The sequence below is a fragment of the Rhinoraja longicauda genome, chromosome 3 (assembly GCF_053455715.1).
Source record: "Rhinoraja longicauda isolate Sanriku21f chromosome 3, sRhiLon1.1, whole genome shotgun sequence".
NCBI lineage: Eukaryota > Metazoa > Chordata > Chondrichthyes > Rajiformes > Arhynchobatidae > Rhinoraja > Rhinoraja longicauda.
This window is the reverse complement of record NC_135955.1, coordinates 85,791,644-86,053,777: the sequence shown is the minus strand read 5'-3', so window position 1 is coordinate 86,053,777 and position 262,134 is coordinate 85,791,644. Positions and strand designations below refer to the sequence as shown.

The 262,134-nt window shown below is 44.5% G+C and overlaps 1 protein-coding gene across 2 annotated transcripts; it reads left to right on the top strand.

Annotated features, from left to right (window-relative positions):
* The first annotated feature begins 49,804 nt into the window (after nt 1-49,804).
* On the top strand, nt 49,805-230,060 carry LOC144592142 (ras-specific guanine nucleotide-releasing factor 2-like). Of its 2 annotated transcripts, XM_078396559.1 has the most exons (26): nt 49,805-50,509; nt 57,067-57,173; nt 89,569-89,716; nt 94,235-94,324; nt 111,030-111,283; nt 114,952-115,031; nt 125,925-126,118; nt 130,045-130,154; nt 137,201-137,319; nt 144,494-144,654; nt 147,909-147,975; nt 149,826-149,962; nt 154,066-154,148; nt 158,165-158,413; nt 159,267-159,649; nt 167,905-168,069; nt 184,261-184,367; nt 194,173-194,285; nt 195,658-195,718; nt 199,109-199,212; nt 200,485-200,569; nt 204,727-204,924; nt 209,268-209,347; nt 214,951-215,068; nt 219,067-219,135; nt 222,779-230,060. In XM_078396559.1, the coding sequence occupies exons 1-26, from the start codon at nt 50,234-50,236 to the stop codon at nt 222,869-222,871; spliced, it is 3,651 nt and encodes a 1,216-aa protein (XP_078252685.1). In that variant the 5' UTR covers nt 49,805-50,233; the 3' UTR covers nt 222,872-230,060. The 2 variants fall into 2 exon arrangements, with proteins under 2 accessions (XP_078252685.1, XP_078252686.1); XM_078396560.1 differs by lacking the exon at nt 167,905-168,069.
* The last annotated feature ends 32,074 nt before the right edge of the window (nt 230,061-262,134 follow it).

Genomic DNA, 262,134 nt, shown 5'->3' with positions numbered 1-262,134 from the left:
CGCACTTATTATTAAGGTCTGCATTTACCAGAACAGATGCCAGTGTGTGATGTCAACATTGAATCCTGATACCTAAAGCTTGCTAAACAAGTTGCTCCTGCCTTATAAGGTGCTCATTTAGAAAATCGTGTAATTGACTGGATCAAGGCAGCTTTCCAGAGGGCATGTGTCTCAGGGGATTTTAACACTCAAAGCCTGCATTTCAGATAAGGTTAAAATTGGACCCAGTCTGGGAATGGGTCTCAACGTGTGATTGAACGAACTTAATACTGCTTATCACTTTGCTCAAAGGAACAGCTACACCACAGATGAAGGAGGGTTCCACGCCTTCTCTGGAGATGCTGCCCGACCCACTGAGTTGCTCCAGCACTTGTGTCTATCTTTGGTATAAACCAGCATCTGCAGTTCCTTCCCACACACCATGGATGAGTTTCTTCAAGTGTTGAAGTTTAGCGGTTCAGTTTGTTTGTAAATTATTTTAATCCATGCAGGTGCCTTGACTTAACAAGAATGACCTGTAATATAAGTGTGAATTTCACTTCTACTTTGGCACTCCATTAACCAGCCTTTAATCTTTTTGAATTCCAAGGATGTTCATCAGTCCAGAGGTGAGGTAAGCGGTGGATTGAATGTGTTTCTTCTCAAGAACCCCTTTACTTATCGGAATTCGTTGCAAAGTGGAGAATGCCTATCAAGGTTACCATGTCTGAGTTTGGTGCTTAGACAATGATGAATGATAAACATTTCTTTGTGTGGTCTTTGCACAATGACACTTCTTGCATTGAACTGAAATAAAAGGCTTCTGGAAAGCCATGATGACTGGCTTGATCATGATGCCAAATTAAACTGCTCCATTCTGCCTGCACATGAATATGCCGGGAATGGGTCACGTGCAGCCGGAATGAAGTCGTTTAATTTGGCATCATGTTCAACACGGTCATCGTGGATCGAAGGGTCTGTTCCTGTGCTATTCTGCTCTATGTTCTCACATAGCCGATGGTCAAATAAGCCCTCAAGAGCTAAACAAAATCTTTCATAGGGATTACTACTGTGAGCAGTCAAACCCGTGATCCAATAGACAATAGACAATAGGTGCAGGAGGAGGCCATTCGGCCCTTCGAGCCAGCACCGCCATTCAATGTGATCATGGCTGATCATTCTCAATCAGTACCCCGTCCCTGCCTTCTCCCCATACCCCCTGACTCCGCTATCCTTAAGAGCTCTATCCAGCTCTCTCCAACGACTAACCATCAGTATATCCCAAATTAGAGACTCCCCCAAGCCCAAGGACATTGAGAAACCTGATGAATATTCATCAAAATATGGGAGTGGAAATGGCCTTTTCACCTGCCTTAGGTGTCCACCATACAATAGCCAATAAAGCCATTTCCTATGCACACACATAAGAAGATGCTGCAGTGTCAACTAGTGGGCTATCTATGATTCTAATTGAAAGTCAGCAAAAACTCTTGCACTGATTGTTATGCTCTGCAGAAACTGCCTGACTTGGTAAGCAATTTTACCTTTCTGTTAGTCTCCAGGCTTGGTTGCAATTTTTGCTGGATCAGAAGGTTATGGGTTAAGTCAATCATATAATCATGTAGCTTGCAGATGGTACACTGAGGAAGTGATATATTTTCAGTTAGATTGCCCCTCAAAAGATACATTAACCCTGAGTAAATATTGAAGCTTTAAGGGGACGATAATCGGGATTGGTTTCCTTCAAAGCTGGCATTAAATAGACTAAAACACTGCCTTCACTTGGAGCTGTTTCTCGAATGGTATCTAACCTCAGGCTCCTAATTCATTCTGGTTATGTCGCAATAGACGTGCCACATAATTTATTGGTGAAATATGGTCATCAGTACATGTATGCATGTGTATGTATATATATATATATATATATATATATATATATATACGTGTGTGCGTGTGTATTTATATATATTTGTTTTTTTTAGATATTGATATATATATGTGTGTGTATATATATATATATATATATATATATATATGTGTATATATTTACACACACACATTTTTGTTGTTGTTTAGTTCAGGGATGTCAAACTACCAGCCCGCAAAGGTGTTAAGGGATGAGGGAAGGGAGGGGATTTAGGGATGAGGTAAGGAAAGAGAGGATGAAGTAAGGGAGGGGAGTGGGGGAAGAAAGTGGGGATGAGAGAAGGATAGGCTGAGGAAAGGGAGAGGGCAGGTGAGGGAGTGTTAAAGTTCGTTTCTTAACACAGACAACAACACAAACAGTTAAAGGTAAACCAAGCAAAGCTTTAATTACCGTCAGACGGGAGTGAGGAATCAGTGCTAAGGGTGTTTGACCATACTCAGCACTCCCCGTGCTTCCTCTCAAAGGTACAGCATTTTCGCAGCATTTTTATACAGAATTTGCAGCAAGAATGTTTAACACAACATTTCCTTCAAATCAATCACAAACTGTATCGAACACAATATACTTGTCACCCTAAAGTCACATAATTGAGCAACATTTCATGTTCATGTCAGAACAGTTTTGTTGACTGGGATTGACCTGAAATGTTAATGGTGTTTCTTTCAATATCTCACACTGTCTAACTTCCCTGAGTATCTCGAGCATCTTCTCTTTATTTGAAATGCTCATGCAATATTTGCTTCAGTTGCTGTTTGCTTTAATGATCTGAAAGCCTTAAGGTAAACTCCCTTCTCCAGTGACCACTACTGATAGTTATGCTGTTAAATCCCTCTCCCATTTCCTTTTTCTTTAAAACATCCCCAAACCAAAAACTACATTCACCTGAGGGAGCTGTCATAGTTTCAGAGTTCTTCTCATCGAGTCCACATCACAAGATTAGAAATTGTTCTAATCCTCAGCATCTGCACACAATGGCGTCTTGTGCTTCTTGTGCATGGTGGTGGAAAGATTGGTGGAAGCAGAGCCGTGAATGCTCTTTCCGTGACCCCGATTCAGACTTATAAAGCTATGGTATAGGCCCTTCAGCCCATCACATCCATGCAAATCTTCTTGCCCATCTACACTAATCCCGTCTGCCCGCAATAGGACTTTGCCCCATCAGTGTCTTGTCTATTTATGTGTCTTTGTCTGAATGATTCCCAAGTATATAAAAATAACATGGCGCAGCGGTAGAGTTACTGCCTTACAGCGGCAGAGACCTGGGTTCCATCCTGACTATGGGTACTGTCTTTGCGGAGTTTGTACGTTCTGCCTGTGACTGCGTGGGTTTTCTCCGGGTGCTCCGGTTTCCTTCCACAATACATAGATGTGCTAGTAGTGGGAGAGTCTAGGACCAGAGGCCATGCAGACGCCTCAAGAGGCCAATTCAATCGATATTTTTAAGGTGTAGATTTGACAGATTCTTGATTAGTACGGGTGTCGGGGGTTATGGGGAGAAGGCAGGAGAATGGGGTTAAGAGGGAATGATAGATCAGCCATGATTGAATGGCAGAGTGGACTTCATGGGCCGAATGGCCTAATTCTGCGCCACTCACTTTGAAGGCTTGTAGGTCCTTTGGCTTCTGTAAATTGTCTTTAGTGCGTGGGATATAACTTGTGTGCGGGTGATGGATGGTCGGCGTGGACTACTGATGGGTGGATGAAAGGGCCCGTTTTCGCATTGTATCGTGAAACTAAACCGAGTTTTGCTGCCTGACCTGCTGAGTTACTCCAGCATTTTGTGATACCGTTGAAACTAAACTAAACTAAACTCATTCACAGTGACGTTGAAGGCATAGCCTATGAGAGTAAAGTTTTTAAAAAGTGCACATGAATTAAACAGTGAGCAATTTCAATTTCCTGCCCGGCGCAGTCAGACTGCATCAAGACGTTCTCCTTGGTCATGCAGCTGTGGGCAGCTGTGGGCAGCTGTCTGCTTGTGGACCGACCAGGAACATACAAAGAGAAGTACCTCATCTCGTTGTTAGATGTGAATGAACAATGAATACACATTATGCCCATGAATGCTGCCAATGCCCGGTCATTCAATCTGCACCAATTCCAGCCAATGTTCCTCAGTCCTTTTCCAATATACATGTTGATTATCCGAGTTGGTTTCAGATTTTTTTTGGGGGGGGCCCAGCAAAATACAGCTGCGTGTGTTGGAACAAAATTGTCATAGAAACTACAAATAAAACATTAAATAAATTCCCTTGGCATTATTGGAGTCGGCACTGGGGCAATAAAGGCAGTATATCTTTATAGGTTCTGATGATACTTGACAAAAGTAATATGCAGAGAAATTATTCAGCAGTAGGAGCAGCCAAAGAAAGTTTTTTTTGTTTCATGTCCAGAAGTGCGCTCCCATCAGTATACAAGTCCCGCTGCACCACAGCTGTTTTGCACGTCAGTTTTCAGGCCCCCAGCAGTGTTTTTTTTTTGCAGCATTGCTCATAAATAAAGCAGATCAGTTTTTACAACAGTGTTTATTTAGGCCTTTGTGACCATTACCTACGGCTTGGGATATGAACTGGCAATTTCAATGCCTTTCGTTTGTAATGGCGAGCTTATACACAACAGAGTTTCGAAGGTTCTTTTTTAAAAATTGAAATCAAATTATAACCAAAGTCGACTCGAAGCCAAATAACAGACTGAATTCTCCCGTTCTGCCAGCTCGATGCTTGCTGCGTTCAAAGAGAGTGTGGGATGGAAATAAGGAAATAATACTGTGCCATCCATTCACAGTCATGTTCGTGCCTTCAGTGAGCTCCCATGTAAAGCACAGGAGCTCTCAATTTCATGGATTATCAGGGAACACAAGCTGGGAGATAATGTGTAAGGGCAAGAAAGTTCATATGAATTGAAACTGAAGATGGCGGCGCTGCCCTAGCAGCTGCGGCTTACCTGCAGTCCATTTGTCTTTGTGTTTTTGTTGTTTTTGTTGTCTTAATTGTAGTTGTGATGTGGTGTTTTTGTGTTTGTGTACTATGTGTGTATGTGGGGGGGAGGGGGGGAACTGTAACATTGTAAATATGTGTCCCTTCCGAACGGAGACCCGACCTTTGTGTTCTGGGCCGTGTCTCCGTTCCTGCTGCGGCCTACCATCGGCCCAACTCCTGGAGCTGGCGGCCTCCAGGGCTCTGGTTCGCAGAGCCCGCGGACCAGACTCACCATCAGCGGAGCCGGCCGTTCTCGGAGGCTGCGGGAGCGGCTGCGACTCGCCTTAGGCTCGGGCCGCGTGGATGCCGACATCGGGAGCTCCGGCAGCGGCAGCGTGTTCGCCCGCCCCGGATCGCGGGGCTTGGGTCGGCCCGCCGCGGATATTTCACCGTCCGGCGCGGCCTGAAATGGGCCACGGAATTTTCTCTGCTCGGCGGGGACTTCAATGTCGGGAGCCCCGACCGCCCCGACTTGCAGCGGGGCTTGGGTCGGCCCGTTGCGGACATTTCACCGTCCGGCGCAGCCTGGAACATGGCAACGACAACAGCCTGACCGCAGGAGAAGACGGCAGGGGAAGAGAAAAAGACATTCTGGCCTTCCATCACAGTGAGGAGGGGACTGGAGGAGACTCACTGTGATGGATGTTTCTTTTTGGGGGGTTTTGTGTTGGTTGGGGTTGTGTAATTTGCTTATTTTATTGCTCTTATTGTTGGACTGTGGGTGACGAAATTTCGTCCAAAAAACTTGTTTTTTGGATGACAAATAAAGATATCTTGAATCTTGAATCTTGAATCTTGAATCTTGAATAAATGCACACTGGAAATTCTTGGTGCTAAACTAGCAGACTGCAAAATGGGGGCAGCACAGTGGCTCAACGGTAGAGCTGCTGCCTTACAGCGCCAGAGACCCGGGTTCGATCCTGACTAGGGGTGCCGTCTGTACGGAGCTTGTATGTTCTCCCTGTGACCGCGTGGGTTTCCTCCGGGTGCTCTGGTTTCCTCCCTCAGAAGTGCAGGTTTGTAAGGTTAGTTAACCTAAACAAGCAGACAGCAAAATAGGGACGACACAATGGTGCAGCGGTAGAGTTGCTCCCTTACAGCGCCAGAAAAATGGGTTGCACCCTATGGGTGCTGTCTGCACGAAGTTTGTACGTTCTCCCAGTGACCGCGTGGATTTTCTCTGGGTGCTCCGGTTTCTCCCACATTCCAAGGACTTACAGGTTTGTAGGTTAGTTGGCTTGGATAAAATAGTAAATTGTCACTGGTGTGTAGGATGGTATGAGTGTAAGGGGTGATCGCTGGTGGGCCGAAGGACCTGTTTCCGCTCTGTATCTCTAAAGCCTGAAGTCTAAATTTGCTTCTGTAAATTGCCCCTATTGTGTAGGACAGTACAGTACAGAACAGTACAGAACTTTATTGTCATTCGGTATAAATACCGAACGAAATTACAGCAGTCACAAAACACAGCAAAAAAGAAAAGAACACAGGACACACGACCCCAACACAAACATCCATCACAGTGACTCCAAACACCCCCTCACTGTGATGGAGGCAACAAAACTTCCACTCTCTTCCCCCCGCGCCCACGGACAGGCAGCTCGACCCCTACCGAGGCGACCGACATGCACAGCCCCCGCAAGGGGATGGAAGGCCCCGTGGCCGAGCCGCACCGGGCACTGAAACGTCCAGCGGCCAAGCCACGCCGGCGATGCTAAGTCCAGCGGCCGAGCCGCGCCGGGCGATGGAAGGCCCCGCGGCTGAGTCGCGTCGGGCGCTGAACCGTTCCGCGGCTGAGCCGCACCGGGCGATGGAAGGCCGAGCCACACCGGGCGATGGAAGGCCCTGCGGCCGAGCCGCACTGAGCGCTGAACCGTCCCGCGGCCGTACCGGGCGACGGAAGGCCCCGCGGCCGAGCCGCGCTGGGCACTGTTAGGTACCGCGGCCGAGCCGCGCCGGCGATGTTAAGTCCAGCGGCCGAGCCGCGCCGGGCGATGGAAGGCCGCGCGGGCGATGGAAGGCCCCGCGGGCGATGGAAGGCCCCCCGGCCGAGCTGCGCCCCGGGGAAGAGACGTAATTTTTTTTAAAAACTAGAACTAGTGTATGGGTGATTGTTGGTCGGCGGTGGGCTGTGGGGCCTGTTTCCACACTACCTCTAAACAAAATCCAGCCCAGTATATTTAGGCTTGCCAGCATCCAGTTGGAGCAAGGCACTCTTAACCTGTTCATGTTTAGTCAATCCTGTGACTTTGACTTTGTTATACTAACTCCTTCTTAACTATTCATTCATTTTTCCAATTCTTTCCCAGGCTCGCTTTTTGCACGGCCTTTTGCTGCCATGGAATTGTCATTTTCAAAATCACTCACTTTCCCCCACTAAAACATTTTGTTTTAAATTTCGCTGTTGCAACTTTTCTTGGCCTTTTTTCCCGTTGTTTGGGTCTGCCCATCTGCCATCAGTTTCTTCTCCTTTCTCCCCTGTTAATCAAGATCAGTCCTTAACCTAAGACACATCCAAAAAAAATTTGAGTGTCAAAACCATCCTCGCTCGAGTCCAGAATGATATTCTGGTCCCAGTATTAAAGCTATCAGAAGTGTACCAAGATTAGCCGTGGTTCATTTTCCATGGCAAACAACGGCTCACATTTGGTCTGGCTCTGCAAACGCGCCAAAGCAAAGGGGAATTGCAAGAATGAGACAATTTAAAAGCCTACAGCCAAAAAAATGTTAAGGACTTAAAAGATAGAAAATAGGTGCAGGAGTAGGCCATTACATTTACGTTACTTGTAATAGTTACTTGTGAATTTACATTACTTGTGAATAATTTTCAGGAGAGGAATAAAGAGTTGATTTGGCCTTTGAAAGACAGTGTTAAGTTTATTTCCAAAGACTATTGGGGAGAAGAAAAACCGAATGTGAATGAAAATAAATGTAGAGACGGCAAAATTTCCAGTCGTTTGAAGTAAGGCAGCACCTGAATCCTCTCTTTGAAGAGCTGTGGGTGTTGGTGGATATGTTGTATTGGGATGTTGGCTACTTCAAGGGATCTTTCCTGAAAGGTAGATTTATAGAACTGCAGATGCTTGATTTACAAAGAAAGACACAAAGTGCTGGTGTAACTCAGCAAGTCAGGCAGCATCTCTGGAGAACATGGACAGGTGATGTTTCAAGTCAGGAGCCAGAGATGCTGCCTGACCTGCTAAGTTTCTCCAGCAGTTTGTGTCAATAGACAATAGACAATAGACAATAGGTGCAGGAGTAGGCCATTCAGCCCTTCGAGCCAGCACCGCCATTCAATGTGATCGTGGCTGATCACTCTCAATCAGTACCCCGTTCCTGCCTTCTCCCCATACCCCCTCACTCCGCTATCCTTAAGAGCTCTATCCAGCTCTCTCTTGAAAGCATCCAACGAACTGGCCTCCACTGCCTTCTGTCACTGAAAGGAAGCATGCAGGTACAGCAGGCAGTGAAGAAAGCCAATGGAATGTTGGCCTTCGTAACAAGAGGAGTTGAGTATAGGAGCAAAGAGGTCCTTCTACAGTTGTACCGGGCCCTGGTGAGACCGCACCTGGAGTACTGTGTGCAGTTTTGGTCTCCAAATTTGAGGAAGGATATTCTTGCTATTGAGGGCGTGCAGCGTAGGTTCTAGGTTGATTCCCAGAATGGCGGGACTGTCGTATGTTGAAAGGCTGGAGCAATTAGGCTTGTATACACTGGAATTTAGAAGGATGAGGGGGGATCTTATTGAAACGTATAAGATAATTAGGGGATTGGACACATTAGAGGCAGGAAACATGTTCCCAATGTTGGGGGAGTCCAGAACAAGGGGCCACAGTTTAAGAATAAGGGGTAGGCCATTTAGAACGGAGATGAGGAAGAACTTTTTCAGTCAGAGAGTGGTGAAGGTGTGGAATTCTCTGCCTCAATAGACAATAGACAATAGGTGCAGGAGTAGGCCATTCAGCCCTTCGAGCCAGCACCGCCATTCAATGCGATCATGGCTGATCACTCTCAATCAGTACCCCGTTCCTGCCTTCTCCCCATACCCCCTCACTCCGCTATCCTTAAGAGGAACAGGGTACTGATTGAGAGTGATCAGCCATGATCGCATTGAATGGCGGTGCTGGCTCGAAGGGCTGAATGGCCTACTCCTGCACCTATTGTCTATTGTCTATTGAGGCAGAGAATTCCACACCTTCACCACTCTCTGACTGAAAAAGTTCTTCCTCATCTCCGTTCTAAATGGCCTACCCCTTATTCTTGAACTGTGGCCCCTTGTTCTGGACTCCCCCAACATTGGGAACATGTTTCCTGCCTCTAATGTGTCCAATCCCCTAATTATCTTATATGTTTCAATAAGATCCCCCCTCATCCTTCTAAATTCCAGTGTATACAAGCCTAATTGCTCCAGCCTTTCAACATACGACAGTCCCGCCATTCCGGGAATTAACCTAGTGAACCTATGCTGCACGCCCTCAATAGCAAGAATATCCTTCCTCTTCTTCTTAGCAGGTAATTGTGTATTCTCTCGGGCAACATATAGTTGTAATATAGTCTTATAATTTTCTCCATTACTTACATAAGTTGTGAACACCTCTGAAGCTGATTTTCCTTACTTTTTAAAAAGTTAACAAATGGGATTATTTGGAAGGACACAAAGTGCTGGAGTAACTGCAGGCCAGTCAGCATCTCTGGGGAACGTGGTTAGGTTCTGTAAGTCTTGAGTCTGAAGAAGGGTTCCAACCCAAATGTCACCTATTTCTTTTCTCCAGAGATGCTGTCTGACCCGCTGAGTTACTCCAGATTTTTGTGTCTATCTTCGGTATAAACCAGCATCTGCAGTTCCGTCCTATGCACTGTACATGGACAAATTATGTTTTGGATTGAGACCCTTCTTCAGACATTATTTGGGAAAATTGGTTGCAAGGTAAAATCCCCATAGTCCTTACAGTCAAACATTTTTACATTTACTACTGGTCTTTGCCATTCACGGTGTTACCATTATCAGACCGAGGCAAACCACTGTTAGGCCACAAATACAAATTTACGATCATGATCTTGCAGACACATCATCATAGTGCTTTAAACCTGCTGTTCCACACACTTTCAGGTCATATTTCATCCCTACTAATGTACAAGTTGCATGTGATAATAGTATTTAAATGCATCTCCAGAGCAGAGATGTCTCAACTTAAGTACATAGGTTTAGTATAAGAGGAAAGGGATTTAGTGGGAATCTGATGAATAACTTTTCATAAATGATAGGAGCAGAATTGGGCCATTCGGCCCATCAAGTCTACTCTGCCATTCAATCACGGCTGATCTATCTCTTCCTCTCAGGCCCATTCTCCTGCCTTCTCCCTGTAATCTTTGACACCCATACTAATCAAGAACACATCAATCTCTGCTTTAAAAAATACCCAAGGAATTGGCCTCCATCGCCATGCTAGTATCTTCCCTCTAACACCATGGGCTCTCATCTTGTTTAGCAGCCTCACTTGCGGCACTTTATCAAAGGTCTTCTGAAAAGGTGGTTGGAATCTAGAATACACTGCCTGTGGGGTTGGTGATGGAAACGTAAAAAGCGCCAAGGCAAGCACTTAAATCGCCACGGCTTAGAAGGCTGTACCCTGAGTGCTGGTAAATGGGATGAGTACAAATGGTTGGCATTGAACATGGTGGGGTGAAGGTCCTGTGATTTATGATTCTATCAACCCTCCCACCCTCTCCCCCAGAGCTATCATGGGCAGGCATGGTGGCCCAGCGGTAGAGTTGCTGCATTACAGTGCTTACAGCGCCAGAGACCTGGGTTAGATCCTGGGTACGGGCGGTTGTCTGCACAGAGTTTATACATTATCCCCGTGACCACATGGGTTTTCTCCCACACCCCAAAGACGTACAGATTTGTAGATTTATTGGCTTGGTATAAATGTAAAAATTGTCCCTAGTGTAGGATGATGTTGATGTCAAGTCAAGTCAAGTCAAGTCAATTTTATTTGTATAGCACATTTAAAAACAACCCACGTTGACCAAAGTGCTGCACATCTGATTAGGAAAAAAAAAAAGAAACATACAGTGGCAGGCAGCCAAACACAACGGCGCGGCCATCTTGAACAAAATGTTTAACTAAAGCAGAATGGTGTGCGGGGATCGCTGGTCAGTGCGGACTCGGTGGGCCGAAGGGCCTGTTTCCGCGCTGTATCTCTAAACTAAACCTAGTTTTAAGAAGTGTATCACTGATATTATCTGGCTATTTCATGTCACTGGTAAACGGAGATTAAAGTACAGTGAACATTAACTTTGCATTTGCATTCATTTGACACATGTGCAGCCCTGGGCAAAACTGAGTCAAGGAACTAGAAACCTCTCCTATTTGTCTTAAATTAAAGATCAATGATCAGCATTACCAAGGAGTATAAGACAATAACTGCAGATGCTGGTACAAATCGAAGGTATTTATTCACAAAATGCTGGAGTAACACGCAAACTCGCCCGCCTCCAGACCGCTGCCTCCACCGACACCCAAACCACCGCATCCCCGGGCACTTTCCCCTGCAACCGCACGAGATGCAACACCTGTCCCTTTAGCTCCACCCTCAACTCCATCCAAGGACCCAAACAGTCTTTCCAGGTGAGACAGAGGTTCACCTGCACCTCCTCCAACCTCATCTATTGCATCCGCTGCTCCAGATGTCAACTTATTTACATCAGCGAAACCAAGCGCAGGCTCGGCGATCGCTTCGCTCAACACCTGCGCTCGGTCCGCGTTGGCCAAACTGGTCTCCCAGTGGCCGAGCACTTCAACTCCCCCTCCCATTCCCAGTCTGACCTTTCTGTGATGGGCCTCCTCCAGTGCCATAATGAGGCCCACCGGAAATTGGAGGAACAGCACCTCATATTTCGCCTGGGCAGCTTGCAGCCCAGTGGTATGAACATCGACTTCTCCCACTTTAGATAGTTCCTCTGTCCCTCTCTTCCCCTCCCCCTTCCCAGATCTCCCTCTATCTTCCTGTCTCCACCTATATCCTTCCTTTGTCCCTCCCCCATGACATCAGTCTGAAGAAGGGTCTCGACCCGAAACGTCACCCATTCCTTCTCTCCTGAGATGCTGCCTGAACTGCTGAGTTACTCCAGCATTTTGTGAATAAGCATTATCAAGGACATCATATCTAATGCAATTGTGTTTTCTTCTACCAATTTATTTTAAGTTAATTTAGAACAGCAAAAGCCATATTGTCATACAGCACAGAAACAGTCCCATCGGCCCATATCGACCATGCCAACCAACATGCCCAATCTACACTTGTCCCACTTGCCCGCATTTGGCCCATATTCCTCTAAACCTTCACTATCCATGTATCTGCCCAAGTGTCTTTTAAATGTTGGTATAGAACCTGCCTCAACTATCTCCTCTGGCAGCTCATTCCATGTACCCACCTCCCGCTGTGTGTAAAAGATTCCCCACAGGGTTGTATTGAATCTTATCCCTCTCACCTTAAACATATATTCTCTTTTTTGATTCCCCTACCTGAGGTAAAAGACTTTGTGCTTTCACCCTAGAGTCCCTGAAGGTTCAGCATCTTGGTTTGGATGATGGCCAGTTTTAGGCAGCAGTGAAGCAAAAATTGATGTTAACATACTCAGTTGTATTTCCCCATTTATTATTAACACAAACTGTAAACCAAGCCAAGTCTGAGCTGGTTTACACTTGGGACAAGCTAGAGCGTGGGTGAAGGAATATTCTGCTGGCAAACATCCTTATTCAGACCAATCCTTTATTCGGAAGTCAGGGACTAAAGGCACATCTTGCGCCTTCACCTTTGCAGACATGGGAGTGATGTTTCTGTACTTCTCTGCAAATTGTTCGATTTACATCTTTGAAAAGCACCAGCAGAACTCACAAAACTGAGACTTGCATGCTTTCCTTTGATAAAAGTGTTTTTTGGGTCGTTGTAATTTATATTGTTTTTATATTGGACCTACAGAATTAAAAATACTGCAGATGCTGGAAATCTGTAATGCAGGCAGAAAATGCTGAAAGCACTCAGCACAGGCCATTTGCTGTGCACAATAGACAATAGACAATAGGTGCAGAAGTAGGCCATTCGGCCCTTGGAGCCAGCACCGCTATTCAATGTGATCATGGCTGATCATTCTCAATCAGCACCCCGTTCCTGCCTTCTCCCCATACCCCCTGACTCCGCTATCCTTAAGAGCTCTATCTAGCTCTCTCTTGAATGCATTCAGAGAATTGGCCTCCACTGCCTTCTGAGGCAGAGAATTCCACAGATTCACAACTCTCTGACTGAAAAAGTTTTTCCTCATCTCAGTTCTAAATGGCCTACCCATTATTCTTAAACTGTGGCCCCTTGTTCTGGACTCCCCCAACATTGGGAACATGTTTCCTGCCTCTAACGTGTCCAACCCCTTAATAATCATACGTTTCGATAAGATCTCCTCTCATCCTTCTAAATTCCAGCCTAGTCGCTCCAGTCTTTCAACATATGCACGTATCTCCAGATGTGGTCTCAGTGATGACCTGTGCAACTGAAACATCAAATGCCTACTTTTGCTTCCAATTCCCCTTGCAATAAACAATAACATTGTTAGCTTTCCTTAGGCATGAGAACTTTCACATTTGCCTTAAATTAAGGATCAAAGGTCAGCTTTATCAAGGGCATCATATATATATCGTGTAGGAAGGAACTGCAGGTGCTGGTTTAAACTGAAGATAGATTTAAAAAAGCTGGAGTAAAGCAGTGTGCCAGGTAGCATCTCTGGAGAGAAGGGATGGGTGACATTTCAGGTCGAGACCCTTCTTCAGACTTATATATTGTCAAATGTGTTTTCTTCTGCCAATATATTTTTAACGAATTTACAATAGCAAAAGCCCATAGCATTATACAGCGTGGAAACAGGTCCATTGGCCCAACATGTCCGTGCCGACCAAAATCCCCCATCTACACCTGTTCCACCTGCCTGTGTTTGGCCCGTATCCCTCTAAACCTGTCCTATCCACGTACCTGTCTCAATGTGTTTTTAATAGTACCTGCCTCTATTACCTCATCTGGCAGCTTGTTCTATGTACCCACCGCCCATTGTGCGAAAATGATGTCCCTCAGGTTCCTTCCTATTAAATCTTTCCCCTCTCACCTTAACCCTATGTCCCCTAGCTCTTGAGTCCCCTACTCTGGGTCAAAGATTCTGTGCATTCATCCTATCCCAATATGAAGATAAAAGGTATCATTTTTTTATTTTACATTTCACATGTTCCCATATGAGGCAGCGTTTGTTCGATCTTTATCAACGCCTTCAACCAATCCGTATCCCTTTGTAACCTCCTTTGGTCCTCTTCATAACTTCATTTCCTACCTACAGCTGGAGTAACTCAGCGGGACAGGCAGCATCTCTGGAGAGAAGGAATGTATAACGTTTTGGGTCGTGACCCTTCTTCAGACTGAGAATCACCCATTCCTTCTCTCCAGAGATACTGCCTGTCCGGCTGGGTTACACCAGCATATTGATTCTATCTTCGGTTTAAACCAGCATCTGCAATTCCTTCCTACACAGTACTTTCCTACCTATCTCTGTTTCCTCAGCAAATTTGACAACCTTATTTCTGTTGCTTTGATGATGGTCATTTAGATAAGTTGTACAATGTTGGGATGCCAGCACTGATCTTTGGTGAAGATCAATCATTGCATCCAGCCAATGAGAAAAAGACTCAATGGATAATTTTAAGGCAGAGATAGATTCTTGGTTAGTACGGGTGTCAGGGGTTATGGGGAGAAGGCAGGAGAATGGGGTTAGGAGAGAGAGATAGATCAGCCATGATTGAATGGCAGAGTAGGCTTGATGGGCCGAATGGCCTAATTCTACTTTGATCACTTATGACCAGATGACCTTGTGACTCATTTATGCCTAATCATAGTTAGCCTATCTTTTATTCATACCAATATGCCACCTTTTACACCACATGCTTTATTTTTGGTAATAGACTTTAATGCAGCATCTTTTCAAATGCCTTTGGAAAGCTAAGTATGGTACATTCACTGATTTCCCCTGTACCCACAGCATATGTTACTTCTTCAAAGAGCTCCAATAATTTTCTCAAACATGATTCCCCTTTCGCAAAACTGTGTTGACTTATCCTGATTACTTTCCCTGCAATAATGTCATAATAGCGTCTAACATTTTCCCAGTGTCAAGCTGAAGAACAGGCATTGAAGATAGATCATATATATGCATTATTATAGGATGGTAGTACTGTATCACAGTTAACCAAAGCACTTATTATTATTGATCTTTCTGAAGCTCCTGTTGCAAGCACGCACCAAAGTTACAGATTCAAAAACTTTTTTTAAAATTCAGTAATAACAGTACTTAGTTTTTCTGTGCCATCTGAAAATAGATGCCACACTCCTACTCCCACATGATGTTAATCAAGGTTAGCAATCCAGCATTGTGAAGTTCACTTCTCAGCATAGTTTAGATTTAAAAATAACAAAACAAGGACATAACTTTCCTCGAGTGAAAATCTAGAGGTAATTACAACGGTAACTGTACTTCCAAAGTACCTTGATGGCTCTAAAACACCTTGGAGAATCCTCATACTGTAAGCTCCAATTGGTCTTCCATTTGCTTTTTGACTGTTACACAATAATAAATGGTGTTATGCTCAGATATTCTTCTTTCACTTAATGTTTCTTTGTGAATCCTGTTTTTACGCTGGGTACCAGCAATCACATTCAGTTGCCCTGCAGTTGCTAATTAAAACTGTTTTCATCTTGGCATGTGCTGTAAATTGATTTGCTTCACTGTAAAAATCAAATGTATCCACATATTTACTCCACCTAGGCAATGTTCTTCAAATTGCTGGTGAACTGATGAACAACAATGAACACTGAACAACAGGAAGTATAATAGGAGAGTGTTGGTAGGTGGGGATTGGCTGGTTCTACGGTCGAGGAAGAAACGGAGGGCTTCGAGACCATCCTTGTGGGGGATGGAAGTGTAGAGTGACTGGACATCCATGGTAAAGATGGGGGAGTGGGGGCCTGGGAACCGGAAGTTATCGAGGAGATGGAGAGCGTGTGAGGTGTCTTGGACGCTAGGAGAGGGTTAGGGTTAGGAAGGGTCTCGACCCGAAACGTCACCCATTCCTTCTCTCCTGAGATGCTGCCTGACCTGCTGAGTTACTCCAGCATCTTGTGACTGAACAACAGGATGTTAGAGGACAAAGGAAATCACATCGGCCTATTGTGATGTTACCAGATCTTTGGTGCAGCTACACAATTAATCCTTGTTCCAGTCCCCTGCCCATTGCAGGACCTCCCATTGCACACCTGGCCATCAGCTACCTCTCCCTTGGTGCACTTGTGGGGTGCCTTGTCACATTCATCACCCATGCCTCTCCCTACTTTTTGCGGTATCAATCTATTCATGCTGTTCCAGTCTGCTCAACGCCAGCAGGACCAAGGACCTAATTGTTCACCTCAGGAAAGGAAAACCGGAGATTCATGAACCTGTCGTCATCGATAGGACAGTGGAGGAGATGGTCAAAGGACCCAAGTTCCTGGTCGTGCATATTAGTTTAGTTTAGTTTTTTAGTTTGGACATGCAGTGCGGAAACAAGTTCTTCGGCCCACCGAGTCTGCGCCGACCAGTGATCCCCACACATTAACACTATCCTACACACACTAGGGACAGTTTTTTTACATTTACACCAAGCCAATTAACCTACAAACCTGTACGTCTTTGGAGTGTGGGAGGAAACCGGAGCACTCGGAGAAAACCCACGCAGGTCACGTGGTTGCTGAATACTCTATTGAACTTTACAGGTGTATGGGATAGAGTTCATAATTTCATTAATCATAGGAGCAGAAGTAGGCCATTCGGTCCATTGAGTATACTCCGCCATCCTGATTGGTTGCATCATGGCCTGGTTCGGTGCCTTATATGCCCAGGAACAAGGGAGGCTACCCTCATCAATTAGCTTTGTCGCTTCTCAAAAATCTCAATCAGGCTTGTAAGACATGACCTGCTCCAGACAAACCTATGCTGTGCTTAATTAGCTGATTCCCTTCTAAAAGCAAGTCAATTCTGACCCTACAATTTCTGTCCACTAGTTTCGCTATCACTGATGTGAGCTTCCCTGGATGATCCATATTTCCCTTTTTAAGATGCATGTGTTAGGATGACCATGTTAGGTCATCCTAACACCATGGCATCCCTGTGTGGTACCTCAGCTGCACGGAGGCAGAGAGGAAAGCTCTTCAGCGGGTAGTCCATCGAGCTCAGAGGATCATCGGAACACAGCTACCAGCCTTGGAGGGCATCTACAACACACGATGCCTCAGGAAAGCCACCAGCATCCACAAAGACTCTTCATACCCCTGCAACAGTCTGTTCAAACTTCTACCATCGGGCAGACGATACAAGGCCTATGCCCGCACCTCCAGACTCAGGAACAGCTTCATCCCCAGGGCCATAGCTGCTATGAACCGTTCCTGCTGAACCGGATGGTCACGTCGCACAGTGATCCGGCACAGATCTACTTGCACTTTATTCTGTTTTAAAACTGTTCCAATTTGTTTCATTGGGTTGTTTAAATTAATACTGACTAGCTAATTAAATTATAGCATCGTATGGGAGGCGCATTCCCAATCTCGTTGTACCCCTGTGCAATGACAATAAAGATATATTGTATTGTATTGTATTGTATTGTACAAATGTAGGAAGTTTGAACTTCAGTTATGTAAGACATTGGTGAGACCATATGTGGGGTAATTTGTATAGTTTAGTTTAGAGATACAGCGCGGAAACAGGCCCTTCAACCCATTGGGTCCACGCCAACCAGCGATCCCCGCACATAAACACTATCCGACACCGACTAGGGACAATGTTTACATTTACCAAGCCAATTAACCTACAAACCTGTAAGTCTGGAGTGTGGGAGGAAACTGAAGATCTCGGAGAAAACTCACGCAGGTCACGGGAAGAACGTAAAAACCCGGTACAGACAGCGTCCGTAGTCAGGATCGAACCCGGGTCTCCTGCGCTGCATTCGCTGTAAGGCGGCAACTTACCGCTACGCCACCGTGGCCGCCGAATATTTGTCTTTATTCAAGGAAGGATGTTGATATGTTCGAAGCAATTCAGAGAAGGTTTCCGAGACTTAAGGTCACACAGTGCTAAGGGTGGGTTACTTTATGAGAAAGGGTTGGACAAAAGACTCTTCTGCTAAAGGAAGCAAGCTTTCAAATATTTGTAAGACGGTGAGAGATAATAATAAGCAAATGGCTGAATGTTTACTGTGGATAGAGCAGAAGGCAGAGTTGAGGATATAATTTATTTATTTATTCATTTATTTTTCCGGTCAATACAATACAACAGATTGACCATACAATTGTGAAAGTTAAATAGTACAAAATCATTATATCAAAAATAAAACAATATAATCACACATGATATTCTCTGACCGAAAAAAAAGGTGTAGGCAGAAGCCAAAGCTTATTGTGCATACCCTGAATACTTAACAAAGCATTACCCTAACTAGACAAAATAGCAATGAAACAAAACAATAAAACAAACTATAATAAAAAAAAACAACATCATAAGTCAGAAGCAGATAAACAAACTTAGAAAAATAGGTGCAGCAGTAGGCCATTCGGCCCTTCGAGCCTGCACCGCCATTCAATATGATCATGGCTGATCAATATGATCATGGCTGATCAAAACATAGAAAGAAACACAAATATAATCAAGAAACATCATTTCTGTCATGTCAGTCATTTCTCAGTGTTGATCACATATTTTGTATCAAATATAATGTTTTTGAACATTTTCTTGAATTTACACATTTACTACACTCCTTTAATTCATTGTTGACAACTATTCCATAAATTGACCAATTTAACAGTCGCACTCAAATCAGGCCTGATCGTATTGAATGGCAGAGGAGGCTTGCTGGGTTGCTGCTGCTCCAAGTTCATACACGTGGTTTCCTGCTTTACAGCATTTAATTTCTAATTTGGGTACTTTGGGTAGATACAAAATGCTGGAGTAACTCAGGGGGTCAGGCAGCATCTCTGGGGGACAGGAATAGGTGCAGTTTCAGGTTGAGACGTGAATAGATAACGTTTCGGGCCAAGTACTTGAGGATACAAAAAAATATTCTACTTTATCTGCCCATGTCTTGAGGTGAAAAACCTGTCTGACCTCTCTCTGAGAAAATGGACTTTCTCTCTCCTTCAGTTAATTCAGACCTTCGTGTTCCCACTATGTGGTCAGGAGAGGATTCCAGGGTTATGATTATGCAGTGGACATCAACATCTAAAGCCAGGTGAAATCTGTGTTAAAGCAATTTCATGTCGGATGGCGGGTCGTTAGTCACGAGATAAAGTGACTAAATCTCGACCATCCAATTAAAGTAATGATAATTGCTTGAACTTGAAACAAAAAGGAGACCACTACCTAAAAAATCACCGTTGGCTCTTCAGAGAAAGTGTGCTGGCTGGTAATAGCTGATCCTCTGAGCTTGACTTCAATAGGAACAAATACATGAGATGGTGCTGGAGTAACTCAGCAGGTCAGGCAACATCTCTGAGGAACAGGTGATGTTTTGGGTCGAGACCCTTCTTCAGACTGATGGAGAAACCCTTCTGGCTTTTAGCTCCAGTTGCAGGACTCTCAGTTTGGACCTAACACAGATTTTGTGTACCTGCATACTTGCTACCACAGCCACGTGTGTTTTCTCAACATTGTGCGCGCCACCATCTTGTGTGTCATGGCTTTCAGCTGCAGTGCCAGGCCTTCCAGTTTGGACTTTAGGTACCCGCACTCCTCAATACATGAGGCAGTGCATATAGCCGCTCATATATCCTGCGTTTAACACTACCATTTGGCGATGAATTTCAAAACCTTTACATCCTGAAATAAAAATGTTTCAAATGATCTGCGTTACTATGGTAGTAATCGTTAACAGTATTGACTTAAAATATTCTTGTTCATAGAAACTCAATTAATAAAATAAGCTCAAATTAATTAATAATAATGGGAGGGAATTAAATTCACAGCCACTGGGCAACTATTCAGAGTCATCCAGCATTTCTACACCTGAATTTATTCTCTCTCTGTTATTTGCACTCTGGATTTTCTTGTGTTTTTCTCTTGATGTTTCCCCTACTGCCATCCCCTGCCTACACCACCCCATCACCATCACTTGGAATTGCTGTGCTTCTTTCCGATAATTATAATCATTCTCCATTCCTTTGCAATGAAAATCAATGTGCCTTTTCCAACAGCAGTTATTACTTTCTATCTTTATCATCATTTTAGCCTCCCCCTGTTAGAATCGCGATGTTCTACCATCTCCCCCAGCCATAATTATTATTCCATTTGGCAGATATAATTATTGATTGCCCTTTGCCATTATTGTTCTGGTAATCTACTCTACCTTGTGGAGTTATTTCTTCACCTAAAGTTAAACTCACCCTCAAGCTGCCTTCACCTTAAGCCCACAGTTCAACCAGGCAGCAAATATTAATGCAAAACCATTAATCCTTTATTTACCCTAAAGGACCTACGGTTTAAAACAAGTCAATCCAGTTGTATCTTAAATTGTGTCCCCAAAACCTAAGCTGCTAATCGGTTTTAAACATTGTTCATTCCTTTAGGGCCACTCCCACACGTTCAGCAAATACTTTAGAGATACAGCGTGGAAACAGGTCCTTCAGCCCACCGATCCGTGCCGACCAGCGATCACTGGCACTATCCTACACACGAGAGACAATTTTCAATTTTAACCAAAGTCAATTTACCGACAAACCTGTACCTCTTTGGAGGGTGGGAGGAAACCGGAGCACCCGGAGAAGACCCACGCGGTCACAGAGAGAACGTACAGACAGCACCTGTAGTCAGGATTGAACGGGTCTCTGGTGTTGTAAAGCAGGAACTCTACCGCTGCGCCACTGTGCAGCCCCTTAGATAGCACAGCGTGTAAGGACGACATCACCATTGCACATTTTATAATTTGATGTCCTTTAAGTTAAGTAAATAGAAAGTGTTCATGAGATGTTTGAAAAGTTTTTCCTGCGAGTTCCAAATGTTCTTTACACAGGTTTGAAGCATTGTCGTGGGCCTGATTTAAGTGATATTCCAGATTAGATTCTCTATTTTCCCTTCAGTATTCTTGATGTAGAGTTACACCAGCCGGGATGAAAGGCCTGTTTCCTCCATCAGTCTGAAGAAGGGCCTCGACCCGAAACGTCAATCATTCCTTCTCCCCAGAGATGCTGCCTGTCCTGCTGAGTTACTCCAGCTTTTTGCGTCTATCCTCCTGTGCCTACCCAGGTTATGTACATCCCAAGGTATGAATACCTTGTATATAGGAACAAGTGTCTGGCAGACCAGAGATGGACGGGGATAGATTTGTCTGCTGTGGGACTGCAGGCCTCTGCTGCTGTTTGAGAACAGGGAATTTCCACACACCTCATCTTCCCCACGCCCGCTCCTTCCCTCCCTCACCCACTAGGGCTACGTCAAGCTGAGCTGGGTGCACTGAGCAGGCTCACTCACTGAATGAGTGAGACTGGCTGGCTGATGCTCATTCTGAGCTTGTAGAGGAAAATAACTGCAGATGCTGGTTCAAATTGAAGGTAGACACAAAATGCTGGAGTAACTCAGCGGGTTAGGCAGCGTCTCAGGAGAGAAGGAATGGGTGACGTTTCGGGTCGAGTCCCTTCTTCAGACTGATGTCAGGGGAGGGGGCGGGACAAAGATAGGATGTAGCGGGAGACAGGATGACAGTGTTGGAGGGCAGGAGGAATCGCAGAGGGGGAGCAGTGAGAGAGCATGTTGCTAAACTCTCGTCGAAGAGAGGGGGAGAACTTCTTCAAAGTAGACATACCTTGAGGAGAATTCACAGTGGAGTGGCAAGATGTGTAGGAAAATAACTGCAGATGGTTTATTCAAATTGAAGGTAGACACAAAATGCTGGAGTAACCCAGCGGGTCAGGCAGCATCTCAGGAGAGAAGGAATGGGTGACGTTTCGGGTCGAGACCCTTCATCAGACTTGGTTCTTGGGTCTTGGTTCTTGGTCCTCCAAAATATTCCAAATGGAATTTAAACTGGAGGGTCAGGCAGCATCTCTGGAGAACACGGATAGTCGTCGTTTCGGTTCGGGACCCATCTTCATTCTGGGCAAGGAGAGTGTGTGAGGAAGTTTATTGCAGGGGCCAGGCCATCTCAGGAGAGAAGGAATGGATGACGTTTCGGGTCGAGACCCTTCGAGCTTGTTGACTCTCCTGTCTCAGCTGTTTATATGATCCTCTCCCACAAATGTTTTTCTTCTTTTCTGACTTGAATTGATTGAAAGATCCAGGATTGGAACAGGCCCTTCGGCCCACCAGGTCCACGCCAACTATTGATCGCCCGCTCACACTAGTTCTATGTTATCCCGCATTCTCATCCACTCCCTACACAGTAGGGGGATTTATTATACAGGAGGCCAAATAATCTTTAAAAAGCTGCTTGGCTTTGGGATGTGAGAGGAAACTGGACAATAGACAATGGACAATAGGTGCAGGAGGAGGCCATTCGGCCCTTCGAGCCTGTACGCACCACCATTCAATGTGATCATGGCTGATCATTCTCAATCAGTACCCCATTCCTGCCTTCTCCCCATACCCCTGACTCCTCTATCCTCAAGAGCTCTATCTAGCTCTCTCTTGAATGCATTCAGAGACTTGGCCTCCACTGCCTTCTGAGGCAGTGAATTCCACAGATTTACAACTCTCTGACTGAAAAAGTTTTCCTCATCTCCGTTCTAAATGGCCTACCCCTTATTCTTAAACTGTGGCCCCTGGTTCTGGACTCCCCCAACATTGGGAACATGTTTCCTGCCTCTAACGTGTCCAACCCCTTAATAATCTTATACGTTTCGATACGATCCCCTCTCATAAAGTCATAGAGTCCTACAGCACAGAAAGAGGCCCTTCGGTCCATCGTGTCCGCGCCGCCCGTTACCAAACACAGTCTAATTTTAATCCCATTTTCCCGCATTTGGACCGTAGCCCTGAATGTTGTAGCATTTCAAGTGCCCATCCAAATGCCTCTTAAACGTTGTGAGTGTTCCCGCCTCCACCACCACCCCAGGCAGTGAGTTCCAGACTCCAACCACCCTCTGGGTGAAAAAGTTATTTCTCACATCCCCCCGAAACCACCCTCCCCTTACCCTGTATCTATGTCCCCTCGTTGTTGAACCTTCCACCAGTGGAGAAGTTCCCCGCCATCTACCTTATCTATGCCCCTCATGATCTTGTACACCTCGATCATGTCCCCTCTCAGCCTTCTAAATTCCAGTGTATACAAGCCTAGCCGCTCCAGTCTTTCAACATACGACAGTCATACGACACCCAACATACGTGGGTGAAACCCACGCGGTCACAGAGTGAACCATGCAAATGTCACACAGACAGCATCAGAGGTCAGAATCCAACCCGGGTCTCTGGGGCTGTGAGGCAGCAGCTCTACCAGCTGCACCACTATGACACCACAGACCTATGGAACGGAACCCTGTCATAAGCTGGGGACTGACTGACCGCAGGACCTCATGTAACCCTACACCTGACATCATGATTCTTGGACTTTCTTGAGATCATTGGGGTTTTGCATCTTTTTTTTGAAGCCAGAAAGAACGAAGCTCCAGTCAACTAAGCTTAGTTTAGAGATACGTCGCGGAAACCAGCCTCTCAGCCCACTGGCACTGGGTCCGCGTCGACCACCGATCCCGTACCCTAGCACTATCCTGCACACTATTAACAAATTTACAATTCTTACTGAAGCCAATTAATCTACAAACCTGTGCGTCTTTGGAGTGTGAGAGGAAACTAGAGCTCCCTGTGAAAACCCACACAGTCACGGGGTGAACGTATAAACTCCGCACAGACAGCACCCGTAGTCAGGATCGAACCCAGGTCTCTGGTGCTGTAAGGCAGCAACTCTACCGCTGCATCCTGATGCAAAGGAAATTTCAAACAAACATTTTATAAAACGAGATTTTATGTTATTTCGTTCTGTGTTTTCTCTTTTCTCTGTTCCTTTATATCAGTTCAGTCCTTGGGAGTGGTGCTCAGATAACCAGCTAAGTTTCAACTATTCTAATTATCCTTAATTATTACTCTGCTTATTACATCTCGCTAAATATGTTCACTGATTTGAATCTTTCACCTTCCAAAAACCTTATGCTGCTTTTCGGGAAAATAAACCCTGGGAAATGGGCCAATTTGTTGTTTATTTTACTAATCACGTTATTTCTTAACAAGATTGTGTTAAGATTGAAATCGTAGACACAAAATGCTGGAGTAACTCAGTGGGGTCGGGCAGCATCTCTGGAGAAAAGGAATAGGTGAGGTTTTGGGTCGGAACCCTTTTTCAGACTAGGTTTAAAGTTGTGGTAGGGTTGCTTTTAACCCTGCCCAATCATTGGAAATTTGATCAATAGGGCAATTAAAAATAGCTGTAAGACTCAACGCATGGTTCATGAAGCTGATCCCACATTTTCTGATTTTAACTTGAACTTATAACCAGGCAAAGAAACATTGGCTAAAATCTGTTGAGACACACTGTTCAATGTGTAAATTAAGGTTTTGTGATTTTGTTGTGATCCAATTCCTATTTTAACCAGATGATATGCTGGCAGGCCAATGCACAGCAAGTGAATTTGGGGCTAGTGGAGATTCAGGCTGAGTTTTGAGATATTTTTCAATGTCCTTCTCAGGCAAAGGGGAGCAGATATAATATGCCTGGAGATCCTTTGAGGAAATTTAGTCCTCCCCTGATCCAGGATAGGGTGGCACGGTGGCGCAGTGGTAGAGTTGCTGCCTTACAGCGCCACAGATCCCGACTACGGGTGCTGTCTGTATGGAGATCGCACATCCTCCCCGTGACCTGCGTGGGTTTTCCCCGAGATCTCCGGTTTCCCCCCACACTCCGACGACGTACAGGTTTGTAGTTTAATTGGCTCAACCTCAACCCACTGAGTTCCTCAGAGACTTTGATTTTTGCTCCAGATTCAAGCGTCTGCAGTCTCTTGTGTCTCCATCTGGCTTTCTACTTGTAAAAGCTCGTTTGCGGTGTTCATTTCTATTATCGAGCCTATTTGTATTAAGTGGTAACAGCATGCCACAGCCAGCCTTTAACGACATTATGTTTAGTTGCGAACTTCCATTTGCAACTTGGTGTAAGTCAACAAAAGCTTTTCACTGTATCGCAGTACACGTGACAATAATAAACTCAACTGAACTAAACCATTCAGCATTCTCAGTGATTTCATCCATTGTCCAGGGGACTTGAGTCCAGAGTATTTATTTGTCCCATGCTTCGGATATGAACTGGAACAATTAAAATCTTTCTTGCTGCAGCTTTACAGGCACATTATTCGCAACAACAACAATATGTATACAATAAATTATCGGTTATTCTAAGTAAACCAGACATGATGGTGCAAAAATGATGGTGCAATGCTGACTACATGTGCTGCCTGTGTGGAGTTTGTAAGTTCTCCCTATGACCGTGTGGGTTTTCCCTGGGAGCTCAGGTTTCCTCCCACAGTTCAAAGACATACAGGTTTGTAGGTTAATTGGCTTTGGTAAAAATTGTAAAATTGTCCCTAGTGTGTAGGATAGTGCTAGTGTACAGGGATTGCTGGTCGGCGCGGACTCGGTGGGCCAAAGGGCCTGTTTCCATGCTATATCTCTAAACTAAACTAAATCAGAAATAAAACAGTTGGCCAAAAAACGCAAATAATTTATAACTGTTGTACAAAACAAGAGAACCAATATAGAGAGAAGAAGAAATAAAAAAACAATTATGAATTGGCTAATATATAGTCTCTTCAATTGAGTCCTTGCTTTGATTTTGCTCATAATCCTGTCTAGTCTGAAGAAGAATCTCGACACGAAACATCACCTATCCATGTTCTCCAGAGATGCTGCCTGACCTGCTGATGTACTCTAGCTCTTTGTGTAGGAAAATAACTGCAGATGCTGGTACAAATCAAAGGTATTTATTCACAAAATGCTGGAGTAACTCAGCAGGTCAGGCAGCATCTCAGGAGAGAAGGAATGGTTGACGTTTTGGATCGAGACCCTTCTTCAGACCGCTAGCTCTTTGTGTCTTTCTTTTCCAAGGTTAAAGATGACAATATGTAAATGTTTCAGTCATATTTTTTTCTGAGGTCAGATATTTTATTCTTAACTTTGAAAGCACTCTTAAAAAATGTTTCTATACACAAATTTTGCAGTGCACTCTTTTCATATCACAAGTAACAGACCAGCTAATTCTTTTCTATTGCTGATTATACCGTCTCTTCATTTATGATCTTTGAGTTTATAAATGGCAGCGGTGGAAACTATAATGTGATTTTATTTTACACTCATTAGAGTTGTCGAAGTTAGTTGTAAAACACAAACACATCCTCCTTATCCCGACAAAGGGTCTTGAATCCTATAAGTACCACCTTCTGCAAGTCCATTATCACATTCCAATTCTCATTACCCAATGAAGCAGTGGATATGTGGGGTATATGTCTTTTCACAGCTGTCCAATTCTTAGTTAAGAAAATTTCTCTTCTCGACTGGAGCGGCTAGGCTTGTATACACTGGAATTTAGAAGGATGAGAGCGGATCTTATCGAAACATATAAGATTATTAAGGGGTTGGACACGTTAGAGGCAGGAAACATGTTCCCAGTGTTGGGGGAGTCCAGAACCAGGGGCCACAGTTTAAGAATAAAGGGTAGGCCATTTAGAATGGAGATGAAGAAAAACTTTTTCAGTCAGAAGAGTTGTAAATCTGTGGAATTCACTGCCTCAGAAGGCAGTGGAGGCCAATTCTCTGAATGCATTCAAGAGAGAGCTAGATAGGGCTGTTAAGGATAGGGGAGTCAGGGGGTATGGGGAGAAGGCAGGAACGGGGTACTGATTGAGAATGATCAACCATGATCACATTGAATGATGGTGCTGGCTTGAAGGGGCGAATGGCCTACTCCTGCACCTATCATCTATTGTTTATTGACTAAGATCAATACATGTCTATCCACAATTCTGAGCTGAAAAGGTAGTGTTTCAACGTGTGCCTCATAAGATATTAATTTAAACCTGGCTCAGTTGTAAATTAAGTTCATAAGTGATCGGAGCAGAATTAGGCCATTCGGTCCATCAAGTCTATTCCGTCATTCACTTAAGGCTGATCTATCTTACCATCTGTCTTAACCCCATTCTCCTGCCTTCTCAACCCCTGACACCCATACTAATCAATAATCTATCTATCTCTGTCTTATAAATATCCATTGACTTGGCCTCCACAGCCTTCCGTGGCAATGAATTCCACAGATTCACCACCCTCACCATCCTCTCCTTCCTAAAGGTACGTCCTTTTAATCTGAGGCTGTGGCCTCTGGTCCTAGACTCTCCCACTAGTGGAAACATCCTCTCCACATCCACTCTATCCAGGCCTTTCACTTTCAATATTCAATGTTCCTTTCTTGTGGCTGTTAGAAAGTACAACAGTTTTTTGGTGTCTGTTAATATTTCATCTCAACTGCTCCTCAGGGTCTTTTGCATTCGAGGTGACTTGGTTGATCACTGGTTTATGTTACCTGTCATGGCTGTAAATACTAAAACCAGACATGGCACATCCCTCCCCACCCCACCCCACCACACCCCAGACCCCTGAGGTAGCTCTTCCGATATCTCTCATTTGTGTTAGCTAATCATTTCTAGAAGCTTATTTGCAGAAAGTAGAGAAATGCATGTGCTTTTCGAAGATCTTGTGAAGGAATCTGGCACCTAATATGCATTACAAGAACACATGAACTAACAGATTGTTAAGGCGTCAAACAGCGACCTCCCACTAAGTGTGCAAAGCTCGGAAATCAGATGATTTCACTTTTCTGGCACTTCACATTAAACAAGATGTATAATTATCTACTTTATTAACTTAGAGTCATACAGCATGGAAACAGAGCCTTCGGCCCAACTTGCCCATGCTGAATAAGATGCCCCATTTACACTAGTCCCACCTGCCCGTGTTTGGCCCATATCTATCTAAACCTTTCCTATCCATGCACCTGTCCAGATGTCTTTTAAATGTTACTATGGTACCTGCATCAATTAACCATACACCCACCATTTCTGTGTGAGAAAGTTGCCTTTCAGGTTCCCATTAAATTTTTCCCCTCTCACCATCTCACGTTCTCTCATCTTGGTTCCCCTACTATGGATAAAAGATGCTGTTAAAAATATCCATTGACTCGGCCTCTACAGCTGTTTGTGGCAATGAATTCTACAGATTCACTACCTCTGACTAAAGAAATTCCTTCTTATCTCGTTTCCAAAGGTATGTCCTTTTATTCTGAGGCTATGGCCTTTGGTCCTGGACTCTCCCACTAGTGGAAACATCCTCTCCGCATCCACTCCATCCAGGTCTTTCACTATTCGGTAAGTTTCAATGAGGTCCCCCCTCATCCTCCTAAATTCAGAACCACGTATTTGGCCAAATTGAAGTCTAGGGTGGCTCTTGTACCAATTCTGCTGGCCTGGCTTTTGGGGACTGGGCAGACTTTATGCAATATTCTGCATTGTAAACATGATTGAATTCAGGAATATTCTGTAGGTGTAGGACCAAGAAATTACATCAACTTTGCCTCCTTTCTTGTATTTGTGGTGTGGGCATCAAGCCCTCCATTCAACGATGCAACAGCCTCCCACAGTGACAGGCTGGAATCTCGGCATCAAGCTCCCCATTCAACGATGCAACAGCTGCCCACAGTGACAGGTTGGAATCTCGGCTGTGGAAGGGATAAGAGAACAATCAACTGCTTGATGAACTGGGGAAATGTTGGCCGGTGTTCAGTGGGAAGCCCGACCCACACTCATTTATCGGCCATTTGAAATGGAACTGCGACACACTTGTAAAGGAAGCATTTTCAACGACATGGAGAAAGACAAGGGCAGTGGAAATCATGTCGTTTTAAAAGCCAATTAACTTAAGATGAGGAGGAACTTCTTTAGTCAGAGGGCGGTGAATCTGTGGAATTCATTGCTGCAGACGGCTGCGGAGGCCAAGTCAATGGATATTTTTAAGGTGGAGATTGACACAGATTCTTGATTCGTACGGGTGTCAGGGGTTATGGGGAGAAGGCAGGAGGATGGGGTTAAGAGGGACAGATCGATCAGCCATGATTGAATGGCGGAGTAGACTTGATGGGCCAAATGGCCCAATTCTGCTCCTAGAATCTATGAACGTCATGCTGAACTCTTGTTTTCTTTTATTATGTTTTTATGTCTGAATTTTTTTAATGCATTTACAGAATGTGCTCATTGTGGGCGAGGCTGGAGTTTATGCACAAAGCTGATTAGCTTTGAGAAGGCAAACTGCCTTCTGCAATCACTGCAGTCCATGCGTTAAAGGTACTCCCACAGATCTGTTGGGTGACATGTTCTTGGAATCTGACCCAGTGTTACTTGGAGGCAAAGTTGGAAGTGCTGGCACTCCTATATGCCTGGTGTTTGTGAACTATTAGGTGCGAGCAGTCACAGGTGTGGGAGAGCTTGTGGAGTGACCTGCCAGGCATTTTATAAACAACACGCACTGCAGCCAGAGGGCATTGGAGAATATCTAACGTGTTAGTTCGCGGTGGGGAGAGAGCCAATGATTTATCCAGGATTAAGCTGCTTGAATGTTGTAGGGTGAAGATCACTCTGCCAAGCTGAAATGCTTTGTAAAAGGTGACAATTCGAGAGTGTCAGGGGGTCACAAGGTGCTCAAAATCGGATCTGTTCTTGTAGCCAGCTTGATCCGGCTGAGTGTCAGGTCAATGGTGTTGTAAGGTCATAAGTGATAGGAGCAGAATTAGGCCATTCGGCCCATCAAGTCTGCGCCGCCATTCAATCTTGGCTGATCATCTGTCCATTCAATTTACCCTGAGATTTTCCTAGATCCAACAGCCCATGAAAGAAATCTTGTAGCATACACCCTGTCAAATCTTGTAAGACGTTCATACATTTCAATTAGGTTGCCTCCGATTCTTCTACATCCTGAACATTGCCCTCATTTTATCTGTTAAAATAATCCAATGTATCCATTCCACACTACTTTTAAGCATATCCGTGCATGGAAGTAGAGCATAATATGGTACACAGTGTTCCATGTGTAGTCTCTTCAAAGTCCTCTGCAACTGCAGCAAGGTTTCCTTGTTCTTATATCAGCCCATTTCACATGAATTGATTTATTAGATATCCTGAGTAGATATTGTAAGATATTGAACGATAGTGAAGAAAACACCAAATTTTGTGATTTAATGAACCAACTGTTTAAACAATTAATAATGCAATTAGATATGTACTTTTAAAGTGTTGAAAGCATTAGTGTGTACTAATTGATTGAGGTCACATCTGAATATAATCTACTGTTGCTTATATCTTTTTAAAATTATTTTTAATTGATTATGTAGTGGTTGGCAAAGCTGACATTTGTTAGCCTCAACCAAAGTCCCGTGAAAAGTGAAGAACATTTTGAATTGGTAATATCATCATCTGGCAATTGTCTTTTTACAACTGAGTGGGCAATGAGGCACATCATCGAACATTAAGTGAAATGACACAAAGTGTTGGAGGAACTCTGTCAGACTCACTCGTCTGAAGAAGGGTCCTGACCCATAGCGTCACCTACCCATGCTCCCCAGAGAACATGGAACAGCATTTCTTTGGGAACAGCTCCATCCAAGACCGCAAGAAATTGCAGCGAATTATGGATGCTGCCCAGAACATCACACAAACCAACCTCTCTTCCGTTGACTCCATTTACACCTCACGCTGCCTCGGCAAGGCCACCAGCATAATCAAGGATGAGTCGCACCCTGGCCATTCCCTTTTCCCCCCATCTCCCATCGGGAAAAGGTACAGAAGTGTGAAAATGCACACCTCCAGATTCAGGAACAGTTTCTTTCCAGCTGTTATCAGGCAACTGAACCAACCTACCACAACCAGAGAGCAGTGCTGAACTACTACCTCCTCTTTAATCGGACTTTACTGGCTTTATCTTACACTAAACATTATTCGCTTATCATGTATCTGTACACTGTAAATGGTTCAAATGTAATCATGTATTGTCTTTCCGCTGACTGGTTAGCACGCAACAAAAGCTTTTCACTGTACCTCGGTACACGTGACAATAAACTAACCTGAACTGAGATGCTGCCTGACGCGCTGAGGTACTCCAGCACCTTATGTCCTTTTGTGTAAACCAGCATCTGCAGTTCCTTGTTTCTACACAGAGAACAGAAAGTGTCAATCTTTAGGTCACCATGCTGAAACTGATGGATAAATCAATTAGATTTTCACTCAGAAGTTTCAAGCTGACCTTGTCATTTTGGCTGATACAATACACAATTTGTAATGGTGGTATTTCAAGGTAATCTTTCTATTGAGATTTAAATACGATAGCAAATGCTCCAGATAGCTTCATTTTACGTCTAGATGACGTTTGCTTGTGCAGCTCCTTGTTCAAAATTAATCTACAGGGCCAATTTGACAATGGGTGTTAGAATAATCAGTCCTGATTTTAATTTGAATTCCTTAATTAGGATAGATTTACGTAACAAGCAGCTGAACCAATATTTTAAATGTTTACTCAAAATTAAATCTTCCCTTTGGATGCTGTAAAGCACACTGCCAAGATGGAATAGACCATTTTCTTGTAAAATGGTGAACATTCAATTAGACCTATAGGGCTATAGAATCTTAATCAACACAATGGCGCACGGTAGAGTTGCTGCCTTACAGAGCCAGAGACCCGGGTTTGATCCTGACTACGGAGTTTGTACGTTCTCCCCGTGACCTGTGTAGGTTTTCACCGAGATCTTCGGTTTCCTCCCACACTCCAAAGACGTACAGGTTTTTTAGGTTAATTGGCTTGGTATAAATGTAAATTGTCCCTGGTGGATTGCTGGTTGGTGCGGACTTGGTGGGCCGAAGTGCCTGTTTCCGCGCTATATGTCTAATCACTAAACTGTAAACTCTAAATCCAGAGACAGGGTCATCCGACCACCATGTTCATCCCAACCACCAAGTCCTATCTATGCTAATCCCATTTTAACAGCACTTGATCCATACAGTAGACTGTTATGGTATGGCAGACCTATGAATCACGAGATTTCAATTACAGGCGGCATTGCAGCAATCGCAGCACCGGAGACCCGGGTTCGATCCCGACTACGGGTGCTGTCTGTACGGAGTTTGTACGTTCTCCCCATGACCGCGTAGGTTTTCTCCGAGATCTCCTGTTTCCTGCCTCACTCCAAATATGTACATGTTTGTAGGTTAATTGACGGTATAGATGTAAATTGTCCCCAGTTGTGTGTAGGCTGGTGTTAATGTATGAGAATCGCTGGTTGGTGCGGACTTGGTGGGCCGAAGGACCTGTTTCCGCGCTGTGTCACTAAAACCAAAAAAAACTACAAGTCTTTAGATTCATAGAATTGTGAGAACAGGGAATGAGAACATTTGGCCACGGTCAGTTTATTTCACAGCCCTTTCCCCAAATCCTTTCAACATTTCTCACTTAAGTGAATACCTAATTCCTCTTTTGAAAGAATGGATTGGATTTGCTTCGAACGAACAAGTTGTAGGTGCAACAACTTCAACCAATTAATTGTCAAAGCACAATTTAATTATTAATCTGAAGTTGATTTGCAAGTTGATTTTTGAACTAAGTCTCCCTTCATTCAGAACTTAATTGTGTTATTTGGGATGGGGTAACAGTCTTTGGAGAAGACAAAACAGGCACCAAGGGTGACTTGGTGACGAGGGAAATCTCATCCTCTGCTTCCAATAAATAACTGAGATAAAAGACGAGCAGTGGGAAAGGATTTCCAATAAGTCATACGAGCAGAATTAGGCCATTCTGCCCATTGAGTCTATTCCACCATTCAATCATGGCTGATCTATCTTTCCCTCTCAACCCCATTCTCCTGCCTTCTCCTGAGGGTCTGCTGAAGGTAGGATAGTGGGGGAGGGGAAACTGGTTGGTAGGGTGTCATGTGTAGGAAGGAACTAGTTTAAACCGAAGATAGACACAAAAATGCTGGAGCAACTCAGTGGGTCAGGCAGCATCTCTGGAGAAAATGGAATAGGTGATGTTTCGGGTCGAGACCCTTCTTCAGGCTGAGAGTCAGGTGAGGCAGGGTGTCATACCTCATCTTGGAGAAAGCGGGCAGTCATGTGCACCTCGACTGATCACTGGGATACCTTTGCTTGGTGATAACCTTGATGGTTCAGGAGAAACACCTGCAGTTCTGCAAAAGGAATTAGCCGATGGATTCAGCTTTCACAACCCCATGTGTCGACCTCCTGAAGAGTTGACCTGCTTTTGCCATAGCTAAGAAACCGTTAACATTCTTTGACTTTTATGTAGTCTGAAGAAGAAGGGTCTGAAGAAGGGTCTCGACCCGAAACGTTACCTATTCCTTTTCTCCAGAGATGCTGTCTGGCCCGCTGAGTTACTCCAGCATTTTGTGCCTATTTTTGGTTTAAACCAGCATCTGCAGTTCCTTCCTACACATCCTTGAAAAGACTCTGCGAGCAAAGTCGTAGCCCATTGCTTAGCTCCACTCCATTAAATGTCGAAGTGGATGAGCTGTGAGTTGGTTAAAACATGATCATTTATTAAGATTAGAATGTAAAATTATGTTAGTGACACAGGGAGTGGGCAATGAGTTACCTCACGAAGTCAGCATGCAGACCTGATATTATTTTGCCTTCAGACCAAAATAACAAGACAGGGAGCTGTCAGCATCCTCTACATCATATGTTTCATGTAAATCACATTGGAAGAGGAGGAACAACAAAAGCAAAAATACTGGCAACAAATAAAACTGTTAAAGGAAGCCATGCATATCAGAAAGAAAAACTTGCCCTTATCACAGAAGTGTAAGCAGCTTCAGAGTATGAAGGCTGTAGGTTTAAGCCCAATTCCAAAGACTGGAGCATAAATATCTAGGCCTACACTGCTTAAGTTGTCTTTCAGGTGAGATAGAGCTTTCAGATGTTTTATCTGCTCTGTCGGGTAGATGTGAAAGATTTTGAAAAACTATTTTGAAGATGAGCAAGAGAGTACTTTCAGGTGACTTGGTCCCTGGCTAACATCACTAAATGCAATTATCTGGTAATTGTCATATTGCTGCCACTTTTGCTATTACATAGCTGGAGAATCGACAGACCTGGAAATAAGGTAATCATCTGGGAAACAAACTTTCACTTGAGTTTAGTTTATTGTCATGTGTACCAAGGTACAGTAAAAAGCTTTCGTCGTGTGCTAACCAGTCAAAGACAATGCATGATTACAATTGAAAATACATGATTACAATTGTGAATTTGAAAGGATACTAGTGATCATATAAACTTCCAATGCACTATTATCTTTTTTTTTGTATTTGCTGTCCATCTAGACATGAGACTGCCAAATTACCTCAAACTCATCTGTAGCATTTGCTCCATTTAAAATAACTAGTTGCCGCCCGATTCTTAAACAGTGCGGTGTACCAACCCCACACATTGTGCCTGAGATAGTTCATTCAATGTGTTACTTCTCTCTGCTCTGCTTCTAAGCCTGAAAATAAATGATTTATGCACCTTGTTTTCTGAGTTTTATACTTGTTCCAACAGTTATAAATCATAGCTTCTTGCCTGACAAACTGACTACCTCTTTAAATCCCTTTGAAAAGTGCGCTCTCAAAATCCCTGTGCTGCTGCTGACAGATGATAGAACATACAGTGCAGGAATAGCCCTTTGGCCAATAAGGTCCATGCCAGGCATAATGCCAATTCAAGTTATTACCTTCTGCCTGCATGTATCATATCCCTCCATTCTCTACATATCTTTAGAAATGTCCAGTTTAATGCGTTATTTCATATCTTAATAAGAAGCCACATTTCCAAATTTTTTAATTTTTTTATTTGTTATTATGCAAATTATTCATCCTTTAAGTTAGGTTGTGTAGAATAATCAATGAGCCTTAGGCACTCTTTTCGATTCCACAGCATCAGATATTCCGTTTCCCCCAGGAGGAATTTTATTGTTATTTTATCTTGTATTTTCCAAAGTGTTATTTTGTTTTCCACAAACCTCAGGACAACATTTGACACAATGTGCATCATGTACTAGGAAAAAAGGAAGAACATAAAGCATCTTTTATGACCACACGATGTGCCATACTGCTTCATAGTCCATGGGATATTTTTGAAGAATTGTCACAGGTAATGTAGAAAATATGGCAGCTGATATGTGCAGAGGCCATCAAATAGAAATAAAGTATAGGCTAGATAATGTTTCACTTGCGGAGAAATGCATATTATAAATTCATGTTAGAAGAGCAGAATTAGGTCAGATAGTATAAGAAAATAACTGCAGATGCTGGTACAAATCGATTTATTCACAAAATGCTGGAGTAACTCAGCAGGTCAGGCAGCATCTCGGGAGAGAAGGAATGGGTGATGTTTCGGGTCGAGACCCTCCTTCAGACGGAAGAAGGGTCTCGACCTGAAACGTCACCCATTCCTTCTCTCCCGAGATGCTGCCTGACCTGCTGAGTTACTCCAGCATTTTGAGAATTAGGTCATTCGGCCCATCAAATCTACTCATCAAACCATCAATCCTTCCCTCTCAACCCCATTCTCTTGCCTTCTCCCCATAACCCCTGACACCCGTACTAATCAAGAATCTATCAATCTCTGCCTTAAAAAGATCAATTGACTTGGCCTCCACAGCTGTCTGTGGCAATGAATTCCACAGATACATCACCCTTTGACTAAAGAAATGTCTCCTCATCTCCTTCCTAAAGGTACGTCCTTTTAATCTGAGGTTATGGCCTCTGGTCCTAGACTCTCCCACTAGTTGAAACATCCTCTCCACATAGAAACATAGAAACTATGGTGCAGGAGTAGGCCATTCGGCTCTTTGAGCCAGCACCACCATTCAATATGATCATGGCTGATCATCCAAAATCAGTACCCCGTTCCTGCTTTTTCCCCATATCCCTTGATTCTGTTAGCCCTAAGAGCTAAATCTAACTCTCTTTTGAATGCATCCAGTGAATTGGTCTCCACTGCCTTCTGAGTCAGAGAATTCCACAGATTCATAACTCTCTGGGTGAAAAAGGTTTTCCTCATCTCAGTCCTAAATGGGCAATCCGTTATTCTTAAATTGTGACCCCTGGTTCTGGACTCCCCCAACATGGGGAATACTTTTCCTTCATCTAGCCTGTCAAATCCTTAAGAATTTTATATGTTCCACTCCATCCAGGCCTTTCACTATTTGGTAAGTTTCAATTAGTTCTATCATCATCCTTCTAAACTACATATGCAGTTCAAAACATTGGAGGAACTATCTTGTTCCTCAAAATAATGCAGTGGGAAGAAAGAGGTGTCATGGGTAGATTTTTGTATCTATTGAAAGGGTGGTGGGTGTACGAAACAAGCTCCCAGAGGAGGTAGTTGAGGCTGGTGGGATTAGTGTAGCTGGGACATGTTAACCAGTGTGGGCAAGTTGGCCTGAAGGTCCTGTTTCCACACTGTATCACTCTATGACTCTATGACTCCAATTCATAGCCACATTCTCTCTCTCTCGGCTCCACATTTACCTTAACTGCCCTCTTTCTATTTACATAACCACAAAAATGTTTCAAGCTTGTTTTTATACCACATGCAAGTTTTCTCAAAAAATTGATTTTCTCCCTTCATATGAGTGGTTCAGTCTTCTGCTGCTGGATCCTAAAAAAAGTCCTGGTCCAGGACTTTTAGTGTGATTGGCAAATTTTACACACAGTTCGTTCTTCTCGGTCATCAATCTGAATAGTGAACAATTGCAGGCCATGAAATGATGCTTGTAGTGCTCCACTAGTTGCCTCCTTCCCGTCTGAAAAGCGTCTATTTGTTCCAATTCTCTGTTTTTTTACGAGACGACCAATTTTCAATCCATTCCGACAAGCGTTCTTTGACATTGTGGACTTTTAATTTATGCACCTGGACTCCTATGCGCATCTTTTCAAATGTCATTTGAAAATGTCCTAAAAAAAGTCCTGGTCCAGACTATCTTCTCAACGATCAGACTGCACCAGAGGTCAAATGTAAACCTGGGTGACTGGAGCTGTGAGGCGGCTACATGACCTGCAGTGTCACTGTGCTTATCTGCTGAAGATTCCTACACAATACGATTAGATAGAGAATTCCATCATCTGGATCTGTAAACAATGAAGAATGTGGAATACATTTTCAGTTCAATATGGCGTACAACCCAGGACACTCCCTTTTTTTCGCTTCTATCTTCTGGGAGGAAATACAGGAACTTGAAAGCTCATGGGTCATCTCACAGGGATTAGACTCCTGAACCAAACACCTCTTTCACACCCCCTACATGGAAATGCTGCCAGGTATTCCTGCTCTTAACTCGACGTCATTCAGTTATTTCTTTAATTTTTGCACTTAGAGTCTTGCATCATTCTGCTGTTTGCAGTCGCCATTGTATTTATTGTTATGTTTATCTTTACTGAATGCGTACAGTTTACTGTGTGAGGTTCACGTGAAAAAAGGAATTTCATTGCACTCTGGCCTGTCTGACAATAAACTAATCTGAATCTACTGTGTGACGAGGAGATAAACCTACAGGTTGTGAAGTCCCTACAGCCATTTCTTTTCGAGCCACAATGGACATTGTGTAGTCCATCGGGTCCAATACTTTATCCCTTATCATTGGGATTTTTGTAAATTCGATCAGGTTAATTGAAATTAGCCCGTCTGATATCTTGAAGAGATTAGTAATGTCTATCACAGTGATGAGGCAAACTTGCAAAATGGTGTATGCTGCCTTGCCGGCACGTGTGATGGGATTGGGAGGTATTAACAGAGTGAATGATGGTGCCACAGTGTGCTGAAGGTAGTGAAGATGAATGTTTAGGGTGCTGGCTGGCATGCCATTCAGGTGGGCTGATGTACCTTGAATTTCTTGTGGTTGGAGCTGGACTTCACCATGTTAAAAATATGTGCATTCAATCTCACATTTCTGACCGATGGCGGAAGACAGTGGGGTAGTCACGAGCAGCAGGAAATGCAGCCCCCAGCCGCTTTTGTGGTGTGAATATTATACATCAACCCTTGGCTGAATGTTATTCCAAGTATTCTGATGACATGGACGCTTTCATTCTCTGAAAATGTTTCAATGGAATTGATTGTTGTGGAATTATCGGCAAGTTTCCCCAGTTCTGACTTTTCAATGGAAGGTAGATCATTGATGAAACAGCTAAAGATGGTTTGATCCAAGTACACTACCCTGGGAAATCCCTGTAACCATGCAGAGAGATTGGAACTATTGACCTCCAAAAAAGCCAATTATTTTTTTAAATGGTGAGAGATGAATTGGTGTATGGTATTCAGAAGGACCCACGTGTCGAAGTACATGAATCATTGGGTATTATTCTGCAGGGAGGCAATTTAGAAGACAAATACTATAGTAGTCTAGAGTACTAGGGTAGTGATAGCTTGCTCTTATCAAATAGAGGCCATGGTTGGAATATTGAATGCATATCTAGCTTCCTTAACTGAAGATAGAAGGTGTGCAGTGGAGGTTCTGGTAGGAACAGTTTATCATTCGAGGAGAGACAATAGACTATAGACAATAGGTGCAGGAGGAGGCCATTCAGCCCTTCGAATGACCCTCAGAGGTGATGCAGACTGGTTCTATCTCCTCTAATTTTTACAAGAATAATCCTTCCATTTACTCTGTATAATTTTCTTATCATGCTTGACAGGGTAAATGCAGGAATGATATGTTTTCTGGCTGGAGTGTCTCGTACAAGGGTCACAAATGACTGGGCCAGCTTTTCGGGATTGTGATAACAAGAAATGTAATCACCCAGAGGAAAGCAAATCTTTGTAATTCTCCAATCCAGCTATGGAGGCTCAGTCACTGAGTATATTCAAAACAGAGATCGATATTTTTTATTTTCAATTAAAGGAAATAAATGTTTTGTGCACGACAGTGGAGCTGAGGTGAAGGATCAATCCAGATTTCACTGGATGTGACAAAGAAGACAGAAGAGAGCAAATGACTTATTTCTGCCTGCATTTCTAAAGTTGTTAAACACAACCATCTTCCACAATGCATTAATTGTGAAGTGAAAACACGATCTGAAACAAAAGTTTCTCAAACATATGGCTGCTCCCTGGTCTTCCTTATAATTCTGCTTAGGTGTAACCAGAGTAATGTCAAAGATAGCATTGAGAAAGTGATTAAAAACCAGAGGGGATGGAGACTTTTATAGACAATAGACAATAGACAATAGGTGCAGGAGTAGGCCATTCAGCCCTTCGAGCCAGCACCGCCATTCAATGCGATCATGGCTGATCACTCTCAATCAGTACCCCGTTCCTGCCTTCTCCCCATACCCCCTCACTCCGATATCCTTAAGAGCTCTATCCAGCTCTCTCTTGAAAGCATCCAACGAACTGGCCTCCACTGCCTTCTGAGGCAGAGAATTCCACACCTTCACCACTCTCTGACTGAAAAAGTTCTTCCTCATCTCCGTTCTAAATGGCCTACCCCTTATTCTTAAACTGTGGCCCCTTGTAGAGGTAGAGGTTTCAGAGCAAGGAAGCCTTGGTGGTGGGCCTTTATGAAACAGCTAAGGTCACAACTGAAGTATTGTTCGAGACGGAGGCTCAATTCAATCAGTCGGATACCAGGTGACCGTGGCAAGGTATGAATACCATCTTTGGCTCTGAGAGGGTTTGGCGTGTTCAGGAGGATACTCTTGAACTTCTACAGATGCGCTATGTAAAGTATCCTTAAGGGATGCATCTCGGCCTGGTGCTTTTGACCACATGACACTGCAGTGAGTGGTTAACACAACCCACTCCATCACATGTTCGTCACTTCCTTCCATACAATCTATCTTTATGCATTACATAAATGGTGGTACAGTGGCGCTGTGATAGAGTTGCTGCCATACAATGCCAGAGACCCGGATTCGATCCTGACTAGGGGTGATGTCTGTACGGAGTTTGTACATTCCCCCTGTGACCCACGTGGGTTTTCCCCGGGGGCTCTGGTTTCCTCCAACATTCCAAAGACGTACAATAGACAATAGACAATAGGTGCAGGAGTAGGCCATTCGGCCCTTCGAGCCAGCTCCACCATTCAATGTGATCAATAGACAATAGACAATAGACAATAGGTGCAGGAGTAGGCCATTCAGCCCTTCGAGCCAGCACCGCCATTCAATGCGATCATGGCTGATCACTCTCAATCAGTACCCCGTTCCTGCCTTCTCCCCATACCCCCTCACTCCGCTATCCTTAAGAGCTCTATCCAGCTCTCTCTTGAAAGCATCCAACGAACTGGCCTCCACTGCCTTCTGAGGCAGAGAATTCCACACCTTCACCACCCTCTGACTGAAAAAGTTCTTCCTCATCTCCGTTCTAAATGGCCTACCCCTTATTCTCAAACTGTGGCCCCTTGTTCTGGACTCCCCCAACATTGGGAACATGTTATCTGCCTCTAATGTGTCCAATCCCCTAATTATCTTATATGTTTCAATAAGATCCCCCCTCATCCTTCTAAATTCCAGTGTATACAAGCCCAATCGCTCCAGCCTTTCAACATACGACAGTCCCGCCATTCCGGGAATTAACCTAGTGAACCTACGCTGCACGCCCTCCATAGCAAGAATATCCTTCCTCAAATTTGGAGACCAAAACTGCACACAGTACTCCAGGTGCGGTCTCACCAGGGCCCGGTACAACTGTAGAAGGACCTCTTTGCTCCTATACTCAACTCCTCTTGTTACGAAGGCCAACATTCCATTGGCTTTCTTCACTGCCTGCTGAACCTGCATGCTTCCTTTCATTGACTGATGCACTAGGACACCCAGATCTCGTTGAACTCCCCCTCCTCCTAACTTGACACCATTCAGATAATAATCTGCCTTTCTATTCTTACTTCCAAAGTGAATAACCTCACACTTACCTACATTAAACTGCATCTGCCATGTATCCGCCCACTCACACAACCTGTCCAAGTCACCCTGCAGCCTTATTGCATCTTCCTCACAATTCACACTACCCCCCAACTTAGTATCATCTGCAAATTTGCTAATGGTACTTTTAATCCCTTCGTCTAAGTCATTAATGTATATCGTAAATAGCTGGGGTCCCAGCACCGAACCTTGCGGTACCCCACTGGTCACTGCCTGCCATTCCGAAAGGGACCCATTTATCCCCACTCTTTGCTTTCTGTCTGTCAACCAATTTTCTATCCATGTCAGTACCCTACCCCCAATACCATGTGCCCTAATTTTGCCCACTAATCTCCTATGTGGGACCTTGTCGAAGGCTTTCTGAAAGTCGAGGTACACCACATCCACTGACTCTCCCTTGTCAATTTTCCTAGTTACATCCTCAAAAAATTCCAGTAGATTTGTCAAGCATGATTTCCCCTTCGTAAATCCATGCTGACTCGGAATGATCCCGTTACTGCTATCCAAATGCTCAGCAATTTCGTCTTTTATAATTGACTCCAGCATCTTCCCCACCACTGATGTCAGACTAACTGGTCTATAATTACCCGTTTTCTCTCTCCCTCCTTTCTTAAAAAGTGGGATAACATTTGCTATCCTCCAATCCACAGGAACTGATCCTGAATCTATAGAACATTGAAAAATGATCTCCAATGCTTCCACTATTTCTAGAGCCACCTCCTTAAGTACTCTGGGATGCAGACCATCAGGCCCTGGGGATTTATCAGCCTTCAGTCCCATCAGTCTACCCAAAACCATTTCCTGCCTAATGTGGATTTCCTTCAGTTCCTCCATCACCCTAGGTTCTCCGGCCCCTAGAACATTTGGGAGATTGTGTGTATCTTCCTCAGTGAAGACAGATCCAAAGTAACGGTTTAACTCGTCTGCCATTTCTTTGTTCCCCATAATAAATTCCCCTGCTTCTGTCTTCAAGGGACCCACATTTGCCTTGACTATTTTTTTCCTCTTCACGTACCTAAAAAAACTTTTGCTATCCTCCTTTATATTATTGGCTAGTTTACCCTCGTACCTCATCTTTTCTCCCCGTATTGCCTTTTTAGTTAACTTTTGTTGCTCTTTAAAAGAGTCCCAATCCTCTGTCTTCCCACTCTTCTTTGCTATGTTATACTTCCTCTCCTTAATTTTTATGCTGTCCCTGACTTCCCTCGTCAGCCACAGGTGTCTCTTACTCCCCTTAGAGTCTTTCCACCTCTTTGGAATAAATTGATCCTGCAACCTCTGCATTATTCCCAGGAATACCTGCCATTGCTGTTCTACCATCTTCCCTGCTAGGGCCTCCTTCCAATCAATTTTGGCCAGCTCCTGCCTCATGCCTCTGTAATCCCCTTTGCTATACTGTAATACCGACACTTCCGATTTTCCCTTCTGCCTTTCCATTTGCAGAGTAAAACTTATCATGTTGTGATCACTGCCTCCTAATGGCTCTTTTACCTCTAGTCCCCTTATCAGATCAGGATCATTACACAACACTAAATCCAGAATTGCCTTCTCCCTGGTAGGCTCCAGTACAAGCTGTTCTAAGAATCCATCTCGAAGGCACTCTACAAACTCTCTTTCCTGGGGTCCATTTCCAACCTGATTTTCCCAGTCTACCTGCATGTTGAAATCTCCCATAACCATGGCTGATCATTCTCAATCAGTATCCCGTTCCTGTCTATACCCCCTGACTCCACTATCCTTAAGAGCTCTATCTAGCTCTCTCTTGAATGTACTCAAGAGAATTGGCCTCCACTGCCTTCTGAGGCAGAGAATTCCACAGATTTACAACTCTCTGACTGAAAAAGTTTTTCCTCATTAGGTTAATTTATCTTCGGTAAAGATTGTCTCTAATGTGTAGGATGGTGTTAGTGTACGGGGATCGCTGGTCTGAGCGGACTCGGTGGGCCAAAGGGTCTGTTTCCAAGCTGTATCTCTAAACTAAACTAAAACTAAACATCAAAAAGGCTGGAAGTATCAAGGATGCATATCATCCTGCCCACTCCCTTTTCTCTCTTCTGTCGTCTGAGAAAAGATGCAGGAGCTTGAAAGCTCAGACATTCAGACTTAAGAAGATCTTAAGACTTATGAATAGCTTCTTCTCCTCTTCTAGTTGACTCCTAAACCAATCATCTCTTTCACAACTCCTTCCCAGAGGTACTGTCATTTTCTTTTCCTCTTAATTCTACTTCATTCAGTTAACCGTCAGGATACTGTAATATTTTTCACTCCTTCAGATTGCCCAACAATCTTGCATGATTCTGCTGTTTTTGCTCTTTTAATTTATTGTTGTATTTATCATTACTGTATGTATCCTAATTACTCTGTGAGCTTTTTATTGGCACGGGTGTCAGGGGTTTTGGGGAGATGGCAGGAGAATAGGGTTGAGAGGGAAAGATAGATCAGCCATGATAGAATGGCGGAGTATACTTGATGGGCCGAATGGCCTAATTGTGCTCCTATCACTTATGAACTTATGAAGTTCATGTGAAAAGGAGTCTCACTGCACCCTGGTGTATATGACAATCTACTCATCTGATCTGATCTGACGTTCTTATTAAGTTTGTCTATTTTGTCCATCAGTCTGAAGAAGGGTCTCGGCCCGAAACGTCACCCATTCCCTCTCTCCTAGATGCTGCCTGACCTACTGAGTTACTTCAGCATTTTGTGATACCTTCTTATTTATTCTGTTGCTTGAGATAGGAGAATGAGCTCATCCAGGAATTCGCCTCGCCAAGCTCTTTTGGATTGTCTTCAAAGCCAAAATATATTTTCTTAAATATGGGATATGGATAGGATAGGCGTAGATGGATATAGGCCGAATGAAGGCAGGTGGGACTAGTGGAGATGGGGCATGTTGGTAGGCATGGGCAAGTTAGGCCAAAAGGCCTGTTTCCACACTGTATAACTCTATGACTCTATGAAGGGAACCAGGTTTGTATACTCCCAGCCTCAGCAACAATTCGAAAGGAACCCTGAATGATCTCAGGGAGAATGTTCAGAGTCCAAACAGCCAGTACTGGAGGTCAGGATAGAGCTCAGATTGCTGGGGCTGCAAGGCAGCAACTCGATCACCTGCACCTCCATCTCACCTATGTCTGAAATAATACAGCTGTTCTTTGTTCTATCTTCAAATCTGTTCAGTTCAGTTCAGTTTACCCGTGTACCAAGATACAGTGAAAAGCTTTAGTTGCGTGCTATCCGGTGAGCAAAAAAACAATACATGATTACAATCGAGCCACTTACAGTGTATATGGATGAAAAGGGAATAATGTTCAGTGCAAGGTAAAGCCAGCAAAGTCTGATCAAGGATAGTCTGAGGGTCACCAATGAGCTACATAGTCATTCAGCACTATTCTCTGGTTGTGGTAGGATGATTCAGTTGCCTGATAACAGCTGGGAAGAAATTGATTCTGAACCTGGAGATGTGCATTTTCACACTTCTATACCTTTTGCCCGATGGGAGAGGGGAGAAGAGGGAGTGGCCAGGGTGCGAATCGTCTTTGATTATGCTGGTGGCCTTCCCGAGGCAGCGTGAGGTGTAAATGGAGTCAATAGAAGGGAGGTTGGTTTGTGTGATGGTCTGGGCTGCGTCCACAATTCTCTGCAATTTCTTGCGGTCTTGGATGGAGCTGTTTCCAAATCAAGCTGTGATGCATCCCGATAAAAATGCTTTCTATGGTGCACCGGTAGAAGTTGGTGAGAGTTGTAGGGGACATGCTGAACTTCCTTTGCCTTCTAAGGAAGTAGAGGCGTTGGTGTGCTTTCTTGGTCGTTGCTTCAAAATGGGTGTTCCAGGAGAAGTTGTTGGTGATATTGACTCCTAGGAATTTGAAGTTTTCAACAATCCCCTCTTCGGCACTGCCAATGCACACTGGGGGTATGCTCCCCTCCCCCTTCCCAGATCTCCCTCTATCTTCCTGTCTCCACCTATATCCTTCCTTTGTCCCGCCCCCCTGACATCAGTCTGAAGAAGGGTCTCGACCCGAAACGTCGCGGGCCCATTCCTTCTCTCCTGAGATGCTGCCTGACCTGCTGAGTTACACCAGCATTTTGTGAATAAATGCCTTCGATTTGTACCTGCGTCTGCAGTTATTTTCTTATGCTCCCTGAAGTCGATCGCTACCACCTTAGCCTTGCTGATATTGAGAGAAAGGTTGTTGTCTCCACACCAGGACACGACTTTGCACTTTATCTCCTATTCTAAATCTCCAGGGAGTCGCACAAACTCCTTCTATAAGCGAAATTATTTGAGAAATGAGAGCGTGGGGTGGCATGGTGACAGAGCAGTTAATGCTGCCAGCTGTAGCTATTTGGAATCCACCATAACCCTGTTGTGCAGCTTGTGTGGTAATTGTATGAGGGTCTGCTGAGTGCTTCGGTCCCAATACAGACAAATGGGACTACTTTAGATGGGGCACCTTGGTTGGCATGAACAACATGGGGCAAAGGGTCTTTATGTGCTGTATGACTCCTAGGTTTATAAGTTATAGTAGTATTAGGCCATTCGGTCCATCAAGTATACTCTGCAATTCACTAATGGTTCATATATAGATTCTGTTGCTTCCTCTTTCTGTATTAATTCTTAAGTTTTGAGTTCTCCTGGATTTAGTGACCCTCTCTCTTCCAAGTATTTATATATAATTACCTTCTTGTAAGAGAAGAATCTCTTTCGGTTAGGATTCACAACCCCTAGTGAGTATCAGAGCTGTGTTTTTTTTTCTAGCCCAGCGGTTATTTAAGAGTCTTTATCTTGTTAAGGGGCAGTGATTTCGATGGTCGCGTTTCTCTGCCTTAGACGGTGTTGTTTTTGCCGCTTACATTTCCAATAATCAGTTATATTTTAAAACAGCTCCCGGAACGTTGCAATGTAGTTACGGGTATTGATCATGATGTGTGTGGAACTTGCAAAAATAATCAATTATATACACACTCCACCTAATATTAGTAAAATGCCAAAAAGCCGTATTCAGGGCACGTTGAGCATTTTAACCTGGAACCGATGTTTAAACCGAAGTTAGACACAAGCAGCTGGAGTAACTCAGCCAGGACAGGCAGCATCTCTGGAGAGAAGGAATGGGTCGAGAGAAGAAGGGTTTCGGGTCGAGACCCTTCTTCAGACTGAGAGTCAGGGGAGAGATATGGAAGGGTAAGGTGTGAAAACGACAGATCTGAAGTAGCGTCTCGACCCTAGACGTCACCCATTCCTTCTCTCCAAAGATGCTGCCTGTCCCGCTGAGTTACTCCCAGCATTGTGTGTCCACTTTCGGTGTAAACCACCATCTGCAGTTCATCCCTTTACACAAGGGCGTTATTCTGATTTCATGTAACTGCAACCCTGTTTGTATCGGATGCGACTATGTGTGTTTTTGTTCGTCCTCCGTTTATCATTTTGCGAGTTAATAGGTTCTGAATTCAATCTCCGTTCCCACAGAGCATAATGTGAAGTGTGTTTTGCTGAGGGGCGAGTTTCAGATAACACGCCAGACCAAACCCTGACTGACTGACTGACTGACTGAAGATCGACAGCCGGCAGCGTTGTTTGCAACATTTCAAAATCCTTATTGAAATCCCCATTCTTGCCGAAATGCGAAATCGGCTTTAAGTTTGTTTTATTCAAAGTTAATTCCAGCTTTTGAAACTTTTCTGAAAGCGGGGCATGGTAATCTCAACGGTGGGATACGCTATGACATGATCATCTTTGCAGTAACCTGTTGAATCGTTGAGTTATTATTGTGGGATCAGGAGTAATTCGCTGCACTTTCTATTCTGGTGTTTTGAGCCTCGCTATTCACCACAAGGACAAACGAGAAGAAGTGCACACCCTAATGGCCAGAGTCGGCTCTGCTTCCAGTGGAGGGTGGGAGCGACCTACTCTTGACCCGATACTATCTCGTACAGCAAACCGCGTGTTATAAACCCGCTTAATAGAAACTAATATTCCGCGAGGTCTCCCCCCCCCCACCCCCGTTTTGTACCTTTCGAATTATATGTGGATTGAGGTTTTAATGAAATAAAATCTATGGGGAAAACTCGAAAGCAAATTAAAGAACAACATTTATTCACAAAATGCTGGAGTAACTCAGCGGGTCAGGCAGCATCTCGGGAGAGAAGGAATGGGTGACGTTTCGGGTCGAGACCCTTCTTCAAACTGAACAACATTATTCCCCCACCAATTTAAGGTGCAATTGTAAAGCAGCCGAGTGTTTCTAAAAACAAAACCCCGAATTGGTCAAAAAGTGAAAAGATGACATAAGGCGCGCTTGCCTGAGGTCCGGGCGTTGAGTATAAGAGTCAGGAAGTCGCGATGCAGCGTTGTACTGTAGGGGTTTGGCTTGGCCAATTTGGGACCATTGCGTGAAATTCTGGTCGTCTCGTCACAAGAAGGATGTGGGGGCTTTGAGAAAGGGTGGAGATACTTCTACAGATACTTCTATGGCGGGGTTTAGCTACAGGGAGAGGCTGGACAAACATGGATTGTTTTTTTCTGGAACGACGGAGGTTGCGGGGAGACAAACATAAACATAGAAAATTGGTGCAGGAGGAGGCCATTCGGCCCCTCGAGCCAGCACCGCCATTCATTGTGATCATGGCTGATCATCCACAATCAGTAACCCGTGCCTGCCTTCTCCCCATATCCCTTGATTCCGCTGGCCCCTAGAGCTCTATCTAACTCTCTTTTAAATCCATCCAGTGAATTGGTCTCCTCTGCCCTCTGTGGCAGAGAATCCCACAAATTCACAACTCTCTGGGTGAAAAAGTTTTTTTCTCATCTCAGTTTTAAATGGCTTCCCCTTTATTCGTATACTGTGGCCCCTGGTTCTGGACTCCCCCAACATTGGGAACATTTTTTCCTGCATCTACCTGTCCAGTCCTTTTTATAATTGTATATGTTTCTATAAGATCCCCTCTCATCCTTCAAATTTTCTTAACATACCTAAAGAAGCTTTTACTATCCTTCGTTATATTCTTGGCCAGTTTACCTTCGTACTTCATCTTTTAACCCCGTATTGCCCTTTTTGTTATCTTCTGATGTCCTTTGAAAGTGTCCTAATCTTCTGGCTTCCTGCTACTCTTTGCTTTGTTATAAACCTTTTCTTTTATTTTTATCCCATCCCTAACTTTTCTGTTGTCAGCCACGGTTGCCTCTTACTCCCCTTAGAATCTTTCTTCCTCTTTGGAATGAAATGATCTTCGGGATTATGCCCAGAAATTCCTGCCATTGCTGTTCCACTATTGTTCCTGCTAGGATCCTTTTCCAGTCGACCTTGGCCAGCTCCTCTCTCATGCCTTCATAGTCCCCTGTGTTCAACTGCAACACTGACACTTCTGATTTAACCTCCTCCCTCTCCAATTGCCGATTAAATCTTATCATATTATGGTCACTACCTCCTAGCGGTTCCTTTACCTTGAGTTCCCTTATTAAATCTGGTTCGTTCGACAACACTAAATCCAGAAATACCTTCTCTGGTAGGGTCCAGTACTGATCTAAGACCTGGTAGACGTATATAAAAACATGAGGCAGTGATAGGGTACACAGTCAGAACCTTTTTTCCAGGATGGAAAAATCAAAATCAAGAGGGTATAACTTTAAAGTGAGAGGGGCAAAGTTTAAAGGAGATGTCCAAGTCAACTTTTTTTTAAAAACAGTGCCTGGAACACGTTGCCGGGGGTGTTGGTGGAGGCAGATACGATAGTGGTATTTGAGAGACTTTTGGAGAGGCACATAAATTAGATACTCAGGTAATGGGGGGCGGGGATATGGGTTATGTGCAGGTAGATAAGAGATGCACTTGGCATCATGTTTGGCATGGACATTGTGGGCCGAAGGGCCTGTTCTTGTGAATGCACTGTTCTGTATCAGCTCTTAGGGCTAACGGAATCAAAGGATATGAGGAGAAAGCAGGAACGGGGTACTGATCAGGGATGGAGTTCTGTCGGAGCTCACTCTGTTAAAAAACCCATGATAAACAGCAGGGAATTTTAACTAGTGGGGAACTTAACTGCGGCCGCTCAGGCACCAGTGACAGCTCCGACACCTAAAACATTAGCACTGCAACACTGGTACTGATTATGGATGATCAGCCATGATCATATTGAATGGCGGTGCTGGCTCGACGGGCCGAATGGCCTACTCCTGCACCTATTTTCAATGTTTCTTTATAAAGGGAATAATAAGCAAGTTTGCCGCGACTACAAGGTTGCCCCGTTGCTGATTACGTTAAATGTCTTGAAAGCAGTTTGGTTTAATAGTAATCTGATGGGGTCTGAAGAAGGGTGTCTGATAGGGTCTGATGGGGTCTGAAGAAGGGTGTCTGATAGGGTCTGATGGGGTCTGAAGAAGGGTGTCTGATAGGGTCTGATGGGGTCTGAAGAAGGGTCTCGACCCGAAACGTCGCCCGTTCCTTCTCTCCACAGATGCTGCCTGTCCCGCTGAGTTACTATCCCGTTGTGTCTATCTTTAGTTTAATCTTTAGTTTTATGTTATAGATGAAGGAATGACATTATCATACATCGTCATGGGGGGGGGGGGGGGGTGGGGGGCTGTTCAAACTTCCAATGAAGAGCTGCGTTAAAAAAAAGTCGAAGTTACAAAGAGTTAAATGAAACCTCAGTGGTTTGTCCGCCGCGCACAGAAGCTCACAGTGAGAGGCTCCCAGCTCAGATCCCACATAGTCTGTCTGTCTGTCTGAGAGGGAGGGAGGGAGGGAGGGAGGGAGGGAGGGAGGGAGGGAGGGGTGAATCCGAAGGCTCGACCGCTGGCTTTTGGCAAGATGCTGTCTCTTTAAATCGGTATCAAAGCGGATTACAGCTGATCCATCCCCATGTGACTCCGCCTCAGCCCGTGGCTTCCAGCTCCCAATCTCTCTCCCTCCGCTCCGCTCCGCTCCTGCCATGGATCTGCAGTCAGCCTGGAAGCTGGCTCCGGCTCCGGCTCGCCATGCCTGACCCTTGCCTCTCCGCACCACCTCCCTGGTCCAAGCCTGTGGCCGGAGATGCTCGCTGGCTGACCACCTTAAGTTTCTGTGGCTGCTGACTCTTGGGGGAAACAAGAATGGAAGGGAAATAATCTCCACCACCCAGTTTAAAGAACCAAATTTCTCCCCCCCTCCCTCCAAAATCCCCCCCCCTCCCTCCAAAATCCCCCCCCCCCCCTACCTCTCCACCACCCCACCCACCCCTCCCCTTCCTCCCCCCGACCCCCTCAAATCATCACTGTGACGGAAAATGCAGAAGAGCATCAGGTACAATGAGGGACACGCTGTATACCTGGCCCTGATAGCGCGCAAAGAGGGGGCGAAGCGGGGCTATCTGTGCAAGAGGACAGCCGAGAACAACAAGTGGCACGACAAGTGGTTCGCCCTTTACCAGAATGTCCTCTTCTACTTTGAGCACGAGCAAAGCAGCAGACCGTCTGGGATTTACCTGATCGAAGGCTGCACGTGTGAGCGGGTCGCTTCCCCCAAGCCCCCGACTATGGGCAAGGAGACCCTGGAGAAACAGGTAACGAACCACAGAAGGGTAGTTGAGGCCAGTTCATTGGCTACATTTAAGAGGGAGTTAGATGTGGCCCCTTGTGGCTAAATGGATCAGGGGGGTATGGAGAGAAGGCAGGTACGGGATACTGAGTTGGATGATCAGCCATAGACAATAGACAATAGACAATAGCCAATAGGTGCAGGAGGAGGCCATTCGGCCCTTCGAGCCAGCACCGCCATTCAATGTGATCATGGCTGATCATTCTCAATCAGTACCCTTGACCATATTGAATGGCGGTGCAGGCTCGAGGGGCCGAATGGCCTACTCCTGCACCTATTTTCTATGTTTCTATGTTTCTACCTGAGTGGAAAGTCAGCGGCCTGATCTATCTGCCTGTCTGTCTACCTGTCTGCTTCTGTCGCGCAACAATTCTGTGTCTATTACTCACCTTGTGTGTTGGAAGGAACTGCAGGTGCTGGTTTACACCGAAGATAGACACAAAATGCCGGAGTAACTCAGCGAGTCGTCACCCACTGAGTTATTCCAGCTTTTGGCGTCTATCAATCACCCCATTCGCTTCCGCAATTGTTGCCCCTGATTGAGGGGGAATTACTAAATGTATTGTCATTTGCCAAGGATTTTTTGTTTGGGGGGGGGGGGGGGGGGGGAGGGCAAATAAACGTGCCACCTCTGACAGAAGCACATATGTGTGGCAGCACTAGTGTGACCAACACACAGTGTGTGGATGAAGGAACTGCAGATGCACTGCAGATGCTGGTTTTAAACCGAAGATGGGCACAAAAAGCTGGAGTAACGCAGCGGGACAGGCAGGCAGCATCTCCGGAGAGAAGGAACAGGGTTGAGAAAGGGTCTCGACCCGAAACGTCAGCTATTCCTTTTCTCCAGAGATGCTGCCTGTCCCGCTGAATTACTCCAGCACTTTGTGTCTGTCTGCCTGAGCAACACATTGGTGGAGTCCCCCGAACTTTGTGGGACTCACTCGTAATAACCCCTGTAACCCTGGAAGTTCACAACCTCCGATCCAATGGCAGGTCCAGTGGAAATAAAAAACAAGACCATTGCCGAAAGCTTGGGGGGTAGAGGAGGAGGGGAGGGGGGGGGGCTGGAGGAGGAGGGGAGGGAGGGTGGAGGAGGAGGGGGGGAAGGAGGGGGGGGTGGAGGAGGAGGGGAGGGGGGGGTGGAGGAGGAGGGGGGGAAAGGAGGGAGGGTGGAGGAGGAGGGGAGGGGGGAAAGGAGGGAGGGGGGGAAAGGAGGGGGGGTGGGGGAGGAGGGGAGGTGGGGGTGGAGGGGAGGTGGGGGTGGAAAGGAGGAGGGGGGGTGGAGGAGGAGGGGGGGTGGAGGAGGAGGGGAGGGGGTGGAAAGGAGGAGGGGGGGTGGAGGGGGAACTAAACACAAAACACAATTGTAAAGTTATTGTTAGTGGAACGGAACAGCGCGCAGCCAAAATCTCCGCCCTTTCCATTCCCCGTCCCGAGGGAGGGAGGGAGGGAGGGAATCTGCCAGCATTTCACACAAGATAGACACAAAATGCTGGAGTAACTCAACGGCTCAGGCAGCATCTCTGGCGAGAAAAAAAGATCCCCCGAGATGCTGCCTGAACAGTTGAGTTACTCCAGCATTTTGTGTCTGCCTTCGGCGTAAACCAGCATCTGCAGTTAGCTTCTTACACATTATTTATCAGGCCAGCGTAAGGTTAATCCCCTGCCCATCACGATCAGTCCTGAATGCAGTAGTTTTAAAGATCACGAATGCTGCAAAAAATCCCAATATTCCGTTTATAGAACGGAGTTGCTCTTTGATGGCATTAAAATCCCCAAACCTTCCAGGTTTCATAGTTCACCCAGAACCACAAACGGTTAACCAGTTCCCGTGGGACCATCTCTGTGTTGTGATAGTGTGTTTTGGCAGGTGGTCGAGACCCCTGGAGTCCTCACTGTTCCTTTGAGTATTGCTGCTCTTTAAAAAAAAAAATGTGTTGCCGCTTGGTGTGAAACTTATTCTCCCAAACAGATATCAAACGTACCATTGGTATTATAAGAAAATAACTGCAGATGCTGGTACAAATCGAAGGTATTTATTTATACCATTGGCATTCCCTCGTAACCAGCCAGCAAAGATAAAATATATTTGGTATCAAATCTAATTCTCTCTTGAAGCCATTGTGCATGGCATTGGGAAATGTCAGATCGTTTGAAAGCCTCATTAGGAGAACATAATCATTTTTGTGATATTTGGATCAGGCCATCGCGTCGGAACAGTCAATCATTTTGGAAGCGATTCAAAAATCAAGCGTTGCTTTTTTTAAAATCCTAATAAAAATGTGCCCGCTCCAGCGTTGTATGTACCCGGGGGAGGGGGGGCTTGGAGCATTAGCATGGGATTGTAATGTTAAGCTTTGCCGCGCGAAAGTTACAGTTTCACTGAACAAATACGATGGGGGGGGGTTCTGAGCTTATCAGTGTAACAGGCAAAATGTGGTGGAATTATGTCATTTGCCCTAAGGTCAAACACCACGTAAAAATAGAAACGTGCGTGAGTGTGTACCACCTGACCCGTCTGTAGTGCCAGGGAAGAGAAAAACACTGCTGTAAAAAAAAATAATCCAGTCTCTGTGGTTTTCCATTAATTAACGTATTTGCATTTGTGTTACTTAGCCGAGAAGCGCAGTTGAAGGTACACTATAACATTGCATAATTATTTGTGAACTAACATCTGCAGTTCCCTCTTTCACCATTTTGCTATAATTATGTGCTAATCTCGATTGAGTCATGTTTTTTTTAAGTCAACGATTGTTACCGTAAGGAATAGTTAATGTGCACGTTACAGATGTCGAGGGACCTAATGCAACGCGTTTCAAAACATTGGCTATTAACTGGTATAATGCACGTATACGTTTTTGCTAAATACTCACATAACCCTGTCCTTCAACCATTAAACCTTCTGATGGGTCATTGCAGTACAATAATTTGGAAACCTGCTGATCAGGTAGCACAAAATAAACTGATTCATTCAACAATTATGACAAGGATGTGATCTCTCAATCTGCTGTAGTTTTTAAGCACTGGTAATAGCTGGCATTTTTTAGCTGTAAAATTTTAATTGGAAACTAGATGGTAGAAGTTGATACGACTGCTTTATATTTTTCCAAATAATAGACAATAGACAATAGGTGCAGGAGGAGGCCACTCGGCCCTTCGAGCCAGCACCCATTCAATGTGATTATGGCTGATCATTCTCAATCAGTACCCCGCTCCTGCCTTCTCCCCATACCCCCTGATTCCGCTATCCTTAAGAGCTCTATCCAGCTCTCTCTTGAATGCATTCAGAGAATTGGCCTCCACTGCCTTCTGAGGCAGAGAATTCCACAGATTCACAACTCTCTGACTGAAAAGGTTTTTCCTCATCGCAGTTCTAAATGGTCTACCCCTTATTCTTAAACTGTGGCCCCTTGTTCTGGACTCACCCAACATTGGGAACATGTTTCCTGCCTCTAACGTGTCCAACCCCTTAATAATCTTATACGTTTCGATAAGATCTCCTCTCATCCTTCTAAATTCCAGTGTATACAAGCCTAGTCGCTCCAGTCTTTCAACATATGATAGTCCCGCCATTCCGGGAATTAACCTAGTAAACCTACGCTGCACGCCCTCAATAGCAAGAATATCCTTCCTCAAATTTGGAGACCAAACTGCACACAGTACTCCAGGTGCGGTCTCACTAGGGCCCTGTACAACTGCAGAAGGACCTCTTTGCTCCTATACTCAACTCCTCTTGTTATGAAGGCCAACATTCCATTGGCTTTCTTCACTGCCTGCACTATCACTATCCTACACCCACTGGGGACATTTTATTTACATTTACCAAGCCAATTACCCTACAAACCTGTACATCTTTGGAGTGTGGGAGGAAACCGAAGATCTCGGACAAAACCCACGCAGGTCACGGGGAGAACGTACAAACTCCATACAGACAGCACCCATAGTCGCTGTAAGGCAGCAACTCTACCGCTGACCCTTCGAGACTCCAGTCTGAAGAAGGGTCTCGACCCAAAACGTCACCCCTTCCTTCTCTCCAGAAGATGCTGCCTGTCCCGCCGAGTTACTCCAGCTTTTTGTGTCTATCTTCAGTTTTTACCAGCATCTGCAGTCACTTCTTACATCGGAAGATATGCCTTACATGAAGGAAAGATATGCAAAAAAGTAACGATGATAAAGGAAATAGGTCATTGTTAGCTGTGGGGTAGGTGAAAATGAGTTACAGACAATGAAACTCACTAGGACAACATTGAAACTCATACAACGACTAGGGTGGTGGAGGGACGGAGAGAGAGGGGATGAAAACTTTTTCAGTCAGAGAGTTGTGAATCTGTGGAATTCTCTGCCTCAGAAGGCAGTGGAGGCCAATTCTCTGGATGCTTTCAAGAGAGAGCTAGATAGAGCTCTTAAAGATAGCGGAGTCAGGGGGTATGGGGAGAAGGCAGGAACGGGGTACTAATTGTGAATGATTAGCCATGATCACATTGAATGGCGGTGCTGGCTCATAGGTCCGAATGGCCTACACCTGCACCTATTGTCTATTGTCTGTTGTAAGGATTACTTGAATTTAGAGAAATCAACAATCATACCGCTGGGTTGATAGCCGATGTTGATAATTAATGTTACTAATAGCTAATGAGGAAACTTGAGATTTTTAAACTCCAACAGAGTCTCAGTTTATCGTCCTAGGACAATCCCTCCAAACCGGGATCATCCTTGTGAAAAAAATATGAAGTTACTAATCTACAGTAATCCCACTTACCAGCATTTCTTTCTCAGCCAGGGTGCATTGGTAATTCAAGAGCATGTATCCATATCTCCTAAATGTTGTCAGTACTGCTTTAGTCACCTAATCAGGCAGAGCATTCCAGATATTAATAATCCTCATGATGAAAACGTTTTTATCCTAAACCTATGGCCTCTAGTTGTAGACACTTCTGAAAGGGGAAAGCTTCCTACTATTTCCCCTATCAATGCCCCTCATAATGTTGTATACCTTTTGTCAACCTCCTCCACTCCATTGAAAACAAACACAGTCTATTCATTCTTCAAAAATTTTCATTGAAATAATATTTCCCCTTAAGTAAGGTGACCAAAATTGTTCACAGCAGCTTATTTGATTCTTACATTTCCAACAGTCCAAGTCAATGGATATTTTTTTACAGTGGACATTGATAGATTCTTGATTAGTACGGGTGTCAGGGGTTATGGGGAGAAGGCAGGACAATGGGTTGAGAGGGAGAGATGGATCAGCCATGATTAAATGGCGGAGTAGACTTGATGGGCCGAATGGCCTAATTCTACTCCTACAATTTATGAACAAGATTCAAGAGATAGCTTTATTTGTCATCCAATATTGGACGAAATTCAGTCACCCACAGTCCAACAATAAAAGCATTAAATAAGCATTAAAATTACACAACCCCAAAAAAAACCCAAAACACAGTCCAACAATAAAAGCATTAAATAGGCATTCAAATTACCCAACCCCAAAAACACACAAAAAAGAAACATCCATCAAAGAAACATCCATCACAGTGAGTCTCCTCCAGTCCTCTCCTCCCTGTGATGGAAGGCCACAGAAGATGTTAGGATAATTAACCCCTCGTTACTTGTTGTATGCCTCCCCTCCAGTTTCTAGGATCAGGGTATCAACTGCCCGGTTTGCAGCAACATTTAATAATTTAACTACTCCACTCCCACATGTCCTGTGAGATTAAAATTCCACTACAATGTTCCAAAACATAAACGCCCAACCATTTCCCCTTTTACACACACCGAGATTTCTTTTGAAGGAAAAGAAACAGATGTGGAGGGATCAAAAGTCAAATGCTGCATTTCTGGCCAAGGCTTCTGGATTATTAGTCTAATAACACAAACCCTATATCACTGGACCTCTTTTGTTTAAAAGTTAAAAACAGAGTTGGGTGAATTATTCTGAGTGGTTCCACTCTTAACCAGGGCCGTTTTTACAGCATTAAGGGCCCCCGGGCAAAGCAGTGTACTGGGGCCCCTACCGTTACTCTCCCCCATCCCCCTTTCCCTACCAGCCCCCCCCCTGTCGTGCCGGCGAAAAGCACTTACCGAAAAGCACTTAGCGATGGACTTAGGGTGCTACATTATTGCGAAAAGCACTTACAGATCGCTGTGCGAAGCACTTAGTGACCGAAAATGTTGCGAAAAAAGCACTTATTGAACCTACATTGTCCCTAGTGGGTGTAGGATAGTGTTAATGTGCGGGGATCGCTGGGCGGCACGGACTTGGAGGGCCGAAAAGGACTGTTTCCGGCTGTATATGATATGATATGATATGATATGATATGATATATGATTATGGAGTACAGCCAACAGTGTATCTATTGAAGCACCTAGGGGATAAATATCTCACGATCCAAGCACTGGAGAGAATTTTCTATGTGCATAACCTAGGTTAAAAATGTATGAAATCGAAACACTTATTTCACTGATTGCGTCTGACCATTGATAGGGGAAAGTGATTAATCTTGTAATATTCTGTTTGTGCAGCATTATTTTACCATAAACTTTGGCCATGAAGGACAGAAACCTTTGGAGCTTCGGATCGAGGAAGAGGGGGACTGTGAAACGTGGGTGGATGCAATTCAACAGGCCAGGTACGTGCTTGCATTTTAATAGATGATTCCATAATGTTCAGTTCAGTTCAGTTTAGTTTACCAAAGAACAGTGAAAAGCTTTTGTTGCGTGCTAACCAGTCAGCGGAAAGACAATACGTGATTACAATCGAGCCATTCACAGTGTAAAGGAATAATGTTTAGTGCACGATAAAGCCAGTAAAGTCCGATCAATGATAGTCTGAAGCTCATCAATGAAGTAGATAGTAGTTCAGGACGGCTCTCTCGTTGTGGTAGGATGGTTCAGTTGCCTGATAACAGCTGGGAAGAAACTGCCCCTGAATCTGGAGGTGTTCGTTTTCACACTTGTGTATCACACTTCTGTGTCCTCAGTGATAGCAGCTCAAGTCCACCCTCACATAAAGAAGCCATTCTAAGCGTCTTATGAGGTGGGAAATCACTGTTGAGCATTACAGGAAAAATTATGGGGGCAAAACAAAGGTATAGTTTAATATTTAGCAACAACCTGAAGGGACGAAATAAGTCATTTTGGAACTAAATTCAAAAGGCAGGTGGTGGTGACAAAATAGTCAATTTCCACAGTTGAGAGGAGTGTACTGGGAACAAGCAGACAGAGGCACATAAATAAGAAAACATCATGGATTCATACTGATAAAAGACCAATGAAAGAACTTGAAGAACAGGGACATGAACAATACCTTGCACTGATAGTGAAAGTTACAGAACTCAAAAGGAGCAGAATGATTCACATGTGCTATATATATTGCACATGCTGAGAAATGTTTACATTTTTAGATTTTTTTTAGATTTAGAGATACGGCGCGGAAACAGGCCCTTCGGCCCACCGAGTCCGCGCCGCCCAGCGATCCCCGCACATTAACACTATCCTAGGGACAATTTTTACATTTACCCAGTCAATTAACCTACATACCTGTACGTCTTTGGAGTGTGGGAGGAAACCGAAGATCTCGGAGAAAACCCACGCAGGTCACGGGGAGAACGTACAAACTCCGTACAGATGGCGCCCGTAGTCAGGATCGAACCCGAGTCTCTGGCGCTGCATTCGCTGTAAGGCAGCAACTCTACCGCTGCGCCACCGTGTTGAATTGTTGAATTAGTTGAAGTTTGCAAAAAATAAAATGACAGACTGGTAGCAGAAATGGGTTTGAAATGGCAAAAGCAGGGATTAGTATTTCAGCGGGTTGTTGCCAGAGCTGGTGATATGAATGGGCAATGTTCTCTTTGTAACGGACCGCAGGTAGACCCAAATGCAGCACACGGAACCAAGGGAATAGTTTTAGAAAGAGCTTTATTTCTACCTGCTCGAGGACAGAAGACTGAGGCGTTCACCAGGGCGATGAACAGCATAAAGGTCAGGAGCAGGCAGGGTCGGCAACGGGGAAATCAGTCCGAGAGAATGCTGGAGAGTCTTGCATGAGGGCTAAGAACAATCTGGCAAAGAGTGTGTGTGCAGGAAGGGTTTATATGCTGGCTTGATTGGTGATCTGGAGCAGGTGAGTGAACAGGTGAGGGGAGTTGGCTTAACGTGGTGGGCGTGGTTGGCAGGTGAGTGAACAGGACAGACTGTGACACTCTTCATGTATAATTGCCCGATGTGGTCTAAAAAGTACTTTTAACCGAACTTGAGAATTTGTTGAAGAGAGTGAAACTTCTGTTGAATGAATCAGAATGGGGATAGTTGTGCGGGGGATGTTTTTTCACGCTTAGCTTGTCAAAATAGATCATAGTATTATGTGTCTTGGAAATGAAGGGAGGTTTGAATGTTAAAGAACAAAGGTACTGCATTTCATGGGCACACCACATTCTCAAAACAAGTTAATGCTTCATAACAAATGAATTCTGCATGTGCATTATATATATCATGTATGAATCATTACTAATCTTGTTGAGGACCATTTGTTCTCTCTGTCCATTGTTGTTAAAGTAAATGTAAGGAACCACAGATGTCAAATGGAAAGACAATCACATTATTTTATTTTTCTGCGGTGCCTAGTAAGAGAGAAATGGTACTTAGTAGGATAGGAAATTACTTATTCTTCCTGAAATATTGTGCCTCAGGGACATGGGATTTGCATCACAGCTTGGTTTGGGAACAGCTCCATCCAAGACCCAAGAAATTGCAATGAATTGTGGACGCAGCCCTGACCATCACACAAACCAAGCTCCCTTCTATTGTCTCCATTTATACCTCACGCTGCCTCAGCAAGGCCATCGGCATAATCAAGGCCACTCTCTCTTCTCCCCTCTCCCATCAGGCAAAAGGTATAGAAGTGTGAAAACGCACATCACAGTTTCTTCCCAGCTGTTACCAGGCAACTGAATCATCCTACCACAACCAGAGAGCAGTGCTGGGCCACTATCTACCTCTTTGGTGGCCCTCGGACTATCCTTGATCGGACTTTGCTGGCTTTACCTTGCACTAAACTTTATTCCCTTATCATGTATCTACACACTGCAAATGGATCGATTGTAATCATGTATTATCTTTCCGCTGACTGGTTAGCACGCAAAAGCTTTTCACTGTACCTCAGTACACATGACAATAAACGAAACCGATTAAAAAAAAAAAAAAAAGTAGCATGCCATTAATATTACATGAGGTGTTTAACTTCTGCTTCCTGAACCCACTTCTAAATTTGAGGGGGAGCATTACCAGCAAAGCAGACTTTCTTGTTATTTTATCCTCTGTTCATTGAAATAATTGCAATTGGCACAAGGAGACCATGGATGACTCCCCATATCTCAGGAGCCACCTCTCAGAAGGAAGATATTGGTGTTAAAATTCACCATCACCTTCATTGAGCCAGCAGAGGCTCTGGTCAAAACCAAACCTTGGACCTGGCCATAAGTAGCAGCGATCTCTGGCTTCCTATTTGCTTCTGAGAAATGGACTGTCTTTTGCAGACACTGACAGGAATGGACAACAATGACAAGATTAGAGTGGATGGGGAGAGGATGTTTTTCTACTAGTGGAAAAGTCTAGGACTAGGGGTCATAGCCTCAGAATTAAAGGATGTTCTTTTACGAAGGATATGAGGAGAAATGTCTTTAGTCAGATGTTGGTGAATCTGTGGAATTCTTTGCCACAGATGGTTGTGAAGGCCAAGCCAGTGCATATTTTTAAGGCAGAGATAAATAAATTCTTGATTAGTACAGGTGTCAGAGGTTATGGGGAGAAGGCAGGAGAACGGGGTTAGGAAGGAGAGATAGATCAGCCGTGATCGAATGACGTAGACTTGATTTGCTAAATGGCCTAATTTTACTCCTATTCCTTACGACCGAATGACCTAAGAACTCGAGAAATGTCATCAATGCACTCTCGGCAAAAACCCTTCAAATCCACCAGTTGGATGTGAACCAATATCAGTATTCCCTCAAGGCTGATATCTTTAGCATCGAGCCCCTAATTATACCCGGTTGGCTCTGATAGACAGACTTAACATCAGGCACCCTGGATGCCATTCTATTCTGAGCTCTATATAGAAACTTATAGATCTTATAGAAACGTATAAAATTCTTAAGGGGTTGGAGAGGCTAGATGCTGGAAGATTGTTCCCGATGTTGGGGAAGTCCAGAACCAGGGGTCACAGCTTAAGGATAAGGGGGAAGTCTTTTAGGACCGAGATGAGAAAACATTTCTTCACACAGAGAGTGGTGAGTCTGTGGAATTCTCTGCCACGGAAGGTAGTTGAGGCCAGTTCATTGGCTATATTTAAGAGGGAGTTAGATGTGGCCCTTGTGGCTAAAGGGATCAGGGGGTATGGAGAGAAGGCAGGTACAGGTTACTGAGCTGGATGATCAGCCATGATCATATTGAATGGCAGTGCGTACAGGCTCGAAGGGTCGAATGGCCTACTCCTGCACCTATTTTCTATGTCTCTATGTTTCTAACACGGTGAGGAATTGCCAAATGGAGAGTGGAAATGATTCAAGGATATTCTCAAAGGCTCTGAAAACATTTCAAACTCATGGGGTTGCCTGGTTTATGGTGCTCATAATAGAGCAGCAGCACTGGGAAAAAAACAGTACGAACCTGGAGCCTATGCAATGGGAATTTACCTAGACTGTACGTACATGGCACACTAAGCCTCCTGACTACCTCTGGCAGAGTCTTTGGCTCACACATCGATCTCATTAATCAGCGCCAACTCAGAGAAGATAGATACAGTATGCTGTAGTAACTCAACAGAACAGGCAGCATCTCTGGAGAGAAGGAATGGGTGATGTTTCGGGTCGAGACCCTTCTTCAGCTGTTTTATGTCTATCTTTGGTGTAAACCAGCATCCGCAGTTCCTTCCCACACATCTCCACTCACAGATCTAGCGTGAAAAGCTTTTGTTGCGTGCTATCCAGTCAGCGGAAAGACAAAACATGATTACAATCAAGCCATCCACTGTGTACAGATACACAATAAAGTGAATAACGTGGATAACGTTTCGTGCAAGTTAAAAGTCCGATCAAAGATAGTCCGAAGAAGAAGGAGTCTGAAGAAGGGTCTAGACCCGAAACGTCAGCCATTCCTTCTCTCCTGAGATGCTGCCTGACCTGCTGAGTTACTCCAGCATTTTGTGAAAAAGATAGTGTAATCGTAACAAGGGATTTTCAACTCAAAGTGTGAGCAAATTATTAGAAGCTTACTGTCATGCATTGGCTCTCAATGAAGCTCGCCAACGTGTTAAACGTAAAAATATTTTTGTCACTTACGTTGGAAGAATAATTTTATAAAAGTTTTAAAAAATTGGATGAAATGCCATTTACAGAACAAAACTTGGAAGGAAATTTCACAAATTCTTTCACAGCTGTCTACCCCCCCCCCCCCCCCACACTCCCCCCCCCCCATAATCTGTCTGAATAAGGGTGGGTTCCGGCCCAACATGTCACCTATTCATGTTCAACTCTCCAAAGCTGATGCCTGACCTGCTGCATAACCCCTGCACTTTGTGTCTTTTTTTTCGCACAAACGCACAGATCACTGTAAACATTTTTAATTTATTCGAGTTCTCCACTCAGTTGTACAGTGGGTGTTTTTCAGACCAATTTCCCAGCTCCTCCCTGTAAAAAAAAAAACTCGCAGAAAATGGTGAAGCTACTTTGCAATTAGGCTGTATCAATTGAGATGAAAACAGCATTAATGGCAGCACATTTTTACCTGCTAAATTAGAATTTAATTGCGTGCGATGAAAACCAAAAATATTCAAACCTGTAATTAATCTTTGCCATGATTCCATCAGATGCAAATTGCAGCCACGTATTCTGCTCTCACAAGTAGGGTCAGTTGATAAAATCTTTTTAAAAAAATTAGCTTTCATCCATATTAAAATATCTTTATTATAAGATATTGCAGGACAGATTTCCCAATCTCTGGGAATTTTTAACAGGTAAGAGGATTTGGATCCAAAGATGAGGGCTTTGATGCGTTTGCTAGGGGACCTGGAAAATGTGAATGTCCATCCCGATCCAACAAGATACCCTTCTCCTCCACCTGTCTTGTCAGCTCTTTTCCACGAATGTTAAACCACCTAGTTTTCCGTCCACAATCTTTTGTTCCTTGTGATCTCGCAACCAGGCTGAATGCTGGAAATAACAAAAATCGTCCTGATGTTTGATTTAGTTTAGCTCATTGTCACGTGTACTGAGATACAGTGAAAAACTTTAGGTGCAGTGGAAAGCTTAAAAAAAGTTTATAACTGGAGGATGCTTGCTCTCCTGTTCTCCCACCGCTCCAAATGTTGGAGCCAACATATCAAGTCAATGATCTTTCATGTCCCTCAATGCGTTACTCGTTTTAGAGATAATAGACGTTGAAATTAGTGTCCTCATTGCAAAGGTTGTTTATTTATCAAGATTTTAGGATTTCACTTCAATTCACCGAATAATATCTTGCATCAGTCTTCAGTTTGACCTATTTTTCTGTGAAGATGTGCTAAAATTCATTGACACTCATAACAATAGACTCAGTGTGTGAATGCTCTTCTCTTGTGAATCCCAATTTCTTGCTGTATTTTTCAACAGCTTGGCTTGGGCAACAGCACTTCATAAGACAACAGTATTTGAAAGATGTACCTTGGGGATTGAATCTAGTGCTTGGAGTAACAGATTAACTAATTGACCAAGAGTTTCCACTGAGGCAGTATGTTCCACTGCTGAATGTCTCCATGCTCCAGGGCCTTCCCGCATCCACCTGTCACAGCTGATCGCAGGAACAGCTGAACCCTGTGATTCTCAGTCTGTCAGGCTGAGTGTGGTGTTCAAGTGTACAATGGAAGGCAGCACCATGTGTGCTTATTATAACATCTGAAGGAAGACACTTGGTTGTCGTCTGGGGAAATACAGCAGTGCCAAACAGTTTCAGGGAATTTGAGGCAAGGGTAGGAAGTGGGGATGGGGGTAAGAGAACAGACGTTAATCTTGGGGCAAAACAATTGATATTGATAGTTTAGTTTAGAGATACAGAGGTACAACGTGGAAACAGGTCCTTCGGCTCACCGAGTCTGTGCCGACCAGTAATCCCTGCATGCTTACACCATCCTACACACACTTGGGCCAATTTACAATTATACCAAGCCAATTAGCCTACAAACCTGTATGCCTTTGGAGTGTGGGAGGAAACCGTAGATCCTGGAAAAAACCCACACAGGTCACGGGGAAAACGTACAAACTCCATACAGACAGCACCTGTAGTCAGTATTGAACCCGGGTCTCCGGCGCTGTAAGGTAGCAACTCTACCACTGCACCACCATGCCACCCTTACAGGGTCGTGAATGCTGATTATAATATCTAAAGGAAGACACTTGGAACTCATCAGGGGAATTACGGCAGTGCCAAATAGTTGAAGGGAATTTGGAGCAAGGTTAGATGTGGGGATGGGGGCAAGAGAGTAGACGTTGATCTTGGGGCAAAACAATTGATATTGAAAGTCTTTGAATACTTAGGGAGTGAAAAGATATGGGCTCAGGGGAGGCAAGTGGAGCCGAGGTAGAAAATCAGCCATGATCTTACTGGACGGACCAAATGGCCTCCTATTTATTGTGAATGATCTGTGCTGCACTTTGCTATTAAAAGATCATTTTCCTTTGTCCTGCTTTTCATTTATTCCAAAATGGATGGACAATTCTAGATCGTTATAATTAGCCTTGCCATTAGCTTGTAAAATATCCATGAGTTCTTTGGGGATAGAATGGACATGTTACAAGCTAATGGCGTGGCTACTTATAGAACGGTCAAACACAGAAGGAGGTTTTTTGACCCATCATTTCTACATTGGCTCTCTTCACCCCCAGCCCTTTCCCCATAGCCATGCAAATTCTTCATCAACATTTATTTATCCAAATCCCTCTTAAAGACCAAAATAGAATCTGCTTCCACCACATTTGCAGACAGTGGATGACAGCTTCTGACCACACCCTGTGCATAAGGAGGTTTTTCCTTGTGTCACCATTAAAAATCTTCCCCTTTGTTTTATCCTCACCACCTGTATTGGTCTTGATTTATTATGATCGTGTTTACTGAGGTACAGCGCAAAACTTTGTTTTGTGTGCTGTCCAGTAAAATCATGCTCTACGTGCCTCCGATCAAGCCATTCACAAGTACAACAGGTAGTGTAAGGAGAAAAATACCAGAGTGCAGAATATAATGGTGCAGCTTTTTAGCCTTACAGTTATAGAGGAAGTGTGGAGAATAAAAAGCGCAAGTGCCCCAATGGGGTAGGCTGGAGATCGGGACTGTGCAATGAATGTATTGGAGAACTTTTCAGTGGCCTGATAACAGCAGGGATGAAGCTGTTCCTGAATCTGGTGGGACTGGTGGGATTCAGCTTTTCTATGGTTCTATTAAATCTTCCCTTATCCTCTCTTATTACATGAAGGTTGTAATCTGTTTAAAAAAAAAATCATCCATAAAATAACACAGGATTAGGGAGCAGAGATTTAAAGACAAATCTGTGGTTTGCAGAAAGGACAGATAGTATTAAACTTCATTACAGTTTTCTCAAGGACAATGGGAATTGTGCCATTTAATTATCATAAGATCCTAAGATCATAAGTGATAGGGGTAGAATTAGGCCATTCGGCCCATCGTCTACTCCACCATTCAATCATGGCTGATCTATCTCTCCCTCCTAACCCCATTCTCCTGCCTTCTCCCCATAGCCTCTGACACCCGTACCAATCAAGAATTATTTATCAATTAATAACATGTTGAATGCAAATAAGAATCTCTATTACAGTAAGGTTGTTTAGGGATTGGTGGAAGAAAATAACTGAGTTTATTTAACGTATTTCTCTATTTATAATTTTGCATTTTTCTTGAACGGCAATAAAAGACAAACTTGTGGTCTCAGAGAATAAATATCTGTAGTGTGACTAGCTGACTTAACAATACACTTGCATTTGGCAAAAGTCCCATTCAAAAAGTCAGAGACCGACCCGAAACGTCACCCATTCCTTCTCTCCAGAGATGCTGCCTGTCCTGCTGAGTTACTCCAGCTTTTTGTGTCTATCTTCGGTTTAAACCAGCATCTGGAGTTCCTTCTTACACACTCTTCCACCTTACCAGTATAGGATTGTAATATAAAAGCAATTCCTTTTTAAAGAATCACAGTGGAGGTCATGGGTCAGAGTAGGCTACTGTGATGCATTTTGTAGATGGTGCACATTGCAGTGAGATACAGCGTGGAAACAGGCCCTTCGGCCCACCGAGTCTGCACTGACCAGCGATCCCCTAAACTAGCACTATCCTACACACTAGGGACAATTTACAATTGTACCAATTAACCTACAAACCTGTGCCTCTTTGGAGTGTGGGAGGAAACCGGAGAACCCAAAGAAAACCCACGCAGGTCATGGGTAGAAACTCCATACTGTCAGCACCCATAGTCAGGATCGAACCCGGGTTTTTGGTGCTGTAAGGCATCAACTCTACCACTGTGCCACCATCCGGGTACTGGTGGTTGAGGAATTGAATGGTTAGAGTAGAACACACAGTGCTGGGGGGAACGGACAGGCGACTCTTCAGATCGGGGCATATATTATAAAAACGCATTGTATTCCTTTTAAGGGCCTGTCCCACTTTAGGCGATTTTAAGGCGACTGCCAGTGACTAGGCTGTCGCCGACAGTTAGCCGGGTGTCGCGGGCATGATCGTGAGGAGTCTTCCAAGAATCGTAGTGGATCTCAGCGCGTCGCTGAGAAATCATCCGGAGTGAAATTTCTCTGCGACAGCTGGCTTGTCGCCAGGTATCGTTGCTTATTGCGGTCGCTGTCGCCTGCTGTCCCCAGGTTTGCTAGGTTGTCTTAGATGCATTTAGAAGCACATTATATTAAAATACGTAAAGTCATTTCAAAATACCATAAAATGCTTGCGTTTAACCAATTTATTTACCGTCAGGACATTTGACAGGTAGATTGGAGGCGACAGTTTGACGGTCAGATAAACGTGGGAATTTCGCGATGTTTATGGCCATCAGCCATTACATTTAAAGTGGGCTCCCAACCCAGATATGCAACCCAGAAACCAGATATGCATTTCCCGTACATTTTCAAAGAATGCCCACCCTTTTCACAAAAATCCACTTAACCACCTTAAAAATTTTTTTTAATACAGCTATTAGTAAACTGGAATTAAATCCAGTTTATGCCTTGTTACCATGATGCTTGGTTTTTAAGTAACCCATACAAGATGTTATAGTTCAAAACTCTCAAGTACTTACCGACTTGTCAGAGATTTCAGCGAAAATTAGGACGCCGGAGAAGCATTGACAGCGTGGGAATTTTGCGATGTTTCCGAAGACGGTGTAATCTCGACCTGACTCGGCATTGTCGTGGTCATTGTCGTCGGGTAAAAGAAAAGTTTGCCGTTCTGCTACGACTTTGACAGTCGCCGGCAGTCGCCTTAAAACCGCCTAAAGTGGGACTAATCATCTGTTCTGTTTTTAAGGACTTGTGGACATGCACTCCAAGTTTTCTCCTCTCCTCCTGATCACTCGACATCTTGTAGTTCATTGCATATTGCCTTTTTGCATTTTCTCAAATGTACCTCACTCTTCTCTGAATTAAATCTCTTTCGACTCTTCTCTGACCACCAATTTCTTCCTGCAGTCGAAAACCTCTCACCAGAGTCAACCGTATGACTATTATCTCTGTGTTTTCTACAAATTATCTTATCGTGCTCACAACATTTACATCTTACATCTATTAAATCGTTAATATGTATTACAATGAAGACTGAAAGGTAAAGGACAGACGGCTGACATCCATTAATCATTGCCCTTTGCTTTCTCCCAATGAGTCTGCTTTGAATTGAATTTGCCATTCCTCCTTAGATCCCAAGGGGATTGACAAATGTACCAGCCAGCCATGTGGGACTGTTTTCAAAACTTCCTATTTGACTCCATCGATTCTTCTTATTACTTCTTTAAGTAATTCATTCTTGCTTGCCAGATATGTTTTTTCTCACACAAATCTACCCTGACTGACCCTGATGAATTTGTACCTTTCTAAATGAATGTTTGCAGGTCATGGGTCCTAAACTAAACTAAACAGTTTAGTTTAGTTTAGTTTAATTTATTGTCACATGTACCGAGGTACAGTGAAAAGCTTTTGTTGCATTCTAACCAGCCAGCGGAAAGACAATACATGATTACAATCAAGCCAATTCCAGTGTACAGGTACATGATAAAGCAATAACGTCTAGTGCAAGGTGAAGCTAGCAAAGTCCGATCAAGGATAGTCCTAGGGTCATCAATGATGTAGGTAGTAACAATAAAGTACAATAACCTTTCCCACCACCAAAGTTAAACTAACTAGATGTAATTACGAAGTTCATCTCTTGCTTGCTTTTATGACAATACAGTAATACTACATCTCTTTCATCTTCTGATACCACTCCTGTAGCCAGCGAGGATGTAATTATAACTGAAATTATTTATTTTCTTACTGCTTCTAACAGCATGACATATTCTTCATTCAACCTCGTAATCCATGCATTTTGAAGAATCTGAATTCATTCTTCCTTCCTCTCTTACTGCGTTATCCCATTCAATATTTCATACTCGTCTGATATCTTTTTCAGAAGATACCTCTGCAAAGTATTCATTCAGAATTTCACCCACATTCTCCATCTTCACATGTGCGACCCCACCCTTCCTGAGGTTACCTGTTGCCAGCCCTGTTTTGTTCTGGCCTTCTCTATTTTTCAGTCTGAAGAAAGGTTCCGACCCAAAACGCCATCTGTTCCCTTTCTCCAGAGATGCTGCCTGATCCACTGATCCACTGAGTTACCCCAGCATTTTGTGTCTATCTAACAGCATCTGCAGTTCCTTCCTCTACATGTGGGCTATCCTTTTTGGTCCTTGATAGGCTTCATTGTCTGAGGAAGGGTCTCGATCCGAAACGTCAGCCATTCCTTCTCTCCAGAGGTGCTGCCTGTCCCGCTGAGTTACTCCAGCTTTTTGTGTCTATCTTCGGTTTAAACCAGCATCTGCAATTCCTTCTTACGCATTTCTGTAATTAGGTCTTGCTCTTTGAGAACATAAAATATTCTTGGATTTTATTTCTCATTTATTTCCTAATTTTCCTTTTAATTTTAATTACACTCCTACTCTGTCTATTCTCTTGGCTTTCAACTGCACTAAACAAATAATGTCTTTAGTATGCTTTTGTTTTTTTTACCGGGTCCCACCCACCTTGCAGCTCGTTATCTATGTTTTACAGCTCTATTCTTTTCCTTTTAGGAACATGTTTACTTTGAACCATTTAGGTCTCTTTAAATGTCATCTGTATTCGCTTGCCCTCCAAGTTTTCTCTTTCTAGTCCAACTTTTGTTAAATCACTTACCACTCCAGCAAAATTGGCCTTCCCCTAACTTAGAGTTTTTACAACGGTTTTATCTATGTCCGTACCTGTGGCAATGTGACACTATGATGTGACTGGAGAACACATGAGCAAAGCTTTTTACTGTATCTCCTCCCCTCTCCCTCCCCCCTCCCCCCCTCCCTCCCCCCTCCCCCCCTCCCTCCCCCCTCCACACCTCCCTCCTCCCTCCCTCCCCCTTCCCACCCCCCACTCCCCTCCCGGTTACAATGGAAACCCTACGAGGACGGGCCCAACGGGCACACTTGTGCTAGTATACTATTAAAACTCAGATCTTGTGTATATGTATATATATAACAGTGATTTCGGCTGATTTTCAGAAAAACGGTGAACCGTAGCGCCACCTCCCCTCCCCCTCCCCTCCCCTCCCCCCCCTCCCTCCCCTCCCTCCCCCTCTCCTCCCCCCTCCACACCTCCCTCCTCCCTCCCTCCACCTTCCCTCCCCCCCACTCCCCTCCCGGTTACAATGGAAACCCTACGAGGACGGGCCCATCAACATAAACCATGTCAACGCCCAACTGAAACATTGCAATGTTTGCTCTTGTGCTCAAGAGTCAAGAGTGTTATATTGTCATGTCCCGAAAAGGAACTAAAGTCTTACTTGCAGCAGCGCAACAGATATGTAAACATAATACATTATACTGTCGTATGTTGAAAGACTGGAGCGACTAGGCTTGTATACACTGGAATTTGGAAAGATGAGAGGGGATCTTATCGAAACGTATATAAGATTATTAAGGGGTTGGACACGTTAGAGGCAGGAAATGTGTTCCCAATGTTGGGGGAGTCCAGAACCAGGGGCCACAGTTTAAGAATAAGGGGTAGGCCATTTAGAACGGAGATGAGGAAAAACCTTTTCACTCAGAGAGTTGTAAATCTGTGGAATTCTCTGCCTCAGAAAGCAGTGGAGGCCAATTCTCTGAGTGCATTCAAGAGAGAGCTAGATAGAGCTCTTAAGGATGGTGGAGTCAGGGGGTATGGGGAGAAGGCAGGAAGAGGGTACTGATTGAGAATGATCAGCCATGATCACATTGAATGGTGGTGCTGGCTCGAAGGGCCGAATGGCCTACTACTGCACCTATTGTCAATTGTCTACATTCTCCAAAATTAAATCCAGAATTGTAACTCTTCCCTCCTAACTCAACTCTTACGAAACAAAAAAAACCTCAAGTTGATGGAAATATGAAAAAAATAGAAAATACTGGGAATACTCAACAGGTCAGCAACTGCCTGATTTGTGAAGCGTTTCTAGAATTTTCTTCTTTTATTTCTGCTTATTAGACACAAAAGGTTGGAGTAACTCAGCAGGTCAGACAGCATCGGTGGAGAAAAGGAATAGGTGACGTTTTGGGTCGAGACCCATCTTCAGAATTTGTTACTCCAGCTTTTTGTGTCTATCTTTAGTTTAAACCAGCATTTGCAGTTCCTTCCTACCCAATCTTATTAGGTTTGCTTCATACTGGCTGCAAAATGTTCTGCAGGATGCACATTGGGAATTAGTGCCTCTATACCCTTCACACAGATTGTATCCATGCCACATCCCCTGCCATCACTGCACTTGTACATTTTCCAGCACATTTCCTGTTCTGCATCACTGTAGGCTGCACCCAAAAGGATGGATGCACATTTGTTGGTGCTGGTTTAATTGACCGCAATTAGTGACCATATCAAGATATTTCAGATTTAACGATCCACTAACATTGGGGGTGGCATCATCAGAGCTGCTGCTACATTTTTCTGATGACCTCGATTGTTTCCTGACCTCCTACGGTGCTGTTTGTGTGACGTTTGCGTTTCTCCGCTGGGTGCTTTGGTTTCCTCCCACATCCAATGATGTGCTGGTAGGCTAATTGTGCTGCAGATTAACCCTGGTGTGGTGGGTAGTGGGTCAATTGGTTGGGAGTTGCAGTATATGTGAGAGAGATAAAAAGGGGAATGGAACGGATGGAATTTCTCTGAAAACCAACATAAACTTGATGAGTTGAATCAACCGCAATTGTACAAAAAGAAAATATGAAAATGACATCCTTTTACAATTTATGATTGTTTCTTCAACCAATATAAAGGGTTAGTCTGAAGATTGTCATATATGAAAAATAACAGTCTAGCCAAGGTGTCGGTATCATTAGCTTAGGTGATATTAGAAAGGGTGGGATAAAGTTTGACTGATCTAGTTTTGTTTCTAATCAGGGCTTTTAATATGGGAAGGGAAATCGAAAGAGAAATGATAATGAGGTGGACTTTTGTAAGAAAACCCATATTATGTGTCCTTGGCAGCCATGTTTGGGGGGAGGGGGGGAATGAAGGAAATGAAGAAAGGACGAAGCGCTTGAGTTGGAGGAATGGAGGGAATCCAAGACAAGTTGGCAAATTGGATCCAAAATTGGCCTGGCAATATGGTAGTGGAGGGTGGCTGTGATTGGAAACCTACTATGAGTGATCTAACCTATACCACATATACCACACTGCCTTACATCGCCAGGGACCCAGGTTCGATCCTGACTACGGGTGCCGTCTGGATGGAGTTTGTACCTTCTCCCCATGGCTTGCGTGGGTTTTCTCCGGGATCTCCGGTTTCCTCCCACACTCCAAGAACGTACAGGTTTGTGGGTTAATTGGCTTGGTGTATTTGTAAATTGTCCCTCGTGTGCATAGGATAGGGTTAGTGTAGGGGGATCTCTGGTCGGTGGGGACTCGGTGGGCCGCAGAGCCAGTTTCCGCGGTGTGTCACTAAACTAAACTAAACTAAACTAAACTAAACTAAACTAAACTAATCTAAACTAAACTAGGAGCAGGGAGGTTGTGGTACAACGTTATAAATGATTGCTTAGGCCACATTTGGGATACTGTGTACAATTCTGATTGCAACACTATTGCAGTAACATGGGGGTATGGGGAGAAGGCAGGAACGGGGTACTGATTGAGAATGATCAGCCATGATCACATTGAATGGCGGTGCTGGCTCGAAGGGCCGAATGGCCTCCTCCTGCACCTATTGTCTATTGTCTATTGACATAATTGGTCGAGAGGCAGTGCAGAGGAGAGTCACACTGCTGCTTGCTGTCTGATGTAGAACGCTGCAGCTATTAGAAGAAGCAGGAGAGACTGCTTTTGTTCTCTTTGGAGTATAGGAGGCTGAGGCAGAGCGTACCTGTTAGAGGTATATAACATTATGAATGGGTTATAGTGGGAGACTTTGTCCCACAGTGGAGATATCCTAAACTAGAGGCCATAGGTTTTAAGTGGTAAGAGGGGATGAACATTTTCACCCAGAGGTTGCATTGAAGTCTAGAATGCACTGCCTGAGCAGAGGGTGTAACCCCAAGCGTTTAAGAAGTATTCGGAAAAGGACTTGAGTTGCCGAGGCAGGGAAGACTGCAGGCCAAGTGATGGCAAATGGGATTAGTACAGACAGGTACTTGATGGCTGAAGATGCAAGAGACTGCAGAAACCAGAGGCTGAACAGTCCTGAGGAAGGGCCCTGACCTGAAACGTCGTCTGCCAATTCCCCTCCACTGCTGTGTAGGGAGGAACTGCAGATGCTGGTTTACACGGAAGATAGACACAAAATGCTGGAGTAACTCAGCGGGACAGGCAGCACCTCTGGAGAGACCCTTGGGGTCGGGTCGAGACCCTTCCTCATGAACGTCACCCATTCCTTCTCTCCAAAGATGCTGCCTGTCCCGTTGAGTTACTCCAACATTTTATGTCTATCTCCTCCACAGATGCTGCATCATAATCCATCACTTTGTATTTCACTTGATGGTTGGCATAGATGTGTTGAGCTGAGGAGACTATATCTTCTGTGCTGTATAATTCATCAATTCTGACTCTCAGATGGGCATGGATTGAGAAGGTGGCATTGCCTTTAAGAGAACAAAAATAGAAAATACATATTTGGCAGCACCGAGAGAGAGAGAGAGAGAGAGGGAGAGAAACGTTTCAAGAGAATGCATGAAAGGCAGTTTTCAGCATTTTCTTTTTTCTATCACCTATTATATTTTGCTTTCAAGGACTTAAGACAAGAAAGAGAGATTAGAGGTGAAGCTGATTTTCCTGCTCAAAAGACTTGAATCACAGATTGAAATGTTCTTTTTTTTCATTTGCTGCAGCCTTATTTCTAATTGCCTCATTAAAAATGATTTTTCAGTAAAGTCTGGGGATGATCAATGCCTGAGAATTTGAGCACTGTCTGGATCTACAGGTTGCAAGTCCTCTATCTATGCCACCGAGGGCCTTTATTCTCATTATCCCATAAATTAGACATGAGTGCCACTTGCAATTCTTGAGCCTTCCTAGAGCAGACACATTTATTGAAATTTGGGATATATTTTTGAAATCATCCCCTATATCACAGTCAAACAGTGTGAAACATAGCCCAACTTGCCCACATCGATCAACATGTCCCATCTACACTGCTTGCGTGCGGCCCATATCCCTCAAACCTATCCTATCCATGTAGCTGTCTAAATGTTCCTTGAACGTTGCAATAATCCCAGCCTCAATTATCTCCTCCAGCAGCTCGTTCCATACCCCCACCACCCTTTGTGTGAAAAAATTACCCCTTGGGTTCCTATTAAAATATCCCCCCCCCCCCCTCACCTTAAACCTATGTCCTCTGGTTCTCGATTTCCCTACTCTGGGCAAGAGACTCTGTGCGTCTGTCTACCCAATCTATTCCTCTTGTACACTTCTTGGGTGTACAAGAAAAAATCAGATCTCGGGTTCCTACTAAAATATCCCCCCCTCACCTTAAACCCATGTCCTCTGGTTCTCGTTTCCCCTACTCTGGGCAAAAGACTGTGCGTCTGTCTACCCATTCTATTCCTCTCATAATTTTGTACACCTCTATAAGATCACCCCTCATCTGCGCTCCGAGGAATAGGGTTCTAGCCTGCTCAAGCCTCTCCCTGTAGCTCAGGCCCTCGGGTCCGGGCCACATCCTTGTAAATCTTCTCTGCACCCTTTCCAGATGATCAGAACACACAAAGAAAACTCATGTCTTCTGAGTCCACAGAACATCGGGATGTCACTGGCAAGCTTATCTCCGTTTGCATTGTAACGGCTGTTTCATTGCATTGCGGACATTGTCACTTTATACAACGTGGGCAGCGCCCTGTAATATTCTTTAAACTAATTGTCCACAAGCAGTTGCACAAAGATTTGCTGCAGTCAGTCTCCAGCACATGGTGCAGTGTGTAAGTACCATTCAAACTTTTTAAGTACAAAGTGGCACAGTGGCACAGCAGTAGAGTTACTGCCTCACGGCGCCAGAGACCCGGGTTTGATCCTGACTGCAGGTGCTGTCTTACGGAGTTTGTACGTTCTCCCCATGACCTCCGTGGGTTTTCCCCGGGTGCTCCAGTTTCCTCCCACATAGAAACATAGAAACATAGAAAATAGGTGCAGGAGGAGGCCATTCGGCCCTTTGAGCCAGCACCGCCATTCATTGTGATCATGGCTGATCGTCCACAATCAATAACCCGTGCCTGCCTTCTCCCCATATCCCTTGATTCTTTGCCGAGGATCGACTATGGAGATCTTCAAAGATGTAATCCACACTCCAAAGGTGTACAGGTTTATGGTTTAATTGGCTTCGGTAAAGATGTACATTGTTCCCAGTGTGTGCAGGATCGTGCTAATGTACAGGGATCGCTGGTTGGCACGGACTTGGTGGGCCAAAGGGCCTGTTTCCACAATGTATCTCTCAACTCAACTAAACTAAAGGCGTTAGTTTTGGGACAAGAGCTGACTGATGAGGATCGGTGTGAGTGAGGGGGATGAAGAAGATTCCATTTTCATTTGGGAGCTGGGGGATCTGTAATTGTGAATTTCTATTTATAAAAACACCTGGATCGCATGAATTTCCTGCTGTGTACGGGCAATAGTTATATACATTGATAGTTCCATTTCACAAATTCACAAGTTATAGGAGTAGAATTCGGCTATTCGGCCCATCGAGTCCACTCCGCCATTCAATCATGGCTGATCTCTGCCTCCTAATCCCTCCATTTTCCTGCATTCTCCCCATAACCTTTGACACTCGTTCTAATCAAGAATTTGGCTCTCTCTGCCGTGAAAATATCCACTGACTTGGCCTCCACAGCCCTCTGTGGTAATGAGTTCCACAGATTAACTATCCTCTGTCTAAAGAAGTTCCTCCACACCTCCTTTCTAAAAGAGCGCCCTTTAATTCTGAATTCCAGCTGAAAATGCATGTGTTTCTGTAATCAACATTTGATTTTTATCTTCCCGGGCCTGTTAGTGTTTATAGAATGGATTTGCTTCAAGCGGAGGAACTTTCCCTCTGAGTAAATTTAAAGCTGAGGTCTCACTGAACATTTGCAATCTGCAGCTTTTCTTCAAATGGAGTGAGGATGGGCAATCTTTGCTATTTTTAACTGCTGCAAAGTTGAAGCACAACGTCCTATAGCAAAGCAAATCCGCGCACCCCTGTTTGGCTGAGTTTAGTTTAGTTTAGTTTGGAGATACAGCACTGAAACAGGCCCTATGGCCCATCAAGTCAGCACCGACCGACCAGCACCAACCAGCGATACCCGCACATTAACACTACTCTACACATAGTAGGGACAATTTTATGTTTATACCAAGCCAATTAACCTACAAACGAGAACATCTTTGGGGTGTGGGAGGAAGCCGAACATCTTGGAGAAAATCCACGCAGGTCACGGGGAGAATGTACAAACTCCTTACAGAGTTTGGAGGAGTCAAGATTGAACCTGGGTCTCTGGCGCTGTAAGGCAGTAGCTCTACCACTATTCCATCGTGCTGTGGTAACAAAAGGTTATCTTTTGTTTTGTATTTGCACCACCATTGAGAAAAAAAGCACTTTCTTTTTCTAAATAATATTGGTTTGTTATTGTTCTGTGTATTGAGACACAGTGAAAAACGTTGTGGATCACTCTTGATATTCGTATGAGTTGCTCGGTGCTTCCTTGGCAGTCCTAATGATTGACACACATGAAAAGAAATCCAGGTAATTCTTCACATAATGAGAAAAAAAATGAGCAAAAAGTACAGATGTATACCCTACTGCAGAACTGGCCAGTTCTAATACAGTGGAAAGAATGAATTGCCTGAAACTCTGGAATTTGATACTGAGTGAATTTGTGCAGTAGTTTCAAAGCGGAATTAGACAATTGTGTTGCGAACATTGACTGTGGAGGTAGTTGGGCTGCCTGTTTAAGACTATTCAAGCAAAGACCATAAAGATGATTTTAAATGAGTTAACTTTACTGGGCTCTAAATCATCTCTCTGTAGAATTTTTTTAATCAACCCTGTTGCAGCTTCAGCAAAACATTTTAGCCATTGCATTGTAATACTGACATTAATCCTAATATTATGGTTGGAGAATTACACAAAATTCAATAATATTTTATTACTGTGTGATTAGTTCTAATTGTTTGAAACCATTGCCAGGCAATGATTTCGTTTGACTTTAGTTTGAATGTAGGCCAGAAGCTCGACTCTAGTGCAGCAGCTTTAGACTTCAGACTTTAGAGATACAACACAGAAACAGTCCCTATGGCCCGCCGTGCCCAGGCCGATCAGTGATCCCCGCACACTAACACTATCCTACACACACTAAGGGGTAATTTGCAATTATATCAAGTCAATTAGCCTACAAAACTGTACATCTTTGGAGTGAGGGAGGAAACCGGAGAACCCGGAGAAAACCCATGCAGATCACGTGGGAAAACGCGAAATCTCCACACAGACACGTACAGGTTTGTAGGTTAATTGGCTTCAGTAAAATTGTAAATTGTCCCTGGCTGACAAGGACTTGGTGGGGCGAAGGGCCTGTTTCCTCTATGTATATCTAAACTAAACGAAAGGTATGTAAACAGTGAAGCACAATTGGGAATCATAGAGTTATACAGCATGGAAACAGGTCCTTCAGCCCAACTTGCCCATCTCGACCAAACTACCCCATCTTCACTGGTCCCACTAGTGGGATTGGACCTCTCTGATTTGCCTTTAATTGTCTACATGCATCGCAATTCCCTTAAATATTGAATTTACAAGGTTGGAATAAAATAAGTTAGCACACCAGAGCTCATATTCAAATGTAAAATAAAAGCAAAACTACATTGACTGATATTGTTAATTGTTACTCTTGGAACATTAGCCCTTGCTGACTAATTTACACTGCAATTTTTGCTTCAGTTTTCATTATTTGTCAAGTTTTATTTTTTCAATCCAACATAATCTATCTGTACTATCTTAATGGTAAAATTCATTCCTTAGCCCATTGGAATTCTTCATGGTTCTTTGCCTTATTCCACAGCAACTTGTCCACTTTTCTTCAAAATAAAAATTTGGATCAGATACTCATTCAGTTGGACACTGATCAATGTGTTTATGTTCACATCCAACAGTATTTGCAACCAGCCAGTTGTTATTTCAATCAACTCTTGTATACTCTCTTATCTGTGGTAAAAACATACCTTGTAGATATGTACAAAGGATGCATCTTGGGCTAAATATGCAAATAATTGCACGGGTCAGCATGTAGAGGTGGTTAATGTTTAGTTTAGAGATACAGTGCGGGAACAGGCCCTTCGGCCCACCAAGTCCACCCTGACCAGTGATCCTCACACTGTAACACTATCCTACACACACTAATGACAAATTAATTACATTTTATACCAAGCTAATTAAACTGCAAACCTACACGTCTTTGGAGTGTGGGAGGAAACCAAAGATCTTGTAGAAAACCCACGCGGTCATGGGGAGAACGTACAAACTCCATACAGACAGCACCCGTAGTCGGGATCGAACACGAGTCTGTGGTGTATAAGGGCTGTAAGGTAGCAACTCTACCGCTGCGCCACCATGCTGCTGATTTGAATGTATTGTCTTCTGAATCATTCTTACCATTTAGAAAATGTAACTTTGCCTCAAAGACAATTCTTAAACATTCAAACTACCATCTGTAGACTAACCACTTTGTCTTTCACTGACTTTTTCTTTCATCAGTTTTAGACACTGAATTCCATGGAACCATTCAATTTTGGGTCTGAAGAAGGGTCTCGACCTGAAACCTCACCCATTCCTTCTCTCCAGAGATGCTGCCTGTCCTGCTGAGTTACTCCAGCTTTTTGTGTCTATCTTCGTTTTAAACCAGCATCTGCAGTTCCTTCCGACACCATTCAATTAATGTTCATTGTGTATTCAAATTAGTAGTTGGGCTTTGAACAAGGGCAGCTTGGCTAAAATGGAAATACTCGGTTATTACTATCTAGCAATCGGCAAAACTGACATCTAGAAATACTGAGCTGAAGGTTGTTGAATAATGCACGCATGCAAACAAGATTGATCACAACAGGAAAATGAATCGTCTGAAGTGTGCTGATCAGATGGTGGAAATTTAAAATGCCTAACACATTGTTGTACTTTGGTGTCAGATAAAGCTGAATTCAAGCCACAGCTGTCCACACAATATGCCAGTGTAGTTGTTGTAGTCAGTTACATCAAAGAAAAGGACTTGAAAGCAAGTAAGTAAAATGCAAAGCACGATGCAAAATGCTGGAGTACCTCAGCGGGACAGGCAACATCTCTGGAGAACATGGATGGGTGACATAATTTAGTCAAGTTTAGTTTTGTTTAGTTTTGAGATACAGCGCGGAAGCCCTTCGACCCACTGAGTCCGCACCGACTGGCGATCCCCGCACATTAATACTACCCTACACACATTAGGGACAATTTTACATTTACACCAAGCCAATTAATCTACAAACCTGTACATCTTTGGAGTGTGGGAGGAAACCGAAGATCTCGGAGAAAACTCACGCACGTGATGGTAGGTAGTGAACAAAATGTTTTCTAGAGATGCTGCCTGAAGCTCTGAGTTACTCCAGCACTTTGTGTCTTTCTTTGGTAAACCAGCATCTGCAGTTCCTTGTTATTATATGTAAAACGCAAGGAAGGAGATGCCAGCTACCCTCGGAGAAGCCAGCAACGCTCCTGTTTGGAGTGGATAGAGGAGAGAGCACTGAGATGGTGGGAGCCTTTGCCATGAGATGGCACCAGGAGAACACAATCTACCAAATCTCTTTGTCTGGATTTGTCATTGCAAGCATTTGCAAAGCTGTTGTAACCCACTGAGCCATCTCATGAGAGGCGATGAGAGGAGGCAAAAAAACATTCAAATTGGTAAACATTTTTGTTATTATCCAGCCAAATCCTCTTCTCAAGCCCACACACTGACATTTTTGAGCAGCCTGTTGCCAGCCTTCTTTCAGGTAGCAGCTTTTAGAGTCGCGGAGACATAGAGCAGGGAATAAGCTATTTAGCCTAACACATCCATGATGGCCCAAATAAGTTAGTCCCCATTACCCACTTTTGGCCCATATCCCACTAAACATTTCCACCGAGAGTCCAAATTAGCAAAATTGGCAAATTGGCAAATTGGCAAATTGGCAAATTACCTCAGAATTTCTGTGAAGCGAGCGGGGTGATGGGGAAAATAATCAGCATCTCAATCCCTGGCATTGGTAGTGGGGGCTTCGGGTGGTACAAAGTTTAAAAGTCCTTTCCCAGCCAGGCAGCATGGCTAGAATCACAAGGTGATGCCCATGTATTTATGTTGCCTTGGTTTCCTACAGCATTCTGGGGGAGTGTCACAGTGGGTATTGCTTCCCAGCACAAAATCCAGCATCCTGAGCAAGGAAATGACCATGCCATTACTTCTCTCCCGAGATGCTGCCTGACCTGCTGAGTTACTTCAGCATTTTGTGAATAAATGCCATTACTTACTGTGATTGAACATTGCCCAAATGGACACAAAGTAACTCAGCTGGTCAGGCAGCTACTCTGGAGAACATGGATAGGTGATGCGTAGAAGGAAACTGCAGATGCAGGTTTACACCGAAGATAGACACAAAATGCTGGAGTAACTTAGTGGGACAGACAGCATCTCTGGTGAGTAGAAATGGGTGACGTTTCTGAAGACAGGTTTTGACCCGAAACGTCACCCATTCCATCTCGCCAGAGTTGCTGCCTGTCCCGCTGAGTTGCTCCAGCATTTTGTGTCTATTGATAGGTGATGTTTCAGGTTGAGGCCCTTCTTTTGCCCTCTGGATTTGGGGACACTGTGGCACTTTGCCACTGTTGGGCTGATCAAAGTGGGACAGAAATGATGATGCAATTTTTGTGACATTCCTGAGCTGTGGCGCTATATAGAGGCATTCTTCACAAAGGTGTAACATCATTCTACTTATCAGGAAACAGAGAATTAATCTAGACTGCTGGACTACATTTGGCTCTTGCACATAACCTACTGAACTAAAACATTATCCTCTCATTTGTTTCCATTGATTTTTGTGTGGAAGCTTGCTGTGTGTGCAAATTAGTTGCTGCATTTGTTTCATCTCCCTATACACTGGGATCAGCCAATCATCCCTGTCCCGCCTGTAATTGGTCCAAAACACCGCAGCGAGACTCCTGACGGGTACCCGTAAAAGGGACCACATCAACCCGATTCTGGCCTCTCTCCACTGGCTCCCCGTACGGTACAGAATCAACTTCAAGCTCCTCCTATTCACATACAAAGCCCTAAACGGGCTTGCCCCCCCCCCCCCCCCTTACATCAAAAATCTTCTAACCCACCACTCTATCTCCAGGTCCCTCAGGTCGGCCAACTTGGGGCTACTGACTATCCCGCGGTCTAGGCTTAAGCTCAGGGGTGACCGCGCTTTTGCGGTTGCAGCTCCTAGACTGTGGAACAGCATCCCTCTCCCCATCAGAACTGCCCCCTCCATCGACTCCTTTCAGTCCAGGCTCAAAACCTATTTCTACTCCCTAGCGTTCGAAGCCCTCTGAGGGGGCGCTGTGAACTGTTTATGTATGTGCTGTTATGTTTGTGTGCCATTGTATGTTCGTTCTTTGTACCTGAACTGACGTACAGCACTTTAGTCAACGTGGGTTGTTTTTAAATGTTGCCATTGTAGCGACCATAGAGAGTGGTCCTGGGTGTCAAACCCTCAGATTGGCCAGCAAGGTCACGTGTGGGTGCGACCGTAGGGATTGGTCCAGGGAGTGAGACCGCTGATTGGACAGCGTCGTCACGTGCCGTATTGGCGCCCAAAAGAGTCAGTTGAGAGACTTCTTCGAAGTGAACAGTTAGTTTTAATGGTTGTCTGTAATCTCGTTAAGTAAACTTTGTGATCGAATCTTGCTGTCGCAATAAACTTCTTCAACAAAGAACGAGCCTCAAGACTCGCCATATTGGTGACCCCGACGTGATCCAGCCGATCACCGACCATGAGTGAACACGACGCCTCGTTTTTGGTTTCTGCGCCCGGCGCACCGGAGCTCAGCGCGGTCAGCGTTCACCTTCCGTCGTTTTGGGCACATCAACCACAATCTTGGTTTGTCCATACCGAAGCCCAGTTTCACTTAAGAAACATATCAGCAGACGCGACAAAGTACTACTACCTCGTCAGCGCTCTACCGCCGGAGACGACCGCACGGGTGATGCGGTTCATCATCAACCCTCCCGCAGAAGACAAGTACGAGGCCATGAAGGCACTGTTGTTAAGAACCTTCGGATTCAGTAGGCATGACCGAGCTAAGAGGCTTATGCACCTACCGGATCTCGGAGATCGGCTGCCGTCCGTTCTCATGGCTGAGATGTTAATGCTAGCAGGTGAACACACGGATTGCGTCATGTTCGAGCAGGCATTCCGAGAGAAGCTTCCCGAAGATGTCAAACTCATGCTCACGGATTATTCTTTTAAGGACCCCATGGCATATGCAGAAAAAGCCGATGCGCTCATGGCGTCCAAATCAAAAAGAAGCAGTTCGATCAACTAGGTCTCGGCATCATCGGCTGCGCCACAGCGGCATCAAGATGGCGCCGCGTCTCCCGCCATTTCTCCAAAAGCCCGCCAAAAGGATCCGCACAAGCGCGGCTGGTGCTATTACCATCTACGATGGGGTGGAGAATCCCGCAACTGCCGCTCACCTTGTACCTTCTCTGGAAATGCCTCGGCCGATCGTACATAGAGGCGGTTGCGATTGGCCAGAACCGACGCCTCTTCGTTCGAGATCGATTCACGGATACAGAATTTTTGGTTGACACGGGAGCCATAGTCAGTATCGTACTGCCGACCGCCCTCGAGACCAGAACGGGTAAGACAGGTCCTACCCTCATCGCGGTTAACGGCAGCCCCATCCGCACGTATGGTACGCGGACAATGTCCCTGGCTTTAGGCATCCGCACGTACGAATGGCCATTCATTATCGTGGACGTCAGCCAGGCGATCCTAGGCGCAGATTTCCTCTGGGCCTTTTCACTAGTCCCCGATGTCCGCGGTAACGACCTTCGGCCCTCCACCAGCAGCGATGAGCCCGCCGCTCCGTCGGCCGCCACCCCGCCCAGCCCGACTGTCCAGGCCGTCGTCGCGGCCCCCGACCCGTATGCTGAGGTCCTGGCGGAGTTTCTAGAGCTGCTCATTCAACGCTTCGACGCCCCTTCGGCCAGGCACGGCGTGGTCCACCACATCCGCACCGAGGGCCCCCTGTTTTCGCTCGGGCCCGGAGGTTACCGCCCGACAAGCTGGTGGTGGCGCGGGCAGAATTCAGGAAGATGGAAGAAATGGGCATTGTCCGTCAGTCCGACAGCCCGTGGGCCTCGCCGTTGCATATGGTCTCCAAAGCATCTGGGGGGTGGAGACCATGCGGCGATTACCGGCGCCTCAATGCCGTCACCACGGCTGACCGTTACCCCATACCGCACCTCCAGGACTTCTCGTCTGGACTGGAAGGTGCCGTGGTGTTCTCCAAGATCGATTTGGTGCGGGGCTACCACCAGATCCCTGTGCGTCCGGAGGACATACCAAAAACTGCCACGATCACTCCGTTCGGGTTGTTCGAATGGTTGCGCATGCCTTTCGGTTTATAGAACGCAGCACAGGCCTTCCAGCGACTCATGGACCGTGTTGGTCGAGATATGCCTTTTGTGTTCATTTATTTAGATGATATCCTGGTCGCCAGCCCCTCAGTGCAGGAACACCTGGCCCACTTGCGGACTGTATTCCAGCGGCTCCAAGACCACGGGCTCATCATCCAACCCTCCAAGTGTCAATTTGGCCTCCCTTCTCTCGATTTATTAGGGCACAGAATCACTCCTGCCGGCGCCACCCCTTTGCCCGAGAAGGTGGAGGCTATCCGTGCATTCCCGCGGCCCACCACAGTGAAGGGTGTGCAAGAGTTCGTGGGCATGGTGAACTTCTACCATAGGTTCGTCCCGGCAGCAGCACAGGTCATGCGCCCGCTCTTCCAGTGCCTCGCGGGTAAACCTGTAGAGTTGGTGTGGTCCTCAGCCGCGGAGTCGGCCTTTGCAACAGCTAAGGCGGCTTTGGCAGACGCCACCATGCTTGTCCACCCGAGCGCCTCCGCCCCCACGGCCCTGACGGTTGATGCGTCAGACGTGGCGGTGGGAGGGGTTTTAGAACAGCAGGTCGGTGGCCTTTGGCAGCCCTTTCCGTTTTTCACCCGACAGCCGACAGCTGAGTTCGGCTGAGCTGAAATATAGCGCCTTTGACCGAGAGCTTCTGGCTCTCTACTTAGCTGTCCGTCACTTTAGGTACTTCCTAGAAGGCCGCCCGTTTGTGGCCTTTACGGTCCATAAGCCGTTAACTTTTGCTTTTTCCAAATTGTCCGACCCATGGTCGGCCCGCCAGCAGCGGCACCTGACTGCCATCTCTGAGTTTACCACCGATGTCCGTCATGTCGCGGGTAAGCTTAATGCCGTTGCTGACGCCCTGTCTCGGCCTGCTGTTTCCCCCATTTCAGCGGTGGGCTGCGAGGTGGATCCCCAGGAGCTTGCGGAGGCACAGCTCCTGGCGGACACCGCCTCGGCATACCAGTCTGCCACTTCAGGGTTGAAGTTGGCTCAGGTGGCCTGCGGGCCGGCAGGCACAAAAGTCTGGTGTGATGTTTCCCTTCCCCGTCCCAGGCCGGTGGTGCCCCCCTCCCTTCAGCGCCGGGTGTTTGATGTCATTCACGGGCTGGCGCACCTGTCCATCCGCTCCACCTCTGCCTTAGTAGCCGCTCGGTTTGTGTGGCATGACCTGCGAAAGCAGGTAGCCGCTTGGGCTCGTTCCTGCGTTCCCTGCCAGACCGCTAAAGTTCAACGCCATGTCCAGCCCCCGGTACAAGAGTTTGCGGTCCCAGCGGTCCGTTTTTTCCATATTCATGTGGATTTAGTCGGACCCTTGCCTTCCTCCCAGGGCTACACCCATCTGCTCACGGTGGTGGATCGGTTCACCCGGTGGCCGGAAGCTTTCCCATTGTCAGATACCTCCGCTGCCTCTTGTGCCAGGGCCCTGGCCCTCCATTGGGTGGCCCGTTTCGGGGTTCCCTCCGTTATTACCACCGACAGGGGGCCACAGTTCATCTCTACCCTCTGGGCCACGCTAGCAGAGCTGTACGGCTCCCGGTTGCAGCACACCACGGCGTACCACCCACAGGCTAATGGGCTCGTGGAGAGGTTCCACCGACAACTCAAGGCGGCCCTCAGTGCGAGGCTGGAGGGCCCGGACTGGGTAGACCAACTTCCCTGGGTCCTTTTGGGCATCCGGACCGCTCCTAAGCAGGATCTCGGTGCTTCATCCGCGGAGCTAGTATATGGCTCGCCACTTCGAGTGCCCGGAGATTTGCTGCCGGAGTCCTCTGGTCAGCTACCTTCAGTTCCGTCGGTGTTAGCATCACTCCGGGCACGCGTGGGTTCCCTGGCTCCGGTTCCTACTTCGCGTCATGGGTGTTTCATGGTGCATGAACCGCCTGCCTTGAAGGACTGTGAGTTTGTATTTCTGCGTAGGGATGCCCATCGTGCCCCGTTGCAGAGGGTCTATGAAGGGCCGTTCCGGGTTTTGCGTAAAGGGACGGTCACCTTCACCTTAGACGTGGGCGGCAGGAGTGAGCTCGTCTTGGTGTCCAGGCTTAAACCTGCGCACTTGGATCCGGACAGCCCTGTCCTCGTCGGTCAACCACCTCGGCGAGGCCGTCCTCCTGCAGTTCCACCTGGTCCAGGACCCCCCGCTCCTGTGGTTCCGGCTGCCCCTCTCGTTCTGGTCGCGAAATCCGACTCCCTGCTAGGTTCCGTACCTCGGGTTCTGGGGGGGGTCAGGTAGCGACCATAGAGAGTGGTCCTGTGTGTCGAACCCTCAGATTGGCCAGCAAGGTCACGTGTGGGTACGACCGTAGGGATTGGTCCAGGGAGTGAGACCGCTGATTGGACAGCATCGTCACGTGCCATGTTGGCGCCCAAAAGAGTCAGTTGAGAGACTTCTTCGAAGTGAACAGTTAGTTTTAATGGTTGTCTGTAATCTCGTTAAGTAAACTTTGTGATCGAATCTTGCTGTCGCAATAAACTTCTTCAACAAAGAACGAGCCTCCAGATTCGCCATACTATACAAATAAATTTGACTTGACTTGACTTGACATGATTGCACTTCAAAAGCAAAGCATTTAAAACAACCTGGTTAGATGGTAGTGAACAAATGAATGCAAATGGTACCTTTATTACATCCTGTATATAGTCAAGGAAAGGGAAAGATGCATGCAAGATTATCTTTATTGGAAAAATAATAATCAAATAGGTTAAAAGGGATTTTTGCTCCAAACTGTAGGATGAGGCAGATGTTCGGCAGCCTGGTTCGGCAACTCGAAAGCCTGGGAATGAAAAGAGGATTGCAAAGAGTGATGCACACTGCCCAGTCCATCACTTACAGGAGCCTGAAAACTGTAATGTCCATGTTCAGGGGCCGCTTCTTTCCTTCAACCATTAGGCTATTAAACACTCCAACCTCCAAATAGGCTCTGAACTATACAGACTTAATTTCAGTTCAGTTTAGTTTATTGTTACATGTACCGAGGTACAGTGAAAAGCTTTTATTGCGTGCTATCCAGTCAGTGGAAAGACAATATATGATTACAATCGAGCCAGTTATAGTGTATAAATGCATGATAAGGGGATAACAATTTAGTGCAAGGTAAAGCCAGTAAAGTCCGATCAAAGATAGCCCGAGGATCAACAGAGGAGTAGACAGTAGTTCAGGGCTGCTCTCTAGTTTTGAAGGATGACTCAGCTGCCTGATAACAGCTGGAAAGAAACCGTCCCTGAATCTGGAGATGTGCGTTTTCACACTTCTATGCCTAATTTTTGACTTTGCACTATTATTGTTTATTTATACTGAACACTCTTGACTAATTATAACTGATTCGAAGAACTCAATACTCGTAAATTGGGAAACAAGGAGATGCAGATGTTGGAATCTTAAGCAAAACACACAGTGCTGGAGTAACTCAATGGGTCAGGCAGCATCTGTGGAGGGATGGGTGACATTTTGGGTCAGTGCTCTTCTTTAGGCTAATTGTGTCACACTCTTTGAGTGGTGATCATGTTACTGCATGTGTGGTTAAATTGGTCCGTGCCCAGCACAAATTGGAGGAACAGCACCTTATATTTTGCTTGGGTAGTTTACACCCCAGCAGTATGAACATTTTAATTCTCTAACTTCAAGTAGTCCTTGCTTTCCCTCACTCTCCATCCCCTCCCCCCTTCCCAGTTCTCCCACCAGTCTTACCGTCTCCGACTACATTTTATCTCTGTCCCGCCCACTCCCCTGACATCAGTCTGAAGAAGGGTCTCGACCCGAAACATCACCCATTCCTTCTCTCCAGGGATGCTGCCTGACTCGCTGAGTTACTCCAGCATTTTGTGTCTACTAACCTGTTGCAATGTTATGTTTTAAGGTATGGATTTTAGGATCGCTTCTGTTGTTCTACAGAAATACCCACAGCATAGATCTGCACTATCAGAGAAAAGCAAGAAGGCTTTTTAAAAGTTTCACAAAAAATCTTGTTCCTCACCAGTTGTACAGGGCCCTCGTGAGACCGCACCTGGAATACTGTGTGCAGTTTTGGTCTCCAAATTTGAGGAAGGATATTCTTGCTATTGAGGGCGTGCGGCGTAGGTTTACTAGGTTAATAATTCCCAGAATGGCGGGACTTTCATATGTTGAAAGACTGGAGCGACTAGGCTTGTATACACTGGAATTTAGAAGGATGAGAGGAGATCTTATCGAAACGTATAAGATTATTAAGGGGTTGGACACGTTAGAGGCAGGAAACATGTTCCCAATGTTGGGGAAGTCCAGAACAAGGGGCCACAGTTTACGAAAAAGGGGTAGGCCATTTAGAACTGAGATGAGGAAAAACATTTTCAGTCAGAGAGTTGTGAATCTGTGGAATTCTCTGCCTCAGAAGGCAGTGGAGGCCAATTCTCTGAATGCATTCAAGAGAGAGCTAGATAGAGCTCTTAAGGATAGCGGAGTCAGGGGGTATGGGGAGAAGGCAGGAACGGGGTACTGATTGAGAATGATCAGCCATGATCACATTGAATGGTGGTGCTGGCTCGAAGGGCCGAATGGCCCCCTCCTGCACCTATTGTCTATTGTCAATTGTCACCAAGCTTTGTCATTGCCTATCCTTGCCAAGCTTGTTCTTTGAAGTGACATTAAATAAAACAAGTGTCACCAGTAATTAAATCATTGTCGACATAAGCTTTGCTGCATACATTTACCAACAACACGAGGGAAGATTTGACACATTTTCTAAAATGTCATGTAAAATTATCAGTGCAGAATGCAATCTCCAAGTGAAATCTCCACCTGTTTTTTTTGTGCGCCACTGTGCAGATGAACATCATTGATATGCAGTTTTGAATGTCTGGGATCAGAAAACTTTATCAGGATGCAGAGTAAAAGCTGCAATGATATCACACGGCCATATAAATAGTGGAGGTTAATTGCAATGGGTGCCTAATAGTTGGCATGGTTTGGCAGACCAAATGGCCTATTTCTGTGCTGTAAAAGTCTCTGGCCTATATTTACTTATCAAACCCTGAGCCTGAACAAAATATCTACCTTGAAACTAGATGAAAATGAAAGAATGGTCCAGCTTTTTGGGGGTAGCACCTTTCTTGGACTAAAGTCATTTCTGCAACATAAAAAAATTATATTTTTAAGGATATTGTTCATTTATTGTATGATTTTTGGCATCCATTTCAACACTTACTTCAAAGTTTAGATTTCATATATATTAACTGTTAGATGTGGGAATGAGTGCATGTGGAACATTCAAAAGCTAAGTAGACACTATATTCCCAGACATTAATTTAGTTTAGAGATACAGAGCGAAAACTAGCCCTTTGGCCCACCGAGTCCGCGCCGACCAGTGATCCCCATACACTGGCACTACCCTACACACACTGGGTGCAATTTACAATTTTTTACCGAAGCCAATTAGCATACAACCCTGCACGCCTTTGGAGTGTGGGAAGGAAACCGGGGATCCCAGAGAAACCCCACGCGGACACGGGGAGAACGTACACACTCCGTACAGATAGCACCTGTAATCAGGATCGAACCCGGGTCCCTGGCGCTGTAATACAATACAATACAATACAATATATCTTTATTGTCATTGTACAGGGGTACAACGAGATTGGGAATGCGCCTCCCATACGATGCAATAAATTAATTAGCTAGTCAGTATTAATTTAAACAACCCAAAGAAACAAATTGGAACGGTTTTAAAACAGAATAAAGTGCAAGTGGATCTGTGCCGGTTCACTGTGCGATGTGACCATCCGGCTCAGCAGGACCGGTTCATAGCAGCTATGGCCCTGGGGATGAAGCTGTTCCTGAGTCTGGAGGTGCGGGCGTAGAAGGCCTTGTATCATCTGCCCGATGGTAGAAGTTCGAACAGACTGTTGCAGGGGTGTGAAGAGTCTTTGTGAATGCTGGTGGCTTTTCTGAGGCATTGTGTGTTATAGATGCCCTCCAAGGCTGGCAGCTGTGTTCCGATGGCCCTCTGAGCTCTATGGACTACCCGCTGAAGAGCTTTCCTCTCTGCCTCCGTGCAGCTGAGATACCACACAGGGATGCCATGCGTTAGGATGCTCTCTATGGTGCAGCGGTAGAATGTCGTCAGCAGCTGTTGGGGTAGACCAGACCTTTTCAGTGTTCTTAGGTAGAACAGTCGTTGCTGTGCCTTCTTGACCACCGCAGCAGTGTTATTGGACCATGTTAGGTCTTCCGAAATGTGAGTGCCCAGAAACTTGAAGCTGGATAGTGTCCCCATTGATAAAGATCGGGGCGTATTCCCCGTTGTGTGACCTACTGAAGTTGATGATCAGCTTGGGGACAGGTTGTTATCAGAGCACCAGTCCGCCAGGTTCTGCACCTCCGCTCTGTATTTTGTTTTTTATCACCATTGGTGATCAGCCCGATCACCGTTGTGTCGTCTGCAAACTTGTGTCGTCTGCAGCAACTCTACCGCTGCGCCACCGTGCCGCCTCCTATTCTCTAATTAAGAGGTTTCTTCGTTGTTTTGTGGTTTATTGTTTCAAGATTGCGAGCCGATTAGAGGAACTTGTATTTTTTTAATTGCAAGGGGCATTGCATTCATTCAGTTTTCCTATTTTTCTCCTAGTTACTGTGATATAATGATTGAGCGAGAGATACTGATGCAGAAGTATATTCATCTGGTTCAGATCGTGGAGACAGAGAAAATTGCAGCCCATCAACTCCGGCAGCAACTTGAGGATCAAGACACTGAAATTGAAAGATTGAAAGCTGAGGTCAGTAATGTCAGCAAATAAAACTGTTTTGTTTTGATAGATAGCTGGAAAGGAAAAAATAGATGGATGTTTCATTCTCTCCTCCATTCTGCTTTAAGCCAATTTACTGTATGACATGGACAGTGGCTTTATCATATGATTAACTCACAAATTCTCAGTATCTGTGACAATGATAAACCATTCAGCTTAATGGTTTAAAGAGTTAGGTGTGCAGTAGAGAGTATATTGACTGGTTGCATCATGGCCTGGATTGGCAACTTGAATGCCCTGGAGCGAAGAAGACTGCAAAACGTTGTGAACACTGCCCAGTCCATCACAGGTTCTCACCTCCCCACCATCGAAGGGATTTACAGGAATCGCTGCCTCAAAAAGGCAGCCAGCATCATCAGAGACCCACACCATCCTGGCCACACACTCATTTCACCCCTTCCCGACGGGAAGAAGGCACGGAAGCCTAAAAACTGTAAAGTGCAATTTCAGGAACAGCTTCTTCCCTGGAGCCATCAGGCCATTAAACAATACAACCTCCGAAAAGCTCTGAACTACATAGACTATTATTGTTTTTATTGCGCTATTATTGTTTGTTTCTTTTTATCATATTGTTTACAGTGCACTATGTTTACATATTCTATTGTGCTGCTGCAAGTAAGAATTTTATTGTTCTATCTGGGACATATGACAATAAAACACTCCTGACTTGACTCTTGAGGTTAAACTGTATGACTAGGCAATTTTCTATCCATGTCAGTACCCTACCCCCAATACCATGTGCTCTAATTTTGCACACTAATCTCCTATGTGGGACCTTGTCGAAGGCTTTTTGAAGGTCGAGGTACACCACATCCACCGGCTCTCCCCTGTCAATTTTCCTAGTTACATCCTCAAAAAATTCCAGAAGATTAGGCAAGCATGATTTCCCCTTCGTAAATCCATGCAGACTCTATACGATCCTATAAGAAAATAACTGCAGATGCTGGTACAAATCGATTTATTCACAAAATGCTGGAGTAACTCAGCAGGTCAGGCAGCATCTCAGGAGAGAAGGAATGGGTGACGTTTCGGGTCGAGACCCTTCTTCAGTCTGAAGAAGGGTCTCGACCCGAAACGTCACCCATTCCTTCTCTCCCGAGATGCTGCCTGACCTGCTGAGTTACTCCAGCATTTTGTGAATAAATCGCTCTATACGATCCTGTTACTGCTGTCCAAATGCTCCGCAATTTCGTCTTTTATAAATGACTCCAGCATCTTCCCCACCACTGATGTCAGACTAACTGGTCTCTAATTTCCCGTTTTCTCTCTCCCTCCTTTCTTAAAAAGCGGGATAACATTAGCTACCCTCCAATCCACAGGAACTGATCCTGAATCTATAGAACATTGGAAAATGATCACCAATGCATCCACAATTTCTAGAGCCACCTCCTTAAGCACCCTGGGATGCAGACCATCAGGCCCTGGGAATTTATCAGCCTTCAGTCCCATCAGTCTAGCCAACACCATTTCCTGCCTAATGGAGTTTAATCTGAGCAATTGTGAGGTGTTGTGCATTGGGCGGCCAAATGTAAAGGGAAAATATACAATTAATGGGATGACTCTTCCGCATTGATGTACAGAGGGATCTTGGGGTCCAAGTCCGTAGCTCCATGAAAATGACAATAAAGTGGTAGAGAAGGCCGATGATATGCTTGCCTTCATTGCATATGAGTCAGGGAATAGTTCAGCATCATGTTATTCAGCACCCTAAATGCTATTGTACTTATTGTATGATCAGTGTAGGACAGAAATGTCAGGAGGACAAGATGACTAATGACAGCAAAAGGGTAGTTTCATTAAATGTCCTGAAATGCAAAAGTGGCAGCTTCTATGTTGGAGATTGACTCTGAACATGTGAACTAATGAAAGCAATGATTCATTAGAATTAATCATTTGTTTAGAAACCTGACAGTAATCGGGATAAACACTAACAACAGACAAAAAAATCCATTGGAGGTCAATTAGCAAAAGACCAATGTGGATTTTGCAATACAAATTTAATGCTTTGGGTCTTAAACTTGGAAACATTGTACATTATTTTGAGATGAAGTGGCAAATTGAATAGATTGGATAAGAATGTTGATGTGATGTGCAGCATATCGCACGTTTACAAAATATGAATGATATTTGTGTCAGTTGCAATGTTTTGCATCATAATTACCATGCTGTTCTGACAATCTGTTTGAGTCGTAAGATTAATGAGGTGAAAAATTATCCATTTGATTCAAATATAGCAAATTTCTCTTCATTTAAGCCATTGTGCACAGAAATACCTGTAAATTCTAGGACAGAAACAAACCAGTATTTCAAGTGAGCTCCTCCACAGGGGGAAGTAGTTCTAAACACATTTATCAACCCTTTTGTGTCCTCTCAGACACTTTTTCCTTACCTATCAGTGCAATCTAACATTGATGCCATTGTTTCAGCCTCAAGCAACGCCACCAACACTCAGCTCTCATATTACCTCCTGTCCTTTTGCATTTAATGTTTCTTCCAAGGGGCTTCAACCTAAAACCTCCACTGGTCCAAGCATTTGTTGAAATAGATCAATTTTGCATTGACAAAAAACAGTTCACAAAGAGTAGATTTAATAAAAAGGGAGGTTTTTAAAATCTAATTGTGCTAATCTCTTGAATGTCACTAAATAATCACTATCTGAATTGGTGTCAAGTTAGGAAATGGGGAAGTACAAAGAGATCTGGGTGTCCTTGTTCATCATTCACTTAAAGTTAGCATGCAGGTACAGCTGGCAGTGAAGAAAGCTAATGGCATGTTGGCCTTTATGACAAGAGGAGTTGAGTATAGGAGCAAAGAGGTCCTTCTGCAGTTGTACAGGGCCCTAGTGAGACCGCACCTGGAGAACTGTGTGCAGTTTTGGTCTCCAAATTTGAGGATGGATATTCTTGCAATTGAGGGCGCGCAGCGTAGGTTCACTAGGTTAATTCCCGTAATGGCGGGACTGTCATATGTTGAAAGACTGGAGCGACTAGGCTTGTGTTCAGTTCAAGGCACCATGTTATAAGAAAGATATTGTCAAGCTTGAAAGGGTTCAGAAAAGATTTACGAAGATTAGAAGGTCTAAGCGTCTTTGAGTATATGAAAAGCGCTATATAAAATAAATGTATTATAAGCTACAGGGAGAGGTTGAGTAGGCTGGATCTCTATTCCTTAGAGCACAGGAGGATAAAGAGTGATCTTATAGAGGTGTATAAAATCATGGGTGGAATAAATTGTGTAGATGCACAGAATCTCTTGACCAGAGTAGGGGAATCGAGGACCAGAGGACATAGTTTCAAGGTGAAGGGGAAAGATTTAATAGGAATCTGAGGGATACCTTTTTCACACAAAGGGTGGTGGGTGTATTGAACAAGCTGCCAGAGGAGGTAGTTGAGGCTGGGACTATTCCAATGTTTAAGAAACAATGGGACAGGTGCATGGATAGGACAGGTTTGGAGGGATATAGACCAAATGCAGGCAGGTGGGACTAGTGTAGCTGGGACATGTTGGACAGTGTGGGCAAGTTGGGCCGAAGGGCCTGTTTCCACACTGTATCACTCTATGACTCTATGGCACTGAATATGATCAATTATGGATCTTGTAATAAATCAAGATTACAAGCAGCACAGTGGCTTAACGGTAGAGCTGCTGCCTTACAGCGCCAGAAACCCGGGTTTAAATTTAGATTTAGAGATACAGCGCGGAAACAGGCCCTTCGGCCCACCGGGTCCGCGCCGCCCAGCGATCCCCGCACATTAACACTATCCTACACACACTAGGGACAAAAATTTTTTTTTACATTTGCCCAGCCAATTAACCTACATACATGTACGTCTTTGGAGTGTGGGAGGAAACCAAAGATCTCGGTGAAAACCCATGCAGGTCACGGGGAGAACGTACAAACTCCATACAGACGGCGCCCCTAGACAGGATCGAACCTGAGTCTCCCGCGCTGCATTCGCTGTAAGGCAGCAACTCTACCGCTGCGCCACCGTGACCGCCCACCGGTTCGATCCTGACTACGGGTGCTGTCTAGTACAGAGTTTGTACGTTCTCCCAGTGACCGAGTGGGTTTGCCCCGTGTGCATGCGTCCAGTTTCCTCCCACAGTCCAAAGATGTACAAGTTTGTAGGTTAATTGACTTTGGTAAAATTGTAAATTGTCCCTGGTGTGTAGGATAGTGCTAGTGTATGGGGTGATCGCTGATCGGCGTGGACTCGGTGGGCCAAAGACCCTGTTTTCACACTGTATCTCTATAGTCTATACGGTGCATAAAACGCTGTTTAATCGCAGTGACTCCTAACTAGTGCAATTTTAATGGTTAAAAGAGCAATATTGCAGTGCAAATCTTCAGGTCTTTAGAGAAAGAGTTACAGATATAATAAATGATGCAGTCCTTATCAAGACAGATCAAATATAACTGCATAGCCTGTGAATTTATCCCAGAATCATGTCCACTGTTACTATGATTATCTTTTGTTTGTTTCTAAGATTGTTGCTGTGAACAAGACTAAGGAACGGATGCGCCCTTACCAAGGAAATCCAGAGGATGAAGACCCGGATATTAAAAAGATTAAGAAGGTGACATGACATTGAATTAAATTACTCATGTACAGTTTGTTAGTTGGAACCAGAAGAATAACACTACCCCAGCTTGTCAGTGGCTCCAAATAACACACGTTATCTAACGGCATGGATGGATGGATGAGGGAATGGGGTTTTTTGTTGTTGTTTTTTAAAGTAATTTTTATACTGCCACTTCAATTACTGGATTTTGTTTTTGCGTGAATATTCATTTTTAGAATGCATTTAAAAAGCCAACCTAGAAGTGTAATAGTTTGGACTCTTTTCCCAATTGTTTTAGCTTGTCATCTTCCATCATATGCCCTATGCAGAGAGAGGGATGGGTTGGTGCAACCCAAAGCACTCTAACTGTACAGAAATACTGACCAGAGCAGAAACAATCCCGGTACAGTTGACAGCCCTAGCTAACACTGGGCCTGTACTCGCTGGAGTTGAGAAGGACGAGGAGGGACCTCATTGAAACTTACCGAACAGTGAAAGGCCTGGATAGAGTGGATGTGGAGAGGATGCTTCCACTAGTGGGAGAGTCTAGGACCAGAGGTCATAGCCTCTGAATTAAAGGAACATTCGTTTAGGAAGTAGATGGGGAGGAATTTCTTTAGTCAGAGGGTGGTGAATATGTGGAATTGGGCGGCACAGTGGTGCAGCGGTAGAGTTGCTGCCTTACAGCTCTTGTAGCGCCGGAGATCCGGGTTCAATCCCGACTACGGGTGCTGTATGTGTGGAGTTTGTACGTTCTCCCCGTGACCGCATGGGTTTTCTCCGAGATCTTTGATTTCCTCCCACACTCCAAAGACATACAGGTTTGTAGGTTAATTGGCTTGGTGTACATGTAAATTGTCCCAAGAGTGTGTGGGATTGTGTTAATGTGCGGGGATCGCTGATCGGTGTGGACTCGGTGGGCCGAAGGGCCTGTTTTCACGCTGTATCTCTAAACTAAACTAACCTAAATTTACCACAGAAGGCTGTGGAATCCAAGTCAGTGGATATTGTTAAGGCAGAGATAGATAGAGTCTTGATTAGTGTGGGTGTTAGGGGTTATGGGGAGAGAAAGATTAGCCGTGATTAAACGGCGGAATAGACTTGATGGGCCCAATGACCTAGTTCTGCTCCTATCACTTATAAACTTATGAACTTTGTTGATCTCTTCCGCTTCCAATCCACTGCTGAAATGTATTAGATTGTTGCGAAAACATTCAAAACATTACTGTCACTATACTTTTCTGGAAATAGTGAATATATACAGTGAAATAGTGAATATACACATCCCCTGTTTGAATTAAAGATGAACTATCTTTAATTACTGTAAGAAAAAAACATATTAAGATTATTTTGTCTCAAAGGATTCTGAAATTATGCCAGGCTGATATAAGGCTGAGGACTTTCTATTGGCATGGTTCTGGATATGCAAACAAAAAAACTTCTAGTAATTGGATGTGACAGTATAAAAGTTGTTTCAAAGAAAATGTATTCAGTGAAATGGTCAGAAAACTTTCTCCTCATCCATGCAATATATGAAGTGCCTTTCCCCTTTCCTATGGGTCGGATTTCAGGTGATGATGTTTTGACGTCATGTGTAGGAAGGAACTGCAGATGCTGGTTTACATCAAAGATAGACACAAAATGCTGGAGTAACTCAGCGAGACAGACAGCATCTCTGAAGAGAAGGAATGGGTGAAGTTTTGGGTCGAGAAACGTGTCTGAAGAAGGGCCTCAACCCGAAACGTCACCCATTCCTTCTCTCCAGAGACGATGCCTGGCCCGCTGAGTTACTCCAGCATTTTGTATCTATGTTTTGACACAAAGAGCCAGAAAAGAGGCTTAGTTTCTACGCATACAATTGTGTGGAACTCACAGAACAGAAAAAATAGACATGTTAACTCAATTGGTGTCTGGTTATGTTTCTGCTTTGTGCGTGACTATGGCTACAGTGTACAGTAAAAGAATGAGCCAAATTCATTACAGATGTTAAACTTGGCTAAATGTTCCTTGAACCTTTAAAATGTAATTCATTTAGTCCTTTAGACAACCTGCCTAAACACTGCAATCTGACGATCCTTATTCTTAACAACCCCAACCATTGAATCCGTAAATTGACAGTGAGACTGTTAAGATTGACCAAACAGGCATGGAAAAGAAGCATGGCGAGGAGTTGGTGGGATTTACTTCTGCTATTACTTTTGGATGAAAACCTGCTACAGTCCCGAGGGACATATCTGCTTCATAAATTGTCACACTTATATATCCATAAAATCTGAATGAGATAGGCATGGTGGGCAGCACAATGGAGCAGCGGTAGAGTTGCCGCCCTACAGCCCCTGGTTCGATCCTGACTACGGGTGCTGTCCGTACGGAGTTTGTATGTTCTCCTCGTGACCGCATAGGTTCTCCACACTCCAAAGGCATACAAGATTGTTGGTTAATTGGTTTTGAAACATAGAAACATAGAAACATAGAAAATAAGTGTAGGAGGAAGCCATTCGGCCCTTCGAGCCAGCACCGCCATTCATTGAGTTCATGGCTGATCGTCCCCAATCAATAATCCGTGCCTGCCTTCTCCCCATATCCCTTGATTCCACTAGCCCCTAGAGCTCTATCTAACCCTCTCTTAAATCAATCCAGTGATTTGGCGTCCACTGCCCTCTCACATCAGTTTTAAATGGCCTCCCCTTTATTCTAATACTGTGGCCCCTGGTTCTGGACTTGCCCAACATTGGGAACATTTTCCCTGCATCTAGCTTGTCCAGTCCTTTTATAATTTTATATGTTTCTATAAGATCCCCTCTTATCCTTCTAAACTCCAGTGAATACAAGCCTAGTCTTTTCAATCTTTCCTCATATGACAGTCCCACCATCCCAGGGATCAATCTCGTGAACCTATGCCGCACTGCCTCAATTACAAGGATGTCCTTCCTCAAATTAGGAGACCAAAACTGTACACAACACTCCAGATGTGGTCTTACCAGGGCCCTATACAACTGCAGAAGAACCTCTTTACTCCTATACCGAACTCCTTTTGTTATGAAGGCCAACATTCCATTAGCTTTCTTCACTGCCTGCTGTACCTGCATGCCAACTTTCAGTAACTGGTGTACAAGGATACCCAGGTCTCGCTGCACTTCCCCCTTACCTAACCTAACACCATTGAGATAATAATCTGCCCCCTTGTTTTTGCCTTTTGCCGCCAAAGTGGATAACCTCACATTTATCTATATTATACTGCATCTGCCACGCATCTGCCCACTCACTCAACCTATCCAGGTCACCCTGCAACCTCCTAACATCCTCTTCACAGTTTACACTGCCACCCAGCTTTGTGTCATCTTCAAACTTGCTAGTGTTGCTTCTAATTCCGTCTTCCAAATCATCAATATATATATGGTAAACAGTTGCGGCCCCAACACCGAGCCTTGCGGCACTCCACTCGCCACTGCCTGCCATTCTGAAAAGGACCCGTTTACTCCTACTCTTTGCTTTCTGTCTGCCAACCAATTTTCTATCCATGTCAACACCCTACCCCCAATACCATGTGCTCTAATTTTAGTCACCAATCTCCCGTGCGGGACCTTATCAAAGGCTTTCTGAAAGTCTAGATAAACTAGATCCACTGGCTCCCCTTCATCCATTTTACTTGTCACATCCTCAAAAAATTCCAGAAGATTAGTCAAGCATGATTTCCCTTTCATAAATCCTTGCTGACTTGGACTTATCCTTTTACTGCTATCCAAATGCTCCATTATTACCTCTTTAATAATTGACTCCAGCATCTTTCCCACCACCCAAGTCAGGCTAACTGGTCTGTAATTCCCCATTTTCTCTCTCGCTCCTTTCTTGAAAATTGGAATAACATTAGCTATCCTCTAATCCACAGGAACTGATCCTGAATCTATTGAACATTGGAAAATGATCAACAATGCGTCCACTATTTCTAGAGCCACCTCCCTGAGGACCCTGGGATGCAGACCATCAGGCCCAGGGGATTTATCATCCTTCAGTCCCATTAGTCTACCCAATCCTATTTCTCGCCTAATGAAAATTTATTTCAGTTCCTCTACCCCCCTAGATCCTCTGTCCTCCAGTACATCTGGGAGATTGTTTGTGTCTTCCTTAGTGAAGACAGATCCGAAGTACCTGTTCAACTCTTCTGCCATTTCCTTGTTACCCATAATAATTTCACCCGTGTCTGCCTTCAAGGGATCCACTTTGCTACTCTTTTTCTCTTAACATATCTAAAGAAGCTTTTACTGTCCTTCTTTATATTCTTGGCCAGCTTCCCCTCGTACTTCATCTTTTCAGCCCGTATTGCCCGTTTTGTTACCTTCTGTTGTCCTATGAAAGTTTCCCAATCCTCTGGCTTTCGGCTACTCTTTGCTGTGTTATACATCTTTTTTTTTAGTTTTATTCCATCCCTAACTTCCCTTGTCAGCCACGGTTGCCTCCTACTCCCCTTAGAATCTTTCTTCCTTTTTGGAATGAAATGATCCTGCGTCTTCCGGATAATGCCCAGAAATTCCTGCCATTGCTGTTCCACCGTCATTCCTGCTAGGATCCCTTTCCAGTCTACCTTGGCCAGCTCCTCTCTCATGCCCTCATAGTCCCCTTTGTTCAACTGCATCACTGACACATCCGATTTAACCTTCTCCTTCTCAAATTGCAGGTTAAAACTGATCATATTATGATCACTACCTCCAAGCGGTTCCTTTAACTCGAGTTCTCTTATCAAATTTTGGAAAAATGGTAAATTGTCCCTAGTGTGTGTAGGATAGTATAAGTTTGCGGGGATCGCTGGTCGGTGCGGACTCGGTGCGGGCCCGACAGGCCTGCATCTGCGCTATATTTCTGAACTAAACGAAAAGATTACACGTACAGAATATGAAAGGAGAAAAGAACCATGTTACTTAGAGAATCACCTTGTACTTGTATAATACTTTTAAATGACTATCTGTAGTTGAGGTGTGTTTTTTTTCCTTTTTTTCTTTTTTTTTCTGTTATGACTTTTTAATGCGATATTAACTGGGAAAGCACTTTGAACAAAAGTATTTACACTTTAATAGATACAAGGTTGGTCTCCCCAAGTCTGCCAGACTTCAGCAGCAAATTTCAATCCAATTATAATGCTCAGTGCATTGTGCTAATCTTTCTAATCTTTAACTCAGATCTGCAAGACAGCATGAATTATCAAAAGCCAGTAGCCTCTGGAATTTTATTTATCCCTCTTCTAAAAAAAGATACAGGAGAGAACAGGCCCTTTGACCCTGAAGTCCATGCTGACTACCGAACACCCATTTACACTAAACCTACACTAATCCCATCCAACTTTATTTTCTCCATTTGTTATTAACTCCACTCCCCCAGTTGAGGCGTGTTTGATACACTTATATAAGGTTTGATACACTTATATAAGGTTTGCTGGAATCGAACTGCGGGATGCATTATAAGCTTTTTATTTTCATTAAAATATCGCCTTTCCTGATGGCTGGCCTTGAATTAGACAATAATAGAAACATAGAAAATAGGTGCAGGAGTAGGCCATTCGGTCCTTCGAGCCTGCACCGCCGTTCAATATGATCATGGCTGATCATCCAACTCAGTATCCCGTACCTGCCTTCTCTCCATACCCCCTGATCCCTCTAGCCACAAGGGCCACATCTAACTCCCTCTTAAATATAGCCAATGAACTGGCCTCAAGTACCTTCGGTGGCAGAGAATTCCACAGATTCACCACTCTCTGTGTGAAAAAAAACTTTCTCATCTCGGTCCTAAAAGACTTCCCCCTTATCCTTAAACTGTGACCCCTTGTTCTGGACCTCCCCAACATCGGGAACAATCTTCCTGCATCTAGCCTAGCATCTAAACGAAATGTTATTCACGTTATTCCCACTATCATGTGATCATGTATTGTCTTTCCGCTGACTGGTTAGCGTGCAACAAAAGCTTTTCACTGTACCTCGGAACACGTGATTATAAGCCAAACTAAACTAAACTAAAATTAACTTATTAGGATTGTCCATAATTGCGCTGAAGATATTTGTCTGCACACTTTTCAAAATATACGATATTTATCAAAGGTAAATATGGACCAACAAATTAGTGGACGAGATGATCCCCTTTGGCTTTTAGGATAGGGAAAATGTATCCTCCTGAAAATGTTTATTACAGAAGAATGGAGAAATAGAGAGCAAAACTCAAGAGAGAGCTGGATAGAGCTCTTAAGGATAGCGGAGTCAGGGGGTATGGGGAGAAGGCAGGAACGGGATACTGATTGAGAATGATCAGCCATGATCACATTGAATGGCGGTGCTGGCTCGAAGGGCCGAATGGCCTCCTCCTATTGTCTATTGTCTAAAATGCTGGAGAAAAACTCAGTGGGTCAGGCAGCATTTGTGGAGAACATGGATAGGCAACATTTTGAAATGCTGCAAATATTACTAATGAAAGTTAATGGGCCTGAGAGATGAATGCGTATTTCTGATTGCAAAGGGCTTGGATTTCCTATTTATCCTGATTTCCAACTTGATTCCCACTTTTCTTTGCAACATCATAAGAACAGTAAAAAGTGAAGCAGGAAGAGGCCATTTGACCCCTTTGTGCCTGCTTCACCATTCATAAGATGGTAGCAGAGACTCAATGCCCCAATAGAGTTCAATGCCCCACTCGTGCACAAACCTTGATCCTTTGATTATCTTGATGTCCAAAAATCTACTGATCTTATCTTGAATATACTCAACTATTGAACCTCCACAGTCCTCCTGGGCAGAGAATACCAAGAATTGACAACCTTCAGGGTGAAAAAAAATGTCCCTTCATCTTCATCTTTATTCCGAAGAGCCAACCCCTTATTTCAAGTCAAGTCAAGTCAAATTTATTTGTCACATACACATACACGATGTGCAGTGAAATGAAAGTGGCAATGCCTGCGGGTTGTGCACAAAAAGAATTACAGTTACAGCATATAAATAAAGTTAATAAGTTACTATTATTGTCGACAAAAATTTAGTCTCTGGGGTTATAAAAGTTGACAGTCCTGATGGCCTGTGGGAAGAAGCTCCGTCTCATCCTCTCCGTTTTCACAGCGTGATAGCGGAGGCGTTTGCCTGATCGTAGCATCTGGAACAGTCCGTTACTGGGGTGGCAGGGGTCCCTCATGATCTTGCTTGCTCTGGATCTGCACCTCCTGATGTATAGGTCCTGCAGGGGGACGAGTGTAGTTCCCATGGTGCATTCTGCCGAACGCACTACTCTCTGCAGGGCCATCCTGTCCTGGGCAGAGCTGTTCCCAAACCAGACTGTAATGTTGCCGGACAGGATGCTCTCTACAGCCCCTTGTCGCTAGAGACTCTTGTCGCTAATTCTAGACTAGTTAGCCAGGTCAAACATCATCCAATAAAACCCTACGCCTGGCCCGCAATGCTTCTCCAGCCACTTCCAGTCTGGGCTGCCAATGCCACCCCATGGTCCACACCGCCTCCATCGCTCCTTCCTGAGTCTGCGCATGCTGATGCCATTCCTGGATGCTTCCGGGCCATGTAGGAAGGAACTGCAAAGGCTGGTTTAAACCGAAGGTAGACACAAAAAGCTGGAGTAACTCAGCGGGACAGGCATCATCTCTGGAGAGAAGGAATGGGTGACGTTTCGGGTGGAGACCCTTCTTCAGACTGAGAGTCAGGGGAGAGGGAGTCTAGAGATGTGGAAGGGTAAGGCGTGAATACGACAGATCTGAAGAAGGGTTGTGACCCGAAACGTCACCCATTCCTTCTCTCCAGAGTTGCTGCCGGTCCCGCTGAGTTGCTTCCAGGTCGTGCCTGCTGACGCCACTACTGGCCTGCACCGTCCAACTGGCCACTTCCAGCCGGGTCTGGCCAACGTCGCCCCCAGCCACTTCCCCGGCTGTGCCTGCCATGCCACCCTCGGCCGCTATCTTGGCCATTGAACTTGGCATTGGTTGTTTGAATAGTGTAAGTGCGGGGAAAGTGTCGACTCCACTACCGGCCTACACAGCTTCCTCAGTCACGCCTGCCACCACCGCCTGTATCACTGTATTGAGACCATGGAGCTTTGTAGATCAGGGCTGGTAAGGCTTTGGTTCAAAGTTTCAGCTGAAAAAAAGCAACTGTCAGTGCAGTTCTTGCTCAGCTTACATTTTATTGTTGGGTCATGAAATGCCATATATTACACACAGTTATAGAAACATAGAAAATAGGTGCAGGAGTAGGCCATTCGGCCCTTCGAGCCAGCACCGCCATTCAATATGATCATGGCTGATCATCCAATATCAGTACCCCGTTCCTGCTTCTTCCCTGTAGCCCTTGATTCGTTTAGCCCTAAGAGCTAAATCTGACATGAAAACATCCAGTGAATTGGCCTCCACTGCCTTCTGTGGCAGAGAATTCCACAGATTCACAACTGTCTGGGTGAAAAAGTTTTTTGTCATCTCAGAAGTGGCCCTTATTCTTAAACTGTGATCCCTGGTTCTGGACTCCCCCAACATCGGGATTTTTTTTCCTGCATCTAGCCTGTCCAATCCCTTAAGGATTTTGTATGTTTCTACAAGATTCCCTTTCATCCTTCTATAGTGGACAATCGGAAACGAGGGACACCATTCATCCCGCTATGGTCTGTCATAATGAGGGTTTATTGTACTCACCTTAATCGTTGCTAAAGTGAATGGAGCAACAAAACTTTGACAATTCCTTCCATTCCCTACCCCCGCGCCCCACCCCCTCCCCCCCCCCCCCCCCACCCCCACTTACTGCTCACCCCGCCGATCTCCAGCACATTGTTTGTTGCTCCAGATTGCGGTATCTGCGGTCTCTGGTGTCTCTCTGAAGTTAAAGGAGGAGAGCTCTTTTGCTCTGTGCCCCTGGCTGAACCTGGCATCGATTGTTTGTATCGTGTGAGCGCTGGGAAGTGCCCACGGAGAAGGGTTGGCGTAGAATCACTGCCAAAGAGTTCAGGACTTTCTCATCCCTGCAGCTTGAGTGTAAATCCCAACATTTCTGGCACCGGTGGGAGGGAATGTCGGCAGTTGTGTGTGGAACTTCCATTGCTCCGCTTCCAAATCCCGCCCAAGGATTGGCCCAGGCCAGTTATTTATTTTATTTTTCATTTACATTAAAACAAAATTGTGATCATCATTACAAGAATGATATGTGCAATACAAAACAAATCCACCACTGCCAGTTATAGGCCTGTGCCTACAAAACTGCTCTGATTTTACTTCCACTAGCTGCAATGGATAATCTCAAAGGCAGAAATAGATAGATTCTTGATTAGCACGAATCAGAGGTTATGGGGAGAAGGCAGGAGAATGGGGCTAGGGGGGTGTAGATAACCATAGTAGATCACCACACTTATTATGCATGCTGCACATTCCACATGTGATCCAGTCCGGATCTTCATCCCTACCTAGACTATGTAACCTGCCTTATGCCGTCTCACAGCAGACTAGATGCTGACTACGGAGACGATAGCATGTAATGTTTCCTCCGCTTGTGTTACAATAAAACTATGAGTTGTTACTCCTGTGTATGGGTTTGATTCCAACAACAGAGGGAGAAATAGATCAGCCATGATTGAAAGGCGGAGTGGACTTGATGGGCCGATTGGCCTAATTCTCCTCCTATCACTTATGAACCTATGTGCGGCGATCTCAGTTTTACCGTTCTCTGGCTGCCCAGCACAATTATTGAAGAGGATGTCAGCTTGAATATTTAAAACAACATCAAAGCTGCGAGCTCGCCCTCTCTTCTTTTAACAGTTGTACATTTACTCACAGTGAGTGGATAAATGGAGACTTCATAAGGCAGTCTGTTCAGTTCTGGTTTAGGGAAGGCTCTTCCTGCTTGTACGTCTAATTTCTCATTTGGTTGGAACATTGATGCTAATGTGTCATAGAGTCATACAGCGTGAAAACAGGCCCTTCGGCCCAACTAGCCCACGCCGACCAACATGCCCCATCTCCACTAGTCACACCTGCCCGTGTTTGGCCCTCTAAACCTAGCCTATCCATGTACCATAGGTAGACACAAAATGCTGGAGTAACTCAGCGGGACAGGCAGCATCTCTGGAGAGAAGGGATTGGCAGAAGGGCCTGTTTCTACGCTGTACTGTCCTATCCATGTACCTGTCTAACTGTTTCTTAAATGTTGTGAGTGCCTGCCTCAGCTACAGTACCTCCTCTGGCAGCTCGCTCCAGACACCCACCACCCTTTGTGTAAAAATAGGATGTAGAAGCTTTGCAGAGGCTCCAAAAGAAGTTCACCGGGATGCTGCCCGGATGAGAAGGTATTAGTTGTAATTAAAGGTTGGATAAACTTGGATTGTTTTCTCTGGAGCTTCAGAGGCTGAGGGGAGACCTGAAAGAAGTTTATAAAATCATGACAGGTATATAAATTAGATATGGTATACAGGCAAGTCTTTTGCAAAGGGTGGAAATGTCAAATATTAGAGGGCATAGCTTTAAGGTGAGAGGGGGTTAGTTTAAAGGAAATTTGGGAGGCATGTTTTCTTTATGCAGAGAGTGGTAGGTACCTGGAATGTGTTACTCTGGGATGGCAGTGGAAGCAGTCTTGAACATGCAGGGAATCGATAGATGTGGATCATATGCAGGCAGATAGGGCTAGTTTAATGTGGCATCCATGTTGAAAGACTGGAGCGACTAGGCTTGTATGCACTGGAATTTAGAAGGATGAGAGGAGATCTTATCGAAACGTATAAGATTATTAAGGGGTTGGACACGTTAGAGGCAGGAAACATGTTCCCAATGTTGGGGGAGTCCAGGACAAGGGGCCACAGTTTAAGAATAAGGGGTAGGCCATTTAGAACTGAGATGAGGAAAAACCTTTTCAGTCAGAGAGTTGTGAATCTGTGGAATTCTCTGCCTCAGAAGGCAGTAGAGGCCAATTCTCTGAATGCATTCAAGAGAGAGCTGGATAGAGCTCTTAAGGATAGCGGAGTCAGGGGGTATGGGGAGAAGGCAGGAACGGGGTACTGATTGAGAATGATCAGCCATGATCACATTGAATGGCGGTGCTGGCTTGAAGGGCCGAATGGCCTCCTCCTGCACCTATCGTCTATTGTCTATTGTCTATTGAGTTTGACCCAGAGATTGCGGACAGTAAGGCCTGTTTCTACGCTGCGCTGTCCTATGTTTAGCAGCAGCAGTTGGTCTGTACCGCCATTCAGTAAGATCGCTAATCTGATAGTCACTACAACTCCACATTCCCACCTTCCCTTGTGCAAACCCCTGCTTATTCCAAATCTAACTTGGCCTTAAAAGTAATCAAAATTACTGCTCCCACCACTCTTTAGGGAAGAGTGTTTCAAAGATTTATAGCTTTTTGAGAGATTTTTAAAAACCCTCCTCTATTTTAAATAGTGGCCCCAAATTCTAGATTCTCAAGAGGAAACATCCTCTCTTCGTCTACCCTGTCAAGATCTGCCTGGATCTTGCATGTTTCAATCGTCACCATTTATTTTTCTGAACTATTGCATATCCAGGCCTGGTGTGCCTAATCTTTCCTCATAGGACAAACCACCCATTCAATTTTTAGAAAACTTTTCTCCGAGTTGTTTTCAGCTCATTGCGATACTTCCTGAAATACAGAAACAAATATTGCACACAATACTTTAAACGTGGTTTCACTAATGCTCGATGTGATGAAACACAACCTCTCTACAAGAGTATCCTGTTCCTCTTTCAATTAATGAAATCATTCTTTTAACTTTCCCAGTATTTGCTGTTCCTGCATTCGAGCCTTTTGTGCACTTGGACGCCGAATCCCTCTGCATGTCAGGGCTCCACAGTCTCTCAACGTTTAAACATTACACTTTGAAAACAAACTTCCCTTGCCAAAATGGACATACTTTCGCACATTATGCTCAATTTACCAGATCTTTGCTATCTTGTTTAACTTAACTATATCTTATTGCAGGCTCCTTATGTTCTTTGCACAACTTACTTTCCTATGCATATGTGCGTCTGCTGCAAAATCGTTGCAACTAATTTGGTTACTTCCGATAGAAATAAAGTGGGTTAACATAAGGAACTGCAGATGCTGGTTTGCAAAAGAAGATGCGATGTGCTGGAGTAACTCAGTGGGTAAGACAGCATCTGTGAAGACCATAAATAGGTGAAGAAAGCGAATGGTATGTTGGCATTCATAGCAAGAGGATTTGAGTTTAGGAGCAGGGAGGTTCTGCTGCAGTTGTACAGGGCCTTGGTGAGACCGCACCTGGAGTATTGTGTACAGTTTTGGTCTCCTAATCTGAGGAAAGACATTCTAGCCTTAGAGGGAGTACAGAGAAGGTTCACCAGATTGATCCCTGGGATGGCGGGACTTTCATATGAGGAAAGACTGGGCTTGTACTCGCTGGAATTTAGAAGACTGAGGGGAATCTTATAGAAACATATAGAATTCTTAAGGGGTTGGAGAGGCTAGATGCGGGAAGATTGTTCCCGATGTTGGGGGAGTCCAGAACCAGGGGTCACAGCTTAAGGATAAGGGGGAAGTCTTTTAGGACCGAGATGAGAAAACATTTCTTCACACAGAGAGTGGTGAGTCTGTGGAATTCTCTGCCACAGAAGGTAGTTGAGGCCAGTTCATTGGCTATATTTAAGAGGGAGTTAGATGTGGCCCTTTTTGCTAAAGGGATCAGGGGGTATGGAGAGAAGGCAGGTACAGGCTACTGAGCTGGATGATCAGCCATGATCATATTGAATGGCGGTGCAGGCTCGAAGGGCCGAATGGCCTACTCCTGCACCTATCTTCTATGTTTCTATGTTTCTATGTGATGTGTGAGGTTGAAACCCTTCTTTGGACTCTTTAGACTTTAGAGATACAGTGCGGAAACAGGCCCTTCGACACACCAAGTCTGTGCCGACCAACGATTACCCTGTACACTAGCACTATCCCATACACAAGGGATGATTTACAATTTTACTGAAGCCAATTAACCTACAAACCTGTACGTCTTTGGTGTGTGGGAGGAAACCGGAACACCTGGAGAAAGCCCACACAGTCTCATGGAGAATGTAGAAGCTTCGTACAGAGAGAACCTGTAGTTAGGATTGAACCCAGGTCTTTGGCGCCCTACTTCAGAATGGTCGCAACACGAAAAGTCACTTATCCATGTTCTCCATGGATGCTGTCTGACCTGCTGAGATACTCCAGCACCTTGCGTCTTTTCTAGAATTAAAGTAGGCTTCCATTAGCATCTGCTTTTCCTGACAAAATGTGAGTGATATTGGGAGATGCCTAAATTCTTCTCTGGATTGTCTATCACTCCATCTAGTGGATCAATTTATATATCACTTTTGTTCCATGTATTAATATTACATTTTAATAAAATCTACACTATGCCCTGGAATGAATTGTTAAAAGTAAAGGATCATATCCTTGAACTTGGCCCCTTTGAAGTGAGATTCAGGCTTTATAACAAAAGCATGAAGCTTTTGTACATAAGTCCACAACAAAATTGTAGCGACTCTATCTTTCAATATATATCTTATTGTTCCATTGAACAATGTGTTTTACTTCATCTGTTGCATCTCCAGAAAAGCTTTCAAGCACATTTGTTTAGGCAATAATAAAAGATGCTTTTTTTAAATTTCTTATAAAGATATGAAGTTTGAACAGAGCTCTGATACTTAGCTAGGAATTTGCCTGATGTTTCTCACAATCAGTCACTGTATATAGAATCTCAAAGGAAACTCCAGTTTGAACATTCGTTTGGGTTAGACCAAGCTGTCCCAGTAGCAAATGCTTCGAGGTCCAAAGGACACAGATTTCAAATTTTGGCCAAGAGGAACCTGAAGAAAATCTTTTCTGCCCAGAGATTAATTATGACCTGGAATTCACAGCCTGTTAGAATGAAGGCCACAGATTCTATCAGTTCGCATAAGAGACAATAGAGAGAGAATAACAAAGCATAATGGGGAACTCTGTGAAAACATTGTTGAAAACCTTGATTAGATCGAACTTCCATCATAATGACTATGGCAGGCATTGGAAACCCAATGGAGAAATACATGTCAAGACTGTGATTCAACGCTTTTTTGGAGAACCACCTTGGATTAGTAAGGGTGTCAGACATTATGGGGAGAAGGTAGGAGAATGAGGCTGAGAGGGAAAGATAGATCAGCCATGATTGAATGGCCGAATAGATTGAGATACTGCCTGTTCCACTGAGTTACTCCAGCTTTTTGTTGTCTATCTTCGGCAGAATAGATTTGATGGGCTAAATGGCCTAATTCTGCCCCTAGAACTTATGAACATGAACCACAGAGGAAATTCCTGGTATTAATTGGACCTAAGTAGGACATTAATAGAAAGGCAGAGTTAAATGATTATCTTTTTCAACTTGGGAGATAGGATGCAGTGGTGTTTCATGTGGTTCAGTGCTGGGATCATTGTTCCTTTTGATTCGTCAATGACTTAAACATCGTGTGCAAGATATAATTTCCTAAGATGTGGGTGACACAAAAACGGCAGTGTGGAAAACAGTAAGTGGATGGCAATTAATTGGCTAGATGAGCGGGCAAACAAGTAAAAGATGGAATTTAAGAGGGAAATGTGAAGTGATATTCTTTGGTGGTTAAAGGACGGAGATTAAAGCACATTAAATGACGGACGTTCCAATGATGTGCTGGAACCGAGGGTTCTATGTGTGGGTGTGAATAAAGCCTTAAAAAATGGTTGATACGTTGAGAGTGGTCAGTAAAGTACAAGAGATTCTGAGAGTAATATGGAACACAAAAGTAGGAAAGTTGCATTGTGATAAAATAGAATTTTCTGGAAATACTTGGGAGGGTGGTTAAAATCAGATAAGATAGAAAGGGCATTTGAGGTCAATGGCGTTTCTTCACAAATGAACTTTTATTGCAGTTAAATTGAATCTGTAAAAAACATTGGTTAGGCCACAACATGGGTTTGGTGTCCAATCTTGGTCATCCAACTTTAAGAGGATGTAACAGTCTTAGAGATGGTGCAGGAATGTTTAATAGACTGGTTCCCTGGTTGAGATATCTTGGCTATAAGATTGGCTTGAAGAAACTGAGTTTCTCTTCTTTTAAAGAAGATTTAATCAGAGTGCACAAGGTCACAACTGTTTTAACTCCAGGAAATAGATGGGAACTGATCCCATTAGTGACTGATTCAGGTGCAGGAGCTCAGAACATAGAACGTAGAAGAGTGCAGCACAGGAACAGCCCGTGTGGCCCACAATGTTTGTGCCGAATATCAAGACTAGTTAAACTGATCTCATTTGCCTGTACATGATCCACAGCCTTCACTTCCATGTGCGTCCACCACACTGCGTAACAATAACTTGCTCTGCATATCTCCGTTAACTTTCCTCCTCTCACCTTACACCTATGCCCTCTCGTCTTTGGCATTTCCACGCTAGGATAACAGTTCTGACTCTCCACCCTATCTATGCCACAGAAGGTAGTTGAGGCCAGTTCATTGGCTATATTTAAGAGGGAGTTAGATGTGGCCCTTGTGGCTAAAGGGAGCAGGGGGTATGGAGAGAAGGCAGGTACAGGTTACTGAGCTGGATGATCAGCCATGATCATATTGAATGGCGGTGCAGGCTCGAAGGGCCGAATGGCCTACTCCTGCACCTATTTTCTATGTTTCTATGTTTCTATGCCTCTCATTATTTACAATACAATACAATACAATATATCTTTATTGTCATTGTACCCAGGGGTACAACGAGATTGAGATTTTATATACAGTTTTAAAGATTTGGCCAATAGGTACGTTTATGCTCCGATTAATTGTGACCTGGAGTTTCTTTGCCCTGTATGGATGGTGAAAATAGAATGATTTATTTTCCTGAAAGGAAAGTGATAAAATAATTTGAACCACAATGGAGAAAGAAGGAAGAGGAAAGAGACTGCAGAGATTTGATGGGCTGAATGGCCTCCACCTATATCATAACAATTCTGTGACTTCAATTTTTTGACAAGGTTTGCTCTATTGTATCAATAAAAATAAACAAAAGGATTTGATTGTTAACGGTTCCCCGTTTCCAAGTTGTGTTTGTTTATTTTGATAGCATTTGTACAGTGAGGAAAATGCAGCAAAATCGGTTTTGTTACTTTAACACTGTGGTGATTTAGAAAGTCAATCATTGAGATTTTCTGATGCCGCTGTATTTGCATTGAAAGGAGTCGTTAGCAAAAAGTGCCAATTTGAAGAGATTTCATCATTTCCTCAGTTCGTGTTTTGAGAGACAAAAATAGGATCATGCCAGGTTTGTTGCAGTGCCAGGCACCAGTCAAGGATGTTGCAAATGTATAATTAATCACTGTGAAATAAAGCTACCATACCAGTCTGTTCTGCCAGAGAAAATACACGCATCTATCACACCTTACCCTTCCACACCTCTCGTTTCCCTCTTCCCTGACTCTCAGTCTGAAGAAGGGTCTCGACCCGAAACGTCACCCATTCCTTCTCTCCAGAGATGCTGCCTGTCCCGCTGAGTTACTCCAGCATTTTGTGCCCATCTGCCAGAGAAAAGTTCTGTGTAGGTTCATAAGTTCGTAAGTGATAGGAGCAGAATTAGGCCCTTCGGCCCATCAAGACTACTCCGCCATTCAATCATGGCTGGTCTATCTCTCTCTCTCAGGTGTGCGCTGGTTTAACAAATACGTCAGCAACCTTCTACTTTGTTTCTTTCTCGTCGTTATCTACAGGTTCAGAGTTTCATGAGGGGCTGGCTGTGCAGAAGGAAATGGAAGACGATTGTTCAGGATTACATTTGCTCGCCCCACGCAGAGAGCATGAGGAAAAGGAACCAAATAGTCTTCAACATGGTGGAAGTAGAGGCCGAATATGTGCAGCAACTGTACGTCTTGGTCAACTGCTTCCTGCGGCCCCTGAGGATGGCTGCCAGTTCAAAGAAGCCCCCTATAAGTCATGATGACGTCAGCAGCATTTTTCTCAACAGGTATTTGGCACATCCTTGCTTGAGATAATACATCCTTCCATAATTTTAGTTTTCATTTTTTTAAAAATGTTATTTTCTTGAAGAATGGAGGGGGTGTCATTCAGATATGGGTGGTGGGTGTATGGAATGAGCTGCCAGCGGAGGTAGTTGAGACTGGGACTATCCCAAGGTTTAAGAAACAATTAGGCAGGTACAAGGATAGGACTGGTTTAGAGGGATATGGGCCAAACACGGGCAGGTGGGACTAGTATAGCTGGGACATGTTGGTCGGTGTCGGCAAGTTGGGCCAAAGGGCCTGTTTCCACGCTGTATAACTCTATGACTCTGTGTAGCATGTATCCCTTTTTGACTTAACTTCTCATCAAGGGCGGCTCCACTCCCTTGCTTTTGCATTAGGCATGCATTGATATGGTAGTCTTCAAGCCACACAGGTTTTGAAGGACAACGTTAGAAAGGTGTGTAGGAAGGAACTGCAGATGCTGGTTTACACTGAAGATAGACCCAAGAAATGCTGGAGTAACTCAACGGGTCAGGCAGCATCTCTGGAGAAAAGGAATCTGGTGCCGTTTCGGGCTGAGAATCTTCTGAAGAAGGGTCTCGACCCGAAACGTCAAATATCGAGGTTGGCACAGACATTGTGGGTAGGAGGGCCTGTACCACCATTCAGTAAGATAGACAATAGACAATAGGGGCAGGAGTAGGCCATTCGAGCCAGCACCGCCGGCTAATCTGATAGAGGCTAATCTGATAGTTACCTTAACTCCATATTCTCACCTGTCTGAAGAAGGGTCTCAACCCGAAACGTCACCTAATCCTTTTTTTCAGAAATGCTGCCTGACCCGCTGAGTTACTCCAGCACTTTGTGTCTAACTTTAGAAAGGCCACTGTTGTGACTTCGGAAAAGAGCTCAGGGAACAAGGCTATAAAAGCATTTTAGTGACGTTAATTGTAGGTCCAGGATACTAGGATACATTGTCCAGGATACTAGGCTTTTTGGAATGATGGCATCTACTCTGCATTCAGATGATAGAGCATACAGAGCATTCATTTATTCTCTGGAACAAGAAAGGTATTTGCCTGGTAACAATAGTTTTATCAGTATCAGTTGTAAGGTGAGATTTCTAGAGGGAAATTGGAACCCATAACATTTTGACATAAAGACCATTTGATACCCATTCGTCCAAGGCTGGCATCCCAAAAACAAGAGCCAATTGTGTGCCCATGTTAAACAACAAACCTCAGATAGACCCAAAATGCTGGAGTAACTCAGCAGGATGGGCAGCATCACTGGAGAGAAGGAATGGGTGACCTTTCTTCAGTTCTTGACCCGAAATGTCACCCATTCCTTCTCTCCAGAGATGCTGCCTGTCCTGCTGAGTTACTCCAGCATGTTGTGTCTATCTGAGGTTTAAACCAGAACTCACTTTGATTACCAGTATTGGGCCACACGGTATAGGAAATATAATGAGGCTGTAGGGAGGGATGAAAAATAACAATGTTCAGAAAAACATGAAATAATCTTTTTCTATAAGCAGATGTTGTGAGTTTAGTGAAATGACAAATATACAAAATTCTTATGGACTTGACTTATGGCAGATACAGAATTGATGTTTCCCCTAACTGCGATTTCTTGATCCAGAGAGGAGTGAATGTTTGGATCTCTACCCAAGAGGGCTATGGAGGCTCAGTTGCTGAGTATATTCAAGACAGATGCCTGTATCGTTCATTTCTTTTAGAAATGAAGGTAATCAAGGGATATGGGATCAGTGCAGCAAAAGTGGCTCTGAGATAGAAGTTCAGCTATAATCATATGGGAAGGCAAAGCAGAGTAACAGCAATTAAAATCAGACTGGGGCTAATAAAAGACTTCTTGTGGAGGCAGCAGACAGGACTAAAGTACCAACTGAATACTTTGTGAGTACCTTGACAAAAGAAGAGGGTGAGATAATGTTGCAATAAAGGATAAGGGGTTAGGGATAAAGGCAATTAATTGGATATAAATGAAGTGCTGAAATGCTGTAATTAATCTAATTGTTAGTTAACTAATTATCTCCTTCAATAGGTTGCCAAGCAAACATTGAAGATAGCAACTGCTCCTCCTTGAATCGAATACTAGAGTATTTTAAATCCTTGTTCAAAAATAAAAGATAAATCAATAGATCAAGCTGAGAAACAAGAGTCAACATCTCAGGTCAAAGACTCTTCATGGGAACTGGGGAAGTTCTGGAACAAGGATGGGTGTAGAGAACAGAAAGGATGTCTATGTTATTATAAGGTTTAGATTTATTATTGCCACGTGTACCGAGACACTGTGAAAAGCTTTGCTTTTTGTGCTATCCCATCAGAGCAGATAATACGATACATAAAGACAATCGAGTCAAACTCAAATACATTAGGGAGAGCAAAGGGAAAGATACAGAATGCTGAATATAGTGCTCACCTTATAGATTCATAGAGTCATAGAGTCACAGAGTGATCCAGTGTGGAAACAGGCCCTTCGGCCCAGCTTGTCCACACCAACATGTCCCAACTACACGAGTCCAACCTGCCTGCACTTGGTCCATATCCCTCCAAACTTGTCCTATCCATGTACCTGTCTAACTGTTTCTTAAACGATGTGATCGTCCCAGCCTCAACTACCTCCTCTGGCAGCTTGTTCCATACACCCACCACCCTTTGTATGAAAAAGTTACCCCTCAGATTCCTATTAAATCTTTTCCCCTTCACCTTGAACCTATGTCCTCTGGTCCTCGATTCCCCTACTCTGGGCAAGAGACTATGTGCATCTACCTTGTCCAAAGAAAAGCACTATCAGCACTGCCACATCTCTTCATTGCTGTACTGCATTGCCAGACTGGGTTATGTGTTATGGAAGGGGGTCTTAGAACCATGTCCTTCTGCTCAGAACGCTGTCACTGAGCCAAGACTACACATAAGGATTTAGTTTGCGAATGGTATGTTAGCATTCATAGCAAGAGGATTTGAGTATAGGAGCAGGGAGGTTCTGCTGCAGTTGTACAGGGCCTTGGTGAGACCGCACCTGGAGTATTGTGTACAGTTTTGGTCTCCTAATCTGAGGAAAGACATTCTAGCCTTAGAGGGAGTACAGAGAAGGTTCACCAGATTGATCCCTGGGATGGCAGGACTTTCATATGAAGAAAGACTGGATAGACTGGGCTTATACTCGCTGGAATTTAGAAGACTGAGGGGGGATCTTATTGAAACATATAAAATTCTTAAGGGGTTGGAGAGGCTAGATGCGGGAAGATTGTTCCTGATGTTGGGGAAGTCCAGAACCAGGGGTCACAGCTTAAGGATAAGGGGGAAGTCTTTTAGGACCGAGATGAGAAAACATTTCTTCACACAGAGAGTGGTGAGTCTGTGGAATTCTCTGCCGCAGAAGGTAGTTGAGGCCAGTTCATTGGCTATATTTAAGAGGGAGTTAGATGTGGCCCTTATGGCTAAAGGGATCAAGGGGTATGGAGAGAAGGCAGGTACAGGTTACTGAGCTGGATGATCAGCCATGATCATATTGAATGGCGGTGCAGGCTCGAAGGGCCGAATGGCCTACTCCTGCACCTATTTTCTATGTTTCTATGTTTATTACTTACCATTCTTTGCAGGTTATCAGATTATAATGGTGTTTTTTCTGAATTATTTTCTTACAGTGAGACAATCATGTTTCTTCATGAGATATTTTACCAAGGACTAAAAGCACGGATAGCCAACTGGCCTACCCTAGTGTTGGGTAAGAATCGTTTAATGCAGAGATGAAAAAAATCACGGAGTGTATGTGTCGTCCAAAACAGCTTTTGATGTTGCTAAGCGCTGCTAGATGTAGTTGAGCACAAACCCTAGTTTATTTGCCAGCTTGTCCAAAGTGATTGAATGTGATATAGCTGCGTGAAAAATTTAAATTGTTTTATTGCCACTGGGCATGGGGGATGGTAATGTTGCAGTGTCAAGCAATGTCACTCTGTTTGGAACCATTATTTCTTAAAAGTTAAACAATATCTAGTTTAGTTTGAGTTTCGTTTATTGTCACGTGTACAGTGCCAACCAGTCAGCGGAAAGACAATTCATGATTACAATTGAGCCATTTACGGTGTATAAGATACATGATAAGGGAATAACGTTCAGATTAAAGGCAAAAAAAATGGTGCTATTTGACAGATTCAAAAGCCCATTACCCGAGCCGTCATTCTGAATATGTTTCTACTTAGAAAGTACGATTTGCAGGGCAATCACATTGTCTATCAACGTGACAAATATTTTCATACATCATGGGAAATTGCATGATGTGTGATTACTTCCTAAGTAGAAAGAAACCATAATTTATTAGACTATGAGTTATCCGATCAGCCAAATTGTAGGTATATTTATTACAGCATGAAGTGGATATTCATTTTGCAGCTTGCATATTATTCAGCTCTTGGGCAAACCATGGAATGAAAAAGAGTCTAGGTGAAAGATTCTAGGCATGATGAACACTGAGTTCTCCGGGGCTATTCATCTCTTGAAATGAATAGAAAAATGCAGTAAATGTGCTGAGCGTTGTTTGATCCTTCTTGATAGATTTCCCTTCTTCTGCTCTTTCACAGAAGCATAAAATATTTGTCTGCCACTGCATTTATTAAATATCATTCTATTGGACATAGCCTATCCTCTGCATAATCCATCATTCCTGTTTTTTTCTGGCTTTACTGGTGTTGAAAGACTGGAGCGTCTAGGCTTGTATACACTGGAATTTAGAAGGATGAGAGGAGATCTTATCGAAACGTAAAAGATTATTAAGGGGTTGGACACGTTAGAGGCAGGAAACATGTTCCCAATGTTGGGGGAGTCCAGAACAAGGGGCCACAGTTTAAGAATAAGGGGTAGGCCATTTAGAACTGAGATGAGGAAAACCTTTTTCAGTCAGAGAGTTGTGAATCAGTGGAATTCTCTGCCTCAGAAGGCAGTGGAGGCCAATTCTCTCAATGCATTCAAGAGAGAGCTATATAGAGCTCTTAAGGATAGCAGAGTCAGGGGGTATGGGGAGAAGGCAGGAACGGGGTACTGATTGAGAATGATCAGCCATGATCACATTGAATGGCGGTGCTGGCTCGAAGGGCCGAATGGCCTCCTCTTGCACCTATTGTCTATTGTCTATTGTTTAACAAAATATAGATGGCATAAAACAGAAAATAAACCAAAACCAGCAGTGGGACAGGCAAGTAGTGCTAACTCAGTCAGCAAGAGTAGGCCTGGCCTGCAGCAAAGGAAAGCTGCAAATGCTCAGGTCCAGATTAGAAAATTTTCCTTTAAACTACTGGGAGCCAATTTTACTGAACGTTGCAGGTTGCCAACATTGGTCCATAATTTGTGACTTATGAGAGCAATTTTCCAGCTCTGTAATACCTTGGAACCTTCTCCACTGAGAATTCATGCAAGAACACGTGGGTTGATCACAGTTTTACTAACCTTTAATACCAATTATGTGGTGGAATATATCCTAATTTCCAATGAACTTCTCCAGAAGAGGGAAACCATCTGGTAGTATCTCAATTTTGGAGAATTATCGTTATGTACAACAACTGCGGGTTTCTTCTAATCCACTATTGTGTGTACATATATGAGTGGAATTTCATGAAGGAAAGGCTACACCATTGCTATCTACAACACCCCCCACCCCCCTCCCCTCACACATGTTCACAAATAGACTTTAAGGGTGATTTGATCTTACGCATCAATTTGTCTGTCGGCCTGTAATTTCAGCTTTGGCCTTTCACTTGGCTTTATGAATTTTGAAAAGGCGCATTATCCAGCAAACTTGCAGGAAAGTTGGTTAGACAATAGACAATAGACAATAGGTGCAGGAGTAGGCCATTCGGCCCTTCGACCCAGCACCACCATTCAATGTGATCATGGCTGATCATTCTCAATCAGTACCCCATTCCTGCCTTCTCCCCATACCCCCCGATTCCGCTATCCTTAAGAGCTCTATCTAGCTCTCTCTTGAAAGCATTCAGATAATTGGCCCCCACTGCCTTCTGAGGCAGAGAATTCCACAGATTTACAACTCTCTGACTGAAAAAGTTTTTCCTCATCTCCGTTCTAAATGGCCTACCCCTTATTCTTAAAATGTGGCCCCTGGTTCTGGACTCCCCCAACATTGGGAACATGTTTCCTGCCTCTAACGTGTCCAACCCCTTAATAATCTTATATGTTTCAATAAGATCCCCTCTCATCCTTCTAAATTCCAGTGTATACCTGCCTAGTTGCTCCAGTCTTTCAACATACAACAGTCCCGCCATTCCGGGAATTAACCTAGTGAACCTACGCTGCACGCCCTCAATAGCAAGAATATCCTTCCTCAAATTTGGAGACCAAAACTGCACACAGTACTCCAGGTGCGGTCTCACGAGGGCCCTGTACAACTGCAGAAGGACCTCTTTGCTCCTATTCTCAACTCCTCTTGTAATGAAGGTCAACATTCCATTGGCTTTCTTCACTGCCTGCTGTACCTGCATGCTTCCTTTCAGTGACTGTTGCACTAGGACACCCAGATCTCGTTGTACGTCCCCTTTTCCTACTTGACACCATTCAAATAATAACCTGCCTTCCTATTCTTACCATCAAAGTGGGTAACCTCACACTTATCCACATTAAACTGCATCTGCCGTTAATTTCTTCCCGGTTGAACCGGCAGCATTACTGAAGAGTACAGTGTTTAATTTTGATGTTTATAATAATAATAATAATAAGCATTTATTTTATATAGCGCCTTATCAGGTGCTCAAAGCGCTTTACATAAACAATCAAACATAAAAACGAACAGACAAACTATCCTAACGGAGAAGCGGCGAATAAACAACGCCAGCGTCCTCTCACGTCAGGGTCCGGCAGTAGACAACAAAAAGCACAGGACACACAGATACAATTTTTACACAATTTTTACACAAAACAGCCATCACAGTGATTGCTCTAGGCACACCCTCACTGTGATGGAAGGCAAAGTCTTATCTCCTCCTGATTTCTTCTCCCGTGGTGCCACGAGGTGATCGAGGCTCCCAACTTTTTGAAGCCCCCACCGGGCGATGTAAAGTCCCAGGGCCGAGCCGAGCAGGCCGATGAAGGTCCTGAGCCCCCACCGGGCGATGGAAAGTCCCAGGGCCGAGCCGAGCAGGCCGATGAAAGTCCTGAGCCCCCACCGGGCGATGGAAAGTGCTGCGGCCGAGCCACGCAGGGCGATGAAGGGCCTGCGAGCGGGTCGATCGTACCTCGCACTTCGGGGCGGTTGAAGCTGCTACGGCTGGAGCTCCCAAAAACCGGTCGCCAGCCAGGGACCTGCGAGCTCCCGATGTTGCGGTCTGCAGGGCCCACGGCCGAAGCCTCCGAGATGGTAAGTCCAGGCCCTGCGACCGGAGTCTTCAAGGTCGATCCCAGCTGGAGGCCGCCGACTCCACGATGTTAGGCCGTAGCGCGAACGGAGATACGACACGGTAAAGGTCGCATCTCCGTTGAGGAGGAGATTTGAAAAAAGGTTTCCCCCAACCCCCCCACCACCCCCCCACATACACAGAGTTAAAAATAAAACAAAACGTACATTAAACGATGACAATAGACAAAAAAACAAAAACAAAACAGAGAGACTGCCGGTGAGCCGCAGCTGCAGAACACAGCCACGCCCCCAACACTGTCATTTGCCATGTTTATGTCATGGAATAATAATAAAGCAAAGTAAACAGTGTTCAAATATTTAATGGCAACTCTATTTATATTCCATGCAGTGCTTTACACATGTTAGCATGTTACGTATTATAACATGTTAACATCTACAGTATGTTCTAATTGCTCGTGAGAAGGTTGTTGTTGTTCCCAAAAAGAGATTTGCGCAATGCTTTTGGATATGGCATTTCAGAAACTGGATTCATCAAGAATAAATGAACAGTGATAAATGTAATGTCCTTTCAAGTCTGAAGAAGGGTCTCGACCTGAAACGTCATCCATTCCTTCTCTCCCGAGATGCTGCCTGACCCGCTGAGTTACTCCAGCATTTTGTGTCTACCTCAGGTAATTGGATTGGAATGAATGTAAATTGTCCCTAGTGTGTGTAGAACGGTGCGGGGATCTGTGGGCCGAAGGGCCTGTTTCCGCACTGTATCTCTAAACTAAACTAAACTAAAAAATTACTGTTTACTTTCCTCCTCCTCTTACATTTGGCCTCCCAAAAGACATCGCCTCTCACCCGTACAGATTAAACTCCATCTGCCATTTCACTGCCCCAATTTCCATCTGATGCGTATCCTGCTGATCCTTTGACAATCTTCATGGTTTTCCGCAATTCCACCAATTCCCATATCATGTGCAAGCTTAATAATCAGAATATGGCGAGTCTGAAACTTGTTGGTTGTAGACGAAGTTTATTGCAGCCGCAATACACGAATACAGAGTTAAACAACAAGGTACAGGACAACCAATACAAACTTACTGTCTTCCTTGAAGACTTCGCCGAACTGACTAAAACGGGCGCCAAACGCGCACCTGACATCGCTGGCCAATCAGCGATGTCGTTCCCTGGACCAATCCCCATGGTCGCGTTCCCACGTGACCTCGCTGGCCAATCCGAGGGTTCGACGACCTGGACCATTCTCTATGGTCGCTACAAGAACACCGATGTTTTCATCCATATCCTTAACATATTACAAACAGCAGAGATCCCAGCACTGCAGAACACCACTGGTTACAGACTTCCGATCTGAAAAATGCTCTTCTACCTCTACCCTCTGCCTTCTATGACCAAGCCAGCTTTTGGATATAATTTATCAATTTACTGTGGATTTTATGCACTGGGTGCTTTACTAAAGCCCATGTAGACAACACTGCCTTAACCTCAATAATCACTTCCTCAAAATATCTCAGTTAAATTTGTCAGACAGGACCACCTTCGGTCAAAGCCATGCTGACTATTCCTAATACGGTCATCCCCGTGACTGGCGTGGGTTTTCTCCGTGATCTTTGGTTTCCTCCCACCCTCCAAAGACGTACAGGTTTGCAGGTTAATTGGCTTGGTACAATTGCAAATTGTTCCTAGTATGTGTCAGATAATGTTAAAGTGCTGGAATTGCTGGTTGGTGTAGACATGGTGGGCCAAAGGGCCTGTTTCCACACTGTATCCCTAAATTAAATTGGATACAAATGGGACTTGTGAGGGGATTCTATAGGAAGAGTGATCGCAAGATCAATGACTAAGACTATCCCAACGTTTAAGAAACAGTTAGACAAGTACATGGATAGGACAGGTTTAGACAATAGACAATAGACAATAGGTGCAGGAGGAGTCCATTCGGTCCTTCGAGCCAGCACCACCATTCAATGTGATCATGGCTGATCATTCTCAATCAGTACCCCGTTCCTGCCTTCTCCCCATACCCCCTGACTCCGCTATCCTTAAGAGCTCTATCTATTTAAGACCAAACACATGCAGGTGGGACTAGTGTAGCTGGGACATGTTGGCCGGTGTGGGCAAGTTGGGCTGAAGGGCCTGTTTCCACAGTGTATCACTCTATGACTCTAAGATCATTGCTCTTAAGTTCCTCTGCAGAGCAACAGAAGTGTTTTACAGTGCGTGCTTGTCAAGATGCAGCCATTCAATGTAAAAATATAGCATGTATCTGAAAGGCTTTGCCAAACTTTACTCCAGGATATAGAATGCCGAGGATACCGAGTTTGAGATTGCAGACAAGTTAAGGAATATTCCAGCCTTTTATCCGTCGATGCAGCGATTGAGGATGGTAACAGAAGACGATGGAGTGTCTGATGTGTATGATTCAGGGAGGATAGAATAAGACACAGCATATGGCTGAACCTGCTCTCAGACCATATGTCCATGTCGCCGGAACTGGAACTCAACATAACATGATCTTTGAAGGTGACAGGATATTTATTCCTGAGCTGCAAAGGAACAATATAGTTAACACGTTCACATCTTTCAGAGTCATAGTCATAGAGTCATACAGAATGGAAACAGGCCTTTTGGCCCAACATGCCCACAACAACATGTCCCTTCTACACTAGTCAAACCTGCCTGCGTTTGCCCCATATCCCTCCAAACCTATCCAATAACTTACTATCCAAATGTTCCTTAAACATTGCGATAGTACCTGCCTGAACTATCTCCTCCGGCAGTTCGTTCCATGCACCCACCGCCCTTTGTGAGAAAAAATTCCCCCTCAGGTTGCTATTAAATCTTTTCCCCCCTCACCTTAAACCACATGTCTCGATTCCCCTACCCTGGGCAAGAAGTGTTGAAAACATCTGAGGTGGCCAAAGGAAGTCCAATATACGAACACAACAGGACTCGTCACCAGGAGTTGGACATGTGATGACAATGAAGCCCATGTCAAACCAACTTCCAAAGTAGTTGAAGGCTCTAGTGACTTGACATATGGCACAACCCAGATCTTACAAGGTAACGGAGTAGGATGGAGGCCCAAACTGGAGGGAGAGGAGCCATGTGCAGAAGACTACCTTGAAGGCTTCCTTGAAGGAAATGGATATGAAGATATACGTGGACACACCACTAACTGTTCAGAGCAACAACACAACGGGCTCCATAGAATTGTAAATAAATAGGACAAATCTGGAAGGACCATTTGCCAGTCCAAGTGTATGAAAGCCATTGTATTAAAATAAAGCACATTGAGTTGGCTAGTTATTGAAAATGTAGAAACAAGGAACTGCAGATGCTGGTTTACGAAAAAGGACATAAAGTGCGAGAGTAACCCATGTATAGGTGACGTTCCTAACCATGCCATCTGTTCATGTTCTCTAGGCATGCTGTTTGACTCGCTGAGTGTTTCCAGCATTTTGTGTCTTTTTTATTTATTGTAAATATTTATTTCCTTTCAGTTTTTGAATAATGAATAAGCGAGGAAACATATCCATCAAATTGTACTGATTGGGAACAATCATAATTGTTTTAAGACTTCACTAGTTTAAGTCTTTTATCATGTGGATAACTGCTGTCCGTTGTTACAACGTTGTTTATTGTAGGAAGTTCCAGAGCCGTTCACTGTGGAAAATGACACTCTTTTGTGACTAGCTTTGTTGGTTCGAACTACTGACAATTTTCCAGTATAAATATACACTGAGATTCCTCCAGCAATAATGTGCAACAAGCTGTGGCACGTGGCAAAGATCGGCAGTCACAACCTGGAATGATTCTGAGATTAGGAATCTAAAAGTAACTTGACATAATGTGTCTGGGCAAAAACAGTTAAGACTCACACTTGAGTTGCATTTGAGGTATCAGAAGGACATAGATCTCACTGAGAAAACAGTTAGATTACCCACGCTCTGAAGAGCATGGTTTCAGGGGAAACAGGCAGAGTAAAAGCTGGTTGTTCCGTGAGCAAAACGATTTGCCATTTTTCTGGCCATCTATGTTGAAGAATTCTGCGGGTGAATTTTGCAGATGAATTTTGCAGATGGAGTTTAATCCAAGCATACGTGAGGTGCTGCGGGGGAAATATATAATTAAAGGCAAAACTCTTAACAGTATTGATGTTCAGGGAGATCTTGGGGTCCAAGTCCATAACCCCCTGAAAGTGGCAACACAAGTAGATAGAGTGGTAACGAAGGCATAGGGTATGTTTGCCTTCATTGGTCAGGGCATTGAGTACATGAGTCATGATGCAGCTTTATAGGACTTTGGTTAGGCCACATTTGGAGTATTGCATGCAATTAACACTCAATGCATATTAATGGTCATCCCATTACAGGAAGGATATGGAGGTTTCAGAAAGGGTGCAGATGAGGTTTTCCAGAATGATGCCTGGATTAGGTGGTATCTGCTACAGAGAGAGGTTGGACAGACTTGGATTGCTTTCTCTGGATAGCCAGAGGTTGAGGGGAGACCTGATAGAAGCATAAAACAATGAGAAAGTTAAAGAGGGTCGACAGTCAGAATTCTTCCCCCAGGATGGAAAAATCAAATACTAGAGGGCAGAGCTTTATTTGAGAGGGGCAAAGTTTAAAGGAGATGTGTGGGCCAAGTTTTTTACACAGAGCGTGGTGAGTACCTGGAACGTGCTGCCAGGGGTGGTTTAGATTTTTTAAAGATTTAGAGATACCGTGCGGAAACAGGCCCTTCGGCCCACTGGGTCCGTGCCGCCCAGCGATCCCCGCACATTAACACTATCCTACACACACTAGGGACAATTTTTTACATTTGTCCAGCCAATTAACCTACATACCTGTACGTCTTTGGAGTGTGGGAGGAAACCGAAGATCTCGGAGAAAACCCACGCAGGTCACGGGGAGAACGTACAAACTCCGTACAGACGGCGCCCGTAGTCAGGATCGAACCTGAGTCTCCGGCGCTGCATTCGCTGTAAGGCAGCAACTCTACCGCTGCGCCACCGTGGGGTGGTGATAGAGGCAGAACCAACAGTGGCATTTAAAAGACTTTTAGATAGGCACATGGATATGCAGCGAATGGAGTGATATGGATCATGTACTGGCAAATGAGATGAGTTCATCTTGGCATGATGTTCGGCAGACATTGTGGGCTGAAGGGCCTGTTCTTGTGCTGTACCATTCCACGTTCTAATGACAGTGGGGATCCCAGGGTTGATGTGGGATGTGGGGAAGTGGGGATTGTTCATTTCAATTTGCTTTTCGCTGTGTACCAAATTACAGTGAAACTGGGGTGCACCCTTTTGTGGTGTGCTTTCACGGAGCACTTGTGCCTGATCCACAGAAAACAGTTAAGAAATTGTGAGGGTGTTTTTCAGCCAAAAGTATTTTCCTTGCTCAGTTCCCAACGGTGGCTGCTTATAGAGAATGCAGGCGCACATCGATGCCGCTGGGAAGATCCAAAAGTCCGAGATTTAAATCTTCTCAGTGTGGCGGCAGCAGGCAAGGCTGTCACAATGTGACGCCGTCTGCTGGGTGATGGAGGGGGACATATGTCTGGCCTGTAGTCCCTCTATTCTCCCACCGAGTGAACATCAATTCAGACCGATTCCTGTGTCACAAATGGCCCCAAGCCATTGTGTGGCTTCCTGGGGGAAGAGCGCAGCGCACATTTCTGCTCTGAATTCTGTAGTAATGCTGCAAATTGTAATGGGAAGCCAGACACAGTTTGAGTTTGGTTTATTGTCACGTGTACCGAGGTACAGTGAAAAGCTTTCGTTGCGTGCTAACCAGTGTCGGCGCAGCGGTGGAGTTGCTGCCTTATCTGGGTTTGATCCTAGCTAAGGGTGCTGTCTGTATGGGGTTTGTACTTTCTCCCCATGACCTGCATGGGTTTTCTTCCGCCGAGAACTTCGGTTTCCTCCTACACTCAAAAGACATACAGGTTTGGAGGTTAATTGGCTTGAGATGAAAGTAAAAATTGGCGCTGGTGTAGTATAGTGTTAACGTGCAGTAATCACTGGTCGGTGCGGGCTCAGTGGGCTGAAGGGCCTGTTTACGTGCCGTATCTCTAAACTAAACAAAAACTAAACCAGTTAGCAGCGAGACAATACATGATTACAATCGAGCCATCTACAGTGTACAGATACATGATAAAGTGAATCAGTTGTCTGGAGTAGGCTGAGCAATAAAAAATGAAGCAGTGGAGACTCTTAATTACACATCTCTTTGTAATTCTGCTACAGTGTTGGCCCCTTTTTGTCAGTGAGCTACAACCACAAGTCGCAGACTATTTTTGTTGTTAAATGCAGAAATGTCTGCTCTGCGCCAGATGATATCATTCGATAAGTGTCTGATATTAGGCCAACCTGAAGATGAATCAGGTCCAATTGCCTGGTCATTAATCACACAGTGGTGCAGCTGGTAGAGCTGTTTGCCTCACAGCGTCAGGGACCAGAGTTCGATCCTGACCTCGGGTGCTGTCTGTACAGAATTTGCACATTCTCCCTGTGATTGCTTGGGTTCCCTCTGAGTGCTCCGGTTTCTCCACACATCCCAAAGGCTTGCGGGTTTGTAAGTTAATTGGCCACTGTGAATTGCCCCTATGTGTAAGGAATGGTTGTGAAAGTGGGATAACATAGAACTAGTGTAAATGGGTGATCAATGGTCAGCGTGGACTGGGTAGACTGAAGGGCAGCTTTCTGTGCTGCATTTCTCAGCTAAACTAAACAAACTGGATATACTCACGAGTGTGATCTGACACGCAAAATGAGTTTGATGCACAAGTTGAACAAACGAGTCCAACTTCTGAACAATACTGGCCAAAGAAATGTGAACCTTTCAAATGATTAGAGTTAATATTACTTTTTGCTTAGTACCAATTCACAGCGTTCCTTTTGCCAGTATTTATGACATCTAGATTCTTGTATAAAGGCTGCGTTATTAATTAGGCACTGACAATCCATTTTCTTTTCGACAAAAAAAGCTGAAGTTCTTTGATAGTTCGAAGTTCCATTTGTCATTTGAAAATGGGTTTATTAAATTGTCTCCATTTGAGACTTTTCAGCTCGACTATAAAGCTTCAACGTGTGAGAGTTTTGCTGGTGAAACGGAGACAGGAGATATTTTGCAGATCACGCGGTTTCCATGGACACCGAATTACTTCGTTCCTGCAGTCACCATTGAAAGAGTGTGAAACAGCATCAATGATTGATTTTAATGGCTTTGTTTCCTTTTCCAGCTGACTTGTTTGACATATTGTTACCGATGCTGAATATTTACCAGGAGTTTGTCAGGAACCACCAGTACAGTCTGCAGGTGTTGGCAAACTGTAAGCAAAACAGGGATTTTGACAAGCTGTTGAAACAGTATGAATCAAACCAAGCATGCGAGGGCCGAATGTTGGAGACCTTCCTTACATATCCCATGTTTCAGGTAAAAGTTGATTCCTATGATGAACATTTAGTGTAATGTACCAGTTTATCAGGCATGGTTATGTAGGATGCCAGGTGTATACCTATAGATATTAGATCATGTTCATAAGTGATTGGAGAGGAATTAGGCCATTTGGCCCAAGTCTACTCCGCCATTCAATCATGGCTGATCTATCTTTCCCTCTCAACTGCATTCTCCTTCCTTCTCCCCATAACCCCTGACACTCGTGCTAATCAAGAATCTATCTATCTCTGCTTTAAAAATATCCACTGATTTGGCCTCCACAACCTTCTGTGGCCATGAATTCCACAGATTCACCACCCTCTGACTAAAGAAATTCCTCCTCATCTCCTTCCTAAAGGGACGTCCTTTAATTCTGAGGCTGTGACATCTGGTCTTAGACTCTCCCACTAGTGAAAAAATCCTCTCCACCTCCACTTTATGCAGGGCTTTCACTATTCGGTAAGTTTCAATGATGTCCCCCCCCTCATCCTTCTTAACTCCAGCGAGTACAGGCCCAGTGCTGTCAAAGGCTCATCATATGTTAACCCGCTCATTCCTGGGATCATTCTCGTAAATTTCCTTTGGACCTTCTCCAGCACCAGCACATCCTTCCTCAGATATGGGGCCCAAAATTGCTCACAATACTCCAAAAAGCGGTCTGACCAGCGCCTTATAGAGCCTCAGCATCACATCCATGTAATGCCCTGTAATTAGAGACTCCATGGAGATCAGAAGTTGAGCCTGAACAGACAAATTTGACCACCTTAATGACATACATTTATTTAGCATTCAGGTTTCTCTCTCAAGGCTAAATTGTTTAGAATGTCATTTTGCTGAAGTAAATCAAGGTTAAAGATCATAATTTTAAAGTAAATTATTATGTCCAAGTTCCTAACATTCTGACATTACCTTCAGACATATTCGGAATGAATAAAGATAATTTTATGAACATTTAAGGTATGGGGTTCAAATTACTTTCCTCACTATTTTATAAATGACACGTCCCATTTGACATATCTGTAAAATAAGAGAAAAAAATCTTGGATAAAAATGGCAAGCATTTTATAGCAAGTACTTGCATACAGTAATGGATAATTCTCCCTTTGCAACTGGATTGTAATCTGGTTGGGTTCAGATCTCCTGCCATTTTGAAAATGCATCCAGTGACCCCATGCAGGACACTGTCACTGCACTGAGTAGCTCCTTCAGTGACAGACTCCTTCACCCCAAGTGCGTGAAGGAGAGATATAGGAGGTCCTTTCTTCCAGCTGCTGTGAGACTGCACAACCAGCACTGCTCCCAGCAGACGAGTCAACAATAATAGTTAAGGAATACACAGTAAACTGATGACAATTTATCCTTGTCTTTACTTTTATTTATAATGAATGATCTCTTGCTATCCACTTTGCTGCTGTAACACTGTAAATGTCCCCGGTGTGGGACAAATAAAGGAATATATTTAGATCTCAATGAGGGGAAAGTTTTATATTAAGACCGCCATCTTTCCCAAGGAATTGTAAATGCATCTGTAAACTATTCTCTTAAATTCTGTAACTTTAACCACTATTCAATTCAGTGAGTACTGCGCACAGAACTCACTGAATTGAATAGTGGTCTACATTCTGCAGTGTGTGGCCCTTGTTTTGCTTAGGATAGATATAGTTATAGATATTGTTCACATAGTGTGCGATGCTCATTGAACTGCATAATGATGTTGATCTAAAAATTGTGTTCTTAGAGTGGTGAATTCAATGCAAAATCAATTATAGAAAGATAAATAAAGGAAGGGAAAGAAAAAGGATTAAACTGAGAGTAAATAATAGAAAAGCTAAAAGAAAATTGAATCACTATCCAACCATTAAACCTGAAAGAATGGCAAACACACTTATAATAATTTGCTGTTGGGTTCCAGAACGATTGACATGGTCATTAATACTTATTATCATAACTTTAAAAGTGCGCTCAAAGTTGGAATGACTTGACATAACTAACTGTGGTGAGGAAACTTCAAACCACAACACATGTTCAGGAACTTTGAACCACACTGTGGTGCAGCTGGTAGAGCTGCTGCCTGACAATGCCAGAGACCCGGGTTCGACCTTGACCTCGGGTGCTGACTGTGTGGAATTTGCACATTCACTCTGTATGGGTTTACTCCATGTTGAAACATAGGAACAAAGAAACTAGGTGCAGGAGGAGGCCATTAGGCCTTTCGAGCCAACACCGCCATTCATTGTGATCATGGCTGATCATCCACAATCAGTAACCTGTGCCTACCTTCTCCCCATATCCCTTGATTCCACTAGCCCCTAGAACTCTATCTAACTCTCTTTTAAATTAATCCTGTGATTTGGCCTCCACTGCCTTCTGCGGCAGAGAATTTCACAACTCTCTGGGTGAAAAGGTTTCTTCTCACCTCAGTTTTAAATGGCCTCCCCTTTATTCTTAGACTGTGGCCCCTGGTTCTGGATTCCCCCAACATTGGGACCATTTTTCCTGCATCTAGCTTGTCCATCCTTTCATAATTCTATACATCTCTATAAGACCCCCTCTTATCCTTCTAAACTCCAGAAGGAGTTTCGAAGCTCAGTCTTTCCAATCTTTCCTCATATGACAGTCCCGCCATCCCATGGGATTAACCTCGTGAGCCTACGCTGCACTGCCTCAATAGCAAGGACGTCCTTCCTCAAATTAGGAGACCAAAACTGCACACAATACTCCAGATGTGGTCTCACCAGGGGCCTATACAACTGCAGAAGGACCTCTTTGCTCCTACACTCAAATCCTCTCATTATGAAGTCCAACATGCCATTAGCTTTCTTCACTGCCTGCTGTACCTGCACGCTTACTTTCAGTGACTGGTGTACAAGGACACCCAGGTCTCGTTGCACTTCCCCTTTACCTAATCTGACACCATTGAGATAATAATCTGTTTCCTTGTTTTTGCCGCCCAAGTGGATCACCTCACATTTATCTACATTATACTGTATCTGCCACGCATCTGCCCACTCACTCAACCTGTTCAAGTCACCCTGCAACCTCCTAACATCCTCTTCGCAGTTCACACTGCCACCCAGCTTTGTGTCATCTGCAAAATTGCTAGTGCCCCGGTTTCCTCCAGATCCCAAAGACATGCGGGTTTGTAGGTTAATTGGCCTCTGTAAGTTGTCTCCCAGGTTATAAGGAGTGGATGAGAAAGGGGGCTAACTTGGAGCTGATGTGAGTCGGTGGCCGATGGTCAGCATGGACCCGGTGGGCCGAAGGGCCTGTTTCCATGCTGTATCTCGAAACTAAACTACTCAAAGCAGAGGGGATCCGTGAGACCCGGAGCCAGTTTCACTGAGCTAACGTCAGAGCTGAACATCTCTAACGTCTCCGTTTCTCTCTTTAAGCATGCAATTGCGGTTAATTTCAGAAAGCACAATTAGTCATGCTGAAATTCTAACTGTTTTCTTCATGTGATAGAGCTGCCTAAAAACAACATTTCATATTTTTAATTTCAGCCCCCACTATTTACTGCTCTGCCAAATGTTCTTTCTTCTCCCTGAAGAAGGTTGATGTGTGAGGTGTGAGCATTGCTAGGTGCCGTTGAAGAAAAAAATATATATGAAAATTATAGACAAGAGCCATTCAAATTGGTTGGAGCAGCTTTAAGTACCCACTTTCAGGAAGCAATGTGATATTAGATGATGAACTCAGAGAGATCAATATTTTCATTGCCTCTTGGATTTATGGTACTTGGGCTGCAAATTGTATTGCAAGCAACAAAGATAAAATTGGCTGGGATTTGTCATAGACGGCTTTGCCCCAATAACTCTTCAGGGACTCAATCCACAATGGCCATCCACAGCAAAATCTCAAATATGTGGTTGCAGGAATTATGTGTTTTCTCTATTACCAACTTTATGTCTTTTTAATTCCAGATCCCACGATATATAATAACATTACACGAGCTCCTTGCACACACACCACATGAGCATGTGGAAAGAAAAAGCCTGGAATTTGCAAAATCAAAACTGGAAAACCTATCAAGGTAAGCCAATAATAGTATTGTGCATCTAAAAATTGCACTTTTTAGATGCACAACGTCCCTGTCTGTTGAGAGAGTCCTTTGCTAAAGGAGCCGAACCTCTTTGAGATGTAGGTTTTGGGGACAGGATTGGAGCCAAGCTTCTTTGATTTGTGAGTTTGTGGGCAGGATTGATGCCCCAATAGCACCCATGCTCACGCTGAGGCCTGCTGCGGGCTGCATTGTACAGCTGCATCTTTCCAATCTAGAGCCGCTCGACATAATCCCCACCCGTTTCACCTCTGCACATCAGCAGCATTTCACCTGCCAAGCCAAGGGAAGGAGCGAGGTTGGGAGATAATGTTGTAGATGTGGGCAACACTCTTGGAGAGATGCACATTGAAAAGCCAAATGCAGTGACTTTCTATGTTAGAGTTATAAAGTCATTCAGGACACCATTTTCCCCCAACTTGTATATGCCAATTGAGATCCCCAATCCAAGTTGTCCACTTTGACCACTTTCCACTTCCATATTCTCCATTTTCCACCAAGCCATTCCAATCCATGTACCTGTCAAAATGCCTTTTAAATGTTGTTCATGTATCTGCCGTAACTGCTTGATACAGCTCCTTGTTTCATATACCCACCACTCACTGTGTGATAAATCTGCCCCTCAAGTTCCTAATAAGTTCAAGAGGCTTTTGGAAAGGCACATGGAAGTGCAGGGAATAGAGGGATATGGATAATGTACAGGCAGATGAGATCAGTTTAACTTAGCATCATGTTGGCACAAACATAGTGAGCCAAAGAGTCCTTTCCTGTGCTGTACTTTTCTGTGTTTTATGTTTTTAATCTTTCCCCTTTCGTCTTAATATCTCTTCCTTTCCTCCTTCTGTATCTATCCTTCTGTATCTAATCATTCTGGGTTTAGAGGGATATGGGCTAAACGTAGGCAGATTGGACTAGTGTAGATGGGACATGTTGGTCAGTGTGGGCAAGTTGGGCCGAAGGGCTTGTTTCTACGCTGTATCACTCTGACTCCGTGACTCCGTGACTCTGTGACTCTGTGACTATGACTCTGTGACTCTGTGACTCTGTGACTCTGTGTCTCTGTGTCTCTGTGTCTCTGTGACTCTATGTCTCTGTGACTCTGTGACTCTGTGATTCTGTGACTCTGTGTCTCTGTGTCTCTGTGACTCTGTGACTCTGTGACTGTGACTCTGTGACTCTGTGATTGTATGACTGTAACTCTGTGACTGTATGACTGTGACTGTATGACTGTGACTCTGTCTCTGTGTCTCTGTGATTCTGTGACTCTGTGTCTCTGTGTCTCTGTGACTCTGTGACTCTGTGACTGTATGACTGTAACTCTGTGACTGTATGACTGTGACTGTATGACTGTGACTCTGTGACTCTACCACTACGACTCTACGACTCTACGACTCTGTGACTGTGACTCTGTGACTGAAGGACACTGTGACTCTGTGATGCTGACTTTTTGACTCCATGACTCTGTGACTGTATGACACTGTGACTCTGTGATGCTGTGACTCTGTGACTCTGTGATGTATGACACTCTGACTCTGTGACTCTGTGACTCTGTGACTCTGTGACTCTGTGACTCTGTGACTCTGTGACCTCTTCCATGTACCACTAGTTTGAGGGGCTGTGCCCTCACACTGGCAGAAGTTGTGCAGCATGCAGCATTTATCCCCTAATCTCAACATCTGCTTTTGTGAGCCGCTGCTGTGCTCCTCCATGGTGATCCAGATGCCAGAGTTGGTGTTCCAGCGTGGATATCATCTGTTCAATCACAAGTCCTGACAAGTCGGATGGTGCAGTTTTTCTTTGCACATTGCCCAAGCATATGTTGGTTGTGCACCAGAGATATCAGCTACAAAACCAGGCGCTGTCCCTTGTCACCCTGTAGCCACTTGTAGTGACTCAAATTGCAGTTTTCACTGCAACTGGCAGACCTGACTACCACACAATGAATTGATGAGTGCGGGTGTCAGTTATTCACAAAATGCTGGAGTAACTCAGCGGGGCAGGCAGCATCTCAGGAGAGAAGGAATGGGTGACGTTTCGGGTCGAGACCCTTCTTCAGTGTTACTCCAGCATTTTGTGAATAAATACCTTCGATTTGTACCAGCATCTGCAGTTATTTTCTTACAGTGCAGGTGTCAGGGGTTATGGGGAGAAGGCAGTAGAATGGGGTTGAGAGGGAGAGGGAGAGATAGATCAGCCATGATTGCATGTCAGAGTAGACTGGATGGGCCGAATGGCCTAGTTCTGCTCCTATCACTTATGACCTTATGACAGTGATTTCAGCCAGACTGCCAGCAACTGAGCTGCAGGTCCCATTGCTGTTGGTTACATGTCAACAGATGCTACTGAAGATCCCTTTTTGGCCTGGCACTGGGCAGAGTTGATATGCAGCACCTATAAAGTAAGCACGAAGATCTGCAATCCTTGTAAAGCCAGTTGTTCTCTCTGCCCACTGGACTCTTGGAAAGGGTGGTGGGTGAATGGAGCGAGCTGCCAGAGGAGGTAGTCGAGGCAGGGACTATCCCAACATTTAAGAGACAGTTAGACAGGTACATGGATTGGACAGATTTAGAGGGATATGGACCAAACACAGGCAGGTGGGTTTGGTGTAGCTGGGACATATTGGCCGTTGTGGGCAAGTTGGGCCGAAGGGCCTTTTTCCACACTGTATCGCTCTTTGTCTCGAGAACTCTAAGAAGAAATCAAATGGACCAGCTTTCCAGAGTGAGGTCCTTCAGTGACCTGAAGGACTGACACCATCTGAAGCATTGAACCCCAAAGGTGTAGCACTGGCATCAAATCAGCTTTGCAGTCATATTCTGCTTTCTCTTCAGCTTTTCATTGAACATTTACCAATGGCCTCGCCAATATATATTTCGTTTAGTACAATGATAAAGTATGGAAACAAGCCCTATCAGCTTCCTTCTCCACTCCTTCCCTCTTCATAGGCTCATCTAGTCTCTGCCTAGATGCATCCTGACTGTTTGCTTCTCTCTTTAGTTAAATAAATTTCCGACTGGATTTCTTGGTGATGATCTTGTATTGCTGGCCACCATAATTTATCAGATGGTGTATTTCTGTTGATGAAACATTATTACAAAACACCCATCCCTTTATAGGCAGTTAGTTTAGTTTAGTTTAGTTTAGAGAAACAGCATGGTAACAGGGCCTTTGGCCTACCGAATCCGCACCGATCAGCGATCCCCGCACACTAACACTATCCTACACACACTATAAACAATAGACAATAGACAATAGGTGCAGGAGTAGGCCATTCGGCCCTTTGAGCCAGCACCGCCATTCAATGTGATCATGGCTGATCATTCTCAATCAGTACCTCATTCCTGCCTTCTCGCCATACCCCCTGACTCCGCTATCCTTAAGAGCTCTATCTAGTTCTCTCTTGAATGCATTCAGAGAATTGGCCTCCACTGCCTTCTGAGGCAGAGAATTCCACAGATTCACCAGGGACAATTTACATTTATACCAAGCTAATTAACCTACAAACCTGTACGCCTTTGGATTGTGGGAAGAAACCGAAGATCTTAGAGAAAATTCATGCTGGTCACAGTGAAAATTCTGTACAGACAGCACCTGTAGTCAGGATCGAACCCGAGTCTTTGGTGCTTTAAGGCAGTAGCTCTACCGCAGTGCCACCATTGTTTGCTCCCCTTCACTTCTGCCAAAACATCCCAGCAATGATAACATCAGTGGAATTTTTATTTGTAACACTGGAGGTAGAAGAAAGAAATGAAGTTGAAAAAGAAACATTGCTGTTGCAGCTTTACACTGTTAATGTTATCATAAGTAACCCTAGGTCCCAGTGTGGACAGAGTCACAGAGCTATACAGCATGAAAACAGGCCCTTTGGCCCATCAGTCCATGCCAGTCAAGATGCTATACTGGGCTAGTCCCATTTGCCTGCGTTTGGCTCAGAGTCCTGTAAACAAATTCCTGTCCATGCTACCACGAACTTTAGAAGAATTATTTTATACTTTTGGCTAATAATTAATTAATTAGATTAGTTAGAAAAAAAACCCCACTGGAATAAGTAATGACTAGGCTGGAGTATTTACGGAGTGCCAGGGAGCTACAGTGAAGGAAAATCTTCAAATGTAACGGATGCAAAATGGACATCTTGGATTGAATCTCCCATACCTGTACGTCTCCAAAGACGTACAGGTATGTAGGTTAATTGGCTGGGTAAAAATGTAAAAATTGTCCCTAGTGGGTGTAGGATAGTGTTAATGTACGGGGATCGCTGGGCGGCACGGACTTGGTGGGCCGAAAAGACCTGTTTCCGGCTGTATATATATGATATGATGATATGATATGATATCCCTGCATCCTCTACGCTAATGTGACCAGCGGCCCTTCCTTTCCATTATATTAGGGTGTGGAATATAAAGGGCAACCAATCTGCCTTTACAGTGCCCACAGTTAATTCCCGTCTTGGTTTTATAGCACACTAATTACGTGACTTTTAAAAAGCGGTCACAATATTGGCTCTTGACTGTTTGGGGGCCATTTTCCTCAAGTTGATGTTACTACGATTAATTTTGAAAAGCTTATCAAAATAAAATTAAAATTGACAATGCTTTGTGGTGATCCACATGATGATCTCGCTGGAAAGTTCAAGCAGATAATCCACCTTCTAATTAGAAGCAGGCGGAATTTACATTGTGGTCTCTTCCCAGGAGAGTTTCAATCTTACTTAGTGACAGACTGAAAGGCACATGAAGTTTACCGTTATTTGGTTTATGATTTCATTTTATTTTTAACAAAGTTACATAAGCTCTTTTTCAAAACTCATTCTGATGTTTATGAAGTAGCCCGGTGCTTTCATTTTTGAAGATGCTTTTCAGTCCCCTTGTTTTAATAATAATAATAATAATATATTTATTTTATATAGCGCCTTAACACATGCACAAAGCGCTTTACAAATACAATTAACATAGAAACAAACAGACAAACAGACAAACTATCCTGACGGAAAAGCGGCGAATAATCAACGCCAGCGTCCTCTCACGTCAGGGTCCGGCAGTAGACATTAAAGAACACAAGACACACAGATACAATTTTTTACACAAAACAGCCATCACAGTGATTGCTCTAGGCATACCCTCACTGTGATGGAAGGCAAAGTCTTATCTCCTCCTCGTTCTTCTCCCGTGGTGCCACGAGGCGATCGAGGCTCCCAACCCCTTGAAGCCCCCACCGGGCGATGGAAAGTCCCAGGGCCGAGCCGAGCCGAGCAGGCCGATGAAAGTTCTGAGCCCCCACCGGGCGATGGAAAATGCCGCGGCCGAGCCACGCAGGGCGATGAGAGTCCTGAGCCCCCACCGGGCGATGGAAAGTGCTGCGGCCGGGCCACGCAGGGTGATGAAGGGCCTGCGGGCGGGTTGATCGTGCCTCGTGCTTCGGGGCGGTCGAAGCTGCTGCGGCTGGAGCTCCCAAAAGCCGGTCGCCAGCCAGGGACCTGCGAACTCCCGATGTTGCGGTCTGCAGGGCCCACGGCCGAAGCCTCCGAGATGGTAAGTCCAGGCCCTGCGACCGGAGTCTTCGAGGTCGATCCCAGCTGGAGGCCGCCGACTCCACGATGTTAGGCCGTAGCGCGAACGGAGATACGACACGGTAAAGGTCGCATCTCCGTTGAGGAGGAGATTTAAAAAAAGGTTTCCCCCAACCCCCCCACCACCCCCTTACATACACAGAATTAAAAATAAAACAAAACGTACATTTAACATCAACAATGACAAAAAAATCATAATCATAATTGGAGCCATAATCACGGGATTGCCCTGCCAACAACATCCTTTGTCATTGTTCACAAGTTATAGCAGGATTAGGCCATTCGGCCCATCGAGTCCACTCCACCACTCATTTCCACAAACATTTTTCTTGGTGTTTTTGTGAGTGGGGCTCGTTCTGGCACCACAATGCAACAGGACAATCTAAGTCCAAGTATTTGGCAACCCATATTCTAGCCTTTGAGGTATGACGCTGGTATTTGGTAGTAGCACATACAGTTGATGATTTATTGGCATGACTTTTACAATTTTCTATCAGAAACAATTTTTTAAATAATTCAAGTGCAACTTGCTCGATCAAGAGACTCTTTAAAATTGAACTTCCCTTTTACTAATGGCACAAAAGAGGATGGCGCCGTCAGCGATGGCAGCCTCGCCAATAGTCTGTCTGTCTTCGTCTTTTTTGTTATTTTTAGTGTGTTTTAAAAGTATGTGCTAATGTTCTCTGGTTTGTTTTATGTGGGGGTTGGGGGAGGGGATCGGGGGAAACTTTTTTCAATCTCTGACCTTGCCGGAGATGCGATTGTTTTCCGGATCTAAGGTGCCATCAAGGCTTCACATGATCCTGGATTCTACATGAGGCTGGGATGGAGTGGATGTGGAGAAGATGTTTCCACTAGTGGCAGAGCCGAGGACCAGAGGGCATGGCCTCAGAATAAAAGGCGTACCTTTAGAAAGGAAATGAGGGGGAATTTCTTTAGTGTGGTGAATCTGTGGAATTCAGTGCCACGGAAGGCTGTGGAGGCCGTCAATTGATATTTTTAAGGCACAGATTTTTGATTAATACGAATGTCAGGGGTTATGGAGAGAAGGCAGGGGAATGGGGTTAGGAGGGAGAGATAGATCAGCCATGATTGAATGGCGGAGTAGACTTGATGGGCCGAATGGCCTAATCGTGCAGCTATTTTCTATGTATCTAAGCCCAGTCGAACATAGAGTTTTGTGTTGAACAGATGAAAAAGCATTGGCCAGTTATTAATGTTGGAATAGATTTTAAGCCAGAATTTGATAAGTATCTACAAATTATACTTCGTGATAACGTGGCACATCTTGGAAACAAGTCTTGTCCTTTAATGTAACCTCAGTCCATTTTGACTCGTTGTGCTTATGTCACTAATTGTAATGATTTCCTGTGACTTTCTTTGCTGACTCCACACAAGCAGGATCAGATGAAGGGCAATGTGTAAAGGCTGTCCTGTTGTGTGTACTCAGGGTAATGCACGATGAAGTGAGTGACACAGAAAACATTCGGAAAAATCTTGCAATCGAACGAACAATTGTGGAAGGATGCGACATTTTGCTGGATACAAGCCAAACATTTGTTCGCCAAGGTAAGTGTATTTATTGCATTTAACAGAAAATTAAAGACTAATGCTCATTGTACAATGGCAAAGGATGAATGGGTCAAATCCATTGGGCTCAAACATTCTTGTGACCCTACAAGGACGCGCATTGCTTACACCTAAACTGATTAGGTGTTCCACCAGGTACCTGTTTGGAAGACTGGACATAAATACAATTTTAATTGCTTGAACTCTTGGAGAATAAGAACGCTGGCAACATGTTACTGAGTTGTATTTGGTGAAGACTAGATTAACAACTGCCTCCCATGCCAAAATGTCCCCTCAAATGAGCAGTGGTACATAGTCTCATTCTTTTGGACAGTGTGAATGGAAGGAAGAAAATACATTCAGAAATATTTGCAAACCTTTTTGTATATTAGGATATATTAGGACATACTGTATTAGAGGTGCAAGATACCTGCAGATTCAAGGACAGTTTCTTCCCAGCTGTTATCAGGGAACTGAAGCATCCCATCACCAACTCGAGAGCGGAAGCGACCTGCCATCCTCATTGGAGACCCTCGGAATGTCTTATCGGACTTTACTGAACTTTATCTTACACTAAACGTTATTCCCTTTATACTGTATCTCAACACTGTGGACAGCTTGATTGTAATCATGTATAGTCTTTTTGCTGACTGGATAATAAACTAAATTAAATGTTCCACCTGAAGGTGGAATCTCATGTGGATAGGGTGGTGAAGACGGCGTTTGGTATGCTTGCCTTTATAAATCAGAGCATCGAATATAGAAGTTGGGATGTAATGTTAAAATTGTACAGGGCATTGGTGAGGCCGAATCTGGAGTATGGTGTGCAGTTCTGGTCGCCAAATTATAGGAAGGATGTCGACAAAATGGAGAGGGTACAGAGGAGATTTACTAGAATGTTGCCTGGGTTTCAGCACTTAAGCTACAGAGAGAGGTTGAACAGGTTGGGTCTTTATTCTTTGGAGCGTAGAAGGTTGAGGGGGGACTTGATAGAGGTTTTTAAAATTTTAAGAGGGACGGACAGAGTTGACGTGGGTAGGCTTTTCCCCTTGAGAGTGGGGAAGATTCCAACAAGGGGACATAACTTTAGAATTGAGGGACAAAAGTTTAGGGGTAACATGAGGGGTAATTTCTTTACTCAGAGGGTGGTGGCTGTATGGAATGGGCTTCCGGTGGAAGTGGTGGAGGCAGGCTCAATTTTATTATTTAAGAGTAAATTGGATAGGTATATGGATGAGAGGGGATTGGAGGGTTATGGTCTGAGAGCAGGTAGATGAGACTAGGTCAGGGAGAGTGGTCGGCGTGGACTGGTAGGGCCGAACGGGCCTGTTTCCGTGCTGTAGTTGTTATATGGTTATATGGTTATTATATGGTAATTTTGGAAACATTAGTACATCTGATTAACAAGGTCTATAATGAAAGAAAGAACATACGAAACAGAGGCAGAGTAGACCGATTGGCTTCTCGATCTTGTTTCGTTGAAAGATAGAAAGATTTAAAGACCGCTTGGATGAACTCCAAAAATTGTTCATTCCTGTCTGGTGAAAAAATAAAACGGGGAAGGCGGCTCAACCGTGGCTAACGAGGGAAATCAAAGGACAGTGTTAAATCCAAGGAAGAGGCATATAAATTGGCCAGGGGAAGTAGCAAACCGGAGGACTGGGAGAAATTTAGAATTCAGCAGAGGAGGTCAAAGGAGTTAATTAAGAGGGGGGAAAAAGAGCATGAAAGAATGCTTGTGGGGAATATAAAAAGTGACTGTAAAAAGGAAAAGATTAGTGAAGACAAATGTAGGTCCCTTACAATCAGAGACCGGTGAATTTATAATGGGAAACAAGGAAATGGCAGAACAGTTAAACGAGTACTTTGGTTCTGTCTTCACGAAGGAAGACACAAACAATCTCCCAGAAATGTTAGGGAACCGAGGATCTAGTGGGAGGGAGGAACTGAAGGGAATCCACATTAGTCAGGAAATAGTGTTAGGTAAACTGTGTAGGAAAGAACTGCAGATGCTGGTTTAAATCGAAGGTAGACACAAAATGCTGGATTAACTCAGCGGGACAGGCAGCATCTCTGGAGAGAAGGAATGGGTGACGTTTCAGGTCGAGATACTTCTTCAGTTTTAGGTAAACTATTGGGACTGAAGGCAGATAAATCCCCAGGGCCTGATGGTCTGTATCCCAGAGTACTCAAGGAGGTGGCCCTAGAAATTGTGGATGCACTGGTGATCATTTTCCAATGTTCTCTCGACTCTGGATCAGTTCCTGTGGAACTGTGGGGTTCCTGTGGGGTAGCCAATGTAACTCCACTTTTTAAGAAAGGAGGGAGAGAGAAAATGGGGAATTATAGACCAGTTAGCCTTACTTCGGTAGTGGGGAAGATGCTTGAGTTGATTATTAAAGATGTTATAGTAGCGCATTTGGAAATCAGCGATAGGATTGGTCAAAGTTAGCATGGATTTATGAAGGGGAAATCATGCTTGTCTAATCTTCTGGAATGTTTTGAGGATGTAACAAGTAGAATGGATAAGGGAGAGCCATTGGATGTGGTGCATCTGGACTTTCAAAAAGCCTTTGACAAGGTCCTACACAAGAGATTAGTGTGCAAAATTAGAGCACATGGTATTGGGGGTAGGGTATTGACATGGATAGAGAACTGGTTGGCAGACAGGAACCAAAGAGTAGGAATTAAAGGCTCCTTTTCAGAATGGCAGGCAGTGACTAGTGAGGTACTGCAAGGCTCGGTACTGGGACCTCAGTTATTTAAAATATATATTAACGATTTAGATGAGGGAATTAAATTTGACATCTCCAAGTTTGCGGATGACACAAAGCTGGGTGGCAGTGAGAGCTGCGTTGAGGATGCTATGAGGCTGCAGGGTGACTTAAATAGGTTGGATGAGTGAGCAGATGCCTGGCAAATGCAGTATAATGTGGATAAATGTGAGGTTATCCACTTTGGTGGCAAGAACAGGAAGGCAGATTATTTTCTGAATGGTGTCAGATTAGGAAAAAGGGAGGTGCAACGAGACCTGGATGTGCTTGTACATCAGTCACTGAAAGTAAGCATGCAGGCACAGCAGGCAGTGAAGAAAGCTAATGGCATGTTGGCCTTCATTGCGAGAGTATTTGAGTTTAGGAGCAAGGAGGTCCTACTGCTGTTGTACAGGGCCCAGGTGAGACCACACTTGGAGTACTGTGTGCAATGTTGGTCTCCTAATTTGAGGAAGCACATTATTGCTATTGAGGGAGTGCAGCGTAGGTTCACCAGGTTAATTCCCGGGATGGCGGGACTGACATATGATGAAAGAATGGGTTGACTGGGCTTGTATTCACTGGAATTTAAAAGGATGAGAGGGGATCTTATAGAAACATATAAAATTCTTTAAAGGATTAGATGCAGGAAAAAATGTTCCCGATGTTGGGGGAGTACAGAACCAGGGATCGCGGTTTAAGAATAAGGGGTAGGCCATTTAGGACTGAGATGAGGAAAATCTTTTTCACCCAGAGTTGTGAAACTGTGGAATTCTCTGTCACAGAAGGCAGTGGAGGTCAATTCACTGGATGTTTTCAAGAGAGAGTTAGATTTAGCTCTTAGGGCTAAAGGAATCAAGGGATATGGGGAGAAAGCAGGAATGGGGTACTGATTTTAGATGATCAGCCATGATCATATTGAATGTTGGTGCTGTCTCGAAGGGCTGAATGGCCTACTCCTGCACCTATTTTTCTATGTTCTATGTTTTTCTATCATGGACGATCCGATCTTCATCTCACCACCGCACTCTTCACTTCCCGTTAGCCCTTTAACTGTGAGAGGTCCGAGTACTCTAACAGTTTATTTCTACTTGTATTATGGCTGGTACCCACCACGCTTAGATTGCATAAATACTGAGCAATCATCATCATATCATCATATATATACAGCCGGAAACAGGCCTTTTCGGCCCTCCAAGTCCGTGCCGCCCAGCGATCCCCGTACATTAACACTATCCTACACCCACTAGGGACAATTTTTACATTTACCCAGCCAATTAACCTACATACCTGTACGTCTTTGGAGATACATCATTCCTTCACATGTTAAAATGGATATGCCCCTTATGAGTTGACATCTGTTTATTTTGTACTGTAACTTCTCTCAAATTACATAAAAATCAAAATTATGTATAAAGTCTCCCTACCCCACAACTTTGAGAAGCTCCATGAAATGTGCAGCAGTAAATCATCAGAGCTTTTTTGATCGTGTCTCCCAAGTGTGTGACCAAGTCCAATAGATGCAGGTGACACAGCCTCCCTTCAAGTTACGCGGTGTCCTGACTTTGAACTGTGTTTCACCCCATTCATTGTCCCTTTGTTGTATTTGGATTTGAATCCTGGAGCTCCTTGGTCAACAGTATGGTCTCAGGACCATCACCATCCTGTTGCAACTCCAGAAGGTGACTCGCGGCTACCTACTGGTGGGCAATTAAAGATGCGCATGGATGCTCTCACTTTGCTTCAAATGGAGAAAGCACAACTTTATCTTCCCACAAGTAAAAGCTTTCATCCCTTGTACTATCCGAGAAAATCTCTCCCAACAATGCCCTAATTAATCATTTGTACAGATTTGTATTACCTCTTTCCTTATATTCTTTATCCCTGTTTATTAAGTTTATTATAATCCCATTATATATTTATTCTTATAATTTCACTTTTTCTGGCCTACCACCTTCCAGCAGTTTGAATCACTGAGATCTTGTGTACCTCTCTTCCAATACGTTTTTTAAGTTTTTCTGTTTTGAAATGAATGTGTGTTCTTTACATCTTTATTGTTAACTTCAGTCCAACAAGTCGACAAACCTACATTGTCCTGAACTTTCACAATTTGCTTCACAGTTCACTCTTTTAGATAATGTTTGACCTTGGTTTCTACAACCAAGTCTTTTACATGAAGAAAAACAATGGTGCGAACACTATCACATGGAGATAATTATTCCTTGATGTCCAAAACAATATTTACATCTAACCTGTCCTTGAGCCTACCTTTTGCCCATGACGCCATCTCCTGACAATATTAGCAGCATCATTTATATCAACAAAGGTTCAATGCCTTTTGAACATCTAAGTGCACTAAAGGTACATTAGTCACACAAAACCCTCAATGATGTCGATAACCGTAACAGAATCATGTACAATATTGATTTAATTTAAAAAAAAATCTTATATGATCACTTAAGCACTTGAACAGAAGTGACACAGTGCAGGTTCATTTAAAAGGATGACTGTACAATTGACTCATTCAGCTACTTTTGCCCCCTGTTCATAGAGAAATTGGCTGCTGAATATAATAATGAATCAAGTAATTCCATTGTTCATTGTACGACATCTCTGGATTACCTGACTACGCCGCCTGGGCTTTAGTTGAAGGCACTTTATTTGATCGGTAACATTAAGTAAAGCTCTGCCAACCCTCTACATCTGCAGGTCTATCGGAGAAAGGGAAATTTCAGAAGAAATGGAGTCGCTCAGTTAGGCAACTTTGTCGGCGTAGGCAAGGCGGGCTGAAGAGCCCATTTCCATGCGGTTTAACTCCAGGACTCTCAAGCATGCAATGAAGCCTGAGAAAGGTATTCAAGGTTATTAGACACAAAATGCTGGAGTAACTCAACGGGGCAGGCAGCATCTCTGGAGAGGAGGAAAGGGTGACATTTCGGGTCGAGACCTTTCTTCTGACTGAGTGTCAGGGGAGGGGAAGATGAGAGATATGGAAGGGTAAGGTGTGAGAACGATAGATCAAAGCAGGCGATGGTCAAGGAAATGTAGAATGTTCATTTTTAACTGAGGGAAAGGTGACAATGAGGCATGCAATCTGTAAAATTAATCAGGAGATTAATTGAATACCCTAGTTCTCGGACTGGTTTCATACACCCTCTTGTTAATAGGGTGTATGGAACAAGCTGCCAGCAGAGGTAGTCAGAACTAGGGCATTCAAGGTTATTAGTCTGCTCTGGAAAGATCATTTCTTTAAAGCAGATAAAGATGATGAGCTTTAGGCAAGGAACATAAATGCTGTGAAACTTTACACAGGGCATTTATCTGCTGTTTATATGCTGACCCATTTCATGCCTACCCATTTACTATCTGTTGCTGTTATGGAAATCCAGACACGCTTGGATATTTTGAAAATTGATGATCAATAGTAAGAAAATGTTGTGCTTTTTCTCTCAGCAATGCATCGTTGGGCTTGCAATGAGTTGCTATCAAGATATTTTGCAAACCATTACATAATGAAGCAATCATTGAATTGCTCATTGAAACTGTCAGCCAGGCTAAAACCTCTGGTCACCAGCAAAGACAATGAAGGAAGGAGCAACGATTTGTGTACACGTTCGTTTTTTCAGCGAAATGGAGAGGCCCATGACCCTACCTTGTCGTTTTTGGAGTTAAGAGATCGTGAATTTGGGAGATTCAGTCAGAGTAGTCGATCCAACTATCTGCAGAACATTTTGTAGATGGTGAATCCTAAGTCAGAAAGAGAGAGGATTACGGAGAGTTACAAAGACAGAGCCATACAGCTCCAGTGTGAGAGTGAACAAATGTTTAGGGTAATAGGATGGATATCAATCTCTCAAATTGCTTTGTCCTGGAATGTGTTTTATACCGAGGATGACCAGTGCCTGTGGCGGTGGTGGAGGCAGATACGATAATGGTGTTTAAGAGGCTTATAGATGGGCACATGGGAATGGAGGTATGTGGATCATGTGCAGGCAGATTGGATTAATTTCATGTTCATAAATCATTGCAGCAGAAGTAGGCCATTCTGCCCATCGAGTCTACTCCACCATTCAATCACGGCAGATCTATCTTACCCTCTCAACCCCATTCTCCTGCCTTCATCTGATAATCCTTGACATTCTTACCAATCAGGAATTTATCTTGGCACCATATCTGGCCCAGACATTGTGGGCCGAAGGTCCTGTTCCTAAGCTGTACTTTTCTATGTTCTACATTTTATGGTCTACGTATCAGGTCATTCCCATAAATCGAGCAATTACTTTACGTAGTTTTTCCTCCGATGTACCCGCGTGCCTGAACTGGCAGAGACCCGCATGATTACTGAGTTCATTCATTTATGTATGCTTAACATGTGAGCCCTCTGGTCATGGCAACTGATCTGAATACTGCTAACATTCCAGGTTCCCTCATACAGCTCCCATCCGTGGAGAGAGGAAAGCTGGCCAAAGTTCGTCTAGGTTCCCTGTCTCTGAAGAAAGAAGGAGAAAGGCAGTGTTTCTTATTCACAAAACATTTCCTGATCTGCACAAGGAGTTCAGGGGGAAAACTGCATCTATTGAAGGTGACATTCAGTTCTCAATATTTTTCTCCCTCATAACTAAAGGCTGTGACATTTGTTTTTTTCCAAAAACATGCTTTGACTACTACTTTTTTTTCACTTTAATGTTGTGTTTCTCGACCTAACTCTGGGGAAGAAGTGGAGTATGCTTACCCCAGCCATTATATCTAATTGTAAATCCTTAGTCTCCAGTTATTCTTACATTTCAATTTCCCTATTGATGGATGAAGCCTTAACGTGTATACCTGGGATAAATGGGAAAGCTTCCATCTCACATGGTTCGCCTATGTGTGTGTGTGTGTGTGCTTACCTGGGTGAGATCGTCCTTGGGACTGTCATTAATTAATATTGAAGCTCATTTTCACATGTTTAAGAAATAAGCATAAATACTCTCTGAAAAGATAATGCCCTGAAAAAGATAGTGCAAGTTCTACACTTAACTAAATCAGAGATAAAGGATCAGAAAATAATTCTTAAACATTAATGCATCAGTGTACTGCAGTCTGTCTCTAAAATTCAGTCTTCAGTGCTATGAATTTTACAGGCAGACGACAACAAACTAAAAAAGACACAAAGTGCTGGTCAAAGTGCAGGTCAGGCAGCATCCCTGGAGAACATTGATAGGTGACGTTTCGGGTCATGACAAACTAATGTAACTTCATATCATGTTTAGATCAGACATGGAGTGTAGCATCACCCCCTTTGACCATTATGCCATACAAGGTACCATAGGAATGTCTGAAGTCGTTTATGCTCAGTTCTGTCGCAAAGGCAGTGATGGGTGACGAGGTGGTCAGGTGAGGAGTTTCCAGGCTAATGATCAGCCATTTACACCTCACGCTGCCTCGGCAAGGCCAGCAGCATAATCAAGGACGAGTCGCACGCTGGCCACTCCCTCTTCTCCCCTCTCCCATCAGGCAAAAGGTATAGAAGTGTGAAAACGCACACTTCCAGATTCAGGGACAGTTTCTTCCCAGCTACCAGGCAACAGAATTAGGCCATTCGGCCCATCAAGTCTACTCAGCCATTCAATCATGGCTGATCTATCTCTCCCTCCTCACCCCATTCTCCTACGAGCCGCAACCAGAGAGCAATCCTGAACTACTAATGGACTTTCTTTGATTGGACTTTACTGGCCTTATCTTTCACTAACTGTTATTCCTTCATCATGTATCTGTACATTGTGAATAGCTCGATTGTAATCATGTATTGTCTTTCCGCTGCCAGGTTAGCATGCAACAAAAGCATTTCACTGTCAGTGACAGGAGCAGAATTAGGCCATTCGGCCCATCAAGTCTACTCTGCCATTCAGTCATGGCTGATCTATCTCTCCTTCCTAACCCCATTCTCCTGCCTTCTCCCCATATCCCTTGACACCCGTTCTAATCAAGAAACTGTATCACTGAATCACTGTACCTCGGTGTAAGTAACAATGAACTAAACTGTCTAAACTGTCTGGTTCTTTCATAAATTACCTTCAATCCATCTTTGTTTCTTGGCCTTCCTGCTCTCCCTTGTCAAGAGCTCTCACTCTTTGAAACATATCAAATATCTTTCCCCCAGTTAGGAAATTAAGCCCAGACGCCATAGTGTCTCCACAAATAGTGTGCTTTCAAGAACCTCTCAGGTGGCCCGAGTATTCCATCCACCTTTTAGGTCATGTGAAATGAGCGTTTAAGCGAGATAAATAATTACTGTAAATGTAAGGTAGACACAAAATGCTGGAGTACCCCAGCGGGACAGGCACCATCTCTGGAGAGAAGGAATGGGTGATGTTTCGGGTCGAGACCCTTCTTCAGACTGATGTCAGTGGGGTGGGCACAACCATAGAATGTAGTCAGAGACAGTAAGACTGGTGGGAGAACTGGGAAAGGGGAGGGGATGGATAGAGAGAGAGGGAAAGCAAAGGCTATTTGAAGTTAGAGTAGTCAATGTTCATACCGCCGGGATGTAAGCTACCCAAGCGAAATATGTGCTGTTCCTTTAATTTGCGCTGGGCCTCACACTAACAATGGAGGAGGCCCAAGCAGAAAGGTCAGATTGGGAATGGGAGGGGGAGTTGAAGTGCTGAGCAACTGGGAGATCAGTTAGGTTAAGACGGACTGAGCGGAGGTGTTCAGCGAAACGATCGCCGAGCCTGTGCTTGGTCTCGCCGATGTAAAGAGGTTGACACCTGGAACACAGTAGTTGAGGTTGGAGGAAGTGCAAGTGAACCTCTGCCTCACCTGGAAAGACTGTTTGGGTCCTTAGATGGAGTTGAGGGGGGACGTAAAGGGACAGGTGTTGCATCTCTTGCAGTTGCAGGGGAAAGTACCTAGGGAGGGGGTGGTTTGAGTGGGAAGGGATGGGTTGACCAGGGTGTTGAGGAGGGAACAGTCTCTGCGGAAAGCAGAATACCAGCTCTGATCTGTCCTGTACCTTTTCACACCTCTAGTTTCCCTCTCCCCTGACTCTCAGTCTGAGGAAGGGTCTCGAGCAGAAATGTCACCTATTTCTTTCCTCCAGAGATGTGCCTGAGTCACTCCAGCATTTTTTTGTCCATCTTCGGGGCCAAATCTGCCTTTACTCCAGGTTTATCAAAGATACAATCTTGTTGGTCAGCAGACAATAGACAATAGACAATAGGTGCAGGAGTAGGCCATTCGGCCCTTCGAGCCAGCACCACCATGCAATGTGATCGTGGCTGATTATTCTCAATCAGTATCCCGTTCCTGCCTTCTCCTCATACCCCCTGACTCCGCCAACCTTAAGAGCTCTATCTAGGTCTCTCTTGAAAGCATTCAGAGAATTGGCCTCCACTGCCTTCTGAGGCAGAGAATTCCACAGATTTACATCTCTCTGACTGAAAAGGTTTTTCCTCATCTCCGTTCTAAATGGCCTACCCCTTATTCTTGAACTGTGGCTCCTGGTTCTGGACTCCCCCAACATTGGGAAGATGTTTCCTGCCTCTAACGTGTCCAACCCCATAATAATCTTATATGTTTCAAACAGCCAAGTACAATACTGGGTGTTGGCATGATACTGACTCTTGTCCAGGAAGGAAAAGGGATTAGAGAAACCAATAGGAATGCGTTTTTAATACACCGTGCATTTATTTATCCCGTTAGATGACAAGATTGTTTTCCAGATTTATTATCAAATAGGTGTAAGGTTCCATCAAATCCACTTTACAATATACAGAAAGAGCCTATAAGGTTAATTTTCATTCACATTGTTCAAAGGTCACTATTCATTTGTGATTCTTTTACATGCATCAGGTTGGGGGCGTGCTTTCCCTGATAGACTGCACTTTAATAGAAGAACTCGATTCAAGTGAAGATGAATGTAAGTACAGAGTGATTCCTAATTATACACCACAGAATAATTTGATCAGATTACGAGCTGTTTAATTTTCCTACTTTCTATATAAAGTAATATGTGGCAATTCTTTCTTTGAATAAATATTAATAATTTTGATCACAGCTGAATATAATACAATCTTCATCACCATTCGAGTCCCTCAATGTCTTGCGAAATAAGCCTGTAAGACTTCTTTACTTTAAAACCAATACAGAGTCCATACTTTATCAGCCCAATAATGTATTAGATTACCATTAAGAAGGCAGTTTAGGGAAACCTGTACATCTTTAGAGTGTGAGAAGAAACTGAAGATCTCGGTGAAAGCCCACGCGGTCACGGGGAGAACGTACAAACTCCGTAAAGACAGCACCCGTAGTCGTGATCGAACTCGGGTCTCTGGCACTATCTACCTCAGTGACTCTGGGCCAGAATTCATTTCAAATGTGCAGAACTTAGCCAAGGTTTGACATTCAGTTCACTAACTAGAACAACCTTGTCCGCAGTACTTGGTAGCTGTGGGAAGTTATGATAATACATTGCGGGCGGCACGGTAGCGCAGCGGTAGAGTTGCTGCTTTACAGCGAATGCAGCGCCGGAGACTCAGGTTCGATCCTGACTACGGGTGCTGCACTGTAAGGAGTTTGTACGTTCTCCCCGTGACCTGCGTGGGTTTTCTCCGAGATCTTCGGTTTCCTCCCACACTCCAAAGACGTACAGGTATGTAGGTTAATTGGCTGGGTAAATGTAAAAATTGTCCCTAGTGGGTGTAGGATAGTGTTAATGTACGGGGATCACTGGGCGGCACGGACTTGGAGGGCCGAAAAGGCCTGTTTCCGGCTGTAGATATATGATATATGATGATGATAACTCTGCCGCTGCGCCACCGTGCCACCGGCAATGTATTATCATAACTTCCCACAGCTACCAAGTACTGCGGACAAGGTTGTTCTAGTTAGTGAACTGAATGTCAAACCTTGGCTAAGTTTTGCACATTTGAAATGAATTCTGGCCCAGAGTCACTGAGGTAGATAGACAGTTTTACTTTTAAAGAATCAGTGGTGCCAAGAGAACGATCTTGTTTGTGTAATGAACTGTTAGGATATAGAATGTACTCCTAGAAGCTGATGAACCTCGAGAGAGAGAGAGAAGTGAATAAATAACTGAGAGGGGAAAAATTGTAGGAATATGGGGAAAGGAAGGAATTAATAGCATTGCTCTCCAAAAAAGCTGGCACAAAGTCATTGGGTCAAATAGCCCCTCTTCTGTCCTCTATTATTATATACAAGGCTGGTGGAATGGTAGCTAGTATTAGAGGCACTTGAATGTATATCTGAAGGAAAACAACGAGAATCGAGAACCGGAGAACATTGGTTTAAGGTGAGGAGGAAAAGATTTAATAGGAATCTGAGGGGTAACTTTTCATGCAATGAGAAGTGGGTGCATGGAATGAGCTGCCGGAAGAGTTAGTTGAGGGAGGGACTATCGCAAGTTTTAAGAAACAATTAGATGAGTACATGGATAGGACAGGTTTAGAGGGATATGGACCAAACACAGGCAGGTGGGACGACAGTAGATGGGACATGTTGGTCGGTGTGGGCAAGTTGGGCTGAAGGGTCTGTTTCCACGCTATGACTATAAAATGGGGAAAGGATTTTGGCTAGGATTGTGAGCAACACAATTTGCTCCAACGAATCAGTGGCAAAAAGCTAAGTGAACAAAGAACTTTTTACATTAAATTTAAAATTTCCAATATTTTACATAACAGAATTGAAGATGTGCTATGATAATTTAAATTCTTTGAGCCGTGCATCTTAAATTTTGTTTATACCTTTTAGCAAAAAGCTCTAGTCATGTCTTTGGGCATCTTGACTTCAAGATTGTGGTGGAATCAGCAGATGCCCCAACATTCACAGTTGTGCTGTTAGCTCCGTCTAGACAAGAAAAAGCTGCATGGACCAGTGACATAAGCCAGGTAAATACCATTGATATCGTCAAAAATATTGCATGAATGTATATAATAATAATAATAATAATAATAATAATAATAATAATAATAATAATAATAATAATAATAATAATAATAATAATAATAATAATAATAATAATAATAATAAGCATTTATTTTATATAGCGCCTTATCAGGTGCTCAAAGCGCTTTACAAAAACAATCAACATAAAAACAAACAGACAAACTATCCTAATGTATATTTAGAGACAAATTATCCATATGTATATAAACATATGTGTCCAATCTGTCTGGATGAATCCACCAAGAATTATTAGGTTACGTTTTGAATTAATCTACTGTTCATGGGAACCATGAACCATGATATCTCTAAATCTAAAAAAAAATCTTTAAAAAACCCCACATCCATGATGAAGGGAATCTGGCAACATGGGCAGGAAACTCCCTCATGAATCCAACTCTGGCCACGTCCCAGCATATGATCTTGATTAGTTAGGATGTCAGGGGTTATGGGGAGAATAGACAATAGACAATAGGTGCAGGAGTAGGCCATTCGGCCCTTTGAGCCAGCACCGCCATTCAATGTGATCATGGCTGATCATTCACAATCAGTACCCCGTACCTGCTTTCTCCCCATACCCCCTGACTCCGCCATCTTTAAGAGCTCTATCTAGCTCTCTCTCTCTCTCTTTAAGAGCTCTATCTAGCTCTCTCAGGAAAATGGGGTGGAGAGGGAAAGATAAATCAGCCATGATTAAATGGCGGAGTAGACCTGAATGGCCTAATTCTGCTCCTAGAACCTTTGAACTAATAAATTTGAACCAAGGTTTCATCAGGTTGCCATTGTCCTTCCTCCCCTCCATATCCCACCTCCCTTAATGGTGATTAGTCAGACATGTGGAGACATTTCTGAGCCAGAACAGGATAAGAACTTCATTCTTTCCCATGAGACAAAAGGACAGAGTGAGTGTTTGTAGACCCTACAAGGAAAATCACCTTGAACATCTCTCCCTCTGTCCTATTACTGCTGAGCCAACTGCCCACTATAATCTACCCCAATGTAATAACTTGACAAACCTCCTACCTGTATCCACCTGTCATTGCCAGGCTCTGTCCTGCCCTTCCTCGCTTCCAGCTTCCCCCCCCCCCCTCCACCCTAACAAGAATCAGTCTGAAGAAGACTGGTGAGTGGCACGGTGGCACAGTGGTAGAGTTGCTGCCTTATTGTGCTTACCACACCAGAGATCCGGGTTCGATCCCGACTACGGGTGCTGTCTGTATGGAGTTTGTACGTTCTTCCCCTGACCACGTAGGTTTTCGGTTTCCTCCCACACTCTAAAGACATACAGGTTTGTAGATTAATTGGCTTGGGTTTGCATACTTGGTATAAGTGTAAATTGTCCCCCGTGTTAATGTGCGGGATTCGCTGGTCAGTGCGGTCTCGGTGGGCCGAAGGGCCTGTGTATCCACGCTGTACCTCTAAAAAAGAGTCCTGACCCAAAACATCACCTATCCATGTTCTGTAGAGATGCTGCTAGACCCGTTGACTTACTCCAACACTTTCTGTCTTTTTTTGTAAACCAGCATATGCAATTTCTTGTTTCTATATACTAACCTGACATCACATTGATTATGGCACCCTGTCATACATCAGATAAGCAGTGCTGCCCATTGGATTCCAGAAGTGGATTAAAGGTTCAAATATTCAGGAAATTAAGATTTTGACAGTTCCCAAACTACACCAGCCCCTGCCCCATAAATATTTACCTCAACTTAAGATGCAGAATTTAAAGTGCATTCTAGAAATTATCTACTATTAATATCACCCCCCCCACCCCCCCTGAGAATATTATATGACATAAATGACACAGACTACATGAATAAAGCTGTGCATTACAATGTTTCAGTGCAATTTCAGATTTTAGTGCATCAAGTTTTCACCTCTTGAGGCAAAATGGAAGCACTTGAAGGAAAATATGCAGAATCCATTATTTTCCTGGCTAAATAGCAAAACAAATTCTGATTTCGTCACGTTTAATGTTAGCAGAACTCTTGAGTTTTCTTTCCATTTGTGATTGGTCTTGTTGACGCCAGACACAGAAGCTGCCGGAGTCTGGAGTGAAAAACAAACTGCTGGAGGAATTCAGGAGGTCAAGCAGCATCTGTGGGGGAAAGGGAATTGTCAGTGTTTCAACTCGAGATCCTGCATCAGGACTGAGAGTGGAGCGGGAAACGGAGAGGGGAAAGGGTGGGACAGGGACCAATAGGTGGACCAAGGAGATGTGAGGGATGATGAGACACAGGTAAGGGAGGGGGAGGGGTGGAGTTGGGAAACCAAGGCAGATGGATAATAGGTGAATGCAGACGAGGAGAAAATGGTGGACGGGGTCAAGTGGGAGAGAGAAGGGTGAAGCTGGAGATGGCTGCTGGAAGCAGAAACGTGGGCACACACAAAGGCTGCAGATGCTGGAATCTGATAAAGGTTATAGTGGGAATCATGAAGAGAGATATGAAGAGCAGATAGGGGAAGAGGATCCGGTGGGTGATGTGTGTCGATGGAACCAGAAGGTGGAAGGGGATGAAATTGAAGACAGTGGTCTTGTTAATAGTTTAATCTTATGTTTTGCTCCACAAATACACTTTTATTTCGTTTAGTTTAGCGATACAGTGCTAAAACAGGCCCTTCGGCCCACCGAGTCCGCACCAATCAGCGGTCCCCGCACACTAAAACTATCCTACCCACTGGGAAAAATTTACAATCTTTACCAAAGCTAATTCACCTACAAACCTGTATGTCTTTGGAATGTGGGAGGAAACCGGAGCACGTCAGGGGGGGGAGAACATACAAACTCCTTACAGACAGCACCCATAGTCGGGATCGAACCTGGGTCTCTGGTACTGTAAGACAGCAACTCTACCGCTGTGCCATCATGCCATTTATCTACTGTTTTGTGAGATCTTTCCCGATATTAAAGTGCTATATATATGCAAGTTGTTATTCATGTTCAATAATCATATCATATCATATCATATCATATCATATATCTACAGCCGGAAACAGGCCCTTTCGGCCCTCCAAGTCTGCGCCGCCCAGCGATCCCCGCACATTAACACTATCCTACACCCACTAGGGACAATTTTTACATTTTACCCAGCCAATTAACCTACATACCTGTACGTCTTTGGAGTGTGGGAGGAAACCGAAGATCTCGGAGAAAACCCACGCAGGTCACGGGGAGAACGTACAAACTCCTTACAGTGCAGCACCCGTAGTCAGGATCGAACCTGAGTCTCCGGCGCTGCATTCGCTGTAAAGCAGCAACTCTACCGCTGCGCTACCGTGCCGCCCTGAAATATTAAAGGCTTCTAAAGCATTTTAGCAGATTAAGTCTAACAATATCTCTTTTCCACTGGTTGACTTCTCCAAATTTAGATAGTTCCTCTGTCCCTCTCTTCCCCTCCCCCTTCCCAGTTCCCAGTTCCCCCTCTATCTTCCTGTCTCCACCTATATCCTTCCTTTGTCCCGCCCCCCTGACATCAGTCTGAAGAAGGATCTCGACCCGAAACGTCACCCATTCCTTCTCTCCTGAGATGCTGCCTGACCTACTGAGTTACTCCAGCATTTTGTGAAATAAATCTTTTCCACTGGTGGTCTGTAATGGTGTTACGTGCTTAATTCTTTCACCTGGTGGTCTGGAGAGTGGTCGTTACTTAGGCAGTTTATGGAGCATGCTTCTTGTGTCTCTCAAAGACACACAGTTGGCCCAGACATTCAACTCCATCACTGAGATAGAAAATTAAACACGTTTACTAAAATTACTAATTATTTTCACTTGGTGAAAATATTCACTGAGACATGAGTAAGTGAAAAGTTAGATTTAGCTCTTAGGGTTAAAGGAATCAAGCGGCATGGGGTAAAAGCAGGAACGGGCTACTGATTTTAGATGATCAGCCATGACCATATTGAATCATGCTTTTTATTTCCTTTAAAACTGTATTGAAGCCCTCAAAGGATTAGATTATTTTAACTTCTTTTCTCCTCTGGGTTGTTTGCATTTGATGGACAATGTCGTCGTGGTTGTAATGGTTTGGTGTTTGTATTATTGCAGTGTATAGACAACATACGGTGCAATGGGCTCATGACCAATGTCTTTGAGGAATATTCAAAAGTGACTGTGCCTCATATGATAAGGTAAGTGATTTGCAGGGGTGATTTCTACCAAAATGGACCCAATGGGGTCCCATAGAGTCATGGAGTCATAGCGTGATACAGTGTGGAACAGGCCCTTTGCCCCAACTTGCCCACACCGGCCAACATGTCCCAGCTGCCTGCGCTTGGTCCAGATCCCTCCAAACTTATCCTACCCATGTAACTGTCTAACTGTTTCTTAAGCGTTGGGCCAGTCCCTGCCAGGCAGCTTGTTCCATACACCCACCACCTCAGATTCCTATTACATCTTTTTCCCTTCACCTTGAACCTATTTGCTCTGATCCTCGATTCCCCTTCTCTGGGCAAGAGAATTTGTGCAGGGTGTTGGTGAAAATATTCACTGAGACATGAGTAACAGAAAAGAGAGTTAGATTTCGCTCTTAGGGCTAAAGGAATCAAGGGATATGGGGTGAAAGCAGGAACGGGCTACTGATTTTAGATGATCAGCCATGATCATATTGAATGGTGATACAGTGATCATACTGTCAGGCAGCATCTGGGAGAGAGGGAATGGGTGACGTTTCGGGTCGAGACCCTTCTTCAGACTGGTCAGGCGGCATCTAGGAGAGAGGGAATTCTTCAGCGGGTCAGGCGGCATCTTCAGAGAGGGAAGATTACCCGAAACGTCACCCATTCCCTCTCTCCTAGATCATATCATATCATATCATTTATATACAGCCGGAAACAGGCCTTTTCGGCCCACCAAGTCCGTGCCGCCCAGCGATCCCCGTACATTAACACTATTGTACACCCACTAGGGACAATTTTTACATTTACCCAGCCAATTAACCTACATACCTGTACGTCTTTGGAGTGTGGGAGGAAACCGAAGATCTCGGAGAAAACCCACGCCTGCTGAGTTTCTCCAGCATTTTGTGATACCTTCGATTTGTACCAGCATCTGCAGTTATTTTCCTACACAACAGTGATCATACTGGCTCAAAGGATGGAATGGCCTACTCCCGCGCCTATTTTTCTCTGTTTCTAAAAGCAGCAACTTTATTGTTAACAGAGCTCTGGGAGGAGAGTCAAGACCCCACAGTCTGTGAGCACTTTCTCCACGAGTGATCCTTACAGCTGGTTGATATATATGTTATTATCAACCAACGGCAGGTGTTTACATTGTCTGGGTGAGGGGGCCAGTCAACCCCTGAGAAAGTTCATCATGTTTCTCAGTCATTGTGGCTCAACCCTATCTATTTATATTTTGGCTATTGCAGGCGCTCAGCCTCTGGCCTTGTGACTTAGCTATGCACCATTCTCCACTTGGCATTTAGCCAACAAAGTTAATGTTCAGTGAGCATGTTGCAGTGAGTGTCCACATAGTCAAGTATCCCAACATCGTCTCTGGTTCCGAAATGTACTCCAACAGAGGGCATTTGTGAGACACCTGTTCCCTATAACATGGTGCTTTGGGCACCATGTCATAGGAGAGATGTTGTCAAGCTGGAAAGGGTGCAGAGAAGATTTACGAGGATGTTGCCAGGTCTGAAGAGCCTGAGCTATAGGGAGAGGTTGAGCAAGCTAGGACTCTATTCCTTGGAGCGCAGGAAGATGAGCGGTGATCTTTTTGTGTACAAAATCTTCAGAGGAATAGATCGGGTAATGTTTTTTTTTTCCCGTGGTCGGGAAATCGAGAATCACAGCACGGTAGCGCAGCGGTAGAGTTGCTGCTTTACAGCGAATGCAGCGCCGGAGACTCAGGTTCGATCCTGACTACGGGTGCTGCACTGTAAGGAGTTTGTACGTTCTCCCCGTGACCTGCGTGGGTTTTCTCCGAGATCTTCGGTTTCCTCCCACACTCCAAAGACGTACAGGTATGTAGGTTAATTGGCTGGGTAAATGGGTGGAGGGTGTATGGAACGAGCTGCCAAAGGAGGTAATTGAAGCAGGTGCTATCGTAACATTTAAGAGATGTTTGGACAGGTACATGGATGGGACAGGCTTGCAGGGATCTGGGCCAGGTACAAGCAGGTGGGACTGGTGTAGATGGGGCATGTTGTTTGGTGTGGAAAGTTGGGCTGAAGGGCCTGTACCCATGCTGTATGACTCTATAACTCTATAGCGGGTATATGTACCCTCATATCCACACATTTCATTGCTGGAAATGCCAAACAATGCAGCTATTGATTTACTTCCATCCTCCATTCATTCACAAAATTCACTTGAAACATGTGCTTGAATGGGGTGCAAAAACAAAGCTGCCATGCTGCTCAAACCTCAAACAAAGAATCTTGGCCATTGTGCAGTCGGTCGGTCTTAACTTTAAGGATTCCTTATAATGTGCCATCGTCCCATGACCGATGGGCACCATTAGTGAAATGAGGTTTTTAATTTTCAAAATTATTTAATCATTATTATTTAAATTCCCAGCTGCTGTGATAGGATTTAACCTTATAGAGTCATAGAGTGATACAGTGTGGAAACAGGCCCTGCAGCCCAACTTCCCCATCACCGGCCAACATATCCCATCTACATTAGTCCCACTTGCCTGCGATTGGTCCATATCCCTCTAAACCTGTCTTATCCATGTACCTATCGAATTGCTTCTTAAACTTTGCGATAGTCCCAGCCTCAACTACCTCCTCCGGCAGCTTGTTCCATACACCCGCCACCCACTGTCTGTGTGAAAAAAGTTGCCCCTCAGATTCCGATAAAATCTTTCCACCTTCACCTTAAAACCTATGCCCTTCTGGTTCTCGAATCTCCTACTCTGGGCAAGAGACTTTGTGCATCTACCCGATCTATTCCTCTCATGATTTAATACACGATACATGATTTTATGTTTTCAACCTAATGGTCTGCACCTCTGGATGTTGTCTAGCGATGGAACCACTGTGTTTCCGCATCCTCTCATCTGCTTAGGCTGTCTTCACTTCGATGAGGTCCCTTGCAACAAATCCCCCACCGTGCCCACCCCCACCGTGCCCACCCCCACCCCACCCCTACCCAAATCAAAGGAATGCGTTCACATTTACACCACCAGCACTGGCAGACCAAGTTTTAGAAGCCTCTTTGAATTGCACTGGTGAGCTCCCTTGACTTACCCCACTCCAATGTTGCCAGTCATTTTGCACGTGCATTGTACATGTTGCCTGAGATGGCAGTTCCGACTGAATGCTGCTTCCTACCTGCCACCACACTTCAGACCCACACAGTGAGGGTCCATCAGCATGTTGCACTGTGACTGAAATGTTCAGTTTATCTGCAAATAACAAAAAGGCACATCTAGGCAATGCTACAATAGCCAATAAAATAAACAAAAGTAAAGGAGGCTTGAAAACGATGAAATTAACACCAATGCTGCTACACAACTAACTAACCTCATGACAGTCAATTAAGCAGGCAGCGGAAAGGCATATTTAAAAGCATTGTTTACCGGCTCATTTAAACATTAGTCAATCAAGCCTGCAGACAGTAGCTTTCTTTCATTATTATACCCAATGACACGGGCAGCACGGTGGCACAGTGGTAGAGTTGCTGCCTTACAGCGCCAGAGACCCAGGTTCGATCCTGACTGTGGGTGCTGTCTGTACAGAGTTTGTACGTTCTCCCCCTGACCGCATGGGTTTTCTCCGGGGTTTCCTCCCACACTCCAAAGACGAACAGGTTTGTAGATTAATTGGCTTGGTATTGGCTTGGTACATTGTCCGTAGTGTGTGTAGGATAGTGTTAGTGTACGGGGATCGCTGGGCAGCGCGGACTCGAAGGGCCAAAGGGCCTGTTTCCGCGCGGTATCTCGAAACTAAACTAAAGGGAAACATTTGTGTCGGAAGGAATTGCAGATGCTGGTTTCCACTGAAGATGGACACAAAATGCTGGAGTAACTCTTGTCTGAAGAAGGGTCTCGACCCGAAACGTCACCCATTCCTTCTCTCCAGAGATGCTGCCTGTCCCGCTGAGTTACTCCAGCGTGTCGTGTCTATCTAAACTAAACATGTTGCTGAAATGCCGAAGGGGGTTTGTGGATTGATGAAGAGTGTCGTTATCTTCCTCAGATCTGACATCCGACTTCACAGTGACGATGCTGACATCTGCTTCAGTAAGACGCTGAACTCCTGTAAAGTGCCACAGATCCGCTACGCCAGTGTGGAGAGGCTCCTGGAGAGACTGACCGACCTGCGTTTCCTCAGCATTGACTTCCTCAACACCTTTCTCCACACCTACCGAATATTCAGCACCGCACTTGTGGTGCTGGAGAAACTGACTGACATCTACAGGAAACCTTTCACCTCCATCCCTGTCAGGTAGGGCCGAGAAGAACAAGCGATGGATTTTGTGGTCATTTATAGAATCTTAGCCTGGTTCAGCTTCAGGACCTCAGACGAGTTCCAGGGCTTTTGACGGTGTGGGAATTCAGCGCTGGTGGTAGTGCTGTTAAAAGGTGGGGCATGTTGATAAAGTTTTCTCTTATTCGAGATAGTAAACGCTTGGCATGTACATGCTCATAGCCGTAGAGCCATAGATTCACCAAATCCACGTAGTTCAACGATCACCCGTACATTAGTTCCATCATAGAGTGATACAGTGTGGAAACAGGCCCTTCGGCCCAACTTGCTCACACCGACCAAAATGTCCCAGAGGTGCTGGCTCGAAGGGCCAAATGGCCTCCTCCTGCACCTATTTTCTATGTTTCTATGTTACCCTAGTCCCACCTGCCTGGGTTTTGTCCATTTCCCTCCAAACCTGTCCTATCCATGCACCTGTCTAATTGTTCCTAAATATTAATTGAATTAGGATGTCCTAATTGAGATGGATACTTAATAGATGATTTAATGTAACTGAGCTCAATTTTTATAGTTGCTACTTATGATTTGTACAGTGAGTCTTGTCTGGAAACTTGTGGCAATTAGGTTGCTTCAGTTTTTAGTTTAATTTAGTTTAGAGATAGAGCACGGAAACAGGCCACGTCGGCCCACCGAGCCCGCACCAACTAGCAATCCCCGCACACTAACACACTATCCTACACACACTAGAGACAATTTACAGACGGTACCCATAGTCGGGATCGAACCTGGGTCTCCGGCGCTGCAAGCGCTGTAAGGCAGCATCTCTACCGCCGTGCCACCGTGCTGCATTCTGTTCTCTTTTTATTCACAGATCACTGGAACTGTTTTTTGCGTCTAATCAAAGCAATCGAACTGAGCACACAAACGATGGCAAATCCCCAAGACTGTCTCGGAAATTCTCATCGCCTCCTCCGCTGTCGTTCTCTCAGACGTCCTCTCCTGTCCGAACCCGGAAGCTGTCGCTCAGCTCGCCCGTGAATTCCCGAACGGGAGCTCTTGACCTTTCTACGTCGTCCACATCCGGCACAACCTTTGCTCACAGCCCAGCTATCCCACCGCCTCCCATAGCTAGCAAAGTGCCACTGGATCTGAGCAAAGGTCCCTCATCGCCAGAGTATCCCCTGCAAACGGAAGAAAATTCAGAGCATCCCCGCATTGATATATGTAGCAAGTTGAGAAGAAGCATCAGGAGAGGTATAGTAAATGCCAACTTAATTATCAGAATTTATTCCATAATTGTTTGCCTGCTTTATCTGCTAATTTTGTCTCTGCCATATCCTTTGAACTGCCCACCGATTACTGATTTTGGATGATCACCCATGATCATCCCACGATGTGTTATATCTGGACTTTCAGAAGGCCTTCGACAAGGTCCCACATAGGAGATTGGTGTACAAACTTAAAGCACACGGTATTGAGGGTTCAGTGTTGAGGTGGATAGAAAATTGGTTGGCGGACAGGAAGCAAAGAGTAGGAATAAACGGGTCCTTTTCGGAATGGCAGGCAGTGACTAGTGGGGTACCGCAAGGCTCAGTGCTGGGACCCCAGTTATTTACAGTGTATATTAATGATTTGGACGAGGGAATTGAATGCAACATCTCTAAATTTGCGGATGACACGAAGCTGGGTGGCAGTGTTAGCTGCGAGGAGGATGCTAGGAGGCTGCAGAGTGACTTGGATAGATTAGGCGAATGGGCAAATGCATGGCAGATGCAATATAATGTGGATAAATGTGAGGTTATCCACTTTGGCGGCAAGAACAGGAAAGCAGAGTATTACCTGAATGGTGACCGATTGGGAGAAGGGGAGATGCAACGTGACCTGGGTGTCATGGTGCACCAGTCATTGAAAGCAAGCATGCAGGTGCAGCAGGCAGTGAAGAAAGCGAATGGTATGTTGGCATTCATAGCAAGAGGATTTGAGTTTAAGAGCAGGGAGGTTCTGCTGCAGTTGTACAGGGCCTTGGTGAGACCGCACCTGGAGTATTGTGTGCAGTTTTGGTCTCCTAACCTGAGGAAAGACGTTCTTGCCTTAGAGGGAGTACAGAGAAGGTTCACCAGATTGATCCCTGGGATGGCGGGACTTTCATATGAGGAAAGACTGGATAGACTGGGCTTGTACTCGCTGGAATTTAGAAGACTGAGGGGGGATCTTATAGAAACATATAAAATTCTTAAGGGGTTGGAGAGGCTAGATGCGGGAAGATTGTTCCCAATGTTGGGGGAGTCCAGAACCAGGAGTCACAGCTTAAGGATAAGGGGGAAGTCTTTTAGGACCGAGATGAGAAAACATTTCTTCACACAGAGAGTGGTGAGTCTGTGGAATTCTCTGCCACAGAAGGTAGTTGAGGCCAGTTCATTGGCTATATTTAAGAGGGAGTTAGATGTGGCCCTTTTTGCTAAAGGGATCAGGGGGTATGGAGAGAAGGCAGGTACAGGCTACTGAGCTGGATGATCAGCCATGATCATATTGAATGGCGGTGCAGGCTCGAAGGGCCGAATGGCCTACTCCTGCACCTATTTTCTATGTTTCTATGTTTCTATCATATTGAATGGCGGTGTTGGCTTGAAGGGCTGAATGGCCTATTCCTGCACCTACTTTCTATGTTTCTATGTTTCTATGATAGAGATTTTTCAAGCACAAAACAGGAAATATACTTTTCATAGATTTTGTCACTGCCTTAAAAATTTAGTGAAAGGGCAACAAATGGAGAAAGTTGATCATATTTTTTGGAAATATTTGTTTTATTATTAATTCCATAACTTATATATTCGGTGTGTAGGAAGGAACTGCAGATGCTGGTTTACACCAAAGATAAACACAAAATGCTGGAGTAACTCAGGGGGTCAGGCAGCATCTCTGGAGAAAAGGAATAGGTGACGTTTCAGGGTCGAGACCCTTCTTCAGACTGAGAGTCAGGGGAGAGAGAAACTAGAGGTATGAAAAAGTTCAGAACAAATCAGAGCCGGCACCGATGACCGAGCAAAGATGGAGCCCACAATGGTCCATTGGTGTCCCTGGTGGGCTGGATAAACGCTGAAGCTAATGCTAATATGATTCACTACATATATTCCTACGGTTACATTTATACTGTTGGGAAAGTTCGCAGAAACCAGGGCTGATATTTCCCGGAGTTTAGAAGTTTATGGTGAGTTCTGAACTTTTCTCAAGCTATAATTTGGAAGAGAGTGACGAAGCAGATTGAGGTAAATGAGTTGAGGTGGTATTTATGGACATTCAGGAGGTGTTTGATGAAGTGCCACATTGTAGGTTTGTCATCAAGATAGACAACTGTAGAATAAAATTGGGTGTAGCACCATTGTTAGAAAACTGGCAAAGTCATAGACTGATACAGCGTGGAAACAGGCCCTTTGGCACAACTTGCCCACACCGGCCAACATGTCCCAGCTACACTAGTCCCACCTACCTGCATTTGGCCCAAATACCTCCAAACCTGTCCTATCCATGTACATGTGACTGGAAGCGGTGGGTAGTGGGTTTTTTTTGGATTGGGAGGAAACAGACAGTGAAGTTCTCCCAGAATCAGTGTTATGACTACTGTTTTTTTCTCAATATATTTTAATGTCTTGAACTCTGGTGTACAGGGCCCCAAACGTGGAGTGTGAGGAAAGATGGCAATATACTTGAGGAAGATGTAGAAGGGTTGATGGAATGAGCAGACACGCAGAGGATGTTACCTTTCTTGTAGCAAGAAAGATCATCAATCCTCCAACGCAGCATAATGCATTTGGCTGCTTTGGCCCGAAACTCTGGAATACCCTTCCTGAACCTCTCTACCATTCCAGCTTTGTCTCTTCTTTCAACAAACTCCTTAAAACCTACAACTTTTTATCAAGATTGGGTTAGTTTGTCCTTTCATCTCTGTAGTTATAGTCATAGAGTGATACAGCGTGGAAACAGGCCCTTCGTCCCAACTTGCCCACACCGGCCAACATGTCCCAGCTACACTAGCTCTGTGCCAAATTTGTGTAACATCACACCCGGGAGCTGCTACATTAAACGCACCAAGTGGTATGCAGCTAATTATGCGACTTTTGCCATGTAGATTGTGGACAGAGCAGATGTGGGCTGGAGAAGTGGAGTCAGAATTAATTCATTAGCATTTGTTTATGAGCATTACAATAAGATACAGACAGCTGTAGAGAGGCCAAGTCAATGGATATTTTAAAGATGGAGATTGACACATTCCTGATTGGTACGGGTGTCTAGGGGTTATGGGGAGAAGGCAGGAGAATAATAATAATAATAATAATACATTTTATTTATATAGCGCTTTTCATATACTCAAAGACGCTTTACAGAGATTTTGAGAACATAGGGAATGGGGCTGAGAGGGTGAGATAGCTCAGCCATGATTCAATGGCGGAGTAGATTTGATGGGTTGAGTGGCCTAATTCTGCTCCTAGAACCTATGAACTTATGAAGATATGTAATGGTCTGCTACTCTTTTGAAAACAGACCCTGCAATGCACTTTAGCCTGATGTGATTGTACATATCAATGAAGTTATTAGAGCTTTCCATGCATCTATCATGCAACTGAATCTCTTCCTTTTATAGATGTACACGCTTAAACATTTATCGTTAAAGTAGCCTAAAGTTTGTGTGGGGAAAGAGGCATTACTCGTTTTTGTTTAAATTAACACTTCATGCTTGGCATACTCAGGACTCCGACAGAAATATTGTGTTAGACATGATCCTCTCGGCCAGCAACTGCTCAGAATTAATGGTAAGATGTGTGTTTGCAATCCTTAGATAAGCCACTTAAAATAGTCGCATTGTATGTAGCAGGGAGTAATGACAGGAGCCCAGCAATGGGAGCCAGGTGTGTGTGTAGACTATCATAGCCTTGGTTTCCTGCATATCAGTGGGCAAAGTCCCCCTAGCCACACTACCCCGACCCTCTCCTTCCGAGCAAAACTCCCCCCACTTCCATCCGAGCCAAGCTGCTCGCCCCCGAGCCGAACTACCCGCTGCCCCCCCCACCGAACTGAACTCCCTTCCATCCCCAAGATCCACCCCCCCCAATCTGAACTCCCAACACTCCCCTTAGCCAACTCCCTCCGTGCCGAACTTCCACCGAGACTAAACGCCTTCCCCGAGCTAAACTCCCCTTCCATCCCCTTCCCTCCTCAGCTGAGCTCCCCCCCCCACCGAACTTCCCTCGACCTCTCCTGAACTGAGCTCCCCCCCCCCCCAGCCGCACACCCTCCCAAAACGAACAGCCACCCCCAACCACTCCTCCTCCCAAGCAAAAGGCATCCCCCCATGAGCCAAAGTCCAAGAAGCCCACCCACCCACAACATGAAGGGAAACCCAGCAGGAATCCTACTTATGGCAGTGCGGCTAAGGAAACTCAAGAACATTTACTCCCGTTGTTTTCATTAATGGGAGTAAATCAATGCCTTATAATCTATGAAGGAGAGTGAATTTTCCCAACACTCACTGTAAAATATAAATTGCAACAGTGCGGAAAATTAAATTGTGGAAGATCCAAAATTCTCCATAAAACTCTTAATCATTCGAGCTTGTCCATCTTTAAACAAGAAGAGAAGCAATGGGCTCCAGTATAAAGACAAAGGATCATGACAAATTCACTTTCTGAAATACATTATAATGCTGACAGTGACCGTGTTGCAGAGTTCCAATGGTGAGCGTGGATTCCTGACATCATTTGAACTCCTCAATGTGATCACAGCAATCTAGCAGGAGTACTGATTACCCTCTCTTTGAACCATTTTATTATTACGGATTGCAAAGAAACAGTGTGGATTTGCTGGCTACCAGTGACACTGTTTGGGATCATCCTCCCTGAAGGGTCAGGCCTCAAGAAAATGCCAGATGGTGTTTTCACTGTGGCTGTGCAGATCGGACGCTTGCAAAGACCAAAGATAAGACAGCTGCAGCACATAGTGCCTAGAAAATTACATTAATCCCTCAGAGACCCTGGTGACATTTTTTAGCCATGTTTTGAGTTTCATCAAAATTATTGCAATCGCACACATGCGCGCACACACACACACACACACACACACACACACACACACACACACACACACACACACACACACACACACACACACACATATCCATGTACCTGTCTAGCTGTTTCTTGAACGTTGGGATAGTCCCAGCCTCAACTACCTCCTTTTATTCACAAAATGCTGGAGTAACGCAGCAGGTCAGGCAGCATCTCGGGAGAGAAGGAATGGGTGCCGTTTCGGGTCGGGACCCTTCTTCAGACTGATGTCAGGGGGGCGGGACAAAGGAAGGATATAGGTGGAGACTGGAAGATAGAGGGAGATCTGGGAAGGAGGAGGGGAAGGGAGGGACAGAGGAACTATCTAAAGTTGGAGAAGTCGATGTTCATACTGGGCACTGGAGAAGGCCCATGACAGAAAGGTCAGACTGGGAATGGGAGGGGGAGTTGAAGTGCTCAGCCACCGGGAGATCAGTTTGGTTAATGCGGACCGAGCGCAGGTGTTCAGCGAAGCGATCGCCGAGCCTGCGCTTGGTTTCGCCGATGTAAATAAGTTGGCATCTAGAGCAGCGGATGCAGTAGATGAGGTTGGAGGAGGTGCAGGTGAACCTTTGTCTCACCTGGAAAGACTGTTTGGGTCCTTGGATGGAGTTGAGGTGGGAGGTAAAGGGACAGGTGTTGCATCTCGTGCGGTTGCAAGGGAAAGTGCCCGGGGTTGGGGTAGTTTGGGTAGGAAGGGACGAGTGGACCAGGGGGTTACGGAGGGAACGGTCTCTGCGGAACGCAGAGAGGGGAGGGGATGGGAAGATATGACCAGTGGTGGGGTCCTGTTGTAGGTGACGGAAATGTTGGTGGATGATATGTTGGATCCGCTGGCTGGTGGGGTGGAAGGTGAGAACGAGGGGGATTCTGTCCTTGTTGCGAGTGGGGGGAGGGGGAGCAAGAGCGGAGCTGCGGGATGTTGAAGAGACCCTAGTGAGAGCCTCATCTATAATGGAGGATTCAACTACCTCCTTTGGCAGCTTGTTCCATACACGAACCAACCTTTGTGTGAAAAAGGCTATTCTTTTTTACTTTACTGAGTCTTGTTAATCAAAAGAGTAAATGGAGGGAGACTCCGTGAGTGATGAACGAGGGATCTGTGTGCTCTAGAACGTGAATCACTAAATGTCAGTAGGCGGGTCCATTATATTGAATGCCGGGGCAGGTTTAAGGAGCTAGGTAGCTACTCCCGATACTATTTTCGCGTGTTGAGCATTTCTGGAGGTTTGTGTTAAGGCGGCTACAAAAGATATAGCTTGTTACCACAATGTAATTTATGAGGAAATTCAGGTGTGTTAATTTTGTGATTCCTGAAACCTTCGCTGTTGTCAGTATTTCTCGATTCTTTCAGTTTCAGTTTCAGTTTTAGTTTATTGTCACGTGTACTGGGGTGCAGTGAAAACCTTTTGTTGCGTGCTAACCAGACAGCGGAAAGACTGATTACAATCGAGCCATTCACAGTGTACAGATACATGGTAAGGGAATGACGTTTGGTGCAAGATAAAGCCAGTAAAGTCCGATCAACGATAGTCCGAGGGTCCCCAGTGGTTTGGGGCTGCTCTCTAATTGTGGTAGGATGGTTCAGTTAGTTGCCTGATAACCGCTGGGAAGAAATTCCTTGCAAAGAGAATAATGTAATTTGGAGTTTGTGCTTCCGTGGCTTGAGTGTCATTATGACACTGAATATGTATCGCCTTGGAGTCACGAGAAACTGAAGATGCTGCAATCATGAGCTAAAGACAAAGCACCAGCCAGATGTGGTGAACATTTCCAGAAAAATAAATAATCAGCTGCTTGTCTTGGTGTTGTTGCTCAAATGAACGTCTGCAAGGAGTTCGTAAACTGTACACCGTTGTTGCATTAAAGGTACCCCAGGGAGAGGAAGGTACATCAGAGGTGAAAGTGGAGTGGATGGTTGCAAATTGCACTTGAGGTTATGACGGATGTTTGATTTTTGAACTGGGTGTTCGTTGTACATCTATTCTGATTTCTTATTTCCAAAATCGCCCAAAGCCAAGACTGGTCTTCAGTTTTTAGACTCGACTTGTTTTACAGATCTATGCTGGGCACAGCACATTGATGCAATTACAAAAAAAAAGCTTACTAATGCCTCAGGTCTGAGGAGATTTGGCAGGTCACTGAATGCTCCATCAAACCTCTGCAGGTGTATGATTGAGAGCGTACTGGCTGGTTGTATTGTATCACGGCCTGGTTCAGTAATTCAAACACCCGACGATGAAGGAGGCTGAAGAAAGTGGTGAACATTGCCTGGTCCATCACAGGTATTGACCGCCCCTCCATCGAAGGGATCCGCAGGAAGCATTGCATCAAAGAGTCAGCTAATATCATCAAAGACCCACACCACTGTGACCATGCTCTCATCTCTCTGCTATCACCAGGAAGAAGGTACAGGAGCTTGAAAACTGTTACATTTCAGGATGAAGAACAACTGCTTCTCATTAATTATCAGGATTTTGAATGGCCCTGCATAATGGTGCATAATGGTGCAAGCCAAACTACATGGTACAATCTTGAAAGCACAAAGTCCACAGTGGTTCAGTGCTGAAGTAGGCTTGTAGTACCATCTGAAGAAGGGTCTCGACCCAAAACGTCACCCATTCATTCTCTCCAGATAGACACAAAATAAATACAAGATAGACACAAAAAAAGCTGGAGTACCTCAGTGGGACAGGCAACATCTCTGGAGAGAATGAATGGGTGACGTTTCGGGTCGAGACCCTTCTTCAGACGGTACTACAAGCCTACTTCAGCACTGAAGCACTGTGGACTTTGTGCTTTCAAGATTGTACCATGTAGTTTGGCTTACACCATTATGGTCTACTTTACTGAGTATCATTTATTGTATTTTTTATTTGTTGTGTTGTTGCATTTAATGTGCTGTAAAGCTGCTCTACAAGTTAGAATTTCATTGTTCCTGTCCTGATGCATTTGACAATTAAACACTCTTGACTTTTACCAAAAATGTTTGAATTATCTTACTTCAGGAAAACTATGCAGCTCCCTCTGCTGGTGAATAGTACCGCACCATACCGACATTGCAAAAGTTCACAATCTTCAATTTGTACATGCACATGTAACACAACTATGTACATAAATTCAAGCACAAATAATAACTTATCAAAAAGTAGGTTACCACAGTCAATGCAGAAGTTATAAATATGCCTTATGACGATGTCTGTCTCACTGTCTGCAGGTATTCATATTCTCCTTGGAAACATATTACATTCGACCACAATTACCAAACGAATTTAAACTTCAGCAATGGCTTAATTAATGTCATTAGGGTCAAAGGCAAAAAGCTAGACTGCTTCTCATTTAGTGTCTCACAGTTTGCGCTAACTGCAATGGTGGAATTAAGAACGTCCTTTGTATGTTTAAATAATGCAGTTCAATCTGGTGTGATGGGGCCCGGTTGCAGGGAGATGGACAACGCTCGATGCTCTGTGTCTCCCGCCTCAGCGTTCGCCATTGCCACAGCAGCAGCAGGACATGGGAGCCCACCGCCCGAAAACACCGCCGTGCAGGAAAAGTTCCGTCGCGTTTCCATGGGAGGTAAAGCTACCACCTTCTATTTGTCCCATTTACTCAGTTCAATACAATACAATACAATATATCTTTATTGTCATTGTACAGGGGGTACAACGAGATTGGGAATGCGCCTCCCGTACGATGCAATCATTTAATTAGCTAGTCAGTATTAATTTAAACAACAACAACCCAACGAAACAAATTGTAACAGTTTTAAGACAGAATAAAGTGCAAGTAGATCTGTGCCGGATCACTGTGCGTTTTGACCATCCGGCTCAGCAGGACCGGTTCATAGCAGCTATGGCCCTGGGGATGAAGCTGTTCCTGAGTCTGGAGGTGCGGGCGTAGAAGGCCTTGTATCGTCTGCCCAATGGAAGGAGTTCGAACAGACTGTTGCAGGGGTGTGAAGAGTCTTTGTGGATGCTGGTGGCTTTTCTGAGGAAAGCCACCAGCAGTTCAGTTTAGTGGATTGTACCGAGGTACAGTGAAACGCCGTTGTTGTGTGCTAACCAGCCAGCGGAAAGAGGATACGTGGAATGGAATACTTTATTGTCACGTGTGACAAGGCACAGTGAAATTCTTTGCTTGAATACCCAGTGTATACAAATAATGGCCACCTTTACAATTGAGCCGTTCACAGTGTACAGATAGATGATAAGGGAATAACGTTTAGTGCAAGGTAAAGCCAGTAAAGTCCGATCAAAGATAGTCCGAGGGTCCCCATTGAGGTAGATGGAATTGGCTTCAAAGCCAAGTGTCATTCATTCATTCATTCATTCATTCATTCATTCATTCATTCATTCATTCAAGAGAGATTGGGATTTGTAATATTGAGAAAGGAAGAGTGAGAGTCCCTTAATGGAGAGACCTAGTGTTCTCTTCTGAGAAGCGGAGGCGTGCTAAGTTATTATCACATTATAATGGAAGAAAGGTTACATTTCCATGTAGATTCTGTTCTGCAACATGCATTCATAAAGTAGCATGACGTTACCCTTTTTTCTTTTTATTAATTGATTTTGGGTCTGGCAAAGCCTGCATTCTTTACCCTCCCCTAATTGCCTACCTTGAAATGGCTGCAGACCTTCCAGTGAAAGTACTCTCTCCAGGATATAGAAACCGGGCTGATGAAAGATATATTTTGTGAGCGGCACAGTGGCGCAGCGGTAGAGTTGCTGCCTTACAGCGCTTGCAGCGCCGGAGACCCGGGTTCGATCCCGACTACGGGTTCTGTCTGTACGGAGTTTGTACGTTCTCCCCGTGATCGCTTGGGATTTCTCCGAGATCCCCGGTTTCCTCCCGCACTCCAAAGACGTACAGGTTTGTAGGTTAATTGGCTTGGTGTATGTGTAAATTGTCCCTTGTGTGTGTAGGATAATGTTAATGTGCGGGGATCGCTGGTCGGTGCGGACTCGGTGGGCCGAAGGGCCTGTTTCTACGCTGTATCTCTAAACTAAACTAAACTAAAATTTCCAAGGCAGGAGGGTGCTGGCTTTAATTATCTGAAGTGATTTTTGAAGTGCCAAAGTTGATTAAAAAAAATAACAATCTTCAATCATTCAATTGTTCATTTGATTTTTGAACGTGTCTGTCTGGTGCACAAAGGCTTTCCTCAGCACTCTGCGGATATTTCAGGCCACGGGGACCTTGGATTTCTTGAAAATCAATTCTCTACTCTTTCTGTTAAAGTTAAAATCTAGCATTTATTCTGCTCTTTGTTCCCTGAATATTCCACATTAAACATGCGGGAAAATAGATTTCACACGAGACAAAATCCCCAAAGATTTGTGGCCGGGATTCTATTTCCTGGAGTGCAGGAAGGCGAGGGGTGATCTTACAGTCTATAAAATAATGAGAGGAATAGATCGGGTAGATGCACAGAGTCTCTTGCCCAGAGTAGGGGAATCGAGGACCAGAGGACATAGGTTCAAGGTGAAGGGAAAAAGATTTCATAGGAATCTGATCGGTAACGTTTCCATACAAAGGGTGGTGGGTGGATGGAACAAGCTGCCAGAGGAAGTTGTTGAGGCTGGGACGATCCCAATGTTTAAGAAACAGTTAGGTATATGGATAGGACAGGGTTGGAGGGATATGGATCAAATGCGGGCAGGTGGGACTAGTGTAGCAGGGACACGTTGGCCGGCGTGGGCAAGTTGGGCCGAAGGGCCTGTTTCCACACTGTATCACTCTATACTCTTTGACTCAATTGGTAGGAAGGAACTGCAGAAGCTGATTTAAACCAAAGATAGACACGAAAAGCTGGACTAACTCAACGGGTCAGACAGCATCTCTGGAAAAACCAATACCTCTTCCTTTTCTCCAGAGATGCTGTCTGACCCACTGAGGTACTCAAACTTTATGATTACAAATTAAGTATGAACAAATAACTGATTATTACTGATTAATTTGCTGCAGACAGAGTGAATTATTGTAGAAAAGACACAAAGTGCTGAAGCATCTCAGCAGGTCAGGCAGCATCTCTGGAGAAAAGGAACAGGTGACGTTTCGGATCGGAACCTTTTTTCGGACATGTAGAAAATAACCTTTTATCTAAGGATCCATAAAAGATTGATGGTGGTGTATATTGTTGAATACTGAAAGAAATTGGTATGGTGAAATTATCTTGTGTTTAACTAAAGCTGTCTTTAATCATTGGATGAGTCAATTACCAGGCCTATTTGCAAACAATATTGGGCTTAATTCTATCCAACTCTTGAAGACCAAAATGGACCTGTGAATTTTTTTCTTGCATGCTGCATGTTTTGATATTAGGGCTGCTTTTCATACAATCTCCATTACGGAAGGCTACTCAATGTATATTTTCACTATTGGCCTGAAAGGTCTCGATATATTAGAGGGCAGAGGATCTAGGGAGACATAGGAAATTTGCATTAGGCGAGAAATAGTATTGGGTAGACTGATGGGACAAGGCTGATAAATCCCCAGGGCCTGATGGTCTGCATCCCAGGAAGTGGCTCTAGAAATTGAGGACACATTGGTGATCATTTTCCAATGTTCTATAAATTCAGGATCAGTTCCTGTGGATTGGTTGGTCGCTAATGTTACCCCACTTTTCAAGAAAGGAGCGAGAGAGAAACGGGAATTATAGACCAGTTAGCCTGACATCGGTGGTGGGGAAGATAGACAATAGACAATAGACAATAGACAATAGACAATAGACAATAGACAATAGGTGCAGGAGTAGGCCATTCAGCCCTTCGAGCCAGCACCGCCATTCAATGAGATCATGGCTGATCACTCTCAATCAGTACCCCGTTCCTGCCTTCTCCCCATACCCCCTCACTCCGCTATCCTTAAGAGCTCTATCCAGCTCTCTCTTGAAAGCATCCAACGAACTGGCCTCCACTGCCTTCTGAGGCAGAGAATTCCACACCTTCACCACTCTCTGACTGAAAACGTTCTTCCTCATCTCCGTTCTAAATGGCCTACCCCTTATTCTTAAACTGTGGCCCCTTGTTCTGGACTTCCCCAACATTGGGAACATGTTTCCTGCCTCTAATGTGTCCAATCCCCTAATTATCTTATGTTTCAATAAGATCCCCCCTCATCCTTCTAAATTCCAGTGTATACAAGCCTAATTGCTCCAGCCTTTCAACATACGACAGTCCCGCCATTCCGGGAATTAATCTAGTGAACCTACGCTGCACGCCCTCAATAGCAAGAATATCCTTCCTCAAATTTGGAGACCAAAACTGCACACAGTACTCCAGGTGCGGTCTCACCAGGGCCCGGTACAACTGTAGAAGGACCTCTTTGCTCCTATACTCAACTCCTCTTGTTACGAAGGCCAACATTTCATTGGCTTTCTTCACTGCCTGCTGACCCTGCATGCTTCCTTTCAGTGACTGATGCACTAGGACACCCAGATCTCGTTGAACATCCCCTCTTCCTAACTTGACACCATTCAGATAATAATCTGCCTTTCTATTCTTACTTCCAAAGTGAATAACCTCACACTTATCTACATTAAACTGCATCTACCATGTATCCGCCCACTCACACCACCTGTCCAAGTCACCCTGCAGCCTTATTGCATCTTCCTCACAATTCACACTACCCCCCAGCTTAGTATCATCTGCAAATTTGCTAATGGTACTTTTAATCCCTTCATCTAAGTCATTAATGTATATCGTAAATAGCTGGGGTCCCAGCACCGAACCTTGCGGTACCCCACTGGTCACTGCCTGCCATTCCGAAAGGGACCCATTTATCCCCACTCTTTGCTTTCTGTCTGTCAACCAATTTTCTATCCATGTCAGTACCCTACCCCCAATACCATGTGCTCTAATTTTGCCCACTAATCTCCTATGTGGGACCTTGTCGAAGGCTTTCTGAAAGTCGAGGTACACCACATCCACCGACTCTCCCCTGTCAATTTCCTAGTTACATCCTCAAAAAATTCCAGTAGATTTGTCAAGCATGATTTCCCCTTCGTAAATCCATGCTGACTCGGAATGATCTTGTTACTGCTATCCAAATGCTCAGCAATTTCGTCTTTTATAATTGACTCCAGCATCTTCCCCACCACTGATGTCAGACTAACTGGTCTATAATTACCCGTTTTCTCTCTCCCTCCTTTCTTAAAAAGTGGGATAACATTTGCTATGCTGGAGTCAATTATTAAAGAGGTAACAACGGCGCATTTGGATAGCAGTAAAAGGATTGGTCCAAGTCAGCATGGATTTACGAAGGGGAAATGCTGCTTGACTAATCTTCTGGAATTTTTTGAGGATGTGACAACTAAAATGGATGAAGGAGCCCAGTGGATGTAGTGTATCTGGACTTTCAGAAAGCTTTTGATAAGGTCCCACACAGAAGATTAGTGGGCAAAATTAGAGCACATGGTATTGGGGGTAGGGTATTGTCATGGATAGAGAATTGGTTGGCTGACAGGAAACAAAGAGTAGGAATAAACGGATCCCTGTCAGAATGGCAGGCAGTGGCGAGTGGAGTGCCGCAAGGCTCAGTGCTGGGGCCGCAACTATTTACAATATATATTAATGATTTAGATGATGGAGTTAAAAGTAACACTAGCAAATTTGCACATGACACAAAGCTGGGTGGCAGTGTGAACTGTGAAGAGGATGCTAGGAGGTTGCAGGGTGAATTGGACAGGTTGAGTGAGTGGGCAGATGCATGGCAGATGCAATATAATGTAGATAAATGTGAGGTTATCCACTTTGGCGGCAAGAACAATTAGGCAGATTATTATCTCAATGGTGTCAGAATAGGAAAAAGGGAAGTGTAACGAGACCTGGGTGTCCTTGCACACGAGTCACTGAAAGTAAACATGCAGGTACAGCAGGCAATGAAGAAAGCTAATGGCATGTTGGCCTTCATAACGAGAGGATTTGAGTATAGGAGTAAAGAGGTCCTTCTGTAGTTGTACAGGGCCCTGGTGAGACCACATCTGGAGTAATGTGTGCAGTTTTAGTCTCCTAATATGAAGAAGGACGTCCTTGCTATTGAGGCAGTGCAGCGTAGGTTCACGAGGTTAATCCCTGAGATGGTGGGATTGTCATATGGGGAAAGATTGGAAAGACTGGGCTTGTATTCACTGGAATTTATCTTATAGAAGATCTTATAGAAACTTATAACGTTATAAAAGGACTGGACAAGCTAGATGCAGGAAAAATGTTCCCAATGTTGGGGGAGTCCAGAACCAGGGGCCACAGTCTAAGAATAAAGGGGAGGCCATTTAAAACTGAGATGAGAAAAAACTTCACCCAGAGAGTTGTGAATTTGTGGAATTCTCTGCCACAGAAGGCAGTGGAGGCCAATTCACTGGATGAATTTAAAAGAGACTTAGATAGAGCTCTAGGGTTAGCGGAATAAAGGGATATGGGGAGAAGGCAGGCACGGGTTACTGATTGTGGATGATCAGCCATGATCATAATGAATGGCGGTGCTTGCTCAAAGCGCCAAATGGCCTCCTCCTGCACCTATTTTCTCTGTTTCTATGTTTCTATGACCCGAAAAGTCACCCATTCCTTCTATCCAGAGATGCTGCCTGTCACGCTGAGTTACTCCAGCATTTTGTGTCTATCTTCACTATTGAGTGGTCGGACTTCTGCTTGGGCAATTTCCCAGTTTGGAGGGAATCAGAGAAATCCATGTTATTGAAAAAGGCCACTTGGCCCATTGTTCCATCCCATCAAAATAAATGTGACTGGGCAGAAACTTAATTCTTTCAGTCAAATAAGACGAGCTAACATATTAATTATAGATTAATCGTAACAGTTGCAGAGATGCTGATGAACAGATGGAAGTTGCAAAATTCAGCAGTTCATGGCTACGGACATTGTAGAACACGGGTCACTGATGAGTGAATCAGTTGGGACATCTAAACTATTGATTGAGAAATGAACTGCAACTCCCCAGAGCAACGGGATATCTGGTCTAAATGGCCTTCTAATTAATTACTCCAAAGGGAACCACATCATCACATCTCAATATCATTGTTTGCAAACAGGCCTGACTCATCTAATGGTCACGGACTGATGTAGTTAAACACAAGATAATGTCACCGTACCAATTTCCTTCAATATATTCAACAATATACACACCACCAATCTTTTATAGATCCTTAGATAAAAGGTTCCTTTCTACAATTATACACGATGCCTGCAGCAAATTAGTGAGTAATAGTGAATTTAGAAGGATGAGAGGGGATCTTATCGAAACATATAAGATTATTAAGGGGTTGGACACGCTAGAGGCAGAAAACATGTTCCCAATGTTGTGGGAGTCCAGAACCAGGGGCCACAGTTTAAGAATAAGTGGTAGGCAATTTAGAACGGAGATGAGGAAAAGCTTTTTCAGTCAGAGAGTTGTAAATCTGTGGAATTCACTGCCTCAGAAGGCAGTGGAGGCCAATTCTCTGAATGCATTCAAGAGAGAGCTAGATAGAGCTCATAAGGATAGCAGAGTCAGGGAGTATGGGGAGAAGGCAGGAACGGTGTACTGATTGAGAGTGATCAGCCATGATCGCATTGAATGGCGGTGCTGGCTCGAAGGGCTGAATGGCCTACTCCTGCACCTATTGTCTATTGTCTATTGTCTATTGTAATCGGTTCTTTTTTCATACTTCATTTGTAATCCAGAAATATACATTAAACGGGTTCTGAAAGAGGTGGCTTTAGAGATTGTGGAGGCATTGATAGTGATATTTCAAGAATCACCAGAGTCAGGAGTGGTTCTAGATGATTGGAATATTACCACACCACACAAGAAGGGAGCAAAGCAGAATAGTGGGAACTATAGGCCAGTTAGTCTGACGTCGGTGGTTGGTAAGATCTTAGAGTCCATTATAAAGGATGAGGTCACGGAGGACTTAGAAGTTCATGATAAAATAGGCCAAAGTCAGCATAGCGTTGTGAAGGGGAAGTCTTGCCTGACAAATTTGCTGGAATTCTTTGAAGAAATAAATAGCAGGACAGACAAAGGAGAGACAGTAGATGTTGTATATCTAGATTTTTAGAAAGCCTTTGATAAGATGCCACAGGGAAGGCTGCTGAGGTAGATGAGAGCCCATGCTATCAAAGGGCAGATACTAGTATGGAGAGCAGGTTGGCTGGATGGCAGAAGACAAAGAGTGGCAATAAAGAGGGCTCTTCCTGGTTGGCTGTCAGTGACTAGCGGAGCTCCGCAGGGCTCGGTGCTGGGGCCGCTGCTCTTCACGTTGTATATTAATGATTTGGATGAGGGGATTGAAGGCTTTGTGGCCAAGTTTGCAGATGATACGAAAATAGGTTGAGGGCCAGGTAGTGTAGAGAAAGCAGGGACTCTGCAGAAGGACTTGGATAGGTTGGGAGAGTGGGCAGAGAAGTGGCAGATGAAATATAGCGTAGCAAAGTGGGGAGTCATGCATTTTGGTAGATTATTTTCTAAATGGGGAGAGAATCCAGAAATCGGAGGTGCAAAGGGACTTGGGAGTGCTGGTGCAGGATTCCCAAAAAGTCCATCTGCAAGTCGAATCAGTAGTAAAGAAAGCAAACGTAATGCTAGCATTTATTTTGAGAGGGCTTGTATACAAAAATGGGGATGTAATGCTGAGGCATTATAAGGCGCTGGTCAGGCCGCATTTGGAATATCGTGAGCAATTTTGGGCATCATATCTGAGGAAGGATGTGCTGGCTCTGGCGAGGGTCCAGAGGAGGTTTACAGGAATTATCCCAGGAATGAGCAGGTGTGGGTTTTTATTTTTTAAAAGGTCAGTCTGAAGAAGGGTCTCGACCCGAAACGTCACTCATTCCTTCTCTCCTGAGATGCTGCCTAACCCGCTGAGTGACTCCAGCATTTTGTGATACCAGGAATGAGCAGGTTAACATATGATGAGTGTTTGACAGCACTGGGCTTTATTTTTGCTGGAGTTAAGAAGAATGAGGGGGGACCTCATTGAAACGTTTAGTTTACAGATACAGTGCAAAAACAGGCCCTCCAGCCCACCGAGACCGCACCGATCAGCGATCCCCGCACATTAACACTATCCTACACACACTAGGGACAAGTTACATTTATGTCAAGCCAATAAACCTATTGATTCTGAGGCTGCAGACTGTCCATTAGTAAGGGTGCCGAATGTTACAGGGAGAAGGCAAGGGAAAGTGGTTGAGAGGGAAAGATGAATCAGCCATGATTGAATGGCTTGACGGATTGAATGGCCTAGTTCTGCTCCAATGATTTGTGAACTTATGAACTGTGAGATGGTGACAATTCTGCATTCCAATACCTCAAAAGGTGCTCTATCATGACTCGCTGCTCGTTTTTTTGTTTTCCGCATCCAAAATTCCTATTAACAAAAGTTACCTCTCAAGTCAATTCTTTCAGAATATTTGGTGTGATGCCAAGAGTGTATCCCACCATCATGTGCGACTGAAAATCATTGGAAACTTCAGCTGCGACTGAAATGTTGTCACCCTTCCATGACTCTCAGAGTGACCTTCAAAATAAAGTTAGTCATCGCTGAAATAGAGAGCCTTCCAATGGAGCGCTTGTCAATTGGCAGACCCTCTCAAAGGTCTGGCAGCTAATTCCTTAAGCAAATATAATGCATACACACTGGCGAGAATTAGACACATTTGTTATTGTACTGTGCCTGTGAACAGGTCAGTATTAATCATTAAGGAAAACCTGCAGATGTTGGAAAACAAATAAAATGAGAAAATATTGGGAAAACCTAGCAGGTCAGGCATCCTCTGGGGAAAGAGCAATTGGTACTCTTTCAGGTCTGAGAAGGTCGGCACGGTGGCGCAGTGGTAGAGTTGCTGCCTTACAGCGCCAGAGGCCTGGGTTCGATCCTGACTACGGGTGCTGTCTGTACGGAGTTTATACGTTCTCCCCGTGACCGCATGGGTTTTTCCCGGGATCTTCTGGTTTCCTCCCACACTCCAAAGACGTACAGGTTTGTGGGTTAATTTGTCTTGGTATCATTGTAAAATTTCCCTAGTGTGTGTAGGACAGTGTTAGCGTGCGGGGATTGCTGGGTCGGCACGGACTCGATGGGCTGAAGGGCCTGTTTCCATACTGTATCTCCAAACTAAACTATACTAAACTAAACAAAACTCAACTGCACAGTAGTTAGGTGTGGATAGAGTTGTGTACAGTGGTTCAAGAGGTGATAGGAAGGTGTTTTTGAACCTGGAGACAAAGGTTCTCGGGCTCCTTTTACCTTCTTCTTGATCATTGCTGCATGATGAGAAAGTGGCCAGAGTGTTGTGGTTGTTTCATGATAGTAGATGCCTTCCTGTAGATCCCTTCAGTGATGATGGCTGGGCAATATCCATCAGTTTCTGTAGCCTCCTTTGTTCAACCCCTTCATCCGAGGAATCAACATAGTGAACCTTCTCTGTACTTCCTCCACTGCAAGCACATAGAGTCATACAGTATGGAAGCTGGCCCTTCGGCTCAATTCACCCATGCTGACCAAGATCTACGCTGGGCCCACCTGCCTGTGTTTGACCCATATCCCTCTGGGTCTCGACCCGAAACGTCACCCATTCCTTCTCTCCCGAGATGCTGCCTGACCTGCTGAGTTACTCCAGCATTTTGTGAATAAATCGATTTGTACCAGCATCTGCAGTTATTTTCTTATACTCCCTCCAATCCTTTCCTCGAGTACAGAGACCAAATTGCAGATACGTTCACCAGGGTGATTTTTAGGTTAGGTTTATTTTTTTTTAGGTTTATTATTGTCACGTGTACTGAAGTACAGTGAAAGGTTAGTTTGCATCAAATCAAACTCAAGTACAATAGATAGAAGAATGGGGAAGATAGTGCAGTATATATTTCTCAGCATTGTAGTGCATCAGTTCGTAGACAAAGTCCAATGTCAATAGACAATAGACAATAGGTGCAGGAGTAGGCCATTCGGCCCTTCGAGCCAGCACCACCATTCAATGTGATCATGGCTGATCATTCTCAATCAGTACCCCGTTCCTGCCTTCTCCCCATACCCCCTGACTCCGCTATCCTTAAGAACTCTATCTAGCTCTCTCTTGAAAGCATCCAGAGAACTGGCCTCCACTGCCTTCTGAGGCAGAGAATTCCCCAGATTTACAATTTTTTGACTGAAAAAGTTTTTCCTCATCTCCGTTCTAAATGGCCTACCCCTTATTCTTAAACTGTGGCCCCTGGTTCTGGACTCCCCCAACATTGGGAACATGTTTCCTGCCTCTAACGTGCCCAACCCCTTAATAATCTTATATGTTTCAATAAGATCCCCTCTCATCCTTCTAAATTCCAGTGTATACAAGCCTAGTCTCTCCAGTCTTTCAACATTCGACAGTCCCGCCATTCCGGGAATTAACCTAGTAAACCTACGCTGCACGCCCTCAATAGCAAGAATATCCTTCCTCAAATTTGTCCACAACGGGGTAGAGGTGAATTTGGCAGTACGCCATCTCATGGAAGTACCATTCGGAATCCTGATAACAGAGAGGAAGAAGTTGTTCCTGTGTTTAGTGGTGCATTTTTTCAAGCTTTTATACCTTCTGCCGGACGGAAGCAGGTAGAAGAAGGAATGACCGGGATAGAACATGTCCGTTGGTCTGGTTATGTTGTCTGCTTTTCTGAGGCAACATGAAGTGTAGATGGAGCCTACGGTGGGAAGACGAATGGTGGGAAGTCTGCTCTGTGTTATGAACTGAGCTACATCTACAACTCTCTGCAATTTCTTGCGGGCTTGGGGAGAGCTGTTTCCAAACCAAGCTGTGATGCAACCCAACTGTATGCTTTCTATGGTGCATCTGTAGAATTTTGTAAGAGTCATTGGAGACATGCCAAATTGCCTCAGTCTCCTCAGGAGGTAGAGGATGGTGTGCCCTCTTGGCTCTCACATCAATGTGGTTCCTAGAATGAAGGTGTTGATGTATGAAGAAAGATTGAGCAAGTTCTGCCTATGCTCTGGGGGACATAGAAACATAAAGAATGCTCCTATTGAAGCATGAGATTCTGATGGGGATGGACAGGGTGGATGCTGAGATGATGTTTCCCCTAGTGTGATTACTGGAAGCAAGGGGCATTGTTTCACTACAGAATTCATCCATTTCTGATGAGATGAGGAGTTTCTTCTTTCAGAAAGTTGTGAACCTTCGGAATTCTCTACTCCAGAGCTTTAATTTAGTTTAGTTTAGTGACAGCGCAGAAAAAAGCTCTTTGGAACACCGAGTCTGCACCGACCAGTGATCCCCACACATTAAAACTATGCTACACACACTAGGGACAATTTACATTTGTACCAAGCCAATTAACCTACAAACCTGTACGTCTTTGGAGTGTGGGAGGAAACCGAAAATCTTGGATAAAACCCACGCGGTCACGGGGAGAACGTACAAACTCCGTACAGACAGCACCCGTAGTCGGGATCGAACCCGGGTCTCCGGCACTGTAACAGCTGTAAGGCAACAACTCTACCGCTGCGCCACCGTGCTGTGGAGGAAGTGTCACTTAATAACTTCAGGTCAGCTGTTGACAAGCTTAAAACTTGTCAACATCTTGTGGGAAGAGAGTGTGAAAGTTGTGTCGAGGTTAAAATCTGATCTGCCATGAACGTTTTGAATGAAGGAGCAGGATTGAAGAGCCAGTTGGCATATTTCTCCCAACAATCTAATTTGGATATCTCTGGGTTCAACAACGCTCCCACATTGTTTATGAGGTGGGAAAATTATTTGACTTAGATTTCATAAATTAACCAGAAGTTATCGTTGCCTCTGTCATAGTAAATATTTATAATGATGTGAATCAGTATTTTTAGATTGACAAACATCCTGTCCCACTGCAGTACAATTACTACCTTGTTGGCGACTAGAAATTGGAGTTTATTCTGAGAGTCATCATAGAGCAGGACAAGTATTAAATATTGCATCGATCGATCTGCAAAATGTAAAATACACAAAATACAAGGTAATTAGCAAGGCTGTTAATTCACAATTGCACTTCAGAACACTGACCCATTAATTTTTTTAATAAAATTATATTTAAAATTTTCCTTTTAAAATGAGAATCTCCCTCCTTTATCGGTCAAGGCACTAGAGTAGATAATAGTCAAGAAGTCATATTTCAGCTTTATTTTTCTGGTTATGATTCATTTGTGAGGCATTCTGGTTGCTGGATTGCAGGAAGGATGTGGAGGCTTTGGAAAGGGCGCAGAAGAGATTCACTAGAAAGTTGCCTGCCTTGGAGAGTGCTAGCGACCAGGAGAGATTGAACAAATCAATTTTTCTCTGGAGCGTTGGAGGTAGAGGTGGATCGAATACAATACATAAATTCCTTAGAGGGTAGATAGTCAAACTCTTTTTCGCACGGTGGAAGTGTCAACTATTATAGGACATGCATTTCAGATGAGAGGGAGAATATTTAAAGGAGATACGCAAGGCTGTGTTTTTTTTACACCAGTAGTGGTGTGTGTCTGGAACATGCCCTGAGAGGAGGTTGTGACACAGATAGCAACATTTAAAATGCATTTTGGTCAGACATACAAACAGATGAGGAATGGAGGGATATTGACCACATGCAGGCGGGTGGGATTGGATTAAATTGGCTTCAGGGTTGGACAGGTATCAATGGGCCAAAGGGCCTGTATCTCTTCTGCACTGTTCTACAGATGGACACAAAATGCTGGAGTAACTCAGCGGGTCAGGCAGCATCTCCGAACCATCACCCATTCCTCTCTCCAGAGATGCTGCCTGACCCGCTGAGTTATGCCACCATTTTGTGTCCATCTTATCATATCATATCATATATATACAGCCGGAAACAGGCCTTTTCGGCCCTCCAGGTCCGTGCCGCCCAGCGATCCCCATACATTAACACTATCCCACACCCACTAGGGACAATTTTCACATTTACCCAGCCAATTAACCTACATACCTGTATGTCTTTGGAGCGTGGGAGGAAACCGAAGATCTCGGAGAAAACCCACGCAGGTCACGGGGAGAACGTACAAACTCCTTACAGTGCAGCACCCGTAGTCAGGATCGAACCTGAGTCTCCGGCGCTGCATTCGCTGTAAAGCAGCAACTCTACCGCTGCGCCACCGTGCCGCCCTTCAGTGTAAACCAGCATCTGCAGTTGTTTCCTACACACCTTTACTGTTCGATGTTCCCGTATTGTATTGGTGTCCTGTAATGCTGTAGCACATGTACATAAATCTTACTATTATTATGAGAACAGCAGGGAAATTGCAAGTATGGCACGTGGTATCATGAATGGGATATTTCTACTTCATCTTTCACATTACATTGTATTTGCAATGCAAATAGCAGAAAATGCAAATTCTAATGGTGTGATGGAGTCTACAGTAACATTTGAAACTTTATGAATATCGTGGCCCACGGTCTCTTTCAACAACCAGTAGGGGAAAAAGTAGGGAAAGAGAAAGTAATGGAGTCAAATCAGAAACAGAGAATGAAAATAGAGAGCATTGAGAAAGAGAAAAAAAAACATTGAAGGGAAAAGCAGAAACGAAACATTACAACGAGAGACCCCAGAAGTGGACCCTGGAATTAGTTGCGTTCGATAATCAGATGTAATTAAAATTCGGTAGGTTGCTACAAATATTAACCTGGAAATGCTGGAGATATTCAGCAGGTCAGACAGGGTCTGTGGACAGCAAACAGTTAACATTTCAGATTCACGACCGTTCGTTTAACATGATAAAAGTCACAGTGAAAGATCACTGACCTGAAACATGATGTGTTTCTTTCTCCAGCATCTGTGTTCTTGTTTATTTTTGGGACTTCTCGTACTGGTTCTTGCGAGTTAATACATGAGTGAGTCCACACAATGTTCAGACCACATTGCAAAATTACTTTCAGCGTGAAATTTAATTTCCACTAGACCAAGTGGACCAGTTGGGCCCAAACCTCTCCCCCCCCCCTCCCCCCTCCCCCCTCCCCCCTCCCCCCCTCCTCCCCTTCCCTCCCCTCCCCTCCCTCCTCCCCACCCCCTCCCCTCTGCCTCCCCCTCCCCACCCCCTACCCTCCCCTGTCCCCTCTTCCCCCCTCCCTCCACCCCCTCCCTCCTTCCATCCCTCCCCCCCTCCCTCCCTAGGAGATAGATTTAAACTTTAACTTTTAAAATATAACACCGACTCAATGAAACTTCTTCCATTATCACCAAAGGGACGATGGTGAGTAAGGTGGGCCTAAAATTGGCACGCTATCGTGCACCGGTTTGGCTGTTGTTTAGGAACAAACAAACGAGAGTTTTAGTAGATAGATTTGGATGGCGAAACAACGTCTCCTTCCTATAGCAGGGATAGCAGGAAAAATATCTGCCAAGGGAGATTTATTATTTTTTAAATGTTTGTAATAAAACATCTGGGAACAATCTACCTGCTGGATTGAGGTTGGAGTTTCATTTTCTATTTTCTCCTTGGCGTGTAAGCTTTATTTTGTCAGCACGATAAATCACATCACTAACAAGGACCGGACAACATGAAAGGCAGCAACAGGAATTGGTTGAAGTGACTGCACAAATGCAGTATTTTGATGAGGTGGAATTAATTTAATTGGGGAGGATTCAAATTTTATTTTCTTATAGCAGGAGAGCAAGTGGAGGAAAATGTTCAGTGAATTGTGGTGAATCAGACGTGAAGCTTCATCAGCCTCTGCTGTTTGTATAAATCGATTAAAAAATGCCCTCTGAAAATGCCATTATTTTTCAGATAGTCTTGAGGTAATTATCTGTATGACTAATCAAAAGGGGGGAAAAAAGTGCCTCTTGTGCATTGATTTCCAAGTTGACTTTGAATGGAAAGTTATTTTTATTGTTCCTCTTGGGATGTGGGCCCCACTGGCAAGACCAGCTTCTGTTGTCCACGCATATTGCTCTTGTGAAGGTGGTGGTGAACTGCTGCTGTGGAGATGATGTTTCCACCACTGGGAGAGTCTAGGACCAGAGGACACAGCCTCAGAATAAAAGGACGTACCTTTGGAAAGGAGAAGAGGAGTATTTTTCCTTAGTCAGAGGGTGGTGAATCTGTGGAATTCATTGCCACAGACGGCAAGTCAGTGGATTTTTGTAAGGCAGAGAATGACAGATTCTTGATTACTACAGGTGTCAGGGGTTATGGGGAGAACGGGGTTGAAAGTGATGGGTCAGCCATGATTGAGTGGCGGAGTAGACTTGATGGGCCAAATGGCCTAATTCTGCTCCTAGAACTTGGGAATTATTTTTGAACCACTGGCGAAGGTGCTCCTGGAGGCAAGAGTACTGCGCTTCAACCCAACAGCAGTGAAGAAATTGTGATATATTTCCAAATCAGGGTGGCGGGATGTGGAAAGAGACCCTGCGGTTGGCGGTGCTCCTGTGCGATTATTGCCTCGTCGTTTTTGAGATGAAGATGTCATGGGGTTCAGGAGGAACTGATGGAGTGCCCTGATTAAATAACAGTGTATGTTGCCCATGATACACCCTGGAGCCATCTGTGTCGGAGGCAAAGGGATTGAATGGTAGATGGGCCGCCAGCCAAATCGACGATGTCCTGAATGGTTTCCAATCATTTTATAAAGGCGTAACATCCAGTTGTTAACATTCTGAAACTCACTGATTTCCTTCACAGGCAGTTATTTATTGCTTTATAGTGAGAAACTTTGTTTTATATTTTCCAAAAAGTTAATGCTTCGGGTATCTTCTCTTTACATGACACGACTCTGTTCTATTCCACTAAAATCGCCCTTTTCCCTTTCTCCGTAGGATTTAACAATTCAGAGCGCATGTGCGACAAAGAGTTTCTAATTCGGAGGGCCGCTACAAATCGTGTTTTAAATGTCCTTCGGCACTGGGTTTCCAAGCACTCTCAGGTACAGAATCTTTGAGCATTTGAACAATGGCACACGCAGTATAAATTTTTGTATCTGTCTTGCTTCTCAGAACTTGGTCATTTTTCTGAAGTACCTGAGCTACTTTGGGTTGTGGATGCAAGAAACCGAAGATTCTGATTTATAAAAAAAGGCACAAAGCGCTGGAATAATTCAGCGGGACAGGCAGCATCACTGGAGAACATGGATAAAGAAGTCTGAAGAAGGGTCTCGACCTGAAACGCCACCTCTCGGGGTTCTCCAGAGATGCTGCCTGACCCGCTGAGTTACTCCAGCACTTTGTGTCGCACTTTGAGTTATGTTGTTTCCTGAACATTGCAAAAGAAGATTGACGTGAAAAGTAAAATGTTTTTCACTTTAATGCAGCTGGGTCAATAGACAATACACAATAGGTGCAGGAGGAGGCCATTCGGCCCTTAGAGCCAGCACCGCCATTCAATGTGATCATGGCTGATCATTCTCAATCAGTACCCCGTTCCTGCCTTCTCCCCATACCCCTGACTCCGCTATCCTTAAGAGCTCTATCCAGCTCTCTCTTGAATGTATTCAGAGAATTGGCCTCCACTGCCTTCTGAGGCAGAGAATTCCACAGATTCACAACTCTCTGACTGAAAAGGTTTTTCCTCATCTCAGTTCTAAATGGCCTACCCCTTATTCTTAAACTGTGGCCCCTTGTTCTGGACTCCCCAAACATTGGGAACATGTTTCCTGCCTCTAACGTTTCCAACCCCTTAATAATCTTATATGTTTCGATAAGATCTCCTCTCATCCTTCTAAATTCCAGTGTATACAAGCCTAGTCGCTCCAGTCTTTCAACATATGATAGTCCCGCCATTCCGGGAATTAACCTAGTAAACCTACGCTGCACGCCCTCAATAGGAAGAATATCCTTCCTCAAATTTTGGAGACCAAAACTGCACACAGTACTCCAGGTGCGGTCTCACTAGGGCCCTGTACAACTGCAGAAGGACCTCTTTGCTCCTATACTCAACTCCTCTTAATGGGCTTTGCAGGAAGCTCAGTTTCATCCGAGCTGTGAACATGACAACACTGTACTCTCGACTGAGGGATTAGAATAAAGCACATTTAATTAACGGTCACAAACGCAGGTAATAAAAGTAGAAAATGTTGGAAACAGTCAAACAGGTCAGGCAGCATGTGTGGAAAGAGAAATCAAGTTAACAATTCAAGTTGAAGACTCTTGTCAGAACTGGGGAAGAGAGATAAAGAAATGCGTTTTAAGTTGTAAAGAAAGTTGGGGGGGGGGGGATGGGGAAATGTATAGAAAGGGCAAAGAGACGTAAGGAGCTGCAGATGATGGAATCGTGAGGAAAACACAAAATGCTGGAATAACTAAGTGTGTCAGACAGCATCTGTTGAGGGAACGGACAAATGATGCTTTGAATTGGGACCCATCTTCAGACCCTAATGTGTACAATAGGATGCGGTCAGACTTAGAGTCATAGAGTGATACAGTGTGGAAACAGGCCTTTCAGCCCAACTTGCCAACACCGGCCAACATGTCCCAGCTACACTAGTCCCACCTGCCTGCGTTTGGTCCATATCCCTCCAAACTTGTCCTATCCATGTACCTGTCTAACTGTTTGTTAAACATTGGGATAGTCCCAGCCTCAACTACCTCCTCTGGCAGCTTGTTCCTTACCCCCACCACCCTTTGTGTGAAATAATCACCCTCAGATTCCTATTAAATGTTTGCCCCTTCACCTTAAATCTATGTCCTCTGGTCCTCGATTCCCCTACTCTGGGCAAGCATGGCTTGGGTTTTCGTAAGGATAAGTAGCAGTCAATGGCAGTAGTTAAAGTGTGATATTACAGACAGATAAAAGCTTGTGACATACCAATAAGGTTGCACTAACGGAGGGCCAAAATCTGAACCAACATGACAAATAAATGAGTTGCAGTGGAAATGGCAAGTTCTGTGCAGATAGAGATAATAACTTACCTGGTTCTTTGGGTGCCGCAGTGGCACAGAGGTAGAGTTACTGCCTTACAGAACCAAAGACCCAGGTTTAATCCTGACTGCGGGTGCTGTCTGTATGGAGTTTGTACGTTCTCCCTTTGACCGCCTGGTTTTCTCCAGGAGCTCCGGTTTCCTCCCATGTACCAAAGATGTGCAGGTATGCAGGCTAATTGGCCTCTGTAAATTGTCCCTAGAGTGTGTAGGATAGTGCTAGTGTACGGGGTGATCGCTGGTCAGTGCAGGCTTGGTGGACTGAAGGGGACGTTTCCACACTGTATCTCGAAAGTCCAAAGTAAAGTGGGTACAGAATTCAGTATCGAGTCTGGATGGCTGCAATGGGCGACGGCAGAAGATGACGGTGTTTATTAAGTTTGTATTAGAACTTGTCAGAGCAGTTTAGGAGGCCCCAGACAGAAAGGTCATAGTGGGAGTTGGATGGACAATTAAAATAGTAGATAACAAGAACTGAGAATCTCATTGTAATTGACAAAAAAGACAATCTTGCCTTGCTTTGATCCAGCAGAACGTCTTGATCATTAGAGCCTCTCAATGTATTAGTGTTTGCAACTTGAATAATTGCTTTGCCCCGGGCTTACCTTTAGTTAATTAAAAGACCAATTAAGAAAGATCATTCCCAAATGCGGTAACTCATCTTTCTCAGAAATTTCCAATAAACTAGAATATAAAACAAATGAGTTTGTTTCAGTGTGCCTTTCAATTCTACGACATCAATTCTGCATATAGGAGGAATACAATGTACAAGATGTACAAATGTGCCTTTAAAGTTGATGATAATAAACGAAACAATTCAAGAATTTAATAACCCCAATTCTAGTGCAAAAAAAGCTCAAAATCCTTAGCACGACAAAAGACCGTCCATAGTTCTTAGTTTAGTTAGTGTTTGCTAGTGTTCAAGAGCCTGATTATTGTTGGGGAAATTGAGATTCTTGAACCTGGTTGGCACGGTTTTCGGGCTCCTGTACCTTCTTCCCGAGGGTATTTATTCACAAAATGCTGGAGTAACTCAGCAGGTCAGGCAGCATCTCGGGAGAGAAGGAATGGGTGACGTTTCGGGTCGAGACCCTTCTTCAGACTGATGTCAGGGGGGCGGGGCAAAGGAAGGATATAGGTGGAGACAGGAAGATAGAGGGTATGAGTGAAAGGAGAGTGTGCGACTTTGATGAGGCTGGCTGCTGTTTTGAGGTAGCTTCTCCTATTGATTCCTTAGATGGTGGGTACCTGTAATGAACCGGGCGGTCTCCACCACTTTTTGCAAGCTCCTTCATTCCTGGGCGTTCTAGTTGCCAAACTGGCACGTGTTGCAACCAGTCAAAATGCTCTCCACTGTGCACCTGTACAAATTCAAGCGGGTATTTGTCAACATATCGAACCGAATCTCCCCAATCTTCGAAATAAGTGGAGGCAATGATGGCCTTTCTTTCTCGTTGCATTAATGTGCTGGGAGGACAGGTCTTCAGAGACATGCGTGCCCAGAAACGTGAAGCTGTTGATTGTCTCCACTGCCAACGTCAAAGAAGACAGGTTTGTGGATCCTCAGCACGACCCTTCTAAAGTCAACAATCAGCTCCTTGGTTTTGCTGATGTAGCGAGCAAGGTTGTTGTTCTGATACCATTCAATCAGATTATCAATCCCCCTCCTGCCAATTAACCTACAAACCTGCAAGTCTTTGGAATGTGGGAGGAAACCGGAGCTGCCGGAGAAAACCCAGGGCGAATGTACAAATTCCCCACAGACAGAACCTGTAGTAAGGATTGAACCCCTGTCACTGGCATGTGAGGCAGCAGATCGAGCGCTGCGCCTAGACTACTGCAACTCCCTATACACTGGGATCAGCCAATCATACCTGTCCTGCCTGCAATTGGTCCAAAACGCCGCAGCGAGACTCCTGACGGGTACCCGTAAAAGGGACCACATCACCCCGATTCTGGCCTCTCTCCACTGGCTCCCAGTGCAGTACAGAATCAACTTCAAACTCCTCCAATTCACATACAAAGCCCTAAACGGGCTTCCCCCGCCCCCCCATATCAAAAATCTTCTAACCCACCACTCTATCTCCAGGTCCCTCAGGTCGGTCAACTTGGGGCTACTGACTATCCCGTGGTCCAGGCTTAAGCTCAGGGGTGACCGCGCTTTTACGGTTGCAGCTCCTAGACTGTGGAACAGCATCCCTCTCCCCATCAGAACTGCCCCCTCCATCGACTCCTTTAAGTCCAGGCTCAAAACCTATTTCTACTCCCTAGCGTTTGAGGCCCTCTGAGGGGGCGCTGTGAACTGTTTATGTATGTGCTGTTATGTTTGTGTGCCATTGTATGTTCGTTCTTAGTACCTGCACTGATGTACAGCACTTTGGTCGACGTGGGTTGTTTTTAAATGTGCTATACAAATATAATTGACTTGACTTGACTTGACTTGATATTTCTATTGCAGGAAATAGGTGATAAGCAATTTAGTTTAGTTTCGGGACACAGCGGGGAAACAGGCCCTTAGGCCCACCGAATCCGTACCGACCAGACATCACCACACATTAACACTACCCTACACACACTGGGGACAATTTACATTTACACCAAGCCAGTTAACCTACAAACCTGTACATCTTTGGAATGTGATTGGGATTGAACCTGGGTCTCCGGCGCTGCAAGGCAGCAACTCTACCGCTGCGCCACCATGCCGCCCAACGTTGCAGTTGTAGAATGGGGTCCTGCTTCACTTGTACACATTTTACCTTGACATTGAAGATTAAATTCAATCACAATGCATTAAATATATGAACTATGCACCCAACAAGATCATGGGGACTAAGCCGCTAACGACTGTGTCATGTATTGCCGATGCAAATATTACTGCTCTGTTGCAAATCCAGAATCACTGTAAATCGACATTCTCTATCGTCCTTCTTAACAAGAAAAGACAAGTTAATTAGTTTTGAGGAATGACCTGTCATTGGAATGGTCAGCTTTGCATGGTCACATGTCATTTGCTCTGCAAATTTTGCACTGATGTGATCACATTGACGAAGAATCTGCTGTCTAATTTACTGTTTTTATTCTACAAAAATATATTCAGAACAAGTACTAGTTGCTAGTGATGAGGAAAAGAATTAATTTTAGGATGCATAATATCAACATCACAGATGAAAGACTGATTTATGACAATTATCCCATTTTATCCAATTTTAACAAGTTTAAGGCTTTATCTCAGGAGAGAAGGAATGGGTGACGTTTCGGGTCGAGACCCATCATCAGACTGAAGAAGGGTCTCGACCCGAAACGTCACCCATTCCTTCTCTCCTGAGATGCTGCCTGACCTGCTGAGTTACTCCAGCATTTTGTGAATAAATCAATTTGTACCAGCATCTGCAGTTATTTTCTTATACTACTTGAGGCTTTATCCGTTGTAATTAAAACAATAAAAAATGCAGCAAGGTGATTCTATCCTGCATTAAATCCCTTGAGGGATTGTTTTTTATTCTAGAATGCCTGCCAAGCTTTTGATGAAATCAAAATAATTAGAGCCACTATTGGTTTGTTTCAATAAAGTTTTACTACTCCTCTCAATGTGCACTCACAAATCCATAGCAAAAAATCTAGTAATTGCAATGAATCTAAGGCAAGTATGTCTGTAAGCGTGGAAATATTTTTGAAAATTTGACAATACGTCGTACTGGTAGAAAACTTTTAGCTTCACTCACTACCGTGACGTGACCAGATTAGCAGGGTTTAGAGATACAGCGCGGAAACAGGCGCTTCAGCCCATCAGGTCCGCTCCGACCAGCGATCCCCGCATATTAACACGATCCTACACACACTATGGATGATTTTTGCATTTGCCAAGCCAATCTACCTACATACCTGTACGTCTTTGGAGTGTGGGAGGAAACCAAAGAACTCGGGGAAAACCCACGCAGGTCACGGGGAGAACGTGCAAACTCCCTACAGACAGCACCCATAGTCGGGATCGAACCCGAGTCTCAGGTGCTGCAAGCACTGTAAGGCAGCAACTCTCCCGCTGAGCCACCGTGGCCACCCACTTCTACATTGTTCAGTCTAGGGTATCACAAAATGCTGGAGTAACTCAGCAGGTCAGGCAGTATCTCTGGAGAGAAGAAATGGGTGACGTTTTGGGTCAAGACCCTTCAGTCTAGTGTACTGCACTCATTGTTCATAATGTGATTTTCTCCACAATGGAAAGTCAAACTCGGATTGGATGATTATTTTGCAAAGCATAGACAGGTTGGGCCGAATGGTCTCCAGTAGATGGAAGCCAACTGTCAGTCCTTCATCTTTGGGCAAACTACCAATGCTTTATTTTTAAACAGGGTTCTCAGGTTCTAGATCTCTCACAAGAGGAAAGATCCTTTCCATCTCCATCCTATCAAGACACCTCAGTATCTTCTTTGTTTCCAGGAAGTTACCTCTTTATCAATGGATCCAAACCCGGCCTGTACATTCCTTCATGAAAAGGCAGCCCACATTAATTGAGGAAACCTGTTCTAAACTCTTTTCAACACATTAACGTTAGAGTCATAAAATTAGACAGTATGGATATGGGACACACAGCATGGACGAAGATAGACACAAAAGGCAGCATCTTTGGAGAACAGGAATGGGTGACGCTTCAGGTTGAGACCCTTCTTCAGACAGACCTTTTTATCGTTCCGAAACATCACTTGTTGCCTGATGGGAGAGGGGAGAAGAGGGAGTGTCCGGGGTGAGACTTGTCCTTGATTATGCTGCTGGTCTTGCCGAGGCAGTTTGAAGTGGTAAATGGAGTCAATGGAAGGGAGGTAAAATGGAATGGATGTTTGGGGTCACTCAAAAGCCAGACTAGGTAAAGATGGCAGATTTCCTGCACACCTACCTAGTCTGATAGATAATAGTGAACCAGAGAGTTTTTCATGAGAATCCTGCAGTTTCATGGGCACCATTCCTGAGTCCAGATGATTATTTCAGATTTATTTAATTAAATGAATATAAAGTCCCCAGTTGCCATCGTGGGATTCTAACTCGTATCTCTGGCTCACTGATTAGTAAGGTGTCTGGGGTTATGGGGCGAAGGCAGGGGAATAGAGGTTGAGAGGAAAATATATATCAGCCATCATAAAATGGCAGGGTAGACTTGATGGGCTGAATGGCCTAATTCTGCTCCTATAACTTATAATGGGCCTGACCCCTGCATGCTGAAAGCTTACCCAATACAGTCTGAAGAAGGGTCTCGACCCGAAACGTCACCCATTCCTTCTCTCCCGAGATGCTGCCTGACCTGCTGAGTTACTCCAGCATTTTGTGAATTACCCAATACACTACCTTAACTGATTAAAATAAAACTTCATTGAAAGTACACAATCTGAGTGATGAATTTAACCTTGCAACACATATTTTACAAGGGCATTTAGCTAAAGGAAAGCTGTTCAGAGCCAGAACTCATAACTGCAGGGCCTCGTGGTATTCACGTGTGGCAAACACGTAATTCCTGTGCGAACTGTAATGAGTGAGACTCATCTGGCTCACATTACCGAACATTCTTTCAATGGGAACTGTGTACGTTTTGTGCATCAGTGTTTCATAACATCGATGAATGGGCATCTATGTCCATTGAGAAATGTGCTCCGTCTCTACAGTGGTGCTTGTCGGGCCATTGAATATCATGTCGTGGACCTGAATTGCTAAGAATTACAGTCGGGCCAGAGATCCAAAGGATAGGTCAGCATCATTCAAGATGTAGACAGGCCTGGGTGCGAATCGGTCGATGGTTGGTACAGTGGTCAGGGTTTGGTGGGGGAGAGGTGCAATAATCATAAGTGGTGCCAGCGATTGATTTGGAGGATAGGACCGCCATTTGAGGGAATTGGAGATTGGATGTTGGGAATGGGAGTCAATGGTTGGGAAGGTTTCAGATGGGCCAGTGGGTGAGTTGGACAGCAAGTTAGTGGGTGTTTGGGGTGATTAGGTGAGGATCATAAGCCTGGAGGTATGGAGATTACCACTATGGGGCTAACAGTCCAAGAGAGGGTTTGTTAAATTAACTACGTAAAGAGAACCCATCAGAATCTGGTTCCCATGTCAATAGAAGAGAACCTCCTGTAGCAGGCTATCGTTAAGTCAATGTGAAGCAGGCTTCATATTCACTAGGAGAAATCTCCTTTTGTGTGAGGAGCCTACGTACCTAGTGCCATGAAGAATTCTGATCAGTTGTTGTGGTGACACAGTACATGTCCAAGGTATTCATAAGTTCATAAGTTATAGGAGCAGAATTAGGCCATTCAGCCCATCAAGTCTACTCCATCATTTAATCATGGCTGATCTATCTCTCCCTCCTAATCCCATTCTCCTGCCTTCTCCCCATAACCTCTGACACCCGTACTAATCAATGCACTTCTATGTGTTAAAATTCAACATGCAGAGAACACTAAATGAAAATTGAGCACTCAAGCATAAATCCCCTGTTTTATCATATCATATCATATCATATATATACAGCCGGAAACAGGCCTTTTCGGCCCACCAAGTCCGTGCCGCCCAACGATCCCCGTACATTAACACTATCCTACACCCACTAGGGACAATTTTTACATTTACCCAGCCAATTAACCTACATACCTGTACGTCTTTGGAGTGTGGGAGGAAACCGAAGATCTCGGAGAAAACCCACGCAGGTCACGGGGAGAACGTACAAACTCCTTACAGTGCAGCACCCGTAGTCAGGATCGAACCTGAGTCTCCGGCGCTGCATTCGCTGTAAAGCAGCAACTCTACCGCTGCGCTACCGTGCTGCCCACATTCAATTGTGTTTTTTATTCACATAAATTTAGTTTTGTTTAGATTATTGTCACATGTACCGAGGTACAGTGAAAAGCTTTTGTTGCATGCTAACCAGTCAGTGGAAGGATTGCAATCCAGCCATCCGCAGTGTACAGATATATGATAAAGAGAATAATGTTTAGTGCAAGATAACGTCGAGTAAATTCCAATTAAAGGTAGTCCAGGGATATCCAGTGAGGTAGATAGTAGCTCAGGACTGCTCTCTAGTTGTTGGTAGTTCAGTTGCCTGATAACAGCTGGAAAGAAACTGAATTACCCAGCAAAGAAAAACATGGTGTACGTCACCTTGTTGGCAGGCACTAGTGCTTTTGCACTTAATTTTGCATCCAATCTATGTTGTGAGCTTCTGATATTCAACTGTCCCAATGATGCTCAAAGTAAGCAAAGAGTAAGTTGCGACTGATTATTGGCAGCAACAAGAACTATGCAAATACTGGAACTCTAAAATAAAACAAATCCACTAGTTGTATCCTTTTAGAGAAAGGATATGTATGGGAAGGAATATGTGTAACTGGGCGACCAGCACAAACATTTGAGCATTTGAAGCATTGAAACGTCTGTTGGAGCTTCAAATTCCTCATAAGTTAAGTGTGTTTACCGTTCTTGGACAGAGGAAGCCCGATGACTGATGACATTTTATTGTTCTATTTTGGCCTGGATTTTGATCAGAATGAAAAATATGCTTAGGTTTTGGAAATGTTCAGAAGTTGTTCGTGCGATCTGCTATTGATGTTCAGCATGATGTTTGGCTGCCAGGTAGAATTTTCTTAATCGTGTTCTGCAAGGGCTTTCATGTAAAAGCTTTAATAATATGAGACTTCCATTTCGAGTCTGAAAAACAATTGCCTGCAAGGAAATGTTTTCACAAAAATGTCAAGAGCTTTTCAAATAACAGGATCTGCCAACAAAACACGGACTTCCATCTATGAATACTAATGAGTTTATTATTTTCTAATTGCTCAGGATTTTGAGATGAACGGTGAACTGAAGTCAAATGTTGTAAATTTGTTAGAGGAAGTGATGCGTGACCATGAGCTGCTGCCCCAAGAAAGGAAAGCAACGGCCAATATCTTAAGGTAATATTTTTTTGACTTTGCTAGAAGTTGCTTGTTGAGGGACGTCTATGAAGACCACATTCAAATAATGCTTAAGTACAGGTCGAAGTACAGATAGTCCTGAGGACCCTCTTCGACATTGTGTGGAGTGGTCTGCCTCTCAACTGCTGACAGGAAGAGACTTGATAAACTGATCAAGAAGGCCAGCTCTGTCCTAGGATGCCCCCTTGACTCAGTGCAGGCGGTGGGAGAGAGGAGGATGATGGCAAAGCTATCATCACTGCTGGACGACTCCTCCCACCGCATGCAGGACACTGTCACTGCACTGAGCAGCTCCTTCAGTGACAGACGTCTTCACCCCAAGTGTGTGAAGGAGAGATATCGAAGGTCCTTCCTTCCTGCTGCCGTCATACTGCACAATCAGCACTGCTCCCAGCAGACCAGTAAATGAAGATAATTACCGCTATTTTAATTTTTTTAAAGAGCTGCAGGAGTAGGCCATTCGGCCCTTCGAGCCAGCACCACCATTCAATGTGATCATGGCTGATCATTCTCAATCAGTACCCCGTTCCTGCCTTCTCCCCATACCCCCTGACTCCGCTATCCTTAAGGGCTCTAGCTCGCTCTCTCTTGAAAGCATTCAGAGAATTGGCCTCCACTGCCTTGCATGTGTTAGGAGTAGAAATAGGCCATTCGGCCCATCAAGTGAACTCTGCCATTCAATCATGGCTGATCTATCTTCCCCTCTTACCCCCATTCTCCTGCCTTCTCCCCATAACCTCTGACACCTGGACTATTCAAGAATCTATCTATCTCTGCCTTAAAAATATCCACTGAATCCACATAATCTAATATCAATATCAGAAGGTCTGAAGAATACTGAAAAGTGTATTAATACACTCAACAAAAATGTATCCCCAATTCAAGCAGAATTAGCAATAGATGTGCATTTCTTACTTTCCCATTTTAAGGCCAGATGTTCAAATAAACAAATCTCTTTAGTCAAGGTCAGACTTGATTTCAGAGACTTGAGTCTTGAAGTTTGCAAGGACGCGGCGACACATTATGTACTCTCCAGAAGATCTACTAGTATCCATGGCAATAATTTCACTCTTATACCTGTGCATTATGCACATGATACGATTTGACTGGGGGTGGGAGAGTATGCAAAACAAAGCTCCTCACTGTAGCTTGGTACACGCGACAATAATAACGAAACTATTTTCAAACACAAGCAGGCACCTGCAATATCCTCTCAACTGCTGAGTGTAATTACTCCAAGTCAATTAATCTGTATATTTAATAATGAATCAGGTCTGAATGGCAATGCATTGATTTTGTTGTCAATGTCTGTGGTGTATCTCATTCTAATCTACATTGAATTCTCTGTCAGTGCACTCTCACAGGATGAACTAGATGATGCTCATCTACGGATGGAAGTTTTATTACAGATGGTGAGTGTATCAAGTATAAAATAATCTACCAGGTAGCCCACGTAAGTAGTGTTTGAGTTCAATTTAATAACAACAATTATAAAGTAACTTTACTATCAACAAATCATTTCGTAAAGACTGCAGTTTATCCTGTTTTTTTCCCCCACTAACTTTGCTTTTGCATCTTATTTGGTTAGGTATGGTGTATTTAAATAGATTTTAACTTGGAAGGCAACATGCTAAAAATAATTTGAAATGTAAAATATTTACTTAAACCAGGTCTGCCCAAAATATGAGCCTGTATATGTATATGAGCCAATATATGAGTCTGAAGAAGGGTCACGACCTGAAACGTTACCCATTGAGTCTGAAGAAGGGTCTGGATCTGAAACATCACCCATTCCTTCTCTCCAGAGATGCTGCCTGTCCCGCTGAGTTACTCCAGCATTTTGTGTCTATCTTTGGTGTAAACCAGCATCCGCAGTTCCGTTCTACACAATATATGAGCCTTCCGTTTATTGGCATTACTGGCACAATGAGTTAGCACTGGCCTTTCAACATGGATGCCCTGATCCAAATCCCACCCAAGATGCTGGGAATGACAGCCTCCACTATCTGTTATTTGTACCAAATTAGGCCACCTGATTCAGTTCAATAGACAATAGACAATAGGTGCAGGAGGAGGCCATTCGGCCCTTCGAGCCAGCACCGCCATTCAATGTGATCATGGCTGATCATTCTCAATCAGTACCCCGTTCCTGCCTTCTCCCCGTACCCCCTGACTCCGCTATCCTTAAGAGCTCTATCCAGCTCTCTCTTGAATGCATTCAGAGAACTGGCCTCCACTGCCTTCTGAGGCAGAGAATTCCACAGATTCACAACTCTCTGACTGAAAAAGTTTTTCCTCATCTCAGTTCTAAATGGCCTACCCCTTATTGTTAAACTGTGGCCTCTTGTTCTGGACTCTCCCAACATTGGGAACATGTTTCCTGCCTCTAACGTGTCCAACCCCTTAATAATCTTATACGTTTCGATAAGATCTCCTCTCATCCTTCTAAATTCCAGTGTATACAAGCCTATGGGCAAAGCCTAATGGGCAAAGCACCGCAACACAAATTACTTTATCTATTGCTAATTATCATTCTGACTCTAAGCGGCCACATGATAGATATTTCATGGAATTGAGAATAAAGTTGTGCTGATCTAATAATAATGTCCATCTGTGGCTGAAGGTGAGATTATTGCTTGTATACTCTGCCCCCCGAGCAGGCTAGAACATGCACAGCTGTTTCCCTGGGGTTTCTCAGCATTATTTACCACCGCTAGGTCAAATTGTTGTGAGAATACCCACAAAACCCGAAACTCTACAAGGTACTGTCATGTTTCGAAAACTGCGAAAGTATCTTAAATTTCGTGTTAACTATAAAAGCAATAATGAAAACTTAATTTTGCATCCAATCTATGTTGTGAGCTTCTGATATTCAACTGTCCCAATGATGCTCAAAGTAAGCAAAGAGTAAGCTGCGACTGATTATTGGCAGCAACAAGAACTATGCAAATACTGGAACTCTAAAATAAAACAAATCCACTAGTTGTATCCTTTTAGAGAAAGGATATGTATGGGAAGGAATATGTGTAACTGGGCGACCAGCACAAACATTTGAGCATTTGAAGCATTGAAACGTCTGTTGGAGCTTCAAATTCCTCATAAGTTAAGTGTGTTTACCGTTCTTGGACAGAGGAAGCCCGATGACTGATGACATTTTATTGTTCTATTTTGGCCTGGATTTTGATCAGAATGAAAAATATGCTTAGGTCTTGGAAATGTTCAGAAGTTGTTCGTGCGATCTGCTATTGATGTTCAGCATGATGTTTGGCTGCCAGGTAGAATTTTCTTAATCGTGTTCTGCAAGGGCTTTCATGTAAAAGCTTTAATAATATGAAACTTCCATTTCGAGTCTGAAAAACAATTGCCTGCAAGGAAATGTTTTCACAAAAATGTCAAGAGCTTTTCAAATAACAAGTATCTTAAATTTCGTGTTAACTATAAAAGCAATAATGAAAACCACAAAAGACTGCCGATGTTGAAATCTTATGTTAAAAAAAAGTGCTGGAAGAAATCAGTGGGTCAAGTAGTATCTGTGGAGGGAGATGGCGGAGGCATGAAACGGTTCCTGTCCCTTTCCCTCCACAGATGCTGCCTGACCCGCTGAGTTCCTCCAGCAATTTGTTTCATGATGGAAACCCCAGCTGGCCCAAACTCCTGTCAGGACAATGTCTGGCTCTCCAAGCTACTTCATAATTCCCATGCAAAAAAGTCATAAAATATCATTACATTGTAATCAGTGGTAAATCCAAAGCAAAACAATCAGCGTATGACACCCGAATTTAACTTAAATTACTGACTGGAATGATACTAGCATATTTGCTGGATATCCTAAATGTGACTTCTATTAACCTGGGAAATATCAAGTAAAAATTGGGCGTCCAGATTAGTTCCATTGTAAACTCTTGCAGGTTAAACATAAAGCACAATTTGAAAAACGAGACAAACTCTTTCAATTAAAGCACCCTCTTTCCTTATAATTTATTGTTCTAGTGTGATGGAATTTATGGATTAGAAATACCCCCACACTTCCACAAGCCACATCAAGAGTCAAGAGTGTTTAATTGTCATATGCACCAACAATAGAACAGAAAACTTTTTACTTGTTGCAGCCTAATGGGCCCATAAATGCAATTACGTAAAGATAATATATAATTATATAAGTCAGACTTTTTCTTGACAGGCCATTTGACAAAAATAGTTAATAAATGAATAAAATTAAAGAAATAAAATTAAAGAAATTAGCTATGTTTGTCTCCGATCTTAAGATTGTAATAATAATATTTTACCAATATTTAAAACACATAAACTTTATTAATAGTGATAAGAAAGATAAAAAAAAAATTCACATTGATTGCTTTCAGGGGTTCACTTACTGCACAACAGATCTAATTCATTGGCTGTATCAGTGTTTTAATAAATCTGTTTGCTCGGCTCGATATTTTCATGAAAACTTGTTTTCTTTTCATTTCACAGTAGCACAGTACATATTCGAAGCAAAATAATGAGCTAGTCCCTGATGCTTAGAGGTTACTGCAGTGAGGAAATTGCAAAATGAAAGATTGTTTTCTATTGCAGCTACTACTTGCATTATCATCAGATCAAAACTTCAAGACATTTTTGTGGTTTTGGTTTATTATTATTATTATTATACATTTTATAAAACAGTGGGTTTACTCATTTGTTTGCCACAATTTGTATTAAAGTTTCTATCTGAGCAATATGTTCAAATCTGCAATGTTATAATTTAGTCCTAATGGTGGCTTATTTTCTACTAATCAGCCAAACAATGTAATTCTATACAGACAGATGGGCCTAGGATGGAATCCTTTGAGACTCTGTCAGTCATGGAAATGGCAGAACAGTTGACGCTCCTTGATCACATTGTTTTCAGAAGCATACCATACGAGTGAGTTCACATTTTCTTTCGAGAATTCAATTCAGGTCTCAGCATGCAAACTCTATTTCAGATGCCAACAGCAACAAGTAATGTCGTTTGAATCTCTCTACCCGAGTGATATTCATTGAGCCAAAGCCATGATCCTCTGGTCCTATTAAATATTTAAGACCTTTAAATATTTTCCCATCATATTTTTATGGACACCTTCTCATCAGACTTGATTTGAAAACTTAGCGTAATTTAGAGACAGAGCGTGGAAACAGGCCCTTCGGCCCACCGAACCTGCACTGACCAGCGATCCCCCCACAGTAACACTATCCTACACATGCTAGGAACATTTTACAATTATACCAAGCCAATTAACCTACAACCCTGTATATCTTTCGAGTGTGGGAGGAAATCTGAGATCTTGGAGAAAACCCACGCAGGTCATGGGGAGAACATACAAACTCCACACAGTCAGCACCCATAGTCAGGATTGAACCTGGGTCAAAAGCGCTGTAAAGCAGTTGCTCTACCACTGTGCCACCGTGTCACCATGTGTTCCAACAGTTCTTGAAACATAAGGTCATAAGGTATAGAAGTAGAATTAGGCCATTCAGCCTATCAAGTCTACACCATTCAATCATGGCTGATCTATCCCTCTAAACTTCATTCTTCTGCCTTCTCCCCACAACCTCTGACACCTGTACTAATCAAGAATCTATCCATCTCTGCCTTAAAAATATCTGCTGACTTGGTCTCCACATCCTTCTGTGGCAAAGAATTCCACAGATTCACCGCCCTCTGACTAAAGAAATTTCTCCTCATCTTCTTCCTAAAAGAACGTCTTTTAATTCCGAGGCTATGACCTCTAGTCCTAGATTCTCCCACTAGTGGAAACATCTTCTCCACTTCCACTCTATCCAAGCCTTTTACTATTCACTATTTGTAGCTTTTTGTGACTGTTTCACACTTTGATGCACTCCACTCTGTTCAACATTAGCTGTGGTAGTATTAACTAGAAGTTTGTTTTATGTTTATATTTAGAAATTCTCTTTTCACATGTTAAGCGATGGTGTGATTGTTGTAACTACTATTTGCCGGCCAAAAGTCAGTAACAGTTCAGTCAGTTACTGAATATTTGTACATTGACAAAGTTTCCTCTGTAAGGCATTCTCTGAATTGTAAAAAAAGGTATGTCTAAAGTTACAAAAGGCTGCATGCAATGCACTTTGAGAACTTCAAAGAAAAGCAAACAGTTCAATTTGAACACTCAGTAATGTGCACACTTTCTTTCAGGGAATTTCTGGGGCAGGGATGGATGAAACTTGACAAAAATGAACGAACTCCATACATCATGAAGACCAGCCAGCACTTTAATGACGTAAGTAACTAGATCCTTTAAAAAAATTAAATACTCAATTTTAATTATTAATATTTACTCAAAGAAAAGCGACACAAATGAAAAACCCACAAATACTTTTTTTGTTTCATAACTCGCACAGATTTTTATGACATAATTGCTTTTGCAATTCTGTTTTATCGTCAAGTGCTCTGGTTTTTAAAAGTGTAAAGTTCTAGACAATAGACAATAGGTGCAGGAGGAGGCCATTCGGCCCTTCAAGCCAGCATCGCCATTCAATGTAATCATGGCTGATCATTCTCAATCAGTACCCCGTTCCTGCCTTCTCCCCATACCCCCTGACTCCGCTATCCTTAAGAGCTCTATGTAGCTCTCTCTTGAATGCATTCAGAGAATTGGCCTCCACTGCCTTCTGAGGCAGAGAATTCCACAGATTCACAACTCTCTGACTGAAAAAGTTTTTCCTCATCTCAGTTCAAAATGGCCTACCCCTTATTCTTAAACTGTGGCCCCTTGTTCTGGACTACCCCAACATTGGGAACATGTTTCCTGCCTCTAATGTGTCAGGAAACACGTTCCCAATGTTAGGGGAGTCCAGAACAAGGGGCCATCTAAGACTACATTTACAATACACAAAATATTCATAATCTCCAATAAAATTTCCATGAATGATATTTTTTTAATTTCCTTTAGTGATATTTGTATTTGATAGGAGATATTTGTGCTTGGTGTATTTTGGCAACATACTTTCAAAGTATACTTTGTAGAACATGTAGGTCCTTAGAGAGATGAGGAGAGTATTATTGTAAGGATATATGTATTGTTTAAATAACCCTGCACAATTCATATATTTTCCAACCAACCTACTCAACTATCACACATTGTTAATTGCCTGATAAATTGCTTAACTTCACAAGAAATTGAACCAATTTTCAACTTGGGAGATTCGAGATATGACATTGTCATGTTACTGTTGTGGTAAAGGTACAAAATGGTGACCTGTATGTGCTGCTTTTGATGGTAGGCAGCCAGAAACTAATTGTATTTACATTGCAAATGTGCAAATTTAATACATTCTTTTCGTTGCAAAAAGCATTGAAAACGTCACAGCTTTTAATTGTGGCGTAAGTGAATTTTTTATGGTGCACTTAATCATGTTTCATAAGGATGATGCAGAGTTGCTCTTTCCTCTGAAAAGGGCGTCTAGAACCAGGGTCACTTTCTCAAAATAAGTAAGATTATTTTCACGAGGTGGTGAATCTTTAAATGTTTTTGCCCAAGAGGGCCGTAGCCATTCTTGAATATACCCAGTATACGGAAGACAGCAGTCAATAGATTTTGGGGTTTCAAGGGACTACTGGGATGTGAGGTTAGTGCAGGAGAGTGGCATTGAGTTCTTATACGCAGGGTAGGGGAATCAAGAACCAGAAGACATAGATTTAAGGTGAGAGGGGCAAGATTTAATGGGAACCAGAGGGGCAACTTTTTCACTGCTGCTGGTGGGTGTATGGAATGAGCTGCTAAAGGAGGTAGTTGTGGCAGGTACAAAAGACATTTGGGCATGTACATGGATGGGAAAAGGTTTAGAGGGATACAGGCCAAACTGGGGCAAATGGGACTATCTTAGATGGGGCATGTTGGTCTGTTTGGATGAGTTGGGCCGAAGGGCCTCTTTCCGTGCTGCGTGACTCTATGACTCAGCCAGTCAAACCAGGTAGGTCTATGGCTTAGTTGATATTCGAGGATTTTAGAGCCATAGAGTCATATTGTGATACAGTGTGGAAACAGGTCCTTTGGCCCAACTTGCCCACACCGGCCAACAATGTCCCAACTACACTTGTCCCACCTGCCTGCGCTTGGTCCATATCCCTCCAAACCGGTCCTATCCATGTCCCTGTCTAACTGTTTCTTAATCGTTGGGATAGTCCCAGCCTCAACTACCTCCTCCTGCAGCTTGTTCCATACACCCACCACACTTTGTGCGAAAAAATTACCACAGATTCCTATTAAACCTTTTTCCCTTCACCTTGAACCTATGTCCCCTGGATTTTGAATGCTATTGATATTCGTAGACATTAAACCTTTTTTAAAAACCAATGAAACAATAAAAACTGTTTATATAGTTTTTATTAAAAGTATAGTTAAACAACTTTCAAACCAAAAAAATATTTGCGTAAGCCCAATTGATCCAGAAGAACATAAATGACCTTTATGCTGATCTAAGCCCCACATAATCATTCCCTTGCATTCAACTGATGTCCCTGTGCCAGGTCAGAGTTGGTATAAATGGATCAAGCAGATTCCCAGCGGCACCTGATGTCTGAATTGCAGCAACCATATGCCCTCAGCTGGTTTCCATCGGGTATACATGGTTGGACTGCAATTCAGGAGCTGCCAATGAATGAATGAACAGTGTCAGGGGTTATGAGGAGAAGGCAGGAGTATGGGGTTGAGAGGGAATGATAGTTCAGCCATGGTTGAATGGAAGAGTAGACTTGATGGACCGAGTGGCCTAATTCTGCTCCTACGACTTATGAAAGCCAGAAGTTTTGGACAATAGACAATAGACAATAGGTGCTGGAGGAGGCCATTTTGCCCTTCGAGCCAGCACCGCCATTCAATGTGATCATGGCTGATCATTCTCAATCAGTACCCCGTTCCTACCTTCTCCCCATACCTCCTGGGGCAAGCGGGCAAGTACTTAACTCGGTGGCCCTCTGGCTAAGAAACGTTGTGCTCCTGCGCTGAATAAAGGGTAGGGCATTTAGGACTGAGATGAGGAAAAACTTCTTCACCCAGAGAGTTGTGAATCTGTGGAATTCTCTGCCACAGAACGCAGTGGAGGCCAATTCACTGGATGTTTTCAGGAGAGAGTTTGATTCAACTCTTAGGGCTAATGGAATCAAGGGATATGGGGAAAAAGCAGGAACGGGGTACTGATTTTGGATGATCAGCCATGATCATATTGAAAGGCGGTGCTGACTCGAAGGGCCGAATGGCCTACTCCTGCACCTACTTTCTATGTTTCTATGTTTCTATGTGCTGACCCTCCATCCCTTCTCTGCAAACCCAATGTTACAAAGTTATAAAGTATTAATTGCAGTCATTCCTTTATTACAATTAAAATTCAGTACATTACAGGACTTTACTTTCTTATTTTTTCTAAATCTCAATACATTCTAACCCTTGCTCCTCCCACTCATCACATTCACATTGTCTGAGTATCGCAGGCTGCCACAGCTATATTTTTGTCAAACTTGATATATAATGAGCGTTTGGCAGCAGTGTAGTCACTGGAGTTTAGAAGAATGAGGGGGGACCTCATTGAAACATACCGAATAGTGAAAGGCTTGAATAGAATGGATGTGGAGTGTTGAGGACTAGAGGTCAAAGCCTCAGACTTAAAGGATGCTCCTTTAGGAAGGAGATGAGGAGGAATTTCTTTAGTCAGGGTGTGGTGAATCTGTGGATTTCTGTGGAGGCCCAGTCAACAGATATCAGAGATATCTTGATTCTTGATTCTTGATTCAGAGATTCTTGATTCGTACAGGTGCCGAGGGCTATGGAGAGAAGGCAGGAGAATGGGGTTAGGAGGGAGAGATAGGTCAGCCATGATTGAATGGCGGAGTAGACTTGATGGGCCGAATGGCCTAATTCTATTCCAAACACTTATGACCTTATGACCTTGATCTGTTCCTGATCTCCTCGACCATGTCCTTCCTATGAATTTTTACAACCCACAGCTTATTATTATTTTTTCGTTTACGTTCTTGGTTTGCTTGCATTTTGTTGCACCTTTGACTGTACCATGTACCTGACTGGTGGTCTTAGATTTTCATGTGTACGTCCTGATAATGCAAGCCATCAGTCAGCAGGAAGCAGAACGGGTTCTGAAAATAACCTACAGTTATTCATCTTTGCCTTATTCATTTAACTAGATGCAGGGCAGCAAATAAATTGCATAGACCAACAACACTGATGTCTGGTATAAATGTTAAATGTAAGGATATTACTTAGTGGTTGTAATCTAATATAAGACTTTTCTCCAAGGTTAATTGGGGAAATCTATACCCTTCATGAAATTACAGCCATTGTAATTATTTCCTTCTGTCAGCTATTCTCTATTTTAATGGTTATAAATGCTCCCTATTTCTCCTTCATTGTCACTTCCTTTTCAGATGAGTAACCTTGTTGCTTCTCAAATCATGATGCACGCGGATGTGAGTTCACGCACAATTTCCATTGAGAAATGGATAGCAGTGGGAGACGTTTGTCGATGTATGCACAACTACAATGGTGTCCTTGAGATCACTTCAGCACTCAATAGAAGCGCAATCTACAGACTGAAGAAAACCTGGGCAAAAGTTTCCAAACAGGTAACAAACATCAACCATGCAGTGGACCCCACAGGAGCCTAATGCATTACTGATGCCCAAGTGCATGCAATGTTCTGAATGCTTTCCTCTTTGTTCAAAGGCAATGAACAAATCAATTGCTATTTACAAAATGATTTCCAGGTGAAATTAATGTCACAATAATTCCAACGATAGACACAAAAAGCTGGTGTAACTCTGCGGGTCAGGCAGCATCTCTGGAGAAAAGGAATAGGTTTATTCGTGTCATCACACAACTGTTTGCCAGTTGTTTTCCTGGGAATAATGCAGAAGTTGCAGGATCAATTTATCCCAAAGAGGAGGAAAGATTCTAAGGGGAGTAAGAGGAACATGTGGCTGACAAGGGAAGTCAAGGACAGCATAAAAATAAAAGGGAAGAAGTATAACAAAGCAAAGAAGAGTGGGAAGCCAGAGGATTGGGACTCTTTTAAAGAGCAACAGAAGATAACTAAAAAGGCAATACAGGGAGAAAAGATGAGGTACGAGGGTAAACTAGCGAATAATATAAAGGAGGATAGTAAAAGCTTTTTTAGGTATGTGAAGAGGAAAAAAATAGTCAAGGCAAATGTGGGTCCCTTGAAGACAGAAGCAGGGGAATTTATTATGGGGAACAAGGAAATGGCAGACGAGTTGAACCGGTACTTTGGATCTGTCTTCACTGAGGAGGATACAAACAATCTCCCAGATGTTCTAGTGGCCAGAGATCCTAGGGTGACAGAGGAACTGGAGGAAATCCACATTAGGCAGGAAAAAGTTTTGGGTAGACTAATGGGACTCAAGGCTGATAAATCCCCAGGGCCTGATGGTCTGCATCCCAGGGTGCTTAAGGAGGTGGCTCTAGAAATTGTGGACGCATTAGTGATTATTTTCCAATATTCTATAGATTCCGGGTCAGTTCCTGTGGATTGGAGGGTAGCTAATGTTATCCCACTTTTCAAGAAAGGAGGGAGAGAGAAAACGGGAAATTATAGACCAGTTAGTCTGACATCAGTGGTGGGGAAGATGCTGGAGTCAATTATAAAAGACGAAATTGCGGAGCATTTGGATCGCAGTAACAGGATCGTTCCGAGTCAGCATGGATTTACGAAGGGGAAATCGTGCTTGACTAATCTACTGGAATTTTTTGAGGATGTAACTAGGAAAATTGACAGGGGAGAGCCGGTGGATGTGGTGTACCTCGACTTTCAGAAAGCCTTCGACAAGGTCCCACATATGAGATTGGTGGGCAAAATTAGAGCACATGGTATTGGGGGTAGGGTACTGACATGGATAGAAAGTTGGTTGACAGACAGAAAGCAAAGAGTGGGGATACATGGGTCCCTTTCAGAATGGCAGGCAGTGACTAGTGGGGTACCGCAAGGCTCGGTGTTGGGACCGCAGCTATTTACAATATACATCAATGACTTGGATGAAGGGATTAAAAGTACCATTAGCAAATTTGCTGATGATACAAAGCTAGGTGGCAGTGTGAACTGTGAGGAAGATGCTATGAGGTTGCAGGGTGACTTGGACAGGTTGTGTGAGTGGGCGGATGCATGGCAGATGCAGTTTAATGTAGATAAGTGTGAGGTTATCCACTTTGGTGGTAAGAATAGGAAGGCAGATTATTATTTGAATGGTGTCAAGTTAGGAAAAGGGGACGTACAACGTGATCTGGGTGTCTTAGTGCATCAGTCACTGAAAGGAAGCATGCAGGTAAAGCAGGTAGTGAAGAAAGCCAATGGAATGTTGGCCTTCATAACAAGAGGAGTTGAGTATAGGAGCAAAGAGGTCCTTCTGCAGTTGTACAGGGCCCTAGTGAGACCGCACCTGGGGTACTGTGTGCAGTTTTGGTCTCCAAATTTGAGGACGGATATTCTTGCTATTGAGGGCGTGCAGCGTAGGTTTACTAGGTTAATTCCCGGAATGGCGGGACTGTCATATGTTGAAAGACTGGAACGACTAGGTTTGTATACACTGGAATTTAGAAGGATGAGAGGGGATCTTATCGAAACGTATAAGATTATTAAGGGGTTGGACATGTTAGAGGCAGGAAACATGTTCCCAATGTTGGGGGAGTCCAGAACCAGGGGCCACAGTTTAAGAATAAGGGGTAGGCCATTTAGAACAGAGATGAGGAAAAACTTTTTTAGTCAGAGAGTTGTGAATCTGTGGAATTCTCTGCCTCAGAGGGCAGTGGAGGCCAATTCTCTGCATACATTCAAGAGAGAGCTGGATAGAGCTCTTAAGGATAGCGGAGTCAGGGGGTATGGGGAGAAAGCAGGAACGGGGTACTGATTGAGAATGATCAGCCATGATCACATTGAATGGCGGTGCTGGCTCGAAGGGCCGAATGGCCTACACCTGCACCTATTGTCTATTGTCTATTGTCTAATAGCGAGCAAATTTTAGTGCCACGTCATTGGCCTCTGCAAGATCCTTTACTGTGGAGGTGTCATGCAGCATGTCTCAGCTCAGGAGATGTTCCATATTCTGGAGGCCCCGTCCACGCTCGCAGTTTGCCGCATCTTCAGTATATCCCCACTTCTGCATGTTCGATTTGCTCCTCCCCATGCCCGTCTGCAATCTGTTGAGACTGTGCCAGGTTATCCACGGTTGGTCGGGACCTGGTGGGAGTCTCTCAGAGGGATCGATTGCCATGTGAATGTCTTCCGGAGATTTCTCTTGTCCGTCTTCCCAGAGTTTGAGCCTTCTGGACGATGCACTGCAGTCCAGGGGATGGACAAAAGAGAGGAAACTTCTGCGTGATTTCAAACGCTGACGTAACAAAGGGTGGGGGTGTCTTTCATCCTCTGATTGTCTGAGGCACACCACACACTGTATCCAAAAGGGATAGGGTGATGTTTCAGTCTGAAGAACGGTCTTGACACGAAACGTCACCTATTCCTTTTCTCCAGAGATGTTGTCTGACCCGTTGAGTTACTCCAGCTTTTTGAGTCTATCTTTGGTTTAAACCAGCATATGTAGTTCCTTCCTTCACAATAATTCCTGCGTTTATCCTTCACCTGAAAGCTGCCTCAGCATGACAGAAAGCTAAATGTCAGCAATAGACAAATGGCCATGATTTGAAAAATAGAACAGCTCACTGAAGACCTGTTAGATGTGAAGACCTGTTAGATTTATCCAGTGAAGCGACTCAAACTGAATTTAATACTTAACACATAACTCACAGCACAGGGTAAATTTTACAGCTCACATTCCTGGCATGGACGTTTATCCTGCAGAGATCTGGACTCTGTCCTTACGGGATTTTATGCTACAAGGCCCGCTGATCGGTGCTTGAATTTCCACAGCATGCTACTGCCACACAAAGCTTTTTGGATCAGGGTATTTTCTTAAATAAATCTAACAAAAGTTAGAAGCTTTAACTATCCATTTCGATGAAAATCCCAACTCAAGGTTAAAGATCCCAAGGTCAAATCCTAACTCAAGGTTCTGGGCACCATGTTATAGGAAAAATGTTGTCAAGCTGGAAAAGGGGACAGAGAAATTTTGCAAAGATGTTGCCAGAACTAGAGGGTCTGAGCTATAGGGAGAGGTTGAGTAGGCTGGGACTCTATTCCTTGGAGTGCAGGAGGATGATCTTATTGAGGTGTATAAAATCATGAGAGGAATAGATCGGGTAGACGCACAGAGTGTCTTGCTCAGAGTAGGGGAATCGAGGACCAGAGGACATTGGTATAAGGTGAAAGGGAAACGATTTAATAGGAATCCGAGGGGTAAATTTTTCACACAAAGGGTGGTGGGTGTATGGAACAAGCTGCCAGAGGAGGTAGCTGAGGCAGGGTCTATCTCAACATTTAAGAAACAGTTAGACAGGTACATGGATAGAAAAGGTTTGGAGGGTATGGACCAAACGCGGGCAGGTGAGACCAGTGTAGCTGCGACGTGTTGGCTGGTGTGGGCAAGTTGGGCCGAAGGGCCTGTTTCCACACTGTATCACTCAATGACTCTATGACTCTCTATGACTCTATATTGTAATAGACTACATCAATGCCTATTAAATTACTGAGCAAACCAGACTAAATTTATTGCGAAATTATCCCTAGCCATGCTGGCTTGTAAACCAAATTAAAGGCTGCAATAATACATTGGCCTTGGGCTAAGGGAGGTGAAAGTACTGTAAGATTTTGTTTTCTGTACTGGCAATTACCCAATAATTCCATCATTCCAATCTGTTGCAAACGTTATGAATAGTGAATCAGATTGAAGACTGGCTACCATATTTCACATTGCTCAGATACTTAGATCGAGTGATTTTGGTTTATTCATTGATAACCTTTTAAAATGTGACCTGTTCATCATTGTCATCTCCTTTGTTTTAGACCAAAGCTCAAATGGACAAGCTTCAGAAAACTGTCTCCTCTGAAGGAAGATTTAAAAATCTAAGGGAAACACTGAAAAAGTTAGTATTGCTTTCAGATATCTGCTATTGTGTAATAATTGTAAGCAAATTTCAATGTTCATGCTTCATATTGACGTTTCTTTGCTTCATTACATTGTAGTTCATACTTCCAGTCTATGCTTTTGTTAATAAAAAAAACAGCAGCTTCACATCATTAATGCCAGTGAATATTTCACATCATTCCTAACAACGTGCATGTATTGTATTTTTCTACTTGACAAGAGTCAAGAGTGTTTAATTGCCAGATGCAGCAACAATAGAACAATGAAATTCCTACTTACAGCAGCATAACAGGCTGCAACACAATACACATTGATAATATGTAATATTATTCCCTTTATCATGTATCTATACACTGTGAATGGCTCGATTGTAATCATGTCTTGTCTTTCCGCTGAATGGTTAGCACCTAAACTTTAAACTTAAACCAAAAATTCAGTAAATTAATAACCCTAATTCTAGTGTTAGAAAAAAAATCAATGGTTCTCAGTGCAACCCAAATCAGTCCATAGGTCGTTGGATAGTGTATTATCTAGAGTTCAAGAGCCTGATGGTTGTTGGGAAGAAACAATAGTTAATTCAAATATATTTGACTGTGTGAAACAACTTGAAATTTTCCAATATGGTAATATGATCCCATGTGAAATTATTTTGATAAATCTCTACATTGCAGTATCATACACTGCAAATGATAAGGGAAGTCTCTAACCAGCAACAGAAAGGTAAAATGTGTATCACAAAATGGAAATTAACCATTGAACTTTGTGGCATGGAAGACCTTTACACCCTTGCTGGCAAAGATTTGCTGAGAATCAAAGAGCTACGTCCTAGCTTAGTCATAAGGTCATAAGTGATAGGAGTAGAATTAGGCCATTCGGCCCATCAAGTTTACTCTGTCATTCAATCATGGCTGATCTATCTCTCCCTCCTAACCCCATGCTTTCTCCCCATAACCTCTGACACCTGTATTAATCAAGAATTGAGGGTGTGCAGCGTAGGTTTACTAGGTTAATTCCCGGAATAGCGGGACTGTCGTACGTTGAAAGACTGAAGCGACTAGGCTTGTATACACTGGAATTTAGAAGGATAAGAGGGGATCTTATTGAAACATATAAGATTATTAAGGGGTTGGACACGTTAGAGGCTGGAAACATGTTCCCAATGTTGGGGGAGTCAAGAACCAGGGGCCACAGTTTAAGAATAAGGGGTAGGCCATTTAGAACGGAGATGAGGAAAAACCTTTTCAGTCAGAGAGTTGTAAATCTGTGAAATTCTCTACCTCAGAAGGCAGTGGAGGCCAATTCTCTGAATGCTTTCAAGAGAGAGCTATATAGATCTCTTAAGGATAGTGGAGTCAGGGGGTATGGGGAGAAGGCAGGAACGGGGTACTGATTGAAAATAATCATCTATAATCATATTGAATGGTGGTGCTGGCTCGAAGGGCCGAATGGCCTACTCCTGCACCTATTGTCTATTGTCTATCTATCTCTGCCTTAAAAATATCCACTGACTTGGCTTCCACAGCCTTCTGTGGCAAAGAATTCCACAGATTCACCACCCTCTGACTAAAGAAATTTCTCCTCATCGCCTTCCTGAAAGAATGACCTTTAATTCTGAGGCTATGACCTCTGGTCCCAGACTCTTCCACTAGTGGAAACATCCTCTCCACATCCACTCTATCCAAGCCTTTCACTATTTTGTATGTTTCAATGAGGTCCCCCCTCATTCTTCTAAACTCCAGTGAGTACAGGCCCAGTGCTGACAAACGCTCATCATAGGTTAACCTACTCATTCCTGGGATCATTCTTGTAAACCTCCTCTGGACCCTCTCCAGAGCCAGCACATCCTTCCTCAGATATGGTGCCCAAAATTGCTCACAATATTCCAAATGTGGCCTTACCAGCGCCTTATAGAGCCTCAGCATTGCATCCCTGTTTTTGTATACAAGCCCTCTTGAAATAAATGCTAGCATTGAGTTTACATTTAGTCCTTAGCTCTGCACATTGCAGCACTGAGTAAACAGCCAAATCTTCCTTTAAATACAACAACTTTTACCTTCCTTTCAGGCAATGAATACTCTTTTTCTCCTCCCTAATTCTTTCACTGATTACTTTAACTTTATGCCTTAGATTAATCAATCTTTGCTGAAGGATACCAGAAGTTTTTATCCACACCATCCATCCAATTCATAACTTCATTGTTTATTCTACAACCCTTGGCTACAAGCACTAAGAGGTTTTACACTGCAAATGTCCGTAATCTCTATACTAAAACTCTCGTTTGTTTGTTTGTTTGTTCGTTCCTGAACTACAGCCAAAACGGTACACAATAGCGTGACCATTTCAGTCCTACCTTACTCACTGTCGTGCTAATGGAAGACGTTTCATTGAAATTGGTGTTATATTTTAAAAGTTATTCACATTTTAAAGTTTAAATCTCTCCTAGGGAGGGAGGGGGGAGTTAGGGGGTGGAGGGAGGGGGGGGAGGGAAGGAGGGAGGATAAGGGGGTTGAGGGGGGTGGAGTGGGGGGTAGGGGAAGGGGAGTCTTTGGGCTGCCATGATCTACATGCTACACTGGAGAGCTGCCTAGTCTGGCTGGTCTGGAGACACACTTATATGGCAAGCTTGAATTGACGCGTTTCAATTTTAGCCCTGTGTCCATATTGGCTCAATGTGTAAGTGTGTCCATATTTGCTCATTGTGTTATTGGAAGTGCAAGATCTAGCTTCAGTTTAGTTTAGTCTGGAGACACAGTGCGGAAACAGGCCCTTCGGCCCACCGAGTCCCCGCCGACCAGTTAGTCCCCTCACACTAACCCTATCCTGCACACAATTAGGGACAATGCACAATTTTGCCCAAGCCAATTAACCTACATACCTGTACATCTTTGGAGTGTGTAGTAGGAAACCGGAGCTCCTGGAGAACACCCACGCAGGTCTCAGGGAGAATGTACAAACTCTGTAAAGTTAAGACCCATTGTCAGGATCGAACCTGGATCCCTGGCGCTGTAAGGCAGCAACTCTACCGCTGCACCACTCTGATGCCCCTTTTGGTTGTTGATTCTGCACCAGCACCTATGAAGAGCATCCCAGATGTTTACCCCCCATCACCTCTCCCCATAGTCAAGTCAAGTCAAATTTATTTGTCACATACACATACACGATGTGCAGTGAAATGAAAGTGGCAATGCCTGCGGGTTGTGCACAAAAAAGAATTACAGTTACAGCATATAAATAAAGTTAATAAGTTACTATTAGTGTCGACAAAAATTTAGTCTCTGGGGTTATAAAAGTTGACAGTCCTGATGGCCTGTGGGAAGAAGCTCCGTCTCATCCTCTCCGTTTTCGCAGCGTGACAGCGGAGGCGTTTGCCTGATCGTAGCATCTGGAACAGTCCGTTACTGGGGTGGCAGGGGTCCCTCATGATCTTGCTTGCTCTGGATCTGCACCTCCTGATGTATAGGTCCTGCAGGGGGACGAGTGTAGTTCCCATGGTGCGTTCTGCCGAACGCACTACTCTCTGCAGGGCCATCCTGTCCTGGGCAGAGCTGTTCCCAAACCAGACTGTAATGTTGCCGGACAGGATGCTCTCTACAGCCCCAGTATAACAGTATAACAGTATAACAGAACTTTATAGTCATTCGGTATAAATACCGAACGAAATTTCAGCAGTCACAAGACACAGCAAAAAAGAAAAGAACACAGGACACACGACCCCAACACAAACATCCATCACAGTGACTCCAAACACCCCCTCACTGTGATGGAGGCAACAAAACTTCCACTCTCTTCCTCCCCGCGTCCACGGACAGGCAGCTCGACCCCTACCGAGGCAACCGACACGCACAGCCCCCGCAAGGGGATGGAAGGCCCCGCGGCCGAGCTGCACCGGGCACTGAAACGTCCCGCGGCCGAGCCGCGCCGGCGATGTTAAGTCCCGCAGCCGAGCCGCACCGGGCACTGAAACGTCCCGCAGCCGAGCCGCGCCGGCGATGTTAAGTCCCGCAGCCGAGCCGCACCGGGCACTGAAACGTCCCGCAGCCGAGCAGCGCCGGCGATGTTAAGTCCCGCAGCCGAGCCGCACCGGGCACTGAAACGTCCTGCAGCCGAGCCGCGCCGGCGATGTTAAGTCCAGCGGCCGAGCTGGAAGGCCCCGCGGGCGATGGAAGGCCCCGCGGCCGAGCTGCGCCCCGGGGAAGAGACCCAATAAAAGAAAGGTTTCCCCCACCCCACCCCACCCCCCCACACCCCCCCACACATACACAGCCAAAAACAGAAACAAAAACCATCCCAACACCGACACACACAAAAAAAAGACAAACAGACTGCCAAAGAGCCGCAGCCGTTAGGCGCAGCCACACGTAGAAGTAGAAGCAATGAAGGATCCTCAGAGACACTCTGAATTTCCTCAATTGTCTAAGGTGGTAAAGGCGCTGCTTAGCCTTACCCACCAGTGCGGCAATGTGCGTTGCCCACGTCAGATCCTCTGTGATGCGGACTCCCAAGTATTTAAAACTGCTCACCCTATCCACAGCAGACCCATTTATCTCCAGTGGCGTGTACGTCCTTAGATGTTTTGCCCTTCTGAAGTCCACAATCAGCTCCTTTGTTTTAGTGACATTCAAGAGGAGGCTATTGTCCTGACACCAGAGTGCCAGATCAGCCACCTCCTCCCGGTTGGCCTTCTCATCGTTGTTGGAGATCCGGCCCACCACCACCGGTCCAGAGCATTCTTTCCTTTCAGATGATTATCCACCTCTCTCTTGAATTTGATCTGCCTTCAAAACTTCCCCTGGCAAGTCATGACACAACCCCATCGGTCACTCCGTGAAAATAAATATTTATGCCACTTTTGGTTCTTCTGCCAATCCCCTTCATGCAGTGACCGCTGATTCCAGAAACTTCTGCTAATGGGATAATTTTTCCTCTGTCTAATCAGTCTGCACCCTTTATAATTTTAAATTCCATTATCAGATCTCTCCACACCATCTTCTGTTCCCAGGAGAAAAATCACAATGCGTTCAGTCAAATCACAAAGCTACAATCTCCTAACAATGAAAACGGTTTTGTGAAGGTTTTCAACACCCTCCACAGAACCCTTCACACTTTTCCTACCATGACACCACACTACATTTGCGACTTAGTTTATGAAGGGTCGTCAGAATTTGAGAGCTCTTTTTCGTCTAGAGATACAGCACGGTGACAGGCCCTTCAGCCCACTGAGTCCACATTGACCATCAATCGCCCGTTCACAGCAGTTCTACGTTATCCCACTGTTGCATCGGCTCCCTGCACACCAGGGGTAATATACAAAGGCTAATTAACCTACGAATCCACACGTCTTTGAGGAAACTGGAAACCCACACGGCCACAGGTAGAACAGGCAAACTCCACCCAGAGAGCACCCGGGGTCAGGATCGAACCTGGCTCTGTGGCGCTGTGAGGCAGTAGCTCGACCAGCTGCGCCACTGTGCCACCCGTGAAATCTGACTATTACCTAATTAATTATGAAGGAACTCCTCCAAAAATCAATCATCCGGTTTCCTCGCACATAATGTAAATTAATGATAGCCTTTTAATGTTATCTTATATGATCTTTTGCAGTTGTAATCCACCCTGTGTTCCCTACCTTGGGATGTATTTGACTGACCTCGCGTTTATAGAAGAGGGTACACCCAATTTCACTGATGAAGGTCTTGTAAACTTTTCCAAAATGAGAATGGTGAGTTTAATCAATAATATGCGATGACAGCCATTTTATTTTCATTAAAATGTAACAGTGTTTAAAGAAGGTTTGGAACTGCAGCCATGGACAGCTGTGTTATCCCACTTTCCCTCCACACAACGTGAATGAGTGAATGTTACTTTATTGTCACATGTGACGAGTCACAGTGATATTCTTTGTTTTACATCATCCAAGGTATGCAAAGAGTCACCACATAAAGGGCGTCGACAAAGTTACGAAGCTTACAAAGTTTTAGTTTTAGAGGCACAGCGCGGAAACAGGCCTTTCGGCCCACCGAGTACGCACCGACCAGCGATCCCCGCAGATTAACGCTATCCTACACACCCTAGGGACGGTTTACACATACACCAAGCCAATTAACCCACATGCCTGTACATTTTTGGAGTGTGGGAGGAAACCAAAGATCTCAGAGAAAACCCACGCGGTCACTGGGAGAACGTACAAACTCCGTATAGACAGCACTAGTAGTCAGGATCGAACCCGGGTGTCTGGCACTGCAAGTGCTGTAAGGCAGCAACTCTACCGCTGCACCACCATGGTCACCCTATTGATCATTCTATTATGGCACATGAACCAAATGGTCAGAAGTGTTCTTGATTTGGCTTAGGAGTTCCTGGAACCCAGCCACTTCAACATAAGCCAGGCAAAGTGGGTTCCTAACCTTCCCTTGTCCCATGCCAATGACCCCTTACAAGCACGTAGGCAGAGTCATTCACATTTTTCTTTAATTGGTTCATCGGATTTAGGCATCATTGCAGTCCAGCATTTACTTCCCATCAGTATTGTGCCTTGAGAAGGAACAGGTAAGAAATTCAGACCTTGTCAGCAAAACTAGGATTCCATAACAAAATCAAAAACTGTTTGCATGTGTGATTGCCTGGAAGCAAAATGCTTGCGTAATCACTGTCGTTTGCCAAGGGTGGGCATGTCCACAGGAAGTGAGCTGAGTGAGGATGGTATCATCAAAGAAGATAGACATAAAATGCCGGAGATAAAATTTAATCAGGAAGACAGTCAGACTGATCAGAAAACTAGGATGGGTGGGGGGGGGGGGGGGGGGGGGGGGGGGAGAGAGAGAAGGAAAGCAATGGTTACTTGTGGTTAGAGAAGTCAATGTTCATACCACTGGGTTATAAGCTACCCAGGCGAAATATGAGGTGTTTTTCCTCCAATTTGCACAAGGAGTGCAAGGAGACCCAGGACAGAAAGGTCAGTGTGGGAATGGGAGGGGGAGTTAAAGTGTTTAGCAACCGGGAGATCGTGTGGGTTCGGGCGGACTGAGCGGAGGTGTTCAGCGAAACGATCGCCGAGCCTGCGCTTGGTATATAGGAGATGATGGTGTCATCAATGCAGCCACTGTAATCTGTCTGCTGGTGGAAGAATTATTCACAAAGCCAGCACAGGCAACATTGGTAGAGAATTATTTCCATCACATGGAGTCAATCACACAGCAAGACAGGCAGTGGGGATTAAATCGTACGCATAGTGTACAAATCACTGGATGGATTTAAGAGAGAGTTGGATAGAGCTCTAGGGGCTAGTGGAATCAAGGGATATGGGGAGAAGGCAGGCACGGGGTACTGATTGTGGATGATCAGCCATGATCACAATGAATGGCGGTGCTGGCTCGAAAGGCCGAATGGCCTCCTCCTGCACCTATTTTCTATGTTTCTATAAAATCATGAAGGGAATTGATAGGGTGAATGCTTAGAGACTTTTAACCAGGGTAGGGGAATCAAGAACCAGAGGACATGGGTTTAAAAGGAAAGGAGAAAGATTCAATAGAAACCTGAGGGGCAACTTTTTCACTCAGAGGGTGGTGGGTATATGCAATGAGCTGCCAGAGGAGGTAGTTGGGGCAGGTACTATAACAGTATTTAAAAGACAGACACAAAACGCTCAACGGAACAGGCAGCATCTCTGGGGAAAAAGGAATGGGTGACATTTCTTCAGACTGAAAACGTTAAAAGACACGTGGACAGGTACATGGATAGGAAGGTTTAGAAGAATATGGGTCAAACGCGGGCAAACGGGACTAGCTTAGATGAGGCATCTTGGTCAGCATGGATGAGTTGGGCCGAGGGGCAGGTTTCCTTGCTGATTGAGAATAGGGAGGAGAATGCCTCACCATGGAGTCACCCTCAAAGCCAGTCTTGGCTACTGATGTCTGTGAGCTCCAATGTTAGTTATCGGGTAATACAGTGATACAGCGTGGAAACAGGCCCTTCGGCCCAACTTAGCCACACCAAACAACATGTCACATCTACACTAGTCCCACCTGCCCACGTTTGGCCCATATCCCCCTAAACCTGTCCTATCAATAGACAATAGACAATAGGTGCAGGAGTAGGCCATTCAGCCCTTCGAGCCAGCACCGCCTATCCATTTACCAATCTAAATATTTCTTAAACGTGGCAATAGTCCCAGCCTCAACTACCTCCTCCGGCAGCTTGTTCCGTACACCTACCTCCCTATGTGTTAAAAAAGTTACCCCTTAGGTTCCTATTAAATCTTTCCCCCTCGTCACCTTAAACCAATGTCCTCTGGATCTCGATTCCCCTGCTCTGGGCAAGAGATTCTGTGCGTTTATCCTTATTCCTTTTATGATTTTGTACACCTTTGTAAGATCATCCCTCATCCTTCTGCGCTCCAAGGAATAGAGTCCGTGCCTGCTCAGCCTCCTCCTATAGCTCAGGCCCTCAAGTCCTGGCAACTTCCTCGTAGCCTATCTCATTCCAAAATATTTCAATCTTTGTTGCCAGAAGGGAAGGAATCCCAAGGCCACAACATGCAGATTTTTTTGTATATCATTAGGTTCCCTGTATTTCCATTCCAACTTAAGGTTTATTGAACATTATCCATTTATTCAAATACACGGGCTGCAGGTATGTGTGGCAATTGTATGAGAATTTCCCTGTTTATCATCACAAGACGAGTCCCTACTGTGATTATACTAAACTTCTATATCGGCCAGGTAGCTGATGATACCATGTAGTTTGAAAAAAGCTGTGGTACTACTGCTGTGGTCTTTGCTACCAGGCTCTGGAGAAAGAGTGCAGAGAACACACTATAGGCCTTTCCATGATCCGTTCATGTTCATAAGTGATAGAAGCAGAATTAGGCCATTCAAGCCCATCAAGTCTATTCCGCCATTCAATCAGGGGGGAGAACAATGGACAATTGGGGAGGGTGGGAGAACAATGAGGACCCGGCGTGGGTGGGGGGGTGGGGGTGGGGGGGGGTGGGGGTGCTGTGGTGGGGGAGAACAGCAGGAGGAGCCGGCGTGCGTTGTAATTTGTCAGCGCTGTAGGTGGCTGTTGTTTGTATACATTGGGTATGCAAGCAAAGAATTTCACTGTGCCTAGTTACATGTGACAATAAAGTATTCCATGGCTGATCTATCTCTCCTTCTCAACCCCATTCTCCTGCCTTCTCCCCATATCCCCTGACACCCGTACTAATCAAGCGTCTGTCAATCTCCGCCTTAATAATATCCATTAACTTGGCCTCCACAGCCGTTTGTGGCAATGAATTCCACAGATTCACCACCCTCTGACTAAAGAATTTCCTTCTCCCATCTCCTTCCAAAAGGTTTGTTCTTTTATTCTGAGGCTGTGGCCTTTGGTCCCAGACTCTGCCACTAGTGGAAACATCCTCTGCACATCCACTCTGTCCCTGTGTTGGTGTTTCACCACTCTTGAATGTTCACCTTGTGTAAACAGAAAACAAATCTTAATACTGTTTGTTAGGGGGTATGGGGAGAAAGCAGGAACGGGGTACTGATTGAGAATGATCAGCCATGATCACATTGAATGGTGGTGCTAGCTCGAAGGGCTGAATGGCCTCCTCCTGCATCTATTGTCTATTGTCTATTGTCTATTGTTATAACCTTATTTCCAAATGTTTGATTTGTAGACTTATGATGCAATACATTTATTCTGTTCTTGCAACTGATGACTTTCTTTTTAACCTAGATATCACACATTATTAGGGAGATACGACAGTTCCAACAAACCCCGTATAGAATAGATCATCAACCAAAGGTAAAACTTTGTGTTCACGTTTACGTATCTATTTACATTGCCATTTTCATGACCAGTTTGAATCACTGGGATTGCATGTGACAATGATGCAAATTTAAACTAGACTTTGGGTTAGACTGTTTATATTACACCTGAACCCATCTTTCATGGGCTGATCCTTAGTTTGGATGCAACTGTGTTAACAATATTTAAGTGGCGGTCACAAAACATGTTCCAAGTTGCCAATTTTAGACATGATGCTAGAACATAAAATGACTTTTTCATTGAAAGGACAGTCAAATCAGAGGGCAGATTAGCACTCAATGTCCCCACCTAATTTAAAGTGGCTAATTGCACACCAGTGTCAATGTGCATGTTTAGACAGGAACCACATACTGGAGGTTGGTCAGTGAATCAGAATGTGATTTGGTTGCTGTGGTCTCGGATTGTAGCAGCCAATTTGGACAGCATTTGCACATATAAAACAAGCAGCAGGAAGTCACGATGCAGGTCTGTAGGACTTGTGTTTCGAGTATTGTGTGCGATTCTGGTCGCCCCATTACATAGACATAGAAAACATAGAAAATAGGTGCAGGAGGGGGCCATTCGACCCTTCGAGCTAGCATCGCCATTCATTGTGATCATGGCTGATCGTCCACAATTAGTAACCTGTGCCCAACTTCTCCCCATATCCCTTGATTCCACTTGCCCCCAGAGCTCTATCTAACTCTCTCTTAAATTCATCCAGTGATTTGGCTTCCACTGCCCTCTGTGGCAGAGAATTCCTCAAATTCACAACTCTGTGGGTGAAAAAGTTCCTTCTCACCTCAGTTTTAAATGGCCTCCCCTTTATTCTAAGACTGTGGCCCCTGGTTCAGGACTCCCCCATCATTAAGAATATTTTTCCTGCATGTAGCTTGTTCAGTCCTTTTATATTTTTATATGTCTCTATAAGATCCCCTCTCATTCTTCTAAACTCCAGTGAATACAAGCCTAGTCTTTTCAATCTTTCCTCATATGACAGTCCCGCCATCCCAGGGATCAATCTCGTGAACCTATGCTGCACTGCCTCAAGAATTGATTTGGAGTCTATGGAGAGGGTGCAGAGGAGGTTGACCAGAATGCTGTCTGGATTAGAGGCGTTCAGCTACAGGGAGAGGTTGGATAGGCTTGGATTGTTTTAGTCTTTACCTTTAGAGATATGGCGCAGCAACAGGCCCTTCGGCCCACCGAGTCCAGGCCGACCAGCAATCATCAGCAAGCACTATCCTACACACTAAGGATAATTTACAATTTTACCAAAGCCAATTTTACCTACAATCCCCCATGACTTTGGAGTATGGGAGGAAATCAGGGCACCCTGAGAAAAGCCAGGTGATCACGGGGAGAACGTACAAACTCCGTACAGCCTTGTCAAGATCGAACCAGGGTCTCTGACTCTATAACGCAGCAACTCTACCACTGTGCCACCCTCACCTCTGGATCGTCGGAGGCCGAGGATAGACTTGATAGAAGTATATACAATTGTGAGAGGCATAGATAAGGTAGACAAACTAAACCCTTTTCCCAGAGTTGAAATGTCCAACACTAGAGAGCATAGCTATAAGGTGAGAGGGGGAAGGTTTAGTGAAGATGTGTGGCGAAGGTTATTTTACACAGAGAGTGGCAGGGGCCTGGAACGCATTGCCTGGGGTGATGTTGGAGGCAGAAACTATAGTAGCGTTTAAGAGTTTTTTTGGATAGGCACATGGAAGCGCAGGGAATAGAGGGATATGGATCATGTACAGGCAGATGAGATCAGTTTAACCTGGCATCATGTTCAGCACACACATTGTGGGCCAAAGGGCCCGCTCCTGTGCTGTAACGTTCAATGCTCTATGTAAGAAGGGTACTGGTGTACTATAATTAAGCTACTCTTTTTAGAGATCTTGCACTTTGAGGGCTTTGTCACCTAGCAGTACCATTGCTAATTGAGGGAGTACATTGTTGCTACGGTCGGAGTGCAGCGTAGGTTCGCCAGGTTGATTCCTGGGATGGCGGGACTGACATATGATGAAAGAATGGATCGACTGGGCTTATATTCACTGGAATTTAGAAGGATGAGAAGGGATCTTATAGAAACATATTAAATTCTTAAGCGATTGGACAGTCTAGACGCAGGAAAAATGTTCGCCATGTTGGGGGAGTCCAGAACCAGGGATCACAGTGTAAGAATAAAGGGGCAGGCCATTTAGGATTGAGATGAGGAAAAACATTTTCCACCAGAGAGTTGTGAATGTGTAGAATGCCACAGAAAGCAGTGGAAGCCAATTCACTGGATGTTTTCAAGAGTGTTAGATTTAGCTCTTAGGGCTAACAGAATCAAGGGATATGGGGAGAAAGCAGGAACGGGGTACTGATTGTGGATGATCAGCCAGGATCATATTGAATAGTGGTGCTGGCTCGAAGGGCCACCTCCTGCACCTATTTTCTATGTTTCTATGTAATAGACAATAGACAATAGACAATAGGTGCAGGAGTAGGCCATTCAGCCCTTCGAGCCAGCACCGCCATTCAATGCGATCATGGCTGATCATTCTCAATCAGTACCCCGTTCCTGCCTTCCCCCCATACCCCCTCACTCCGCTATCCTTAAGAGCTCTATCCAGCTCTCTCTTGAAAGCATCCAACGAACTGGCCTCCACTGCCTTCTGAGGCAGAGAATTCCACACCTTCACCACTCTCTGACTGAAAAAGTTCTTCCTCATCTCCGTTCTAAATGGCCTACCCCTTATTCTTAAACTGTGGTTTAGGTACTGAAGGTACTGAAGCTATAAGCTGAGAAACATGTTAAAGTGAATGGGAGAATCCTTCACAAGTGTAAAATCCACTGGAAAGCAGTTTCTCTTTGCGGAAAGATTATTATTTATGTTCCAGCTTCATTTTGACCAGAGTATTTCCTCAGCCATTGATTGTTTCTAGATAATCTGTTCAATGAAATACTGTACAGGTCCTCCCCATGTTATATATAGACAGTTTACGGGCATCCTTGCATATGGATGAGTTTCAAATATTGTTAAATACAAAAGACCTACGTATGTACATGCATTTGTTCCTACAATTGGAAGAACTAGTTACCTCTCTCTCCACTTTTAGTAATCGTTCTTCATTATCAGTCCATAAGATATACAGGAACCGAATTAGGCCATTTGCCCATTCGAGTCTGCTCCGCCATTCAATTATGGCTAATCTATTATTCCCTCTCAAAACCCTATTCTGCTGCCTTCTCCCCGCAAACTTTGATGCCCTTACTAATCAAGAAACTATCAATCTATGTTTTAAAAATACCCAATGACTTGGCCCCCACAGCCATGAATTCCACGGATTCGCCTCCCTCTGGCTAAAGAAAATCCTCCTCACTTTCATTCTGAAGATACGTCCTTTTATTCTGAGGCTGTGCCCTCTGGTCCTGGACTCTCCCACTGTGCCATGTCCTTTCGATGGCATTCATCACAATACTGTGGAGGAATGAATACCATATTGAGTGATTGTCTGTACTTACTGACGCGTATAAAATCGACTTACAAGCAAACGTAAAAACAGAACCCAGGGCCAGCCTGTATACTTACTTTACTATTGTTCCTTGAGTTACTGTCTTTGACCATTTACGTGTTTCATATTGTAGGTCATTCAGTACTTACTTGACAAAACAATTATTATGGATGAAGACACATTGTATGAGCTCTCCTTAAAAATTGAACCCAGGCTTCTTGCATGAGAGGCGGCATTTTTTGTGTGGCTGCAGAGGTGCAGCCGCTTAGTGTAACAACCCGGAGTTGTGCTATGCCCCTTGGAGTGTGACTTATCTACCCAAGGAAAAGGTGAGCTTGAGATTTCCTAAGGAAAGGACGGAAAGTTACAGGAAAATTGCTTGCCTATCGCAGACTGGAAGATGGTGAACTACTGCTTGGGATGAATGATATTCGGGATAACTTAATGTTCCGGGAAGAATGCTTCAGCGGAACGGAAAAAGGGATGAAGTTAAAATGGAAGTTAATACTTATCAATTTTTTTAATAAAATGCGATGGTCACATCACACCACACCACAGTGTGCAGAACTTGATGTTGAGCATTGAGACAAATGGAGCTTAGGCGATCAAGTTATTTTCTTCGTAGGAACCATTGTGGTAGTAAGCAGCCTAATTGGTTTTGGGGCTTATCAGACTTGTGTGGGGCAGGGGTGTTGTGTTACCTGTCCATCTACGAGTCACAAAACGGGAAAGACTTCCAAAGTCTCCAAGCAAAATTCATTTTTAATCATCATTTTGGAGGAATCCATTGTTAGTGATGCAGAGGAGACAATGAAGTGGCATCGCAGTTCTTCGAGGCTGAAGAAGCTCAGACCTCAGTTGAAAAGATTCCGATATCCAAGTAAAGACAGAAGATAATTCTAATGACATGAGTTTAAAACAAAAAAGATCTGCTTCCCACAACATCACAGCTTTCACATGCGCCTGGAACCATTCTTAAAATTACATGTCACACCAAAATACTGACTTAAAGGTAATCACAACGTGACTGTTCTTCAACAGCCCTCAGCTTTGTAGGTTGTATTTTGAAATGTTCTGTAATAACTTTCTCAGTGAAACGTTGGATGTTTTTTAATATGTACTAATATTTAATCACTTCTTGTTTGAGTTGCACAAAGCATTGTGTTGTGCTGCTTTCCCCCCCCCCCCTGTGTTTTCTGTGTCTAACGTCCTTTAAATGTCCCAGTGATCTGAAATCATCGCTCTTACCGTAAATGAAAAGGTTGGAGTAAATAACCGATTACTGACTAGCAATATTTTGAAACACTTTCCTGGAATAATCAAGAATTTCAAATGGTACTAATAATGCATATGCTTTTTCTTCAAAACTGATTATTTGGAAACAGATTGATCCTCAGTGTAAAAGATTATGCTCAAGACTGACTTCTACAAAATCCCATCTTAAAAAGGTTATTTTAAACATGGATTTGTGGCAACTCCTGAGAGTTAAGCCACTCCTCTTGCTACAAATTGATTCAATGAACAATGAATGACTGTGACCCATTTCAAATACTTAATTCGTTGGAAACACACTTAGAATGATATCTTTACTGCAGCAATTACTATTATCTTTGTAGTTAAAGTTGGATAGTTTCACGTGCAGCATTTGTAGAAAATATTTCACAATTTCTAGCTGTATAAATGTAAATAAAGTCATAGAGTGATACAGTGTGGAAACAGGCCCTTCGGCCCAACTTACCCACACTGACCAACAATGTCCCAGCTACACTCGTCCCACCTGCCTGAGCTTGGTCCATATCACTCCAAACCTGTCCTATCCATGTACCTGTCTAACTGTTGTTAAACATTGCAATAGTCCCTGCCTCGACTACCTCCTCTGACAGCTTGTTCCATACACCCACCATCCTTTGTGTGAAAAAGTTACCCCTCAGATTCCTATTAAATCTTTTCTCCTTCGCCTTAAACCTATGTCCTCTGGTCCTCGATTCACCTACTCTGGGCAAAAAACTCTGTGCATCTACCCGATCTATTCCTCTCATGGATTTTATGCACCTCTATAAGATCATGCCTCATCCTCCTGCGCTCCAAGAGATAGAGACCCAGCCTAAATCATTATGAATTAACCTTAATCCAGGCCAGCTGCTTCTGATTTGTGGAAAATATGGTACTAGCTTGGAGATTCAATTGTTTTGTTTCAGGTGAGTGACGTTACAAAGAGTTATCATTATATTTTACGGACAATAAATTTGACACGAAGGCAAGTTCAAAACTAGGGCGCCTTTAATTAATAAATGCTCAGGGAATCAAATTGTTAATGTACTGAAGTCAACTAGTTACAGGTAATACTAATTTTAACAACTTTTTATTGGATTAAGTTAAGCAGCTACAATTGATGGATCTGAATGTTTTAGTTATGTGCTTATGATCCAAAGCTACCAATTAATTAATGACCCCAAAGACTACAATGTCTCACATTGAAAGCCTGTTAGACAATGTTGTCACAGCAACCAAGTGGGTAACCATTTAATGGCGCTCTCAAACGTGACAGAATGTAAGGCAACCTGATATAAATTTGAAAAATGAATGGAGCTTACTGTTTATTAGGAAGAATTTTAACGTGAGAGTGGTGACTTAAATTTGGCAATAGTGTTAGTGCATCCAGATACCAGCTGTAATGCCTTGTTATAGACTCTTTCGTTCTTTCTGCAATCATAGTCTACTTGGAAGTCATGCCAGCATTTTGCAGACTCTTCGATATGATGATCTGACTGTGTCTCACCTCTCTATGGAAGGAAGAACCATATGAGGAGAATGGAGGGGAGATTGGAAACTGAGAATAAAGAGAGAATGCAAAGTACAGATGCAGGTATAGGTTCGCTCATTTAAGTCAGTAATATGAGTGCAGTCTGGGCAATGCAGGACAACTTACTGCCTGGTGGCGGAAGTTTAAATGTAAGCTATGCAGAAAACTAAGAACATCCCTGTTTCCACCATCTTTATCTTAAATCTTTCGCCTTATGATTCAGTTTCCACCCAGGAAATAGCCCGCTGATCCAGCTCCTGATTGCACTGGCCCATTCATACTTTGAACAGTGCAGCACCTGAACAGGCCCTTCGGCCCACAATGTCTGTGCTGAACATAATGCCAAGGTGAACTAATCTTGTACGTACGTTCTCCCCGTGACCTGTGTGGGTTTTATCCAAGATCTTCGGTTTCCTCCCACACTCCAAAGATGTACAGGTTTGCAGGTTAATTGGCTTGGTATAATAATAAAATTGTCCCTAGTGTGTGTAGGGTAGTGTTAATGTGTGGGGATCGCTGGTCGGTGTGGACTCAATAGACAATAGAATAGACAATAGAAAATAGGTGCAGGAGAAGGCCATTCGGCCCTTCGAGCCAGCACCACCATTCAATGTGATCATGGCTGATCATTCTCAATCAGTACCCCGTTCCTGCCTTCTCCCCATACCCCCTGACTCCGCTATCCTTAAGAGCTCTATCTAGCTCTCTCTTGAATGTATTCAGAGAATTGGCCTCCACTGCCCTCTGAGGCAGAGAATTCCACAGATTCACAACTCTCTGACTAAAAAAGTTTTTCCTCATCTCTGTTCTAAATGGCCTACCCCTTATTCTTAAACTGTGGCCCCTGGTTCTGGACTCCCCCAACATTGGGAACATGTTTCCAGCCTCTAACGTGTCCAACCCCTTAATAATTTTATACGTTTCGATAAGATCCCCTCTCATCCTTCTAAATTCCAGTGTATACAAACCTAGTCGCTCCAGTCTTTCAACATATGACAGTCCCACCATTCCGGGAATTAACCTAGTAAACCTACGCTGCATGCCCTCAATAGCAAGGTTATTTGGCCCGGTGGGCCAAAGGGCCTGTTTCCGCGTTGTATCTCTAAAGTAAACTAAACTCATCTGCCTGCACATGACCCATATCCATCCATCCCTTTCTTATCCTGTGCCGATCTAAAAACCTTTTAGATGCCACCATTGTATCTCCTTCCATGACCACATCTGGCAGTTCGTTGCAGGCACCCATTTGTGCAAAAAAAAACTTGCCCCACACATCTCCTTTAAACATTGCCCCACTCACCTTAAAGCTGTGCTCTCACATCTTTGACATTTCCACCCTGGGGAATTCTGCACCCTCTCCATACACTCCCAGCAGAGATAAGGCAGTGGAGTGGAAGCTGATACAAGGTATTTCAAACAGTAACTTTATGGGAAACTGAAAATTTCCAGACAGTCCCTAGAATGGCCTGCAACTGTATCAGTGGTCAAAATCCTGAAATTCCCTCACCTGAATGTATTCATCTTTAGCACAACGATTATATTGATTAAAAGGAAACAACTAATCATAAAACAGTTTATAATGCAAAGAAAACCTATTTTCAATGCATATAATAGGGGCATCAAGTTCAAATGGAGCACAAAAACAGAACATAAATGAAGCACAGGTTATTTGATTAGATTTAGATTTAGATTTAGAGATACAGCGCAGAAACAGGCCCTTCGGCCCACCGGGTCCGCGCCGCCCAGCGATCCCCGCACATTAACACTATCTTACACCCACTAGGGACAATTTTTACATTTGCCCAGCCAATTAACCTACAAACCTGCACATCTTTGGAGTGTGGGAGGAAACCAAAGATCTCGGAGAAAACCCACGCAGGTCACGGGGAGAACGTACAAACTCAGTACAGATGGCACCCGTAGTCAGGATCGAACCTGAGTCTCCGGCGCTGCATTCGCTGTAAGGCAGCAACTCTACCGCTGCGCCACCGTGCTGCCCTAAACTAACCTATGTTGGTATTTATGATCTACCTGAATCTGCGCCACTCAGATTCATCTATCTCCATCACTATAATCATCCACTTCCTTATGCCTCCCTTAAAGACATCATTTGGCTGAACTATCCACTGTGGAAATGACTTCCTTGCTAAAGTAGTTCCTTCCTGAATTCTCAACAAAATTTCCTAAGGATAGTTTTAAGTCGAGGGTCTCTAACTTTGGTTGCAAATGGAACTATCTTTTACACTTTTTTATCAATTTAAAAAAAAAACCTTTAATGATCTCCATCCAACAATCCCTTCTCCATTGGAAAGTGACCAAGTATGTTTAGCATTTTCTGTTAGTATCAAACTTAAAGTGCTTGTATCATCCTTGTAAGCCCTTCCTGCATCTTTTCCTGAGCCTCTAAACCATTTTTATACCCGGTGATGAAAATGTACACCATATTCCAGGTGTTGGCACTTTAAAGGTTTGGTATAAGGTTAGCACATCTGTGAGTTTATTTTTCTGAATTCCCTTGGATTTTATGCAATGTACAATCACCACCGCATTTTTCCTGGTTTAGTTTAGTTTTGTTTAGAGATACAGCGTGGAAATAAGCCCTTTGGTCCACCGAGCCCACGTCGACCATCAATCGCCTGTGCACTGTACACATGTTCTATGTTATCCCAGTTTCGCATCTTGCACACAAGGGGCAATTTACAGAAGCCAATTAACCTACAAACCTGAGATGGACACAAAATGCTGGAGTTACTCAGTGAGACAGACAACATCTCTGGAGAAAAATAATGGGTATTCCCTCTCTCCAGAGATGCTGCCTGAACCGCTGAGTTACTCCAGCATTTTGTGTCTGTCTTTGGTTTAAACCAGCATCTGCAGTTCCTCCATACACATAACATTCAAACCTGCACGTCTTTAGAATGTGGCAGGAAACCTGAGCACCCGGACAAAACTCCACACGGTCACAGGGAGAACGTACAGACACCGCACAGACAGCACTCGTACTCTTGGGTCTCTGGCGCTGAGAGGCAGCAGCACCGCTTGGCACCCTGGTCTTATGATGCTTTTGTAGAAAAGCACTTACGTTCAAAGATTATGGAGGAATTACATAGAAACATAGAAAATAGGTGCAGGAGGAGGCTATTTGGCCCTTTGAGCCAGCACCGCCATTCATTGTGATCATGGCTGATCATCTACAATCAGTAACCTGTGCCTGCCTTCTCCCCATATCCCTTGATTCCACTAGCCCCTAGAGCTCCATCGAACTCTCTTTAAAATTCATCTAGTGAAGTGGCCTCCACTGCCTTCTGTGGCAGAGAATTCCACAAATTCACAACTCGCTCCTCTGCTTAATTTGGTGCCTGATTCTTCAACCTGAAAGACCCAGATACAAGGCCTAATGACAATTTGGTGCCTGATTCTTCAACCTGAAAGACCCAGATACAAGGCCTAATGACAATTTCCGTTCTGGACGTCCTTATGTTGCTAAATCTTCATTTAGCACAACTAAAGGAAACTGAGGTGTGAATATCTGCCCAACATCCTCGTGCCCTGCAAAGGCAGAATGTTGCAGACGTTGCAAATACGAAATAAAAACAGAAAATGACAGAAATAGTCAGCAGCAGCACCTGCGGAGAGAGGAGCCGAGCTAAAATGACAGGTGACGAACCTTTTAGAAATAAAAGTTGTAGGGCAAGGGAGGAGGGTGAGTGAGATCTGGTGGATTGCATTGAGTTGGGACAATTATCTAGTTTAGTTTAGTTTATTGTCACGTGTAACGAGGTACATTGAACAGCTTTTGTAGCGTGCTAACCAGTCAGCGGAAAGACAATAGATGATTACAATCGAGTCATTCACAGTATATAGATACATGATGAACGCAATAACGTGATCGCATTGAATGGCGGTGCTGGCTCGAAGGGCTGAATGGCCTACTCCTGCACCTATTGTCTATTGTCTATTGACTAACGTTTAGTGCAAGATAAAGCCAGTAACGTCCGATCAATGATAGTCCAAGGTTCTCCAATGAGATGGTAGCTCAGGACTGCTCTCTGGTTGTGGTAGGATGGTTCAGTTGCCAGATAACAGCTGGGAAGAAACTCTCCCTGAATCTAGAAGTCTACGTTTTATATACCTTTTCCCCGATGGGAGAGGGGAGAAGAGGGAGTGAGAGGGGAGAAGAGGGAGTGGGAGGGGAGAAGAGGGAGTGAGAGGGGAGAAGAGGGAGTGGGAGGGGAGAGGAGGGAGTGCAGAATCCATCAGATTAACAAAGGGGAAGAGCAAACAGCAATTTATGTGAAAACGTAGAAATAAAGAATTACAGGTGCTAGTTAAAGCACAAAAGGACACAAAGTGCTGGAGTCACTCAGCAGGCCAGGTCAGTAACTTCTGACCTACGTGACGTTACGGGTCTGAAGAAGGGACTCGACCCAAAACGTAACCTATCCACGTTTTCCAGAAATGCTGCCTGACCTGCTGCGTTACTCCAGCAATTTGTGTCCTTTTAACAATTGGTGTTGTGTTGACCTGCCTGATTTCTCACCAAAATCGAGCCTGATCTCAGTAGTGTTGACGGTGGAGAAAAGCAGTTCTCAGAAAGCAAGGACAAATGATGGTGGGATGGGATGGGATGGGATGGGATGGGATGGGATGGGGGGGTGTGAGCGGAGCGTGGTTTATTTTGTGTGGAGGGGCTCGGGAGTCAGCGTTTGTGGAGTGGGCTTCAAAACAGTTCCAACCGTTCCTTTGCTGTCTCAGGACAATGTAGAAGTAGGGAAGAACCAGTCTCTTCACACTAATGGACTCAGGAAAATAGGTACTTGGTGAAGTAGAAATAACATGGAAAAAAGTCTTACATTTTAAACATAAATCATCTCATGCAAAGATGTGTTTTGCAAAATTATTTATTGGTAGAATATTAGGTGATACAATCGTGAAAATAATGACATCGATTATTTCAGGATTATTTATAGCTTAAATAACTTGCGTCATTTTAGAAAAAAAATCGTTTTTTAAAGTTAATCTCAATAGTCAATAGTCGTTTATTTGTCACATACACATAAATGTGTAGTGAAATGAAACATTACCCGCAGTTCAACAATAAGACCAATAAGAATAATCAATAAAAATGCAATAACACATACAATCATAAACTAACACCAACGAAAGAAACATCCATCACAGTGAGTCTCCTCCAGTCCCTCCTCACTGTGATGGAAGGCCAGAATGTCTTTTTCTCTTCCCCTGCCGTCTTCTCCCGCGGTCAGGCTGTTGGAGTTGCCACGTCGGGGCTCCCGACATTGAAGCCCCCGCCGGGCAGAGAAAAATCCCGCGGCCTATTTCAGGCCGTGCCAGACGGTGAAAGGTCCACGGCGGGCCGACCCAAGCCCCGTGATTTGGGGCGGGCAAAGACGCTGTCGCTGTCGCTGCCGGAGCTCCCGATGTCGGCCCCCACCCAGGGGCCTGCGGGCTTCCGATGTCCATGCGGCTGAAGCCTCCGGAGACGAGTCACAGCCGCTCCCGCAGCATCCGAAGGCGGCCAGCGCCGCAGGTGGTGAGTCCGGGCAGCGGGCTCTGCGAACCAGAGCCCCAGGTGGTCCCAGGTGCATGGCCGGTGGTAGGCCGCAGCGGGAACGGAGACACGACACAGAAACAAATGTCGCGTCTCCGTTCGGGAGAGACAATGTTACAGTTCCCGTTCCCTCCCCCCCACCCCCACATAACACAAACACTACACCATATTAAAACTACAATTCATACAAAAACAACAAAAAGCACAAAAGACAGACGGACTGCAGGCAAGCCGCAGCTGCGAGTAATCTGAATGATTTCTTTCTGGATACAATAGAAACAAGCCTACTAATTTCCCTACTCTTTCATAAATATCTTGACTTTCCTCCATATTTCAAATAACTAAGGTTTCTAAATGTGTAGGAAAATAACTGCAGATGCTGGTACAAATCGAAGGTATCACAAAATGCTGGAGTAACTCAGCAGGTCAGGCAGCAGCTTGGAGAGAAGGAATGGGTGACGTTTCGGGACAAGACCCTTCTTCAGTCTGAAGAAGGGTCTCGACCCGAAATGTCACCCATTCCTTCTCTCCAAGATGCTGCCTGACCTGCTGAGTTACTCCAGCATTTTGTGATACCTAGGTTTCTAAATGTTCTGATGGACCTTCACTTCAATCGAGGATCAATAAAAGAATATTTCAGTTCCACAGAGTGAATTCAAACTAAGCACATTTGTTGTTTTCAGTTATTTCAAATAAACCCTTGGAAATTAAATTGTTGAAGTGTCACTTTATCTAAAAAGCCAAAATGAAACTAATACTTTTGTGTTCACTTCTATCTGAGTCAGTGTTATGTTATGTTGGATATTTCCTTTGTAGTCTGTACTGAAATAAACTCAAGGTAAAATATTTATTTGTTAGGGATGCATCTTTCAAGATTCAGTTTGGAATGTGTGTTGTGAGATTTAAAAAATATATATTATTGAATATATAAAAGTTTACTTCAGACTGCATTGTATGATTAAGAGAAACATGTTCCAAGAACCTCAGAGATTCTTTTAAAGCAAAATCTTTAGAAAGTCAGATTACACAATACCAAGATGTCAGCTGTAGTTTAACCATTAATATTAAGTACATTCAGTCGGTGTGCTTTTATTATATTGTTCAGTGTGCTAAATTTTAAACGGTAGATATCCACACTGTAAAATTTGTTTAAAGTGATATATTTTTGATGATTCCAGATTAAGTAAACTTTAGAAATTCCGAAACGATCTGTGATAAAAAAAGGGATGATGTTAATGGAGAATCGAATTAATGGTATCCATTTCATTTGTCAAATTGTCCTTCACCCAAAATTGCAAAGAGCATCATTTTGATGTTTATCATAGTACACATGATGGATATTCAAACTGCTGATTGTTTCAGCATGTACCATAAGCATGACCTTTATCCTATAACAATATGATCATTTTGTTAATGAGTGAATGCAAGTTAGAAGCTAGACTCTGAGACGTCATTAAATGCTGGTAATTTTCTGTCGTTGTACAACATTTTAGTCAGTGCATCGTACAATGTTAGATTCTATGCCGGGCTTAAAAATGATTAAAGTGCACGTCTTAACAGATTGTACGATACCTTGAACTGTACATTAAATGTAAGTTGAATTGTACAAATTATAGCATGAAATTGTACAGATAATTGATCCTTGCATATAAAATAAATGCTTGCCTTTTGCTAGGTAGCATTAGATTTTGCTTATTCAGTGTCAATTTTATTATTAATCTGTTATAACTTTTTAATGAAAAATATAAATGGTACACCCATACACAACCACCCATACACATGATACAAGCAATAAGGTAGGCATGGTATAACAATGAATGTGATTACAATCATGTTTCCTTGGTTGTGTAGCAGCTTTTGAAGCAATGTTCTGATGACTGACTGAGGCGAGGGGCTCACAGGGTGGCACGGTGGGGCAGCGGTAGAGTTGCTGCCTTATAGCGCCAGGGACCCGGCTTCGATCCTGACTACGGGTGCGGTCTGCACAGAGTTTGTACGTTCTCCCTGTGACCTGCGTGGGTTTTCGCCGAGATCTTTGGATTCCAGCCATACTCCAAAGGAATACAGGTTTGTCGGTTAATTGGCTTGGTATAAATGTAAATTGTCCCTAGTGTGTGTGGGATAGTGTTAATGTGTGGGTCGGTGTAGACTAAAAATAACATCAGGGGTGTAAAATCATGAGGGGAAGAGACTGGTTGAATGCCCCCAGACTTTTCTTCGGGTTTGGGAAATCAAGAACTAGAGGGCAAAGGTTTAAGGTGTGTGGGGAAAGATTTAATAGGAAGCTGAGGGGCAATTTTTTTGCACAGATGAGGGCGGGTATATGGAACGAGTTGCCAGAGGAAGTGGTTGAGGCAGGTTCTATAACAATATTTAAAAGACACTTGGACAGGTACATGGATAGGAAAGGTTTAGTGGGATATGGGCCAAACACGGGCAGGTGGGACTAGTGTATTTGGGGCATCTTGGTCGGTGTGGACGAGTTGGGCCAATGAGTCTGAAGAAGGGTCTCAACCCGAACCGTCACCCATGCCATCTCCCAGGAGATGTTACCTGTCCCGCTGAGTTACTCCAGCATTTTGTGTCTATCTTAATTGGACCAATGAGCCTGTTTCCGTGGTTGAGGCATTTACAATATCATCATTTAAAAGACACTTGGACAGATCAACAGATTGGAAAGGTTTAGATATGGGTCAAACTCAAGGGAAATGGGACTAGCTTAGCTGGCCATCTTGGTCAGCATGAACAAGTCGGGCTGATGGACCTGCTTCCATGCTGCATGACAATATGATCAGATTAATTATTGTTTTGGGGCAGTTCAAGACAAATGGATCTTAAAATAAACCCCAGGACTTTACAAATTAAATATTTTTTCATACAAAGGGAAAATAAAAATCTGGTGTAACCTCTTGAAAGCAGTAGAGCTTGGGTAATTGAAATTGTCAGAACTAAGATTATACTCCTAGGATAGACTCAAAGTGCTGGAGTAACTCAGCGGGTCAGGCAGCATCTCTGGAGAAAATAGATAGGGGACGTTTCTGGTTGGGACCCTTCTTCAGACTGATTGTAGAGCTGTAGGGCTGGCAACAGATGACCTCAGACAGGGTAGTTCCCCTGTCGGCCATTGTTGGCTAGGGGCAGTGTGATCCTAAGAGGGATGCATCTTGCAAACTGTGGAACTGGTTAAGTGACTTTTAGTGGTGGGAGGGAGATGGGGGGAGTGAGGGGAGGAGGGATGGGAGTGTGTGTAGAAGTCTCCTAAAATTGGAGAATTCAACGTCGCCGCCAGAGATGCTGCCTGACCCGTTGAGTTACTCCAGCACTTTGTGTCTATCTTTGGTATAAACCAGCATCTGCAGTTCTTTCCTACACAAGGGTGGTTGGTATATGGAATGAGCTGCTAGAGGAGGTAGTTGAGGAAGGGACTATCACAAAGTTTAAAAAACAGTTGAACAGGTACATGGATGGGATAGGTTTAGAGGGATATGGAGCAAACGCAGCCAGGTGGGACCTGTGTAGACGGGCCATGTTGCTCAGCATGGGCAAATAGGCCAAAGGGCCCATTTCCACTCTGTCTCCATGTATCTGAGTACCAGTGCAATTCGAATGTCTGTTCCATTCGGCCCTTCAAGCCAGCACCGCCATTCAATGTGATCATGGCTGATCATTCTCAATCAGTACCCCGTTCCTGCCTTCTCCCCATACCCCCTGACTCCGCTATCCTTAAGAGCTCTATCTAGCTCTCTCTTGAATGCATTCAGAGAATTGGCCTCCACTGCCTTCTGAGGCAGAGAATTCAGGTACAAAGCAGACTGTGAAACATCAGAGGACAGATAAGAGACCTCCCCATGGCATTGTTGCCCAGGTTTGACTGGACATGGCATCATTCTTAATCTGACAATTCCTCTTTAGTTTAAAAAAAACAAAATACATACCTTCCTAACCAAACCACCCCCTCCCCAGGTACTTTCCCCTGCAACCGCAGGAGATGCAACACCTGTCCCTTTACCTCCCCTCTCGATTCCATCCAAGGACCCTATTCACTGGAGTTTAGAAGGATGAGAGGGATTCACTGGAGTTTAGAAGGATGAGAGGGGATCTTATAGAAACATATAAAATTATAAAAAGGACTGGATAGGCTAGATGCAGGAAAAATGTTCCCAATGTTGGGCGAGTCCAGAACCAGGGGCCACTGTCTTAGAATAAAGGGGAGGACATTTAAAACTGAGGGGAGAAGGAACTTTTTCACCCAGAGAGTTGTGAATTTGTGGAATTCTCTGCCACAGAGGGCAGTGGAAGCTAAATCACTGGATGGATTTAAGAGAGAGTTGGATAGAGCTCTAAGGACTAGTGGAATCAAGGGATATGGGGAGAAGGCAGGCACGGGTTATTGATTGTGGACAATCAGCCATGATCACAATGAATGGTGGTGCTGGCTCGAAGGGCCGAATGGCCTCCTCCTGCAGCTATTTTCTATGTTTCTATGACCCAAACAGTCTTTCCAGGTGAGGCAGAGGTTCACCTGCACCTCCTCCAACCTCATCTATTGTATCCACTGTTCCAGATGTCAACTTCTCTACATCGGTGAGACCAAACGCAGGCTCGGCGATCGTTTCGCTCAACACCTTCGCTCAGTCCGCCTTAACCAACCTGATCTCCCGGTGGCTTTGCACTGCAACACCTCCTCCCACTCCCAGTCTGACCTTTCTGTCATGGGCCTCCTCCAGTGTCATAGTGAGGCCCATCGCAAATTGTAGGAACGGCACCTCATATTTCGCCTGGGCAGCTTGCAACCCAGCGGTATGAGCATTGACTTCTCTAACTTTAGATAGCTCCTCTGTCCCTCTCTTCCCCTCCCCCTTCCCAGATCTCCCACTATCCTCCTGTCTCCACCTATATCCTTTCTTTGTCCCACCCCCCCCCCCCGACATCAGTCTGAAGAAGGGTCTCGACCCGAAACATCACCCATTCCTTCTCTCCAGAGATGCTGCCTGACCCACTGAGTTATTCCAGCATTTTGTGATACCTTCGATTTGTACCAGCATCTGCAGTTATTTTCCTACATAAAATACATACCCAGGTCAGGATATTTTAAAAATAACTTGTGATTTTTTTTAATTTAAAATTATATTTTAAATAATGAGAATAAATTCTGTTACAATTATTTAAACAAAAATAAACAAAGTAAGTTAAAACAACTTGTAATGATGCAGCACCATTCAAATGAATGAGATCGTCACATAAGGTCATAAGTGATAGGAGTAGAATTAGGCCATTCGGCCCATCAAGTCTACTCCACCACTCAATCATAGCTGATCTATCTCTCCCTCCTAATCCCATTCTCCTGCCATCTCCCCATAACATCTGACACCCGTACTGTGGAATTATCTGCCTCAGAAGGCAGTGGAGGCCAATTCTCTGAATGCATTCAAGAGAGAGCTGGATAGAGCTCTTAAGGATAGCGGAGTCAGGGGGTATGGGGAGAAGGCAGGAACGGGGTACTGATTGAGAATGATCAGCTATGATCACATTGAATGGTGGTGCTGGCTCGAAGGGCCGAATGGCCTCCTCCTGCACCTATTGTCTATTGTCTAATCAAGAATCTATCTATCTCTGAATCATCCACTGACTTGGCCTCCACAGCCTTCTGTCGCAAAGAATTCCACAGATTCCCACCCTCCGACTAAATTTCTCTTCATCTCCTAAAAGAACATCCTTTGTATGCCAAAAGCATTCAAGTGCATTGAATTTTCAGCTTACCATGTCCTGGAGCCCTTGCTAGAAGCTATGGGCAGAAGGACAGTTGGGAGATGTAGGAAAGAACTGCAGATGCTGGTTTACACTGAAGATAGACACAAAAAGCTGGTGTAACTCAGTGGGACAGGCAGTATCTCTGGAGAGGAGGAATGGGTGACGTTTTGGGTCGAGACCCTTCTTCAGAGATAGTTAGGAGCACTGGTACACAAAGCAATTTTTGCTTTACTGACAGAAATGGAAGGTCTGCCTCTGAAAGATTAGTAGCTGTGCTAACACATGCTGTGAGCGCCACCGGCTGGTTTTGAAAGGTAGTCCAACATGCCACAAAGTAGAATACAATGGTGAATCAGAGCAGTGTTTTTTTGCTTTAACCATTTCTGCAAATGTGGGAGATTCTGCTTTCCTTGCCTCTAACTCTCCTTGACTGGAGTTACGTTGAAGGCTTGAACGTTTATGCCAGATTCCTAAAAGAACAGCCACGTTTAAAATTGTGGTGCCGATCCGGTTAGCACATTTTTGGTAAGAGTGTGGGTTAGAAATAAATTGGAGAAAGTTGCGTTTGGAGTCACGATGATTCCAGGGCTGGTGTGCTATTCATAAGACAGCGATCATCGGACAAGGAGCAGAATTGGGCCATTTGGCCCATCGTGTCTGCTCGGTATTAAGAACAGGGCTGGCAAGTTAAGGTACATTCGAGTATTATGGTCAGGGTTGTGATTATTGTACAAGTTAGGGTTAGCTGTCAGGGAGGGGTTAACAAAAGGGCATTTAGAATTAGGTCATCCTAAGATTAGGATAGAGTTCAGGGTGTGAGTGGGGTTGGTTGAGGGTATGTTTATTATTAGGGTTAGAATGAATGAAAATATCAGAAATCATTAACCACCATTTTTATATCAATGTCTGCAGATGGGAAAATTGTTAACTAAATTCCCGATAATAATCGTAGGCACAAAGAACCACAGATTTTGGTTTACTAAAATAGACACAAGGTGCTGGAGTAACTCAATGGGTCAGACAGCAGAGGTAGCCCCAAGATAGTCACGTCACTTATCAACATAACTCCTTGCACATCAGGGTAAAAAGAAACCCCATCACACCCCATGAGTAATAAAACTAGTGCAGATACGTCCTCCCTGTGAACTGCGTGGGTTTTCTCCGGGTGCTCCGGTTTCCTCCCACACTCACAAGACGTACAGGTTTGTAGGCTAATGGGCTTTGGTAAAATTGTACATTGTCCCGAGTGTGTGTTGGATAGTGTTAGTGTGACAATAGTATGGCGAGTCCGAAACTTGTTGGTTGTAGACGAAGTTTATTGCAGCCGCAATACACGAATACAGAGTTAAACAACAAGGTACAGGACAACCAATACAAACTTACTGTCTTCCTTGAAGACTTCGCCGAACTGACTAAAACGGGCGCCAAACGCGCACCTGACATCGCTGGCCAATCCGCGATGTCGCTCCCTGGACCAATCCCCACGGTCGCGTTCCCACTTGACCTCGCTGGCCAATCCGAGGGTTCGACGACCTGGACCATTCTCTATGGTCGCTACATGACCCCCCCCAGAACCCGAGGTGCGGAACCTAGCTGGGAGCCGGATTTCGCGACCATAACGAGTACGGAGAGGGACAGCCTGAAACACAGGAGCCGGAGGTTCCGGACTTGGAGGAACAGCCGGAACGAGAGGTTCTGGAGGAACTACCGGCACGGGGGGTTCTGGAGGAACTGCCGAAACGGGGGGTCCTGGAGGAACTGTCGGAACGGGGGTTTCTGGACTAGGCGGAACTAACGGAGGTCGGCCTCTCCTAGGGGTTTGACCGACCAGGACTGGTTGATCCGGGTCCAAATGGGCAGGTTTGAGCCGGGACACCGAGACGAGTTCACTCTTGCCGCCCATGTCTAAGGTGAAAGTAGCCGTTCCCTTACGTAAAACCCGGAACGGCCCTTGATAGACCTTCTGCAACGGGGCGCGATGGGCATCTTTACGCAGAAAAACAAACTCACAGTCCTTCAGGGAAGACGGTTCATGTACCGTGGGACACCCATGACGTGAAGTCGGCACTGGAGCCAGGGAGCCCACCCGTTCCCGGAGAGATGCTAACGCTGATGGGACTGTAGGGAGCAGGGCTGAAGGGTCCGGAAACAGATCTCCGGGTACTCGAAGTGTCGAGCCATATACTAGCTCTGCGGACGACGCACCGAGATCTGGCTTAGGAGCAGTCCGGATGCCCAAAAGAACCCAAGGGAGTTGGTCTACCCAGTCCGGGCCTTCAAGCCTTGCACTGAGGGATGCCTTAAGTTGGCGGTGGAACCTTTCTACGAGTCCATTTGCCTGGGGGTGATATGCAGTTGTGGGTTGTAACTTGGACCCGTACAGTTCCGCCAGCGCGGCCCAGAGGGACGAAGTGAACTGTGGCCCTCTGTCAGTTGTAATAACTGCCGGGACCCCGAAACGAGCTACCCAATGAAGGGCCAAAGTCCTAGCACAAGACGCTGACGAGATATCAAACAATGGGAAAGCCTCTGGCCACCGGGTGAACCGATCCACCACCGTGAGGAGGTGGGTGTAGCCCCGGGAGGAAGGCAAAGGCCCGACCAAATCCACGTGGATGTGGAAAAAACGACAAGCCGGGACCTCGAAATCCTGTACGGGGGGCTGGACGTGGCGCTGGACTTTAGCGGTCTGACAGGGCACGCAGGAACGTGCCCACCCCGCTACCTGTTTCCGCAAGCCATGCCAGACAAACCTCGCTGCTACCAAGGCAGAGGTGGAGCGGATGGGCGGGTGCGCCAGCCCATGAATGGCATCGAAAACCCGGCGCTGAAGGGAGGGCGGTACTACCGGCCTGGGACGAGGAAGAGAAACATCGCACCAGACTTTCGTGCCCTCCGACCCACAAGCTACCTGGGCCAACTTCAATCCCGAAGTGGTGGACTGGTAAGCCGAAACGGTATCCGCTAGGAGCTGTGCCTCCGCGAGCTCCTGGGGATCCACTTCGCAGTCCTCCGCCGAAATAGGGGGAAAAGCAGGTCTAGACAGGGCGTCAGCAACGGCATTAAGCTTACCCGCGATATGACGGACATCTGTGGTAAATTCGGAGATAGCAGTCAGGTGCCGCTGCTGGCGGGCCGACCATGGGTCAGACAATTTCAAAAAAGCAAATGTTAATGGCTTGTGGTCCGTAAATGCCACAAATGGGCGGCCCTCGAGGAAATACCTGAAATGACGGACAGCTAAATAGAGAGCCAGAAGCTCTCGGTCAAATGCGCTATATTTCAGCTCGGCCGAATTTAGTTGCCGGCTGAAAAACGCTAAAGGCTGCCAACGGCCACCGACCTGCTGCTCCAGGACTCCACCCACCGCCACGTCAGAGGCGTCAACCGTCAGGGCCGTGGGGGCGGAGGGGCTCGGATGGACCAACATGGTGGCGTCTGCCAAGGCTGCCTTAGCTGCCGTAAAAGCCGACTCTGCGGCCGGGGACCACAACAACTCTACCGGATTCCCTGCAAGGCATTGGAAAAGTGGGCGCAGGACTCGCGCCGCTGCCGGGACGAATCTATGGTAGAAATTAACCATGCCTACGAACTCCTGCAGCCCTTTTACTGTGGTGGGCCTGGGAAAAGCCCGGATAGCTTCCACCTTCTCGGGCAAAGGGGCGGCGCCGGCAGGAGTAATTCTGTGCCCTAGAAAATCGAGGGCAGGCAGGCCGAATTGATATTTGGAGGGTTGGATAATGAGCCCGTGGTCTTGGAGCCGCTGGAACACGGTCCGCAAATGGGCCTGGTGTTCCTGCACTGAGGGGCTGGCTACCAGGATGTCGTCTAAATAAATAAACAAAAAGGGTAAACCCCGGCCCACGCGGTCCATCAGTCGCTGGAAAGCCTGTGCCGCGTTCTTTAAACCGAAAGGCATACGCAACCATTCAAACAACCCGAACGGAGTAATAGTTGCAGTTTTTTGTATGTCCTCCGGTCGCACCAGAATCTGATGGTATCCTCGCACCAAATCGATTTTGGAAAACACCACCGCTCCTTCCAGCCCAGATGAAAAGTCCTGTAGGTGCGGTATGGGGTAGCGATCAGCCGTGGTGACAGCATTGAGACGCCGATAATCGCCACATGGCCTCCACCCCCCAGACGCCTTGGAGACCATGTGTAACGGCGAGGCCCACGGGCTGTCAGACTGACGGACAATTCCCATTTCCTCCATCTTCCTGAACTCCGCCCTTGCCACCACCAGTTTGTCTGGCGGTAGTCTCCTGGCCCGAGCGAAAACGGGAGGGCCTTCGGTGCGGATGTGATGGACCACACCGTGCTTAGCCGAAGGTGCGTCAAAACGTTGGACGAGCAGCTCTGGGAACTCTGCCAGAATCGCAGCATACGAGTCGGGGGCCGCGACGACGGCCTGGACAGTAGGGCTGGGCGAGGAGGCGATTGTCGGAGCGACGTGCTCATCTTCGGCGGAGGGTCGGAGGTCGTTACCGCGGACATCAGGAACCAGTGAAAAAGCCCAGAGAAAATCTGCGCCCAGGATCGCTTGTTTGACGTCGGCTATGATGAATGGCCATTCGTACGTGCGGAGGCCTAACACAAGGGACATCTTCCGTGTACCGAAAGTGCGAATTGGGCTGCCATTAACCGCGATGAGGGTGGGACCTGTCTTACCCGATCTGGTTTCGAGGTCGGTCGGCGGCACTATGCTGACGATGGCTCCCGTGTCTACCAAAAATTCTGTGTCCGTGAATCGATCATGGACATAGAGGCGCCGGTTCTGGCCAATCGTAACTGCCCCTATGTACGATCGGCCGAGGCATTTCCCGCGAAGGTACAAGGCAAACGACAGTTGCGGGATTCGTTACCCCATCGTAGGTGATAATAGCACCAGCCGCGCTTGTGCGGATCTTTTTGGCGGGCTTTCGGAGAATTGGCGGGAGACGTGGCGCCATCTTGCCGTCGCTGTGGCGTGGCCACCGATGTCGAGACTTTGTTGATTGAACCACTTGCCTTGTTTTTTGCCGCTATGAGCGCGTCCGCTTTCGCTGCATATGCTTCGGGGTCCTTAAAAGAACAATCCGTAAGCAGCAGTCGGACATCCTCGGGAAGTTTCTCGCGGAATGCCTGTTCAAACATCGGGCAATCAGTATGCTCACCGGCTAGCATCATCATTTCGGCCATGAGGACGGAAGGCAGTTGGTCTCCAAGATCCGGTAGGTGCAGAAGTTTTGCCGCACCACCATGCTTATTCAACCAGAAGGTTCGTAGTAATACCTTCTTCATGGCCTCGTATTTGTCTTCCGCTGGTGAATTTACGATGAACCGCATCACGCGCTTGGTTGTGTCCGGCGATAGCGCGCTGACGAGGTAGAAGTACTTCGTAGACTCGTCCGACACCTTCTTTATATGGAATTGAGCCTCGGCGTGGATAAACCAAGCTTGCGGTGCGTACGTCCAAAATAACGGAAGATGAACGCCTGCCGCGCTTGACTCCGGTGTGCCCTGCTCAGCCATCGTCAACGAGGCGTCGGGTTCCTGCTCAGTCGGTGATCGTCCAGATCACGTCGGGGTCACCAATATGGCGATTCCGAAACTTGTTGGTTGTAGACGAAGTTTATTGCAGCCGCAATACACGAATACAGAGTTAAACAACAAGGTACAGGACAATCAATACAAACTTACTGTCTTCCTTGAAGACTTCGCCGAACTGACTAAAACGGGCGCCAAACGCGCACCTGACATCGCTGGCCAATCCGCGATGTCGCTCCCTGGACCAATCCCCACGGTCGTGTTCCCACGTGACCTCGCTGGCCAATCCGAGGGTTCGACGACCTGGACCATTCTCTATGGTCGCTACAATAGACAATAGACAATAGGTGCAGGAGGAGGCCATTCGGCCCTTCGAGCCAGCACCGCCATTCAATGTGATCATGGCTGATCATTCTCAATCAGTACCCCGTTCCTGCCTTCTCCCCACACCCCCTGACTCCGCTAACCTTAAGAGCTCTATCTAGCTCTCTCTTGAATGCATTCAGAGAACTGGCCTCCACTGCCTTCTGAGGCAGAGAATTCCACAGATTCACAACTCTCTGACTGAAAAAGTTTTTCCTCATCTCCGTTCTAAATGGCCTACCCCTTATTCTTAAACTGTGGCCCCTGGTTCTGGACTCCCCCAACATTGGGAACATGTTTCCTGCCTCTAACGTGTCCAACCCCTTAATAATCTTATACGTTTCGATAAGATCTCCTCTCATCCTTCTAAATTCCTGGTCGCTCCAGTCTTTCAACATATGACAGTCCTGCCATTCCGGGAATTAACCTAGTAAACCTACGCTGCACGCCTGTGCGGGGATCGTTGGTCGGTGTGGAGTCGGTGAGCCGAGGGGCCTGTTTCCTCACTGTAAACTATCATGCCCTAAGCTTCATTTTCTTTGCATGTTAGAATTCCTGCCCAAGAGTTTAAAAGTGCGACAGCACGAACAGCATTCAGAGTCTCTATCTCCTTCACGGTGCCCAGGCTAATGAAGAAGGCAGTTAGGGATATCCCAATGCTCCTGACTATCAAGCTTGTGCGTAGTGATTCAGAAGTTGGAGGAGACAAAACGTTTCTGCAGATGAATGGAATGGAATACTTTGATGTCACATGTGACAAGGATCAGTGACTGGGCCAAAAAAAGTAGAATGCTGGATGAACTCAATAGTCAATAGTCAATAGTCGTTTATTTGTCACATACACATAAATGTGTAGTGAAATGAACTCAGCAGGTCAATCAGCATCCGTGGAGAAAAACACCACCCTGACTTTAATTAGCATTTAATTTAAGTCAATTTAATTTAATTTGCATTGCAGTTCAAAGTTCATGAAGAACCCAGATGAACACAAAATGGTCTGGAAAGCAATGACCTAATGTAATGGCTGACAAGAGAACTGTGAAGAAGGTCCAAAAATAAATGTGATCAATTATTTACAATTATATGTACAGTACAAACCCACCACCATAATGCACCACCACCATAATGGCGGCACGGTGGCGCAGCGGTAGAGTTGCTGCCTTACAGCGAATGCAGCGCTGGAGTCCCGGGTTCGATCCCGACTATGGGCGCTGTCTGTACGGAGTTTGTACGTTCTACCTGTGACCTGCGTGGGTTTTCTCTGAGATCTTCGGTTTCTCCCACACCCCAAAGACGTACAGGTATGTAGGTTAATTGGCCCGGTAAATGAAAAAAATTGTCCCTAGTGGGTATAGGATAGTGTTAGTGTGCATGGATCGCTGGTCGGCGCAGACCCGGTGGGCTGAAAGGGCCTGTTTCTGCGCTGTATCTCTAAACTAAACAAATCAAACAAATATTCTTAAATACTGAATATAAAACAACTCTCTCACCATCCTTGTCAAGGATGCATTCCACCTCCTGCAGTGCCCAGCAGTCCCGGAGATCCACCAGGGTGCCCATGGACAGCGTGTGATCCCTCTCAAGTACCACATGGGCACGGACGTATCCCCGGAAAAGGGGCAGGCAGCCGGCTTGGGCAGAGTCCTCTCCCGCCTGGCGCCATGACACACGGATGGCCAGTGTGGCCAGGCCATCCTCTCTGTGTGTTAGTGCGTTTCTGACTTCCATGCCTGTGCACTGTGTCTAACCCTGCCCTCCAGTCCTGGGGCCTCCATGGTGGGCAGCACCCCTAGGTGGCATGGTGGTGTAGCGGTAGAGTTGCTGCCTCACAGCGCCAGAGACCCAAGTTCGATCCTGACAACGAGTGCTGCCTGCACGGAGGTCATACGTACACCCTGTGACCTGCGTGGGTTTTCTCCGGGTGCTCTGGTTTCCTCCCACACTCCAAAGACATGCAGGATTGTAGGTTAAATGGCTTTGGCGCATTCGTAAATCGCCCCTAGTGTGTAGAATGGCTAGGGATCGCTGGTCGGCGCTGACTTGGTGGGCCAAAGGGCCGGTTTCCATGCTGTATCTCTAAACTAAACTAAACTAACAGATAAACTAAACTGCTAAACACAGTTATCCAATTGTAACTAAACAGGGCTTTATAAATGTACAGCATAACTTCCCTACATTTTGGATTCAATGCCTCGTTTTGTGAATCCCAAGATCCCATGTGATTTACTATCTGCACTCAAACATCTGCCCAGGTGCTTCTAACATCTGTGCAGACGAATCCCACGGACCCTCATGCGGACCACTGGAGTTTGAAAATCAAAACAAAAACTGCAGAGGTTGGAAATCTGCAATAAAAGCACTGGCGACCGTGAGCGGGTCAGATAGTATCTGCGGAAAGAGAAACGGTGATAATGTTTCAGGACCAGGACCCTTTGTCAGAACTGAGACAGGGAGAAAACGAGTTAGTTTTCAATAGCAGGGTAAGCAGTCGGGGGGGGAGGCAGTTAGAACAAAGGGAATATCTCAGACAGGGTGAGACCAAATAGGTCAAAATGGCAGTAGAGTACACCACAGTTTGCCTGATTTCACACAGGTCCCTCCGTGCATTTTAAAGAAATTTTAGTTTTACAGCAAAATCCATTCACATACTAGTTGCTGCCTGTGACAGACACTGTGACAGACACTGTGACAGACACTGTGACAGAGCAACAGGCTGCTTTTCAACTTAACGTTCCTCTGACATTTACATACTGAACAAAAAAAAAAAAAAAAGCTTTTCACTGTACCCCGATACACGTGACAATAAAACTAAACTAAACTAAACATAAGGGAATCCATCCCCAGGTTATTAACAACTGCAAACGATGTCCAGTTTAATCTATATTTTGCAGCTCCTTCGAAAACCTTTTCCTGATGCACAAACGGGAAATGAGGTTTTGAACAATCATTTGATTTTAGATTTTTAGATTTAGAGATACAGCGCGGAAACAGGCCCTTCGGCCCACCGAGTCCGCGCCGCCCAGCGATCCCCGCACATTAACACTATCCTACACACACTAGGGACAATTTTTTAAAAAACATTTACCCAGTCAATTAACCTACATACCTGTACGTCTTTGGAGTGTGGGAGGAAATCGAAGATCTCGGAGAAAACCCACGCAGGTCACGGGGAGAACGTACAAACTCCGTACAGACGACGCCCGTAGTCGGGATCGAACCTGAGTCACCGGCACTGCATTCGCTGTAAGGCAGCAACTCTACCGCTGCGCCACCGTGCCGCTCTTGTGTTCTCTTATGACGTAAAGAGAGGCCATTTGGACTACAGAGTCTACAACAGCTGTCAGAGCAACCCCATAAACCCGAGAGGGTTTCTAAAAGCTTGAAAGCACAAGCACCAGATTCGAGAACAGCCACCTGTCTGCTGTGATCAGACTCTATCCGGCATTCCGCAGGTGCCGCTGAGAAACCGAGGCCGTTGCCTCATGGCCGGGGCCTCAAGGGGTGGAGCCTCGCGAGTCGGTGGTGGAGCCTCGCGGGCCGGAACTGAGGCCTCGCGGGGCGGAGCCTCGTGGGCCAGTGGTGGAGCCTCGCGGGCTGGAGCCGGGGCCTGGCGGTGGAGCCTCGCGGGTCGATGAAACCCGTGGCCATCGGTGCCTGGGTCGACGGGGCCCGCGGCTGGGGCCTGGGTCGGCGCCATGGAGGCATCCGGAGAGGACCCGGCGGCGAGAGTGGAGAGGTTGGCGCGGCGGTCGATGATGGCGCCGACCAACGGACGAGGACGGACACGTGGAGTGAGGACGCCGCTGCCGAGGAAAGGAACAAAGGAGGACCCGGCGTGGAGGGACCGCCATGAGGGAGGGGGAAGAACAAAGGGGGAACTGGCGCAGTGGGGGGGGCGGGAGGGGGAGGATTTATAACTTTGCAAGCGCCACTTATGGGCGACTATTTGCATACATTGGGTATGCAAGCAAAGAATTTCACTGTGACTTGCCACATGTGACAATAAGGTATTCCATTCAATTCAATCTGATGAATAAATGGTATCATTTACCTGCATAATAGGCAGAACAAAGTTGCTGCGTTCAAGACTGCTGTAAAATGCTTTGGGATGTCTTCAGGTTTTGAAAGGCAAGCTGTACTCTTTTTCTTTTGGATACCGATTGAAACTTAATGTGTTAGTTTCAGACATGAACGGTAAAATAATATTTCTTGTAACTCCAATAGTAAGTAATCTCAACCTTTTTAATGAGGAGCGTTAATTGTTGTAGTCACTCACTTTGACCCCCAGATGGCAGTATGCCATAAGAAACGCTCCATGTCATGCAGTTGCTGCACATCACTGTGATTTACATTTTGGCTAATAATCCTTTAAATGGGTTCACTGAGCAAGTTTAATTGGGTTTTTTTCTGCAATTCCACATGAATTCTGGCAAGATAGCTCCAGAAAGCGTGTGTGAGAATCTTGCAGCTATGCTTAACTCAACTCCAATTCCTCTGCCTGCCTCCTTTCGAACAGAGACAAGAATTCACTTCCATAACCCCTGTGCCATATGGAAATGTCATCTGGAAGAGGGAATTCAGGACATGTGATTTCTTTCCATCTGTTGTTTTCCCCACTAAATCTAGGATGCTAGTAATTCACTTTTATTTCTGTGTAACATTGAATGAAAAAAAGGAGCTTAATTTTGGTATTCTCCTTCCCATTCCCACACTGACCTTTCAGTCTGAAGCAGGGTTTCGACCCAAAACGTCCCCCATTCCTTCTCTCCAGAGATGCTGCCTGTCCCGCTGAGTTACTCCAGCATTTTGTGACTACCCTTTCTGTCCAAGGTCTCTCCATTGTTAGAATGAGGCTAAATGCAAATTGGAGGAACAGCATCTCATATTTTGCTTGGGCAGCTTACAGTCCAGTGGTATGAATATTGATTTCTCTAACTTCAAGTAGGCCTCTCTCTCCATCCCTTCCCCACCCAAGTCACGCCAGATTCTCGTTCTCACCCTACAAACAGCTGTTTCTATTGTCTATTGTTTCCTTTATCATCGTTACTTTTTTGCATCTCTTTCATTCATTGTTCTTTATCTCCCCACATCGTCGTCCATATCTCACGTTTCCCTTTTCCCTAACCAGTCTGAAGAAGGGTCTCGACCCGAAACGTCCCCCATTCCTTCTCTCCAGAGATGCGGCCTGTCCCGCTGAGTTACTCCAGCATTTTGTGTCTATTTTCATTTTGATTCATCCATTGCCGTTTCAGGCGAGAGAATGAGCAACCCAAACGAGTAACTGCTCTCCTCCATCTTCTTCATGCTCTTTAAATTCTCTCCACATTCTGCCAACCCGTCTCAGAGTAACACTGTTTGAATTTTCCAAACTTGCTAGAAAAGTGTGCTATTCCAATGTGATGTATTCCACCTGCATCTGCCCTGCATGGTAATCATATCATCATATCATATCATATATATACAGCCGGAAACAGGCCTTTTCGGCCCTCCAAGTCCGTGCCGCCCAGTGATCCCCGTACATTAACACTATCCTACACCCACTAGGGACAATTTTAAAAAAAACATTTACCCAGCCAATTAACCTACATACCTGTACGTCTTTGGAGTGTGGGAGGAAACCGAAGATCTCGGAGTAAACCCACGCAGGTCACGGGGAGAACGTACAAACTCCTTACAGTGCAGCACCCATAGTCAGGATCGAACCTGAGTCTCCGGCGCTGCATTCGCTGTAAAGCAGCAACTCTACCGCTGCGCTACCGTGCACCAGCACAATGTACTCGGTAGATGCAGAACCAAAGTCTTGACCTACTGCTAACCATTCAACATCGGGCAACTTTAGTTTAATTTAACTTTTTGTTTAGAGATACAGTGCGGAAACAGGCCCTTCAGCCCACCGAGTCCACGCCGACCAGCATTCCCCGCATGCTAACGCTGTCCTACACATACTAAGGACAATTTACAATGATACCAAGCTAATTAACCTACAAACATGTACGTCATTGGAGTGCAGGAGGAAACCGGGGGAAACCCACGCAGGTCAGGGGCAGAACGTACAAACGACGTACAGACAGCACCCGTAGGCAGGATCGAACCTGGGTCTCTGGTGCTGTAAGGCAGCAACTCTACCACTGCACCCAGTAGTGTGTGGTGCGTGAACCGTGGAGTACGCTACCACAGAGGCTTGGAGGGGCCAAGATGTTGAATATATTTAAGGAGGAGATAGTAACGTTTCAAAATGCAAAACACACAAAGGGATATGGGGTTAGAGCAAAAACAAGGTATTGAGGCAGATGTTTGCCCAGATCATATTGAATTGTGGATCAGATGCAAAACTCGAAATGGCTTCTTCTGATTCTAATTTCTATGAATTCAGGTATTTTGCTTTTGCATAAAAACACAAAATGTTGGAAACTTCCAGCAGGTCATGGAGCATTTGAAGAAAGGGAAACTCTCAAACACACTTTCATCAGAATTCATTGTTCCACGAAAGATGTGGCCCAACCCGTTGAATGTCTCCATTATCTTCTCTTCACATTTCCATCAGCTGCAGTTCTTTGCTTTTCATTTTCTGTACTTCTGCACTTTAGATTTCAGAAACTGGAGCGCACCATTCTCAGGGGAAGATTAAGGTTTCATAAGAGGCTTCCTTACGTTGCCTTAACGATTAAGGAAACTTGGGCACAACATTAAAATGAGTGTGGAGACACAAGGGACTGCGGATGCTGGCATCTTGAAACAAAAACAAACCGCTGGAGGAACTCAATAGGTCAGGCAGCGTCTGGGGAGGGAGATGGTTTGACGATATCTTTGTGTCGATATCTTCTTCAGACACTTCTGATTAAAATGAGCATTTTAATCTTCCTCTTCTGTTCTCAGTGTTTTGACCTGTAATCTGAGACTGTAATCCCTTGTTCTAGGGTGGCACGGTTGCGCAGCTTTAGAGTTGCTGCCTTAGAGACACAGGTTCGATTCTGACCACGGGTGCTGCCTGTACGGAGTTTGTACGTTCGCCTCGTGACCATATAACCATATAACAACTACAGCACGGAAACAGGCCCGTTCGGCCCTACCAGTCCACGCCGACCACTCTCTCTGACCTAGTCTCATCTACCTGCTCTCAGACCATAACCCTCCAATCCCCTCTCATCCATATACCTATCCAATTTACTCTTAAATAATAAAAGCGAGCCTGCCTCCACCACTTCCACCGGAAGCCCATTCCATACCTGTGTGGGTTTCCTTCAGGATCTCCAGTTTCCTCCCACACTCCAAAGACGTACAGGTTTGTAGGTAAATCGGCTTGGTATAATTTTCATTGTCACTCGTGTGTGTCGGATAGTGTAAGTGTGCGAGGATTGCTGGTCGTAGGTTAATTGGCTTGGTATAATTTTCATTGTCTCTAGTGTGTGTCGGATAGTGTACGTGTGCCGGGGATTGCTGGTCAGTGGGCCAAAGGGCCTGATTCCGCGCTGTATCTCTACACTAAATGAAAGCTCGGGGAATCAGGGCTGTTCCACAATGACACCCTTTATTTTCCGTGCAAATTTACGGAAAATACTTTCAGATCAATGATAATTTCCATCCAGCGTACAATTCCAAGCAAGTTCATTGGTATTCGTGTGTATTGTGCATGTTGCTTTTCAATATGCATTGTGCATCATCCCATTCCTTCCACTGACTAAGTGCTGAGGCAAAAATTACACGCTGAAACATATTTCACATCATTCGTTTACAAATTGGAACTGCCTGAGAAAGGTTTGTTGTTTCTTTTAGCCTGCTGAAAATGTGTAGCATTTTATGCAGTGTTTCTGATTTAATAAATGGTTAACTCAGTGACAGTCTATGAACAACTTATTCCTCTTGACCTCTTTAAAATGCCAGCAGGGATCACACAGCAAGGAAATTATTGGCATCTGGAATCAGGCAGGGGCATTTAATCCAGTGTTATTTTTATTAACGCTGCGATACCTCTGGCTAAGCTTTCGGCTGCTGCTATTATCATCTCGGCCAAAATTACCGTCAGCAGCAAAGTCGCTTTTTCCGAGATTAATAATATCTCCTCATTGAGCTATCCCTGAAAGTGTAATACAATGCAATCCAACTGCTGGTGTTCATTTCAGCAAAGTACATACAGCGCCGAATGAGGCTGATTTAATTAAAAATGAAGGGTCTGCATAGCAGCCGCCTGGAGTTGTGTGCCCCACTATGCAGAGAGTGTGATTATCTTCATTCTTTCAGGGGATGCTAATGGAATCATTTGTATTCTTGGAATGAGCAAAACTCAGAGACCGCAAGTGCAGGGACATTGATTTTACTGATTTCATAAATAAGAATATTTAGTCTAGAGGTAGCACTGTGCAAGGGGCGTTTTAATACAAGATTATAATGCGTGCTATTTTCTGCACGCACCTTCATGGATGATTTTCAAACAATAAGAGGAATGATATTTATCTTGTGTCTTTAGAGAACCACTTTTCCTCCATTTAGAATTTGAGGTGATATGTTAGGCGGAAGCACCAAACACTTGTTCACTGATAAGTATCAAAGCATTGAAAGCACCTGCAGTTACGTAGCTAATTCCATGAACGTGGCGCGGCAACTCAAATGAGCTTCGTGTGAAATGTAGACACTTTATAAAGTAGGGAAGCTGGCAGCTAATTTGCCACTGGCCCGAGGATAGACACAAAAAGCTGGAGTAACTCAGCGAGTCAGGCAGCATCTCTGGAGGAAATGAATAGGTGGCATTTCGGGCCGAGACCCTCCTTCAGACTGAGGGTCAGGGAGGAGAACACCAGGGGTATGGGAAGGTATTGAACAAAGCAGAGGCTCGGGAATGTTGGAGCCCACAATGGTGCATTGTTGGCTGGGGATGAGGTTCATAGGTTCTTCGGTGATAGGAGCAGGATGAGGCCATTTGGCCCATCAAGTCTACTCCGCCATTCATTCATGGCTGATCTACCTCGCCCTCCTAACCCCACTCTCCTGCCTTCTCCCCATAACCTCCAACACCCTCACTAATCAAGACACCATCCATGACCTGCCTTAGCAAAGGAAGGATAACAAACGGTGAAATTAACGCACAGGCCCGACAGGAAAGCACCTCGGGAAAGCAGGCAACATAATCACGGAACATTTATACCTGGTCAATTTTTCTTCTCTACTCGCCCGTTGGGCAGAAGGTATAAAAGCTTGCAAGCACATAGCACCAGCTTCTTCCCTGTTGTTATCAGGCTGCTGAATGGTCTTCTCATTAGCCAAGGTCATACAACCGATTTCAAGTCCATCTTGTCAACCACTCTGCCAAACACTTGCACTCTGTCCGCCGAAAAAGTCTTTACCCAGAGAGCTGTGAATCTGTGGAATTCTCTGCCACAGAAGGCAGTGGAGGCAGATTCTCTGGATGTATTCAAGAGAGAGCTAGATTTAGCTCTTAGGGTCTAACGGAATCAAGGGATATGGGGAGAAAGCAGGAACTGGGTACTGGTTCTGGATGATTAGCCACGATCATATTGAATGGCTCGATAGGGTTGCCAACTTCCTCACTCCCAAATACGGGACAAGGTGACGTCACCGCCCCGCGCCCCAGGTGACCTCACGCAGCCAGTAGAGGTTGAAGTTGGCAATCCTACTAATACAAACTAATTTAGCCCAAAATATGGATGTCCCGGCTAATACGGGACAGTTGGCAACCCTATGGCTGGAATGGTTAAATTACCTATTCCTGCAACCATTTTCAATGTTTCTATGTTTATGTTTTTAAGACCTCTGGGTTTTTTAAATCTCTCGGTTGCGATCTTATTGAAACTTACTAAATTCTTAAGGGGTTGGACAGGCTAGATGCAGGAAGATTGTTCCCAATGTTGGGGAAGTCCAGAACAAGGGGTCACAGTTTAAGGATAAGGGGGAAGTCTTTTAGGACTGAGATGAGAATGTTTTTTTTCACACAGAGAGTGGTGAATCTGTGGAATTCTCTGCCACAGAAGGTAGTTGAGGCCAGTTCATTGGCTATATTTAAGAGGGAGTTAGATGTGGCCCTTGTGGCTAAAGGGATCAGGGGGTATGGAGAGAAGGCCGGTACAGGATACTGAGTTGGATGATCAGCCATAGACAATAGACAATAGACAATAGACAATAGACAATAGGTGCAGGAGGAGGCCATTCGGCCCTTCGAATGGCCTACTCCTGCACCTACTTTCTATGTTTCTATGTAACCATGAGAATTCTCCTCCCCTTCCACTTCCCACACTGACTTTTTTGCCTTGGGTCGACTGAACATTGGACTTTGAATCATGGTGCCAATAATGTCGGTGCCTGCACGTGCAATATATGCAAATTGTATTTCACTGTGCAGTTGCATATGTAACAATGAAGCACTGTTGATGATTGTCAATCGCTCTGGGCCTCCTCCACTGTGAGAGTGAGACTGAGGCCACATGCAATTGGAGGAACAGTTCCTCACATTCGGTTTAGGTAGCTTACAACCTGACAGGATGAACATTGAATTGTCCAATTTGAGGTGACCTCTGACAACCCCCTCTCCCCCTTTCTCCCCCACACCTCCCTTTCTTTACCCCCTCCCTGTCCTGTGCCCCACCAATACTCGCACCTATTTCTCCCCTCCCCCTCCACCTACATTCCTACCTCTGGCTTCATAATTCGCAACTCTTCAACCCTTTTGTCTCACACCTTCTGTTTTATTTTAATCTCTGGCCATTCTGACCATCTGCCCATCAAAACCCCCATCACCTGTGTTCTCCAGAATCCTGCTACACTAGGTCCTGCTCCTCCCCCCCCTTCCAGCTTTCTCCCCCCCACCCCCCCCAACCCACCACAATAAGTCTGAAGAAAGGTCCCAGCCCAAAATGTCACTTCTCCATGTTCTCCAGGGATGCTGTCTGACCCTTTGAGTTATTCCATCACTTTGTGTCATCTTTTGTAAAACAGCACATGCAGTTCCTTATTTTTACCTGCAGATTAATTCCAGCTAAGAGATTGAGGTGCAAAGTATTCCTGGAAGGAAACCTGTAAAAGTTTCTTTTGAACTCTTGCTGTGGGAAGAAATATCACTTTGTTGTTGGATTTGCCTTCTTGGATCTAAAACTTGGATTATTTTCTCTGGAACATTGGAGGTTGAGGGGAGATCTGATAGAAGGATACATAATTATGAGAGGCACAGATAGGGTAGACAGTCAGAACCTTTTTCTCAGGGTGGAAATGTCAAATCCTAGAGGGCATAGCTTTAAGCTGAGAGGGGCAAAGTTTAATGGTGATGTGTGTGGCAAACCTTTTACACAGAGTAGTGGGTGCTTAGAACATGCCGCCAGGGGTGGTGGTGAAGACATACGATAATTATATTTAAGAAGCTTTTAGATAGACACGTAGAAACGCAGGGAATGGAGGGATACGGATTGTGTGCAGGCAGATGAGATTAGTTTAGCTTAGCATCATGTTTGGCACGGACATTCTGGGCAGAAGGGCCAGTTCCTGTGCTGTGCCGTTCTCTGTTCTATGTTCGGCTTATGATCAGTGCAAAAAATAAAATGGCAAAACAAAGAAAGACGACAGCTGTCCTATGGTCCTTTCCTTTCCTGAGCATCAGTTGCACCTCTAATCTTCGTACTTTAATCTCCATACCTCTACGATACGATATGATACGGTAGAACTTTATTAATCCCCTGAGGGAAATCGATCTGCCAACAGTCATGAAACCACAAAATACATGAAACATGAAATTAAAGTGATGAGTGGAAAGGATTGGGGGATGTGCAAAGATTGGGATGGGAGGGGGGGGGGGGAGGGAGGGAGGAGGGAGGAGGGAGGAGAGTCAGTCTCAGTCTACCCCACGACAGAAGGGGAAGGAGTTGTAAAGTTCGATAGCCACAGGGAAGAAGGCCCTGGGATGGCGGGACTTACATATGAGGAAAGACTAGATAGACTGGGCTTGTACTCGCTGGAATTTAGAAGACTGAGGGGGGATCTTATAGAAACATATAAAATTCTTAAGGGGTTGGAGAGGCTAGATGCGGGAAGATTGTTCCCGATGTTGGGGGAGTCCAGAACCAGGGGTCACAGCTTAAGGATAAGGGGGAAGTCTTTTAGGACCGAGATGAGAAAACATTTCTTCACACAGAGAGTGGTGAGTCTGTGGAATTCTCTGCCACAGAAGGTAGTTGAGGCCAGTTCATTGACTATATTTAAGAGGGAGTTAGATGTGGCCCTTTTTGCTAAAGGGATCAGGGGGTATGGAGAGAAGGCAGGTACAGGCTACTGAGCTGAATGATCAGCCATGATCATATTGAATGGCGGTGCAGGCTCGAAGGGCCGAATGGCCTACTCCTGCACCTATTTTCTATGTTTTTTATGTTTCGAAGGACCTCCTGTGGCATTTGTACTGCACCTTGGTGGAACCAGTCTGTTGCTGAAGGTGCTCCTCAGGTTGACCAGTGTGTCATGGAGGGGGTGAGCTGTATTGTCCAGGATGCTCCGCAATTTGAGGAGCATCCTCCCCTCCAAGACCACCTCCCATGAATCCAACTCCACCCCCAGGACGGAGCCAGCCTTCCGGATGAGTTTGTTGATCCTATTGGCGTCCGCAGCCTACTCCCTGCTGGCCCAGCACACGGCAGCGAAGAAGATGGCACTGGCTACCACCGATTGGTGGAACATCTGCAGCATCTTGCTGCAGGCATTGAAGGAGCGGAGCCTTCTCAAAAAGTGCAGCCGGCTCTGTCCTTTCTTGTACAGGGCCTCAGCTTTTCCTGGACCAGTGCAGTTTACTGTCCAGGTACACTCCAAGGTATTTGTACTCCCTGGTAAACTGCACATCTACACCATTGATGGAGACAGGGGACAGGGGTGTTCCTCTCCTCCTAAAGTCCACCGCCATCTCCATAGTCTTGTCTGTGTTGAGCTGCAGGTGATTCCGCCCACACCACTCAACAAAGTCGTTGACTACACCTCTGTATTTAGCTTCCCTCCCCTCACTGATGCAGCCCACAATTGCAGAGTCATCCGAAAACATCTGCAGGTGGCAGGAGATGGAGTTATATCTGAAGTCTGAAGTAGATGGTAAACAGGAAGGGAGAGAGGACCATCTCCTGATCACAGTCAATAGCTTCACGAATCTGTCCATGCATCTCAGAGATAAAAAAGATCCTGAACTTTGTACCTGACACTGTACGCTGCCAATTCCCATAACTAATTTCCAAAACCTCTTCATTTTAGCAGGTAGTGGCAGATCTAATGCATCTGCTATTAATTTCCGGATATAATTCAAATCATTTTTAGGATGTTAGTCACATTTAGGTTAAAAATTATGCCCAGTGCCCCCGGCTGAGGGATCGTAGATGGTGAGGCATGTGGTTCATTCCTAACGTTACTGAGCTGATCATCAAGGTGCAAGTGGTGGCTTTCCTGATCATTTCATCCGCTCTGGCTCTGAGAGATGACTCATTCACTCCATGCGACTGACTCATCTTCCACAGCTTGATTGGTCCGTTCCTCTCCTTGGCTTCTATCGCCTTTCCTGCAAATACTTCATTGCGATGAATAGAATGTGCAGGAAAAAAAGCTGCAGATGCTGGGTTAAATCGAAGGTAGACACAAAATGCTGGAGTAACTCAGCGGGTCAGGCAGCATCTCGGGAGAGAAGGAATGGTGACGTTGCGGGTCGAGACCCTTCTTCAGTCTGAGTTACTCCAGCATTTTGTGTCTACCCTCGTTGCAATGAATCATCACTCCAGGGATTCATAAGTTCATTTGGTCTAGGAGCAGAATTAGGCCATTCGGCCCATCAAGCCTACTCCACTATTCAATCATGACTGATCCATCTTCCCCTCTCAACCCCAACCCCTTAACCCCTGACACCTGTACTCATCAAGAATCAGTCAATCTCCTCCTTTAAAATATCCACTCATATTTCGCTTGGGCAGCTTGCAGCCTAGCGGTACGAACATTGACTTCTCCAACTTTAGATAGTTCCTCTGTCCCTCTCTCCCCCTCCGCTCCCCCTTCCCAGTTCTCCCTCTAACTTCCTGTCTCCACCTATATCCTTCCTTTGTCCCGCCCCCCTGACATCAGTCTGAAGAAGGGTCTCGACCCGAAACGTCACCCATTCCTTCTCGCCTGAGATGCTGCCTGACCTGCTGAGTTACTCCAGCATTTTGTGAATAAGTACCCAATCATTCACCGTTTAACAAATACATCACTTGTTTCTTTTGTGTGCAAAGGTGGATGACCTCACATTATATTCTATCTGCCATGTCCTTGTCCACTCACTCAGCTTGTCCAGGTCCTCTTGAAGCCTCCTTTTATCCTTCTCCATACTCACAATCATACCTAGCTTCGTCTTGTCAGCACACTCGTGAACACGTGCCCCGATTATCTTTAATCGGACTTTACTGGACTTTATCTTGCACTAAACATTATTCCCTTCATCCTGTATCTGTACACTGTGGATAGCTCGATTGTTATCATGTCTTGTCTTTCCACTGACTTGTTAGCACTCAACAAAAAGCTTTTCACTGTACCTTGGTACACGTGACAATAAATAGACAATAGACAATAGACAATAGGTGCAGGAGTAGGCCGTTCGGCCCTTCGAGCCAGCACCGACATTCAATGTGATCATGGCTGATCATTCTCAATCAGTACCCCGTTCCTGCCTTCTCCCCATACCCCCTGACTCCGCTATCCTTAAGAGCTCTATCTAGCTCTCTCTTGAATGTATTCAGAGAATTGGCCTCCACTGCCCTCTGAGGCAGAGAATTCCACAGATTCACAACTCTCTGAGTTGTAAACTAAGTCCTTGGCACACTGATTACCTGTTCCGCTTGCACAGAGCTCAATTGTACTCGTGGAAAGTATGATTAAAGTGGATAGCAAGCAGAGGTTTTCATTGTATCTTGGCACACATGGCAACAATAAACCAGCATTAATATCACTTGGAAATTTAAAATCTTTTAGCTAAATTATTGAGATAGATCATCAGCAACTGGCCACAAGCATCGACTCCTGCGATATCTCACTTGACACAGCATGCTAACCCAACTTGACCCCTTCATTATTTTTACTCTCTATCCAATAACGAAAACCTCGATCATGTCAGCATGTTATCCACCAAACCTCCCTGCACACCCCCATTTCACGTGTTCTTACCTATTACACCACCTCCTGTTGGGAACCTCAACAAAATCCTTCCAGAAATCCAAATACATCATCCCCAATGGTTCTGACATATATTTTACTACTCACGTCTTGAAAGAACTCTAATAGATTAGTCAAAAATGATTTTCCTATCAATAATCCACGCTGACTCTGCTCAATCTTATTATTATTTTCAAGGTGTTGTTATAACATCATTCATTATAGATTCCAGCATTTTACGCACCACTTACATGATGTTAGCAGGTTGTTAGTTTCTCTGTTTTGTCTTTCTCTTCTTTCCTAACTATGGGGTCATATTTGCTACCTTCCAAACCACAGGAAGAGTTTGAGAATCTACAGAGCCTTGGAAGATGATGCTAAAGCCATACACGCTCGTCAAAGCCTCTTCTTCAAGAGTCACGAGTCAAGGGTGTTGAATTGTTATATGTACAGCAATAGAACGGGCAGCACGGTGGTGCAGCGGTAGAGTTGCTGCTTTACAGCGCCAGAGACCTGGGTTTGATCCTCACTATGGGTACTACCTGTACGGAGTTTGTACGTTCTCCCCGTGACCGCGTGGGTTTTCTCCGGGTGCTCTGGTTTCCTCCCACACTCCAAAGACGTACAGGTTTGTAGGTTAATTTAGCTTGGCATAAATGTAACTTGTCCCTAGTGTATGTGTAGGAATCGCTGGTCGGCGCGGACTTGATGGGCCAAAGAGCCAGTTCCCGCACTGAATCTCAAGAATAAACTAAAGTTCAATGAAATGCTGACTTGTTTCTTTCTAAACTCAAGGCTGCAGATCATTAGTACCAGCAGCTTGATAAGCTTTTAAGCTCCCTAACCTCTCTTGTCCCATTCTTTGGCGCACATCTGGTTATTTGAGTTTCTTATTCTTATTAAACTTATAAAATTATCAATCAACAACCCGTTTTCATTGCAGAAAATATGAGCTAAACTTGGCTTTTCCTTGTCGGTTTTTCAACATATTTATCAAGAAAAGCATTACCTACCACCTACTCATAGAGTGATACAATGTGGAAACAGGCCCTTTGGCCCAACTTGCCCACACCGGCCAACATGTCCCAGCTACACAAATCCCATCTGCCAGCATTTGGTCCATATCCCTCCAAACCTGTTCTAACAGGTACTGTCTCACTGCTTCTTAAATGTTGGGATAGTCATTAAAATGCCGTCAAAATGTCGTCTGTCTGTATCCCTCTTCGGATGCTGCCCAACCTGCTGAGTTCGTAGTGAAAACCTCACCTGCCCTGAGCTCCTGTGTCAAGGACAGTGTCCAGATTTTTGCTAACTGAAGCTAATACTGAAGAAGGGTTCCGACCCGAAACGTCACCTATTCTTTTTCTTCAGAGATGCTGCCTGACCTAGCACTTTGTGTCTATCTTACTGCAGCAGATGTGATTTTTTTTCATTCTATATGAGAATTTAAAATCTCCCATAATTACTGGTACATGCATCGGTTTCTATTTGGTGCTCTGTAAATAATTCCTGCAAACCTTTGCATTATTGCGATGTTCTTACCTTGAACTATTTGATGTTCTGTTATATTATTTCTCACCACTGCACTAATCTCTTCTCTTACTAATAATGCTGCACCACCCCCTTTCCCTCTTTGTCTGAATGTTGAATATCCTGGGATATTTAACACCGTTGCAGTTGGCCGACTGCAGATGCATTTCTGTAACAGCAATGAGATCGCACCCATTTACTTCCTCATGCTGTTAATTCATTTGCCTTGTGTTTCGCGCATTCAGATACCGCATCCCTAATTTTATCATTTTAAAATGTACTATACTTTAACTCCCTTTGTGAATGGTTTGTTGTGAAGAGCGTCAAAGAAAAATACAATTGTTAAAATGTCAGCAGCTTTTCTTTCAGCTGCTCTAAGATTCACTCTGAAGAAGGGCCCTGGCTCGAAATGTCGTCTGTCCGTTTCCCTCCGCGGATGCTGCCTGACCCGCTGAGTTCTTCCGACAGATTGTTTCATACTGAAAACTCCACCTAGCCCGGCATTGCCACTTTCATTTCACTGCACATCGAGTATGTGACAAATAAATTTGACTTGACTTGACTTGACTCCTGCGACAAGGACAGTTTCCCAGATTCTTTTGCTCAAGATTTCAGCCTCTGCAGCCCTATCTTTTTTGTTACTGTGCATGAGTGCTGCGCGCACAATCCTGCTCGACTAATCTTCTGGAGTACAAACCATGGAGGCTACACAATGTACTGGGATGAAGGGGAGATGGTGGAGAGGGGGAATTTATGCCTAAAACTACTGCTTTGTACATAAATATACCCGAACTGAAACTGTTTCTTGCCACACCTTACAGCACCACAATTGCGGTGCGGTGTCTGCCAATGCACATACTTACCACTAGATGGTGATACTGTGCAGTAGAACCATGTTCCACTTGGAGCAAAGGGATAAGCTAAATTAATGCAATGCGCTCTGCACAGTATTCACTTTGTGTAGGAGAATCACAAAGTAGCATGGACAAAAAGCAGGGAGATAGATGTGTGTAGGTCATCATTGTCTCCCCTTTAAGTTGAGTGGCATTGGACCAACAATATTGCTTTTTTAAAAAGCTGGTGTTTCAGATTTGTTACTGCTCATTACACTGTGCAAGTGATTTTCTTAAAAATAACTCATCAGCCCAATTATTCCCCAGGGGATTTTCTCTGAACCGTCATCATGACTAGCGTGTATTTTGTTCTCTGGGTTGTCAGCTCCGAGACCTCACTTGAATTTCAATTTGATACACAGCCACTTCAAGCAGTTGACTTACATATTTTAAATGCAATAACTTCTTTACTGCACAAGAGGCAACCTCAGAATGGGTTCCAATAAGTCTGAGGGGGGAAATAGATAAGTGGATGGAATGCCCAGTCTTCAAAGTAAATTTTTAGGGCCCCCTGAATCATTTTTACAGTTAGATTATTATACCCCCGGTGTAATTCATCATTTCAATGTTCTTAAGTGAATTTGAAGGTTAAATATTCCTTTCACATCTCATGATGCATTAAGGCCAAGACAAAATGGCGATGATTCAATAGATTCAGGACCAGTTCCTGTGGTTTGGAGGAAAGCTAATGTTATCCCACTTTTCAAGAAAGGTGGGAGAGAAAAAACGGGGAATTGTAGACCAGTTAGCCTGACATCGGATGTGGGGAAGATGCTGGAGTCAATTATTAAAGAATAACGGCGCATTTGGATAGCAGTAAAAGGATTGGTCCAAGTCAGCATGGATTTATGAAGGGGAAATCCTGCTTGACTAATCTTCTGATATTTTTTGAGGACGTGACAAGTAAAATGGATGAAGGAAAGTCAGTGGGTGTAGTATATCTGGACGTTCACAAAGCCTTGGATAAGGTCCTACACGGGGGATTAGTGGGCAAGATTAGAGCACATGATATTGGGGGCAGGGTATTGACATGGATAGAGAATTGGTTGGCAGACAGGAATCAAAGAGTTGGAATAAACGGGTCCCAGTCAGAATGGCAGGTAGTGGCGAGTGGAGTGCCGCAAGGCTCGGTGCTGGGGCCGCAACTATTTACAATATATATTCATGATTTAGATGATGGGATTAAAAGTAACACTAGCAAATTTGCAGATGTCACAAAGCTGGGTGGCTGGGAGTGAAGAGGATGTTAGGAGATTGCAGGGTGACTTGGACAGGTTGAGTGAGTGGGCAGATGCAGTATAATGTAGATAAATGTGAGGTTATCCACTTTGGCGGCAAGAACAAGGAGGCAGATTATTATCTCAATGGTGTCAGATAAAGGAAAAGGGAAGTCCAACGAGACCTGGGTGTCCTTGTACACCAGTCACTGAAAGTAAATGTGCAGGTACAGCAGGCAGTGAAGAAAGTTAATAGCATGTTGGCCTTCATAACGAGAGAATTTCAGTATAGGAGTAAAGAGGTCCTTCTGCAGTTGTACAGGGCCCTGGTAAGACCACATCTGGAGTAATGTGTGCAGTTTTGGACTCCTAATTTAAGGAAGGACATCCTTTCTATTGAGGCAGTGCAGTGTAGGTTCACGAGGTTAATCCCTGGGATGGCGGGACTGTCATATGAGGAAAGATTGGAAAGACTGGGCTTGTATTCACTGGAATTTAGAAAGATGAGAGGGGATCTTATAGAAACATACAAAATTATAAAAGGACTGGACAAGCTAGATGTAGGAAAATTGTTCCCAAGATTGTGGAAGTCCAGAACCAGGGGGCACAGTCTAAGAATAAAGGGGAGGCCATTTATCACTGAGATGAGAAAAAACTTTTTCACCCAGTGTTGTGAATTTGTGAAATTCT

Coding starts and splice junctions, on each gene's coding strand:
- LOC144592142 (XM_078396559.1), top strand. CDS start 50,234: ATGCAGAAGAGCATCAGGTACAATGAGGGACACGCTGTATACCTGGCC. Junction 144,655..147,908: donor GAAAACTGCATCTATTGAAG/GTGACATTCAGT, acceptor TACATGCATCAG/GTTGGGGGCGTGCTTTCCCT. Junction 154,149..158,164: donor ACTGTGCCTCATATGATAAG/GTAAGTGATTTG, acceptor TATCTTCCTCAG/ATCTGACATCCGACTTCACA.